The 230,078-nt window shown below is 27.7% G+C and overlaps 1 protein-coding gene and 1 pseudogene across 9 annotated transcripts in view; one reads left to right on the forward strand and one right to left on the reverse strand.

The window, feature by feature from the left end:
- LOC147816916 (coatomer subunit gamma-2-like) overlaps positions 1–61,160 on the forward strand; it is a 104,825-nt gene extending 43,665 nt beyond the window's left edge. For 2 of the 8 annotated variants that reach the window (XM_087152592.1, XM_087152593.1), the window contains exons 2-16: positions 10,868–10,996; positions 14,050–14,233; positions 16,786–16,915; positions 17,824–17,886; positions 19,771–19,916; positions 21,809–21,897; positions 23,110–23,206; positions 24,109–24,207; positions 26,459–26,589; positions 31,902–32,024; positions 34,854–35,006; positions 36,480–36,572; positions 42,351–42,519; positions 45,340–45,440; positions 47,367–47,404. In XM_087152592.1, the coding sequence (XP_087008718.1) occupies positions 14,231–14,233; positions 16,786–16,915; positions 17,824–17,886; positions 19,771–19,916; positions 21,809–21,897; positions 23,110–23,164 (486 nt within the window). In that variant the 5' untranslated portion in view covers positions 10,868–10,996; positions 14,050–14,230 and the 3' untranslated portion in view covers positions 23,165–23,206; positions 24,109–24,207; positions 26,459–26,589; ... (4 more) ...; positions 45,340–45,440; positions 47,367–47,404. Of the gene's footprint in view, positions 1–10,867; positions 10,997–14,049; positions 14,234–16,785; positions 16,916–17,823; positions 17,887–19,770; positions 19,917–21,808; positions 21,898–23,109; positions 23,207–24,108; positions 24,208–26,458; positions 26,610–31,901; positions 32,025–34,853; positions 35,007–36,479; positions 36,573–42,350; positions 42,520–45,339; positions 45,441–47,366; positions 47,503–51,911; positions 51,968–55,460; positions 55,510–55,653; positions 55,796–58,095; positions 58,159–60,998 lie in introns of those variants that run through there. The other 6 variants (XM_087152597.1, XM_087152594.1, XM_087152596.1 and 3 more) reach the window with 6 other exon arrangements.
- Positions 61,161–100,609: 39,449 nt separating this feature from the next.
- LOC147816917 (folate receptor gamma-like) lies at positions 100,610–222,656 on the reverse strand (annotated as a pseudogene). The gene is made up of 6 exons (XR_015429500.1): positions 222,370–222,656; positions 220,573–220,728; positions 217,754–217,949; positions 107,772–107,907; positions 103,622–103,701; positions 100,610–100,879 (listed from the first exon to the last, which is right to left on the reverse strand). The product of XR_015429500.1 is annotated as a folate receptor gamma-like (transcript).
- Between the last annotated feature and the right edge of the window lie 7,422 nt (positions 222,657–230,078).

Here is a 230,078-nt window from a genome sequence, read left to right on the forward strand (position 1 = left end):
ATGTGTGGGATATGCTTGGCCGACGAATTGCAGACCGTCAACCCCCTCCCACCTGTCTACCAGACTTTCGGAGGGCATTGCTAGATGATTGGTGTAATATTCCCCAAGATTAGATTGATAATTTGATACTCAGCATGCCTAGGCGTTGTACGGCCTGTATTGCATCGTCCGGGATACAACTCGTATTAACCATCATATTAACCATGTTATACTGTTTTTTGTAAATAGGTTCTTTTTTTGAATTTGCACCAGGGAGTAAAAATCGCAATTTTTATTAATTATATCAAACATATAACATCTTTTTTGCTCTTTACCTTTTGTTTAATACATAGACTTTACAAATAAGTCAAATTTGTTTGGCTTCTGCTTCTTTCTGTGCCTGAACTTCATTATCCTTAATTTATGGACATGAGTGTATATTAATGGATTACCATAAATAATTTTTAATCTAATGATTGGATCTTCACGTTCTAAGGCTCATTCTGAATGCTTCGAAGGGGTTATGTGTGTTTATTAATTTGTGCAAACGATATTTTAAGTCACGAAATCAGACACAAAAGCGTACTTTCTCTGAATAAACATATCATTTTCTTGGCGGATTCGAATAGGAGGTAGCCGCAATCTGAGAAATAAGGTTTCAGTGGTTAGAACAGGAGAGTGGTCCTGAATATGGACCCCTTAAAATTAATTTTACTTTTTACGTATTTCATCATAGCTTGAACTTTTTAAGCGAATTGAAAGATTTTTCACACAAAGCTTCACATGAGCTTCGTTTATCCAAAATAATTTCAAGCAAAATAAAACTCTTAGTAAATACTTTTTATCTTTTATTATTTTATTTAGTATTAGTAAAGAAAATTGAATTCGTATACAAGTTTTGCATCAATTTGCAATTTTTAATGGTGAAATACGAAATTTGAAAGATATCGTCAGAATAGTTACTGAGAAATTAATTTTTAAACGTAAGACTTACACATTTGAAAAAAAAAAAACGACTTTTTCAAAATTCAATTTTTAAGAAACTATTTGTCTGATTTTACCACATTTTGTGTTTCGCCATTTTAAATTAGATTAATTAAAACGATGCTAAAATTTAAACCTTACAATTCAATTTTTTTCGGCTTTTATTAAATAAAATAATTTTTTATTCTAATTTTTAATTAATTTTTATAGAATAAAATAACTATAAAGTTTAGAATAAATAATTATTAAAATTTTGGCTTGGGTTTATCTATAGACAAAAAAATTTATAATTTTGGACGGAAAATTTTTAATTTTCGTTGAAAGTTCTTGAGATATAGCGGAATACTCAAAGAGGTAAAATTAATATTAAGAACGAGCAACCTGCATACGTAGGGTAATCGAGTAATGTTGATTATTTTAACTAGTCTATAACTGAAAACTTTCAAAAATCAACTGATCATTCTTCAAAATTAATCTGAATTTATTAAAATTATAACTCAAAATTAGCTTAAAGCGTCTTCACGTGACTCAAAAAGAGGCGGGATTGATTATGACGTCAAAATCCACTTTCTGGATAAGAGGATTTAGCTGAACCAAAATTTGTCATATGGTTAAGTGATGTTGTTCACAAAGTTGTTTTATTCTTATCTTATTTTTGACAAAAATGGGTAAACTTTTTGATATAATGCAAACAGAGAAGGACATTTAGTTTGAGAATTTTTATTCAAAAATTACTATTTTTATTCAAAAATTACTATTTTGTTATGTCATTTTTCATTAAAAGTATACTGGTTTATATATAAGAAATATCTATACATGCGTAAAATCTTTTTTGGTATTCCTAGACCAGAAATTTTGATCCGAAATAGGAAATGGAAATATTTAAGATAATTTTAAGTAGGGCCAGGTTAGTCTGGTTAAATAAGGCGTTGGGCCATGTCCAAGAGGTCGTTGGTTAAATCACCGCCTACCGAAGACTTCCCATGTAGTAAATGGTGACTGGTGCTCGTTATATCTAACGGGTTACAAAGTCTTTTATGTTCAAAAAACAAATCATACCTCTGGAGGTACTGATCCGGGAGTTTCCTTTTTTCTGGAGTGGTTCAAAATTACAATGCTACGGAGTTGAACATTAGTAGTCGTAAATCCAAAAACTGGATCTGCTGTTCAACGAAGGTTACAAAATACAAAAAATGAATTGGAGATTGATCGTTCTCTGGTTCAGGTCAAAATTACGATCTGTGGATGAATAAATGGATATATAAATGGGCCGCCCTGTAAATGGGCTATGACGTGTGTGTGACTGACTTCGTATCGTTGGCTATAGATGGCGCCACTGAAGCACAAGAGACGCACTTTTTCCTTAAATTCGCTTAGTTTCACCAAGCAGGCTTGCTGGTATTAGCAAGTGACATTAGAAACAACAACAACAACAGAATTTTAAGTTTTTTTACTAGAGATGCGAATAACTCTTAATCCTTTATTTATTTATTTTTGCTTACCTTTTTTTTATTTTTAAACCTTCTCTCTGAAAAACAGCAAAAAATAAATACATATTCATTTATAAAAACTTTTCTTAAGTATAATATTAAGTTAATTCAGGATAATAAACTGAACTCGAAAGCCGTATTTCTAAATTTTATGCTATTATTAGCTAAATGCATTTTGCAAAATGCATTTAGCTTTGCGTAAGCAAAATGCATTTTGCAAAGAAAAATTCATTCAAATTTTTTTTAAAAATAAATATAAAATCACAATAGCAATTTTTTGTGTGTGTTTATATCATAGGTAGTTTAAACTATTTAAAGTGCGGCATAAAAAAAAGGTACTACTACATCTCCAAGAATTAAAACAAAGTATGATTTTTATATTTTCCTTTTTTAAAGTTTGAATATTGTTAAAACTGTAATTTATATTCTAAATTTGCTGGTTTATTGACAAGGATTATATAATTGAAATTGTTTTTTAAAACTTCAAAAATTACGAAAATAAATTTGAAACATGATTTTTGAAAGAATATTTTCCGGTTGAATTATTTTTAATGCTTACATGGTTGTTACTGATATTGTTTAAAAAGAATTTAAACCATACGTTTATTATAAATCAGTTCCAATTGCTTATAATAAAATTATGAATGCAAAATTGACATGTGATAGAAAATACTTCATTTACCAATCAATGTACGAAATCCAGTGCAAAATGGGTTATTAGTACATCACACTCGTTTAAAAAAAGTATTTTACCGACTTCGTTTAATAGCAAAATAACTTGTATGAAGTACAGGCATACAAACAAATTATTTGATATAAATCAAAGAAAAGCTTTAAAAAAACCCGTAAGCAAACTTCTGTACAGCAATTTTGTCATACATATTCTACAGGATTTTTTTTTTTTGATATTTTATATTTTATAACCATCTTTGAACAGAAGACTCAATTATGGGCTTAAGACTACTAATATTAAACTAGGTAGTCTAGTAATATTTAACCCAATCCAGTAAGCAAGGATCTCCTGGATCGAGTATTGGGAGAAATTTGCCTTCGTGGAGGACATTTTAATGGAACTAACCCGCATTAGAGTTACATGGAGAGGAAAACCACGAGAACCCCACACGATTCTAAGAGAATTGTGGGTTAGAATTCTAACCCATGATCCATCTACCGCTGAGGATATTTTACTTCATCACTGTGGTCGGTGCGAGCGGGGTGCGGGAGCCATCGCTGGGATTCGGTTCACCTCATTGGAAGACGAGCGCTCTATCCTCTCAACCACCACGACTCTCTACAAGATTTTGTAATATTTTCTATTCACATTGAAAAATGATCCATCTGAAAAATGAAGATGATCCATTAAGGCTGGCAGAGGATTTTTTCATTGGGGTGGGGAGGCCACTGAACTAAATTTTCATAGAGATATACATGAAATTTGAAAATTTTGATGTATGCATTGTATTAATAACTATTCGCTATAATATTATTAACTATTCGTTTTAATTCTCGCATTAATGACTATTCGTATATGTTTCATCGGTTATTTTTATTATAAATATATTTAAAAATAATAATTTTGAGTTGTAAGGTATACAAATCATTTGACATTTTTAGATTATTTCAAATAGCAAAAATATTTGAATAAAATCTATGAAAATAACTTTTGAGAAATCCGTTTAAAAATGTATAGTTGGATTTTATTTCTCTTTAACTTTCCAACCGATTTCATTTAAATTTTGCATTTTGTCATTTGAAATTAAATACTTCAAAATTATGTAAAATTCCAGATTCCTTACAATTCAAAAATTTTTAAGCTGCTATTAAGTAATATAATAAAAAAATAATTAAAATTATTCTTTACATGTAATTATTTTCGGATAAATGAGTTTTATATTTATGTGCAATATGCTTAAAAAATTATCGAGATTTAGCGAATTATGCAAAGAAGTGAATTTATAATAATGAGTCTTAAATTTTGATTGTTTCCCTACGAAATTATTGGGAATAGAGTACGGCTTCCCCCATATTTTGGCAGTCAGAAATCTAAATTTCTTTTTAAAAACTGCCTCTGCTCTACGTAAGAATACTACTTTAGGTAAGAAAGTACGTTTTCGCATCTGATTTTGTAACTTAAAATTTTGGGTTCTCTATATAATCAGCCTATTTAATGGTAGACTTTCGAAACAGTAAGATTGTGTCTTTGAAGGCGAATAACCGATCATTAAATCAATAGTTATTAAAGGAGTTAATTTTTTTGTGCACTGATCACATTATAGAGGTGTCGGTGATAATGATGTTATTTTAAAATACACAGTTATGAATGTCTGTATAGTATTAAGAAAAAAATTTTGTTTCATATTAAATCCCACTGATTAATATGAATCTGATCAAAATGAATCCCTTGATTAATATGAATCGGATTAACATGAATCCCTTGATGGAAATGACAGCTAATCGGAATATTTTGGTTTTAATAGTTTATGAAATTATTAGTAATTCAAAAAAAATGGTATTTTTTATTTTTATACTTAAATATTTACTTTTCGGGTATATCTTATATATAAGTAGATATTTAATATTTTCGATAGGGACCTATTTTTGGTTAAAAAGTTTTAAGTCCTAAGGACCAGTTCATTCCTAAGTCAAGCGCAATCCTTCTTATTTGCCTTAATTCGCTTTTCAATTTTTATTATCAATTTTAATCGTCTTAATTTTGTTTTTACTTTTGTTTTAAATTTCGTGTGATCTACATTTAGATTCAATTGATTTCAACCCATTGTCGGCCAAAGTTGCGCAAACGCACCATTTCAATAAATATTTTTTATTAACAGTGTGACGTATATTTTTCACTAATTTTATTTTTCTGCTATTGTCAAGGATTCTTAAGACTTCCTAAAATAAACAGTAATTCAATTGGAGTAAATACTTTCTGTTGAGAAATTTTTAAACTATTAAAGTTCTTTTTAAAACTTAAAACTGTTATTGACGAATGAAATGTTTTGAAAATTTATATTATTCCTTTTAAAATGTATCATTATGTTTTAATGAAGGATTAAAGTTGCAAGTCAGTAAATAAAATAAAAAAAATTCATAAAAAAACAAGCATTCAACTAAATGGTTTGTTCATTGATTTGGTAAATATTGCCCATACCCCACATTTTATTTCTTAGATAAAATAAAAAATTCCTTACACGAAATTTTTTTTTGTCTTAATGAATGTAATGTAAGCATATTTCAATGAAAATAATACTACATTTTATAACAATTTTCACAATTATTTTTTTGTTAATGAATTTTTTTATTGCTGCTTAGAAACGCTTCTTAATTTTATATTATTTGATGAACTTTTAAATTATAAACATTTCCGTCTTTTTAATTTTGAAAATATTGCCCAAATGGGTCCATGTAGTTACTTTACGAGCTTTGTAGGGAATACCGGGCAAATGTATGCTGGGCACCTTTGAAAAAAACATCAATGAAGGATATATTGAGAAAATGTATATTAAACTCGTTTAAAGAAATTTAATTTTAATTGTCTGAAGTAGGGGGCAAAACATGCGGCCTGCCAACACTCTATGTGCGACCCGCAGCAGCAGCCTGAACAAAATGAAAAAAAATATATATCGTTTTTTTTTTTTTAAATTGTATTTTCATTGCGCAATAAAGTTTTTGGTGTACCCAATCTCAACCAGTGTAGCTTTTCGATCGTTTTTTTTCCCCGATGGTTAATGCTACGGATTTACGAGTAGTTTCAAAAATTCCGATATTTTTGACGCTCTTCGTATGTGCCGATTTCGCCGTAAAGCCAATGACTTTTCTGTAGTTATTGCTACCCATTTTCACGCAGTTACGGAAACCGAAATTTTTTTATGAAATCGAACTATGTACTAACGTCTTGAAAGTAATGAAAATACTTTATTAAAGCTAATTATGCTTTATAATGAAATGCTTTATTTGCGCAAACTTCATCTCAAATCTGATTGACTTTTGATCCTTTTTTCTGCAGTTATCGCGACTCATTTCGCGTGATTTTTAAACTTTGGATATTTTTAGCACGAGATATTATTATGTGACGATTTTATAGCAAATCAAATTATTTACGAATCGTTACTTTGGCAATTATTGCTACACATTTCTACAAGGCTTCGAAAGTCCCAATATTATTTTTACGTTATTGAGAAACTTTAATTTTGAATCTCGCATTTAAATACATCACTTTTTGACGTGCTATATTTATGCCAATTATTTTAAAATTTAAATATATTCCTTAATAAATGCCGGATCTCATTTGAGCTAAAAAGGGGTTTTATTTTAATTTTAATCATTTTTAACCCTATAAAAATTTTCTTTGAATCAAAGTATTTAACTTGCATTTATTTTAATAACTAGATTATTTATTTTCTTAAATTTAATTCTATGAAAAAATGGACTTTTGTATTGTGTAAAGTGATAAAAAAACATGAATTTTCCCATTGCTTTTAATTATTTCAATTTGACTAAAAAAAATTTTCTGATATATTGATTCTGATTGTATTTTATCTTCTAAGTTATCAGTTTTTTATTTTAAACGTTTAAAAATATTTGATTTTATGCCAACCTTTACAAGGTTACTATTACAAGGTTATCTGATGACAATTTAGTGCCTTGAACAATGATGTTTATATAGCAATCACTACTTACAATTACTAAAAATGTTTGTCTAAGTACTTTGGCTTGCGGCCTTCGTTGGTTAATCTGCTGTCCATGTGGCCCTTTACTCAAAAAGGTTGTTCACCCCTACATAATTTAGAGATGCTCATTTATTACAGAATAAATTGAGTGAGGATGTAGTTTCGGCTATTTATTTATCAAATATTCTTATGCATTATTATTTAGTTAAAAGTTATGTAAACGTTCCAGTTTTGAATTATAACAAAGATTCTACAAAATTAAAAATTTCGCTCGCTTCAAAAAACATATAAGCAGGATATAACAGTCGACATGCTTTAAGCGCTCAAAACAGGAGCCGTTTTCAAAACATGCAAAACGTGAATGAAAAGAAACAAAAGTGATTTAAAATAAAACAAAAGTTGTCCACGAAAAATGGAAAAAATAAAGTTGAGAAACAAAGCTAGAAAAAAACCCACTCTAGCCGAGAGAGATAATCCACAGAACAGGAAGAAGGGTCGAGAAGGGCAAATCAAGGTAAAATGCATTTCCACTCAGTATGGAGAGGTGGTGAGGATCTGAACAAGGGAATTCATTTTATAACCATCGTTTGGGGTTTACGACTACTAATATTCAACGCTTTTGTGAATTTGAACCAAAAGACAAGGGATCTCCTGAATCAAGTAATGGGCCTTCGTGGAGGACTTTTTGATGAAACTAACCCGCATTTGCTTAACACTTAGAGGAAAACCTCCCATGGTTAGCCTGACGGCAAGGGGAACCTATGATCCGTCTACCACTGAGGGTATTTCACGTCAGCACGGTGATCGGTGCAAGCCGGATGAGGAATTCGTATCGACCAGTCATCGCTGGAATTTGAACCCGGCTCACGTCCATTGGAAAGCGAACGCTCTATCCTTTGAGCCATCGCGGCTCAAGCATTCATTTGAATAAGACAAGATTTCAAGGCATCAAAATGAGCTGATGTGACAGTACTGGAAATAATTTTGACATCGAAATTGAATTTATGCCCGTAATTTCCACAGTTTGCAGCAATTGATGATTGTTTTGATAACGGACTATTTTATTCCTTAAGTCTAAATTTTAAAGGGCGTCTAATTCCGATGTAGCCAATGTCACGCTGACAATGAATGTAGTATATGCCCCAGTGATCATTAAAGCTAATAGAATCTTTAAGAGATCTAAATTTGGTTTTTGTTAGCTGGCCTTAAAATTACTTTAAAACCAAAACAGAAGAAGATATTAGCAATTTTCTAACGAGCGGGAAGAAAACAGTAAAATTCTTTTGGAAGAATCTCTGTAAGGATTTGATGAAGAGGTCTAGTTTGCTTAACAAAGAGATATCAACGATAGAAGTGATTAAATCCATTGCTAACATCAAACTAGTGATGGATGTTAATTTCTTAGATTAAATGAAGTTAGAAGATTGTAAAAGTTAAGTGTGTGCAAATCGGAAGTATGAAATGCAGAAATATTCTGACAATTAGGGTGATTAGAATTAATATGAGTTGGAAAAACGCTTATGATAAACAGAGATGGAAAAATGATCATGTTATCTTTTTTGTTCTCTTTCGGCTACTGTGGTTTTTTTTCTAGTTTTTTATCTTCCCGTTATTTATTTCATTCTTAAATAGGAGCTCTTAGTTTTATATTTCAAATCATATTTGTTTCTTCTGATTCACGTTTTGGAAATGGGCGCCTGTTTATGAGCGCTTGAAACATGCATACTGTTATTTCTTGTTTGAGTAATTTTTGAAGTTTTCAATCGGATAATAGGTTAATGCTTTAGATTCCTGAGATTATTTATTTAATGTAATAAAATTTTTTTAATTTTTTGACAGACAATGATGAAAATTTACGTTCTTTTAAAATCGAAAATAAGTACAAAATTTTGGGAATAGAAATGGAACCATGCATGTATATTCAATTCTATTTTATTTAATAAATCAATTTGCTTCCCAATGCAAATATTACATGCAAAGTATAAATACAAATAGTATTGAATTAATAAAATATATTTTTTACCTCCAAATGAATCAATTCATTTTAAATGTTTAGTATCTGACGAGATGTCACATTTATTAAGAAAGAAAGATAAATTAATCAAAATATATAATGTGAATAATATATTTGCAGGTAAATAATAAAACGCATGATAAAAAAAACAGTTTCAGTTCAAATATTTAATAAAAAAATCAAACGAAGGAAACTCCCATAAGAAAAAGATTTCAAACTAAAGATTTGATTTGGAAATGGTAAAGTTTACATTGAAAGGGTAAAAATAAATTATCTATTTTCAGTGACTGAAAAAAAGACTGACAAAATGACCGAAAAAAATGCCAACAGAATAGTTTTTAAAAAGTTAATAGATCTGTAGTTCTAGAAATTCTAGATGATTATCAATCAGATCACATTATTATTAGTGTAAATTGAGCAAAGAATTAATTCCTCCTAAATTTTGAAAGGCCATAGATGGAAGTAAAAAAAAACTAGCAACAAAAAAAAACTAAGCAATATTGACAATAACTGTGACAATTTATCGAAGCAAACAAGATTGTTCCATTCAGTAATATGGGCCGGCTTCTGAATAAAAGGGTGGTCGATAAAATTACATTTTCTTTGTAGTTAATTACAACTACTTTATTACAATTGTAGTTAACTATAATTACTTACTTATTTTTAAAATATAGTTACTACTTCAATACTTTTCACATACGTTACTGGTTAGCATAATTCACATAAATGTTTAAAATGTTTTGGAATAAAAAATTGGCTTGCTTAACAAGTTATTAAGAAATGTTGATTCGTCTTTTACATGAGATAATTTGTTATTCTAAAGTACTTTTAACGAATTTATTTTTTTAACCTTTGAACTCTATGTTCTTCTTGACAGTGAATATTTAATTAAGGAAATGATAAAAAATCATGAAATATTTAAATGTTTAATGCTTTTTTATATCATCCAAACGAGAAAGTACAGCGCAGAAAATAGGGGAAAAAATGGAACACCCTGAATAACTTTATATCTAATGATCGGATCTTCACGTTCTAGGACTCAATCTGAATAATTCGATTTCCAATTATTCCTTTGCTTATTAGATTTCCTATGATAATGAACGAAATTACTTAAAATCATGAAAAAATAACTGCTGCCCACAAAAATGAAAAAAGAAACTTGCTGTGGAACATCAAACGAAAAAAAATTATGAGATGAACAGGGTTGGAATCCCAGAGATGGCTGGTCGATACGAATTCCGGCTTCACCGATCACAAGGCTGACTTAAAATATCCTCAATGTTAGAAGGATCATAGGTTAGAGTCCCCTTGCGGTCAGGCTAACCGTGGGAGATTTTCGTGGTTTTTCTGCTTTACGTAACGCAAATGCAGGTTAATTCTACGATTTCCTACAAAGCACTATTATTAGGATGAAACATTATACTTACTAGGCAAAAAGAAATCTAAAAATTGTTTTGCACACTCATTTTTGATTTTTTTTTCCAACAAATTCATTTATTTTGTATCTATTTTACAACTGTGGTTTATAGGAGGGGAAAGTTTGCTAAAATTTGTTTTGGTAATAATTTTAATGGATTAGTAGACTAAATGAAATTTTTTCATTTAGATTAGATTCATTTCATTTCATTCATTTAGATTCATTTCATTTCATTCATTCACTCATTTCATTCATTTCATTCATTTCATTCATTTCATTCATTTCATTCATTTCATTCATTCATTTCATTTAGATTCATTTACCCGATGATGTTCGAAGATAAAGAAGAATAATGTTTAACGAAAGTTAGTTTTGGCCGTTTCCTTTTAATCGATAAAAGTAGAGCCGAAATTGTTTGTTGGGTTTACAAATTTCTACAGTGGTAAGATAAAAATTTTTAAACTGTTATATAAATGTTTTTGAGATCTTTAATGACAAAATTTTGTTAGTAACTTGAAAATTTGTCGTAATAGCGAATTTTTTGTTGCATGGAGTATTTGTTGTATCTAACTTTCCATGTACTTAACACTTTACTTACCAAATTATTACAAAAATTATCAAAGTGTGAGTAGCTTTTTTTATGACTAAAATTGACATTGTCAAATTTTTTTCTCTAATGGCGATAGAAAAACTTTTTTTCTCTTGTTCATTTCATTGTTGGTGACTCGCCGTCCTCTTTGTCACTGGCAAGCAAATAAAACTGGGTAAAACCATCAATTGTCAAAAACTTCCCAACTCTGCCTGATTATATTTTTTTAAAGTGCTTGAAAATATTTTTTGAGTGCTTGAAAAGTGCTTAAAATGTGCTTATTTTTTGTTAAAGAATTTGGCTACGCATCCTGCAAAAAAAAAACTGAAATAAATCTTTAAGTTTAGCCAGAAATCAAGTAACAGGGGGAAAACAATCTTTAATTGTTGTTCTTTCTCTATTCAGCTCTTTATTCAAATTAAGTGATGTTTTTAAAAAGGAGTCATCTCTGTTTACTTTTTAAAAATATAAAGAAGTCTTAGATGAAAAATCATCTACTGGAGGGTATCTGCTACCGAGGGATATAACTGTAGAAATTTTTCCTTAAACGTAATGGCATAGTTAAATTTAATTATGTTAAACACGTCATGAAGAAGAAAAATTCATATCGTTAAGAATGATTGAGTAAAAATTAATTTGAACCTGTGAAAGAAGCATAAAGAAATTAAACTGGAAGATGATAAGTTAAATTAGGAATAATAAAAGATTGATTAGCATATCTCCTAAGTTTGGCTCATTTATTGAAGTAATATAGTCTCAGGGGTCTGTTTAGAAGTCTCACAGTCTCAGTTCATTGGTTTGGCAAACTGCTGCACTCGTTGACTTCTGGAAAAAAAGACAGCTTCTCTTCTTTGGCGCTGTGGTTAACATTTGTTTGCTAGTGAGGGGAAGATTTGTCTTTAGTCTATTTACGAATTAAAAAGTATCAAAATAATTAGTGCTAATTAATAAATGTAAATCATCATGGAATAAAAATAGTTTGATACCTAATAACCACATTATCTTATACAACATGTGTAAGACATTGCTATTAAAAACTTAAATGTTAACAATGTTAGTTCGTTTATAATGCAATTTTTTCTTTCTTCATTTTCCTGAGTTTTATGCATTTTGTTTCTTTTTCAAAGTTTTTAATGTAAATGCAATTATTTGGTTGTAGTTTTTGTCATTATATATGCACATACATAAGTGCATGCTGATCCTTAAAAAAATACAAATATTAGGTATAGATAAAACATTTGTGTAAGTGGGTGTTTTATTGAAATTTAGTATAAAATATGGCAAAATTGAGAAACAAAATAGAGCAATGAAGACATTTGTTTACATGGCACGTAATTTTAAGAAGAAAAGAAATATTCAAGAATTCGTTTGATTTATAAGTTTTGAAGAATAATAATATTTATAACTTTAACATAAAATTACTTTTATAAAATTTTTTGAAATGAAAAAAATATTTGAACAACCATATTTAATAATTGTATTTTTTGTTCTCAATGCCCCTAATCTCTTGTGAAGCAAAACGATATTTTCGAATTTTATTATTACCATACCTGCCAAGTGTCCTGTTACCATCCTGCCAAGTGTTTAATGAAGACTCCTGTATTTTACGACTATAACCTGTTAACCCATATATTCTAAAATGTCTCTGTAGTTTTTGAAGAAAGTAATTTTTAAAAAAATTTTACCCAGTAAAATATCCGCTGGTGGCAAAAATACTTCTCTTATTCCTCAACAGACAGTGCTATTGCTAGCACATGTTATTGCTAAGTTGAGTGTTAACAGTTCAAGTACTCCTTGCTGTCAGGTGGACGTTTTCGTGGTTTTCCTCTCCATGCAATGCAAATGTGGGTTAGTTCCTTCAAAAAGTCCCCCACGAAGGCAAATTTCGCCTAGTATTTGATTGATTCAGGAGTTCCCTTGTCTTCTGGATTGGGTTCAATTTGACAAGGCGACAGAGTTGAACATTAGTAGCCGTAAACTAAAGCAATTGGGTTGGCTGTTTAACAACGGTTATAAAATAATTTATAAATAATGGTTTAAAAAATCTTCTTTAGATTAAGATTTCTTACTATATATAAAATTCTAATGATGGTGTCGCAGTTTTCCATTGTTGTCGGTGCATTTTTATTGGCTGGAAAATCACGTGGTAGGATCCAGTTTTCCCTCATTCATTTCCATATTGTTTAGGTTATCATCAGCACAAAATTAACAATAGTCGTAAAGGTATTGTTTTTCTTTGAATATTTTTGTATCCCTAATTTAAACTTATTTTCCAGTACTGCTACTATAAGCGAGAGTATTAAATTATGTTTGTGAACTCATCAAATTTGTTTGAACAATACAATGCTATAAGAATATAAATGTTATTTTAAAAAATGATTACTTCGAAAAATCACTTCCGTTCACCAAGAGATCTAATATTTGGGTAAAGTAATATTTGAGAGTAATATTTAGACGTGGGAAGTAGAGGCACAAGAGTAAGTAAACAGAATTCCTTTTAGTACATATATGTTAAGTGAATAATTTTAAATTTACTAGAAAAATTGTTTTCTGCCAAGAAAAGACAATTATTGCGAAGCAATATTGCAAAGCAATAATCGGGGTTGGTTAGCGGCAGCGAACAGGGGGCTTAGCCCCCTAGTATATACATATTATTTTGCTAAATGTAAGTACTTATATTATTTTCAATTTTGAATTTCTCTTTTTGACTTTAATAATTCTGATACATATTTAATACATAATTAATTTTGATACATAATTCTGCATGATGTATCAAAACTTTACTCGTAGCCTAATAAATGTCGCAAGTGAAATCTCTGTTATTTTATTTCTTCAATGTTGGCAGTCATGTATTTACATTCATGTGATTGATCATTGTTTTGAAAGTATATACATTTATTATGCAGCTACTGTCAGTTCTTTGGCTAAGTTTGGTGCTCACTGTGAAGAGCTTCTGCCAAATATTTTAGTTCTTCTGCAGAGAGGCCTCCTGGATTGTGATGATGAAGTGAGCGACAGAGCAACCTACTATTTAAATATCCTATATCAGAAAGAAGCAAAAAGGACTTTACTCCCAATTCATCTTGAATGGTACATCTCTTTTCTTTATTGAATTTATAAATAAAGCTTTGAAATTTATATTCACAATAGTTTAATGGAAGTAGGTATGTAGTGATGTTTTAAAAAAGCTTAATTTTTCAGTCTAAAATCAACTATGCCAGAGATGGTTTCCAAATAGAAAATATGTACAGTTTGCTAATTATCAAGGGTTGCCATTCCACAGGGGAAATATAGAAAATTTTAAAATCACCGGAAATAACAGAGAATTTTGATTTTTCTTTACAATTTTAAAAAATACAAGGAAATTAGTTTCATTTCGTCTTTGAAAATTGGTGACCACTCAATGCATAATCTATGGCATAGGTTGTTATTCCAACTATACTAATCTATTTCATTTAGTATAACATTATTTAACTATGTTCAGCTGCTCCTTTTTTTCTCTCTAAGTCTTTGCAGCAATTAAAACTAGCATAGTTAGCCTAATATAGCTCACACAAGAGCACAGTAATTGTGTTTCCTTTTAATATATTGTGAATAATGCATGGTGCGTAGCGTTTTTAAAAAATGCTTAAAGGTGCTTATTTACGATGTTCGTTTTTAAAAAGCAATTAAAACTACTTTTTCATGAGGTAATTTTAAAGAGTGCTTAATTTTCCCTTTTCGAAGATTTTTTTCTTTACCATGTTATTTTCCGCTGCGTATTATGCAAAGCATGATTATCACATTGTTCTATTCAACGTTTTCACAATTCATTCAACCACAATTCATTTCGGCATGATGTTTGTCCGTAGTGTATGATAGCACCCATCATCGTGACATATTTGATGAAATACTTGGGGGTCTGCATGCGCGTCTACTGAGCTGGATTAGTTGAGATGCTGCTGGCACTCTCATGTGCAACTCTGCTGCATTTTCTTGAGATATTCTCGATTTCAGGCTTCATTTCCCACCCTCTGATGAACTGAAAAATCTCTCAATCTTTTTATGGTGGCTAATATAATCAAGAAAAGAGTTTTTGTCAGAAACTAGTTATTTAATCATGATCATGTAAAGTCCTCGAAAATTACTTTGTTAATGTGTTTAGTGCTTAAAAATATTTTCTGAGTGCTTAAAAAGCACTTTAAAGGTGCTTATTTTTTGTTGGGAGATTTGCTTACGCACCCTGAAATATGTACAGGAAATTTTTTTCCCAGATTTGAGTGGAAACCCTGGTAAAGTTTTAAAATTTATATTTGCAATAGTTTAGAGGAAGAAGATTTGAATATACAGGATTATATTTTGAAAAAGCTTAATTTTTTAGTGCAAAGATGGTTTCCTACTTGCGCCATATTGTTTTAAGCTGATGTTACTAAATGCTGCTTTTTCACTAACACATGAAGTACACATCTGTTCAATTTCTATTAAAATGAAATTACTCTTAAATGCAAAAGTATGGTTGAAAGCATTGGATAAGGTAAAAGTTAACTGTCGGATCTGCTTTGGGGTTAAAAAAAGTTACATTAAGGTTTCAATTCATTTAAACTCACAATTTGTGGATTTGTGGTTTAATGCTTAGGCTATCCGCTTTCTGCCGGAGAAGCTATGGAGGGGGGGGGTTCAAATTTCAGATGGGGTATTTGATTTTTACCTCCAAACTTCTGTTCTAAGAACTATTTGGTATATTTTATTCTGTTTATATTGTATTTTAATTTAAATTATTTCTAAAAAAATTTTAAATTTTAGAAGCAAAAAAAACTAAGTATTTAATTGTTTATTCTTTTTTTCAAAATGTATGGATTTTTCTTTTAATTGTCATTTAAAATTTTTTGATAAACTAACTGAATTTTTTTTTTCAATTTTATAATAAATAATTTAAATTTTGTATTAAATTTAATTATGAATGAGTAAACAAAAGTATGTTCGGCTAGTTAAAAATAAGAAAACTATTTATTACATAATTGGAAAATCATTCTATTAAAAATACAAAATTAATTTCGAATGCATTCTGATTATTTGAAATTTAATGGATTATAGTTAAGTAATAAATAGTCCTTTTTTATTTTTAAGCAAGCCTGATAATATAGTTTTGTTTATATTTTCATAATTAAGTTTAATAAGAACTTAAATTTATTATAAATAAAAAAATTTAGTTATTAAAACATATTTATTATAATTTTTTTAAAAATAAAAAATAATCCTTATGTTTTAATTAAAAATATTAAACATCGATTCATTTTTTTTGTTCTTATAAATTTTAAGTTTTTTAAAAAAAAATTTTAATTGAAAACTAACTTATAAATAATTAATAAATACTTATCCACTTGCAAAATAATATTTGATAAAATTCAGTCTCCTCAGCTGGGATACAAACCACCGACCTCCCGTGAATAGACTGGCACTTACAATACAAAGCATAATGAGCTGGAAAGTGTGTCAGTTTAGGAGTAACTGAAACTATAATGGGGCGTATTTTAATCTAGGGGCAGAGCTGGCAGCTAATTTTTACCCTGTCTAAGGTTTTCAACTTTGAATGTTCCACATGATTACAATAACGAGGCGACGAAAGTGCTCCCTGTCACTGCTCATCAACGCATTTTTTTAAGGTTTGTCAGTTTCTGTTGTTGGTTTGGAAAAAAGCTTTGTATCAGTACTCATTAGGACCTTCAGAATTGCCCGTCGATATCAAAATTGTGCCCGTGGCTATTCAACCTTTGATGGAAGATAAGAAAGCTGGTAAGTTTCTTTTGACTAGAATTTAAGTGCATGTATTATGTGTTAGTGTATGTAGGGTATCTACGCACCTGGAAACTCATGAGAAATCATGGAAACTCATAAAGTTCGTTATTGAGCAAAATTAGTCATGAAATGACACGATTTTAACTATTTTTTATAAACAAATCATGGAAAGTAATAGTTTTTGGTCGTCGAAAAATCTAATTTTTGAAATGGAACCTATCCCCTTCCCCTCCATTTTTAAGGTGTTGCGAATATCTGAATTTGTAACATAATCCCCACTCACAGTCATATTTTATTAAAATATAAAATGTTTTAATCATATTCTGTAAAAATTATAGTGTTCTTTCAAAAAAATGAAAAAAACACACTTTCTAGAGCGAATTATCTTTTAAACTTCTTGTGATTTCAGAACTTTTGTTATTATTTTTTTTTTTTATATGTTATCAATTCAAAATTCTAACTGAAGCAATCCAATCATTGGCGAATTTTTTTAATTCCGAAATGAGAACAGAAAAATTAGGAGTCTTTCGTTTTTTTCCGATGAACAAGAAAAGTATCTTTAGAATATGATCCTGCAGAGAAAAAGAAAAAAAATTGTTTTTGTATTTTTTTCAGCTATTTTATTGCTTCAACTCTTTCGCTAATCTGTTTTTTTGTATTTAAAATCTATAAATATGAAGACGCAGAGTATAACAGTTTTGGTTATACCTACCATTTCAATTAATGTTATTATAATGCTTTTTTAAATTTATTGTTGCGTTTTTGTCGGAGAAAATAGTAACTTTCAGTCATGAAAAGCTCTTCAAATTAGTCCTGGAAAGTCATGAATTTGAAAGTCTGAAATGTTGCAGATATCCTGTGTATGTAAGTATGATTATTTGATATTGTTGATTTGTCATTTTCAGATGTTTCCACCATTGGGAAGTCCAAAGATAAAGTTGCTGCTTCACGTCAAGATATATTTGCAGGTGACGTATTTATCCTTTTCTTTGTTTAGTTTAACACAATTTTTTGAAACTCTTGCTCCAAGAAAAATAAAGCCACAGTATAAGTGCCTTAAATTTTAAACTGCATATGAAACATTCTCCGGTTAGTGCAACATTTGTTCCCTTTTCTTTTATTGAATTATTTCCACTACAAGCGATGCTGAAAAAGTCAGTTAGTTCATTTTTCAATAACAATTAATAATTCTACATACAGCCTGATATTTATTTTGGCAGCCTACTGTTTTAGAGGAAAATAGCTGTCTCGCTTGTTTTCCAGATAAAAATGGTGTTTTTCTAGAACGTCTGGAGTATGCATAGTTTCTAAGCTCAATTTAAAGCGTAAGTCGGTGCACTGGTATAGCAGCCATCATCTTGATGCATCGGAGCTCTGATTAAGCGGCCAACATGAATTGAAATATGCCATGTAACGATATAAGGGTTTAACATTTATTTTTTTTGTTTTTATTGTACTTTTTCACAGAACATTTCAGATAACCAATGGGTCTATTGTGATTTTTTTTAATTTATATTAATATATATACCTGGCAACATGTTATGGACAATTTAAGACTTGAGTGCCTAATAATACCGTAATAAAAAATGACATTTTTTAAAATCTCGTTGAAAAGTGGTAATAACTACTTAAAATTAATTTAGATTTACGTCAGAAAAAACTCGTGGAAAAGCGTAGGAATAACTATTTGAAAAAAATCCTTCATATTTACGATAAAGCTTGCAAAGAAAGTGTAGAGAAAAAAGATTATTTAAATGTGTGATTCAACTTCAGGATTAAAAATATAATCACACTTAAAATTTCAAGATTTTTAAAACTTTGCGAAAATACGTTGCCATAACTGCCGAATAATCCAGATATATTCGATGAAATCGGCAGAAGTAAATCACGTCAAAAAATGATTAATCAAATATGCGATCGATAACTCATTGGTCAAAATATCGTATGAAGCGTTTCGGGATTTTAAAAATTGTACGGACATAAGTAGTTGTAACTGCCGAAAGAAGGATCGAAACGTCATTTGTATACGTCAAAAAGTAATAACTCAAAAGAGCAATTTAAAATTTTCATCATTTGTTTAAGAAATTTTGGAGAAAAAAAATTATTTTGTATACCTGAATAGTCTCCTGTTCGAAGAATCCTGTTTGAAGACTCCTGTATTTCATGTCTGTTTCCTGTTTACCAATATATTCTCAAATTTCTCCGTATTTGTTAAAGAAATTGGCGATAAAATATCTGCTAGTGTCAAAAATACTTTTCACATTCTTCAACAGATAGTGCAATGCCCAGTACTGCAGTATGTTGAGTGTTAATAGTTTAAGTAGTTATAAATAATGGTTTAAAAAATCTTCTTCAGATTAATATTCATATACATATTTTTTACTTCACTAAATGTAAGTGTTTATATTATTTCCGATTTTGAATTTCTCTTTTTGACTTGCATGACTAGGCATAATGTATTAAAACTTTACTCATAGCCTAAAACATGTAGCTAGTAAAATCTCCGTTATTTTATTTAACCAATGTTGGCAGATATGATTGTGTTCAAAAGCTTTCGCAGGCTGCACATAAGCAGTCGGCGGGCCGCAGATTGTGCACCCCTATGGAAGAAAAAGCATCCAAATCTATTAACCTTTGCCAATACTTTTCAATTCATTCAATAATAAATATTACAAATAAATATTTTGATTGATATTAAAAAAGGACTTACCTGCACTTTAAAAAAAAAGGGCACATTTATTAAAGTTTAAAACTGATTGTCGCTAAAGCTTTTATTTTATTGTAAAGTTAAGCAAGTTCTCTTTAAAACAAGAGCTGTAACATCTCTGATATTTTTAGTTTGATTTTTTCAGATCAATTGTCGGCAGTTCCAGAGGTCTCTTCATTGAACTTGAGTCCATTGTTTAAATCTTCTCTTCCTATTGAACTCACTGAATCCGAGACTGAGTTTGTTGTTAGATGCATTAAACACACATTCACTAATTACATTGTGTTGCAGGTAAGAAATCTTTTTTGTAGTTGAACCTCAGTCATATCTCCTGGGACCATTAACTGCAAACAATAGAAAGTTTGTATTGCAGACAGAAAATTGTTTCAAAGCGATTGCAAATATTCATTGTTGGCAATGGTATTGGATCTGTACTTCATCAGTTTCTGCAATATAGCAAGTTTTATGAACTGATGCATAAACATCAAATGTGATGTTTGAGGTATTTTCACCAAATTATTAGTTTTTAACTATTGGTATAATTTCTGACCCCGCAGCAGAATCGTGGCGGCGCTGTCGCAGAACAATACCGAATTCTTGCAGAAAGATTTTTCTTTTGTAAAGTAAAAAAATTTGTCTTTTTTTTTCTGCAGAAAGTTTTGAAAGGTTTTATCTTTTCTTCAGAATTATATTTTAAAGATGGCTTTCTCGTGCATCTGAGTGAGGAAAAAATGCTTATGATTCTTCTATTCTCATTTGAGAATAATTATTGAAAAAAAGAATAATGAAGTAAAAAATTTAGTTTTCTTTTCTGCTAAATTAAATTTTTTATACATTTATTACTATTGATTTTCACATTGTTTTCAAAAACCAATATTTTTAATACGATATTATTTATTACAATTACTGAATCTCAAAATAGAATCACACATTTAGTAACCTCTTTTGAAGAGTCCGATTTGCGTGATTTCGCCGTTGATCTATTTTTTGTGGTAGTTTTAGTAACAGATATCACAACTTTTTATTTATTTTTTAATGTGATGATAAACAAAATGCAAAAAAGTAAATAATTATTGTGTCTTCCTATTACAAAATGCGAGAATATTGCTCATGATATTAGAATAAAAACAATATTACATATTCAATTTGAAAAAGTATTTAATTTTTTCCGGAAAGTTGTTTTTTTTTTTTTTTTTTTTTTTTTTTTGGAAGTTGACGTTTCTGTTACTTTAAATTAGTAACATGTACATGCAGTTGTTATTATTAAAAATACCTAGCTGAAAGATATTAGTACTGATGAGGAATGTTGCAGAAAGCCCAAAAAAATTTTGCCACAGCGATTTGTGAACGATGGATGTAAAACTCCGATAGTTTCAAAAACTGTCTCAACTAGCTCTTTTAATGTAATAAGAATATCATTTGTTATGGGACTGTAGTGTATCTACCACTACAAAAACAAAATTCCAATTCACTAGTATATAAGACATGATAACTCGATTTTATGTTGGGGTACCTCTCCATAGATGAAGGTTGACATTGTCTATAACTTCTATCCCCACATTGTGACCCGGACGTGACCGTCAAAACAAGACAATACGTCTGGGAAAACAAAAGATGGGAAGATGAAATGCTGTTCTACTGAAATAAAATAAATACCCTTATCTTTAAGAAGGGGTTTCTTGAAATTGTGATAAGGGAGGGAGACATGAACTGTGGATTGGTTTAAATAAACATTTAAAATCAACGATTTAGATATTTTCTGAATTATATACTTTAGAGAATTATTTATTATAACTATTATTTTGAATTATTTATTAGGGAATTACTTTAATTTAAAAAAAAATCAGTTCTTTTTTCTACCTTTTTATTTTTTCTTCCCTATATTCAATACAAAATGAAATTGATTTTCTTAATTAAACGTATTATAACGCATAGTAACTTTATATATATATATATATATATATATATATATATATATATATATATATATATATATATATATATATATATATATATATATATATATATATATATATATATATATATATATATATATATATATATATATATATATATATATATATATATATATGTATATGTATATGTGTGTGTGTGTGTGTATGTATATGTATATGTATATGTATATATGTATATGTATATATATATGTATATATTTTAAATAGAAAGTATTTATACCTCAGTTTGGGAACAAAGTTTTGTGGTACAGCTGCGGACCAACTGTGTATGATGCATCACACATGGGACATGCAAGGTATTTCATTTTTGAAGTGTTTTCAAATTTAACATTTACATACATATTTCTCTTCACTCCGAATTGGAACAAAGGGCTTCTATTCTCTTAGAGGGCAGTTTCAATTCTCTTAGAATCTTCCTACGTCTACCTCTTTTTCTATTGCTCTGAGGGTTCCAATCAAAAACTTTGTTTTCCTTCGAATTTTTCAGGTTTGGGTAGATCACAACCGATTCATTTACTTATTTTAATTTTTCTCCTCAATCGGTTTTTGATTCGCTTTTCTAAGGATTTTTTCACGTTAAATATTTTATGAAATCACTTGATAGGTGTCTTCTTAAACTGTTGTTTATAAATACTTTATCGCGTTATTTTTATTGCAGTGTCATGACTCGGATACATTATGTAAGACAGAATTAACATTGATAACACTGATTTATTTTGAATTTGTTATGTTTTTGTTTTTCCAAATTTTACTGAGAATAGTCTTCAGACTTTGTTTAATAGTATATCTTTACCAATTCTTCTCTTTTGTTGTTAATTGTGCTTCCAAGGTACATAAAACTGTTTGCCTTCTCTAGTTTGTTATTTTCTATGAATATGTTGTTTAATTGTTTAGGATTAATTTTTAAAATTTTAGTTTTATTTAGGTTGATAATAAGCCGAATTTCCTTGCCTCTACGTTCAAAATGTGTGTATGTTTTGTAGATGCATTTATCATTCATTGCCTTTAAAATTTAAAGCCAATCATAAATGCTTCTACAGGGTGTATAGCGTTTTTAAAAAGTGTTTAAAGGTTATTATTTTTTATTTACAATTTTTAAAAGCCCGTAAAGGTGCCTTTTTTTAATTTGGGGTTTGAAAAAAAAGCTTAATTTTCTCTTTTGAAAGGGAGATTTTTTTCTTTGCTGCAAAAATTGTCATTCTAAATTATAAAAAATACATAATTTTCACAATTTGCTCTGCAATATTTATCAGAAACTAGTTAATTTTATCATGATAATATAAAGTTTTTGAAAATGTTTTTGAATTTTTAAGAACTTTAAACAGTAGAAAAAAAATAACTTTTTTTACACACACATAAATCCTATTAATGATTTTTTTTTTTTTGGAATGTGATTTAAAATATTTTTTAGTGCTTAAAAAGTATTCAAAAGGCGCTTACTGTTTGTTGAAAAATCAGGCTATGCACCTGGTTCTGCATAAAAAAAAGTATTTTTCTTTTCTTTTTAGATCTTATATCTCATTTGATATCTTGCGTAGAGTGTTGTCAGAATATTTTTCTTAGAATGTGTTTTATGTCATAACCATTACAGATATTGACGATAAGGTAAGTCTAGCTTTTTTCTTGTTTTTTTTAATATTAATCTTCTTATTTTACATGTATATATCTTATCTTTTCTTATTTATTTTCTCGAGCATCTTATTATTTACAGGGGAAAAAATCCTAACTGGAGGATGCACTACACTAGCTAATGCATTTTCTAATAATTATAAGCAAGAATTCTAATGCTTAATTTGTTGAGTTGTACAATACATGAAAAAAAATACCATCCAGGATAACTTTTTTCTGATGATCGGATTTTCATGTACTAGGACTCTATCTTAATATAATATCATCCGCTCTAATTAGAATATTTTGGGTCAGGCCCCCTCGAACCATTAAGATTCAGTCCTAGTACATGAAAAATAATCCATCCTGAATAACTTTTTTCTAATGATCGGATTTCATATACTAGGACTCAATCTTGATAATTCGAGGGAGCCTGACCTCAAATATGCTAGCTAGTACATGCAATATTTTAAGTTAATAATTCAGACACAACAACAAACTTTCTCGGGAAAAAACGTACTTTTTCCCCCAACAGATTTAGACAAATTCCCCCTAAATAGAGATGTAGCTCCAATCCTGGGAAATATGATACCAACAGTTTGGATAGGGAAGCAGTATAAAGTTTGTAACTTTTAATTTTACTTATTTCATTATATCTCTAGAACTTCTTAAAAAAAATGTTCTCTCACAATTTTAAAATTTGTTTTTCCGAAGATAATTCTCTACAAAAATTAATTTTTATCATTATATTTAAGTGTGAAATATTTTCTATTTTTTCCTAATTTTATAACCAAAAATGCAAAATTTGAATGAAATCAGTCAGAAATCTAATTTTAAAGAAGTTGTATATTTAAAAGAAAGTAAATTTTCTTTCCAATGATCGATGATTTTCTTTCCAGATCATCAAAAGAGCCCGCCAGAAATATTTGTATGAAAAATACGTTAAAAACCACTCTGATATTGAGAAAATTATTTCTGATGTACAAGAAGCTATTAAGGTAGTTTTATGTTGTTTTTTAAAACAGTTTTTGTAATAATGTTTAACTTTATTGAATATTTGTTGGTTTTTTTTAGATCCATTGCAATTTTTATTTTTTTTTTAAATGTCTTCAATGAAAGAGTATTTGGTTTGTGTTTTTTTTAAGGCTATGCAAGTAATTTTGTGCATTACTGAATAATCATAGGTTTTTCGTATTGATGAAGCACGTATTGATGATAAATATGAATGTAATCTTTAAAAAGATGGATGTATTTGTAAAAAGAAATTCTGTAAAAGGACAGTGATACTTACAGTTTGTATAACTGTTCTGTATACAAAACAGCTATACAAAAACAACGAAATTACAATCGTGAAAGCTTGAACATCGGTCATTAATATTGCTCGTGAGAAATAATTTTATTTAAAGCATTTTTCTATTCTAACCCTTTCCAGTTTAAATAAAAAAAGACATAACACGATTCTTCGATTTTTTAAAAAAAAAATTCCTTTCATTTTTTGTTACTGTCTCTTTTTGATATATTTGATTTTATGTATTAACATAAAAAAAACGCGCTTGAAAGTGTTTTAAAAAGAATATTCTGGTATAATGTTTAAATCAAAAGTTTGAACTTAGCTGCTGAAATTTGGATTCCTGCGATCAAGAACTAATTAATTTAAATTAAGTAGAGGTTTTTTCATTCAAACTGCGATCTCTGTTGTCAGTTTTGCTCTCTATTTCTTTCATATTTATGTAATAGTTTTATTATTTTTTTTTTTGGAGTAGAACCTTGTTTGATCCTTTTACATGGGACCATTCATTTTGAGCGGTAGATATAGGAAAACAATGAAGACCAATCAGCGTAAAATATCAAATAATGTTTTGAAGTATTATGAAGGGTAATTAACTTAAAAAATTAATAAATTTGCAATAATTTTAAAAATATTATTTGAAAGGAGTTTTTTCTTGTTTATTTTATTATTATTATTTTAATAACGGCCGACACTGAATTTTCGTTCTTCGCCTTAGAAAATGTCAGACTTGTTACTCATTTATCGTCTGTGAACCATCACAGGTGTCCGCCGGGTCACGGAGACGAGTCACGCTACACCACCTGTTTATAGGGTGGACCACATTCACTCAACAGAATGACAACACACAGAGAAACATCCAATGCCCTGAGTGAGATTTGAACCCACGGCCATTGACTTTGCTCTCAGGCACGCTAACCACTTGGTCACCTGGTTGGCATTAAATATGTTATGTAATTAGTACAAAAAATATTTCAGGAGCAGTAAAAAATGATGAATTTATTCTTTTAAAATACTTGGTAATGTTAGTTTGAGCTGACCCTTAGCTACTCAATGCAAACAATAAATTTTTGACACTTGAAACAGGAGACCATTTTTCTTTTGTAAATTAGTGTGTATACTGAAAGTTTCTCGTCATTATCAAATGATGTGTAGCATTTCTCAATTGCTGCCACTAATTGCAGTTCCGTTTTTATCGATATCACTTTAGCTCCTGCAACCATCTCTTTTAGCGAGAACTCCACAACATTTTCACCAACTAATGCATGAAACATCTTGTTTGAGGCATTTTTGCCTAATTGCACTATTTTCTTCGTCGTTTTTATGATTTACTGCTTTTCTTCTTTAAGCAAAATAAATTCCAATTTTTTTTAAAATCTCAGTAAGATTTCTGAGCAATATATTAGTGGCTAGTTTTAAAACATTCCCTGACCTGATATTATTTGCGTTATAAAAATAGCATTTGTGACGGTACCAGTAAAATTAAACGATGTATCGAGGTTCGACTGTATTGTATTCTTATTTGAAAAACTTATCTTTAGATAGTTTGAACAACCATTTTTCAAGTGTTATATTTTGTAGAGTGTGACACTATTAGTGATAATGAAGTATTAATTGTTTAAAGTTTAAAAAAATTAGGGTATGTTCATATTTTGTATAATACCAGGGTATTTGGGGGCAAAAGCCCCCTAAACCAGTGTTTATACAGAGAAATATTGGTAGTTTATAAATTTAGGGATAACAAAGTTGTCATTTTGAATTCTTTTTCAAACACATTCTTTAAATTCGTTTCAATCTTATGCTTGACTATGAAGTCTATTTGTTATACAATTATTTATTTAATGGGATTGTTTTATTGTTATAGCCTGGTTTTATTTTGAAGTTATTATTTTTATTTTAAAAAATGGGTTTTAAACAAAATATGTTATAACAAATTTTTAACAATGTTTGCATATTTCTAGAATTATGAAACTGTTTTGGAAGCTACATTTGATAAGGATAAGAAGACAATGATTGAAAATCTGATTGAAAGGACCAAAATGCAGTTGATGTAGAAAATTCATTGAACAAACCTGGAAGTGATGAAGCAAAAGTAAAATTGAATTTTACATGGTATTTTTTTTTCTTCTTCATGCTGTATTATTAATTTAGCATTTTTGTCGTAAATTTATTCGCCACATGACAGTGCTATTTACTGAGCAAATTTTCTAGCCATTTTCGATTTATTACCTTTTTGTATTGAATCTGATTTTCTATGTTTTATGTAATTTTTCATGATTTTTTTTGTTAAACGGATATTTACACAAAACATGATGGCATTCCAGGATGTATCCTGTATTGCATTCATGTTTCTTTTATTCTATTTTAATTTAATTTCAATTCCCTAATATTTTTGTATATTTTTAAATAAGTAATATTTGAGTGATATTAGTGATTTTTTGTTAGTGAATGAATTTAGTGATATATGAGTCTTTTTTGCAACCGTCGTTGAATTGCTAACCCAATTTTGGGTTTAAGACTACTAATGTTCAACTTCGTAGCCTTGTAATTTTGAGCACACTTTTTTGATGGAATCAACCCGCATTTGCCTTACATGGAGAGGAAAACCTCGAAAATCTCCCAGGGTTAGCCTAACAGCAAGGAGACTCTAACCCATGATCCGTCGTCTACCACTGAAGATAATTTGCGTCGGCACTGTGGTCGGTGTGAGCTGGATGCGGACTGCCATCTCTGGAATTTGAACCCTATTCGCCCAATTAAAAGACGAACTCTATCCCCTGGACTCTTGAGAGCGTTATTGATGATTTGATATCGTCATGATCTAGATTATATTCACTCTTTGAACCAAAATAAATGCGATAAGTTTTACTTCACACGCTTAGTTTTTGTTCTGTTTCATTTTAAAGGCTTTATTTGAATAATTTGTGTTTTGGGATACAGACCCTTAAAATCTAACAAATGAATTATTTTTCCATCTTGCCTGATTTTTGATGTTCCTTTGCATGCCATGCAAAATAAGGCTGGAGGATTATATTGGTTTTTAACAGTCATGGTCAATATTAATTTCGAACAGTTTCCCACTCCCCCGGAAATTTACTGTTTAATTTATTTAATGCTAATCCCATACATTTCACTAGTAGATGATAAATCTGTGTTACCATTTATCACATTGTTTTAATACTACCAAACACCAAGGTACAACACAAGCGTGGGACTGATCACAAAGACACGGTTCGTAGTAGAACACCCAAAAGAGCGTTTTATGTAATTTGTGTTGAATTTACGAGGAAATCTCAATTAACAAGTTTTGTTGTTGTTGTTTTTTTAACTTACACATTTTTGTGGTTTATTTTGGATTGCTTCAAATTTGTAAAGATTGGTGGAAAACTGACACCATAGTTAATTGGAAGGGATGTAAATTTTATTATTTGTGTTCAACTTTCTTCAGTATTGCTCATTAGACATCAGGTCCAATTGTATCTCAGAAAAATAGAATTTCAGATTCTGCTTCAAATGAATTGTTTAAGTTGTGTTTAATTGATAAAATGTATGATTATTAAAATTGAGTCGATTTAAAAATAGCTCTCACATGTTTTAATCCCTATCAACTCGTTTTAGATGGATGAAATAACTTTTTTTCAAAATCAATTTTGAACGTTTGAAATTATAACTGATTTGTGCATTAGCCTTAAGATAGGAAAGAAATGACTTGAATGATTGTGAATTGAAACTAACTCTGGTTATTTAATTAGTGGAGTTGACCCACTATACAAAACCTTCAACTCTAACTTCTAAATTACGAATTGATTTGTCAGATTTTGATGAAGCTTTATTCTTTCTTAAGATAAAAGAACACATTCAAAATTTTATTATGCAAATGAGTTCGTGAATTATAGCACCACAAATTTCGATCAGAAACTAATAGAAAATAATGATTCAACTTACATGCTGCTGTTATTTTTTTAAAGGAAAAGCAGTATACTTAGTAGTAAGTTGGCAATTTCTGGTTATATATAACATTTAAGGTATAGTTAAACAAAAAAACTGAAGGTTAGTCTGTCTTCCCCTCAGGAATTGCTTAAAAATATTTGTCTGCCTCTGAATCTTCCTTAACTTAACTCGTTAAACACTAGATGAAATAAAATAAATGTTATGACACTAGTGGGCTTTTGAATTTTAAGCAGGTTAGAGATATTAATTTATGAGTCATCTTTATTGTAGTAATAGTTATTATTGTAATTGAGGCAATCAGACAATTTGGAGCATGTCAAACAGTAGATGAAATAAATAATGTGACACTAGTTAGCTTTAGAATTTTCAGCTGGTTAGAGATGCTAATTTATGAGTCATCTTTACTGTAGTAATAATTATTATTGTAATTGAAGCAATCAATCAATTTGGAGCGCGTTAAACGCTAGATAAAATAAATAATATGACACTAGTGGGCTTTTGAATTTTCAGCAGGTTAGAGATGTTAATTTATAATTCATCTTTACTGTTGTAATAATTATTATTGTAATTGAGGCAATCAGACAATTTTATAAACAGAGATTTATGACGTGGGTGGCTGCCTGGTAGTAGGATTTACTGTGTCAATCTTAATAAATTCAAATTGTCTGTGATTCTTACACAGTCAGACAGTCTATTATTGTAAAAATTATGTTTAATCGAACATGTTTCGTCACTTTCCATTTACTTATTGGTGTCTGCTGATTGGTAAACAAATTTTATTGAAGACCTGAAAAAATGATCTCATATAAGGTAGATAATAATTCTACACATAAAAAATGCTTAAAGTTTACCATCTTGGTTAAATTCGTTACACTTTTAAATGAATGGAATAATTAAAATTCAGCAAATGGAATAAGCCCCTATACAGTCGATAAACAAGCAACTAGTGTTTTTGGAAATAAGAATTTTTTGTTTTTAAATTTTTCTTGGTCTTTAAAATTCTCCATTTTTTTAAAATTCCAGTTAATTGAAAGTTCTTATTTAGAAATTTTGAAAGTCATCACTTTTCATTTACTTATTGATGCCTGCTGATTGGTAAACAAATTTTGTTAAAGACCTGGAAAAAATAGAAATCGAGGAAGTTTTTAAAAAAAATGAGATGAAAACTAATCAGCTGTAATGCTACGGTGGATCTAAAAACATTGACTATCCTTGATTTACCATGGTGCGTAGAATTTTTTAAAAGTACTTAAAGGTGCTTATTTTAGAGTTTTGTATTTTAAAAGCCCGTAAAGATGCTTTTTTTTCATAGTGTGTTTTTAAAAACTGCTTAATTTTTCCTTTTCAAAATTGACTTTTTTTTCTTTACCATGTCCATTTTCGACACAGAAGCGTGCTTTTCACAATGTTCTATCCAACGTTTTCACTATTCATTCAACCACAATCCATTTCGGCGTAGCGCCGGTTCATAGCTTATGAAAGTGCCAATCATTTTACGTGTTTGATGACCCGTCTACTGAGCTGGGTTCGGTGAGATTCTCTGCGATGCATTTTGTAAGATATTCTCAATTTCATTTTCCACCTTCTGATATAGAACCAAAAAATCTCTTGATCATTTTATAATGGCTAATATATTCAAGAAAAGAGTTCTTTGTCTGAAACTAGTTATTTTATCATGTAGAGTCTTTGAAAATTATTTTGCATTTTGTTAATGTAGATATTACTTCTGAATGCTTAAAAAGTACTTAAAAGGTGTTCATTTTTTGTTGAAAGATTTGGCTACACACCATGTTTTCTATATTGTTTTAGAAAAATTTTAAGAAAATTTTTTCGAATCAGAAGAGTGAAGAAACTACAAACAAATATTGTCGACCTTACTGTTTAGAATTGGGCCCACCGGGGCATAAGGCATTGAAGAGACCCTTGAAATCTTACTTTTTATGAATTGTATTTAAAAGAAAACTAAGAATAAACAACATTGTCTTGTATATTTTTTAAATTAAATATATTTTATTTTATAAAGTGTAAATTTCTTTTTCTGCAAATAGTGATTGATTATAACACCGATAATTTGAATAGTTTATCACCTGGAAAACTTATAAAGGCGCATCTATGTTCAATGAAGTTTCTGGTACTCAACATTCCCTTACTGTTCAATTTGCACCTGCAAGGTTCATACGTACCTTTAAAATAAATTAATGTGAGCGAGTTTTATGTTAAATCATAATGCAATAAAAAAGCTTGACCACCATCAACTCTGTTTAGTGTTTAAAATTAGTTAAATAAAGTAACTACACAGCACTGTGATACTACATCAACTTTTAAACTGGTTTAGGTTTAGTGTGAATTGAAAAATGTTTTAATAACTGTTAAGTTTGACGAAATATTGCATACCATTCTGTTTTTTTTCTTGATTTGTTATACCTTTTTATGTTTTGTTAATTTAATTATTTCACTTAGCTTCGATGACTTTGAAAAACTATTTAATTATTTAAGGACTGCAACTAATTAGAATCTCAATTTTTTTAAAAATTATGCTTAGTTCTTACCTGTCAAGTCTCCTGTTTTTTAACAAAGGCAAAAGTTTTTTAACAAAGTATCTTCTGTTTTCCAGTATGTTCTCAAATTTTTTGCCGTATTTGTTGAAGAAATTAAAAAAAAAATTTTACATTTTGCTGATAAATATCTGCTGATGGCAAAAGTACTTCTCTATACAATAGATAGTACTATTGCCAGTACTGCAGTATGTTGAGTGTTAATAGTTTAAGTAAAAATATCCTCAGTGATAAACGGATCATGGGTTAGAGTCCCTTTGCTAGCAGGCTAACCGTGGGATGGTTTCGTGGTTTTCCTCTTCATGTAATGCAAATTCGGGTTAATTCCACCAAAAAGTCCTGAACAAAGGCAAATTTCTCCTTACACTTGGTCCAGGAGTTCCCTTGTCTTCTAGATTGTGTTCAAAATTACAAGGGTATGGAGTTGAACATTAGTAGTCGTAAACCCAAAAAATTGGGTCGGCTGTTCAACGACAGTTATAAAATAGAATAGTTTAAGTAATTATAAATAATGGTTTAAAAATATTCTTTAGATTAGGATTTATATCCATATTTTTTATCAGGCTAAATGTAAGTGCTTATATTATTTCCAATTTTGAATTTCTCTTTTTGACTTACATGATTTAAAACTTTACTTGTAGGTTAAAAAATGCCGTTAGTAAAATCTCCGTTATTTTATTTCTCCAATGTTGGCACGTTTAAAAATACTTTATTTCATGTTTTTGAGGTGATCAAAATGTGTTTAAATTGGTTTAAAATTATTGCATGCTTAAAAATTCTTCATTTCATGTATGTTCAGTTTTTTAGTTCGATTTCAAACAATATGACATGTTATAGAGGCCCAAAACATGTCTGCTCCCTGATTGTAGAGTTTTTAATGAGAAATGTTATATTTCAGATTCTTCTTAAGCAGAGTGTAGATGACATGAGAGAATGGCAGTCAATTCTGAAGTAGAGTATGATAATTCTTTTCATTTCCTGATGAGTGGGAGGAAAAATTTTACACAGACATGGAATGCAAGTAATGCTTTCAGTATTTCATTTGAACACTTCCTTTATATATTTAATTTCAGAATGAATTTTTGTAATAAGTGCATAAAATTAGGTAATGAATAGCTCCAACATGTATAATTAATTCGTGAATGATATCAGGGAAGTTTGTTGAAAATTCAAAATACACGTGTACAGTGTACCATGAAGGACCACCTCAGAAAGAAAGATAAGATACCATGAAGGACCATCTCTGTGTAGTGACTACTTCTATTGACGACCACTTTTGGGTAGCACGGAATTCTTTCCAAAATGTTGAAGAAAACCTCAGGAGAGACCACCTCTCCCAGCGACTGAGCCCACCTCCGCACCAAATGTGGAAAAGGTCAAATAAGAAAACACAAAAAATGCAAAAATAAAAAATATTAACAAAGCAAATAAGTAAATTCAAATGCAATCACAAAAGTTTTGAGTGGCTCTTATTTATAGAACACTTTTTGACAATCTCCGAGAGAGATTGACAACCTAGTGTTACAATCAAAGTGTAGGGGAGAGTGGGGTCAATTGTAACAGGGTACGATTGTAACAGAGCAAAAATTTCGAGTGTCGGGTTCTAGATTTGGTTCCTAGGTGGCGCGCAAGGTGTATTTAATAAATCTACATGTACACCCCTGATGGCAATCATTTTTATGTACTTTTGAAAGAGTTAGATCACAAAAGATATTTTCACGCCACGCAAGTACTTTTTTTGATATTAGAATATTATATTGTAACAAAGTAATTTTGTTTAAACAAATAAAAATTAGTAACCGAATATGTAAGTGGACACCTTAATTAACATTTCAATAAAAAAAAAATTAGTTTTGCTAATTAACTAGCATTGTTTTTAACAAATGAAGCTGAAATGGCGTCTTGCGGACAATTGTAACAATAAGTAAAGGGACGATTGTAACAGCTGAAAATAAATAATCTTATGTTTACAAACCATTACTTAAGTCTTTAAGAACCACCAATAGTTTCCTATATCATTTATATTATGTTGCATGTGCATTATTTTATTTGTCACCTTTCACAGCATAAATTAAAATTTTTAACCCCTTAAAGTTAAAAGCTTAACCCTTTAGGTCTCTGCTCATTATTATTTTTACTCCTAAAATATCACTACTATTTTGATCAATAAAGAAATATATCACAACTATGATACTATGTATAATTAACTATGTTTTAGTTGAATTTATGAACTGTTACAATTGTCCCCGTAAGTGGGGGCAATTGTAACAAGTGCTCGACTGTCAAAAATTGTTAATAACTAATATAATAACATTTAAAATTAGGTATTTATTTATTTTTCTAGTAGAGGATAGTCTACTTTACTCGTCTGTCAATTAATACTAATAATATATTGGATTTTTTGTTAGTTAAAAATAGTTAAGTAAAAAATGTTACAATTGACCCCACTCTCCCCTACTAAAGACAATGCTATCGATAATTTTAGAGTTAAAAGTTAACTTAGAAAAAAAAGTTTTTTAGAAAGAAACTAAGCATCTCAAACAAACCTCTCATTTTTAAAGTAAATTAACTTTTGTGATATAAAACTAAATGCAAATTTATACAAAAAAACATCATTATTTATTAATTTAATATGGTTCTATTAATAATAATTGATAAATTTGTTTTTACGTATAATTTTATCAGTAAAGGGTCGTTTTTATTGACTTTTAATCATTCATCTGGTTTTCATGACGCCAACAGAAGTTCCACATTAACTAAAATAACATTAACTAAAATTTAAATAGTTTGCGAAAAATCATGTTAACGACCCACTTCCATTAACGACCATTTTACTGTGGAACAGATAATGGTTGTTCCCGAAAGGTTTCACTGTATAATAATAGCCTATATATGAGGTTGTCGTGAGGAACCAATATTTATGAAGAAATATTTGTTGAAGTTGGAGGTAGGTAATATTAATAGAATCCCGAAAAGGATGATTAAAACTTGTTTGTTCCTGAGTGCTGGAAGAAATATGTTGTAGGTAAATCTGTTTGTCCAGTAGTCCTGAAATTGTTTCTTCTTCTTCTCATTGGCACGACAGCCCAGGATGGGCCCTGGCCTTCTCAACAAGCCTATGCCAAAACATTCTTCCCTTAGTAAAGGTTCTCCAGTTTATTATCCTTAAAACTGGTAGGTCATTTTCAAGACAGTCTAAAAATCTTAGGCTTGGTCGTCCTCTTTTTCTTGTACCTGTTGGCCTGGCACTGAAAACTTTTTTGGTTGTCCTGCTATCCTCCATGAGTACCAAGCACGCTTGGGAGCTAAACACTGGGGGTTCCGCGTTCGGTTGACCACCTGACTGGAACATCTGCTCCTGCACCTCAGAGCCCAAGGTCAAGAAAACTGAAATGGGCACAGTAGGCCTTGGCCCGCAAGGGCTATCGCGCCGCTGAGTTTTTGAGGATTCCATCAAAGTAGAAATTAATCTTCATTTTTAATATACACATATTTTACTAAATATTAAATTTTGAAAAATGGCCCACGGGGGTGTGACTGCAGGATATCTGTGTCCCTCAGCAAATCAAAAAATGAGAGTGTCATGCATGGGTCATTTTCAAAATTGAGTACCACTTGAGAAATTGAAGAATAAATAAACAAAATTTGTTAAACAAGTATAAATTTTAAAAATAATGAATCGTGCTTAAATCTTCCGTATTATTTTGGTGTTTTTCACACAGTTTATTTTTTGAAATTTTTTTATTGTTATATTTTGTCATATTCCTGCACAATTTAGTTTAATGTAATTTTATTTGTTAAAATTTGTTTACTTTAATACCTTTAAAAAACTCATTCCAATTTATTGTAGGTTCTTCAACCGGATGCCGTGACGAGAGCAACCGAATTCATTCCTGAAATTATTGAATACGTCAAGAAGATCATCGACAATGGATTTGCGATCTTTTTTGTTCGATTTCATTTTAAAGGAATATCTGTTATATGAATTGATAATTTCCGTTAGGTATGAATCTCTGTTTATTTTGACACTATAAAACTTTATGATATGCCGGATCACTTTTATGCCTGAAGCATTTGGTGATTTGAAGAAGTTGTAAGAAGGAGAGGGTTTGTGTCATTAATTGTTTTTTTTTTCTTTTATGGTATTTTGAGCATGTGATGTCAAAGTTCATTTTTGTTTTATTGATCAATGCAAATGGATATATTAATATTTATAACGCATAGCTGTAAGCAGGGCCCATTGCCTCAGCTGGTTTGAGCATTTTGCTAATACCACAAAAGTTATTGGCTCGTTATCACGTGTCCCATGTGTGAGTGTTATAATCACAAACCCGTGATGGCTCAGGGGATAGAGTATTCGTCTTCCTGTGAGGTGAACCGGGTTTGAATACCAGCTCTGACTGGTCATCATATTTTAATCATCTGCCCATGTTTTAAACGTCATCGTCTAACCTTTTTTGGTAGTTCTATTTTAACTCTTCAGGATTTGTTATGTGACTCTCATCATCCTAACATTTTTGCGTTTCTACGCGTAATTGGTCTTTTATACTGTGTATAACTGTTTTATCCTATTCACAATTTTATCTGATTTTATTCATCTTTGAATGCAATTGTTTTATAATGCTTTACTACATTTACATTTTATCTGATTTTACTCACTTTTGTCTGTCACGTTGTATCTAGTTTTATAAATTCCGTGTGACTTTTAATGAAGAAAACTTACAATATACATTGACCTTTATTTTAAAACAGTTTGTTTGGCGCAGCATGTCCTTCGTTGGACTTTGTGCCATTAAACCCCACATTCAATTAATCAACCCAGCTCTGACTGGTTGATGCGAATTCTGCATTCGCACTAACCACAGTGATGATGTAAAATATCCTCAGTGGTAGACAGATCATAGGTTAGAGTTCCCTTGCCGTCAGGCTAACTGTGGGAGTTTTCCGTGGTTTTCTTCTCCATGTAACGCAAATGCTGGTTAGTTCCATCAGAAAGTCCTTCACGAAGGCAAAATTTCTCCCACTACTCAAGCCAGGAGTACCCTTATCTTCTGGGTTGGGTTCAAAATGACAAGGCTACGTACATTGAACATAAGTAGTCGTAAACCCGAAAATTGGGTTGACTGTTCAACAAATGTTATAAAATATAAAAATGAATAACATCGCATTATGGACTTATTTGGATACATATGCGTTTATATTTTGAAGAACGAACAATACGCGTAGCTGAAATTTTAAGAATGGAATAAAATGCTATTCCATTTTTAAATTCTGTGTTTAAGAAATGTTACTTTCTTAAATACGCATTTTCAGCTTTGTCCAATATCAACTGGGCAGAATCGACTGACGATAAGGATTTTACGCAATGTTAAACAAACTATACTAAAGTCAAAGTTAATAATTTTCTTTAGTAACGTTTTTACCATCATTTAGGTTGATGGGGAAAAATTTAATAGTTTGGGGACTTTTTTTTTAGGTCAATTGAGCATTGGAACTGAAAGGCTGAATGAGAAGTGATTTTGCTGTTTGGAAATCTTCAAAACCTTCTTGGGATTCCCCATGGGGAAAAGTAGGTTCAGTTCTTTTTTAAATATACCTCATTCTTTTCTATTAATTAAATATTTGAGACTAGGAGGCTTCGCCCCCTGCTCGCTGGCGCTCGCCAACCCCCGGAACTGCTTTCGCAGTTCATTTCGGATTGCTTCACAATCCGATGCTCGCTTTGCTCGCTCATTGGATACGTTCTTAACGTCTAGTTTTTGTATACTTTTTTGAATACTGAAGTTCCAAAATCTTTTCACTGTAGAAAATTCTAAACCTGTACATTTCAATATTAATTTGAAATTGCAAACAGTTCACATATTTTTCTTAATCACACTATTCTAAATTTCAGTTGTTGAGAAAACTAACTGTTGTAAGTTTTGTTTTAAAGTCTTTCCCACCAGAGGGCTAAAGCCATGTGTTGTAAAACAATATGAAATAGTAGTCTGCCACTGAACGCCGGATGTAAAGCATCGGCTTCGATGAAGATAATTTTGTATTTTTAATTCTCTGAAGGGCGCCACCCTAATAATATGGAATTTGTAAAATAAATGTATATATTTTTGATAGTTGATGAAGCCCATCATTTTGTGTTTTCATCCGTGTTCAGAAGCAGAACAACTATAAGTTTTTATTTTATCACAAAAATATAAAATGTATAAAAAACAAAGAAAAAGAGTAAGAAAATGAGTATAGTCATAGAAAAAATTTAAATTATAATATAATATTTATCAGTTAAAATAAAGCTCTTTGTTCAAGTCGTTGCTAACAATTCAAATTTCTCCGAGGCAATTCTAAAGTATAAATTAAGGTAGTATTGTTAAGTTGAAACACAATAATTTTAGTTTTGATGTCAACAATACAATTCAATTTTTCACAAAAACGATTGTTTCCATTGTTAAATTCAATGTCAACAATTCAAATTTTTCTGAGGCAACTCTTAACCTCTAAATATTATTTTTTTTATGCACACATTTCTAAATGTCAGTATTCAACCACAAAACAACTTAGTCCTCAAATTTAGCATGAAGTTGTAAAATGTAATGAAAGAGGGTCATAGCAATAATGAAAGTAAAGTAAAGTTAGTACTGTAAAATTGAAACAATATTTTTAATCAATGAGCCAAGTTCTTCAAGAAGCAGTTGTAGAAGTAGGTTGCTTATTTAAAACTTTTTATAGAAATTCTTTAAAAACACAATTGTTAATTTAGGCATTTGGCGATACAACACTTATAAAATTGAAGGATTTGTTACGTCAAGCGCTCAGGTATCATAATTTTGATCTAGTTGCGCTTCTATGTCATTTTGATTTATGTTGCTAAGTTAACTTTCAAAAAATTCTATGGCTGGCAGCAGCATTTTTATTTTTTAAGTTTTTTATTTTTATTTCTTTTAGAATTCGTTATTTTTTTTAGAGAAATGTTTTTTAACCTAACAGAATTCTTTGCCGACTGTTTTCTCTATAAATGAAGAAAATGAAGTAAATATTTAAGTGATGTGAAAAGAATCTTATTTAGTTGTACAAAGTACTTCAGCCAAAATTTGGGAGCCACGTAAGAGAATTATATATATTAGATCAGAAACACATCATTAAAAGGCAGACTACTTTGGTGTTTTCAAAACTAAGCAAAACAAAGCAAACGTTGCCACCGGCGGAAAAGAAATACAGCCAAAATTTGGGAGCCACGTAAGAGAATTATATATATTAGATTAATACCCAGGGACTAATATAGGGACTAATATAGGGACTAATATAATAATATATCTATGTTAATACCTTATTAATAAGTGAAAGAGTGAAATAATTATGAATATCAAATTACCTCATTGTTTTTTCCTTGATGTAAGTGTTTGATCAGCGCTAAATAAAAGATTTAAAAGATAACTCGTCTTGTTTTAACAAGTTTTGGTCTATCAGCAGTAGGAATAGAAGATGTAAGAAAATACCTTTTTTATTAAGTCTATAACTTTCCTTAATCTTTTTAAATAGAATAATAAAGCTGGATTGACTTAAAACCAAATTCTAAAAGCAAAAGTGAGCATGAGCTTTGTTTTAATTTTTTTAAATAAAATTAATGGCTTAAAAATAATTATGAAATTCTATCAAAATATTTGACTTACATGTATCATAAAAAAAATTTTAAAGATTAAAAACGATGAGTAAAAGCAAATAAAAGTAGTAGTATAATTTAGTAAAATAAAGTTTTAAATTATTTTTAAAAAAATGTATGTTTGATTTCTGGCTCTTCGTCTAATTTATTTATTTAAAATAATAAAGTTGTTTAGACTAAGAGTAACAATATAATTGTAATGACTAATAGAATTAATGAACATAAATAATAAATTTAGTTTAAAAATATGCGGAATTCAGAAGTATTTAAATTCCATGCATTTAAAGAAACTTTTTAAAAAAAATTAAAATTAATAGTACTAATATTGTAAGGACACAAGAGGATGGAAGGAAACACCATCACGAAGAGCTCACTATTTTAATTATGCATTCACACATCCATTCTACAATAATGAGTGAGAACATAACTAAAATAGAAAGTATTTTAAAGTTTTACCCATTAAACTGATTGGGGGAAAAAGGAACCAGGGTAGGTTCGGGTAGCTCAGCTTGCGTCATCTCACTAGGTAAGACTCAGATCGAAGACTATTGTTTTACGGATAGAGATGTAGCGCCATCTGTTGCTAGGAATTAACTATCCGTTACAATATTAAATTATTAAAAAAAAACTTCTTTTAAATCGTCAAAACATTGCTTAACTTTTATTTTAAAGAAAAAAGTTTAGCAGTTTTAACTATTCTCAAAATGATTTTGCCAAAAAAAACTTTAAAAAAAAAACTTTGCATTCTTTAAAAAAATTAAAGCAAACTGTGTTTTAATTTTAATGAAAATTTAAACAGCTTAATATCTTTAAAATTTAAAACAAAAAATAGCTAGAAAACCTAACAAAATACAATTAAATTAAATATTGAACGATTTAAAAAAAAAAGAAACAGTGGTTTGTAAAAACATGATATTTATTTTTGTTTCCTGATATTTCTTGAAAACTTGATATTTCTGAGTAATAACTGAATATCAAATACGAAAATATAGGTTTTGTTTAAGTTTTTATAAGTAAAAACGACTAAAGATTTATAGATTGAACAATAATAACATTCTATCATTATCTACTTACGTGCCATTGAAAGAATTAAAAAAATAAAGGAATTAAAAGCTAAAAATTTTTTATAAAACAGTAAAAATTATTTAAATAAAAATTATTGCCACTAAATTGTACTGCTTGAAGTAAAAAAAAAAGATTTAAAAAAATTCTTTATTTTATACTTAAATTTTATATTTATAATTTTTTTTTATATATAAATAGATTGAGTTCATAGCAAAATAATACCTAGCAATCACAAAGTAACAGAAGTCTCACTGAAAATAAGCTTCTAGGAATGTAAAATCCAGAGGAAAGCAAATCCTAAAAGAAAAAAATTCATTGCTTTCTACATTCTGACGCTGATGCTTGCACGGAACTTCGACTTCTGATTCTAATTTTTCTCCTTGCCATTCAACATCACACACCAAACACTGTCTTCATAGCGAGACAAAATAAATCTTGATGAAATCAAAATTGCCTTCGTCGCGTATGTTAACAGCATTTGCGTAGGCATGTTAAATTGCTTCAGCCTTCTTATATCAGGAATGAGATTTTTCAGCTTTCTTTACTTTTGTGTCTCGAATATCAGCCTTTTTATCAAAAACTCCGATTATTTAAAAGTTTCACATTTTTTTAAAAAAAAATGTTTAAATAAATATTTCGCTTTTTCGAAAAATTTAGCAGTTGAAATAAAAGAATTATATTTATTTTCAATTTTCAACGATAAACAGAAAATTCAACCTACATATCTGTCAATCCTTCCACATTTTTACATTTTAGCTATTTTCGCCGCTTTTACGCACAGAAGATATAATTTTCCTCATTTTTACCCGTCTGCCAGATAGTTCGTATTTTCGTAATTCAAACGTCACTTCTTCAAACAAGCTTTTTAAAAGTCTCAATCCCGGAATTTGCTAACATTTTGATTCTTTTTCACGCGATTTTAATATACTACAATATGATTCTTACTTACGAGATTTAAAAATCCAATATCACTATTTGTATTTACGCGTTTTTAAAAACCTATGTTACGATTCGTATTCACACGAGTTTAAAATCAATTATCGCGATTCTTGTAAGAAGTAGGTTTTTTTTAAATTAGTTACTCTAAATGTGACTGTTTTTCAATCAACAATTATTAGTATATATAGACATATTCAAAACTTACATTCTGTGCTTGCAAAGAAGAATGTGACAAAGGCAGGTAAAGAATGAGAAAATAGGATTTGTGAAAAGATGTTTGAAGATGGGCTAACGACTAAGTTAATCACAAATCTGTTTCCCCTCATTCACAAGCTGCATTGTGAGAAATTTGACCTTGTTAAAGGATTTTTTGCTTGTTTTGTAAAACATAAAGCGTTTGCAGCAAATAAAGCAAAAAAGAAAAAAAAGATGTAGCAAACAAAGCAATCACTTAAAAAATTTTTAAATTTTTTGTGGAAAAAGAGTTGATTAACTCAGCATCGAAATTTAAGAAATAATGCTGCTGTTATTTATGCTATAAAATGCGAAATTCTTATCATATGAAAAATAATTATCTAAACAGTTGCTGATTATCATGTAATTTTTTCAAACTAAAATAGCAATTTTTGTTGTTTGTTATCTTAAATTGTCAGGAATTTATTATTAAACGATTGCACACGCATAAAATTTACTCACGTGGAAAGTCAGCTTTTTTGCCTTTTGGCTAATCTCATCCCTGAAAGTACTAAAATTATTCCTAGCATAGAAGTTTTCCTCTTTTTGTAGTCTCTGCTTTAATCTTCTGCATAAACACTTGTCAGTAACTTTATAAGCTAAAAGTATTTAATATTCGTTCTGCTTAGTATGCATTGCTTATTTTATCTCTTCCTTTTAATGAAATTTCTTTTCTTACTTAACAGCTCTAGTCATCCAATTTTTTTTTCAAGAATATGTTTGATATTGTTTCTTAGAGAGCTAGTTATACAATCTTCAAGAATTGTAAAAGCACAAAAAAAACTATGCATTGTATTCTACTCTTCAACGCTGATCCTAGCACAAAGTCATTGACTTCTGATTCAATTCTCTTTTTGCCATTCAACATCTTCGTAGCTAGATGAAATCAAAATTTTCTACGTCAGCGGGGGCAAAGATCCTCGCATGTTATATCGCTAAATCACAAATCAGAATTCCGATGCTTGTAAGAAACAACCGCAACTATATAGCCATGACGATTTGTCCATTAAATTGATAGTTTGCGATTTATGGCCCAGTCCTAATCATTGCTTTTCTATTCGCTGATCTATATCGATTTTCTATTCGCTGATTATTTTAAATCTATGTTGTTATTTTAAATCTATTAACGTATTGTTTTAAAGGAGGATCTGTTTTTCCTAAAAAAAAAGGGACACTGAAATTTGATTGTCCGAGATCCTCAGAACCCATAGTTTATAAAATCTAGCAGAATCACTACAAAATATGCTTTTCTTCCATGTCAATTATAAAACGAAAAGAAAAAAAAAATTCAAACGTATTTTTTCCGTTTAGTTTTCTCAGAATTATTTATCCCATAATATTAAAATATTGCATGTTATAATGATGTGCTATTAATGCAATCTTTCTTCAAAATATATTTTCCTGCATATAGTAACAAAATAATTGAAAAACTCTTTAAGAAAAGCACTCTTGTTTTAGTTTGACTAAACGAACACCTTGTCAGATCAAGTGTTGGAGAACGTTTATGTTCAGGTTGATCCCAGTGAAGGTTTTGAAGTGGTTTGTTACTCTCCTTGTTCAAAATTACAGTACAGTGCTCCTGGTGCAGCATATGCCTGCATCAGCTTACCCAATGATCCTTTAGTTGGTAAGTTTTATTTAATTCCCAATGTTCTTGGATCTGCATGCTATGCATAATTTGTACACGGTAAGAACTCCCCCCACCACAAAGTCTGAGGCCATCTGCTACTATGGAAACAAGAGTAGTGCATTTCAGGGAGATTAGCTTCACTTCCCCATAGGGTTAACACAGAAGAAAAAGATACCCTTTCTCTTGCTGACCAGAGCTAAAACCTGTTCTAAACAGTGACCCCACAACCCTACTTAAAATAATTATACCTCATTACCATAGATACCGCCATATGCTCCAGACGAATGGCTAGGAGATTTCTTACTTTTGGCAAACTATATGCAGTGGTGGTAAATATTACAATTCCATAGTCTATTACAGTCTTACGGTTAAGCTCTAAAAATTATGGTTTTCAGGAGTTTACGTAATCTTATTCTTAAAAAAAACTTAAAAACTTCGAAAAAAAACATATTCTTTAAAATAAGTTTTTTTCCCTTAACTACCAATAACTAATCTAATCAAGTTCTAACTAAACAATAATTTTTTTCTACTCGTTTAACAATTTAAAAATTTTTTTTCAAAAAATAGAAAATAGATTTCATAGAAATAAAAACATAACTGCCAACTCTACTGGATTTTCCAGTAGACTGCTGGATTTTTCCAGTTTCTCCTGGTCAACTGGATTATTTAAAATTCTAATCGTTTTTGCACATCTTTGAAAATTTCCTGAAATTGAGTAAGTTTCCTGAAAAAAAGCCCTATTTAAATAAAAATTTTGCACAGAATATTGCTTGCTTGAATATTTAAATAAGTATAACATAATGAAGTATAATAAGGATGAAGATTCTCTTTTTAAATTAATTAAAAAATTCTTTCAACCATCTTTGAATTAAATGCTTTTTAATATTCAAAATTATGAATAAGCATAATACATAGCATTTCAAGTATGTTTAATGTCAATCATAACTGTAAAATATTGCAGTTGTTCTATCTTGATGACTATGAAAAATCCCTAAAATTCCTTATGTGTAAAATATTTAGTACATTATGCAACAATTATCATGAAATTTGTATTTCGTAAAACATACCGAGTTTTTTTTTCCTATTAATGTTGACAGCTATGTAAAGAAAAGAAATCTCATCTTTTCCCCCTTCCAACAAGATAGTCTAAAATTTATCTTCTCTCATGTTAGAAAAGCAAAAAGACATAAAAACGAATCTTAAATGTTGAATTCTAATTTGAGCAATCAAACAAAGAACAAATCTTAAATGTTGTTCTAATTTAACTAAAAAAATAGAACATTGATTCTAAGTAATGAATTTAATTTTAGAATGAAACATAAAGTTTCAGTAATGTATAATTTTTAATTTAATACTCTTATCTAAATGTTACAAGGTTGCCACTCTGTAGGGACAACAAGGAAAACCTGGAAAATACAGGAAATTTAAAAATTACCTGAAATAACAGGAAGAAATGCAGGAGGATTTTTATTTTTTCTTCACAAACTGGGAAAAGCAAGGAATTTCAGTTCTAATTTTCGTCTTTTTCAAAATGCTGCCCACTTAAAGTGTAATCCATGGGTTATTTAAGTATGTTCAGCTGTTTCGTTTTTTTGCTCTAAATTCTTCCCTCAATTAAAGTTAGTATAGTTAACCCAACACAGTAATTGTGTTTCCTCTTAATGTATTGTGTATAATATGTATAGGAATTTGTTTTCCAAATTTGATGGGCAACCCTGTGTTACTTTTTTGTTTAATAGTAAATTTATGCATAATTTCATATTATATATCTATATAAAATATGGTATGTACACCTCAAATTTGTACTACTTTGAATTCTGTAAACGCTAATTGTTAAAAAAAAATTTTTAGAGCAATGAAAAAACAAAATATTATATGCCATTCTGAGTTTGAGCCCTGTTAATAGGAAAGAGTAAAGTCCTCTTTTGTTAAGAAAATTAGCGGTTAAGTTTTTACCAATTTTTATTCATCAAAATTGAGAAGTTTATCTATTAATGACGGCATCACAAAGAAACACATTCCCTATTCATCATAAAACTTCACATTGTGCATCCCTCACAATTGTACCTTTTTTTCCAGCAATACCGATCCAAAAAGTCAATTTTAAAACATTTCTAGCTGTCAGACTGAGGGGCCATGGGACATACAAAAACCCAGCAGTTTTAACTCCAACATTTACAAAATCCAAGTGTATTTGTTGCTCCTAACCCACACTTAAAAAATCCACTATTGGCGAGTTATTGAGAAATGGTTCAGCTAAAAATAAAACCACAACTAATATTAAATTAGAAATAATCTGGCTTGAAAATTAATCACCGAAAATTCCCTTCTGAATTTAACCCTGTAACCAAAACATTTTTGAGGTTAATAAAGAAATAAATCAGCTTAAAAAAAGTAGGATAAAAAAGAGCTTTTGATATTCGGGACATTTGCAATTTTTTTAATGTGTATAGTGCTTAAAAATATTTTTAGTGTTTAAAAAGTACTTAAAAGGTGCTTATTTTTGTTGAAAAATTTGGCTACGCTCACAGTTTAAAAGTATTATAAATTGATGAAATAAAGAAATTTTAAAAGCTAGGAAATATGTAATCCCTATAATAGCATCACAATATTATTCAAAATAATAGAAATTTTTTTAATTAAATATGTTTTTGCTCATTAATTAAAATTTTCAACATCAGTGTCAGGTCAGCTAAAGTATTGCACTAAGTATAGAAGTTTTGACATTAGCGATAAGAGTTTTCAATTTTGTGTTAATAAGCGTATGAACTGCTTAACATTGCTTTGTGTACTTATATTGAAACTTATGTCTTTCAGTACTTGGAACATTGAGTAACACGTTAAAGTACTTAGTTAAAGAGTGTGATTCAAACAGTGGGGAACCAGATGATGAAGAAGGCTATGAAGATGAAGATGTAGTGAGTATTCTTACTTATCTTGGTCAAGGAATGGCTCAAGGAATTCTATTATAGTTGTGTATATTCCTTTTTGCTGCAATGATGGTGTGTGTATGAATTTTCTATGGGAGTGTCTGAACTAACAATATATAATATCTATGCACATAAGTTAAAAACGCAGAGAAAATATGGAAAATATTAAAGATTAATAAAAAGAGAGGAAAAAAATTATTAGGATAAATTTTTCGAAATTCGAAAGATTTTGAAACAAATATAGTAAAAAAAAATGTGAACAATCGCTAATATGAGAATTAATTTTCAAGCAATTAATAATTTTAACTTAAACAATTTAAATAATTAGAATAACAGCATACCGAAAAGTGCTTTTGTAATATATTAAAGTTTTGAATTAAATAATAGTATATTTAAATTTTGAAGTGTAATTAACTTTAAAAAATAAATTACATTGAATTGCGAGAACACCTTTACAATGAGTGTACTACAAAAAATTCTTTAAATCAAATAATCCCTCCCAAAAAAAAGAGATGCAGATGATTCAAATGTAGAAAAAAAAACTTCTTCTTTGAGGCAAAACCTGAGAAATAAATTTTTTTGCACCGTTGGTATGTTAAATTTCACAGAAACGAAGAAATTATGTTTTTATTAACGAGAAAAGTGTAGTTTTTACCATATAGTTTTACGAAAATTAACCGCCACAAAAGGACAACTAATATAATTTTGTACGTGGGCCACAAAAAAAAGGCTTCACGGGCCGGATGCGGCCCCCGGGCAGCCAGTTGGAAATCCCTGTTGTAAACGATAGAAAAAAAATAATTTTTATTACTGCATAGATCTTAATTATGATTTTTTATTTTTGGAAAGTGATTAAAAATATTTTTAAGGGTATTTTTCGCATTTTTCTATTCAACGTTTTCACAGTTCATTTAACCACAATCTATTTTGGCATACCATCGGTCCATAGCGTATGAAAGCACCAATTATTTTACATGTTTGATGATATACTTGTCCACATGTGCAACTCTGCTGCATTTTGCAAGATATTCTCAATTTCAGGCTTCATTTCCCCCCGATATCGAACCAAAAAATCTATTGATCATTTTATAATGGCTAATATAATCGAGAAAGGAGTTCTTTGTCGGAAACTAGTTATTTTAGTATGATCATGTAAATTTAGTAAATTATTTTGCATTTTGTTAATGAATATAGAACTTAAAAATATTTTTTGCATGCTTAAAGTACTTAAAATGTGCTTATTTTTTGCTGAAAGATTTGGCTACGCACCCTGTTATACTTCGTTTAAAAATTTTTGTTTTAAATAATAACTATTTTAGCTGCTTCATTGTTTTTGAATAATATTAAGAATTGTTAATCAGCGTTGCCACTCCATGGGGAAAACACAGGGAATTTAAAAATCAGCGAAAATAGCTGGGAAAAGGCGGAAAATTTTTTATTTTTCCTTACCAACTTTTAATTTTATTTCCTTTTAAAAGATTTAGACCTCTCAGAACTCAATCTATGGGATATTTAAAGATGACAGTTCAGCTATATTATATTATTTCTTTTTCTATATCATTATCTGTTTTATGTTGAGCTTAATTCACCAAGTTACTTTAGTAACTAAATCTAGCATCTTCATCCTAATATAGTTCACAGTGAACGTGTTTATCCTCTTAATATATTGTGCATAATTTCTGCAGGGGAAACATAGGGATTTTTTTTTACAGATATCAGTGGCAAAGCTGTTAATACTTTTTATCAGATAATTTTGCTCGTAAATTTTTAAAAAAAGAAAGAAAAAGCTTATATAAATTGAACAAAAATTCAATAAAATCAAATAAATACAATTTTTTTTAATTACCAAGCGATACTTAATGAAAAATTAATAAATGTTATGTATAGAAAAAATGAATGTATTTGTCTCTGCAGCTTGAGGAATTGGACATAGTGTTGAGCGACCACATTCAAAAAGTATTTAAAACAAACTTTAGCGCTGCATGGGAAGAGATCACTGCTAAGAATGAACTGGAAGACACTTATGCCTTCAATCTCAAAACACTGGAAGGTAAGCTTAAATATTTTCTCATAAGAAACTGGAAAAGTTATAAAATAGTTTCCTATCAATTCCTTACTAGTCATGGTGCTTAGCTTAGTGTGTAGTGCTTAAAGGTGCTTATTTTTATTTTTAAAGCCCTTAAAGCCCTTTTTGAAGCAATGAATACTTTAAAAATACCTTCAAAACTCATTAAATTGACGAGTCTTACATTGAAAGATAAAAAGTGTAAGATTAAGCTTCTGGGGTCTCTGTCAGAAAATCTTGATACATTCACAGGTGTTCGACAAGGAGATTCGCTTTCCCGTCTTCTTTTTAATTCTTGCACTTGAGAGAGTTATTCGTGATTCAAACATCAGTACCAGTGGTCAAATTTTTACTAGATCAGTACAACTACTTGCACATGCTGATGATGTTGATATAATTGCTCGTTCTCTTCCTGCCCTGAAAGAGGCATTTCTTGCCCTTGAGGTGGCTGCAAGGCAAATGGGTTTGGTCTTAAGTGTAGAGAAAACAAAATATATGTTTTCAAGATCATTATCTCAAGAAATAAAGTCCCAGACCCCTATCTTGGAATAAATTCTTATAGATTTAAAACAGTGAGGAGTTTTACTTACTTAGGATCAATTGTTACCATTGACAACAGAATTACTCCTGAAATAAAAAACCGACTCTATCTGGCGAATAGGGCTGTCTATGGGCTGAGAAGATTTATTAAATCTAGGTTTCTTTATAGAAAACAAAGTTCTTAATATACAAAACTCTTGTCCGCCCAGTCTTGACATACGCTTCTGAAGCTTGGACAATGACAAAACTGGAGGAATATTTTTGGATAAATTTTACAGTTTTTATGTAATAAATTAGCTAAACCTTGTTTTGGCCATACTTTTTTCTTATTGATGGTTGGGCTAACCAAACTTTCTGTTAGGACAACTATTTCCTAAAATGAATGAATATTTGAAAACATTATTTCAAATTTCTAAAAAAAAATTTACCTCCTGCTCATTTTTTCTATAACATAATTTTGGTTGATGGGATAATGAACATTTTCATGTTGGGATGACAATTTTGTTCAATGAGGTAATTTCTAGACGTGAAATTGAAACTTGCTGTTTCTAGGTAAAAATGTATGTAAACTTTGCTTTAATTGTTTTTGGATGGTTCCTATAATTAGCTAAATGGGCAAACGTTTGAGGGCGAAATTCAAGATTGAAGTTTATAAATAATAAGTTAGCTGAAATTTGTTTTAGTCAAAACTAATTTTGGTGAAGAGCAAACAAAACTTTACGTTGGTCTTTTGATTTCTTTGAAGGGACAAATGTTTAGAGTTTAAGTTTATACTTGTGTTTTATCGATCAAGAATCAGCTAAAGCTTGTTTTGACCATACCTTTTTTGATTTGACAGTTTTGCAAAATTCAAACATTAGTTTCTATGTTATAAAATAGCTAAAATTTTCATAATTTTGTTGAATGAGATAATGTTACTTTTCGTTGCTTACGTGCGTTAACAAATTTGTATAATATGCTGAAATTTGGAGGCAAAGTTCCAGCTTGAGATTTTTTGAACATAAGTTAGCTATAACATGTTTTGCCTAGCTGGCAAACTTAGATTGTTCTAGACTTGTAGTAATGGTGCTCATGTAATCTAATTCTAACAGTATTTGTTTTCAAACACATAAATCATACTGGCAGACGAATATTCATTATTGAAATTAACAGTACGAAATTTATAAATTTTTTTTAAGTAAAAAACCTTTTGAAACCTATTTTTGAAGGAGGAAGGTAATGAGCAATGCTTATGAAAGATACTAAATTTCCCTTCATTTTTATGAACTAACGACTTCCTACAATGAGCTAATGTTGTACCCTTGCTGTCGGGCTTACCGTGGGAGGTTTTCGTGGTTTTCTTCTCCATATAACTCTAATGTGGGTTAGTTCCATCTAAAAGTCCTTCACGGATGCTAGTTTGTCCCAATGCTTGACCGGTTATTGGAACTGATATGGGCTATGGATTTAATGTTCAACGCCTTCTATAAAATAAAATGAGCTGATGTTTAAAGGTAAAATATTAACTTATGTTTTGTGGGTCAAATGCTATCTAAAACTTTATTTGGAACTTAAAGCAGGCTAACGTTAGAAGTGAAGATACAAATTTGTTGTTTTTGGATCATAAATGTCATAGGTTCTTTAGCTCATAGGTTTTGTGTTAATATCCATTTGAAGACTTTATAAGCATTTTAATTTGTAATACAATAATAATTAACGAACTTAAAATAAATTGATATTATTTTAAAAGGAAAATAAAATAATAACTGAAGTACTGTTCTCTCCTGTTCTCTACATTATATTATTCGGCTTTACTAAATATTTGATTTGTACTTTAATTGCCAATAACTATTCTAAAATTGTTATTTATCTCATAGAAATTATATATATATATATATATATATATGTATATATATATATATATGTATATGTATATGTATATGTATATATATATATATATATATATATATATATATATATATATATATATATATATATATATATATATATATATATATATATATGTATATGTATATGTATATATATATATATGTATATATATATGTATATATATATATATATATATATATATATATATATATATATATATATATATATATATATATATATATATATATATATATATATATATATATATGTATATATATATATGTATATTTGTATATATATATATGTATATTTGTATGTATATATATATATGTATATTTGTATATATATATATGTATATTTGTATATATATATATATATGTATATATATATATATGTATATATATATATGTATATTTGTATATATATATATGTATATTTGTATATATATATATATGTATATTTGTATATATATATATATATATATATATATATATATATATATATATATATATATATATATATATATATATATATATATATATATATATATTTGATGTGGTATATTGCATAATTTGCTATAATTAAAAAATTGAAATATGAAGTGTCAGTAAAAATTGAAAAAAAATTTAAAATTTTATGTGCAAGTAAGAATATTGTTTAAACTCTATAACATTGGTATACGTTACAAATGAAGAAAACACACTTCATATATTAAATACTTGTTTATTAAATTAATAGATTTATAGAACTGTTAATAGAATGTCTTGTTTTCAACCAGAAGCTTGATAAATTTATTAAATTACTATTATTTATATGTTTCGCATTTAATAAGGAAAGAATTTAGGACAATATAGTAACGCTTTATTTTTTCCAAATATGATATTTTTCCTGTTTCTGTTAACTGCTTCGAAAGATACTTTCAACATGTTTCCCACAGTTCTATTCACTGACAATAAATATCGAATATATCCTTTTACCTATACAGAAAACGGCAACGTTACATCGAGAGAAAAACCTTGAAAACTTACATGATTAGCCCATTGATAAAGGGATTTTAATCCGTGACCCATTTACAATGATGACTTAACTTTCTGGTCGGGGCAAGTCGGGACCCACACAGACCAGTCATTGAACCCGGGACACCTTATTGGGAGGGTAATTTTTTTTCCGATTCGCCAACGTGATTCCTAATTGATAATTTTATTTTATATTGTCATTTCATACCGTCATTGAACATATTTTGGATTTACGACTTCCAATGTTCAACTACGTAGCTTTGTAACTTTGAACCCAATCCAGAAGACAAGGGAACTCTCGTAGAGAACTCTTTGATGGAACTAACTCTCGTTTGCGTTCGATGGAGAGGAAGACCACAAGAACCTCCCACTGTTAGCCTGACCGCAAGAGGACTCAAATGCATGATCCGTCTACTACTGAGGATATTACACGTCAGCAGTTGTTTGTGCTAGTGGACTGTGGTCATTGGAATGCGATTGACTAATTATCCCACTCAAACGTTGCTAATTAATTTCGTGTATAATTAATTGTTCGTTACAATGAGGTTATAATTTTTTAACTGAAAAGAGCACAAGAGTTTGTTCTTCAAAAAAAAATAAGATAAATGAGTTCTAATTCAGAAATTGATCTTAATCGGTTTTCGAAAAAGAAAAAAAAACGTATTCCAAATTTTTTACAAAAATTGAAGTATTTAGGACGTTTTTGTTCTTTATATATTCCTTTAAGGCTGTATTGAGAAAATAAACAAATTTAAGTTTGAACCTTGATGTAAGTATAAATTGCATTTTCCAATTCTTTTCTAAATAACGTGGTTCAAGAAAATATTTAGCTACATTAGATAATAATTAGGAGACCGCAATATGGTCTTTTCAATGTGATACTAAATTCATAAACTCAGCAAGTAAGGTTAAATGCATAATAATAAATAAGGTTAATTCATATCTTATTGGTTACTTTCCATTTTATAGGACTGGATGTTGTCTTTATGATGGAGAATAGTATTGTGTGATTCATCATAGCTCTGGTAAGAATTATATTCTAGTAGGTACTTCAAAAGATTTTCTGACAGTTCAAATATAACGAAAACACCTGAAGTCGGAAAGACATTTGCTGAATTTTTTTTTGCAAAGTGTGAGGAAGGTTATGCGTGATGTCTGATAACAAAAATTGAAAGAAATTCTAGCTCAAATTTATTTATGTATCATAATTTAATTATATTGTGAATATATAAAACGCATCTTTTATATAAATAACGTTTGAATTTGGCTTAAAGTTACGACAAATAAACCCTCCGATAATTTGGCTCCTATCTCCTAATTTCTAATTCAGTTCCTAGTTAGGAGCATTGTTAACATGCGACACTGAAATCCCATTATTTTTACTCACGGTCACGAGCTACTCAAATGGACTTAGGTATAGAGGTCAATTTGTTTGTTTTTTCTAGGTCATAATTTAGCTAAAACTTTTCTATCATACTTTTTTGGTGGGAAAATTAAGGAAATTTTTGTCGGATTACTAACACTAAATATTTCTTACAACTCTTGGAATTCCAAATTCAATCTCTTATTTTGTAGGACGAAAGTTACTTGAAACTTGTTTTTCAAAACTTTTTTCTCTTATGCTAGCTAACGATTTTCTAAAATGAGCTAAGCGTTTGGCCGTGAACATTTTGAGAACTTAAGGTTTGACAAAAGTTACTTTTGGTCGTTTCTTTTAATTAACGAAGATTGAGCCGAATTTTTTTGTTAGGCTAACAAATTCATGCAGTAGGCTAGCGTTTGGGGGTGAAATTTAAACTTAAAATTAGGTCAGAAATTTGCTAAAGTTCGGTGTCGTTAAAATTTTTTAATGGTAAAACTAACAAAAGTTTATTCCTCTGACATAGTTCTAACTTTTTCAGGGTGCCCACCCACCTGGAAAACCTAGAATTATCCAAGAATTATTTTTATACTGAAAAAAGAACGTGGAAAAGTCAGCAAAATTTGGATAAAAACCTGGAAAAATCAGGAAATTTTAAATAAAAGCTGGAATTTCTTTCTTAATTTGAATTACTTTACCATCTGTTATATCCACTTTATTTCGACTGAAATTTATAGTCAAACAGTTGAAATATCATCAACTTAGTGATACTTAGCTAGCATTAAATTTCTTTCCATTATTACCCCGCTAAACTAGAATGCTATATGAAACTCTCTCATGTTGCTAAATGATTGACGAAATCTTTGACCTCTTATTAGAGGTCAAAGATACTCTCTAAGAGATTATAGGACTAAGCAGTTTAGGAATTGTAATCAAGGTGGAAGAAGGGTTTAGGATATTGGTGCTCCGTAGGCGCAATTCATTTACTGTCCAAGTTTGTTCCAATGCTTTGGGGGTATTTTCTTCTTTTAACAAAATATTTAAGTGTTTTTTACTTTCCAAAAAATAATTGGTTATGATTTAATAATAGATTTTATTTTCTGAAAGCTTTTGTCTTCTCATCCAATGAACTATTTTTTCTCGGTAAAGTCAACCAATCACTATTTTCTTGAATCGCTAATAGCAAAATCATTACAATTGTTGCATTGATGCTAATTTTCTGAATTTTCTTTTAACCTTTCATAGAATGTTTAATTGAAAAGAAAAAGATTCTTTTATGAACCAACTAGATGTTAACATTAAATGTTTCTGTTCGTAAATATTTGATTCTTGTTTAAAAATTCGAACTGTGTACTAATTACAACGTTGAAAGTTGAAATATGTTGCTTACATTCCAGAGATATTTCCTAAACTGTTTCTTCTTTTACCCTAAAAAGCTGGCAAAACTCAAGGAATGTATGAAAAACATGTTTAATGATGTATAAACTTAGAATAGAAATTTTTATTGATTATATTTGTTTATTCGAAAGAAGAAAAACGAAACCTTGTATTTTTGTTCTGCACTGTACAGGTTTCAAGTTGGGCAACCAGATGACCAAAATTTTAAACTTAATATTAAGTGAATAAGGTATCTTTTCCAACGTAAAAAATTGAAGATTTAGAAATAATGAGTTATACCTTAATATCAGTTTTCATTAAGTTGCAGACTATTAAATGAAGGGCAATATCATTTGAAATTTTTAACTGTGATAAGTGAATCTCTAACAAAGTACAGTTTTTTTAAAAAAAATTCACACTAATAATAGAAAATGGAAGAAATAATAATTAAAGTGAACTGTAACAAAACAGGTTATTAACAGGCACAAATGTGTAGAAACATTTCACAATTTGATTTACAAAAAAAAATGCTCATGCACTTATGATATTTTACTTGCGATACCAGGATGCATAATTAATCATACTGCGCTACTAAGATTATTCTGCTTAAAGCAAGAGTTTGATAATAATAAGTATTTTTTATTGTAAATTAATAATTAATTGTTTTTACATAGACATCACTGCTTTTCTTTTTATTACATTTGTTTTTACTTATTTCTCCTTCTTATTTTTCTTTTTCTTCACGAAATGAAATATGAAAAGAAACCATCTAAATATTCCTTTTAGGTTAATTTACAATAATGTATTTCACCTCAGTAACCTAATAAAATTTGTTTAACTATGCTGTTCTTTAAGTTATATTATAAATAACTTAAAATTGATCAAGAAGTTTTTATATATAAATATTTTTTATTTTAATTTAATTTGTTTCTTTCTTCGAGGTAAACAACTCAGTTTTTATTTTTTGAGAAACAATTTAAATTTATTTAGAACATTTTAAATCAATCATTTTACTTAGATCGTAAAAAATGTATGTATTTAAAGAAAAAAAAATTCAGCGACAGTTTTTCTATTCCAGGATCTTTAAAATTAATAAATTTCAGGAAATATTGCTTAAATATGAGTTTCATTTACATTGTTGTTAATACACCTTGCACAATTAAAATAAGTGATTTTTCAACTAACTTTTACAAGATGGAAAATTGTATAATACACATTGATCCATCCATTCCAACAGGAAATAGAAGGCAATTTAAATTTTGTTTTGGGTCACTGTATTTGTTATTTGGTACATTTTGTGCATAAACTTCAAAACTAACACTTTAACACTTTTTTTATCCACTGAAAGTAATTAAACATATTATTTTCTTCACATCTATTCAAGATGTTATATTAAAAAAATAACATTTAAATAAAATACTGTATAATATTGACACTTTTCTTGTACCCACCTGCACTTTATGAGAAAAGAAAACACGGTGACCTGGAAGTTTTAAGATTTTTACTGGAAAACCTGGAAAAATCAGGGTAATTTGAAACCTGATTTGAGTGGCCACCTTGTTTTTAGCTCATTATCAAAAAGTTCAAGTTCTGTTTCTACTTAATTCAAAATAATTTAACAAAAAAAACTTTATTTATTCTTTTAAATATATTTTGATACATTTTATTCTTTGCACTATATATGTCATAAACTGAATTGGTATTTTTAAAACACATTATTTTTTTAAAAAACACAGTTCTATCCTATTTTTTTAACTATATATGTTTTTTTTCCTTAACAGATTGATGCTATGAAAAAAACAGAAAGAAGAAGAAGAAATGGAACTAGAGGTTTGTTGTGAAAAATTTAAATTGATTTTGTCAAATATTTAGTCTTTTAATTTGTTAAGATTAATTAAATGATATTATTTCAATATATTGATAATAAATTTAGAGTATGTTATTGTTTTAGCAATTAAATTTATGCTTATTTAGATACAAGAAAAGGAACTGAATGATAAGCATGTGGAATTGAATGAATTAGTGAAAGAAGAGTCCCAAATGGAAAGCAAACTCAATTCAAGCAAAACTCAATTTGATTTCTTCTTTACAAAGTAGCACCCTTTAGATAAGCCAAGTAAATAATTTTATATTACTTAATATTGTTTATTAAATTTTAGCTTATTTTTAAAAACACTTGTAATTATGAAAGACAAATAATCTACTTTAATGTGATAACAGTAGTAAATTAAAAGCAATGCATTAAAACACAAATGCATCATTCTCGCTTAATCGAACACATATATTTTCTCCATTTCATTTTGCTTATTTGGTTCGAAGATTAAGTTTGAAGCACTAAAATTTATCCACTGTAAAAAACACAAATCTTTTTTACTTGTCTCTACTTATTTGTTATTATTTTATTTATTCGTGAAATAAATTTAAAGCTCATTTTATAATTTGCTTTTTGTGGAGGAAAAAAAACGATATAAGCACAGCCTTATTTTATCCTTTTTCTATTTAATTTTCTTTTTCAAAATAAATTTAAAGCTTATGTAAGCAATTTAATTTTTCGTGTATTTGCTAAAGTGATTATTCACTAAAATTGTACTTATCATATTCCTACGTTATGCTTTTCAATTATATCCTCTGCTGCATTATTATGTTTTTGTAAATTGAGCTATGAGCTACTTGTTAAAAAAAACTTGGCAGCTTAAAATATTTACAGCTTAATTCGTCTTAGTAGATTTTTTGTTGAAAACTGGTATGTTGGTAGTACACGTCGTTTACGGAAGAAGAAACCTAAGATAAAAGCTTTTAAAATTTAAAATACATTAAAAAAAATCAAGTCTTCAAAATTTTCCATTCAAACCGTTACAGAGTGAGTGGGACTTGCTAATTTATTGATTCCAATACATATGTCCTTGAATCTTAAAAGTTCTAGATTTATGGTATATTTTAAAAAAGATTTTCATTATGTTTTATTTTTTGAAATAGTCTTGAAAAAAAATTTTGATTTCTTATGTTTTTCATGTTTTTTTTTTGGTCATAAGAATTGTTTTTTAGAAGAAAACCTTAATATGTGAGAAAAAAAAATACTATGAAAGAAAATGAAAATTAATTGTATCTAACATATTAAAATAGTTTTTGAAAGGGGTAAATCCATACAGAGTTATTCATATCTATCACATCGATTATAATGCATCAATATTTCTCGATCAATTAATGTCCATCTTCACTACTGGTGTATAAGTAGAGCCCCTGATTTTTGTAAAATTTTAGGGTTCAAATTTGATATATACATTTTGATATATGGTATTTTAATTATTCTACTCTTGTGTGTTTCTTTAAAAGACAAAGCCTTAGAGCGTCCCTTTTATGAATAAGTACTGGTCACATGACTTAGACCTTAGTCATATTTAGTTAGTTCTGATGGTTGGTTCATTTGTGTTTGGTGCAGTATGACCAATTATAATTCTTCTGTCATTAAGCTTTACATATATTGTAATCCATAAAAAAAAAAATTGGTATTATCTTATATATGGGCTTTTATTTTGTTTTAGCAAAATTTTTACTTTCTCTTTTACTAAATGCATTGTATCATATTTCATACTTTCAATTATCTGTCGTGTTACTTTCATAAGTAAAAAGGGAAAATTTTCTTGTAGAGCATGATTAAAAATATACACTAAGTGCAAGGGCAGAAATTCTGTTATGAGACTGGGCTTTTCAGCTTTATTTCATATTGTTCACTCTTTTTTTCATATTCAAAAGGTAGTTTTCAAGTATTTACTGTAATCAACTTGAAGAAAATAATGAATGAAATGTAAAGTATTCGATATAATCATTTTACTATTCCACAAATTTTTGAAGAGAGCCTGACTGCATCAGAAATGTATAAAAAATGTGTTTTGTTTCAAAAAGTTAGTTTTCAGTTCATACATCATTTAATCCCTCTTCTAGAAACAAAAATGGTTTATATTTCTCAGAAAATATTTGTTTATACAATGATATTTACTAAATTTTTATTATTGTTATTTTTTGTTATTGAATTGGCAGATGTTAAATTAGTTACATTATATAAGTCTAAATTTATTATTTTTAATTTTTTTTCCTCATAAAATACATTAAATCGAATTATACTTTCCAAATTATCGAATTTATGCAACTTTGTGGTAACTTAATTTGTTGGAAATTTGGATACTTATTTTTTTTAAAGGTTTAGTTTCTTCACACGAAACTAAATTAAAAACGAAACACACGAAACTAAATTAAAAACTAAATTAAAGATACGAATATTAAAATCTATATGGTTTGTCTGAAAGTATTTGCAATTATTTTTATAATAGTACTTTGATTCGATATTAGACTGTATCAAACTGCATTTGTGATTTAGTTAGTTAAATAATTTTTAAAAATGCATGAAATATTTTTAAGGGACCAAAAACCTTTGATGAAGTTGAACCAGCTGTAACTACTACACCTGTGAATGATTTTCAGGTAATCATATTTTCCCATTTATTTCTTTGAAGAGAAAATTTTAAAACTTTCTTATTATTCACAAAATATGGTTAGTGTCACAAAGTATGGTTAGTGTTCTAAACCTGTGGCCCCATGCTCTGTGAGGCATTAAGAGAATTGTGTCAATTCAAGCATACTTATAGAACTAATTATTAATCAAAGTGTAAATATGTGGAAATCAAATTGGAAAATTATTTTGAAATAATAATAATAGTTTTTGATATCTCTGTAAACATGCAGTTATGTTTGTTTGGTTTATTTGGTTTGTTTGTTTGTTATATAAATTCAGATTCAATTTGATTTGGACAGTTGAACCCAAATTTAATGAAATTAACTAATTTGTAGTTGTTAACAATTATTCAAAGCAAATTATATATTTTTAGAAACTAATTAATATACAATGATTAATTTTGAGTTTTACTTAAGGTATTTTTAATTTGTAATTCAATTATATAATGTATAGTAGTATTGTTATAATGTATCTACAAACAATAGTCTCTCGAGGACTTAATATGTGTGAAATGCTCTGGGAAGAGAAATTAAAACTTACAGGCATCCTCAGACAACCATCTCTAGACCCTGAAAATAGTGTTAACTTTTTATTTCCACCTTTTTTGTTTGAGAATGTATTGTAGGTCTGTGAGAAAGGGACCATAGTTTGGAACAATTTTTCATTTGTTCGATTCAGTAGCTCCTGTTTCATACCCTCCAAGTCCGATGAGTGTTGCATATGATCATGTGTGTGAATGTTATCATACCTGGTGAATGTTCATTATATAAGTATTGTATCAACTTATATGCATTCAAATTTCCTAAAGGATAGTCAAAATGGTGTTGAATAAAAAATTGGCTAGGTTAAATATAAGGAGATATTAAGAAGTTTTAATTCATGTTTACATGAAATAGTTTTTTTAATTTTAAAACACTTTTTATGAATTTGTTCTTTTAACTTTCAAAATCTATGCTTTTCTGGTCAGTGATTTAGGAAATAATCAAATATTTGTGATTTAAGTGATCAATGCTTTTTTATATCTTCAAAGAAATAAAGTGCAAATTTGCTGGGGGGAAAAAAACAAAAACCATTGTTAAAGTACAAAAAACAAAAAAGCTGACCACGCCGAATAACTTTTGATCTAATGATCGGATCTTCACGTTCTAGGACTTAATCTTCATGATTTGAGGGGGTGACCAAAAATAGGCTAATTAATTAATGCAGACAATATTTTAATTTATGAAATAAGATACAAAAACATACTTTATTTTCCTGTGAAATCGAATTCTAAGAAAGTCAGATATTTAAAGTTTGATTTCTCAGGAGCAATTCGACCAATTTTTCCTAGTATCAGACGAACAGTACCTGGCCGAATTATTTGATGCACTAAAGATTCTATGTAAAATCTTAATTATCAACTGACTTACACGACTGAAGCCGGTTTGCACCTGTTTACTTTCGTGTATTAATTGGTTAACATTGCCATGCTATACTTTAAAAATAAATACAAATAGGAAGTATATAAAAAATCTCTAGAATAACACTCATTACATGTATGTTTAAATATAAAAGTATCGAATATAAACTCGTGAAAAACATGCAGTGATTAAGACACTAGTTATTAAAAAACTGCAGTTCGTCTAGTGATTTGTAATACTGATTTGTAATGCAATACCTATTACAATTTGTAATAATGATTTGTTATGCAATACTTTAAAAATAAATACAAATAGGAAATATATAAAAAATTTCTGGAATAACACTCATTACATGCGTGTTTAAATATAAAAGTATTGCCTCGTGCAAAACATGCAGTTATTAAAGAACTTATAGTTATTAAAAGTGCGTCTAATGATTTGGTCGAATTAATAATAATGTACTAATATAATACCTGATATAATAAATATTAATATGGTCGAATTTATATCGTTTAATTTAACCAATTAATACATGAACGTAAACAAGTGCAAACTGGTTTAAGTCACGTAAAAACAATAAAGCTGTATAGTATCATCTGATAAATAAGATTTTACATAGAATCTTATAGTGCGTCTGATAATTTGGCCAGGGGCCGTAGATCTTATTAACACATAGGCATTCTCATTGCGTACGTTTACCCGGAATATAGTAGAGTATTGGCGACGGTCCGGGAAACATCCCCGAGGATGATCCAAAGACATGCCATCAGAATTTTGATCCTCTACAGAGGGGATCCGTTTTGGTAGCCCGACGACCTGTGTGCGAAGTCGAGCACTTTATGGTAAAACCGTTTAACGAGGACCGATGATCAAAGTGATCACCCACCCGCTTACTGACCGCAGCCAGTGATGCTTGACTTCGGTGTTCTACTGGGAACTGTGTCTTAATGATCGGGATCATTAATTAAATAAAAATGACCTATCAGTATTGATTATTGACTCATTTGGTTGGAGGAAAAATTAGCTGCTAAGTTATTAGTCTGCCAGCCACCGGCTACTAAATGAAAATTTAAATTTTCAAGTCTATTTTGAAGTCAACAATCATTGTCAGATTAACTTTGGATAACTCAGTCTTTGCCTTCAACTAATTTTACTCATAATGGTTTTGATACCTCAGATAAATAAATGGTCTAAGAAATATCTAAAATCAAATTTCTACGCAGTTATTGGGTAAAATTCTTGTCACCTATAGCCTTTGGAAGTTGTAATAGTTTTCTCTCCTAAACTAAACGTTGAAATTTTTTTCAGAAAAATTTTATCTATAGGATTTTTAACTACCAAAAACTTTACCTAAGTGTATTTTTATTATTGTATGTAAATCGCGAAATACAGTTTCTTTTTCATTTCAGGCTCGTAATCAAGCTTCATCTTCCATGAATCTTAAGAAGAAAAAAAAATAAGAAGAGTTTTAAATTTTGAAATAAAATGTTTTGTTTCAACATTTGTAATTAAAATATTTATTTATCACTTTTACTTTGATGATGATTCCTATTAAATATTTATTTTGCTTATTGTGAATTTCTGTTTTTCATTGTATATTCTTTAAAAGTTACCATTCCCTTGTCGACGTTTCCATTCTTTCCAAGTAATAGCTAGGAGACGGAACCCTAGTGAAATCCTAGAAACAAAGAGTGATTGATGTATTGTTTGTATAAAAAGAACAATTCCTTTTTATTATTCAATAATATTAGATACCTTTTTATAGATTTTTTGTTTCTTGTGCGTGTGACTGTGCACTTGCTTGGTATTTCAGTTAACAGTTACTTGTTGTCAAGGCAAAAAAGAAATTTCATTATTTTTTTTAAATAATATATATACATATGTATAACATGTATATATACATGTATATGTCATACACATATACATGTACATATACATGTATGTATACATGTATATATATGACATGTATGATATATATACATATATATGTATGAACATTTATTTCATGTGTGGATTGAATATATTCATTTATTTCATTTTGTGGATTGAATATAAAGATTTCTGAAAAACACTTTATATTTTAACTGTCTAAAAAACAGACGTCGAAGTATATTTTGGTGGTATCCTTTTAATATCTAAATTTTATTTATTATTATAAGTAGTAATTTTTAAATATTTTTTAATAACTATTATATTCTGAAGTGGCTGATTTTTTTTTATGTAATTTAAATACCAAGCAATATGAAGTATTATAAAAAAATACAGCAAATGAAATAAAATAATTTTTAATAATATTTGTAAACAGTAGATTTCATTAAAAAAATAAGTCCATTTCTTTAAAAAAAATTAAAAAAATGAAATAATAGGTCTCAAACGTGAATCAATATTTGATCGTCTAGTCTAGGGGTGCACAACCTTTTTGAGTGAAGGCCACTTGCACAGCAGGTTGGCTAACGAAGGGCCGCACATGTATTTAGACATGTTAATGACAAATGTAATAATGTTTATTTAAACATTAGCGTTCCATTTTTTTTATTAATAAACTTAGTAATATCAATAACTTAGTAGTGTTCCATTATTAGAATTCATTCAAAAATAAAAAAAACTTATACTTTTTTTTTTCTACAAAAAAAAATTGCTATTTTTATCATATGAACAATTGATTTATCAAAATAAATAAAACATTGAAGAAAAGAAATTTTTTTATTTATCATATCATGCAATATGAAAACTCATTTTAGAATTAAATTCTAATAAATTATAAAAAACTGCAATGCCCACAGAATGAAAGTAGGAAAAAGTTTAGTCGTAATTAAGTAATATAAATTCAAATTAAATATTTTAATTGAAGAAAATTTATAGGTTTTAAACAAAAGCCTAAAATAAAAACAAAACTGTGATAGTTCAAAATAAAATTCAATGCTTATTTTGTAATGTATTTTATTATTTTATTTTATTAATTATTAGATTTTTTATATCGTAAACATTTTCCTTTTTTTATCGAAAAAGATCACTTAAGCAACAAAAAATTGAAATCTAAATTACGAACAGTGAGCAGTTTAAAAATTCACGTTTTCCGCCATTTTATGAATTTCTCAAGTTGCAATAACATTGCATTTAAATTAGGGAGGGATGTAACGAGTATTTGGCCCTTCTGTGAAAAATTCAGTTGGTTGAATGATCAGTCAAATATTTGGCAGAATATTTTTTAAAAATGCATTTTTCTTAGTTTTTTTTATTTTTGAATTTTTATAGATATTACTTTTCTTTTTTTTAATTATAATCAGACAAGTCAATTTTGTCATTTTTTCGATACTTTGAGAATTGAGAAGGATCCATTTTTTGCAGTTTTTATTATAACCCAGCATTTTAACAGAACGTCTCATACTATTAATTTATTATCACTCTTTCCCTGTACTGTAATATAAATAACCAGTAACATAGAAAAGTGTGATTTTCAGCATTAAAGTTTTGTTTCAGGAACTAAGAAAAATTTGTTTTTTCTTTTTTTAGGCATTTTTATTATGACTCAGCATTTTTTTAAAAATAAAGTTACAAATAAAAAAAATTTTTATAGCAATTTTTTTTCTTCTAAAATTATGGCAATGAGAAAAATTTAAATTGAGATTTTCGGCATAAGATTTTCACTTAAAAAATTAAGAACATTTTTTTTATCTTTTTATTTTCTTTAAATAAAAAAAAAACTTTTTTTAGACGTTTTCATTATAACGCAGTAATTTTTAATAGCATTTCTGTTGACTTAATTCTTTTTTCTTGGCTTTTTCTGGTAATTGAAAAATTGAGATGTTCAGCTTTAAAAAAAATTTTCAAAAATTAAGATTGATTTTTACTCTCTATAGACTCTGTTTCGCTTTTCGACATTTTCAAAAACGTTCTTGATTGGCCTTATTTTTTAGAGTTAATTAACGTTTTTCCAGGAAATATTATTCTGAGCATTGAAATTTTAGTTTCAGTGTTGCTATACTGCTAAAAGATTTTGTTATTTGGCCCCAATTGAACGGCGTTCAATAGATTTTTTCTTCTTCTTTTTGCCGAATATTTGGTTTTTGATCAAATCACAATTCATTACCACATTCGACCAAATCATATTCGTTGCGGAAATAAGAAAGAAGGAAAAATAACTAGGATTTACGGTAATACTGTATCAAAAAGGGATTATTTAATTGCGTGATTAACAATCACGTGTCGTAATAACATCATAGTTAAATAACGGGATCGTCAAAATCACGAGGAAAAGTATAGAAATGATAAGGAAAAAATGTATTTATGCTGAACTCAGCACAAATAAAGCGCGTCAAATGCATGATTTAAAATTTGCATGTCGTAACAGAATAATTGGAATTCTTTATAATACGTAGGAACGCATAGCAATAACTGCCGAGAAAAATTTTTGAAAAAAAAGAAAGAATTGCAAAAAAAAAAAGATCAAAAATCACTTAGATTTAAGATGAAATCGTCACAAATAAAGTGCCCAAAAAGTGATTATTTAAATTTGCGATCTGAAACTCGCGTCGTTATAAAAATTCGGAATTTTCAAAATCACGTAGAAAAGCGGAAATAACTGTTTAAAAAAAATCATTTATATTTACGATAAATTCGGCTTCAAGAAAGCGCGTTAAACGTACATTTACTAAAGAATGTGTTAAAATTGATTGTGTCAAAACGTGATAACTTAAAAGTGCGATTAAAACTTGCCATTTTTTAAAAAAAATTTTTATTGTGTTTAGAAGCTCTCGCGGGCCGCACTTCAGTAGTCGAAGACCCGCATTTGGGCCGCAGGTTGTGCACCCCTAGTCTAGTCATTAAGTGTGTTTTAATATAAGTGAAGTTTATGTCTGCATTAAAAAGATATTTCGCTTAAATTAAAGAGCATGGTTGAGAACCTTGGAGAGGTTAAAAATTTGCAACCTCCCAGAGTAAAATATGTTTGCTTTAAGTTTTATTTCATTCACTTATGAAATAGTAAAACTTTTTATCTTTCGTGAATTTATGGTGCAACAATTAAGCCTTCTAACTGAGGCATTCATTTATATTTCTTGATTCCTGATATGAAAATACTGATAATTATTTAGTATGTTTTATTCAATATTTAATTATTATTTTTTAATTTAAATTAATTGATTTACAAAGTTTAAAATTTTCAAACAAACAAAAATTAAGCTATATTTTACTTTTATTTTTTAATTAAAATATATGAAGTGATTATAAAAAAATTAGTAATGTAAATTTTTTTTTATTTGGCTGAAATTTTTTTATTTTGTAAGAAATATTTTGAGTTATTTTCTTAAAATTTATTTAGGAAAATTTAAGCAAAATTTCATTATAATTCTCGTGAAAACTAATAATGTGTATTACCATCAAAGTTCATATTTTAAATGGCGTAATCTTCTTTTTCAGTGGTAAATGTCTCTTTTCAATTTATCCTTATTAATATTTTTTTTCAACAAGAATTATAATGTAATCTTGTTCATATTATTAAGATTAAATTTAATAAAAACTTAAAATATTGGTTACAAAATAAAAGAAATTCAGCAAAAGACATTAAAAAAATTAAATTTTTGAGTTACAAATAAGTTTTCTCAAGTAATTCAAAAATAAAAAACAGCCAATTGTTTTTTGTTTTTAATATTTGAATTTTATAAAAAAATTACATTAAAAAATAATAAATATATATTGAATAAAACAAACAAAATAGTTATCCACCTTTTTAGATCAGAAATCTAGGAATATAAGTAAAATTTAGCAGGCGATCATTGTGTCGTGACTTTAAAAGAGTAAAAAAGTTTTATTATTTTATAAGTAAATGAATTAAACTTTATATGGCGGCTAATTTTTACCCTATTCGAGGTTTTCAACCATTATCTTTACTTTAAGCTTAATTTCGTTTAAATGCACATTTTACAATGGACAAAAACACTCCGTAATCTAATGACCGGTTTTTCGTGTCATACGATTTATGGTTCAAGGGGGTCACTTCCAAGGATGGACTGAACTACTGGGACCTGCCCCGTATTTGGAAACCTTCACGCGCTGGGATCCTTTTGGCTGATTTTAGTTACAAAGAGGGAGATCAAGGATATTCAGTTGGAAATATGATCGATAATCGTCTCAAATCAGCCGAATCTATGCTCGTTGTTTATCTTTGGCTAAGTCACGGGATGAGATCCAAAAAGCTCGATGTCGGGCGCTTATCGGCAGTGGTAACAAACCACCCTCATGAGAATATGTTTTCCTTATGGGAGACCCGCCCGCTCATTCTCGGTGGTCAAAAATTCCCTGCGGTTTTCCCGTTAATATTCGTGATACATTTTCAATTTTTGTCATCTTACAAGAGTCTAGCGCCTCACTTCTAAAATGACCCTCTAATCTAGAAATACAGCAACATACTGCGCTTGGTGGAATTGATGTTTTCTCTGTCTGGGAGTACTGCAGTGGTTGAAAGAGGCTTTTCAGCAATGAGCTTACAAAAAACACATTACGTACTGATCTTAAACAAGAAGCGTTAAACGCAATTACGAACATCCACCTAAATGGAAAACCCCTTTCAGATTTCTGTGCAGAAACCCCTGTAAATCATTGGCTTGATTGTGGAACTGGCAAACGTCATATTTGTTTCATTTAAAAAACGAAGTACCCTCGGATAAATTGACATTCCAGATAACTTGACCTTTGTCATTTAAATTATTTCATAAAAGAAATAAATTATTTCATAATAGAAATAAATTATTTCATGAAAGAAATACTAGGTTTTACTATTAGTAACCTAGTATTTGTAATCCTAGTAACTACTAATTCATTGTGCAATTTACATAAATGTTTGTAATAAATAAGAGAAAATTTTATTTTTATTTAATTAGAAGCTACGGATTAGTTTCAAAGGAGGACGGGTACATTGTTGGACAAGCAGTCCTCGGGGACGGGTAAAATTTCTTACTTTCTTCGAGCCCTGCATTAAACTCTAATTTCGGGCCGAATTTAAAATTTATATGCTAATATTATAGGGAGTTATGGGGTGTGCCTCCTGATACGACTTTAGTCTCTTTTTCAGCCATTATTCGCTCTTTAACAAAGAAAAATAATTCTTTTTGCGTATAGAACACTTTATTCACTTAAAAATATTGAAAAAGACTTTAAAAAAATAACATAAAATAAAATAAAAAGATAAATAAAAATTATCCAAAATTTATTCGTTTATTGGCTATTAGTCGCTATTTCCCAAAGGAAAAATAATTATCTCTATATGCAGAACACTTCATTCACGCTAAAATATCGAAAAGTATATTAAAAAACATAATATAAAATAAATTAAAAGTCGACCCTCGCAGGATTCCGAACCCAGGACCTCCGAGACTACATGTCAACCTTGCCCCCGGCGCTACCAACTGCGCCACGCTACACACGTCAGCCGCGCAAATATTTAACTTAAAGCACCTCCTCCCAGTTCATCAACAAATATTTTTCCCATTGTGGGCCCACTAACTGGTCTATAAAAAATCCCTGTACTACAATTGTTTGTTACATTAACCTCTGATATCGTGCCGAGTTTGAAATTTATAGGTTAATATTATACAGAGTTACGGGGTGTGATGAGTGCGTGCCCCATGATACGACTTTTGTCTCTTTTTCAGCCATCATTCGCTCTTTAACAAAGAAAAATAATTCTTTTTACGTATAGAACACTTTATTCACTTTAAAATATTGAAAAAGAAGTTAAAAAAAAACATATAATAAAATAAATAAATAAGTAAAAATTATCCGAAATTTATCCGTTTATTAGCTATTATTCGCTATTTCCCAACAAAAAAAAAGATATTTTTATATACAGAACACTTTATTCACGTTAAAATATTGAAAAAGATGTTTAAAATATGACATAAAATAAAATAAATAAATAAGTAAAAATTATCCCAAATTTTTCCGTTTATTAGCTATTATTCGCAATTTCCCAACAAAAAAAATATATTTTTGTATACAGAACACTTCATTCTCGTTAAAATATCAAAAAATATATTAAAACAAAATATTAAAAAAATTTAAAAAGTTTTAACTTCGACCCTCGCAATGTTTCGAACCCAGGGTATACGGGACTACAAATCGACGTTGCCACACAGCTTTACCAACTGCGCCACGCTTCACATGACAGGCCCGCGAATATTTAGCTTAAAACACCTCCTCCCGGTTAGTCAACAAAACATATTTCGGCCCATTGTGTTCCCACTAATAGGTCTAAAAAATATTCCTTTCGTACAGTTGTTCGTTACATTAAACTCTAATTTCGGGCCGAATTTAAAATTTATAGGTTAATATTACAGGGAGTTACGGGATGTGATGTGTGCGTGCCTCTTGATACGACTTTTGTCTCTTTTTCAGCCATTATTCCCTCTTTAACAAAGAAAAATAATTCTTTTTACGTATAGAACACTTTATTCACGTTAAAATATTGAAAAAGATGTTTAAAATATGACATAAAATAAAATAAATAAATAATTAAAAATTATCCCAAATTTTTCCGTTTATTAGCTATTATTCGCTATTTCCCAACAAAAAAAAAATATTTTTGTATACAGAACACTTCATTCTCGTTAAAATATCGAAAAATATATTGAAACGAAATATAAAAGAAATTAAAAAAGTTCGAAATTCGACCCTCGCAATGTTTCGAACCCAGGGTATCCGGGACTACAAATCTACCTTGCCGCACAGTTTTACCAACAGCGCTACGCTTCACATGCCAGACCAGCGAAAATTTAGCTTAAAACACCTCCTCCCGGTTAGTCAACAAAACTTATTTTGCCTCATTGTGTTCCCACTAATAGGTCTATAAGAAATCCCTTTAGTACAATTGTTCGTTACATTAAACTCTAATTTCGGGCCGAATTTTAAATTTATAGGTAAATATTATAGGGAGATACGGGATGTGATGTGTGCGTGCCTCCTGATACGACTTTTGTCTCTTTTCCAGCCATTATTCGCTCTTTAACAGAGAAAAATAAATCTTTTTACATATAGAACACTTTATTCACGTTAAAATATTGAAAAAGATGTTTAAAGTATATCAAAAAATAAATAAAAAAAAATGAGTAAAAATTATCCAAAATTTTTCCGTTTATTAGCTATTATTCGCTTTTTCCCAACAAAAAAAAAGAAGATATTTTTATATACAGAACACTTCATTCTCGTTAAAATATCAAAAAATATATTAAAACAAAATATAAAAAAAATTTAAAAAGTTCGAACTTCGACCCTCGCAATGTTTCGAACCCAGGGTATACGGGACTACAAATCGACGTTGCCAGACAGCTTTACCAACTGCGCCACGCTTCACATGACAGGCCCGCGAATATTTAGCTTAAAACACCTCTTCCCGGTTAGTCAACAAAACTTATTTTGGCCCATTGTGTACCCACTAATAGGTCTCTAAAAAATTTCTTTAGTACAATTGTTCGTTACATTAAACTCTAATGTCTGCCCCAGTTTGAAATTTATAGGTTAATATTATATGGAGTTACGGGGTATGATGTGTGCGTGCGTCCTTATACAACTTTTGTCTCTTTTCCAGCCATTATTCGATCTTTAACAAAGAAAAAAAATTCTTTTTTCGTTTAGAATTCTTTATTCACGTTAAAATATTGAAAAAGAAGTTAAAAATATAACATAAAATAAAATAAATAAATAAGTAAAAATTATCCGAAATTTTTCCGTTTATTAGCCATTATTCGCTATTTCCCAACAAAAAAAAAGATATTTTTATATACAGAACACTTTATTCACGCTAAAATATCGAAAAATATATTAAAACCAAATATAAAAAAAAATTTAAAAAATTTGAAAGTCGATCCTTGCAGGGTTTCGAACCCAGGGTATCCCTTACTACAAATCTACTTCGCCGCACAGCATTACCAACTGCGCCACGCTTCACATGCCAGGCCCGCGAATATTTAGCTTAAAACACCTCCTCCTGGTTAGTCAACAAAACTTATTTCGGCCCATTGTGTTCCCACTAATAGGTCAAAAAAAAATCCCTTTACTACAATTGTTCGTTACATTAAACTCTAATTTCGGGCCGAATTTTAAATTTATAGGTTAATTTTTAGAATGCTTTATATTTTTTTCCTTTGTTTTTTTTTGCATTATATTATTTATTTATTGTGTTTTTCGATATATTAAAGAATCCTGTACAAAAATATAATTTTTTTATTCGGGAAATTTCAAATAATGCATAGAAAGTCGAAAAATCCTGGAAAAATAGTTTATTTTTATTATATTATACTTTTAAACTCCTTCTGCAGCATTTTCACGATAGTCGGATAGAAAGTTGGCCTCGATGAGCCGAACCACTCTACAAAGGAATATTTTAATAGAACAATTAGGGGGGCAGCAAACGTCCCTTAAGTCTTATGTTTAGCTCACCGGGAGAAGGTACTTGAATCTATGTAGTAGTCCGATCACCGTATAAACGTGGTTCAACGGCTAAGACAGCGTGCTAGTGACTTACGCCTAAAACGAGGGGGTGCAGGTTCGAATCCCAGCTGAGATGAATTGTTAAAATTTTATATATATATATATATATATTTTTCATTATATTATTTATTTAATGTGTTTTTCGATATATTAAAGGATCCTACATGGAAAAAATATATTTTTTTATTCGAGAAATTTCAAATAATGCTTACAAACTGGAAAAATCCCGGAAAATTAGTTTATTCATATTAGATTATTTTTTTTGCTCCTTTTACTATATTTTCTCGAAAATTTAGCCTCTGAAAAGCTTTCTTTGTTTAAAATCAAGTGTCTTTCTTGATGAAAGAACGCATAAAGGAATAAATAATAAAATAAAATAAAATGGCGGGAAAAAGCTTCAAATTTCAAGTCCGTCTTACTCCTATTAATATAAAGCTATAATTTTCAAACTCGGACGGAAAGTTGTCCTCTATGAGCCGAACCAACCTGCAAAGAAAATTTTTTATAGACCTATTAGGGGGGCTGCAAGCGTCCCTTAGGTCTTATGTTTAGCTCACCGAGAGAGGGTACTTGAAGCTATGTAGTAGCCCGATCACCGTATAAACCTTGTTCAACGGCTAAGACCACGTGCTAATGACTTGCGCCATAAGCGATAGGGTGCGGGTTCGAACCCCGGCTGATATCAATTTTTAAAATTTTATATATATATTTTTTTTTCTTCATTATATTAATTATTTAATGTGCTTTTCGATATATTAAAGGATCCTACATGTAAAAAATATTTTTCATTATTCGAGAAATTTTAAATAATGCTTACAAACTGGAAAAACCCCTTAAAATTAGTTTATTTATATTAGAATACTTTTTTTACTCCTTTTACAATATTTTCACGAAAATTTAGAATCTGAAAAGTTCTCTATGTTTAAAATCAAGTGTCTTTCTTGGTGAATTAATATATATTCAAAAAACGGAAAAATATTTTATTTTTACATTAGTAATTTCTAAAATTAGTAAAATTTTTTGCTGAAAACATTTTTGTTATTATCATTCAAAACAATCTTTTTTCCAGATATTCACAGTAGTACTACTTTTATATGCAATATATCTCTCTGCTGTAACATTATTTGGCAATCAGTTTACTATTATTTTTGTTGCCAATTAGTATTATATATGTAGTATCTAAAATACTAGCTTTATAAAATTAAAAGGATCTTTTGAGACTAAACTCAAAAAGAATTATATCTATCTGCAGATAAGCTTATCTGGTCTCTGAGAACATTAAATTTCTCTTTCACATACTTAACTTGGCTCTTCGCGTATACATTTAGTCCCGTTGAATAGCGATGAAATCTTTATTTGTAAAATGAATCCACCCGCGCAATAAAATATCTCAAAGAAACCAAATTCCCATGAAAATCAAGACTGTTGAGATATTAGTTCATCTCCATCTGGTCTTAAGATCTTCCAGACACCGGTTCTAACATCTGGGTTATATAGATCACATGACATGAACATATGTTACGTTAAAGAAGGTACACTTATCTTTTAGAAATGAAATGGTAAAGATGTGTCCCGGAGCCTCTGCTCCGTTTGTATATAATTTGTAAATAGATTTCCTTATCCTTTATTCAATAAATTCATAGAAAATGCATTATGTTGTCATCCTTATATAAAGGATATTAAAAATAAAAAAATGACTGCGAAAATTGGAATCAACAAAATAATGATTCAAGAATGAAAGCGACTGCTAAAGAGTTTACGAGAAAGAACGAGAACGAGCTCTACATCAAAGTCGACAGGATTTCTCTCAGCCCGGAACCCAATGGAATGGCAAGCGAATTTAAAGATTATTGCAAAGAATTTATGCTTTGAATGAATGAACTGGAATTAAGAGATGCAACATTAAAAGTTTGATGAACTCCCGCTATTGGCCCCTTCTCTGCTTGGGACGGAAAGTCGGAGGTTCCTTTTGCCCCCCTGAAGCGGAGATCCGAGGGTGAACTTCGTCGAAGGAGGGATGACCTTATTTCCGCCCTGTGTCTTCGCGGAGGTGATGATTTTTGTCGCCCCTGTTCTAAATGCGCCCTAGGAAAAAGATTGACTCTTGCAGGAGAAAAATATTGAAGAGTGAAGGAGGAGGAGAAATGGATTGTTTATTGTGTTAATACGGTGCGCTCGCTTTGTTGAACAGATGAAGATCGGTAAGTTTTGAAAATAATTTTGTTGAACTAAAAATAATAGTTTTATTACAATACTGAAGATAGTTATAAATAGAAATTATATTTTATTATGGAGTGTGTAGCAATTTTAAAAAGTATATAGAGTGTATTGATATTTAAAAAATGTAATACTTTGATTTTTATTTTCAATTGATTTTGAATTTCATTTCTCTTATTGCAAAAATAAGTATCTTATTTTAAGTTATTGATAATTAATGTTGTGAAAAATGGCATATTTATGGAAATTAGTTAAATCGGAACTGGTAATTTTAGCGAACGAATTAGAATTAGATGTAAATGAAAATAACACAGTTCCAGAGATAAGAAATAAAATTGTAACGCAAGATAATTATGACGAATCTATAACTAAAGAAATAGTTTATAGAATTTTAGAAGAAAAACGGGAGAAATCAGAATTACAACTTTTAAGAGAAAAGGTTTTAAGTCTAGAAAATAATGACAAAGATATATCCTATTTAGGTAAACTAGTAAAAGCTGATTTAATTGTTTTGGCAGATGAGTTAGGAATAGTAGTAAGTGATACCGAACCAGTTTCCGAAATCAGGAAAAAAATAATATCAGATGAGAATTACAATGAGGGGTTAACCAAAGAGATTGTAAGTCGTATGCTAGAAGAAAAGAAAGAAATGCAAGAATTACAAATTTTAAAGGCTAAAAATCAAGAACTTGAACTTCATAAACTAACTTTTCAAAGTAATGATAAGGAAACACGTTCAAGTGTAAATTCATCTAATGTAAACATTTCCTTAATGAGATTGTCACAACCGTTTGACCCCCATAAAGATGAGATATTTTTGTATTTAAAAAATTTCGAAACTAAGGCCAAATTGGCTAATATTCCCGAAACCGAATATGTTGTTTATTTATTGAATATGTTACCCCATGATATTGTTAATCAACTAACACGGGAACCGGGTGAATTGGCTCATGATTATTCACATATAAAAACCATATTATTAAAAAGGTATAAACTTAATCCAGAGCAATTAAAATTTAAATTCTTTTCAACTCATAAAAAATCTCAAGATTCTTGGCGCGATTTTTGCAATGAAATATCTGCTTACTTTAATGATTGGTTAGCTGAGCTTAAGATAGAATCATTTGAAGAATTGAAGGAATTAATTATTGCTAACCAAATCAAAACTAGAGTACCAAATGAAGTAAAGCAGCATTTTCTTGATACATGGAATTCTATGAATAGTTCTTTAAATTTGGCAGAAAAACTAGATGAATTTGAATCTTTAAGAATCGGTATAAATAAACAAACAGGTACGAAACCAAAACAATTTTCTCCTACTTTGCAGAGACGCGCTACAAATAATGCACCACAAGTAAAAAGAAATTTTTCAAATAATTATCAGAGTGGTCCCGGACAGTTCAGATACCAGACTGATCAACAGCATTATATGGGACGAAATTATAATTACCCATATAGGGCTGGTTTCAATCAGTATAGTAATCAGTCTAAATATAATAGTAATGAAATGAAACGATCAACTGAAAAAACTCACCACGGAACTGTTTCTGATAAATCTTCCCGAAACAAATATGACAAAAAGAGTGAAAATTATAATGATAAGTCTTCTCAAAACAAATGTAACAAAAATGTTGGAAATGGTGTTGAAAATGGTATTAATGATCAATGACAATTAAATTCTTTATATTTTTGTGATATGATTATGTCGGGAAGTGATGGCACAAAAATTGAAATTCCAGCACTTTGTGATACTGGAGGAACAATATCAATTGTTCCATCAAAATTATTAAAAAATATTAACTATAGAAAAATTGAAGAAAAAGATAAAGTGCCATTGCAACAAACACAAGGCACAATTCATGATTTTGATTTAATTGAAATAGATGTTTGTATCGGTAAATTGACAAATAAAATTAAAATGTATAGTATTAATACGAATTTGAATTATTGTTTGCTATCACTACCTGATATGTACGTATTTAATATTAAAATAGATTTTGATAAAAGAATTGTTATTCAAGGTGAAAATGAACTAAAATGCTCTAAAAATATTGTAACTCATTCAAAGTGTTGTCTCAGTGTAGTTAAGGATAGTCTTTGCTCATCACCAACGAGTAAATATTCTAAATCTAAATCACTTGAATCTGTGGATTGTAATTCACCACAGGAAATAGTAGATAAGAGACTATCCTTATTAAGAGAAAAATATAATGATATTTTTAGTGAGGATAGATATGATGTTGGACTCATAAGGTTAGAGCCTCAGAAGGTTATTCTTACTTCTGAATTGCCAATATCTCTACGTCCATATCGTTGCTCTCCTCAAGATAATATAGAGATTGAGACGCAAATTAAAAAGTTGTTAGAAAATGATATTATTAAACCTTCACATAGTCCCTATTCAGCCGCTGTAACGATGGTTACTAGAAAAGATGAGGGAAAAAGAAATAGACTTTGTATAGATTTTAGGCGATTAAATCTAATAACAAAATCAGATGCTGAACCAATTCCTCGAATTGATGATGTTCTTGATGACTTAACAAATGCAAAATATTATTCTAAAGTGGATTTATGTTCAGGTTTTTGGCATTTAAAAATTAGAGATTGTGACACTGAAAAATTTGCGATGGCCACTAATTTTGGCTTATATGAGTGGGTAAGACTCCCTTTTGGTTGGAAGAACAGCCCAAGTATATTTCAGCGAGCTATCCGCCAAATACTACAAAAACATAATATTAAATTTGCTAAAAATTTCTTTGATGATATTATAATTTATAGTAACTCTCTTGAAGAGCATTTAGATCATTTAGGAAAAATTTTCGAAATTTGTAGGTTAGAAAATATCAAATTAAAAGGTTCTAAGTGTGATTTTTGTAAAACAAGTATTAAGTTCTTAGGTTATGAAATTTCAGAAGGTAAATGTTCTCCTAATGATGCAAATATAGAAACAATTAAAAAACTTCTGCCTCCTCATAATGTCAAGTCATTACAAAGGTTTTTAGGTTCGATTAATGTTTATCATCGTTTTATTCAAAATTACGCAAAGTTAAGATTGCCGTTAAACAAATTACTTAAAAAAGATGCTAAGTTTGTTTGGTCTGAAGACTGTCAAAAATCATTCGAAGAGTTAAAAAACGCGTTAATTTCCAAACCAGTTTTATGTCTTTTCAACCCACAAAGAAAATGTCATTTGTATGTAGATGCTTCTGGTGAGGCTATAGGTGCAGTCCTTAAACAAGAGCACCCGGATGGAACACAACATCCAATATCTTTCCATTCGAGGCAATTAAGAACTTATGAGAAAAATTATTCAATTACTGAATTAGAATGTTTAGCAATAGTAGATGCTCTTGATAAATATCAACATTATCTTCATGGAACACCTTTCACCATACATACAGATCACGCAGCTCTAGTTTGGTTGAGAAATGTGAAACATTTGACAGGTAGATTATTTAGATAGTCTTTAAAGTTATCAATGTATGAATATGAGATAAAATATAAAAAAGGAAGTACTAATTATGAGGCAGATATGCTCTCTAGAAATAAAATTTCTCACCATAATTGCTATCCAACTCATTTAATTCAAAAAGAAAAATTAATTGAACATCAAAGGCTTGATAATGTAAATAATCCTAATTTTAAGAAAATTAATGATATTTTAACTGTAAGTAAAAAGGGTTTAATTAAAATTGTAGTCCCCTTTTCCTTAAGAGAAGAATTAATTTCAAAAGTACATGAAGAATATGGTCACCCAGGTGTAAAGAAAATGTTAAGCATTATTTCCCCATACTATTATTGGTCAGATATTATTAAGGACATTAGTAATTATGTTAAGCACTGTGAAACTTGTCAGTTTAATAAGATCTCACACTTGAAAAAATACGGTTTGTTACAGTCAATGCCACCCTGCAAAGAACCTTTTGAGTTAATATCACTGGATTCTGTAGGTGGTTTTAACTATTATAACTCTTCTAAAAAATATTTGAACATTGTAATTGAACATTGTACCAGATATATCTGGGCTTTTTGTAGCAAAAATATTACATCAGAAATGTACTCAAATTTGTTGAAGCCTTTATTTACATCCTATGCCCCAAAGGCTTTATTAACTGATAGGAACCCAGCCTTTACTTCTAGTCGATTTAAGAAATTTTTGAGAAATCATAATGTAAAACAGTTGCTGACAACTAGTCACCATCCACAATGTAATGGAAAATCAGAAAGGGTAGGACAATCAATAGTTACTAGATTAAAATGTAAAGTAAATAACTTTTCTAAAAAGATTCCTTGGACTAAATTTCTTGATCAAGTTGTGTCTGAATATAATAATACTCCTCATGCTGTTACAACTTTTCCACCTGCTTATTTATTGTTTGGCTCCTTGCCTTTTGATTCCCCTATTGATCAACCTTTATACCCCCCAGTCGAAAAAGCCAGAGAAATAGCTTTCGAAAAAACCAAGGAACGTCATTTGAAAAATAAACTTAGATATGATTTAAAATTTAAAAATGCAGATTTTAAAGAAGGAGATTTGGTAATAATGGAAGAATATAAATACCCCAACACTAGAAAATTAACTTCTCCTTATTCAGGCCCTTACACTATATTAAGGAAACTTTCTAATGTAAACTTTGAGATAGATAAATATAATAATCAAACTGAAATCGTTCACTCTTCCAAATTAAGATATTTTTATCCAGTTGAAGAATTTCATTTAACACCAGAAGGTGAAAATTAAGAGTACATTTTATGTAAATTTTAGTCAATTTCTGTTATGATATTTTTGTAATTTTGCTATAAGGAAAATTCGATTTTTGTAATTTATTAAAAATGATACTGAACTGTTATCAATAATATTAATAAGAAGAATTATTGAAGGAAAAATTATGAATTTTGTTATACATTAAGACTAAGTTTGAACTGTCATATATATTGATGATGATGATAAGAAATATTACCCCTTTTCTGGAAGATCCGACCCTTAATTAGTGAAAACCCGCGTAGTGCTTACCCATATCTGAGATAACAGGTTATGTGGACGAAGCTTTATCTTTTCTTTTGTCTTTGTGGAAATATTAAACCACAAATGCATATAATTGATGATGACACACTTAAGGTTGCCAGGATCTTCCATAACTGGAATTTATGTTTTGAATTGTATTTTTCTTTACCTTATATTTTGATGTTAGTATTTTATAAAGGTGTTTATACTTTATTAAGGTTATGGTGACATGTAGTCACAAAGAATGAGAAGTGGCAACGATGCCAAAAATGTTTGTGGAAATGAGTACAAAAAAATAAATATTGGATGTAGAATGAGTACTAAAATTGATTATTTTGTGAAAATGAGAAAAGTTGTTGTAAGGTATGTACTAGAAAGAATAGTGATTACTGAGATTAAGTAGTGTATTTGAGATTTATAGAAATGAAGAGGAAAGTTAGTTTTTTTTTACTTGAAATATTTTAAGGAGTTAGTTAAAGAGAATATTTTGAATAACTATTTCAAAGTGTAACAGAAGAGAGAAAATTTATGAGTATTTCAAAGCTCTGTGAGATGAATATTTAAGAGATTTTGAAAGAGATTTAGGATAATGATGAAGTTTTATAAGCATGCTAATAGGTCCTCAATCAAGTGACTTATGTCACAAGGACTTAAACGTACGTAGCAATTTTTAAGGCCTATTGTTTAGTTGCAACTACATTTTTATATTTATATTTTTAAAGTAGATGCTACTTAAGCATCTTAAGAAGTAGAATATTGAGTGTTTTTATAAATGTTTTATATAATCTATTTTAAAAATTTTTGAGAGTTAGTACGAAACCATTGCAATTGAGGTAGTTTCATATGTTTTGTTAACATTATATTTGAATATTGTTTTTATTTTTAGATTGTTTTTGTAATTCAGATCATGTGATCTGAATCATCCAGAATAATATTCATTTTAAATAGTTAAATAGAAGATGGTAAGTAAGGATTTTGATCTTTCCTCAATGAGATGTGATGTGGAGCCTGATCACCTCCGGGTCAACACCTTTGAGAGGAGGGATATTGTAGTATCTAAAATACTAGCTTTATAAAATTAAAAGGATCTTTTGAGACTAAATTCAAAAAGAATTATATCTATCTGCAGATAAGCTTATCTGGTCTCTGAGAACATTAAATTTCTCTTTCACATACTTAACTTGGCTCTTCGCGTATACATTTAGTCCCGTTGAATAGCGATGAAATCTTTATTTGTAAAATGAATCCACCCGCGCAATAAAATATCTCAAAGAAACCAAATTCCCATGAAAATCAAGACTGTTGAGATATTAGTTCATCTCCATCTGGTCTTAAGATCTTCCAGACACCGGTTCTAACATCTGGGTTATATAGATCACATGACATGAACATATGTTACGTTAAAGAAGGTACACTTATCTTTTAGAAATGAAATGGTAAAGATGTGTCCCGGAGCCTCTGCTCCGTTTGTATATAATTTGTAAATAGATTTCCTTATCCTTTATTCAATAAATTCATAGAAAATGCATTATGTTGTCATCCTTATATAAAGGATATTAAAAATAAAAAAATGACTGCGAAAATTGGAATCAACAAAATAATGATTCAAGAATGAAAGCGACTGCTAAAGAGTTTACGAGAAAGAACGAGAACGAGCACTACATATATATATAATTTCATGCTGAAAAATGAACCATCTTTGAAGTTATGTTTATTTACAACATTAAAAAAGGACAATATGATGTTTATTATATTGCCTTCACTTGTTTTTTTTTCCCTTTCGAAACTGTGGTCTATAACTTCTCTGGGAACTGAAACTTCTCTTAAGACTAGAATACAATAATTTTTAGAATGCATTTATATAGAATTGTTTAAACTACAGACGAAAACTTAGATCTAACAAGAATAAACTCAGTCATAAAAATCGGTTATAAAGTGCAGTTGCAGGGTTACAATAAAAAAAAAGTGCTCCACAAAAAATAGTAACATCTTAAAAACTACTGCATGCAGTTAGTCCAAACGTTTCAATTAAATAACATCGTAAGAATAAAAAATGCATTTTGTTCATTCTCATTTTATATTTATTATTTATTCTTCTTTATCTGAAAAAAAAAACTTAAGTTTTTTATATATAATGTTATGCAAATAATAATTGTATTTCCTTACAAGATAAGAAAGTTTCTTTCTTTTTCTTATTAATATGTGGAATGTTTTTTTTTTGGGAGGGGGTTAAGACTTAAAAATCGTATTTATTTAAGCTCTATGGCTACATAAGTACAACAAAAAAAAAAGGCCTAAGCTCATCAGATAATAAAATAAATAGAAATAAAAGAACAATATATATATATATATATATATATATATATATATATATATATATATATATATACACCATAAAGTGTTTGTGAATATTTTTTGTGATCATATTAAATTATACAATATAAAAAAAATAAAAATACATATTTACTGAATAATACATGCATTTCAGTTTCAGAGTTAAGCCCTGAGAATAATTTTAAATACTAAGTATATGATTTTACTAAGTATAAATGATCCAATGACTATCGAAACCTCACATAATGTTAAGCTTATATTTAAATATTTTCCATATTAGTTCATTTATTTTTTAGAACTTGTGTGATTGTATCTTCATTACAATGTGTTTGTTTTTAAAAACGTTTCGAGTTGTGAGTTTAGGGGTGAGTGAAGAGTCAGCCAATTGCATTCCGGAGAGCAGGCTAATCACAAATTCCCCAACGGATATTAATTAAATGATCCCCCTTTCTTTTCATTTCGTTGGAATGTCTCTGCGTTGTTTCATCTTCCTCCCCTTCCCCCACGCCTCTCTCTCTCTTTTGGCAAAAAAGATAACACACACACACTTAATATTTCTCAATGTATTTCAAATACAATTAATGCTAATGAATTTCAAGTGAAAAAAAATGACTTTTCATAAGTAGAAAAGAAAAGCTGTTTTAGAAATGTTGTAATGCTGATAAAAATTGTCTTACAGTAAATTATATACATGAAGTTCAAAATGTGGAGAAAACATGGAAAAATTACAGAACAATGAAAAAAGGGAAAGAGAAAAATAATTTTTGAAAAATAAAAAAATACGGAAAAAAAATTCCAAAGAAAGGAAAAAAATTTATAAAAATCCGGAAAAGAAATTTTTTTATTATTTAAAAAAATAATAAAAAAATCCGATAATATTCCAATGATCCAAAAAGAAATTTTTTTAGTATTATTTTTATTTTTTCATTGTTCTGTAATTTTCCATGTTTTCTCTACATTTTGAACTTTATATAAACTGCTGTTTGTAGAAAATGCAACACCATGAAAGAATCATCAGAATCAAATGAAATTTAATGCAGAAACGACTTGTACTGATACAAATAAATGATGAAATTTTCAAAACAAAAGAAACAAATTAAGCGTCCGAAATCAGTATTTGGTGCAGCCACCACGCGCTGCAATAAGTGCTGCTATACGACGTGGCATGGAGTCAAACAGATGTTGAATATCTGCTTGAGGAAGAGAATTCCATATCGCTTGTATGCGCAACCAAAGTTCGTCTTTGGAAACTGCAGGACGCGGATCACGAGTGAGACGCCGACCAACCATATCCCACACGTGCTCAATAGGCGACATATCCGGCGAATAAGTAGGCCAAGGAAGAAGTTGCATGCGTTGTGCTGAACAGAAGTCTCTAACAGTCCGCGCAACATGTGGGCGTGCATTATCCTGCTGAAAGATAGCTCCAGGGATGCCTTGAAGGAAAGGAACGACTTCGGGCTGTAGCACTTCACGGACGTATCTGTTGCTATTGAGATTACCCTCAATTCGTATCAAATTGGATCGTCCATGATACGAAATCGCACCCCAGACCATAACTCCGGGTGTTCGACCACTATGTCGTTCAATAATACACTCAGGAAGGCAGCGTTGACCGGCATAACGTCTAACACGAACACGGCCATCATGGGTCCACAAATTGAAGCGTGATTCATCTGAAAAGACAACTTGGTGCCAATCAGCTCGCCAGTCTCTGTGCTCAAGAGCCCACTGCCGACGCAGCCGTCGATGATCCGCCGTGAGGGGAATCCTGTATAATGGCACCCTTGCACGCAATCCACGGCGCAGCAGACAACGACGAATTGACGAAGCCGACAATTGTACACCTGTAGCAGTAGACCAATGTGCTGCCAGCTGCCTGGAGGAAGCTGTGTGATCATTCACCGCCATGCGGAGCAGGTGTCGATCATCGCGCTCTGACGTCACCTTCTGTCGTCCAGTGCCTGTTTTTCGAGTTGTTCGGTGCTCGTCGGTCCACTGCTTCCAAACTCGCATCTCTGTGGAACTGTTCCGCTGCATACGAGCTGCTATTGCGTGATAGGAAAATCCTCCTTCTCGAAGGCCGATTATCCTCCCTCGTTCAAACTCCGTAAGTTGCTTGAATTTCTTATTCTTCCGTCGTGGAGGCATACTCAGGTCTCACTAAACGTTTGCCACTAACAAATAATCATAGACTATTTTCAACGTCCCGCTACAGCACTTTATTTATACGCTTTCAGCATCAATTCAGAGGGCGCTGCGCGCGCCACGCACGCGCGATGGCTCTGAAACTTTATTAATTTGCATAATATCCTATAATTGACATTTGCTGCGAATTTCATTTGATTCTGATGATTCCTTCATGGTGTTGCATTTTCTACAAACAGCAGTTTACATATATATAGAGAGAGAAATAAATTATTACCGAGCATGAAACAGATGCGAATATAAGAATATTGAAGCAGGAAAAGTCCGAAAAGCATAAATAGGAAATAGCCTCTAAAACTTCATAAAAGATAATACCCACAAAAGGACAAACATAGAAATTGAAATGGACGCACAGACAGACATGGTAACATCATCAGGGGGCATTACCATATAGTCAGTGCGGGAGCAGTTTCTTCGGTTGGAAGTAAAATACCACAAGCAACCATACCACCCGACTGCCCCAAGAAAGATGAAGAAAAAAAAACATGTCAGATGAAGATTATTAACTGAGACCTCGACTGTAGAAGTACATAATTTTTACAGAAGGGAAGCAAGATTTTTCAGAAGCAGAGTTAAAGGTTGCAAGATCGAGAGTTCGTATGCCAAAAACGCGAACAAAAAATCTACGAATGAAATATTTAAGGTTATAGATGAGATAAAAAAAAAAACAACAGTGGGCGGAGTTCCTCCGCGCGGAAGAAAAAGTTCGTAACCTGCAACGTTAATTGTAGAAGAATCAGCAGTCGTAGAAGGATCACTAGTTCTATTCAACGACTCTTTTTCCTGCTCTGCTCGCTTCCGTGCTCTGTAATCACGGTAATATTGTGCATTTTTCCCTCGTGGATCTCTTGAACCAGTGGAAGTGCTTGTGGTTGCCTCATCGTCTCACCATGGAAAATGTATTTGCATTAATAATGTATGTGAATGCGTCATAATGTAATTTCAAAAGAGAAAACCTAACAATCAATTGATATTCACAAGAGACCTACCTTGACATAACCTCAAATCCGTCGCATTGTCCGTGGGATTGTTTTCACTCACTTTTTACAATTGTTATCCACTAAGCTTGAAAATAAAAAATACTACCCTATTAAATTATATGTGTATCAAATCAAACTAAAAAAATATTTATAGAAAAACAATACTTTTATGCTAGTGAGAACCAGAACAATATGGAAATGAATGAGGGAAAACTGGATCCTACCACGTGATTTCCCAGCCAATAATAAAAATGTAGCGTTAAACGTTTAACGCAACCTTGTTGGAAGTCGCATAAGAAGTATAACTTCAAAAACTGTTCCATAAAAACTAAATTAATTGGAAATACAGACAGGCTCCCAATTATGTTTCAAGGTGATCCAAGCGAAACTTCAATGAAATTGTGGCCGTGCGATAGCTTAAAACTATGCATTAATTTGTGTCGGAAGGCAGCCATTTACTAAATCAGATCTGTTTGTCCAATTATTCAAGAGAAGTTTGCATAGAAATTTACAATTATTTAAAATGAGCGTATCATTGTTACAAATAAACATAATAAATGCGATAATTTGAGATAAAATAACGTTTCTGTAGATTCTAATAGAATTTTCGTAAATTAACTTGTTGATAGGAAATGAAAAGTAACTTCTTTTACATCAATTTGAGCATTAGACGAGTTAAATGCAATGATTAAACCAATATAAACTGAAGATGCATAATAATGATAAGTTTTGACCAGAATTAATTCCCCTGGATAAATTTTTAATTTTATAACCGTCGTTGAACAGCCGACCCAATTTTTGGGTTTACGACTACTAATGTTCAACTCCGTAACAATGCCTTGTAACTTTGAACCGAATCCAGAAGACAAGGGAGAGATTTGCCTTCGTTTAGGACTTTCTGATGGAACTCACCATCAGAAAGTCCTAAACGAACCTAAACGTGGCATGGAGAGGAAAACCACCAAAACCTCCCACGGTTAGCCAAACGGCAAGGGGACTCCAACCCATGATTCGTCTACTATTGAGAATATTTTACGTCAGTACTGTGCAAGCCGGATGCGGAATTCGTATCGGCAAGCCATCGCTGGGATTCGAAACTGGTTTACCTCATTGGATCTATCTCCTGAGCCATCACGGCTCCCTTTGGATGAATTGAGTTTGCAGTATTAATAAAATTTATACAATTAAATAGAATAATACCATCAATAAATCTGAAGCAGTTCCCAATAGAAAACGCAACAATCCTTACAAAGTAGTGTAAAAAGAAAGCTAGCTAGAATACTTGAGAAATTGGTACCTTGTGTGCGGCAGAAAAGTATTTTCACGGTTAAATGTAAGAAAAGCATTTTTGCAACAGACCGTTGTAAGCCAGGGTCATGAATGTTAAGGCTCCACAATTTCGTGACCAACGGCAGGATTGTGGTCAGCACTGCGCACAGAACGCATTTACTTCCCCGATAGGCTGATATCCATCTATCTGGAGCTTCATTAAAGGTAAAGTTATTAAAAATACGGAAATTAACAATGTTTTGCCAGTATTCAAATTCGATAACAAGAATATTACTCAAGTCATAAAATATGAGAAAAGTAACTTTATTATAGTATTTATTGTATAAAAAAATACAAATCGCTTTGACGTTAAAACATAAGAGAAGTAGACTACTACTAAACATCAGCATCATAGTAAATTAAACTCGTTGAAATCTGGAACGAACCCAGTTACTTACCGCTGCGTACGTCTTTCTATCACACTCATCTATTCCTCTCTCATGTTTTTATATTATGATATAAAAATGTTGCCGCTATAGGAAATATAACTTTCAAAGAACAGTTGATTTAACAATTTGCATTCTTACTTTCATAATAAGCTTTTTTTTTATAAAACTAACTCGACTTGTTCGACTAACCTTTACAATGAAAATAATGAATACAAAGTATTCATAGCTGAATTGACAATTCGCGTTTATCATCTCTCTTGGGTTAGGAACATTTAACGTGTTTTATTAGAGTAGTCAACAATTGTTATAAAACATTAACATCAACTAAATTTAGCATCAAATTAAACAAGAAATTAAACATCAAATTTGACGACTCAGCTCGAAAGGAAACTGAGCTAAATGCTAATGCCTAAAATTTATCCCAACAGAATCAGAAATTTAATCTATGTCCATGGAATTAAAAATTTTGAGATCATTTGATGAATCATTTTTAATGTTGATGTATCAACATTAAGTTACAAACTTGTTTTGGTGGGTGTGCTTACGTGTGTTGAGCTATGCCGGCGGTAGCATAGTAACTGGTAGGACCTTTCAAGCTTGACTGGGCACCCATCTAAGAGTAACACTCTGGTCCTCAGGATTGGACGAGACGACATTTACCCGTAAAACAAACATTAGTATGAAATCTAATCACACATTTAAAAAATGGACGGGCAATAAGAGTGACATTTTGGAGGAGATTCTCCTATCAACAGATAAAGATGAGTACGTCGAGTGAGACGTTTTACATCTGTATTTCGCAGACGCAATTCATACTCCAACTGATGATGGGTAAAGAGAAAGTTTTTATGAAACACTCGAATGTGAATTTAATAAGCTACCTAAATATGTTGTATACCTAGTGATTGGATGCGAAGATCATCTGCATGAAAGAAATATATTGACCGACTGTTGGAAAGTACATGATATGTGTAGTGAAAATGGGATTTTGCATTGAGCGTTCGTCTTCCAATGAGGTGAACCGGCTTGCATCGACCACAGTTCTCATATAAAATACAATCTTTAGTGGTTAGAGTCCCGTTGTAATCATGGGAGGTTTCCTCTCTGTATAACGTAAATGCGGGTTAGTTTCATCAAAAAGTCCTCCAAGAAGGCGAAATATCTCCTGTGGTGTGCCTCGGCAAACACCCAGTCCCCAAGTATGTACCTCGACAACCCTCCTGACCACTCCAAAAAACGAACTGAAGTGAGGTAAATCCAGCCAGCATAACCGGTTGTAAAACCCCTCATACTCACGCACTTCCAAACTGACTCGCGTGGAGAGAGGACGCGTTCCTCAACCCTTCATTAAAATTATCTAATTCTTTACAATGTAAGTTTTCATTATATGTTTTTGTTATAAATTAAATTTTTCCTTAACTTAAACTTTTTTTATTCTTATTTATTTTTGTAATTAATTTTTAATTACGCAATTTAAATATAGCATGTTATTAACTTTAAAGCACACACGTGCTATAATTGGTAGACCCGGACTTTAAGTTGATTCTTTATTTAATCGGAACTTTCCTTGCAATATAATGAATTTAAATCTATTAGCAATATGTTTATTTTAATTTTATTCATATTCTTTTTTTATGTTCAAAATGTTGTATGTTATACCCACGTGTTTGTGTCTGATTCTGTGGTAGTACTGTGCGCGTTTTTTTTTTTTTTTTTATCTCGTGGATTAGTGTGTATATAGCGTAAGGAATGCTTTAAAATTAATTTATAAATATTTTACCTTTATTCTATTTATTGTTTTGAATTTTTTTTTCTGTCCAAAAATGCCGGAAAACGAACAGCCAGGAGACGTGGTGAATGAAGGAGCTTTAGTTAACATTCAACCTTCTCAAATTTCTCGCGTAGCAATTAAACCACCTCCGTTCTGGAAAAACAATCCAGTGTTATGGTTTGCACAGTTAGAATCGCAATTTTCTATTTCTCAAATTTCTACCGACGCTACCAAATTTCATCACGTTGTAGCGGCCATTGAATCTGATATACTTAACTCTGTTCAGGATTTAGTTTTAAACCCTCCTGCTGCAGACAAATATTCAGCTTTAAAAAATCGCTTAATTAGTATTTTTTCAGAGAGTGAAGCTTCTAAAATTAGAACACTTTTGCAAGGACTAGAGTTAGGTGATCAACGTCCTTCTTATTTGTTAGCTCGAATGCGAGAACTAGCAGGATCTCATCTTAGCGAAAACATTCTTAAATCACTGTGGTTAGCCAGATTGCCTCAAAATATACAAGCTGTAGCAGTCAGGCACAAGCCTAAGCAGCTAGGCACAAGCCTCACCTTGTCTGGTGAATGAGGAGTCCTGTAGCAGTCAGGCACAAGCCTAAGCAGCTAGGCACAAGCCTCACCTTGTCTGGTGAATGAGGTAAAAGCGTCAGCTTTTTATCTGTTCACCAGCATGATCAACTGGTCGGGTTGATGAGAGGATGGTACGCTGTGTTCCATGCTGTTTGTCGTTGAATGGTGTAGCATTTTTAATTTAACCTTAATCTGAATAAATAATGTTGTAAATATATAATTATATCATTTATTGCTTATTTTTACTCAATGTGAAATTATGTCATTATCTTAAATATACTCACAAGTTCCTCCACACCTTACAAAGGTGAAGCGGACACAAGCTATTCTTGCTGCGTCAAACGAAAATTTAACTCAGTTAGCTGCAATGGCTGATAAGATTATTGAACTCGCTAGCCCTATCCAAATAAATTCTGCTGAATCAGTTGTAACTAGCGCTAATCCTACACTTTATGATCAAATTTCTGAACTTACTAAACAAATTAATGAACTAAAAACTAGTTTTCAGGAAGCTCAGCAAAACAGACAAGGACGTGAGCGAACTAATACCTATCGGGGTAATCATAGTAGGTCTCGTTCTAGACAAAATTATTACCGTGAACCGCAGAATAACATGTGTTTTTATCACACTAACTTTGGAGATAGAGCTAGAAAATGCAAACCCCCATGTACTTTTCAAAATTCGGGAAACCAACAGGGCAGCCACTCCAGGCCATGAGTGGCGAACGCCATATTGATCGTATTTATTTGGCCGATCCCTCTACGAAATTAAAATTTTTGATAGACACAGGCGCAGATGTTTCAGTCATTCCGAAATTTTGTTCAAAAGCTAATTATCCAGAAACTTTGGTCCTATATGCTGCAAATGGTTCTAAAATCCAAACATATGGTACTCAATTAATAAATCTTAGTTTAAATTTACGCAGGAAATTTTCTTGGAACTTTATTATAGCCGATGTAACTCAGGCAATCATTGAAGTTGATTTTTTAAATCATTTTAATTTATTGGTCGATGTTCGTAACAACTGTTTAATTGATAAATTAACTAATTTAAAGTCAACTGGTTTCACCTCAAATAAATCAACTCAAATTATAGAAATTACTCCAGTTCTAAATGACTCACCTTTTCAGCAAATTTTAAATGAATTTCCATCGTTAACAAATCCTTCAATAGTAAATAAACTAAATTCCGAATCGCTGGTTTATCACCATATTGAGACTCTCGGACAACCCGTTAATGCGAAATCCAGAAGACTCTCACCCGATATTCTTGAGGCAGCAAAGAAAGAATTTGATTATTTGTTAGAACAGGGAATTATTCGCCCATCAAAAAGCCCCTGGGCTAGTCCGCTTCACATGGTAAAGAAAGCAAATGGCGATTGGAGACCATGTGGGGATTATCGTCGTGTTAATGCAATAACCGTCCCCGACAGATATCCCGTTCCACATATCAAAGATTGTACGCAACAATTCGAGGGCATGACAATATTTTCAACTCTAGATTTAACCCGAGCGTACCACCAAATTCCTGTTTTTCCTGGGGATATTCCAAAAACAGCGGTTACAACGCCGTTTGGCCTCTTTGAATATGTATATATGCCCTTTGGCTTGAGAAACGCTGGTCAAACTTTTCAAAGGTATATACATCAAGTTTTGTCAGGGTTTAATTTTTGTATCCCATATTTTGACGATTTGTGTATTGCATCCAAAAATGCAGATGAACACAGAGAACATTTAAGACAAATTTTCACTAGGCTTGAAGAACACGGGTTAAAACTTAACCCTTCAAAATGTGTTCTCGGTAAACCGCATGTTTCATTTTTAGGGTGCTTAATTACACCATCAGGTGTTAAGCCTTTACCCGAAAAGGTTAAAACGATCACTGACTATCCCCAACCAAACAATATTGCAGAGCTTCGCAGATTTTTAGCAATGATTAATTTTTACCGGCGATTTTTACCAAATGCAGCTCAAACCCAAGCCCCATTACACGATTTTTTGAAAAACTCCAAGAAAAATGATAAAACTTTGATCCCTTGGAACGATGTCGCAGTGGAAGCATTTAATAATTGTAAACTTAACTTAGCCAATTGTGCTACTTTGTCATATTTTTCCCCTAATCATAATTTATCAATAATGGTGGATGCGTCTGATTCAGCCATAGGCTCTGTGTTACAATCCCACACACCATCTGGCATCCTCCCTATAGCATTCCATTCCCGTAAATTAACGACAACAGAAAAAAACTACAGCACTTATGATAGGGAGTTATTAGCCATTTACTGTACAATAAAGCATTTCAGATATATTTTAGAAGCCCGACAGTTTATCATATTTACTGATCATCGCCCTTTAATCTTCGCCTTCAATAAAAAATCCGAATCTTGTTCTCCACGCCAACTTCGGCAGTTAGACTTTATAGCACAGTTCAGCACTGATATCAGACACATTTCCGGTTCGGATAACACTGTTGCAGATGCTCTTTCTAGAATAAACGCAATTAACCTTTCTACAACTGACTTAAAAAACTTAGTCGATTGTCAAAAGACTGATGAGGAACTAAAAATTTTAATCTCTTCTAATAACTTATCAATAGACTTAAAACCTTTAAAAATGGGAAATAATCTCGAAATCTTCTGCGATGTCAGTAAGGAAAAAGTTCGTCCTTATATACCCAAGAAACTTCGCCATGAAGTATTCTGCTCATTGCACAACTTGTCGCACCCTGGTATACGCGCCACCAAGCGTCTAGTGCAAGATCGATTCATATGGCCGTCCATGTTGAAAGACGTAACAGAATGGACTCGTTCCTGCCTATCTTGCCAACGAAATAAGGTACAAAGACACACTGTAAGTCCATTACAGCCCTTCAACCTACCTTCTGAGAGATTCCAGCACGTGCATATTGACTTAGTTGGATCCCTTCCTCCCTCTGATGGTTTTAACTATTTGCTGACTTGTGTTGATCGCTACACTAGGTGGCCGGAGGCCATCCCTCTCAGTGACGTCTCAGCGGAAACAGTATCCAAGGCCTTCGTCGCTCATTGGGTATCTCGCTTTGGAGTGCTTGCTATCTTGACTACAGACCAAGGCCGACAATTTCAATCCCACCTCTTCTCCTGCCTGAAGTCTATGTTTGGAATACAGCGAATCCGCACAACCCCCTACCATCCTTCTTCAAACGGTATGGTTGAACGGTTCCACCGTTCTCTGAAACAAGCTCTTCGGTGCCACAACACCAAATGGACTGAATCTTTACCAGTAGTTTTACTAGGATTACGAACTTGCTTCAAGGAGGATCTCAATGCATCTTGTGTTGAGATGGACAAACTGTCGTCTTACCTGGAGAGTTCTTTGAACCCCCTTCCGATGCTCCAAGTGATCCTACAACTAATCTTTCGAAACTTAGAGAAACCTTCAGAACTCTAAAACCTACACCTGCGTCCTGCCATTCAAAATCGTCATGCTTCGTACATCCAGCTTTAGAAACGTGCTCCCATGTGTTCGTAAGAATCGATACCTTGAAACCTGCGCTGTCATCACCTTATGATGGACCTTTTGAAGTTCTCCATAGAACTGAAAAACATTTCACGATTCAGAAAAATGGGAAGGAAGCCACCATAAGCATTGACCGGCTAAAACCAGCCTTTCTTTTAAACATAGACTCAACAGACCCCGTACTAGAAGAAAGAGTTCCAACGCCAGCAGTTTCAATTCCACAAGTTCAATGTGAGCAAGGTGACTCTTTACCGGTTACGACTCGTTCTGGAAGAAAAGTCCAGTTTAACCCTCGATACTTGTAATCACTCTATAGACTTTCATAGACTGTTTCGTACCTTTGGTACTAAGGGGGGAGTACTGTGGTGTGCCTCGGCAAACACCCAGTCCCCAAGTATGTACCTCGACAACCCTCCTGACCACTCCAAAAAACGAACTGAAGTGAGGTAAATCCAGCCAGCATAACCGGTTGTAAAACCCCTCATACTCACGCACTTCCAAACTGACTCGCGTGGAGAGAGGACGCGTTCCTCAACCCTTCATTAAAATTATCTAATTCTTTACAATGTAAGTTTTCATTATATGTTTTTGTTATAAATTAAATTTTTCCTTAACTTAAACTTTTTTTATTCTTATTTATTTTTGTAATTAATTTTTAATTACGCGATTTAAATATAGCATGTTATTAACTTTAAAGCACACACGTGCTATATCTCCCAATACTTGATCCAGGAGTTCCCTTGTCTTCTGGATTGGATTCAAAATGATAAGGCTGCGGGAGTCGTAAACCCAAAAATCGGGTCGACTGTTCAACGACGGTTATAAAAGTAGATTTTGCAACGTATGACAACCTAATCATAAGTAGCACATATTTCCAACATAAATGCATTTACAAAGAGACTTGGGGTTTCTCTAAATGGAATGACGAAAAACCAAATCGATCCTATATGAATAGACCCTCCGAAGTGAGGAGTTAGTGAGGTATGAGAAAATGTTGTCGTGGGGACTATTACCAATTAATAAAATCAATGATGGATTAAAGCAACCGAATTGGCGTTGGAATGTACCAAGACGAATCAAAAGAACAAATTAGTGTATAATACTTTAAACTTAATGAAAATGATATATAACCAGTAGAAAAAGGGATACATTCAAAAATATCATATTAAATTCTGCTGATGAAGTTTTGGGAAAAGAGGAGAAAAAGAAGAGAAATAAATGGTTTGAGGCAGGCAAAACTCCAACGAAAAAAGGAGGCAAGGAAGAAGATGCATTAGCATAGAACAAGAGTGTGAAAACTTCTAAAAAGAGAAAGGTCACATTATAAAATACGCTAAAAAAAAAGATCTTTTGAACAAAACAGAAGATTGAGAACTTATTCTGAGATATCAGTCGAATGGTATTCAAAGATTTAAGGTTTTAAAAGGTAATTCGGCTAAGCACCCTTTCCTGCCTAGGCAAAGATGACACACTTATTAGTGGACCAAAAAAAGAAACAAGCTAAACACATGGGCTGAATATTGCGACGCATCGTTAAACAAAGAAACTAGCGGTGATACAAAAATAGAATCTGAAATAAAGCAGCAGTTTTCATATAACAACCTCTTTGAACCTTTCAACAATCATAGAACTAGAACATTTCCTTCGAAACTTTTAAAAGAAAAAAAAGGTAATTAAACATTACTAGCTTGTTTTTAATAATGACCGATTTTTACTTTATTTTTCCATTTACTTCTTTCAAACGTTTTAAGCATAAAACGTAACGCTGGTCGCGAGTATCCATTTTTGCTAAACATCTTTAGAATCTCCAAAGTCTAAACAAAAAGTGACTACCTCTGGTTTTTCAATCCCAAAATAGTTTTGAAGCATTTGTTTCTCCTTAAAATTAAAATAAAATAAAAATTCGGTCGCTCTATTTGAAGGAAGAGTACAATTCGGATGCTCTAATGGGCGTTTAAAAAAATCCTCTGCGTTTATGGAATAGAAAACGGGACTTTGTCGTACGTAACAAAAAGCGTAGACAGTTATGGGAAATAAGTGAGATTTTCGTATCTCCTTTCAGAATATAATAATTGAAATACAACCGTCTCCTGATGCAAATGCATACAAACAGAGAAGGTTTTAATGCAGAATGAATACTTCATTACCAACGACATTTGCTTTGGGTGAAAGCTCTTTGTTTGCACACTCACTATTCCGACTCCATTCATAAACATCGATGGATTAGATGCTGCCTTTCCTCAATTCAATACAAGACTGCTTCAAGGATTCCAACAATTGAAAAATATTTTTTAATTGAATGATTAAAAGCTTTTTTTTTAAACATATTTACAGGGAGAGAGAATTTAAACTTTCATAGAGCTTGTATATTAAGAGTGAAAGAAGGAGAATGAGTCAGGACTACTACCCTGTGGTCGGAAGTAGTGAAATTACTGTAGTTGTAGGGGGAAACAATAAAAAAAAAACAGTTTGTAGCGATTCTTGGAAACTACCTGTGACGTTAGTTTAAAAAAGGCACGCTGATCTAACTCAACTAACTTTTCGAATTCAATATTTAAATTCAGTATTTATATTATTTATACCAGTATTATTGTTTATGTGAATCCCAGAACAATACATAGCCAAAAGAAAAATAGACCCTATTAAAAATTTACGTAAATTTATATTACTATTCTCAACCACCTTTGCTTCCAAGAAAAGAACGGACGCTCTGAACATTTATTATAAACGCATATTTCAACGTTTTTTCGTCCGAATAGTCGAAAAAATTTTTTTCATAATTTTAGACTACGCAATTTTAACATCGAATAATTAAAAAAAAATCAATCGAATAGTTCTTAAGAAATACATTTTTTGAAAAAAAAAAAAAAAAAAACGGCTTTTTTTATTAAGTAACTTAAGAACTATTCGATCCATTTTATTCGACTTAAATCTTTTAAAATAAAACAGTCAAAAATGATTTTAAAAAAAACTAACCCACAAATCAAATGTTCTTCTCATATTCAATAAAACTAAATATAATTAGTTTATTTAATTTCATAACCGTCGTCGAATAGTCTACCCAATTTTGGGTTAACGACTACCATGGCCATGAAATTTTGAACCTAATCCAGAAGACAAGGGAACACCTGGATCAAGTATTGGGAGAAATTTTCTCTCGGGGGAGGACTTTTTGATGGAACCTACAGAACAATAGCAGCCGTAGAATAAGACTGCTATTCAAAAGCGAACGCTCTATTCTACGGTTAGCCGGCGCTTATGGTTTTGAAAACTTAAATGCAATTATTTGGGCTGAAAATGTCTCGCAAAGCATATTGCATACATCGTTAGAAGCAGAATAGGTAGTTTTCAAGGACAGGAAAACAAAATTCACTGTCCATGCCAATTTACTCTCGACTAGACTTGCCTGGGAGATGTATTAGATGAGACAATAGCGCTTCGAGGACACCCTTTGGCGTCGGATCTTTCGAGCAACCGCTTTAGCCTGTTTAATAGCTTTAAGATTTGATGTTGAAGGGGATCAACGGAATATGTTTCACAACCTAAGCGGTGGAACACTCAGAATTCAAACAAGACTTACGAAGAAAACATGTCGATGTCTTTGGAATGCTATCTTCCGCAGCTCCAGTGAATAAGAGCCAGTTTGCGAGATGATATATGAACACCGATGGTTTTGGGCGTGTAGAAACCTTAACGGAATATGAAACTATAAGTGGGAAGTGATCACTGTTATGAACACTATCGCTAAAAGAAAAGTTTATGAACGGCTTGAGCTAAATCAATAGAATGAAAGGTTTGTGTCGGAGTATGAAAATTGATTAACCAAACAGAGATTATGGTCATGGATGAGTTGTTCAATCTTATGATCCCGATCATTGGAAGCGGAACTGCCCCACAGTTCACTGTAACCTATAAAATTTCCAAGCCAAATAGAAGGTGAAGGTAACTGGACAATCAATGAATTCAATCTGCTTGGGAAACGTAAGCTTGTAGAGGTAAATAAATAGGACAGGAAGAAGAATATTTATGTTAATTTGAAAAACGCAGATCTGTAATGAGGATGACAATGGGAGTTGTTTAGATGGAAATGCACTCGAAGTTCATATTGCAACACTGCCATGAAGACGACTTCAATGATCTAAAGCATATGGACATTATGAACTTGTTCAAGATGATTGCCTGCAAGATTGATGGATCAAAATCCATCTTTTGCAAAGCAGAAGAAACGGATTGATTGACAATTTATTTTGCAAATCGTTTTCTTCTTAAAGTAGCCAGGTCTTCAAATTTCGGGACGGCTTTTCTTTGTGGGGAGCTGTTTCGAAAAAGGTAGAGCCATTTCGGAATAATCTGTTTTATATGTTTTGTTAGGTGGAGGTGATGTGGTCCTATTGGACGTTGAAGCTAGGTTTTTGAGTATGTGGTTTTATCTTACTTTATAACCGCCGATCCAAGTCTGGATTTACTACAACTAATGTTTAACTTCGTCGCCTTGTAATTTTGTACCCAATCCAGAAGACAGGGAAACTCCTGGATCAAGTATTGGGAGAAATTTGCATTAGTCGAGGATTTTTGATGGAACTAACCCACACTTGTATTACATGGAGAGGAAATCCACGAAAATCTCCCACGGTGAGCCGAACCACAAGGGGACTCTAACCCACGAACCGAGTACTACTGAGGATATTTTACGTCAGCACTGTGGTAGGTGAGAGCCCGGTTCACCTCATTGGAAAGCGAACACTCTATCCCCCGATCCACCACGGCTCGATTTAATCTGATGGTTGAAAGTAAATGTCTGTGCTGCAGAATCAGTTTGTGTATTGACAGAGCAATACTATATCTAGGATTATATCTTAATGGCTCGAAGGGGTGATCTCGAATATGGTAATTAGTGCAGAGCTTAAGACCGTGCTATTTTCAGCCACCACCTACCACGCAGTCCAACTTAGGGGATGCACGTAGAAGATAGACGCTAACCCCAACCCGTTACTTGAACATCGATGCTGACCAATAGCTATTAGCCGCGACGCAAGTCACCACTGAAGCAGCCTTCACCTGTAAGAGGTGCACAGTAATGTTCCCGGGCTTGACACTAGTCAACAGATGGCGTTCGTGACAAGCCGATTGGTGCATACAGGCCGATATGCACCTACCGTTTACCTGAAGTACGGGCTAAAGCATGGTGTTGGGGTACCAGGTTTCTTCTTTGCAGGGCCAAGGGTCACGGCGAACACGTAGGTGGTCGTTTCCCATCAGGGAAGTAATTGAACACAGACGAAAATCCCTCATTAGCAAATTTAGCGACCACGACAAGGGGTAAGAAAAAAACGAAGGGACAGATCACTAGTGTATCCCGGGAGTGTGACTGCCAGTGTTTACTTAAAGAATTTAACCCCCCCCCCACCCCACTCGAGGAAAAAAGTGATGAGGTCTCTAAGTATTCTATACCCCCATGTTCTATCATAGGCCTTCTCTATGTGAATAAACTTGAAACTAAGTGCTGATTTTTACGGAAAGCCTGACGAACGTTAATTTCAAGTTTTAACAGATATCACCGTGATTTATCCTTTGCGGAAATCACTTCTGTACTTTTAAAGACAGTTTTGTTTCAAGTGCGAATATGCCCTCAACATGTAAAATTGTTTCAGAATTTTACAGATACAGCTAGTTAACGAGATAGGCCGTAGCTAGTGGAGTCTTCGGGATTTTTTTCCTGGTTTAACAATAGGTATTATATGTTTTTAACCAGTTTTCTGTGAAAGTTCGTTCTGCATATATACGTTTATATAATTACAGAATAGCCTTTTAGGTTGTATTCGTTAGGTTAGGTTAGGCACCAAATCAGGACCAGGTGTTGTAGGATGGGTATTTTTTAAACCTTATAGAAATTCCTCTAGAGTAAAGGGTTTATTATAGTCATCGTTCGTGTTTCTTGGCATTAGTTTGTCTTTTTCACATTTTCTTTTTATAATAGCAAATGGTTCTTGGTAATTACAGCAATAGAAACTTCAGCAAAAGCATTAGCAATATGTTATATTTGTAAATTATTGCATTTGAGAATAGGTATGTTATGGGCAAAGTATTTACCAGATATTGTTTTGTTCCAGATAATATTTGATGATGAATTATGCTTTACGAAGGATACGAAATTGTGCCAAGATATTTTCAGAATGTTGCGTCGAATTCTACGAGTCATTGAGCTGGACTTTATAAAAGCAACGTATCGTTTTTTTTTGGCCTTCTTGTTTCCACCATGGTTTGAGATATTTTGACAATTTTTAACTATGTTTCACTACTTGAAGCATCATGCCTAAGTGGTCAATAACTATATTTTAATCACTATGTATGCAGGATGTGAATCTAATTCGCGATAGCATAGATACTTGATAGCATCACCAATATGCACACTGAGATACATTGCATACAGCTAAATTGAGGGCATAAATGATCGCGAAAATGGGTGCTTTCTCCTGTATTAAGAATACTTAGGAGACGGTCATCAATTAATTTTTCAATTGGAAAAACCTCTAGTATTGGAGGCAGGGCTTCCCCAAATAGGGCAATGGCCATTGAAATCTCCTATTACAAAAGGTTGCGGAAGTTGACCAATCAGATCATTTCAAGCAATTTTTGTTTCCATTTCAAACACTGACGAGAATTAGCAGAATGTGTTTCGTTACAGTTTATACATTTCTCAGGGAGAGTACAAGTTCTAATTGTATTAGGTTGATTATAACGCGAACATGTTTCTTTTCCTCTGTAGTTGTTGGCTGAGAGACTGAATTTCTGACACTTGAAGCGTATAGCTAACCCATGATCGGCTACCACCGAGGATATTTTGCGTCAGCACTGTGGTCGATGCGGAATTCGCATTGATCAGCCATCGCTGGGATTCCAACCCGGTTCACCTCATTGGAAATCGACTAAACCTCCACGGCTCATTTAGAGTACTGTGCAGAGTTATAATACTAGGAATATTATCTATTATTTCAATAGGGAAATAGCTTGTTTATTAGAAATAGTTTCGCTAGACGACAACCGTGGTACATGCCGGAAATTTTCTTTTCAAGTGATGCAATTATTACAAATCTAGAATTTACAGCATTATATTTAAGACATAAATTTTATGTGAAAATATGTCGTGACAGGGTGAAAACCCTTTTGTAACAATGGCAATGCTCGCCTGAACACTCTCAAGCCCACCACATACATATGGAAACAAGAAGAGGGCATTTTAGGGAGGGTAGCTTCGATGATAGCTTGTATGGGAAGTATACCAGATTGGCAGACTCAGCCATCAGTAGGAGACTTATTTAATCTGATTCAATAATTTTTTTAAGATTCGCATGGATATTTCTTTCTTACTTGAAATGATTCTCTTTACTCAATCGGTTGTTATTTTTTAAATACAAAGGGGAAAAAAGTGAACTAATTCTGACATTAAGGGTAGTACATGTTTTTTTTTTTAATTTTACAATATTTATTATGAATGTTCATTGATTGTTAGATGGTTTAATTTCTAAACTTGCGCATTTTTAAAGCAGTTAATTTCTTTTATTATTTGAGTTTTCTGGAAAAAGTGAAGTGCTTAAACTTATTAACTCTGATTTTAAAAGGAGATAAAACTTTTGTTGAAAATGGAAATAGTTCACGCTATGTGTGCCGAAAAAATATAGTTCACGTTACCTGTGCCGAAAAAATATTAAATTTCATTTTTTTTTATTTATTTTTTAAACTGAAAGCAAGTTATCGCAAATAGGATGAAATCTAAAACTATCAATGATTTTTATCAGCACCCATCAAACCATCTGAAATTATCTAAGTTTTTTTGTTCCTTAAATTACGTTTTCTTACTTGTATTTTAATAAAACATTGCGCTTGCTTTGAACAATTTTATACAATTTCCATACATATCTTATTTATCAATCATTACATAGAAATAAAAATTTTAATTTGTCATTGAGTTAAAATTTTAATAGCTGTTACACTCAAAATTTAATATCCAAATTTTTACATTTTTTGAAAAGTATATATTACACAAAACAATAGCCCAAAACGTTTTTAATTTAATTTATTTTACAAGGTGTTAACAATTAAATTTTAAAGCACTTTTTAATTAAGAAATAAATATCTAAGGATAAAATAAATGGATTTTAAAAAATTGTATCTCATTTTACGCGGAAGATCATTACCTTGATACAGAGCTAATCCCGAGCAACTTGTTCGATCAGAGTGAGAGAGGGGGATCTATCGCTCATCTACACGGCCCAAAGAGCACGCGACCAACAGACACCGCGAAATAAGCCCGCCACACTTGTGTAAGAATGCAAACTGGTAACTCCATGATGAAACGCGGCACACTGCAAATATGCTGTTCAGCAATAGCTAACGTTGTTAGTCTGTTCGATTCAGAGAAAAAAAAAATTTTTAAATAAAGATGTGCAGCAAAGTAACAAATCCTAAAAACCCGACAAAGGAAAAAAAATTAAACAGAAATCTGAAATGTGTAAATTATAATCGGTGTTTAAAAGGAAACGAGTCGACATTCGCACACTAGATTAAAATATTAATTTGGTTTCAGGTGTAAAACTTAAAACAGGATAATTTCAAGAGAGAAGCAGAAAAATACTGAGGTCTAGCTGGGGTCCCCGGGTGCGCCATACCCGTCACACAACAGTGTTCCCCTGGGGGATGAAAATTTAAGTTGGCAGTTAGATAGAAACAGAAGATGGCAGTTCGTTCGGGATAAATGATAATGTTATCTGTGTAATATCGGTGAATGTTAGCTTGAAGAAAGAGGATCAATGGTAGAAGACGAAAACATGGCTAGAGGTAGTGAGATCATCTCAGTGGACACAAGGGTCAATTGAGCTTCGGAAATTGGTAAGTCTAAAATATTATTATTTTTGGTGTGGAAGCACCATACAACTTATTACCACTTTAAACCGGTAAGAAAAATCTCCCGTAAAAATGTGACAAGTTGAGATGTATGAGCTCCACTCCAAGTAGAGCTCACTTTTTGCAATTTATTCGGAGGTGCTAAATAATTTTTTTTGCAACCATCTTTAGTTATGGGTCGTGCTATAACAAATTATATCCTGAGTTCATGAAGAGTACATAATTTTCATTCTCTTTGTACTCACCAAAACACGGTTGCCACTCAAATCTGGATGGAAAAAAATTCCACGCACATATTATACACAATATATTTATTAAGAGGAAACATACATTCACTGTACTCTTGAGTGAGCTATATTAGGGTAACTTAGGGGTGCTTGTAAGCCTAACTCGAAAATCCTGAAAATTTCTCGACTAAAATCATTAATGACGCATTTCAAAAAATTAATGTTTTTATAAATTCAACTCATTGATATTTTCCAGCATAGTTTAAATGAATAATTATGTATAAGTTTACTTTTATCTCTTATTACATTTATTATTCTATCTGAAAAAAATATTTACAAATGAAAGCGATGCCAAGTAGAAAATCTAGTTCTAATATTTTTAAATAAAATATACAAGAATTTTTAGGCATAAATGTGATCAGTGATTCCTTAAAACTTCTGGATTGTGGTTAGCGACAAATCCGGATTTCTTCCAGAGCACAATCATCTTAGATAACTATACTAGTTTTAATTGCTGAAAAAATTAATGTAGAGAATTAAATAGTCTAATAAAGCTGAAATCTCATTAATTGTATTTCGAGTAGTCACCACTTTTAAAAGACGAATATAAGAAATAAAATTCCCTGTATTTTCTAAGTTTTCCCTGTAGAGTGGCAACCTAGAGAAATGACTTTTCATTTTTATGCATGAAAAACAAATCTAACAAATTTAGCAAGGAATTTACAAGAAGTGATATTGAAATCTAACGAGTGATTGACAGGACTAGATTCGAACTCTGCATCTGATAGAGGGAAGTTTTTAGATACTTCTAGGAGATCCTAGGGATTGCATTTTGCTGCATATAAACATAAATACATAGTCAATATAAATGAACTTTAGTTTTATGGATTACTACGTATTAAGCTCTGTTTTTAACATTTTCTTTTCTCTTGCCTTTGTTGGGCCCTGGCTTTCTCTACCAAAGAGTTTCATAGCAACTGGTTCTCGTTATCCTGTTTGACTTTCTTTAATAATTAGAAAATAATAAGTTAACACTTTTATAGAGCAGAATTAATGTATTTGCAAGGAGAATGTTTCAGAATAAATCATCACAATTCATAAAATATATATTTATTTTCAAAAACTAAATATCCAAAATAGATAAACAGGAACAACATTAATAGATATCCTAATTTAAATATTGTACTTCAGTGACCCATTATTTGTGCTACAATCAATACAAAAAAGTAGATGAAGTACTGGGCAGTGCTAGGAGAGAGGGCAAGATCGATATAATGTTCGGCTACTTTTTTCTTAACATCAGCCACTCCATCAAACCAAATATGCATGCAAAATTCACTTTCTGTATATTTCCAAGAATGATCCTAAGCAATAAAAATACTATAATATGTAAATAAAAAGTATAATAATCATAATAAGAAAATAAACTACATAAAAAATACATTTTCCTCAAATAAACTAAGTTTAGATTAAACAACTGAAACTATCTGTAGGAAGAGTGGATATCGACCATGTCTACCTTCATCTATGAAAAGGTAGCCCACTATAGAATCGAGTTAACATGCCTTATAAACTAGTGAATTGGAATTGTATTTTTGTAGTGGTAGATACACTACAGTATTCTCTCACCAGAATTATATCTCTGATAGAATTCGATGAACCATTAGTTGATTCATTGCTGTTTTGTGAGAAGCTGTATTAAGAAGACCAAACTTTAGAAGCAACAGTGTGAGGACAATGTCGCAGTCACAAGTAGCAAGTCAACTGTTCAATGTGAACCATCCATCGAAGTAAGAATTTCTGTTAGGGTAAATCGAAGTGGGAGTTTCTGTGAAGGTGGGCATTTTCTCATCGGGTCCGGGTCCCCAATGTGGGGAGACCTCCATCTATAAGAAGGTACCCCACCATAGGATCGAATTAACATGTCTTATATACTGGTGAATTGGAATTATATTTTTGTAGTGGTAGATACACTACACTATCAAATCTTTAATTTCCATAACAAAATCTATTGTAACTTATATTTCTTTTTCATCCAAAAATAATTTATACTTAAGGGTACACGTCAAAGCCAGTTTTTAATGAGGTTTCAGGATCAGTTTTACTCCAAGGGAAACATTTTCAAGATTTGGGAGAATGTCTATGGAAAGTTATGACTTTCTTTCCCATTTTTTTTAAAACGTTTGATTGCAGATGAGTTGTATTTAATCATAAATCTCATAGATCACACTACTTGTCTCATTAAATATGGCAACTTGCAGTAATTTATATACAGCGTTGACTAAGTTTAAGCTTTTAGAAAAAAAACAATTGTTAGCTTTAAACGGCTAGGCGATCTGGTTCATAGCTAGTAGAATCACTAATGATTTAATTAAAAATATGATTTAGTGCAATAGTAAAACAGAAAAGAATTTTTAAAAAATATTAATTTATTAATCCGCATTTAAAATGCACATCCCACGCAAATTTTTATTCTTCAAAACAAAAATTCAGACTTCTTCTGTTTTAAAAATATCATAAAAAATGAACTTTCCACTCATGAACTAAATGTTTTTGATATTAGCGATGCAGGTTACATAGTTTTTTTTCATTATTTATCTTGCTTCGTCATCTTTTTTTTAAAAAAAAGTCCTGAAATTCTGCCACCAAGAGAATTTTTTCTTTTCTTTTCATGGCAAGATTTTTTTTCTTTACGATCATAAAGCAGGCTTTTTTTCCAGCATCAACCTTGCCAAACGACAGTGCTTGCTCTATTAAGTTTCTCTGGAAATTTTGCAAAGAAAAAAAAATTCCCACAGATTTAGATTCCAATACCATTTTAACATAATTTAAACCCTAATAATTTTACTTAATTACAATTGAAACTTTATCCACATAATTTTGTAACTTTTGAATTTGGATTTAATGTCAGATTGGCGAAAACATTTCACGAATTTTTTTAGTAAAGAGATTATGCAGAAATAGTGGAAAAAGTTATTCTCTAATATCCTTTTACTATTTTATAATCATATAGAATTTATTATTTTATTTGCATACGTTGACTGAGTGCAGCCTAAATTAAAATGTATTATAAAGTAAATATAACTCATTTAACTTTCAATAATTGTAAATCGAAAGCTATTATATGTTTAAAAAAAATTTATCAAGATAAAATAGCATCATGAGATTACTTTAAAATGTAAAAAAGGTACACCACTTTTAGTTTAAAGCCCTAAGACTTAAAAAGCGCTAATCAAAATTCAAATAGTTGAAAATATAAACCAACTTATACTATCTCTATAATCAAAATAGACTAGAATAAAAATAACTTCAAATAAGAGATAAAAATAAAATATAACTTCTATTAATTTTAAGCTGATAAATTGTCGAATAAACTGTATATATTTATGAATTAAGAATAGTATGATATGATATTCTAATCAATAAGAATGCAATGTCAACAATGAGAAACAGCTAGACCAGCAGGGGTGATTGTGGGTTCAATTCAAAAATCCGGAACATTTCTTGAGTAAAATCATTCAAAAAATTTATATCTTCATAAATTTAAATCATTGAAATTTTCAAAACATGATATTCTAAATGAATTATATGCAGCATAATTTAAATGAATTATATGCAGCATAATTTAAATGAATAATTATGTGTAAGTTTACTTTTATCTCTAATCACATTTATTATTCTACGGATTTTTTCCGGAGCACAATCTTTCTATGCTATAAAAATGAATGAAACTAATACAAAATATGTTTGCTTAAAATTATTCGTTCAACAGTTGAATCAACTTTTGCACCTATATAATACAATATAGCACATATGATATAATATGGATTTATGGACTAGAATGGTGAACATTTTTATAGCTAGGCAATTGTCAAAAAAATTGGTTTTAAGTGAAATGCATTTAAAATTTCAATTTTCAGTTCTCACATGAGTGATTAAAGTGACATAATAGAATAGGAAAAACTTATTATTACAAATAACCTCACCATTACACAAGTATTCGATTAAAAAATCACTGAAAATATTAAATATCAGTACACTATCATAACCAGTTTATTTTAATACTTTCAAGGATTTGATTAAAAATTAAATAATTTTATACTTACATTCTCACAAAAGTCTTTTGCCGTTTTATACATTTCTGAAAATGTCAAGCACTGGGAATTTTCTGGACATATATTGTGACCTAAAAATAAATTTAAATATCACATTTGATGCTGATATTATAATGACTCCTGTTATCTAAAGAGAAGCAAAGTTGTTATGTATGAAATAAATATGTACTCATAACAAAAAAGTACAAGATAGATTTTGAGGAATCATAATTAAACTTTATCAGGAATTAAGATTTAAAATATATTTTATTAGAATTAGTTTGCAATAAATTACAGCACTTTTGAAATGACATTTTAAAAATCTCAAAATCTTTTTACAGAATGCAAATAAAAAACAGATCTTTACACTTCTGTTAAAAGCAGTATAATATTTTTCGAAACATGATAATAAAAATTCGATTATTTTAATAAATATTAATTTTAAAACACTACCTTAAAACCAAATTTCCTTTTAACATTGCAAATATTTCTGAATATGAATATATATATAGAGAGAGAATTCTTATGTGATTTTTTTTACTGAATTAGTGATTTACGCTATTATATATCCTAATGTTATATCAACTTGCTATAAAGGTCTAAGGCATCACACCTATTTTAATAATTAATTTGTGTAATTAATTTCTTAATTTATTTATTTTAGCCTGCTTTTCAGTACTTAATAATGATACATTTTCAGTTTCAATGATTTTGAATCTTGCAGTTACATTTATTATTTATACTAACAAAGTTATTTATAATGCAGAAAGATAGTTTCAATTGTGTTATGATTTAACTTAATATTTCTGTTACAATAATAATATTTCATCGATGATTATATTTATGAATTGTAAAATATAGTTATATATCATGAAAATTAATAAAAAAACAAATAAAAAACCAAAAAAAAAAAACTTAATATATCTTTAAAAAAAAAAAATTACCAACGTGATAGAAGACATGATTGAATAAAAATTGATCTTATGGTTTTTTTATTGCAGAGTGCAACCTTGAATGCCTACTATCAAAGAGAAATGGATAATCTAGGCATGCTTAAATCTTGATTCTGGATACACAACACTGCAATGTACAAAGTTTATGTAAAGATGAGAGTTGCCTAAGAAATTGTAACTAGCCCCTAACATTTTAGTAAAATTTAAAATAAAATTTATTAGTACACTATTTTCTAAGAATTTTGCCTTTTGGTTGACCTTTTGAGTTCATAATTTGTAAGAAAATTCACAACTTTTATGTGTCTCAAATTTACATTGTCCCTGTATAAGCATTTTGCAGATTTTGAAATACTTAAATAATACTATATACTTAATACTTTTATTTTCAAGTTGTCTCTGGAACATAAAGACAAAATTGGGAAAGTTAAGTTACCTTGTTCTAAATGAATTGGTAATTTTCTTAACACTATATTATAAACACCATATTGAAATAAAAACTTATTAATTTTGTTTCCATGTGATTAATATGTATTTCTTGTGCACTTTATTTTGTATTTACTTGTTTTCTTTTTAATGTGGTAACTTTTAAGTTAGTCTTTCTTAAAATTTAAATTAATAAAAAAAAGGTTTGATTGGAAGATGTTATTTCTATATCTAGTTATGTCATCAATTTACTCCACATTTTACTAGAATTATTTACGTATACTGTTATCAAAAAATGGAAATTGTTTGAAAAAGAATGAACATGCTTAGTTTGTAATTTTAAATTTATGCTGATTGAAATAAAATTTCATTTTTAATGATAGAAAAATTGTTTGTTTGAAAAAAGAAAGTTAGCTCTAAAGACTTACAATAATCTCTATGGCCAATCTAGAAATTTAAACTTGAGAAAAAACTTATTTCGTTTTTTACATGTAATAAATTCTTTTAATCAGATTTGTGTTATTTATATTATATAGAATTATAAAGCTCAAAAAGGATTGTTAAATCATTTCTTTTTGCAATTACACCGGTTTCTTTAAACATAATCTAAATCATTCAATGTAAACACATCCTCTGTGTAATGTTTTTGTTAATCTTCATAATAAAATTCTTTAAAGGGCACTGCAAAGCATTAATTGGAGTTGCAACATATTTTAAATAATATCAATTGACTTGTTACTTACATGTTAAATGTCTTAAATGGTTAAAATGCATTAACATGGACCTAGAAATCCAAAAGTGACTCATTCAATTAATTTCTTCGGTGTTCGTTTCTTGTCTTTATTTTGTAATTCATAGTATTGTATAGAATTACTAAAAACGTCTTTATGACGCTATAAAGACTGTGTCGTTCATTTTGTTATTTATTTTCTTCCATGGCATGCAACATAATTTTTGAATTTGAAATTTCTACAACTCTTTTTTTGATAAATATTTATTCTTCCCGCTAACTTCAACTAAAAATTTAGAAAATCATAAAACATTTCAGGACATTAATTGAAATGTTTAAAAATTAAGGACACTTTATTTTTTAAGAAATTTAAGGACAACTTTGAGGCCTGCAAAAACAAGTCTGGAATCTTATAAAAATTAAAAAAGATGGAGTTCATTGAAGAAAAATTAATGTGTAAGACCTCAAAACATATTTAATATTGTGCACATTTAAGACTTGCTACAGGAATTTTGTTTGTAAAAAAAAAGTAGTTATAAGAAAGACTTTAAAAAAAAAAACTTTTTTGAAAAGTATTCTTAATTTTACTTTTACGATATCCCTCTCCAAAAGTCTTTTTCATACCTGTGCAATTTTGACTCTACAAAATAATCATTCCAGAGTTATTATCAAGAACTGAAGTTTTTTTTTATAAATTATAATGCTGATTATTAAGATTGATTATGCTGAATTGGTAAAGATTTATGGTGAATTTGATATAATCTATGATGAATTTGGTAGGTAAATAAAACCATATAACATAACTAAATTAGAACTTAAATTTTTAATAATTAATTTTCTAAATTTTCATTAATAATTAGATCAGATCCCAATCATGGTAAAGATTCGAAATGTAAAAATTACATATTAGCATTCAATGTTTGTAATTTGAATATATCTTTAATTAAATAATTGAAACAATAGTTTCTGGAACATTCAAGAAAAAACAGTGGCAAAATAATTGTCCAAAAATAAATTGGCAAATGGCCTTGAAGAAACAATTTGACATATTTGTGATTATTGAATTGTTAATTCCAATTGTTCGTCAATGTCTAAACTGTCAAAAAACTAAAATAAAGAGATTAATCTAATTTTTCAAATACTAATCTAAATAATACACTATTAGTCACTACATTTACTAATAATATGCATTAGATAAATAAAGGTCATCCAGTTTGTACCTTTTAAAAAATTCATGATTAAGAAAACATTGAGTGCTTTATTTACTTTTTTTGATAAAAATTACTTTGGAGTACTGAAAATTCTTAAAACCACAAATACAGTAAGATTATAAAAACTCTAAACAGTTCAATAATTTTACAGCTAGGTTAGTGGAAAAGTACCCTCAAGAGCAAATTTTGAGATTTTACAAATAAAAATAAGCCTTATTTACATGCCCTAGCAATTGTACGAAGGGGGGGGGGAGATCCTTTGCATGGATTAACACAAAACTTCAAATCACGCTTTATAAATTGAAAAGTTTAATTTACAAATTTAACAATATGAATTAAAATTAAACCCAGGAATAGATCTATGTCGAAGGTTATGCTACAGGACAGACAATTATTAATATCCTGCTGTAACATTCTATTGATATAAAAAAAAATCTTAATTACAAAAATGTTCACACAACAAAATGAAATTTATAACAAAATATGCACTGAAATATTCATCACAATTTTCAGCATTTTTTGCTTTAAGTGTTCAACACAATTATATAATTTTTGCAGATTTATAGGCTTAGAAATTTAAAAGACTAACAAAAATGTAGTAACAAATTAATAAAATATATATATATATATATACATAAATTATACAAAAATATAAATACACAAATTACAAGAAGTTGAAATAGAAATCATCCATTATAATTTTTCAATTAATTGACCAAGACTTTCATTTAATAAATTATGTACTTGTGGCAGCAGCTCAATAATTTTATTTTATTTTTGTTTCTTTCATTGAGTTAAAAAGTTGTAAAAAGGAAGAAAAAAAAATAGACTTGATAAGTGCATACCTTTCTGAAATTTAAATTCTCTGGGCCAATTATAGACACAAGTATAATCATTCTTACAATCTTCAAACCATTCATCACAATCTTTAGAACAGAGAGGAACTTTGAAATATCTTTCAGATGAAATTTTTCTAGTGGTCTAAAAAAAAACAAACAAATTATTTAAGGGGTAAGAAAACAATTTTAAAAGTTCACACAAGTATAAAATATCAAGTTTCATACACTGTTTGTCTAAATATTAATAAATAAGATGCTTAAAATCTCAAATGGTAAAACATTCTTATAAAAACCCATATGCATTTCGATGACAATGCTACACATTGATGGGTCGTATAAATTGATTAAACACTGTTTAAACATTTTATAATTTGTATATATATAGCATAAAAAACACAAAAAGAAAAAAACGAAGAAAATCAATAAGTTTTATTTACTATGCATAAGCTGAAAGCATAAAGAACTCATAAAATAAGTTTAAAATGTAGAGAAAAGAAAGAAAAAATTACAGAAAAAAGAAAAAAGATTAGCAAAAAAAATTTTTTTTTTAAATAAATAAAAATTTGGAAAAAAAAAAATCTCTTCATCAGCTTATTAGATTATATCCACAAAAAGGTATGAGTTGAAGAAGAGAGATATATGAGAAACATGTATATATCTTAGAATTGTTATACTCACATAGATCAATAAGCAGAAAAAATAATGCATAGATTTTGATTCGATGAATTAATGCATAGATTTTGATTCGAGGGGAAAAAATAAGTCAATATTTTGTAACTTTCAAACATATAACACGTTAGAGCAAAAAAAATTGTCTCATTGATAAAAATTATACTAAGCACATTAAGAAATACCAAATTTTATGGTGTCACATATGAGAAATATGTATATACATTAGAATTGTTATCCTCACATAGATCAATAAGCAGAAAAATAGAAGTTTAAAAATAAGATTTATTCCATTTGAAAAATCTTCAAAGTAAAACCTAAATTACCTGTAGAATAAAATTAGCAGAACATTTTTATTATTGCATAGAATTTGATGCACGGAAAAAAAAAACTATTTTCAGTTAATATTTTGTAACTTTCAAACATATAACACGTTAGAGCAAAAAAAATTGTCTCATTGATAAAAATTATACTAAGCACATTAAGAAATACCAAATTTTATGGTGCAACTAATGAGAAATATGTATATACATTAGAATTGTTATCGTCACAGAGATCATTAAAAATAAGAGTTATTCCATTTGAAAAATATGAAAAGTAAAACCTAATTTACCTGTAGAATAAAATTAGCACTAAATTTTTTTTAATGCAAGGAAAAAAAAAACTATTTTCAGTTAATATTTTGTAACTTTCAAACATATAACACGCTAGAGCAAAAACAATTTTGTTATTGATAAAAATTATACAAAGTACATGAAGAAACATAGCAGATATTATGGAGTCACAAATGAGAATTATGTATATACATTAGAATTGTTATCGTCACATAGATCAATAAGCAGAAAAATAGAAGATTAAAAATAAGAGTTATTCCATTTGAAAAATCTGAAAAGCAAAACCTAAATTACCTATAGAATAAAATTTTTTTTAATGCATAGATTTTGATGCAAGGAAAAATGAAACTATTTTCAGTTAATGTTTTGAAACTTTCAAACATATAACACGTTAGAGCATAAAAAAATGTTTCATTGATAAAAATTATACTAAGTACATGAAGAAATACCAGATTTTATGGTGTTACATATGAGAAATATGTATATACATAAGAATTGTTATCCTCACATAGATCAATAAGCAGAAAAATAGAAGTTTAAAAATAAGAGTTTAAAAAAAAAGACTTATTCCATTTCAAAAATCTGAAAAGTAAAACCTAATTTACCTGTAGAATAAAATTAGCACAACATTTTTCTTAATGCATAGATTTTGATGCAAGGAAAAACAAACTATTTTCAGTTAATAATTTGTTACCTTCAAACATAACACATCAGAGCAAAAAAAATTGTCTCATTGATAAAAATTATACTAAGTACATGAAGAAATACCAGATTTTATGATGTCACATGAGAAATATGTATATACATCAGAATTGTTATCGTCACATAGATCAATAAGCAGAAAAATAGAAGTTTAAAAATAAGATTTATTCCATTTGAAAAATCTTCAAAGTAAAACCAAATCACCTGTAGAATAAAATTAGCACAACATTTTTTTAAAGCATAGATTTTGATGCAAGGAAAAAAAAACTATTTTCAGTTAATTTTTTAAACTTTCAAACATATAACAAGTTAGAAAAGAAAATTGTCTCATTGATAAAAATTATACTAAGTAAAAGAAGAAATACCAGATTTTATGGTGCCAGATATGAAAAATATGTATATACATTAGAATTGTTATCGTCACATAGATCAATAAGCAGAAAAAAAGAAGTTTAAAAATAAGAGTTATTCCATTTGAAAAATCTGAAAAGTAAAACCTAATTCAAAAGTAGAATAAAATTAGCACAACATTTTTTTTTTAATGCATAAATTTTGATGCAAGGAAAAAAAAACTACTTTAAGTTACTATATTGATACTTTCAATCATATAACAAGTAAGAAAAAAAAATTGTCTCATTGATAAAAATTATACTAAGGATAGATCACTAGGGTACCCGGGGGCATGACTCCCTGCGTTTACCTAAAGAAGGTACACCCCCTCAGGGGCAGATTTTATGGTGCCACATATGAGGAATATGTATATACTTTAGAATTGTTATCCTCACATAGATCAATAAGCAGAAAAATAGAAGTTTAAAAATAAGAGTTATTCCATTTGAAAAATCTGAAAAGTAAAACCTAATTTACCTGTAGAATAAAATTAGCACAACATTTCTTTTAATGCATAGATTTTGATGCAAGGAAAAAAAACTATTTTCAGTTAATATTTTGTAACTTTCAAACATATAACACGTTAGTATAATTTGTATCAATCAGAAAGTTTTTTTTTTAAGTACATGAAGAAATACCAGATTTTATGGTGTCACATATGAGAAATATGTATATACATAAGAATTGTTATCCTGACATAGATCAATAAGCAGAAAAATAGAAGTTTAAAAATAAGAGTGATTCCATTTTAAAAATCTGAAAAGTAAAACCTAATTCACCTGTAGAATTAAATTAGCACATTTTTTTTAATGCATCGATTTTGATGCAAGGAAAAAAAACTATTTTCAGTTAATATTTTTAAACTTTCAAACATATAACACGTTAGAACGAAAAAAATTTTCTCATTGATAAAAATTATACTAAGGATAGATCACTAGGGTACCCCGGGGCGTGACTCCCTGTGTTTACCTAAAGAAGGTAAACCCCCTCAGGGGCAGATTTTGTGGTGCCACATACGAAAAATACGTATATACATTAGAATTGTTATCATCACATAGATCAATAATTAAAAAATAGAAGTTTAAAAATAAGAGTTATTCCATTTGAAAAATCTGAAAAGTAAAACCTAATTCACCTGTAGAATAAAATTAGCACAACATTTTTTTTAAATGCATAGATTTTGATGCAAGGAAAAAAAATTTATTTACAGTTAATATTTTTAAACTTTCAAACATATAACACGTTAGAACGAAAAAAAATTGCTTCATTGAAAAAAATTATACTAAGGATAGATCAATAGGGTACCCCGGGGCGTGACTCCCTGTGTTTACCTAAAGAAGGTAAACCCCATCAGGGGCAGATTTTATGGTGCCACATATGAAAAATATGTATATACATTAGAATTGTTATCGTCACATCGATCAATAAGCTGAAAAATAGAAGTTTAAAAATAAGAGTTATTCCATTTGAAAAATCTGAAAAGTAAAACCTAATTCACCTGTAGAATAAAATTAGCACAACATTTTTTTTAAATGCATAGATTTTGATGCAAGGAAAAAAAAACTACTTTCAGTTAATATTTTTAAACTTTCAAACATATAACAAGTTAGTATAATTTTTATCAATGAGAAAATTTTTTTTTTAAGTACATGAAGAAATACCAGATTTTATGGAGCCATATATGAGAAATATGTATATACATTAGAATTGTTATCGTCACATAGATCAATAAGCAGAAAAATAGAAGTCTAAAAATAAGAGTTATTCCATTTGAAAAATCTGAAAAGTAAAACCTAATTCACCTGTAGAATAAAATTAGCACAACATTTTTTTTAAATGCATAGATTTTGATGCAAGGAAAAAAAAAACTATTTTCAGTTAATATTTTGAAACTTTCAAACATATAACAAGTTAGTATAATTTTTATCAATGAGAAAATTTTTTTTTTAAGTACATGAAGAAATACCAGATTTTATGGTGTCACATATGAGAAATATGTATATACATTAGAATTGTTATCGTCACATAGATCAATAAGCAGAAAAATAGAAGTCTAAAAATAAGAGTTATCCCATTTGAAAAAGCTGAAAAGTAAAACCTAATTCACCTGTAGAATAAAATTAGCACAACATTTTTTTTAAATGCATAGATTTTGATGCAAGGAAAAAAAAACTATTTTTAGTTAATATTTTGAAACTTTCAAACATATAACATGTTAGTATAATTTTTATCAATGAGACAATTTTATTTGCTCTAAGTACATGAAGAAATACCAGATTTTATGGAGCCATATATGAGAAATATGTATATTTATTAGAATTGTTATCGTCACATCGATCAATAAGCAGAAAAATATAAGTTTAAAAATAAGAGTTATTCCATTTGAAAAATATGAAAAGTAAAACCTAATTCACCAGTAGAATAAAATTAGCACAAAATTTTTTTTAAATGCATAGATTTTGATGCAAGGAAAAAAAAACTATTTTCAGTTAATATTTTTAAACTTTCAAACATAAAACAAGTTAGTATAATTTTTATCTATGAGAAAATTTTTTTTGCTCTAAGTACATGAAGAAATACCAGATTTTATGGTGCCACATATGAGAAATATGTATATACATTAGAATTGTTATCGTCACATAGATCAATAAGCAGAAAAATAGAAGTTTAAAAATAAGAGTTATTCCATTTGAAAAATCTGAAAAGTAAAACCTAATTCACCTGTAGAATAAAATTAGCACAACATTTTTTTTAAATGCATAGATTTTGATGCAAGGAAAAAAAAACTATTTTCAGTTAATATTTTTAAACTTTCAAACTATAACACGTTAGTATAATTTTTATCAATGAGACAATTTTTTTTGCTCTAAGTACATGAAGAAATACCAGATTTTATGGTGCCATATATGAGAAATATGTATATACATTAGAATTGTTATCGTCACATAGATCAATAAGCAGAAAAATAGAAGTTTAAAAATAAGAGTTATTCCATTTGAAAAATCTGAAAAGTAAAACCTAATTCACCTGTAGAATAAAATTAGCACAAAATTTTTTTTTAAATGCATACATATTGATGCAAGGAAAAAAAAACTATTTTCAGTTAATATTTTTAAACTTTCAAACATATAACAAGTTAGTATAATTTTTATCAATGAGAAAATTTTTTTTCCAAGTACATGAAGAAATACCAGATTTTATGGTGTCACATATGAGAAATATGTATATACATTAGAATTGTTATCCTGACATAGATCAATAAGCAGAAAAATAGAAGTTTAAAAATAAGAGTGATTCCATTTTAAAAATCTGAAAAGTAAAACCTAATTCACCTGTAGAATAAAATTAGCACAAAATTTTTTTTTAAATGCATAGATATTGATGCAAGGAAAAAAAAACTATTTTCAGTTAATATTTTTAAACTTTCAAACATATAACAAGTTAGTATAATTTTTATCAATGAGAAAAATTTTTTTTCAAGTACATGAAGAAATACCAGATTTTATGGTGTCACATATGAGAAATATGTATATACATTAGAATTGTTATCCTCACATAGATCAATAAGCAGAAAAATAGAAGTTTAAAAATAAGAGTTATTCTATTTGAAAAATCTGAAAAGTAAAACCTAATTCACCTGTAGAATTAAATTAGCACATTTTTTTTAATGCATCGATTTTGATGCAAGGAAAAAAAACTATTTTCTGTTACTATTTTGAAACTTTCAAACATATAACACGTTAGAACGAAAAAAATTGCTTCATTGAAAAAAATTATACTAAGGATAGATCACTAGGGTACCCCGGGGCGTGACTCCCTGTGTTTACCTAAAGAAGGTAAACCCCCTCAGGGGCAGATTTTATGGCGCCACATATGAGAAATATGTATATACATTAGAATTGTTATCGTCACATCGATCAATAAGCAGAAAAATATACGTTTAAAAATAAGAGTTATTCCATTTGAAAAATCTGAAAAGTAAAACCTAATTCACCTGTAGAATAAAATTAGCACAAAATTTTTTTTTAAATGCATAGATATTGATGCAAGGAAAAAAAAAATATTTTCAGTTAATATTTTGAAACTTTCAAACATATAACAAGTTAGTATAATTTTTATCAATGAGAAAAAATTTTTTTCAAGTACATGAAGAAATACCAGATTTTATGGTGTCACATATGAGAAATATGTATATACATTAGAATTGTTATCCTCACATAGATCAATAAGCAGAAAAATAGAAGTTTAAAAATAAGAGTTATTCTATTTGAAAAATCTAAAAAGTAAAACCTAATTCACCTGTAAAATAAAATTAGCAGAAATTTTTTTTTTAAATGCATAGATTTTGATGCAAGGAAAAAAACTATTTTCAGTTAATATTTTTAAACTTTCAAACAACAAGTTAGTATAATTTTTATCAATGAAAAAATTTTTTTTTCAAGTACATGTAGAAATACCAGATTTTATGGTGTCACATATGAGAAATATGTATATACATTAGAATTGTTATCCTGACATAGATCAATAAGCAGAAAAATAGAAGTTTAAAAATAAGAGTGATTCCATTTTAAAAATCTGAAAAGTAAAACCTAATTCACCTGTAGAATTAAATTAGCACATTTTTTTTAATGCATCGATTTTGATGCAAGGAAAAAAAAACTATTTTCTGTTACTATTTTGAAACTTTCAAACATATAACACGTTAGAACGAAAAAAATTGCTTCATTGAAAAAAATTATACTAAGGATAGATCACTAGGGTACCCCGGGGCGTGACTCCCTGTGTTTACCTAAGAAGGTAAACCCCCTCAGGGGCAGATTTTATGGCGCCACATATGAGAAATATGTATATACATTAGAATTGTTATCGTCACATCGATCAATAAGCAGAAAAATATACGTTTAAAAATAAGAGTTATTCCATTTGAAAAATCTGAAAAGTAAAACCTAATTCACCTGTAGAATAAAATTAGCACAAAATTTTTTTTTAAATGCATAGATATTGATGCAAGGAAAAAAAAACTATTTTCAGTTAATATTTTTAAACTTTCAAACATATAACAAGTTAGTATCATTTTTATCAATGAGAAAAAAAATTTTTCAAGTACATGAAGAAATACCAGATTTTATGGTGTCACATATGAGAAATATGTATATACATTAGAATTGTTATCCTCACATAGATCAATAAGCAGAAAAATAGAAGTTTAAAAATAAGAGTTATTCTATTTGAAAAATCTGAAAAGTAAAACCTAATTCACCTGTAAAATAAAATTAGCAGAAATTTTTTTTTTAAATGCATAGATTTTGATGCAAGGAAAAAAACTATTTTCAGTTAATATTTTTAAACTTTTAAACAACAAGTTAGTATAATTTTTATCAATGAGAAAAATTTTTTTTCAAGTACATGTAGAAATAACAGATTTTATGGTGTCACATATGAGAAATATGTATATACATTAGAATTGTTATCCTGACATAGATCAATAAGCAGAAAAATAGAAGTTTAAAAATAAGAGTGATTCCATTTTAAAAATCTGAAAAGTAAAACCTAATTCACCTGTAGAATTAAATTAGCACATTTTTTTTAATGCATCGATTTTGATGCAAGGAAAAAAAACTATTTTCTGTTACTATTTTGAAACTTTCAAACATATAACACGTTAGAACGAAAAAAATTGCTTCATTGAAAAAAATTATACTAAGGATAGATCACTAGGGTACCCCGGGGCGTGACTCCCTGTGTTTACCTAAAGAAGGTAAACCCCCTCAGGGGCAGATTTTATGGCGCCACATATGAGAAATATGTATATACATTAGAATTGTTATCGTCACATCGATCAATAAGCAGAAAAATATAAGTTTAAAAATAAGAGTTATTCCATTTGAAAAATATGAAAAGTAAAACCTAATTCACCAGTAGAATAAAATTAGCACAAAATTTTTTTTTAAATGCATAGATATTGATGCAAGGAAAAAAAAACTATTTTCAGTTAATATTTTTAAACTTTCAAACATATAACAAGTTAGTATAATTTTTATCAATGAGAAAAAAATTTTTTCAAGTACATGAAGAAATACCAGATTTTATGGTGTCACATATGAGAAATATGTATATACATTAGAATTGTTATCCTCACATAGATCAATAAGCAGAAAAATAGAAGTTTAAAAATAAGAGTTATTCTATTTGAAAAATCTGAAAAGTAAAACCTAATTCACCTGTAGAATAAAATTAGCACAACATTTTTTTTAAATGCATAGATTTTGATGCAAGGAAAAAAAAACTATTTTCAGTTAATATTTTTAAACTTTCAAACTATAACACGTTAGTATAATTTTTATCAATGAGACAATTTTTTTTGCTCTAAGTACATGAAGAAATACCAGATTTTATGGTGCCATATATGAGAAATATGTATATACATTAGAATTGTTATCGTCACATAGATCAATAAGCAGAAAAATAGAAGTTTAAAAATAAGAGTTATTCCATTTGAAAAATCTGAAAAGTAAAACCTAATTCACCTGTAGAATAAAATTAGCACAAAATTTTTTTTTAAATGCATACATATTGATGCAAGGAAAAAAAAACTATTTTCAGTTAATATTTTTAAACTTTCAAACATATAACAAGTTAGTATAATTTTTATCAATGAGAAAATTTTTTTTCCAAGTACATGAAGAAATACCAGATTTTATGGTGTCACATATGAGAAATATGTATATACATTAGAATTGTTATCCTCACATAGATCAATAAGCAGAAAAATAGAAGTTTAAAAATAAGAGTTATTCTATTTGAAAAATCTGAAAAGTAAAACCTAATTCACCTGTAAAATAAAATTAGCAGAAATTTTTTTTTTAAATGCATAGATTTTGATGCAAGGAAAAAAACTATTTTCAGTTAATATTTTTAAACTTTCAAACAACAAGTTAGTATAATTTTTATCAATGAGAAAATTTTTTTTTCAAGTACATGAAGAAATACCAGATTTTATGGTGTCACATATGAGAAATATGTATATACATTAGAATTGTTATCCTGACATAGATCAATAAGCAGAAAAATAGAAGTTTAAAAATAAGAGTGATTCCATTTTAAAAATCTGAAAAGTAAAACCTAATTCACCTGTAGAATTAAATTAGCACATTTTTTTTAATGCATCGATTTTGATGCAAGGAAAAAAAACTATTTTCTGTTACTATTTTGAAACTTTCAAACATATAACACGTTAGAACGAAAAAAATTGCTTCATTAAAAAAAATTATACTAAGGATAGATCACTAGGGTACCCCGGGGCGTGACTCCCTGTGTTTACCTAAAGAAGGTAAACCCCCTCAGGGGCAGATTTTATGGCGCCACATATGAGAAATATGTATATACATTAGAATTGTTATCGTCACATCGATCAATAAGCAGAAAAATATACGTTTAAAAATAAGAGTTATTCCATTTGAAAAATCTGAAAAGTAAAACCTAATTCACCTGTAGAATAAAATTAGCACAAAATTTTTTTTTAAATGCATAGATATTGATGCAAGGAAAAAAAAAATATTTTCAGTTAATATTTTGAAACTTTCAAACATATAACAAGTTAGTATAATTTTTATCAATGAGAAAAAATTTTTTTCAAGTACATGAAGAAATACCAGATTTTATGGTGTCACATATGAGAAATATGTATATACATTAGAATTGTTATCCTCACATAGATCAATAAGCAGAAAAATAGAAGTTTAAAAATAAGAGTTATTCTATTTGAAAAATCTAAAAAGTAAAACCTAATTCACCTGTAAAATAAAATTAGCAGAAATTTTTTTTTTAAATGCATAGATTTTGATGCAAGGAAAAAAACTATTTTCAGTTAATATTTTTAAACTTTCAAACAACAAGTTAGTATAATTTTTATCAATGAGAAAATTTTTTTTTCAAGTACATGTAGAAATACCAGATTTTATGGTGTCACATATGAGAAATATGTATATACATTAGAATTGTTATCCTGACATAGATCAATAAGCAGAAAAATAGAAGTTTAAAAATAAGAGTTATTCTATTTGAAAAATCTGAAAAGTAAAACCTAATTCACCTGTAGAATAAAATTAGCACAACATTTTTTTTAAATGCATAGATTTTGATGCAAGGAAAAAAAAACTATTTTCAGTTAATATTTTTAAACTTTCAAACTATAACACGTTAGTATAATTTTTATCAATGAGACAATTTTTTTTGCTCTAAGTACATGAAGAAATACCAGATTTTATGGTGCCATATATGAGAAATATGTATATACATTAGAATTGTTATCGTCACATAGATCAATAAGCAGAAAAATAGAAGTTTAAAAATAAGAGTTATTCCATTTGAAAAATCTGAAAAGTAAAACCTAATTCACCTGTAGAATAAAATTAGCACAAAATTTTTTTTTAAATGCATACATATTGATGCAAGGAAAAAAAAACTATTTTCAGTTAATATTTTTAAACTTTCAAACATATAACAAGTTAGTATAATTTTTATCAATGAGAAAATTTTTTTTCCAAGTACATGAAGAAATACCAGATTTTATGGTGTCACATATGAGAAATATGTATATACATTAGAATTGTTATCCTGACATAGATCAATAAGCAGAAAAATAGAAGTTTAAAAATACAGGGTATCTGCTACATTTTAGATTTTCAAATTCATGACTTTTCATGATTTTCCATGACTATTTCCAAGAGTTTTTCATGACTTAACAAAGTTACTATTTTCTCGGAGAAAAATGCAACAATAAATTAAAAAAAGCATTATAATAACATTAATTGAAATTATAGGTATAACCAAAACTGCTATACTCTGCATTTTCATATTTAGATTTTAAATTTAAAAAACAGAGTAAAGAAAGAGTTGAAACAATAAAATAACTGAAAAAATACAAAAGCAAATAATTTTTTTTCCCTGTAGAATTATATTCTAAAGAAACTTTTCTTGCTCATCTGAAAGGAAAGAAGTACTCCTGATTTTTCTGTTCTCATTTCGGAATTAAAAAAATTCGCCAATGACTAGTTTGCTTCAACTAGAATTTTAAATAAATAAAGTTTTTAAAAAAATAAATAATAAAAATTCTTAAATCACAGAAGAGTTTAAAAGATAATTCCCTCTAGAAATTATGTTTTTTTCCCTCATTTTTTGAAAGAACACCATGATTTTTAAAGAACATGATAAAATAACTTTATATTCTAATAAAATATGCCTGAGTGGTGATTTTGTTAGGAATTCTGATATTTGGAACAGGATAAAATTAGATTAATTGGAGCAAAAAAACAATTTTGGAGCAGCAAAACAAAATTTGAAGCATATTTAATAAAAAAAATTAAAACAAGAATTTAATAACAAGAGTTTTTTGTTCATTAATAACATATCTTATTTTTTACACTTTTTTGAAGGTCCTTGCATAAACAAATTAAGTTTCTTTTTGGTATCTTCCAATACTGTTAAATATTCTGCTATCCTCGACTTAGCCTCAGATAAGAGGAATAGAATTGTTTTTTTTTTTTTTGCAGAAGATAAGGATGTCATCGCATTTGTGGTATCTAGTGCAACATCTATTAAATTTGAATTTTGCCAAAATTCTGCATTTTCTACATACAAAGATTTTAAGTGCTTTCCTGTCAAACTAAGAAAAGCAGAACTCTTTAAAAAACGCCCTAACAATGTTTAAACTAGAGACACCATTTCATCATACAGCAAGTGAATCAATGGTGTCTCAGTTTGGAAAAGACCTAAAAATTTATCTAATATAGCCGAAATATTTCTTAAAAATGAGCTTTTGGCAAAAGCAATTTAAATAAATTCAATATTGAGTGGCTCATACTATTTTTTAAATTAATAATTACTTTATTTAATTCTGTAAAAGGTAATATAAAACTCTAATTAATTTAACTATTAAAGGTTATTGAGCATATTTTTCTAAAAATTTAAATAAATGTTATTTATAGTAGTATATTCAACAAAACATTAACAAGATTAATATTGATCATACCGAATTTATAAAAATATGTAAAGAATTAAGCAAACTTTAATAAATTTATGTTATAGTTCGTTCACCAGGAGTTGAGACTTGGCTCCACCTCCTCGGACGCAGAGTTCATTTCAGCGCGGGAGTTAGAAGAGAAACATCTCCGTTGTTGAAATTGAGACAACCCTTAATTTGCGCCAAACACAAAAAGTGAATTCTTTTTCAGTCACTTACTTTGCTTTATCATCTGCTATTATACCTTTTGTTGCACTAGCTAATTAAATATAGTTTAAATTTAAAAACTGCTGTTCTCCCAGCGAAATGGCTCATAAAGGACAAACTATTCACTCAAAAGAAAGAAATATCATAAAAAATGGTGCAAAATATCATCAAATTTATGAAATATTTATTGTTAAGAAAATGCACATAAAGTTTGCGAAATAAATATTCTTGCCAAACGATCGCCAAATAGCAACATTGTTCAGGATTGCTCACAACCTTCTCCCAAAAATAGCGAAATAGTATCGTCGCATACCACGTGATGAAGGCGGAGCCAAGTGCCAACTTCTGGTGAACGAGCTATACTAATGTTAATTAGTGAATGGCCCCTAAATTTTTTAATTAAAATTAAAAACCTAGTACAGTATTCCATTAATGAAATAATTAAAAAAATTAAATAATTTTAAAATGCAAATACAATGAGTATTGAAGCTAAAAAATTTTTGTCAGAAGCAAATTATTATACTGTCCCTACACTCATATTTAACAAATCTATAATAATTAAAAAATTTTATATCAATTGTTTTAAATCAAATCTTTATGAGATGAATTAAAGTATTTTTGAATGACAAATCTGAAAAACATAAGATTTATTTGTTGCTTTAAAAATTCTGAAAGCCCCTTTCTTCATACTTATTTAAAATCTTGCCTCTAAATATTATTAGGTTTTTCCTAAAACAAAATAAGAGCACTGAAAATTTTGAAAGTAATATAATAACACAATAAGAAAATGCAATAAGTAAAAAAAAAATATTAGTAAAAGAAAAGTAATAAAGTATAAAAAAATTTTTACAAACAATTTGCAATTAGTGGATGGTCCCTCAGATAAAAATTTACGTTTAAGAAACTCAATTAATTCTATCATTATTAATTAAATGAATAAAAGGGAGATGGAAATTTTGAGGTTTGAAGCTTTGTGATTCTTGACTGCTCTGAGGATCAACATGAAAACATGTACTTAGTGAATGGTCCCCAAGTTAATTCCAAGATCATGGGTACTATTCTATAAATAGAATAGAGCAAGAAGGCCATTAGCTTGCCATTGACGAAGACTATAGCACTTTAATAACGATGAAATTAACAAGAGAAGTAAAATTTTCTTTTGCTATTAAAATTTGGCAATGTTTAGCTGGTCCCTGAAAATTCGTGGGAAGTCTCGGTTCCAATTCAGAGAGTGAAAAATGAAATCTGAAATTGAGAATATCTTGCAAAATGAAGCAGAGTTGCACATGAGAGTGCAAGAATCCTTCCCACTGAATCCAGAGCAACCCCCCACATGGCAGTAGCTGGGTTGCCGCAAAATTGTGACTTGGCGATACCTAGGGGGAAATATCCCTTTCAGCACAGAGCGGCGCAATTTAAGCCTACTACTTTAATTTGGAGCATGTAGGCGCAGGTTTTCACAATTGGCACGGATCGGCGCAATTGGCGCGGATCGGCGCAGCACTTGCAACACTGTGAGACCTAAATCCATGACTTTCCATGATTTTTTCAAAAAAGTAGCAAAAATCATGACATTTCATGACAAATTTTGTTCAATACTGAAATTCATGACTTTCCATGATTTTTCATGACTTTCCAGGTGCGCGGATACCCTGAAAATAAGAGTGATTCCATTTTAAAAATCTGAAAAGTAAAACCTAATTCACCTGTAGAATAAAATTAGCACAAAATTTTTTTTTAAATGCATAGATATTGATGCAAGGAAAAAAAAACTATTTTCAGTTAATATTTTTAAACTTTCAAACATATAACAAGTTAGTATAATTTTTATCAATGAGAAAAATTTTTTTTCAAGTACATGAAGAAATACCAGATTTTATGGTGTCACATATGAGAAATATGTATATACATTAGAATTGTTATCCTCACATAGATCAATAAGCAGAAAAATAGAAGTTTAAAAATAAGAGTTATTCTATTTGAAAAATCTGAAAAGTAAAACCTAATTCACCTGTAAAATAAAATTAGCAGAAATTTTTTTTTTAAATGCATAGATTTTGATGCAAGGAAAAAAACTATTTTCAGTTAATATTTTTAAACTTTCAAACAACAAGTTAGTATAATTTTTATCAATGAGAAAATTTTTTTTTTCAAGTACATGAAGAAATACCAGATTTTATGGTGTCACATATGAGAAATATGTATATACATTAGAATTGTTATCCTGACATAGATCAATAAGCAGAAAAATAGAAGTTTAAAAATAAGAGTGATTCCATTTTAAAAATCTGAAAAGTAAAACCTAATTCACCTGTAGAATTAAATTAGCACATTTTTTTTAATGCATCGATTTTGATGCAAGGAAAAAAAACTATTTTCTGTTACTATTTTGAAACTTTCAAACATATAACACGTTAGAACGAAAAAAATTGCTTCATTAAAAAAAATTATACTAAGGATAGATCACTAGGGTACCCCGGGGCGTGACTCCCTGTGTTTACCTAAAGAAGGTAAACCCCCTCAGGGGCAGATTTTATGGCGCCACATATGAGAAATATGTATATACATTAGAATTGTTATCGTCACATCGATCAATAAGCAGAAAAATATACGTTTAAAAATAAGAGTTATTCCATTTGAAAAATCTGAAAAGTAAAACCTAATTCACCTGTAGAATAAAATTAGCACAAAATTTTTTTTTAAATGCATAGATATTGATGCAAGGAAAAAAAAAATATTTTCAGTTAATATTTTTAAACTTTCAAACATATAACAAGTTAGTATCATTTTTATCAATGAGAAAAAAAATTTTTCAAGTACATGAAGAAATACCAGATTTTATGGTGTCACATATGAGAAATATGTATATACATTAGAATTGTTATCCTCACATAGATCAATAAGCAGAAAAATAGAAGTTTAAAAATAAGAGTTATTCTATTTGAAAAATCTGAAAAGTAAAACCTAATTCACCTGTAAAATAAAATTAGCAGAATTTTTTTTTTAAATGCATAGATTTTGATGCAAGGAAAAAAACTATTTTCAGTTAATATTTTTAAACTTTCAAACAACAAGTTAGTATAATTTTTATCAATGAGAAAAATTTTTTTTCAAGTACATGTAGAAATAACAGATTTTATGGTGTCACATATGAGAAATATGTATATACATTAGAATTGTTATCCTGACATAGATCAATAAGCAGAAAAATAGAAGTTTAAAAATAAGAGTGATTCCATTTTAAAAATCTGAAAAGTAAAACCTAATTCACCTGTAGAATTAAATTAGCACATTTTTTTTAATGCATCGATTTTGATGCAAGGAAAAAAAACTATTTTCTGTTACTATTTTGAAACTTTCAAACATATAACACGTTAGAACGAAAAAAATTGCTTCATTGAAAAAAATTATACTAAGGATAGATCACTAGGGTACCCCGGGGCGTGACTCCCTGTGTTTACCTAAAGAAGGTAAACCCCCTCAGGGGCAGATTTTATGGCGCCACATATGAGAAATATGTATATACATTAGAATTGTTATCGTCACATCGATCAATAAGCAGAAAAATATACGTTTAAAAATAAGAGTTATTCCATTTGAAAAATCTGAAAAGTAAAACCTAATTCACCTGTAGAATAAAATTAGCACAAAATTTTTTTTTAAATGCATAGATATTGATGCAAGGAAAAAAAAAATATTTTCAGTTAATATTTTTAAACTTTCAAACATATAACAAGTTAGTATCATTTTTATCAATGAGAAAAAAAATTTTTCAAGTACATGAAGAAATACCAGATTTTATGGTGTCACATATGAGAAATATGTATATACATTAGAATTGTTATCCTCACATAGATCAATAAGCAGAAAAATAGAAGTTTAAAAATAAGAGTTATTCTATTTGAAAAATCTGAAAAGTAAAACCTAATTCACCTGTAAAATAAAATTAGCAGAATTTTTTTTTTTAAATGCATAGATTTTGATGCAAGGAAAAAAACTATTTTCAGTTAATATTTTTAAACTTTCAAACAACAAGTTAGTATAATTTTTATCAATGAGAAAAATTTTTTTTCAAGTACATGTAGAAATAACAGATTTTATGGTGTCACATATGAGAAATATGTATATACATTAGAATTGTTATCCTGACATAGATCAATAAGCAGAAAAATAGAAGTTTAAAAATAAGAGTGATTCCATTTTAAAAATCTGAAAAGTAAAACCTAATTCACCTGTAGAATTAAATTAGCACATTTTTTTTAATGCATCGATTTTGATGCAAGGAAAAAAAACTATTTTCTGTTACTATTTTGAAACTTTCAAACATATAACACGTTAGAACGAAAAAAATTGCTTCATTGAAAAAAATTATACTAAGGATAGATCACTAGGGTACCCCGGGGCGTGACTCCCTGTGTTTACCTAAAGAAGGTAAACCCCCTCAGGGGCAGATTTTATGGCGCCACATATGAGAAATATGTATATACATTAGAATTGTTATCGTCACATCGATCAATAAGCAGAAAAATATAAGTTTAAAAATAAGAGTTATTCCATTTGAAAAATATGAAAAGTAAAACCTAATTCACCAGTAGAATAAAATTAGCACAAAATTTTTTTTTAAATGCATAGATATTGATGCAAGGAAAAAAAAACTATTTTCAGTTAATATTTTTAAACTTTCAAACATATAACAAGTTAGTATAATTTTTATCAATGAGAAAAAAATTTTTTCAAGTACATGAAGAAATACCAGATTTTATGGTGTCACATATGAGAAATATGTATATACATTAGAATTGTTATCCTCACATAGATCAATAAGCAGAAAAATAGAAGTTTAAAAATAAGAGTTATTCTATTTGAAAAATCTGAAAAGTAAAACCTAATTCACCTGTAAAATAAAATTAGCAGAAATTTTTTTTTTAAATGCATAGATTTTGATGCAAGGAAAAAAACTATTTTCAGTTAATATTTTTAAACTTTCAAACAACAAGTTAGTATAATTTTTATCAATGAGAAAATTTTTTTTTCAAGTACATGTAGAAATACCAGATTTTATGGTGTCACATATGAGAAATATGTATATACATTAGAATTGTTATCCTGACATAGATCAATAAGCAGAAAAATAGAAGTTTAAAAATAAGAGTGATTCCATTTTAAAAATCTGAAAAGTAAAACCTAATTCACCTGTAGAATTAAATTAGCACATTTTTTTTTAATGCATCGATTTTGATGCAAGGAAAAAAAACTATTTTCTGTTACTATTTTGAAACTTTCAAACATATAACACGTTAGAACGAAAAAAATTGCTTCATTGAAAAAAATTATACTAAGGATAGATCACTAGGGTACCCCGGGGCGTGACTCCCTGTGTTTACCTAAAGAAGGTAAACCCCCTCAGGGGCAGATTTTATGGCGCCATATATGAGAAATATGTATATACATTAGAATTGTTATCGTCACATCGATCAATAAGCAGAAAAATATAAGTTTAAAAATAAGAGTTATTCCATTTGAAAAATATGAAAAGTAAAACCTAATTCACCAGTAGAATAAAATTAGCACAAAATTTTTTTTAAATGCATAGATTTTGATGCAAGGAAAAAAAAACTATTTTCAGTTAATATTTTTAAACTTTCAAACATATAACAAGTTAGTATAATTTTTATCTATGAGAAAAATTTTTTTGCTCTAAGTACATGAAGAAATACCAGATTTTCTGGTGCCACATATGAGAAATATGTATATACATTAGAATTGTTATCGTCACATAGATCAATAAGCAGAAAAATAGAAGTTTAAAAATAAGAGTTATTCCATTTGAAAAATCTGAAAAGTAAAACCTAATTCACCTGTAGAATAAAATTAGCACAACATTTTTTTTAAATGCATAGATTTTGATGCAAGGAAAAAAAATTTATTTACAGTTAATATTTTTAAACTTTCAAACATATAACACGTTAGAACGAAAAAAAATTGCTTCATTGAAAAAAATTATACTAAGGATAGATCAATAGGGTACCCCGGGGCGTGACTCCCTGTGTTTACCTAAAGAAGGTAAACCCCCTCAGGGGCAGATTTTATGTTGCCACATATGAAAAATATGTATATAAATTAGAATTGTTATCGTCACATCGATCAATAACCTGAAAAATAGAAGTTTAAAAATAAGAATTATTCCATTTGAAAAATCTGAAAAGTAAAACCTAATTCACCTGTAGAATAAAATTAGCACAACATTTTTTTTAAATGCATAGATTTTGATGCAAGGAAAAAACTATATTCAGTTAATATTTTTAAACTTTCAAACATATAACAAGTTAGTATAATTTTTATCAATGAGAAAAAAAATTTTTTAAGTACATGAAGAAATACCAGATTTTATGGTGCCACATATGAGAAATATGTATATACATTAGAATTGTTATCCTCACATAGATCAATAAGCAGAAAAATAGAAGTTTAAAAATAAGAGTTATTCCATTTGAAAAATCTGAAAAGTAAAACCTAATTCACCTGTAGAATAAAATTAGCACAACATTTTTTTTAAATGCATAGATTTTGATGCAAGGAAAAAATAACTATTTTCAGTTAATATTTTTAAACTTTCAAACATATAACAAGTTAGTATAATTTTTATCAATGAGAAAATTTTTTTTTTAAGTACATGAAGAAATACCAGATTTTATGGAGCCATATATGAGAAATATGTATATACATTAGAATTGTTATCGTCACATAGATCAATAAGCAGAAAAATAGAAGTCTAAAAATAAGAGTTATTCCATATGAAAAATCTGAAAAGTAAAACCTAATTCACCTGTAGAATAAAATTAGCACAACATTTTTTTTAAATGCATAGATTTTGATGCAAGGAAAAAAAAAAGTATTTTCAGTTAATATTTTGAAACTTTCAAACATATAACAAGTTAGTATAATTTTTATCAATGAGAAATTTTTTTTTTTTAAGCACATGAAGAAATACCAGATTTTATGGTGTCACATATGAGAAATATGTATATACATTAGAATTGTTATCGTCACATAGATCAATAAGCAGAAAAATAGAAGTCTAAAAATAAGAGTTATTCCATTTGAAAAATCTGAAAAGTAAAACCTAATTCACCTGTAGAATAAAATTAGCCCAACATTTTTTTAATGCATAGATTTTGATGAGGAAAAAAAACTATTTTCAGTTAATATTTTGTAACTTTCAAACATATAACACGTTAGTATAATTTTTATCAATGAGACAATTTTATTTGCTCTAAGTACATGAAGAAATACCAGATTTTATGGTGCCACATATGAGAAATATGTATATACATTAGAATTGTTATCGTCACATAGATCAATAAGCGGAAAAATAGAAGTTTAAAAATAAGAGTTATTCCATTTGAAAAATCTGAAAAGTAAAACCTAATTCACCTGTAGAATAAAATTAGCACAAAATTTTTTTTTAAATGCATAGATATTGATGCAAGGAAAAAAAACTATTTTCAGTTAATATTTTTAAACTTTCAAACATATAACAAGTTAGTATAATTTTTATCAATGAGAAAATTTTTTTTTCAAGTACATGAAGAAATACCAGATTTTATGGTGTCACATATGAGAAATATCTATATACATTAGAATTGTTATCCTCACATAGATCAATAAGCAGAAAAATAGAAGTTTAAAAATAAGAGTTATTCCATTTGAAAAATCTGAAAAGTAAAACCTAATTCACCTGTAAAATAAAATTAGCAGAAAATTTTTTTTAAATGCATAGATTTTGATGCAAGGAAAAAAACTATTTTCAGTTAATATTTTTAAACTTTCAAACAACAAGTTAGTATAATTTTTATCAATGAGAAAATTTTTTTTTCAAGTACATGAAGAAATACCAGATTTTATGGTGTCACATATGAGAAATATGTATATACATTAGAATTGTTATCCTGACATAGATCAATAAGCAGAAAAATAGAAGTTTAAAAATAAGAGTGATTCCATTTTAAAAATCTGAAAAGTAAAACCTAATTCACCTGTAGAATTAAATTAGCACATTTTTTTTTAATGCATCGATTTTGATGCAAGGAAAAAAAACTATTTTCTGTTACTATTTTGAAACTTTCAAACATATAACACGTTAGAACGAAAAAAATTGCTTCATTGAAAAAAATTATACTAAGGATAGATCACTAGGGTACCCCGGGGCGTGACTCCCTGTGTTTACCTAAAGAAGGTAAACCCCCTCAGGGGCAGATTTCATGGCGCCACATATGAGAAATATGTATATACATTAGAATTGTTATCGTCACATCGATCAATAAGCAGAAAAATATAAGTTTAAAAATAAGAGTTATTCCATTTGAAAAATATGAAAAGTAAAACCTAATCCACCAGTAGAATAAAATTAGCACAAAATTTTTTTTAAATGCATAGATTTTGATGCAAGGAAAAAAAAACTATTTTCAGTTAATATTTTTAAACTTTCAAACATATAACAAGTTTGTATAATTTTTATCTATGAGAAAAATTTTTTTGCTCTAAGTACATGAAGAAATACCAGATTTTATGGTGCCACATATGAGAAATATGTATATACATTAGAATTGTTATCGTCACATAGATCAATAAGCAGAAAAATAGAAGTTTAAAAATAAGAGTTATTCCATTTGAAAAATCTGAAAAGTAAAACCTAATTCACCTGTAGAATAAAATTAGCACAACATTTTTTTTAAATGCATAGATTTTGATGCAAGGAAAAAAAAAATATTTTCAGTTAATATTTTGAAACTTTCAAACATATAACAAGTTAGTATAATTTTTATCAATGAGAAATTTTTTTTTTTTAAGCACATGAAGAAATACCAGATTTTATGGTGTCACATATGAGAAATATGTATATACATTAGAATTGTTATCGTCACATAGATCAATAAGCAGAAAAATAGAAGTCTAAAAATAAGAGTTATTCCATTTGAAAAATCTGAAAAGTAAAACCTAATTCACCTGTAGAATAAAATTAGCCCAACATTTTTTTAATGCATAGATTTTGATGAGGAAAAAAAACTATTTTCAGTTAATATTTTGTAACTTTCAAACATATAACACGTTAGTATAATTTTTATCAATGAGACAATTTTATTTGCTCTAAGTACATGAAGAAATACCAGATTTTATGGTGCCACATATGAGAAATATGTATATACATTAGAATTGTTATCGTCACATAGATCAATAAGCGGAAAAATAGAAGTTTAAAAATAAGAGTTATTCCATTTGAAAAATCTGAAAAGTAAAACCTAATTCACCTGTAGAATAAAATTAGCACAACATTTTTTTTAAATGCATAGATTTTGATGCAAGGAAAAAAAAAATATTTTCAGTTAATATTTTGAAACTTTCAAACATATAACAAGTTAGTATAATTTTTATCAATGAGAAAAAAAATTTTTTAAGTACATGAAGAAATACCAGATTTTATGGTGTCACATATGAGAAATATGTATATACATTAAAATTGTTATCCTCACATAGATCAATAAGCAGAAAAATAGAAGTTTAAAAATAAGAGTTATTCCATTTGAAAAATCTGAAAAGTAAAACCTAATTCACCTGTAGAATAAAATTAGCACAAAATTTTTTTTTAAATGCATAGATATTGATGCAAGGAAAAAAAAACTATTTTCAGTTAATATTTTTAAACTTTCAAACATATAACAAGTTAGTATAATTTTTATCAATGAGAAAAAATTTTTTTCAAGTACATGAAGAAATACCAGATTTTATGGTGTCACATATGAGAAATATGTATATACATTAGAATTGTTATCCTCACATAGATCAATAAGCAGAAAAATAGAAGTTTAAAAATAAGAGTTATTCTATTTGAAAAATCTGAAAAGTAAAACCTAATTCACCTGTAAAATAAAATTAGCAGAAATTTTTTTTTTAAATGCATAGATTTTGATGCAAGGAAAAAAACTATTTTCAGTTAATATTTTTAAACTTTCAAACAACAAGTTAGTATAATTTTTATCAATGAGAAAAATTTTTTTTCAAGTACATGAAGAAATACCAGATTTTATGGTGTCACATATGAGAAATATGTATATACATTAGAATTGTTATCCTGACATAGATCAATAAGCAGAAAAATAGAAGTTTAAAAATAAGAGTGATTCCATTTTAAAAATCTGAAAAGTAAAACCTAATTCACCTGTAGAATTAAATTAGCACATTTTTTTTAATGCATCGATTTTGATGCAAGGAAAAAAAACTATTTTCTGTTACTATTTTGAAACTTTCAAACATATAACACGTTAGAACGAAAAAAATTGCTTCATTGAAAAAAATTATACTAAGGATAGATCACTAGGGTACCCCGGGGCGTGACTCCCTGTGTTTACCTAAAGAAGGTAAACCCCCTCAGGGGCAGATTTTATGGCGCCACATATGAGAAATATGTATATACATTAGAATTGTTATCGTCACATCGATCAATAAGCAGAAAAATATACGTTTAAAAATAAGAGTTATTCCATTTGAAAAATCTGAAAAGTAAAACCTAATTCACCTGTAGAATAAAATTAGCACAACATTTTTTTTAAATGCATAGATTTTGATGCAAGGAAAAAAAAAATATTTTCAGTTAATATTTTGAAACTTTCAAACATATAACAAGTTAGTATAATTTTTATCAATGAGAAAAAAAATTTTTTAAGTACATGAAGAAATACCAGATTTTATGGTGTCACATATGAGAAATATGTATATACATTAGAATTGTTATCCTCACATAGATCAATAAGCAGAAAAATAGAAGTTTAAAAATAAGAGTTATTCCATTTGAAAAATCTGAAAAGTAAAACCTAATTCACCTGTAGAATAAAATTAGCACAAAATTTTTTTTTAAATGCATAGATATTGATGCAAGGAAAAAAAAACTATTTTCAGTTAATATTTTTAAACTTTCAAACAACAAGTTAGTATAATTTTTATCAATGAGAAATTTTTTTTTTCAAGTACATGAAGAAATACCAGATTTTATGGTGTCACATATGAGAAATATGTATATACATTAGAATTGTTATCCTGACATAGATCAATAAGCAGAAAAATAGAAGTTTAAAAATAAGAGTGATTCCATTTTAAAAATCTGAAAAGTAAAACCTAATTCACCTGTAGAATTAAATTAGCACATTTTTTTTAATGCATCGATTTTGATGCAAGGAAAAAAAACTATTTTCTGTTACTATTTTGAAACTTTCAAACATATAACACGTTAGAACGAAAAAAATTGCTTCATTGAAAAAAATTATACTAAGGATAGATCACTAGGGTACCCCGGGGCGTGACTCCCTGTGTTTACCTAAAGAGGGTAAACCCCCTCAGGGGCAGATTTTATGGCGCCACATATGAGAAATATGTATATACATTAGAATTGTTATCGTCACATCGATCAATAAGCAGAAAAATATATGTTTAAAAATAAGAGTTATTCCATTTGAAAAATCTGAAAAGTAAAACCTAATTCACCTGTAGAATAAAATTAGCACAACATTTTTTTTAAATGCATAGATTTTGATGCAAGGAAAAAAAAAAATATTTTCAGTTAATATTTTGAAACTTTCAAACATATAACAAGTTAGTATAATTTTTATCAATGAGAAAAAATTTTTTTCAAGTACATGAAGAAATACCAGATTTTATGGTGTCACATATGAGAAATATGTATATACATTAGAATTGTTATCCTCACATAGATCAATAAGCAGAAAAATAGAAGTTTAAAAATAAGAGTTATTCTATTTGAAAAATCTGAAAAGTAAAACCTAATTCACCTGTAAAATAAAATTAGCAGAAATTTTTTTTTTTAAATGCATAGATTTTGATGCAAGGAAAAAAACTATTTTCAGTTAATATTTTTAAACTTTCAAACAACAAGTTAGTATAATTTTTATCAATGAGAAAATTTTTTTTTCAAGTACATGTAGAAATACCAGATTTTATGGTGCCATATATGAGAAATATGTATATACATTAGAATTGTTATCGTCACATAGATCAATAAGCAGAAAAATAGAAGTTTAAAAATAAGAGTTATTCCATTTGAAAAATCTGAAAAGTAAAACCTAATTCACCTGTAGAATAAAATTAGCACAACATTTTTTTTAAATGCATAGATTTTGATGCAAGGAAAAAAAATTTATTTACAGTTAATATTTTTAAACTTTCAAACATATAACACGTTAGAACGAAAAAAAATTGCTTCATTGAAAAAAATTATACTAAGGATAGATCAATAGGGTACCCCGGGGCGTGACTCCCTGTGTTTACCTAAAGAAGGTAAACCCCCTCAGGGGCAGATTTTATGGTGCCACATATGAAAAATATGTATATAAATTAGAATTGTTATCATCACATCGATCAATAAGCTGAAAAATAGAAGTTTAAAAATAAGAATTATTCCATTTGAAAAATCTGAAAAGTAAAACCTAATTCACCTGTAGAATAAAATTAGCACAAAATTTTTTTTTAAATGCATAGATATTGATGCAAGGAAAAAAAACTATTTTCAGTTAATATTTTTAAACTTTCAAACATATAACAAGTTAGTATAATTTTTATCAATGAGAAAAATTTTTTTTCAAGTACATGAAGAAATACCAGATTTTATGGTGTCACATATGAGAAATATGTATATACATTAGAATTGTTATCCTCACATAGATCAATAAGCAGAAAAATAGAAGTTTAAAAATAAGAGTTATTCTATTTGAAAAATCTGAAAAGTAAAACCTAATTCACCTGTAAAATAAAATTAGCAGAAATTTTTTTTTTAAATGCATAGATTTTGATGCAAGGAAAAAAACTATTTTCAGTTAATATTTTTAAACTTTCAAACAACAAGTTAGTATAATTTTTATCAATGAGAAATTTTTTTTTTCAAGTACATGAAGAAATACCAGATTTTATGGTGTCACATATGAGAAATATGTATATACATTAGAATTGTTATCCTGACATAGATCAATAAGCAGAAAAATAGAAGTTTAAAAATAAGAGTGATTCCATTTTAAAAATCTGAAAAGTAAAACCTAATTCACCTGTAGAATTAAATTAGCACATTTTTTTTAATGCATCGATTTTGATGCAAGGAAAAAAAACTATTTTCTGTTACTATTTTGAAACTTTCAAACATATAACACGTTAGAACGAAAAAAATTGCTTCATTGAAAAAAATTATACTAAGGATAGATCACTAGGGTACCCCGGGGCGTGACTCCCTGTGTTTACCTAAAGAAGGTAAACCCCCTCAGGGGCAGATTTTATGGCGCCACATATGAGAAATATGTATATACATTAGAATTGTTATCGTCACATCGATCAATAAGCAGAAAAATATACGTTTAAAAATAAGAGTTATTCCATTTGAAAAATCTGAAAAGTAAAACCTAATTCACCTGTAGAATAAAATTAGCACAAAATTTTTTTTTAAATGCATAGATATTGATGCAAGGAAAAAAAAAATATTTTCAGTTAATATTTTGAAACTTTCAAACATATAACAAGTTAGTATAATTTTTATCAATGAGAAAAAATTTTTTTCAAGTACATGAAGAAATACCAGATTTTATGGCGCCACATATGAGAAATATGTATATACATTAGAATTGTTATCGTCACATCGATCAATAAGCAGAAAAATATACGTTTAAAAATAAGAGTTATTCCATTTGAAAAATCTGAAAAGTAAAACCTAATTCACCTGTAAAATGAAATTAGCACAAAAATTTTTTTTAAATGCATAGATATTGAGGCAAGGAAAAAAAAACTATTTTCAGTTAATATTTTTAAACTTTCAAACATATAACAAGTTAGTATAATTTTTATCAATGAGAAAAAAATTTTTTCAAGTACATGAAGAAATACCAGATTTTATGGTGTCACATATGAGAAATATGTATATACATTAGAATTGTTATCCTCACATAGATCAATAAGCAGAAAAATAGAAGTTTAAAAATAAGAGTTATTCTATTTGAAAAATCTGAAAAGTAAAACCTAATTCACCTGTAAAATAAAATTAGCAGAAATTTTTTTTTTAAATGCATAGATTTTGATGCAAGGAAAAAAACTATTTTCAGTTAATATTTTTAAACTTTCAAACAACAAGTTAGTATAATTTTTATCAATGAGAAAAAATTTTTTTCAAGTACATGTAGAAATACCAGATTTTATGGTGTCACATATGAGAAATATGTATATACATTAGAATTGTTATCCTGACATAGATCAATAAGCAGAAAAATAGAAGTTTAAAAATAAGAGTGATTCCATTTTAAAAATCTGAAAAGTAAAACCTAATTCACCTGTAGAATTAAATTAGCACATTTTTTTTAATGCATCGATTTTGATGCAAGGAAAAAAAACTATTTTCTGTTACTATTTTGAAACTTTCAAACATATAACACGTTAGAACGAAAAAAATTGCTTCATTGAAAAAAATTATACTAAGGATAGATCACTAGGGTACCCCGGGGCGTGACTCCCTGTGTTTACCTAAAGAAGGTAAACCCCCTCAGGGGCAGATTTTATGGCGCCACATATGAGAAATATGTATATACATTAGAATTGTTATCGTCACATCGATCAATAAGCAGAAAAATATAAGTTTAAAAATAAGAGTTATTCCATTTGAAAAATATGAAAAGTAAAACCTAATTCACCAGTAGAATAAAATTAGCACAAAATTTTTTTTAAATGCATAGATTTTGATGCAAGGAAAAAAAAACTATTTTCAGTTAATATTTTTAAACTTTCAAACATATAACAAGTTAGTATAATTTTTATCTATGAGAAAAATTTTTTTGCTCTAAGTACATGAAGAAATACCAGATTTTATGGTGCCATATATGAGAAATATGTATACACATTAGAATTGTTATCGTCACATAGATCAATAAGCAGAAAAATAGAAGTTTAAAAATAAGAGTTATTCCATTTGAAAAATCTGAAAAGTAAAACCTAATTCACCTGTAAAATAAAATTAGCAGAAATTTTTTTTTTAAATGCATAGATTTTGATGCAAGGAAAAAAACTATTTTCAGTTAATATTTTTAAACTTTCAAACAACAAGTTAGTATAATTTTTATCAATGAGAAAATTTTTTTTTCAAGTACATGTAGAAATACCAGATTTTATAGTGTCACATATGAGAAATATGTATATACATTAGAATTGTTATCCTGACATAGATCAATAAGCAGAAAAATAGAAGTTTAAAAATAAGAGTGATTCCATTTTAAAAATCTGAAAAGTAAAACCTAATTCACCTGTAGAATTAAATTAGCACATTTTTTTTTAATGCATCGATTTTGATGCAAGGAAAAAAAACTATTTTCTGTTACTATTTTGAAACTTTCAAACATATAACACGTTAGAACGAAAAAAATTGCTTCATTGAAAAAAATTATACTAAGGATAGATCACTAGGGTACCCCGGGGCGTGACTCCCTGTGTTTACCTAAAGAAGGTAAACCCCCTCAGGGGCAGATTTTATGGCGCCATATATGAGAAATATGTATATACATTAGAATTGTTATCGTCACATCGATCAATAAGCAGAAAAATATAAGTTTAAAAATAAGAGTTATTCCATTTGAAAAATATGAAAAGTAAAACCTAATTCACCAGTAGAATAAAATTAGCACAAAATTTTTTTTAAATGCATAGATTTTGATGCAAGGAAAAAAAACTATTTTCAGTTAATATTTTTAAACTTTCAAACATATAACAAGTTAGTATAATTTTTATCTATGAGAAAAATTTTTTTGCTCTAAGTACATGAAGAAATACCAGATTTTATGGTGCCACATATGAGAAATATGTATATACATTAGAATTGTTATCGTCACATAGATCAATAAGCAGAAAAATAGAAGTTTAAAAATAAGAGTTATTCCATTTGAAAAATCTGAAAAGTAAAACCTAATTCACCTGTAGAATAAAATTAGCACAACATTTTTTTTAAATGCATAGATTTTGATGCAAGGAAAAAAAATTTATTTACAGTTAATATTTTTAAACTTTCAAACATATAACACGTTAGAACGAAAAAAAATTGCTTCATTGAAAAAAATTATACTAAGGATAGATCAATAGGGTACCCCGGGGCGTGACTCCCTGTGTTTACCTAAAGAAGGTAAACCCCCTCAGGGGCAGATTTTATGGTGCCACATATGAAAAATATGTATATAAATTAGAATTGTTATCGTCACATCGATCAATAAGCTGAAAAATAGAAGTTTAAAAATAAGAATTATTCCATTTGAAAAATCTGAAAAGTAAAACCTAATTCACCTGTAGAATAAAATTAGCACAAAATTTTTTTTAAATGCATAGATTTTGATGCAAGGAAAAAACTATTTTCAGTTAATATTTTTAAACTTTCAAACATATAACAAGTTAGTACAGTAGGGAACCGATTATCCGGAACGATCGGGACCATCGCTATTCCGGATAACTGATTTTTCCGGTTTTCTGAATCGCCACAAAAAGCCATTTTTTTTTATTGTTAAACCCAACTAAAAAAAATTTTTTTTTGGAAATAATCTTAAAAAGAAGAAAAAACGATGGAGTAATACACTAATGATTATTTCCAAAATGATGGTAAGGTAAACATCTTTCAGAAAAGAAAGAAAAATTCTAAAATCTTATGAGGAAAAAAATTTTTTTTTTAAAAAAATGGCGGGAAAATTTATTGAACTTCGTTCCGGTTTTTTGGTTTTCCGGTTTTCTGATTTCCGGATAACGGGTTCTCTACTGTATAATTTTTATCAATGAGAAAAAAAAATTTTTAAGTACATGAAGAAATACCAGATTTTATGGTGCCACATATGAGAAATATGTATATACATTAGAATTGTTATCCTCACATAGATCAATAAGCAGAAAAATAGAAGTTTAAAAATAAGAGTTATTCCATTTGAAAAATCTGAAAAGTTAAACCTAATTCACCTGTAGAATAAAATTAGCACAACATTTTTTTTAAATGCATAGATTTTGATGCAAGGAAAAAATAACTATTTTCAGTTAATATTTTTAAACTTTCAAACATATAACAAGTTAGTATAATTTTTATCAATGAGAAAATTTTTTTTTTAAGTACATGAAGAAATACCAGATTTTATGGAGCCATATATGAGAAATATGTATATACATTAGAATTGTTATCGTCACATAGATCAATAAGCAGAAAAATAGAAGTCTAAAAATAAGAGTTATTCCATTTGAAAAATCTGAAAAATAAAACCTAATTCACCTGTAGAATAAAATTAGCACAACATTTTTTTTAAATGCATAGATTTTGATGCAAGGAAAAAAAAAAGTATTTTCAGTTAATATTTTGAAACTTTCAAACATATAACAAGTTAGTATAATTTTTATCAATGAGAAATTTTTTTTTTTTTAAGCACATGAAGAAATACCAGATTTTATGGTGCCACATATGAGAAATATGTATATACATTAGAATTGTTATCGTCACATAGATCAATAAGCGGAAAAATAGAATTTTAAAAATAAGAGTTATTCCATTTGAAAAATCTGAAAAGTAAAACCTAATTCACCTGTAGAATAAAATTAGCACAACATTTTTTTTAAATGCATAGATTTTGATGCAAGGAGAAAAAAAACTATTTTCAGTTAATATTTTGAAACTTTCAAACATATAACAAGTTAGTATAATTTTTATCAATGAGAAAATTTTTTTTTTAAGTACATGAAGAAATACCAGATTTTATGGTGTCACATATGAGAAATATGTATATACATTAGAATTGTTATCGTCACATAGATCAATAAGCAGAAAAATAGAAGTCTAAAAATAAGAGTTATTCCATTTGAAAAATCTGAAAAGTAAAACCTAATTCACCTGTAGAATAAAATTAGCCCAACATTTTTTTAATGCATAGATTTTGATGCAAGGAAAAAAAACTATTTTCAGTTAATATTTTGTAACTTTCAAACATATAACACGTTAGTATAATTTTTATCAATGAGAAAAAAAAATTTTTTAAGTACATGAAGAAATACCAGATTTTATGGTGTCACATATGAGAAATATGTATATACATTAGAATTGTTATCCTCACATAGATCAATAAGCAGAAAAATAGAAGTTTAAAAATAAGAGTTATTCCATTTGAAAAATCTGAAAAGTAAAACCTAATTCACCTGTAGAATAAAATTAGCACAAAATTTTTTTTTAAATGCATAGATATTGATGCAAGGAAAAAAAAACTATTTTCAGTTAATATTTTTAAACTTTCAAACATATAACAAGTTAGTATAATTTTTATCAATGAGAAAATTTTTTTTTCAAGTACATGAAGAAATACCAGATTTTATGGTGTCACATATGAGAAATATGTATATACATTAGAATTGTTATCCTCACATAGATCAATAAGCAGAAAAATAGAAGTTTAAAAATAAGAGTTATTCCATTTGAAAAATCTGAAAAGTAAAACCTAATTCACCTGTAAAATAAAATTAGCAGAAAATTTTTTTTTAAATGCATAGATTTTGATGCAAGGAAAAAAACTATTTTCAGTTAATATTTTTAAACTTTCAAACAACAAGTTAGTATAATTTTTATCCATGAGAAAATTTTTTTTTCAAGTACATGAAGAAATACCAGATTTTATGGTGTCACATATGAGAAATATGTATATACATTAGAATTGTTATCCTGACATAGATCAATAAGCAGAAAAATAGAAGTTTAAAAATAAGAGTGATTCCATTTTAAAAATCTGAAAAGTAAAACCTAATTCACCTGTAGAATTAAATTAGCACAACATTTTTTTTTAATGCATCGATTTTGATGCAAGGAAAAAAAACTATTTTCTGTTACTATTTTGAAACTTTCAAACATATAACACGTTAGAACGAAAAAAATTGCTTCATTGAAAAAAATTATACTAAGGATAGATCACTAGGGTACCCCGGGGCGTGACTCCCTGTGTTTACCTAAAGAAGGTAAACCCCCTCAGGGGCAGATTTTATGGCGCCACATATGAGAAATATGTATATACATTAGAATTGTTATCGTCACATCGATCAATAAGCAGAAAAATATAAGTTTAAAAATAAGAGTTATTCCATTTGAAAAATATGAAAAGTAAAACCTAATTCACCAGTAGAATAAAATTAGCACAAAATTTTTTTTAAATGCATAGATTTTGATGCAAGGAAAAAAAAACTATTTTCAGTTAATATTTTTAAACTTTCAAACATATAACAAGTTAGTATAATTTTTATCTATGAGAAAAATTTTTTTGCTCTAAGTACATGAAGAAATACCAGATTTTATGGTGCCACATATGAGAAATATGTATATACATTAGAATTGTTATCGTCACATAGATCAATAAGCAGAAAAATAGAAGTTTAAAAATAAGAGTTATTCCATTTGAAAAATCTGAAAAGTAAAACCTAATTCACCTGTAGAATAAAATTAGCACAACATTTTTTTTTAAATGCATAGATTTTGATGCAAGGAAAAAAAAAATATTTTCAGTTAATATTTTGAAACTTTCAAACATATAACAAGTTAGTATAATTTTTATCAATGAGAAAAAAAATTTTTTAAGTACATGAAGAAATACCAGATTTTATGGTGTCACATATGAGAAATATATATATACATTAGAATTGTTATCCTCACATAGATCAATAAGCAGAAAAATAGAAGTTTAAAAATAAGAGTTATTCCATTTGAAAAATCTGAAAAGTAAAACCTAATTCACCTGTAGAATAAAATTAGCACAAAATTTTTTTTTAAATGCATAGATATTGATGCAAGGAAAAAAAAACTATTTTCAGTTTATATTTTTAAACTTTCAAACATATAACAAGTTAGTATAATTTTTATCAATGAGAAAAAATTTTTTTCAAGTACATGAAGAAATACCGGATTTTATGGTGTCACATATGAGAAATATGTATATACATTAGAAATGTTATCCTGACATAGATCAATAAGCAGAAAAATAGAAGTTTAAAAATAAGAGTTATTCCATTTGAAAAATATGAAAAGTAAAACCTAATTCACCAGTAGAATAAAATTAGCACAAAATTTTTTTTAAATGCATAGATTTTGATGCAAGGAAAAAAAAACTATTTTCAGTTAATATTTTTAAACTTTCAAACATATAACAAGTTAGTATAATTTTTATCTATGAGAAAAATTTTTTTGCTCTAAGTACATGAAGAAATACCAGATTTTATGGTGCCACATATGAGAAAGATGTATATACATTAGAATTGTTATCGTCACATAGATCAATAAGCAGAAAAATAGAAGTTTAAAAATAAGAGTTATTCCATTTGAAAAATCTGAAAAGTAAAACCTAATTCACCTGTAGAATAAAATTAGCACAACATTTTTTTTAAATGCATAGATTTTGATGCAAGGAAAAAAAAACTATTTTCAGTTAATATTTTTAAACTTTCAAACATATAACACGTTAGTATAATTTTTATCAATGAGACAATTTTTTTTGCTCTAAGTACATGAAGAAATACCAGATTTTATGGTGCCATATATGAGAAATATGTATATACATTAGAATTGTTATCGTCAACATAGATCAATAAGCAGAAAAATAGAAGTTTAAAAATAAGAGTTATTCCATTTGAAAAATCTGAAAAGTAAAACCTAATTCACCTGTAGAATAAAATTAGCACAACATTTTTTTTAAATGCATAGATTTTGATGCAAGGAAAAAAAATTTATTTACAGTTAATATTTTTAAACTTTCAAACATATAACACGTTAGAACGAAAAAAAATTGTTTCATTGAAAAAAATTTTACTAAGGATAGATCAATAGGGTACCCCGGGGCGTGACTCCCTGTGTTTACCTAAAGAAGGTAAACCCCCTCAGGGGCAGATTTTATGGTGCCACATATGAAAAATATGTATATAAATTAGAATTGTTATCGTCACATAGATCAATAAGCAGAAAAATAGAAGTTTAAAAATAAGAGTTATTCCATTTGAAAAATCTGAAAAGTAAAACCTAATTCACCTATAGAATAAAATTAGCACAACATTTTTTTTAAATGCATAGATTTTGATGCAAGGAAAAAAAAAATATTTTCAGTTAATATTTTGAAACTTTCAAACATATAACAAGTTAGTATAATTTTTATCAATGAGAAAAATTTTTTTTTAAGTACATGAAGAAATACCAGATTTTATGGTGTCACATATGAGAAATATATATATACATTAGAATTGTTATCCTCACATAGATCAATAAGCAGAAAAATAGAAGTTTAAAAATAAGAGTTATTCCATTTGAAAAATCTGAAAAGTAAAACCTAATTCACCTGTAGAATAAAATTAGCACAAAATTTTTTTTTAAATGCATAGATATTGATGCAAGGAAAAAAAAACTATTTTCAGTTTATATTTTTAAACTTTCAAACATATAACAAGTTAGTATAATTTTTATCAATGAGAAAATTTTTTTTTCAAGTACATGAAGAAATACCAGATTTTATGGTGTCACATATGAGAAATATGTATATACATTAGAATTGTTATCCTCACATAGATCAATAAGCAGAAAAATAGAAGTTTAAAAATAAGAGTTATTCTATTTGAAAAATCTGAAAAGTAAAACCTAATTCACCTGTAAAATAAAATTAGCAGAAATTTTTTTTTTAAATGCATAGATTTTGATGCAAGGAAAAAAACTATTTTCAGTTAATATTTTTAAACTTTCAAACAACAAGTTAGTACAATTTTTATCAATGAGAAAAATTTTTTTTCAAGTACATGAAGAAATACCAGATTTTATGGTGTCACATATGAGAAATATGTATATACATTAGAATTGTTATCCTGACATAGATCAATAAGCAGAAAAATAGAAGTTTAAAAATAAGAGTGATTCCATTTTAAAAATCTGAAAAGTAAAACCTAATTCACCTGTAGAATTAAATTAGCACATTTTTTTTAATGCATCGATTTTGATGCAAGGAAAAAAAACTATTTTCTGTTACTATTTTGAAACTTTCAAACATATAACACGTTAGAACGAAAAAAATTGCTTCATTGAAAAAAATTATACTAAGGATAGATCACTAGGGTACCCCGGGGCGTGACTCCCTGTGTATACCTAAAGAAGGTAAACCCCCTCAGGGGCAGATTTTATGGCGCCACATATGAGAAATATGTATAAACATTAGAATTGTTATCGTCACATCGATCAATAAGCAGAAAAATATAAGTTTAAAAATAAGAGTTATTCCATTTGAAAAATATGAAAAGTAAAACCTAATTCGCCTGTAGAATAAAATTAGCACAACATTTTTTTTAAATGCATAGATTTTGATGCAAGGAAAAAACTATTTTCAGTTAATATTTTTAAACTTTCAAACATATAACAAGTTAGTATAATTTTTATCTATGAGAAAATTTTTTTTGCTCTAAGTACATGAAGAAATACCAGATTTTATGGTGCCACATATGAGAAATATGTATATACATTAGAATTGTTATCGTCACATAGATCAATAAGCAGAAAAATAGAAGTTTAAAAATAAGAGTTATTCCATTTGAAAAATCTGAAAAGTAAAACCTAATTCACCTGTAGAATAAAATTAGCACAACATTTTTTTTAAATGCATAGATTTTGATGCAAGGAAAAAAAAACTATTTTCAGTTAATATTTTTAAACTTTTAAACATATAACACGTTAGTATAATTTTTATCAATGAGACAATTTTTTTTGCTCTAAGTACAAGAAGAAATACCAGATTTTATGGTGCCATATATGAGAAATATGTATATACATTAGAATTGTTATCGTCACATAGATCAATAAGCAGAAAAATAGAAGTTTAAAAATAAGAGTTATTCCATTTGAAAAATCTGAAAAGTAAAACCTAATTCACCTATAGAATAAAATTAGCACAACATTTTTTTTAAATGCATAGATTTTGATGCAAGGAAAAAAAATTTATTTACAGTTAATATTTTTAAACTTTCAAACATATAACACGTTAGAACGAAAAAAAATTGCTTCATTGAAAAAAATTATACTAAGGATAGATCAATAGGGTACCCCGGGGCGTGACTCCCTGTGTTTACCTAAAGAAGGTAAACCCCCTCAGGGGCAGATTTTATGGTGCCACATATGAAAAATATGTATATACATTAGAATTGTTATCGTCACATCGATCAATAAGCTGAAAAATAGAAGTTTAAAAATAAGAGTTATTCCATTTGAAAAATCTGAAAAGTAAAACCTAATTCACCTGTAGAATAAAATTAGCACAACATTTTTTTTAAATGCATAGATTTTGATGCAAGGAAAAAACTATTTTCAGTTAATATTTTTAAACTTTCAAACATATAACAAGTTAGTATAATTTTTATCAATGAGAAATTTTTTTTTTTAAGTACATGAAGAAATACCAGATTTTATGGTGCCACATATGAGAAATATGTATATACATTAGAATTGTTATCCTCACATAGATCAATAAGCAGAAAAATAGAAGTTTAAAAATAAGAGTTATTCCATTTGAAAAATCTGAAAAGTAAAACCTAATTCACCTGTAGAATAAAATTAGCACAACATTTTTTTTAAATGCATAGATTTTGATGCAAGGAAAAAAAAACTATTTTCAGTTAATATTTTTAAACTTTCAAACATATAACAAGTTAGTATAATTTTTATCAATGAGAAAAAATTTTTTTTAAGTACATGAAGAAATACCAGATTTTATGGAGCCATATATGAGAAATATGTATATACACTAGAACTGTTATCGTCACATAGATCAATAAGCAGAAAAATAGAAGTCTAAAAATAAGAGTTATTCCATTTGAAAAATCTGAAAAGTAAAACCTAATTCACCTGTAGAATAAAATTAGCACAACATTTTTTTTAAATGCATAGATTTTGATGCAAGGAAAAAAAAAACTATTTTCAGTTAATATTTTGAAACTTTCAAACATATAACAAGTTAGTATAATTTTTATCAATGAGAAAATTTTTTTTTTAAGCACATGAAGAAATACCAGATTTTATGGTGTCACATATGAGAAATATGTATATACATTAGAATTGTTATCGTCACACAGATCAATAAGCAGAAAAATAGAAGTCTAAAAATAAGAGTTATTCCATTTGAAAAATCTGAAAAGTAAAACCTAATTCACCTGTAGAATAAAATTAGCCCAACATTTTTTTAATGCATAGATTTTCAGTTAATATTTTGTAACTTTCAAACATATAACACGTTAGAACGAAAAAAAATTGTTTCATTGAAAAAAATTATACTAAGGATAGATCAATAGGGTACCCCGGGGCGTGACTCCCTGTGTTTACCTAAAGAAGGTAAACCCCCTCAGGGGCAGATTTTATGGTGCCACATATGAAAAATATGCATATAAATTAGAATTGTTATCGTCACATCGATCAATAAGCTGAAAAATAGAAGTTTAAAAATAAGAATTATTCCATTTGAAAAATCTGAAAAGTAAAACCTAATTCACCTGTAGAATAAAATTAGCACAACATTTTTTTTAAATGCATAGATTTTGATGCAAGGAAAAAACTATTTTCAGTTAATATTTTTAAACTTTCAAACATATAACAAGTTAGTATAATTTTTATCAATGAGAAAATTTTTTTTTTAAGTACATGAAGAAATACCAGATTTTATGGTGCCACATATGAGAAATATGTATATACAATAGAATTGTTATCCTCACATAGATCAATAAGCAGAAAAATAGAAGTTTAAAAATAAGAGTTATTCCATTTGAAAAATCTGAAAAGTAAAACCTAATTCACCTGTAGAATAAAATTAGCACAACATTTTTTTTAAATGCATAGATTTTGATGCAAGGAAAAAAAAACTATTTTCAGTTAATATTTTTAAACTTTCAAACATATAACAAGTTAGTATAATTTTTATCAATGAGAAAATTTTTTTTTTAAGTACATGAAGAAATACCAGATTTTATGGAGCCATATATGAGAAATATGTATATACATTAGAATTGTTATCGTCACATAGATCAATAAGCAGAAAAATAAAAGTCTAAAAATAAGAGTTATTCCATTTGAAAAATCTGAAAAGTAAAACCTAATTCACCAGTAGAATAAAATTAGCACAACATTTTTTTTAAATGCATAGATTTTGATGCAAGGAAAAAAAAAAGTATTTTCAGTTAATATTTTGAAACTTTCAAACATATAACAAGTTAGTATAATTTTTATCAATGAGAAAATTTTTTTTTTAAGCACATGAAGAAATACCAGATTTTATGGTGTCACATATGAGAAATATGTATATACATTAGAATTGTTATCGTCACATAGATCAATAAGCAGAAAAATAGAAGTCTAAAAATAAGAGTTATTACATTTGAAAAATCTGAAAAGTAAAACCTAATTCACCTGTAGAATAAAATTAGCCCAACATTTTTTTAATGCATAGATTTTGATGCAAGGAAAAGAAACTATTTTCAGTTAATATTTTGTAACTTTCAAACATATAACACGTTAGAACGAAAAAAAATTGTTTCATTGAAAAAAATTATACTAAGGATAGATCAATAGGGTACCCCGGGGCGTGACTCCCTGTGTTTACCTAAAGAAGGTAAACCCCCTCAGGGGCAGATTTTATGGTGCCACATATGAAAAATATGTATATACATTAGAATTGTTATCGTCACATCGATCAATAAGCTGAAAAATAGAAGTTTAAAAATAAGAATTATTCCATTTGAAAAATCTGAAAAGTAAAACCTAATTCACCTGTAGAATAAAATTAGCACAACATTTTTTTTAAATGCATAGATTTTGATGCAAGGAAAAAAAAACTATTTTCAGTTAATATTTTTAAACTTTCAAACATATAACAAGTTAGTATAATTTTTATCAATGAGAAAAAATTTTTTTTAAGTACATGAAGAAATACCAGATTTTATGGAGCCATATATGAGAAATATGTATATACACTAGAATTGTTATCGTCACATAGATCAATAAGCAGAAAAATAGAAGTCTAAAAATAAGAGTTATTCCATTTGAAAAATCTGAAAAGTAAAACCTAATTCACCTGTAGAATAAAATTAGCACAACATTTTTTTTAAATGCATAGATTTTGATGCAAGGAAAAAAAAAACTATTTTCAGTTAATATTTTGAAACTTTCAAACATATAACAAGTTAGTATAATTTTTATCAATGAGAAATTTTTTTTTTTAAGTACATGAAGAAATACCAGATTTTATGGTGTCACATATGAGAAATATGTATATACATTAGAATTGTTATCGTCACATAGATCAATAAGCAGAAAAATAGAAGTCTAAAAATAAGAGTTATTCCATTTGAAAAATCTGAAAAGTAAAACCTAATTCACCTGTAGAATAAAATTAGCACAACATTTTTTTTAAATGCATAGATTTTGATGCAAGGAAAAAAAAACTATTTTCAGTTAATATTTTGAAACTTTCAAACATATAACAAGTTAGTATAATATTTATCAATGAGAAAAAATTTTTTTCAAGTACATGAAGAAATACCAGATTTTATGGTGTCACATATGAGAAATATGTATATACATTAGAATTGTTATCCTGACATAGATCAATAAGCAGAAAAACAGAAGTTTAAAAATAAGAGTGATTCCATTTTAAAAATCTGAAAAGTAAAACCTAATTCACCTGTAGAATAAAATTAGCACAACATTTTTATTAAATGCATAGATTTTGATGCAAGGAAAAAAAAACTATTTTCAGTTAATATTTTTAAACTTTCAAACATATAACAAGTTAGTATAATTTTTATCAATGAGAAAATTTTTTTTTAAGTACATGAAGAAATACCAGATTTTATGGAGCCATATATGAGAAATATGTATATACATTAGAATTGTTATCGTCACATAGATCAATAAGCAGAAAAATAGAAGTTTAAAAATAAGAGTGATTCCATTTTAAAAATCTGAAAAGTAAAACCTAATTCACCTGTAGAATTAAATTAGCACATTTTTTTTAATGCATCGATTTTGATGCAAGGAAAAAAAACTATTTTCTGTTACTATTTTGAAACTTTCAAACATATAACACGTTAGAACGAAAAAAATTGCTTCATTGAAAAAAATTATACTAAGGATAGATCACTAGGGTACCCCGGGGCGTGACTCCCTGTGTATACCTAAAGAAGGTAAACCCCCTCAGGGGCAGATTTTATGGCGCCACATATGAGAAATATGTATAAACATTAGAATTGTTATCGTCACATAGATCAATAAGCAGAAAAATAGAAGTTTAAAAATAAGAGTTATTCCATTTGAAAAATCTGAAAAGTAAAACCTAATTCGCCTGTAGAATAAAATTAGCACAACATTTTTTTTAAATGCATAGATTTTGATGCAAGGAAAAAACTATTTTCAGTTAATATTTTTAAACTTTCAAACATATAACAAGTTAGTATAATTTTTATCAATGAGAAAATTTTTTTTTTAAGTACATGAAGAAATACCAGATTTTATGGAGCCATATATGAGAAATATGTATATACATTAGAATTGTTATCGTCACATAGATCAATAAGCAGAAAAATAGAAGTTTAAAAATAAGAGTGATTCCATTTTAAAAATCTGAAAAGTAAAACCTAATTCACCTGTAGAATTAAATTAGCACATTTTTTTTAATGCATCGATTTTGATGCAAGGAAAAAAAACTATTTTCTGTTACTATTTTGAAACTTTCAAACATATAACACGTTAGAACGAAAAAAATTGCTTCATTGAAAAAAATTATACTAAGGATAGATCACTAGGGTACCCCGGGGCGTGACTCCCTGTGTATACCTAAAGAAGGTAAACCCCCTCAGGGGCAGATTTTATGGCGCCACATATGAGAAATATGTATAAACATTAGAATTGTTATCGTCACATCGATCAATAAGCAGAAAAATATAAGTTTAAAAATAAGAGTTATTCCATTTGAAAAATATGAAAAGTAAAACCTAATTCGCCTGTAGAATAAAATTAGCACAACATTTTTTTTAAATGCATAGATTTTGATGCAAGGAAAAAACTATTTTCAGTTAATATTTTTAAACTTTCAAACATATAACAAGTTAGTATAATTTTTATCTATGAGAAAATTTTTTTTAAGTACATGAAGAAATACCAGATTTTATGGAGCCATATATGAGAAATATGTATATACATTAGAATTGTTATCGTCACATAGATCAATAAGCAGAAAAATAGAAGTTTAAAAATAAGAGTTATTCCATTTGAAAAATCTGAAAAGTAAAACCTAATTCACCTGTAGAATAAAATTAGCACAACATTTTTTTTAAATGCATAGATTTTGATGCAAGGAAAAAAAATTTATTTACAGTTAATATTTTTAAACTTTCAAACATATAACACGTTAGAACGAAAAAAAATTGCTTCATTGAAAAAAATTATACTAAGGATAGATCAATAGGGTACCCCGGGGCGTGACTCCCTGTGTTTACCTAAAGAAGGTAAACCCCCTCAGGGGCAGATTTTATGGTGCCACATATGAAAAATATGTATATACATTAGAATTGTTATCGTCACATCGATCAATAAGCTGAAAAATAGAAGTTTAAAAATAAGAGTTATTCCATTTGAAAAATCTGAAAAGTAAAACCTAATTCACCTGTAGAATAAAATTAGCACAACATTTTTTTTAAATGCATAGATTTTGATGCAAGGAAAAAAAAACTATTTTCAGTTAATATTTTTAAACTTTCAAACATATAACAAGTTAGTATAATTTTTATCAATGAGAAAATTTTTTTTAAGTACATGAAGAAATACCAGATTTTATGGAGCCATATATGAGAAATATGTATATACATTAGAATTGTTATCGTCACATAGATCAATAAGCAGAAAAATAGAAGTCTAAAAATAAGAGTTATTCCATTTGAAAAATCTGAAAAGTAAAACCTAATTCACCTGTAGAATAAAATTAGCACAACATTTTTTTTAAATGCATAGATTTTGATGCAAGGAAAAAAAAAAGTATTTTCAGTTAATATTTTGAAACTTTCAAACATATAACAAGTTAGTATAATTTTTATCAATGAGAAAAAAATTTTTTTAAGCACATGAAGAAATACCAGATTTTATGGTGTCACATATGATAAATATGTATATACATTAGAATTGTTATCGTCACATAGATCAATAAGCAGAAAAATAGAAGTTTAAAAATAAGAGTTATTCCATTTGAAAAATCTGAAAAGTAAAACCTAATTCACCTGTAGAATAAAATTAGCACAACATTTTTTTAAATACATAGATTTTGATGCAAGGAAAAAAAATTTATTTACAGTTAATATTTTTAAACTTTCAAACATATAACACGTTAGAACGAAAAAAAATTGCTTCATTGAAAAAAATTATACTAAGGATAGATCAATAGGGTACCATGGGGCGTGACTCCCTGTGTTTACCTAAAGAAGGTAAACCCCCTCAGGGGCAGATTTTATGGTGCCACATATGAAAAATATGTATATACATTAGAATTGTTATCGTCACATCGATCAATAAGCTGAAAAATAGAAGTTTAAAAATAAGAGTTATTCCATTTGAAAAATCTGAAAAGTAAAACCTAATTCACCTGTAGAATAAAATTAGCACAACATTTTTTTTAAATGCATAGATTTTGATGCAAGGAAAAAACTATTTTCAGTTAATATTTTTAAACTTTCAAACATATAACAAGTTAGTATAATTTTTATCAATGAGAAAATTTTTTTTTTAAGTACATGAAGAAATACCAGATTTTATGGTGCCACATATGAGAAATATGTATATACATTAGAATTGTTATCGTCACATAGATCAATAAGCAGAAAAATAGAAGTCTAAAAATAAGAGTTATTCCATTTGAAAAATCTGAAAAGTAAAACCTAATTCACCTGTAGAATAAAATTAGCACAACATTTTTTTTAAATGCATAGATTTTGATGCAAGGAAAAAACTATTTTCAGTTAATATTTTTAAACTTTCAAACATATAACAAGTTAGTATAATTTTTATCAATGAGAAAAATTTTTTTTTAAGTACATGAAGAAATACCAGATTTTATGGAGCCATATATGAGAAATATGTATATACATTAGAATTGTTATCGTCACATAGATCAATAAGCAGAAAAATAGAAGTCTAAAAATAAGAGTTATTCCATTTGAAAAATCTGAAAAGTAAAACCTAATTCACCTGTAGAATAAAATTAGCACAACATTTTTTTTAAATGCATAGATTTTGATGCAAGGAAAAAAAAAACTATTTTCAGTTAATATTTTGAAACTTTCAAACATATAACAAGTTAGTATAATTTTTATCAATGAGAAATTTTTTTTTTTAAGTACATGAAGAAATACCAGATTTTATGGTGTCACATATGAGAAATATGTATATACATTAGAATTGTTATCCTGACATAGATCAATAAGCAGAAAAATAGAAGTCTAAAAATAAGAGTTATTCCATTTGAAAAATCTGAAAAGTAAAACCTAATTCACCAGTAGAATAAAATTAGCACAACATTTTTTTTAAATGCATAGATTTTGATGCAAGGAAAAAAAAAAGTATTTTCAGTTAATATTTTGAAACTTTCAAACATATAACAAGTTAGTATAATTTTTATCAATGAGAAAATTTTTTTTTTAAGCACATGAAGAAATACCAGATTTTATGGTGTCACATATGAGAAATATGTATATACATTAGAATTGTTATCGTCACACAGATCAATAAGCAGAAAAATAGAAGTCTAAAAATAAGAGTTATTCCATTTGAAAAATATGAAAAGTAAAACCTAATTCGCCTGTAGAATAAAATTAGCACAACATTTTTTTTAAATGCATAGATTTTGATGCAAGGAAAAAACTATTTTCAGTTAATATTTTTAAACTTTCAAACATATAACAAGTTAGTATAATTTTTATCTATGAGAAAATTTTTTTTTCAAGTACATGAAGAAATACCAGATTTTATGGTGTCACATATGAGAAATATGTATATACATTAGAATTGTTATCCTGACATAGATCAATAAGCAGAAAAATAGAAGTTTAAAAATAAGAGTGATTCCATTTTAAAAATCTGAAAAGTAAAACCTAATTCACCTGTAGAATTAAATTAGCACATTTTTTTTAATGCATCGATTTTGATGCAAGGAAAAAAAACTATTTTCTGTTACTATTTTGAAACTTTCAAACATATAACACGTTAGAACGAAAAAAATTGCTTCATTGAAAAAAATTATACTAAGGATAGATCAATAGGGTACCCCGGGGCGTGACTCCCTGTGTTTACCTAAAGAAGGTAAACCCCCTCAGGGGCAGATTTTATGGTGCCACATATGAAAAATATGTATATACATTAGAATTGTTATCGTCACATCGATCAATAAGCTGAAAAATAGAAGTTTAAAAATAAGAGTTATTCCATTTGAAAAATCTGAAAAGTAAAACCTAATTCACCTGTAGAATAAAATTAGCACAACATTTTTTTTAAATGCATAGATTTTGATGCAAGGAAAAAACTATTTTCAGTTAATATTTTTAAACTTTCAAACATATAACAAGTTAGTATAATTTTTATCAATGAGAAAATTTTTTTTTTAAGTACATGAAGAAATACCAGATTTTATGGTGCCACATATGAGAAATATGTATATACATTAGAATTGTTATCCTCACATAGATCAATAAGCAGAAAAATAGAAGTTTAAAAATAAGAGTTATTCCATTTGAAAAATCTGAAAAGTAAAACCTAATTCACCTGTAGAATAAAATTAGCACAACATTTTTTTTAAATGCATAGATTTTGATGCAAGGAAAAAAAAACTATTTTCAGTTAATATTTTTAAACTTTCAAACATATAACAAGTTAGTATAATTTTTATCAATGAGAAAAATTTTTTTTTAAGTACATGAAGAAATACCAGATTTTATGGAGCCATATATGAGAAATATGTATATACACTAGAATTGTTATCGTCACATAGATCAATAAGCAGAAAAATAGAAGTCTAAAAATAAGAGTTATTCCATTTGAAAAATCTGAAAAGTAAAACCTAATTCACCTGTAGAATAAAATTAGCACAACATTTTTTTTAAATGCATAGATTTTGATGCAAGGAAAAAAAAAAGTATTTTCAGTTAATATTTTGAAACTTTCAAACATATAACAAGTTAGTATAATTTTTATCAATGAGAAAAAATTTTTTTTAAGCACATGAAGAAATACCAGATTTTATGGTGTCACATATGATAAATATGTATATACATTAGAATTGTTATCGTCACATAGATCAATAAGCAGAAAAATAGAAGTTTAAAAATAAGAGTTATTCCATTTGAAAAATCTGAAAAGTAAAACCTAATTCACCTGTAGAATAAAATTAGCACAACATTTTTTTTAAATACATAGATTTTGATGCAAGGAAAAAAAATTTATTTACAGTTAATATTTTTAAACTTTCAAACATATAACACGTTAGAACGAAAAAAAATTGCTTCATTGAAAAAAATTATACTAAGGATAGATCAATAGGGTACCATGGGGCGTGACTCCCTGTGTTTACCTAAAGAAGGTAAACCCCCTCAGGGGCAGATTTTATGGTGCCACATATGAAAAATATGTATATACATTAGAATTGTTATCGTCACATCGATCAATAAGCTGAAAAATAGAAGTTTAAAAATAAGAGTTATTCCATTTGAAAAATCTGAAAAGTAAAACCTAATTCACCTGTAGAATAAAATTAGCACAACATTTTTTTTAAATGCATAGATTTTGATGCAAGGAAAAAACTATTTTCAGTTAATATTTTTAAACTTTCAAACATATAACAAGTTAGTATAATTTTTATCAATGAGAAAATTTTTTTTTTAAGTACATGAAGAAATACCAGATTTTATGGTGCCACATATGAGAAATATGTATATACATTGGAATTGTTATCCTCACATAGATCAATAAGCAGAAAAATAGAAGTTTAAAAATAAGAGTTATTCCATTTGAAAAATCTGAAAAGTAAAACCTAATTCACCTGTAGAATAAAATTAGCACAACATTTTTTTTAAATGCATAGATTTTGATGCAAGGAAAAAAAAACTATTTTCAGTTAATATTTTTAAACTTTCAAACATATAACAAGTTAGTATAATTTTTATCAATGAGAAAAAATTTTTTTTAAGTACATGAAGAAATACCAGATTTTATGGAGCCATATATGAGAAATATGTATATACACTAGAATTGTTATCGTCACATAGGTCAATAAGCAGAAAAATAGAAGTCTAAAAATAAGAGTTATTCCATTTGAAAAATCTGAAAAGTAAAACCTAATTCACCTGTAGAATAAAATTAGCACAACATTTTTTTAAAATGCATAGATTTTGATGCAAGGAAAAAAAAAACTATTTTCAGTTAATATTTTGAAACTTTCAAACATATAACAAGTTAGTATAATTTTTATCAATGAGAAATTTTTTTTTTAAGTACATGAAGAAATACCAGATTTTATGGTGTCACATATGAGAAATATGTATATACATTAGAATTGTTATCGTCACATAGATCAATAAGCAGAAAAATAGAAGTCTAAAAATAAGAGTTATTCCATTTGAAAAATCTGAAAAGTAAAACCTAATTCACCTGTAGAATAAAATTAGCACAACATTTTTTTTAAATGCATAGATTTTGATGCAAGGAAAAAAAAACTATTTTCAGTTAATATTTTGAAACTTTCAAACATATAACAAGTTAGTATAATATTTATCAATGAGAAAAAATTTTTTTCAAGTACATGAAGAAATACCAGATTTTATGGTGTCACATATGAGAAATATGTATATACATTAGAATTGTTATCCTGACATAGATCAATAAGCAGAAAAACAGAAGTTTAAAAATAAGAGTGATTCCATTTTAAAAATCTGAAAAGTAAAACCTAATTCACCTGTAGAATAAAATTAGCACATTTTTTTTTAATGCATCGATTTTGATGCAAGGAAAAAAAAACTATTTTCTGTTACTATTTTGTAACTTTCAAACATATAACATGTTAGTATAATTTTTATCAATGAGACAATTTTATTTGCTCTAAGTACATGAAGAAATACCAGATTTTATGGAGCCATATATGAGAAATATGTATATTTATTAGAATTGTTATCGTCACACAGATCAATAAGCAGAAAAATAGAAGTCTAAAAATAAGAGTTATTCCATTTGAAAAATCTGAAAAGTAAAACCTAATTCACCTGTAGAATAAAATTAGCACAACATTTTTTTTAAATGCATAGATTTTGATGCAAGGAAAAAACTATTTTCAGTTAATATTTTTAAACTTTCAAACATATAACAAGTTAGTATAATTTTTATCAATGAGAAAAAAAAATTTTTAAGTATATGAAGAAATACCAGATTTTATGGTGCCACATATGAGAAATATGTATATACATTAGAATTGTTATCCTCACATAGATCAATAAGCAGAAAAATAGAAGTTTAAAAATAAGAGTTATTCCATTTGAAAAATCTGAAAAGTAAAACCTAATTCACCTGTAGAATAAAATTAGCACAACATTTTTTTTAAATGCATAGATTTTGATGCAAGGAAAAAAAAACTATTTTCAGTTAATATTTTTAAACTTTCAAACATATAACAAGTTAGTATAATTTTTATCAATGAGAAAAATTTTTTTTTAAGTACATGAAGAAATACCAGATTTTATGGAGCCATATATGAGAAATATGTATATACATTAGAATTGTTATCGTCACATAGATCAATAAGCAGAAAAATAGAAGTCTAAAAATAAGAGTTATTCCATTTGAAAAATCTGAAAAGTAAAACCTAATTCACCTGTAGAATAAAATTAGCACAACATTTTTTTTAAATACATAGATTTTGATGCAAGGAAAAAAAATTTATTTACAGTTAATATTTTTAAACTTTCAAACATATAACACGTTAGAACGAAAAAAAATTGCTTCATTGAAAAAAATTATACTAAGGATAGATCAATAGGGTACCATGGGGCGTGACTCCCTGTGTTTACCTAAAGAAGGTAAACCCCCTCAGGGGCAGATTTTATGGTGCCACATATGAAAAATATGTATATACATTAGAATTGTTATCGTCACATCGATCAATAAGCTGAAAAATAGAAGTTTAAAAATAAGAGTTATTCCATTTGAAAAATCTGAAAAGTAAAACCTAATTCACCTGTAGAATAAAATTAGCACAACATTTTTTTTAAATGCATAGATTTTGATGCAAGGAAAAAACTATTTTCAGTTAATATTTTTAAACTTTCAAACATATAACAAGTTAGTATAATTTTTATCAATGAGAAAATTTTTTTTTTAAGTACATGAAGAAATACCAGATTTTATGGTGCCACATATGAGAAATATGTATATACATTGGAATTGTTATCCTCACATAGATCAATAAGCAGAAAAATAGAAGTTTAAAAATAAGAGTTATTCCATTTGAAAAATCTGAAAAGTAAAACCTAATTCACCTGTAGAATAAAATTAGCACAACATTTTTTTTAAATGCATAGATTTTGATGCAAGGAAAAAAAAACTATTTTCAGTTAATATTTTTAAACTTTCAAACATATAACAAGTTAGTATAATTTTTATCAATGAGAAAAAATTTTTTTTAAGTACATGAAGAAATACCAGATTTTATGGAGCCATATATGAGAAATATGTATATACACTAGAATTGTTATCGTCACATAGGTCAATAAGCAGAAAAATAGAAGTCTAAAAATAAGAGTTATTCCATTTGAAAAATCTGAAAAGTAAAACCTAATTCACCTGTAGAATAAAATTAGCACAACATTTTTTTAAAATGCATAGATTTTGATGCAAGGAAAAAAAAAACTATTTTCAGTTAATATTTTGAAACTTTCAAACATATAACAAGTTAGTATAATTTTTATCAATGAGAAATTTTTTTTTTAAGTACATGAAGAAATACCAGATTTTATGGTGTCACATATGAGAAATATGTATATACATTAGAATTGTTATCGTCACATAGATCAATAAGCAGAAAAATAGAAGTCTAAAAATAAGAGTTATTCCATTTGAAAAATCTGAAAAGTAAAACCTAATTCACCTGTAGAATAAAATTAGCACAACATTTTTTTTAAATGCATAGATTTTGATGCAAGGAAAAAAAAACTATTTTCAGTTAATATTTTGAAACTTTCAAACATATAACAAGTTAGTATAATATTTATCAATGAGAAAAAATTTTTTTCAAGTACATGAAGAAATACCAGATTTTATGGTGTCACATATGAGAAATATGTATATACATTAGAATTGTTATCCTGACATAGATCAATAAGCAGAAAAACAGAAGTTTAAAAATAAGAGTGATTCCATTTTAAAAATCTGAAAAGTAAAACCTAATTCACCTGTAGAATAAAATTAGCACATTTTTTTTTAATGCATCGATTTTGATGCAAGGAAAAAAAAACTATTTTCTGTTACTATTTTGTAACTTTCAAACATATAACATGTTAGTATAATTTTTATCAATGAGACAATTTTATTTGCTCTAAGTACATGAAGAAATACCAGATTTTATGGAGCCATATATGAGAAATATGTATATTTATTAGAATTGTTATCGTCACACAGATCAATAAGCAGAAAAATAGAAGTCTAAAAATAAGAGTTATTCCATTTGAAAAATCTGAAAAGTAAAACCTAATTCACCTGTAGAATAAAATTAGCACAACATTTTTTTTAAATGCATAGATTTTGATGCAAGGAAAAAACTATTTTCAGTTAATATTTTTAAACTTTCAAACATATAACAAGTTAGTATAATTTTTATCAATGAGAAAAAAAAATTTTTAAGTATATGAAGAAATACCAGATTTTATGGTGCCACATATGAGAAATATGTATATACATTAGAATTGTTATCCTCACATAGATCAATAAGCAGAAAAATAGAAGTTTAAAAATAAGAGTTATTCCATTTGAAAAATCTGAAAAGTAAAACCTAATTCACCTGTAGAATAAAATTAGCACAACATTTTTTTTAAATGCATAGATTTTGATGCAAGGAAAAAAAAACTATTTTCAGTTAATATTTTTAAACTTTCAAACATATAACAAGTTAGTATAATTTTTATCAATGAGAAAAATTTTTTTTTAAGTACATGAAGAAATACCAGATTTTATGGAGCCATATATGAGAAATATGTATATACATTAGAATTGTTATCGTCACATAGATCAATAAGCAGAAAAATAGAAGTCTAAAAATAAGAGTTATTCCATTTGAAAAATCTGAAAAGTAAAACCTAATTCACCTGTAGAATAAAATTAGCACAACATTTTTTTTAAATGCATAGATTTTGATGCAAGGAAAAAAAAAAGTATTTTCAGTTAATATTTTGAAACTTTCAAACATATAACAAGTTAGTATAATTTTTATCAATGAGAAAATTTTTTTTTTAAGCACATGAAGAAATACCAGATTTTATGGTGTCACATATGAGAAATATGTATATACATTAGAATTGTTATCGTCACATAGATCAATAAGCAGAAAATTAGAAGTCTAAAAATAAGAGTTATTCCATTTGAAAAATCTGAAAAGTAAAACCTAATTCACCTGTAGAATAAAATTAGCACAACATTTTTTTTAAATGCATAGATTTTGATGCAAGGAAAAAAAATTTATTTACAGTTAATATTTTTAAACTTTCAAACATATAACACGTTAGAACGAAAAAAAATTGCTTCATTGAAAAAAATTATACTAAGGATAGATCAATAGGGTACCATGGGGCGTGACTCCCTGTGTTTACCTAAAGAAGGTAAACCCCCTCAGGGGCAGATTTTATGGTGCCACATATGAAAAATATGTATATACATTAGAATTGTTATCGTCACATCGATCAATAAGCTGAAAAATAGAAGTTTAAAAATAAGAGTTATTCCATTTGAAAAATCTGAAAAGTAAAACCTAATTCACCTGTAGAATAAAATTAGCACAACATTTTTTTTAAATGCATAGATTTTGATGCAAGGAAAAAACTATTTTCAGTTAATATTTTTAAACTTTCAAACATATAACAAGTTAGTATAATTTTTATCAATGAGAAAATTTTTTTTTTAAGTACATGAAGAAATACCAGATTTTATGGTGCCACATATGAGAAATATGTATATACATTAGAATTGTTATCCTCACATAGATCAATAAGCAGAAAAATAGAAGTTTAAAAATAAGAGTTATTCCATTTGAAAAATCTGAAAAGTAAAACCTAATTCACCTGTAGAATAAAATCAGCACAACATTTATTTTAAATGCATAGATTTTGATGCAAGGAAAAAAAAACTATTTTCAGTTAATATTTTTAAACTTTCAAACATATAACAAGTTAGTATAATTTTTATCAATGAGAAAAAATTTTTTTTAAGTACATGAAGAAATACCAGATTTTATGGAGCCATATATGAGAAATATGTATATACACTAGAATTGTTATCGTCACATAGATCAATAAGCAGAAAAATAGAAGTCAAAAAATAAGAGTTATTCCATTTGAAAAATCTGAAAAGTAAAACCTAATTCACCTGTAGAATAAAATTAGCACAACATTTTTTTAAAATGCATAGATTTTGATGCAAGGAAAAAAAAAACTATTTTCAGTTAATATTTTGAAACTTTCAAACATATAACAAGTTAGTATAATTTTTATCAATGAGAAATTTTTTTTTTTAAGTACATGAAGAAATACCAGATTTTATGGTGTCACATATGAGAAATATGTATATACATTAGAATTGTTATCCTGACATAGATCAATAAGCAGAAAAACAGAAGTTTAAAAATAAGAGTGATTCCATTTTAAAAATCTGAAAAGTAAAACCTAATTCACCTGTAGAATAAAATTAGCACATTTTTTTTTAATGCATCGATTTTGATGCAAGGAAAAAAAAACTATTTTCTGTTACTATTTTGTAACTTTCAAACATATAACATGTTAGTATAATTTTTATCAATGAGACAATTTTATTTGCTCTAAGTACATGAAGAAATACCAGATTTTATGGAGCCATATATGAGAAATATGTATATTTATTAGAATTGTTATCGTCACACAGATCAATAAGCAGAAAAATAGAAGTCTAAAAATAAGAGTTATTCCATTTGAAAAATCTGAAAAGTAAAACCTAATTCACCTGTAGAATAAAATTAGCACAACATTTTTTTAAATGCATAGATTTTGATGCAAGGAAAAAACTATTTTCAGTTAATATTTTTAAACTTTCAAACATATAACAAGTTAGTATAATTTTTATCAATGAGAAAATTTTTTTTAAGTACATGAAGAAATACCAGATTTTATGGAGCCATATATGAGAAATATGTATATACATTAGAATTGTTATCGTCACATAGATCAATAAGCAGAAAAATAGAAGTCTAAAAATAAGAGTTATTCCATTTGAAAAATCTGAAAAGTAAAACCTAATTCACCTGTAGAATAAAATTAGCACAACATTTTTTTTAAATGCATAGATTTTGATGCAAGGAAAAAAAAAAGTATTTTCAGTTAATATTTTGAAACTTTCAAACATATAACAAGTTAGTATAATTTTTATCAATGAGAAAAAATTTTTTTTAAGCACATGAAGAAATACCAGATTTTATGGTGTCACATATGATAAATATGTATATACATTAGAATTGTTATCGTCACATAGATCAATAAGCAGAAAAATAGAAGTTTAAAAATAAGAGTTATTCCATTTGAAAAATCTGAAAAGTAAAACCTAATTCACCTGTAGAATAAAATTAGCACAACATTTTTTTTAAATACATAGATTTTGATGCAAGGAAAAAAAATTTATTTACAGTTAATATTTTTAAACTTTCAAACATATAACACGTTAGAACGAAAAAAAATTGCTTCATTGAAAAAAATTATACTAAGGATAGATCAATAGGGTACCATGGGGCGTGACTCCCTGTGTTTACCTAAAGAAGGTAAACCCCCTCAGGGGCAGATTTTATGGTACTACATATGAAAAATATGTATATACATTAGAATTGTTATCGTCACATCGATCAATAAGCAGAAAAATAGAAGTCTAAAAATAAGAGTTATTCCATTTGAAAAATCTGAAAAGTAAAACCTAATTCACCTGTAGAATAAAATTAGCACAACATTTTTTTTAAATGCATAGATTTTGATGCAAGGAAATAAAAACTATTTTCAGTTAATATTTTGAAACTTTCAAACATATAACAAGTTAGTATAATATTTATCAATGAGAAAAAATTTTTTTCAAGTACATGAAGAAATACCAGATTTTATGGTGTCACATATGAGAAATATGTATATACATTAGAATTGTTATCCTGACATAGATCAATAAGCAGAAAAACAGAAGTTTAAAAATAAGAGTGATTCCATTTTAAAAATCTGAAAAGTAAAACCTAATTCACCTGTAGAATAAAATTAGCACATTTTTTTTAATGCATCGATTTTGATGCAAGGAAAAAAAAACTATTTTCTGTTACTATTTTGTAACTTTCAAACATAGAACATGTTAGTATAATTTTTATCAATGAGACAATTTTATTTGCTCTAAGTACATGAAGAAATACCAGATTTTATGGAGCCATATATGAGAAATATGTATATTTATTAGAATTGTTATCGTCACACAGATCAATAAGCAGAAAAATAGAAGTCTAAAAATAAGAGTTATTCCATTTGAAAAATCTGAAAAGTAAAACCTAATTCACCTGTAGAATAAAATTAGCACAACATTTTTTTTAAATGCATAGATTTTGATGCAAGGAAAAAACTATTTTCAGTTAATATTTTTAAACTTTCAAACATATAACAAGTTAGTATAATTTTTATCAATGAGAAAAATTTTTTTTTTAAGTACATGAAGAAATACCAGATTTTATGGTGCCACATATGAGAAATATGTATATACATTAGAATTGTTATCCTCACATAGATCAATAAGCAGAAAAATAGAAGTTTAAAAATAAGAGTTATTCCATTTGAAAAATCTGAAAAGTAAAACCTAATTCACCTGTAGAATAAAATTAGCACAACATTTTTTTTAAATGCATAGATTTTGATGCAAGGAAAAAAAAACTATTTTCAGTTAATATTTTTAAACTTTCAAACATATAACAAGTTAGTATAATTTTTATCAATGAGAAAAAATTTTTTTTAAGTACATGAAGAAATACCAGATTTTATGGAGCCATATATGAGAAATATGTATATACACTAGAATTGTTATCGTCACATAGATCAATAAGCAGAAAAATAGAAGTCTAAAAATAAGAGTTATTCCATTTGAAAAATCTGAAAAGTAAAACCTAATTCACCTGTAGAATAAAATTAGCACAACATTTTTTTAAAATGCATAGATTTTGATGCAAGGAAAAAAAAACTATTTTCAGTTAATATTTTGAAACTTTCAAACATATAACAAGTTAGTATAATTTTTATCAATGAGAAATTTTTTTTTTTAAGTACATGAAGAAATACCAGATTTTATGGTGTCACATATGAGAAATATGTATATACATTAGAATTGTTATCGTCACATAGATCAATAAGCAGAAAAATAGAAGTCTAAAAATAAGAGTTATTCCATTTGAAAAATCTGAAAAGTAAAACCTAATTCACCTGTAGAATAAAATTAGCACAAAATTTTTTTTAAATGCATAGATTTTGATGCAAGGAAAAAAAAAACTATTTTCAGTTAATATTTTGAAACTTTCAAACATATAACAAGTTAGTATAATTTTTATCAATGAGAAATTTTTTTTTTTAAGTACATGAAGAAATACCAGATTTTATGGTGTCACATATGAGAAATATGTATATACATTAGAATTGTTATCGTCACATAGATCAATAAGCAGAAAAATAGAAGTCTAAAAATAAGAGTTATTCCATTTGAAAAATCTGAAAAGTAAAACCTAATTCACCTGTAGAATAAAATTAGCACAACATTTTTTTTAAATGCATAGATTTTGATGCAAGGAAAAAAAAACTATTTTCAGTTAATATTTTGAAACTTTCAAACATATAACAAGTTAGTATAATATTTATCAATGAGAAAAAATTTTTTTCAAGTACATGAAGAAATACCAGATTTTATGGTGTCACATATGAGAAATATGTATATACATTAGAATTGTTATCCTGACATAGATCAATAAGCAGAAAAACAGAAGTTTAAAAATAAGAGTGACTCCATTTTAAAAATCTGAAAAGTAAAACCTAATTCACCTGTAGAATAAAATTAGCACATTTTTTTTTAATGCATCGATTTTGATGCAAGGAAAAAAAAACTATTTTCTGTTACTATTTTGTAACTTTCAAACATATAACATGTTAGTATAATTTTTATCAATGAGACAATTTTATTTGATCTAAGTACATGAAGAAATACCAGATTTTATGGAGCCATATATGAGAAATATGTATATTTATTAGAATTGTTATCGTCACACAGATCAATAAGCAGAAAAATAGAAGTCTAAAAATAAGAGTTATTCCATTTGAAAAATCTGAAAAGTAAAACCTAATTCACCTGTAGAATAAAATTAGCACAACATTTTTTTTAAATGCATAGATTTTGATGCAAGGAAAAAACTATTTTCAGTTAATATTTTTAAACTTTCAAACATATAACAAGTTAGTATAATTTTTATCAATGAGAAAAAAAAATTTTTAAGTACATGAAGAAATACCAGATTTTATGGTGCCACATATGAGAAATATGTATATACATTAGAATTGTTATCCTCACATACATCAATAAGCAGAAAAATAGAAGTTTAAAAATAAGAGTTATTCCATTTGAAAAATCTGAAAAGTAAAACCTAATTCACCTGTAGAATAAAATTAGCACAACATTTTTTTTAAATGCATAGATTTTGATGCAAGGAAAAAAAAACTATTTTCAGTTAATATTTTTAAACTTTCAAACATATAACAAGTTAGTATAATTTTTATCAATGAGAAAATTTTTTTTAAGTACATGAAGAAATACCAGATTTTATGGAGCCATATATGAGAAATATGTATATACATTAGAATTGTTATCGTCACATAGAGCAATAAGCAGAAAAATAGAAGTCTAAAAATAAGAGTTATTCCATTTGAAAAATCTGAAAAGTAAAACCGAATTCACCTGTAGAATAAAATTAGCACAACATTTTTTTTAAATGCATAGATTTTGATGCAAGGAAAAAAAAAAGTATTTTCAGTTAATATTTTGAAACTTTCAAACATATAACAAGTTAGTATAATTTTTATCAATGAGAAAAAATTTTTTTTAAGCACATGAAGAAATACCAGATTTTATGGTGTCACATATGATAAATATGTATATACATTAGAATTGTTATCGTCACATAGATCAATAAGCAGAAAAATAGAAGTTTAAAAATAAGAGTTATTCCATTTGAAAAATCTGAAAAGTAAAACCTAATTCACCTGTAGAATAAAATTAGCACAACATTTTTTTTAAATACATAGATTTTGATGCAAGGAAAAAAAATTTATTTACAGTTAATATTTTTAAACTTTCAAACATATAACACGTTAGAACGAAAAAAAATTGCTTCATTGAAAAAAATTATACTAAGGATAGATCAATAGGGTACCATGGGGCGTGACTCCCTGTGTTTACCTAAAGAAGGTAAACCCCCTCAGGGGCAGATTTTATGGTGCCACATATGAAAAATATGTATATACATTAGAATTGTTATCGTCACATCGATCAATAAGCTGAAAAATAGAAGTTTAAAAATAAGAGTTATTCCATTTGAAAAATCTGAAAAGTAAAACCTAATTCACCTGTAGAATAAAATTAGCACAACATTTTTTTTAAATGCATAGATTTTGATGCAAGGAAAAAACTATTTTCAGTTAATATTTTTAAACTTTCAAACATATAACAAGTTAGTATAATTTTTATCAATGAGAAAATTTTTTTTTTAAGTACATGAAGAAATACCAGATTTTATGGTGCCACATATGAGAAATATGTATATACATTAGAATTGTTATCCTCACATAGATCAATAAGCAGAAAAATAGAAGTTTAAAAATAAGAGTTATTCCATTTGAAAAATCTGAAAAGTAAAACCTAATTCACCTGTAGAATAAAATTAGCACAACATTTTTTTTAAATGCATAGATTTTGATGCAAGGAAAAAAAAACTATTTTCAGTTAATATTTTTAAACTTTCAAACATATAACAAGTTAGTATAATTTTTATCAATGAGAAAAAATTTTTTTTAAGTACATGAAGAAATACCAGATTTTATGGAGCCATATATGAGAAATATGTATATACACTAGAATTGTTATCGTCACATAGATCAATAAGCAGAAAAATAGAAGTCTAAAAATAAGAGTTATTCCATTTGAAAAATCTGAAAAGTAAAACCTAATTCACCTGTAGAATAAAATTAGCACAACATTTTTTTAAAATGCATAGATTTTGATGCAAGGAAAAAAAAAACTATTTTCAGTTAATATTTTGAAACTTTCAAACATATAACAAGTTAGTATAATTTTTATCAATGAGAAATTTTTTTTTTTAAGTACATGAAGAAATACCAGATTTTATGGTGTCACATATGAGAAATATGTATATACATTAGAATTGTTATCGTCACATAGATCAATAAGCAGAAAAATAGAAGTCTAAAAATAAGAGTTATTCCATTTGAAAAATCTGAAAAGTAAAACCTAATTCACCTGTAGAATAAAATTAGCACAACATTTTTTTTAAATGCATAGATTTTGATGCAAGGAAAAAAAAACTATTTTCAGTTAATATTTTGAAACTTTCAAACATATAACAAGTTAGTATAATATTTATCAATGAGAAAAAATTTTTTTCAAGTACATGAAGAAATACCAGATTTTATGGTGTCACATATGAGAAATATGTATATACATTAGAATTGTTATCCTGACATAGATCAATAAGCAGAAAAACAGAAGTTTAAAAATAAGAGTGATTCCATTTTAAAAATCTGAAAAGTAAAACCTAATTCACCTGTAGAATAAAATTAGCACAACATTTTTTTTAAATGCATAGATTTTGATGCAAGGAAAAAACTATTTTCAGTTAATATTTTTAAACTTTCAAACATATAACAAGTTAGTATAATTTTTATCAATGAGAAAATTTTTTTTAAGTACATGAAGAAATACCAGATTTTATGGAGCCATATATGAGAAATATGTATATACATTAGAATTGTTATCGTCACATAGATCAATAAGCAGAAAAATAGAAGTCTAAAAATAAGAGTTATTCCATTTGAAAAATCTGAAAAGTAAAACCTAATTCACCTGTAGAATAAAATTAGCACAACATTTTTTTTAAATGCATAGATTTTGATGCAAGGAAAAAAAAAAGTATTTTCAGTTAATATTTTGAAACTTTCAAACATATAACAAGTTAGTATAATTTTTATCAATGAGAAAATTTTTTTTTTAAGCACATGAAGAAATACCAGATTTTATGGTGTCACATATGATAAATATGTATATACATTAGAATTGTTATCGTCACATAGATCAATAAGCAGAAAAATAGAAGTTTAAAAATAAGAGTTATTCCATTTGAAAAATCTGAAAAGTAAAACCTAATTCACCTGTAGAATAAAATTAGCACAACATTTTTTTTAAATACATAGATTTTGATGCAAGGAAAAAAAATTTATTTACAGTTAATATTTTTAAACTTTCAAACATATAACACGTTAGAACGAAAAAAAATTGCTTCATTGAAAAAAATTATACTAAGGATAGATCAATAGGGTACCATGGGGCGTGACTCCCTGTGTTTACCTAAAGAAGGTAAACCCCCTCAGGGGCAGATTTTATGGTACTACATATGAAAAATATGTATATACATTAGAATTGTTATCGTCACATCGATCAATAAGCAGAAAAATAGAAGTCTAAAAATAAGAGTTATTCCATTTGAAAAATCTGAAAAGTAAAACCTAATTCACCTGTAGAATAAAATTAGCACAACATTTTTTTTAAATGCATAGATTTTGATGCAAGGAAATAAAAACTATTTTCAGTTAATATTTTGAAACTTTCAAACATATAACAAGTTAGTATAATATTTATCAATGAGAAAAAATTTTTTTCAAGTACATGAAGAAATACCAGATTTTATGGTGTCACATATGAGAAATATGTATATACATTAGAATTGTTATCCTGACATAGATCAATAAGCAGAAAAACAGAAGTTTAAAAATAAGAGTGATTCCATTTTAAAAATCTGAAAAGTAAAACCTAATTCACCTGTAGAATAAAATTAGCACATTTTTTTTAATGCATCGATTTTGATGCAAGGAAAAAAAAACTATTTTCTGTTACTATTTTGTAACTTTCAAACATAGAACATGTTAGTATAATTTTTATCAATGAGACAATTTTATTTGCTCTAAGTACATGAAGAAATACCAGATTTTATGGAGCCATATATGAGAAATATGTATATTTATTAGAATTGTTATCGTCACACAGATCAATAAGCAGAAAAATAGAAGTCTAAAAATAAGAGTTATTCCATTTGAAAAATCTGAAAAGTAAAACCTAATTCACCTGTAGAATAAAATTAGCACAACATTTTTTTTAAATGCATAGATTTTGATGCAAGGAAAAAACTATTTTCAGTTAATATTTTTAAACTTTCAAACATATAACAAGTTAGTATAATTTTTATCAATGAGAAAATTTTTTTTTTTAAGTACATGAAGAAATACCAGATTTTATGGTGCCACATATGAGAAATATGTATATACATTAGAATTGTTATCCTCACATAGATCAATAAGCAGAAAAATAGAAGTTTAAAAATAAGAGTTATTCCATTTGAAAAATCTGAAAAGTAAAACCTAATTCACCTGTAGAATAAAATTAGCACAACATTTTTTTTAAATGCATAGATTTTGATGCAAGGAAAAAAAAACTATTTTCAGTTAATATTTTTAAACTTTCAAACATATAACAAGTTAGTATAATTTTTATCAATGAGAAAAAATTTTTTTTAAGTACATGAAGAAATACCAGATTTTATGGAGCCATATATGAGAAATATGTATATACACTAGAATTGTTATCGTCACATAGATCAATAAGCAGAAAAATAGAAGTCTAAAAATAAGAGTTATTCCATTTGAAAAATCTGAAAAGTAAAACCTAATTCACCTGTAGAATAAAATTAGCACAACATTTTTTTAAAATGCATAGATTTTGATGCAAGGAAAAAAAAAACTATTTTCAGTTAATATTTTGAAACTTTCAAACATATAACAAGTTAGTATAATTTTTATCAATGAGAAATTTTTTTTTTTAAGTACATGAAGAAATACCAGATTTTATGGTGTCACATATGAGAAATATGTATATACATTAGAATTGTTATCGTCACATAGATCAATAAGCAGAAAAATAGAAGTCTAAAAATAAGAGTTATTCCATTTGAAAAATCTGAAAAGTAAAACCTAATTCACCTGTAGAATAAAATTAGCACAAAATTTTTTTTAAATGCATAGATTTTGATGCAAGGAAAAAAAAAACTATTTTCAGTTAATATTTTGAAACTTTCAAACATATAACAAGTTAGTATAATTTTTATCAATGAGAAATTTTTTTTTTTAAGTACATGAAGAAATACCAGATTTTATGGTGTCACATATGAGAAATATGTATATACATTAGAATTGTTATCGTCACATAGATCAATAAGCAGAAAAATAGAAGTCTAAAAATAAGAGTTATTCCATTTGAAAAATCTGAAAAGTAAAACCTAATTCACCTGTAGAATAAAATTAGCACAACATTTTTTTTAAATGCATAGATTTTGATGCAAGGAAAAAAAAACTATTTTCAGTTAATATTTTGAAACTTTCAAACATATAACAAGTTAGTATAATATTTATCAATGAGAAAAAATTTTTTTCAAGTACATGAAGAAATACCAGATTTTATGGTGTCACATATGAGAAATATGTATATACATTAGAATTGTTATCCTGACATAGATCAATAAGCAGAAAAACAGAAGTTTAAAAATAAGAGTGACTCCATTTTAAAAATCTGAAAAGTAAAACCTAATTCACCTGTAGAATAAAATTAGCACATTTTTTTTTAATGCATCGATTTTGATGCAAGGAAAAAAAAACTATTTTCTGTTACTATTTTGTAACTTTCAAACATATAACATGTTAGTATAATTTTTATCAATGAGACAATTTTATTTGATCTAAGTACATGAGGAAATACCAGATTTTATGGAGCCATATATGAGAAATATGTATATTTATTAGAATTGTTATCGTCACACAGATCAATAAGCAGAAAAATAGAAGTCTAAAAATAAGAGTTATTCCATTTGAAAAATCTGAAAAGTAAAACCTAATTCACCTGTAGAATAAAATTAGCACAACATTTTTTTTAAATGCATAGATTTTGATGCAAGGAAAAAACTATTTTCAGTTAATATTTTTAAACTTTCAAACATATAACAAGTTAGTATAATTTTTATCAATGAGAAAAAAAAATTTTTAAGTACATGAAGAAATACCAGATTTTATGGTGCCAAATATGAGAAATATGTATATACATTAGAATTGTTATCCTCACATACATCAATAAGCAGAAAAATAGAAGTTTAAAAATAAGAGTTATTCCATTTGAAAAATCTGAAAAGTAAAACCTAATTCACCTGTAGAATAAAATTAGCACAACATTTTTTTTAAATGCATAGATTTTGATGCAAGGAAAAAAAAACTATTTTCAGTTAATATTTTTAAACTTTCAAACATATAACAAGTTAGTATAATTTTTATCAATGAGAAAATTTTTTTTAAGTACATGAAGAAATACCAGATTTTATGGAGCCATATATGAGAAATATGTATATACATTAGAATTGTTATCGTCACATAGATCAATAAGCAGAAAAATAGAAGTCTAAAAATAAGAGTTATTCCATTTGAAAAATCTGAAAAGTAAAACCGAATTCACCTGTAGAATAAAATTAGCACAACATTTTTTTTAAATGCATAGATTTTGATGCAAGGAAAAAAAAAAGTATTTTCAGTTAATATTTTGAAACTTTCAAACATATAACAAGTTAGTATAATTTTTATCAATGAGAAAAATTTTTTTTTAAGCACATGAAGAAATACCAGATTTTATGGTGTCACATATGATAAATATGTATATACATTAGAATTGTTATCGTCACATAGATCAATAAGCAGAAAAATAGAAGTTTAAAAATAAGAGTTATTCCATTTGAAAAATCTGAAAAGTAAAACCTAATTCACCTGTAGAATAAAATTAGCACAACATTTTTTTTAAATACATAGATTTTGATGCAAGGAAAAAAAATTTATTTACAGTTAATATTTTTAAACTTTCAAACATATAACACGTTAGAACGAAAAAAAATTGCTTCATTGAAAAAAATTATACTAAGGATAGATCAATAGGGTACCATGGGGCGTGACTCCCTGTGTTTACCTAAAGAAGGTAAACCCCCTCAGGGGCAGATTTTATGGTGCCACATATGAAAAATATGTATATACATTAGAATTGTTATCGTCACATCGATCAATAAGCTGAAAAATAGAAGTTTAAAAATAAGAGTTATTCCATTTGAAAAATCTGAAAAGTAAAACCTAATTCACCTGTAGAATAAAATTAGCACAACATTTTTTTTAAATGCATAGATTTTGATGCAAGGAAAAAACTATTTTCAGTTAATATTTTTAAACTTTCAAACATATAACAAGTTAGTATAATTTTTATCAATGAGAAAATTTTTTTTTTAAGTACATGAAGAAATACCAGATTTTATGGTGCCACATATGAGAAATATGTATATACATTAGAATTGTTATCCTCACATAGATCAATAAGCAGAAAAATAGAAGTTTAAAAATAAGAGTTATTCCATTTGAAAAATCTGAAAAGTAAAACCTAATTCACCTGTAGAATAAAATTAGCACAACATTTTTTTTAAATGCATAGATTTTGATGCAAGGAAAAAAAAACTATTTTCAGTTAATATTTTTAAACTTTCAAACATATAACAAGTTAGTATAATTTTTATCAATGAGAAAAAATTTTTTTTAAGTACATGAAGAAATACCAGATTTTATGGAGCCATATATGAGAAATATGTATATACACTAGAATTGTTATCGTCACATAGATCAATAAGCAGAAAAATAGAAGTCTAAAAATAAGAGTTATTCCATTTGAAAAATCTGAAAAGTAAAACCTAATTCACCTGTAGAATAAAATTAGCACAACATTTTTTTAAAATGCATAGATTTTGATGCAAGGAAAAAAAAAACTATTTTCAGTTAATATTTTGAAACTTTCAAACATATAACAAGTTAGTATAATTTTTATCAATGAGAAATTTTTTTTTTTAAGTACATGAAGAAATACCAGATTTTATGGTGTCACATATGAGAAATATGTATATACATTAGAATTGTTATCGTCACATAGATCAATAAGCAGAAAAATAGAAGTCTAAAAATAAGAGTTATTCCATTTGAAAAATCTGAAAAGTAAAACCTAATTCACCTGTAGAATAAAATTAGCACAACATTTTTTTTAAATGCATAGATTTTGATGCAAGGAAAAAAAAACTATTTTCAGTTAATATTTTGAAACTTTCAAACATATAACAAGTTAGTATAATATTTATCAATGAGAAAAAATTTTTTTCAAGTACATGAAGAAATACCAGATTTTATGGTGTCACATATGAGAAATATGTATATACATTAGAATTGTTATCCTGACATAGATCAATAAGCAGAAAAACAGAAGTTTAAAAATAAGAGTGATTCCATTTTAAAAATCTGAAAAGTAAAACCTAATTCACATGTAGAATAAAATTAGCACATTTTTTTTTTAATGCATCGATTTTGATGCAAGGAAAAAAAAACTATTTTCAGTTAATATTTTTAAACTTTCAAACATATAACAAGTTAGTATAATTTTTATCAATGAGAAAATTTTTTTTAAGTACATGAAGAAATACCAGATTTTATGGAGCCATATATGAGAAATATGTATATACATTAGAATTGTTATCGTCACATAGATCAATAAGCAGAAAAATAGAAGTCTAAAAATAAGAGTTATTCCATTTGAAAAATCTGAAAAGTAAAACCGAATTCACCTGTAGAATAAAATTAGCACAACATTTTTTTTAAATGCATAGATTTTGATGCAAGGAAAAAAAAAAGTATTTTCAGTTAATATTTTGAAACTTTCAAACATATAACAAGTTAGTATAATTTTTATCAATGAGAAAAAATTTTTTTTTAAGCACATGAAGAAATACCAGATTTTATGGTGTCACATATGATAAACATGTATATACATTAGAATTGTTATCGTCACATAGATCAATAAGCAGAAAAATAGAAGTTTAAAAATAAGAGTTATTCCATTTGAAAAATCTGAAAAGTAAAACCTAATTCACCTGTAGAATAAAATTAGCACAACATTTTTTTTAAATACATAGATTTTGATGCAAGGAAAAAAAATTTATTTACAGTTAATATTTTTAAACTTTCAAACATATAACACGTTAGAACGAAAAAAAATTGCTTCATTGAAAAAAATTATACTAAGGATAGATCAATAGGGTACCATGGGGCGTGACTCCCTGTGTTTACCTAAAGAAGGTAAACCCCCTCAGGGGCAGATTTTATGGTGCCACACATGAAAAATATGTATATACATTAGAATTGTTATCGTCACATCGATCAATAAGCTGAAAAATAGAAGTTTAAAAATAAGAGTTATTCCATTTGAAAAATCTGAAAAGTAAAACCTAATTCACCTGTAGAATAAAATTAGCACAACATTTTTTTTAAATGCATAGATTTTGATGCAAGGAAAAAACTATTTTCAGTTAATATTTTTAAACTTTCAAACATATAACAAGTTAGTATAATTTTTATCAATGAGAAAATTTTTTTTTTAAGTACATGAAGAAATACCAGATTTTATGGTGCCACATATGAGAAATATGTATATACATTAGAATTGTTATCCTCACATAGATCAATAAGCAGAAAAATAGAAGTTTAAAAATAAGAGTTATTCCATTTGAAAAATCTGAAAAGTAAAACCTAATTCACCTGTAGAATAAAATTAGCACAACATTTTTTTTAAATGCATAGATTTTGATGCAAGGAAAAAAAAACTATTTTCAGTTAATATTTTTAAACTTTCAAACATATAACAAGTTAGTATAATTTTTATCAATGAGAAAAAATTTTTTTTAAGTACATGAAGAAATACCAGATTTTATGGAGCCATATATGAGAAATATGTATATACACTAGAATTGTTATCGTCACATAGATCAATAAGCAGAAAAATAGAAGTCTAAAAATAAGAGTTATTCCATTTGAAAAATCTGAAAAGTAAAACCTAATTCACCTGTAGAATAAAATTAGCACAACATTTTTTTAAAATGCATAGATTTTGATGCAAGGAAAAAAAAAACTATTTTCAGTTAATATTTTGAAACTTTCAAACATATAACAAGTTAGTATAATTTTTATCAATGAGAAATTTTTTTTTTTAAGTACATGAAGAAATACCAGATTTTATGGTGTCACATATGAGAAATATGTATATACATTAGAATTGTTATCGTCACATAGATCAATAAGCAGAAAAATAGAAGTCTAAAAATAAGAGTTATTCCATTTGAAAAATCTGAAAAGTAAAACCTAATTCACCTGTAGAATAAAATTAGCACAACATTTTTTTTAAATGCATAGATTTTGATGCAAGGAAAAAAAAACTATTTTCAGTTAATATTTTGAAACTTTCAAACATATAACAAGTTAGTATAATATTTATCAATGAGAAAAAAATTTTTTCAAGTACATGAAGAAATACCAGATTTTATGGTGTCACATATGAGAAATATGTATATACATTAGAATTGTTATCCTGACATAGATCAATAAGCAGAAAAACAGAAGTTTAAAAATAAGAGTGATTCCATTTTAAAAATCTGAAAAGTAAAACCTAATTCACATGTAGAATAAAATAAGCACATTTTTTTTTTAATGCATCGATTTTGATGCAAGGAAAAAAAAACTATTTTCTGTTACTATTTTGTAACTTTCAAACATATAACATGTTAGTATAATTTTTATCAATGAGACAATTTTATTTGCTCTAAGTACATGAAGAAATACCAGATTTTATGGAGCCATATATGAGAAATATGTATATTTATTAGAATTGTTATCGTCACACAGATCAATAAGCAGAAAAATAGAAGTCTAAAAATAAGAGTTATTCCATTTGAAAAATCTGAAAAGTAAAACCTAATTCACCTGTAGAATAAAATTAGCACAACATTTTTTTTAAATGCATAGATTTTGATGCAAGGAAAAAACTATTTTCAGTTAATATTTTTAAACTTTCAAACATATAACAAGTTAGTATAATTTTTATCAATGAGAAAAAAATTTTTTTAAGTACATGAAGAAATACCAGATTTTATGGTGCCACATATGAGAAATATGTATATACATTAGAATTGTTATCCTCACATAGATCAATAAGCAGAAAAATAGAAGTTTAAAAATAAGAGTTATTCCATTTGAAAAATCTGAAAAGTAAAACCTAATTCACCTGTAGAATAAAATTAGCACAACATTTTTTTTAAATGCATAGATTTTGATGCAAGGAAAAAAAAACTATTTTCAGTTAATATTTTTAAACTTTCAAACATATAACAAGTTAGTATAATTTTTATCAATGAGAAAAATTTTTTTTTAAGTACATGAAGAAATACCAGATTTTATGGAGCCATATATGAGAAATATGTATATACATTAGAATTGTTATCGTCACATAGATCAATAAGCAGAAAAATAGAAGTCTAAAAATAAGAGTTATTCCATTTGAAAAATCTGAAAAGTAAAACCTAATTCACCTGTAGAATAAAATTAGCACAACATTTTTTTTAAATGCATAGATTTTGATGCAAGGAAAAAAAAAAGTATTTTCAGTTAATATTTTGAAACTTTCAAACATATAACAAGTTAGTATAATTTTTATCAATGAGAAAATTTTTTTTTTAAGCACATGAAGAAATACCAGATTTTATGGTGTCACATATGAGAAATATGTATATACATTAGAATTGTTATCGTCACATAGATCAATAAGCAGAAAATTAGAAGTCTAAAAATAAGAGTTATTCCATTTGAAAAATCTGAAAAGTAAAACCTAATTCACCTGTAGAATAAAATTAGCACAACATTTTTTTTAAATGCATAGATTTTGATGCAAGGAAAAAAAATTTATTTACAGTTAATATTTTTAAACTTTCAAACATATAACACGTTAGAACGAAAAAAAATTGCTTCATTGAAAAAAATTATACTAAGGATAGATCAATAGGGTACCATGGGGCGTGACTCCCTGTGTTTACCTAAAGAAGGTAAACCCCCTCAGGGGCAGATTTTATGGTGCCACATATGAAAAATATGTATATACATTAGAATTGTTATCGTCACATCGATCAATAAGCTGAAAAATAGAAGTTTAAAAATAAGAGTTATTCCATTTGAAAAATCTGAAAAGTAAAACCTAATTCACCTGTAGAATAAAATTAGCACAACATTTTTTTTAAATGCATAGATTTTGATGCAAGGAAAAAACTATTTTCAGTTAATATTTTTAAACTTTCAAACATATAACAAGTTAGTATAATTTTTATCAATGAGAAAAATTTTTTTTTAAGTACATGAAGAAATACCAGATTTTATGGTGCCACATATGAGAAATATGTATATACATTAGAATTGTTATCCTCACATAGATCAATAAGCAGAAAAATAGAAGTCTAAAAATAAGAGTTATTCCATTTGAAAAATCTGAAAAGTAAAACCTAATTCACCTGTAGAATAAAATTAGCACAACATTTTTTTTAAATGCATAGATTTTGATGCAAGGAAAAAACTATTTTCAGTTAATATTTTTAAACTTTCAAACATATAACAAGTTAGTATAATTTTTATCAATGAGAAAAAAAAATTTTTAAGTACATGAAGAAATACCAGATTTTATGGTGCCACATATGAGAAATATGTATATACATTAGAATTGTTATCCTCACATAGATCAATAAGCAGAAAAATAGAAGTTTAAAAATAAGAGTTATTCCATTTGAAAAATCTGAAAAGTAAAACCTAATTCACCTGTAGAATAAAATTAGCACAACATTTTTTTTAAATGCATAGATTTTGATGCAAGGAAAAAAAAACTATTTTCAGTTAATATTTTTAAACTTTCAAACATATAACAAGTTAGTATAATTTTTATCAATGAGAAAAAATTTTTTTTAAGTACATGAAGAAATACCAGATTTTATGGAGCCATATATGAGAAATATGTATATACATTAGAATTGTTATCGTCACATAGATCAAATAAGCAGAAAAATAGAAGTCTAAAAATAAGAGTTATTCCATTTGAAAAATCTGAAAAGTAAAACCTAATTCACCTGTAGAATAAAATTAGCACAACATTTTTTTTAAATGCATAGATTTTGATGCAAGGAAAAAAAAAAGTATTTTCAGTTAATATTTTGAAACTTTCAAACATATAACAAGTTAGTATAATTTTTATCAATGAGAAAATTTTTTTTTTAAGCACATGAAGAAATACCAGATTTTATGGTGTCACATATGAGAAATGTGTATATACATTAGAATTGTTATCGTCACATAGATCAATAAGCAGAAAATTAGAAGTCTAAAAATAAGAGTTATTCCATTTGAAAAATCTGAAAAGTAAAACCTAATTCACCTGTAGAATAAAATTAGCACAACATTTTTTTTAAATGCATAGATTTTGATGCAAGGAAAAAAAAAAGTATTTTCAGTTAATATTTTGAAACTTTCAAACATATAACAATTTAGTATAATTTTTATCAATGAGAAAATTTTTTTTTTAAGCACATGAAGAAATACCAGATTTTATGGTGTCACATATGAGAAATATGTATATACATTAGAATTGTTATCCTCACATAGATCAATAAGCAGAAAAATAGAAGTTTAAAAATAAGAGTTATTCCATCTGAAAAATCTGAAAAGTAAAACCTAATTCACCTGTAAAATAAAATTAGCAGAAATTTTTTTTTTAAATGCATAGATTTTGATGCAAGGAAAAAAACTATTTTCAGTTAATATTTTTAAACTTTCAAACAACAAGTTAGTATAATTTTTATCAATGAGAAAATTTTTTTTTCAAGTACATGAAGAAATACCAGATTTTATGGTGTCACATATGAGAAATATGTATATACATTAGAATTGTTATCCTGACATAGATCAATAAGCAGAAAAATAGAAGTTTAAAAATAAGAGTGATTCCATTTTAAAAATCTGAAAAGTAAAACCTAATTCACCTGTAGAATTAAATTAGCACATTTTTTTTAATGCATCGATTTTGATGCAAGGAAAAAAAACTATTTTCTGTTACTATTTTGAAACTTTCAAACATATAACACGTTAGAATGAAAAAAATTGCTTCATTGAAAAAAATTATACTAAGGATAGATCACTAGGGTACCCCGGGGCGTGACTCCCTGTGTTTACCTAAAGAAGGTAAACCCCCTCAGGGGCAGATTTTATGGCGCCACATATGAGAAATATGTATAAACATTAGAATTGTTATCGTCACATCGATCAATAAGCAGAAAAATATAAGTTTAAAAATAAGAGTTATTCCATTTGAAAAATATGAAAAGTAAAACCTAATTCGCCTGTAGAATAAAATTAGCACAACATTTTTTTTAAATGCATAGATTTTGATGCAAGGAAAAAACTATTTTCAGTTAATATTTTTAAACTTTCAAACATATAACAAGTTAGTATAATTTTTATCCATGAGAAAATTTTTTTTGCTCTAAGTACATGAAGAAATACCAGATTTTATGGTGCCACATATGAGAAATATGTATATACATTAGAATTGTTATCGTCACATAGATCAATAAGCAGAAAAATAGAAGTTTAAAAATAAGAGTTATTCCATTTGAAAAATCTGAAAAGTAAAACCTAATTCACCTGTAGAATAAAATTAGCACAACATTTTTTTTAAATGCATAGATTTTGATGCAAGGAAAAAAAAACTATTTTCAGTTAATATTTTTAAACTTTCAAACATATAACACGTTAGTATAATTTTTATCAATGAGACAATTTTTTTTGCTCTAAGTACATGAAGAAATACCAGATTTTATGGTGCCATATATGAGAAATATGTATATACATTAGAATTGTTATCGTCACATAGATCAATAAGCAGAAAAATAGAAGTTTAAAAATAAGAGTTATTCCATTTGAAAAATCTGAAAAGTAAAACCTAATTCACCTGTAGAATAAAATTAGCACAACATTTTTTTTAAATGCATAGATTTTGATGCAAGGAGAAAAAAAACTATTTTCAGTTAATATTTTGAAACTTTCAAACATATAACAAGTTAGTATAATTTTTATCAATGAGAAAATTTTTTTTTCAAGTACATGAAGAAATACCAGATTTTATGGAGCCATATATGAGAAATATGTATATACATTAGAATTGTTATCGTCACGTAGATCAATAAGCAGAAAAATAGAAGTCTAAAAATAAGAGTTATTCCATTTGAAAAATCTGAAAAGTAAAACCTAATTCACCTGTAGAATAAAATTAGCACCACATTTTTTTTAAATGCATAGATTTTGATGCAAGGAAAAAAAAACTATTTTCAGTTAATATTTTGAAACTTTCAAACATATAACAAGTTAGTATAATTTTTATCAATGAGAAAAAAAATTTTTTAAGTACATGAAGAAAAACCAGATTTTATGGTGTCACATATGAGAAATATGTATATACATTAGAATTGTTATCCTCACATAGATCAATAAGCAGAAAAATAGAAGTCTAAAAATAAGAGTTATTCCATTTGAAAAATCTGAAAAGTAAAACCTAATTCACCTGTAGAATAAAATTAGCACCACATTTTTTTTAAATGCATAGATTTTGATGCAAGGAAAAAAAAAACTATTTTCAGTTAATATTTTGAAACTTTCAAACATATAACAAGTTAGTATAATTTTTATCAATGAGAAAAAAATTTTTTTAAGTACATGAAGAAATACCAGATTTTATGGTGTCACATATGAGAAATATGTGTATACATTAGAATTGTTATCCTCACATAGATCAATAAGCAGAAAAATAGAAGTCTAAAAATAAGAGTTATTCCATTTGAAAAATCTGAAAAGTAAAACCTAATTCACCTGTAGAATAAAATTAGCACATTTTTTTTTAATGCATCGATTTTGATGCAAGGAAAAAAAAACTATTTTCTGTTACTATTTTGTAACTTTCAAGCATATAACATGTTAGTATAATTTTTATCAATGAGACAATTTTATTTGCTCTAAGTACATGAAGAAATACCAGATTTTATGGAGCCATATATGAGAAATATGTATATACATTAGAATTGTTATCGTCACACAGATCAATAAGCAGAAAAATAGAAGTCTAAAAATAAGAGTTATTCCATTTGAAAAATCTGAAAAGTAAAACCTAATTCACCTGTAGAATAAAATTAGCACAACATTTTTTTTAAATGCATAGATTTTGATGCAAGGAAAAAACTATTTTCAGTTAATATTTTTAAACTTTCAAACATATAACAAGTTAGTATAATTTTTATCAATGAGAAAAATTTTTTTTTAAGTACATGAAGAAATACCAGATTTTATGGTGCCACATATGAGAAATATGTATATACATTAGAATTGTTATCCTCACATAGATCAATAAGCAGAAAAATAGAAGTCTAAAAATAAGAGTTATTCCATTTGAAAAATCTGAAAAGTAAAACCTAATTCACCTGTAGAATAAAATTAGCACAACATTTTTTTTAAATGCATAGATTTTGATGCAAGGAAAAAACTATTTTCAGTTAATATTTTTAAACTTTCAAACATATAACAAGTTAGTATAATTTTTATCAATGAGAAAAAAAAATTTTTAAGTACATGAAGAAATACCAGATTTTATGGTGCCACATATGAGAAATATGTATATACATTAGAATTGTTATCCTCACATAGATCAATAAGCAGAAAAATAGAAGTTTAAAAATAAGAGTTATTCCATTTGAAAAATCTGAAAAGTAAAACCTAATTCACCTGTAGAATAAAATTAGCACAACATTTTTTTTAAATGCATAGATTTTGATGCAAGGAAAAAAAAACTATTTTCAGTTAATATTTTTAAACTTTCAAACATATAACAAGTTAGTATAATTTTTATCAATGAGAAAAAATTTTTTTTAAGTACATGAAGAAATACCAGATTTTATGGAGCCATATATGAGAAATATGTATATACATTAGAATTGTTATCGTCACATAGATCAATAAGCAGAAAAATAGAAGTCTAAAAATAAGAGTTATTCCATTTGAAAAATCTGAAAAGTAAAACCTAATTCACCTGTAGAATAAAATTAGCACAACATTTTTTTTAAATGCATAGATTTTGATGCAAGGAAAAAAAAAAGTATTTTCAGTTAATATTTTGAAACTTTCAAACATATAACAAGTTAGTATAATTTTTATCAATGAGAAAATTTTTTTTTTAAGCACATGAAGAAATACCAGATTTTATGGTGTCACATATGAGAAATGTGTATATACATTAGAATTGTTATCGTCACATAGATCAATAAGCAGAAAATTAGAAGTCTAAAAATAAGAGTTATTCCATTTGAAAAATCTGAAAAGTAAAACCTAATTCACCTGTAGAATAAAATTAGCACAACATTTTTTTTAAATGCATAGATTTTGATGCAAGGAAAAAAAAAAGTATTTTCAGTTAATATTTTGAAACTTTCAAACATATAACAATTTAGTATAATTTTTATCAATGAGAAAATTTTTTTTTTAAGCACATGAAGAAATACCAGATTTTATGGTGTCACATATGAGAAATATGTATATACATTAGAATTGTTATCCTCACATAGATCAATAAGCAGAAAAATAGAAGTTTAAAAATAAGAGTTATTCCATCTGAAAAATCTGAAAAGTAAAACCTAATTCACCTGTAAAATAAAATTAGCAGAAATTTTTTTTTTAAATGCATAGATTTTGATGCAAGGAAAAAAACTATTTTCAGTTAATATTTTTAAACTTTCAAACAACAAGTTAGTATAATTTTTATCAATGAGAAAATTTTTTTTTCAAGTACATGAAGAAATACCAGATTTTATGGTGTCACATATGAGAAATATGTATATACATTAGAATTGTTATCCTGACATAGATCAATAAGCAGAAAAATAGAAGTTTAAAAATAAGAGTGATTCCATTTTAAAAATCTGAAAAGTAAAACCTAATTCACCTGTAGAATTAAATTAGCACATTTTTTTTAATGCATCGATTTTGATGCAAGGAAAAAAAACTATTTTCTGTTACTATTTTGAAACTTTCAAACATATAACACGTTAGAATGAAAAAAATTGCTTCATTGAAAAAAATTATACTAAGGATAGATCACTAGGGTACCCCGGGGCGTGACTCCCTGTGTTTACCTAAAGAAGGTAAACCCCCTCAGGGGCAGATTTTATGGCGCCACATATGAGAAATATGTATAAACATTAGAATTGTTATCGTCACATCGATCAATAAGCAGAAAAATATAAGTTTAAAAATAAGAGTTATTCCATTTGAAAAATATGAAAAGTAAAACCTAATTCGCCTGTAGAATAAAATTAGCACAACATTTTTTTTAAATGCATAGATTTTGATGCAAGGAAAAAACTATTTTCAGTTAATATTTTTAAACTTTCAAACATATAACAAGTTAGTATAATTTTTATCCATGAGAAAATTTTTTTTGCTCTAAGTACATGAAGAAATACCAGATTTTATGGTGCCACATATGAGAAATATGTATATACATTAGAATTGTTATCGTCACATAGATCAATAAGCAGAAAAATAGAAGTTTAAAAATAAGAGTTATTCCATTTGAAAAATCGTAAAAGTAAAACCTAATTCACCTGTAGAATAAAATTAGCACAACATTTTTTTTAAATGCATAGATTTTGATGCAAGGAAAAAAAAACTATTTTCAGTTAATATTTTTAAACTTTCAAACATATAACACGTTAGTATAATTTTTATCAATGAGACAATTTTTTTTGCTCTAAGTACATGAAGAAATACCAGATTTTATGGTGCCATATATGAGAAATATGTATATACATTAGAATTGTTATCGTCACATAGATCAATAAGCAGAAAAATAGAAGTTTAAAAATAAGAGTTATTCCATTTGAAAAATCTGAAAAGTAAAACCTAATTCACCTGTAGAATAAAATTAGCACAACATTTTTTTTAAATGCATAGATTTTGATGCAAGGAAAAAACTATTTTCAGTTAATATTTTTAAACTTTCAAACATATAACAAGTTAGTATAATTTTTATCAATGAGAAAAATTTTTTTTTAAGTACATGAAGAAATACCAGATTTTATGGTGCCACATATGAGAAATATGTATATACATTAGAATTGTTATCCTCACATAGATCAATAAGCAGAAAAATAGAAGTCTAAAAATAAGAGTTATTCCATTTGAAAAATCTGAAAAGTAAAACCTAATTCACCTGTAGAATAAAATTAGCACAACATTTTTTTTAAATGCATAGATTTTGATGCAAGGAAAAAACTATTTTCAGTTAATATTTTTAAACTTTCAAACATATAACAAGTTAGTATAATTTTTATCAATGAGAAAAAAAAATTTTTAAGTACATGAAGAAATACCAGATTTTATGGTGCCACATATGAGAAATATGTATATACATTAGAATTGTTATCCTCACATAGATCAATAAGCAGAAAAATAGAAGTTTAAAAATAAGAGTTATTCCATTTGAAAAATCTGAAAAGTAAAACCTAATTCACCTGTAGAATAAAATTAGCACAACATTTTTTTTAAATGCATAGATTTTGATGCAAGGAAAAAAAAACTATTTTCAGTTAATATTTTTAAACTTTCAAACATATAACAAGTTAGTATAATTTTTATCAATGAGAAAAAATTTTTTTTAAGTACATGAAGAAATACCAGATTTTATGGAGCCATATATGAGAAATATGTATATACATTAGAATTGTTATCGTCACATAGATCAATAAGCAGAAAAATAGAAGTCTAAAAATAAGAGTTATTCCATTTGAAAAATCTGAAAAGTAAAACCTAATTCACCTGTAGAATAAAATTAGCACAACATTTTTTTTAAATGCATAGATTTTGATGCAAGGAAAAAAAAAAGTATTTTCAGTTAATATTTTGAAACTTTCAAACATATAACAAGTTAGTATAATTTTTATCAATGAGAAAATTTTTTTTTTAAGCACATGAAGAAATACCAGATTTTATGGTGTCACATATGAGAAATGTGTATATACATTAGAATTGTTATCGTCACATAGATCAATAAGCAGAAAATTAGAAGTCTAAAAATAAGAGTTATTCCATTTGAAAAATCTGAAAAGTAAAACCTAATTCACCTGTAGAATAAAATTAGCACAACATTTTTTTTAAATGCATAGATTTTGATGCAAGGAAAAAAAAAAGTATTTTCAGTTAATATTTTGAAACTTTCAAACATATAACAATTTAGTATAATTTTTATCAATGAGAAAATTTTTTTTTTAAGCACATGAAGAAATACCAGATTTTATGGTGTCACATATGAGAAATATGTATATACATTAGAATTGTTATCCTCACATAGATCAATAAGCAGAAAAATAGAAGTTTAAAAATAAGAGTTATTCCATCTGAAAAATCTGAAAAGTAAAACCTAATTCACCTGTAAAATAAAATTAGCAGAAATTTTTTTTTTAAATGCATAGATTTTGATGCAAGGAAAAAAACTATTTTCAGTTAATATTTTTAAACTTTCAAACAACAAGTTAGTATAATTTTTATCAATGAGAAAATTTTTTTTTCAAGTACATGAAGAAATACCAGATTTTATGGTGTCACATATGAGAAATATGTATATACATTAGAATTGTTATCCTGACATAGATCAATAAGCAGAAAAATAGAAGTTTAAAAATAAGAGTGATTCCATTTTAAAAATCTGAAAAGTAAAACCTAATTCACCTGTAGAATTAAATTAGCACATTTTTTTTAATGCATCGATTTTGATGCAAGGAAAAAAAACTATTTTCTGTTACTATTTTGAAACTTTCAAACATATAACACGTTAGAATGAAAAAAATTGCTTCATTGAAAAAAATTATACTAAGGATAGATCACTAGGGTACCCCGGGGCGTGACTCCCTGTGTTTACCTAAAGAAGGTAAACCCCCTCAGGGGCAGATTTTATGGCGCCACATATGAGAAATATGTATAAACATTAGAATTGTTATCGTCACATCGATCAATAAGCAGAAAAATATAAGTTTAAAAATAAGAGTTATTCCATTTGAAAAATATGAAAAGTAAAACCTAATTCGCCTGTAGAATAAAATTAGCACAACATTTTTTTTAAATGCATAGATTTTGATGCAAGGAAAAAACTATTTTCAGTTAATATTTTTAAACTTTCAAACATATAACAAGTTAGTATAATTTTTATCCATGAGAAAATTTTTTTTGCTCTAAGTACATGAAGAAATACCAGATTTTATGGTGCCACATATGAGAAATATGTATATACATTAGAATTGTTATCGTCACATAGATCAATAAGCAGAAAAATAGAAGTTTAAAAATAAGAGTTATTCCATTTGAAAAATCGTAAAAGTAAAACCTAATTCACCTGTAGAATAAAATTAGCACAACATTTTTTTTAAATGCATAGATTTTGATGCAAGGAAAAAAAAACTATTTTCAGTTAATATTTTTAAACTTTCAAACATATAACACGTTAGTATAATTTTTATCAATGAGACAATTTTTTTTGCTCTAAGTACATGAAGAAATACCAGATTTTATGGTGCCATATATGAGAAATATGTATATACATTAGAATTGTTATCGTCACATAGATCAATAAGCAGAAAAATAGAAGTTTAAAAATAAGAGTTATTCCATTTGAAAAATCTGAAAAGTAAAACCTAATTCACCTGTAGAATAAAATTAGCACAACATTTTTTTTAAATGCATAGATTTTGATGCAAGGAGAAAAAAAACTATTTTCAGTTAATATTTTGAAACTTTCAAACATATAACAAGTTAGTATAATTTTTATCAATGAGAAAATTTTTTTTTCAAGTACATGAAGAAATACCAGATTTTATGGAGCCATATATGAGAAATATGTATATACATTAGAATTGTTATCTTCACGTAGATCAATAAGCAGAAAAATAGAAGTCTAAAAATAAGAGTTATTCCATTTGAAAAATCTGAAAAGTAAAACCTAATTCACCTGTAGAATAAAATTAGCACCACATTTTTTTTAAATGCATAGATTTTGATGCAAGGAAAAAAAAACTATTTTCAGTTAATATTTTGAAACTTTCAAACATATAACAAGTTAGTATAATTTTTATCAATGAGAAAAAAATTTTTTTAAGTACATGAAGAAAAACCAGATTTTATGGTGTCACATATGAGAAATATGTATATACATTAGAATTGTTATCCTCACATAGATCAATAAGCAGAAAAATAGAAGTCTAAAAATAAGAGTTATTCCATTTGAAAAATCTGAAAAGTAAAACCTAATTCACCTGTAGAATAAAATTAGCACCACATTTTTTTTAAATGCATAGATTTTGATGCAAGGAAAAAAAAACTATTTTCAGTTAATATTTTGAAACTTTCAAACATATAACAAGTTAGTATAATTTTTATCAATGAGAAAAAAATTTTTTTAAGTACATGAAGAAATACCAGATTTTATGGTGTCACATATGAGAAATATGTGTATACATTAGAATTGTTATCCTCACATAGATCAATAAGCAGAAAAATAGAAGTCTAAAAATAAGAGTTATTCCATTTGAAAAATCTGAAAAGTAAAACCTAATTCACCTGTAGAATAAAATTAGCACATTTTTTTTTAATGCATCGATTTTGATGCAAGGAAAAAAAAACTATTTTCTGTTACTATTTTGTAACTTTCAAGCATATAACATGTTAGTATAATTTTTATCAATGAGACAATTTTATTTGCTCTAAGTACATGAAGAAATACCAGATTTTATGGAGCCATATATGAGAAATATGTATATACATTAGAATTGTTATCGTCACACAGATCAATAAGCAGAAAAATAGAAGTCTAAAAATAAGAGTTATTCCATTTGAAAAATCTGAAAAGTAAAACCTAATTCACCTGTAGAATAAAATTATCACAAAATTTTTTTTTAAATGCATAGATATTGATGCAAGGGAAAAAAAACTATTTTCAGTTAATATTTTTAAACTTTCAAACATATAACAAGTTAGTATAATTTTTATCAATGAGAAAAAATTTTTTTCAAGTACATGAAGAAATACCAGATTTTATAGAGCCATATATGAGAAATATGTATATACATTAGAATTGTTATCGTCACATAGATCAATAAGCAGAAAAATAGAAGTCTAAAAATAAGAGTTATTCCATTTGAAAAATCTGAAAAGTAAAACCTAATTCACCTGTAGAATAAAATTAGCACAACATATTTTTTAAATGCATAGATTTTGAGTAAAGGAAAAAAAAAACTATTTTCAGTTAATATTTTGAAACTTTAAAACATATAACAAGTTAGTATAATTTTTATCAATGAGAAAATTTTTTTGCTCTAAGTGCATGAAGAAATACCAGATTTTATGGTGCCACATATGAGAAATATGTATATACATTAGAATTGTTATCCTCACATAGATCAATAAGCAGAAAAATAGAAGTTTATAAATAAGAGTTATTCCATTTGAAAAATCTGAAAAGTAAAACCTAATTGACCTGTAGAATAAAATTAGCACAAAATTTTTTTTTAAATGCATAGATATTGATGCAAGGAAAAAAAAACTATTTTCAGTTAATATTTTTAAACTTTCAAACATATAACAAGTTAGTATAATTTTTATCAATGAGAAAAAATTTTTTTCAAGTACATGAAGAAATACCAGATTTTATGGTGTCACATATGAGAAATATGTATATACATTAGAATTGTTATCCTGACATAGATCAATAAGCAGAAAAATAGAAGTTTAAAAATAAGAGTGATTCCATTTTAAAAATCTGAAAAGTAAAACCTAATTCACCTGTAGAATAAAATTAGCACATTTTTTTTAATGCATCGATTTTGATGCAAGGAGAAAAAAACTATTTTCTGTTATTATTTTGTAACTTTCAAACATATAACACGTTAGTATAATTTTTATCAATGATACAATTTTATTTGCTCTAAGTACATGAAGAAATACCAGATTTTATGGAGCCATATATGAGAAATATGTATATACATTAGAATTGTTATCCTCACATAGATCAATAAGCAGAAAAATAGAAGTTTAAAAATAAGAGTTATTCCATTTGAAAAATCTGAAAAGTAAAACCTAATTCACCTGTAGAATAAAATTAGCACAAAATTTTTTTTAAATGCATAGATATTGATGCAAGGAAAAAAAAACTATTTTCAGTTAATATTTTGAAACTTTCAAACATATAACAAGTTAGTATAATTTTTATCAATGAGAAAATTTTTTTTCCAAGTACATGAAGAAATACCAGATTTTATGGAGCCATATATGAGAAATATGTATATACATTAGAATTGTTATCGTCACATAGATCAATAAGCAGAAAAATAGAAGTCTAAAAATAAGAGTTATTCCATTTGAAAAATCTGAAAAGTAAAACCTAATTCACCTGTAGAATAAAATTAGCACAACATTTTTTTTAAATGCATAGATTTTGATGCAAGGAAAAAAAAAACTATTTTCAGTTAATATTTTGAAACTTTCAAACATATAACAAGTTAGTATAATTTTTATCAATGAGAAAAATTTTTTTTCAAGTACATGAAGAAATACCAGATTTTATGGTGTCACATATGAGAAATATGTATATACATTAGAATTGTTATCCTGACATAGATCAATAAGCAGAAAAATAGAAGTTTAAAAATAAGAGTGATTCCATTTTAAAAATCTGAAAAGTAAAACCTAATTCACCTGTAGAATAAAATTAGCACATTTTTTTTAATGCATCGATTTTGATGCAAGGAGAAAAAAACTATTTTCTGTTATTATTTTGTAACTTTCAAACATATAACACGTTAGTATAATTTTTATCAATGAGACAATTTTATTTGCTCTAAGTACATGAAGAAATACCAGATTTTATGGAGCCATATATGAGAAATATGTATATACATTAGAATTGTTATCCTCACATAGATCAATAAGCAGAAAAATAGAAGTTTAAAAATAAGAGTTATTCCATTTGAAAAATCTGAAAAGTAAAACCTAATTCACCTGTAGAATAAAATTAGCACAACATTTTTTTTAAATGCATAGATTTTGATGCAAGGAAAAAACTATTTTCAGTTAATATTTTTAAACTTTCAAACATATAACAAGTTAGTATAATTTTTATCAATGAGAAAAAAAATTTTTTAAGTACATGAAGAAATACCAGATTTTATGGTGCCACATATGAGAAATATGTATATACATTAGAATTGTTATCCTCACATAGATCAATAAGCAGAAAAATAGAAGTTTAAAAATAAGAGTTATTCCATTTGAAAAATCTGAAAAGTAAAACCTAATTCACCTGTAGAATAAAATTAGCACAACATTTTTTTTTAATGCATAGATTTTGATGCAAGGAAAAAAAAACTATTTTCAGTTAATATTTTGAAACTTTAAAACATATAACAAGTTAGTATAATTTTTATCAATGAGAAAATTTTTTTGCTCTAAGTGCATGAAGAAATACCAGATTTTATGGTGCCACATATGAGAAATATGTATATACATTAGAATTGTTATCCTCACATAGATCAATAAGCAGAAAAATAGAAGTTTATAAATAAGAGTTATTCCATTTGAAAAATCTGAAAAGTAAAACCTAATTGACCTGTAGAATAAAATTAGCACAAAATTTTTTTTTAAATGCATAGATATTGATGCAAGGAAAAAAAAACTATTTTCAGTTAATATTTTTAAACTTTCAAACATATAACAAGTTAGTATAATTTTTATCAATGAGAAAAAATTTTTTTCAAGTACATGAAGAAATACCAGATTTTATGGTGTCACATATGAGAAATATGTATATACATTAGAATTGTTATCCTGACATAGATCAATAAGCAGAAAAATAGAAGTTTAAAAATAAGAGTGATTCCATTTTAAAAATCTGAAAAGTAAAACCTAATTCACCTGTAGAATAAAATTAGCACATTTTTTTTAATGCATCGATTTTGATGCAAGGAGAAAAAAACTATTTTCTGTTATTATTTTGTAACTTTCAAACATATAACACGTTAGTATAATTTTTATCAATGAGACAATTTTATTTGCTCTAAGTACATGAAGAAATACCAGATTTTATGGAGCCATATATGAGAAATATGTATATACATTAGAATTGTTATCCTCACATAGATCAATAAGCAGAAAAATAGAAGTTTAAAAATAAGAGTTATTCCATTTGAAAAATCTGAAAAGTAAAACCTAATTCACCTGTAGAATAAAATTAGCACAAAATTTTTTTTAAAATGCATAGATATTGATGCAAGGAAAAAAAAACTATTTTCAGTTAATATTTTGAAACTTTCAAACATATAACAAGTTAGTATAATTTTTATCAATGAGAAAATTTTTTTTCCAAGTACATGAAGAAATACCAGATTTTATGGAGCCATATATGAGAAATATGTATATACATTAGAATTGTTATCGTCGCATAGATCAATAAGCAGAAAAATAGAAGTCTAAAAATAAGAGTTATTCCATTTGAAAAATCTGAAAAGTAAAACCAAATTCACCTGTAGAATAAAATTAGCACATTTTTTTTTAATGCATCGATTTTAATGCAAGGAAAAAAAAACTATTTTCCGTTACTATTTTGTAACTTTCAAACATATAACATGTTCGTATAATTTTTATCAATGAGACAATTTTATTTGCTCTAAGTACATGAAGAAATACCAGATTTTATGGAGCCATATATGAGAAATATGTATATACATTAGAATTGTTATCCTCACATAGATCAATAAGCAGAAAAATAGAAGTTTAAAAATAAGAGTTATTCCATTTGAAAAATCTGAAAAGTAAAACCTAATTCACCTGTAGAATAAAATTAGCACAAAATTTTTTTTTAAATGCATAGATATTGATGCAAGGAAAAAAAAACTATTTTCAGTTAATATTTTGAAACTTTCAAACATATAACAAGTTAGTATAATTTTTATCAATGAGAAAATTTTTTTTCCAAGTACATGAAGAAATACCAGATTTTATGGAGCCATATATGAGAAATATGTATATACATTAGAATTGTTATCGTCGCATAGATCAATAAGCAGAAAAATAGAAGTCTAAAAATAAGAGTTATTCCATTTGAAAAATCTGAAAAGTAAAACCAAATTCACCTGTAGAATAAAATTAGCACATTTTTTTTTAATGCATCGATTTTAATGCAAGGAAAAAAAAACTATTTTCTGTTACTATTTTGTAACTTTCAAACATATAACATGTTCGTATAATTTTTATCAATGAGACAATTTTATTTGCTCTAAGTACATGAAGAAATACCAGATTTTATGGAGCCATATATGAGAAATATGTATATACATTAGAATTGTTATCCTCACATAGATCAATAAGCAGAAAAATAGAAGTTTAAAAATAAGAGTTATTCCATTTGAAAAATCTGAAAAGTAAAACCTAATTCACCTGTAGAATAAAATTAGCACAAAATTTTTTTTTAAATGCATAGATATTGATGCAAGGAAAAAAAAACTATTTTCAGTTAATATTTTTAAACTTTCAAACATATAACAAGTTAGTATAATTTTTATCAATGAGAAAATTTTTTTTTCAAGTACATGAAGAAATACCAGATTTTATAGAGCCATATATGAGAAATATGTATATACATTAGAATTGTTATCGTCACATAGATCAATAAGCAGAAAAATAGAAGTCTAAAAATAAGAGTTATTCCATTTGAAAAATCTGAAAAGTAAAACCTAATTCACCTGTAGAATAAAATTAGCACAACATTTTTTTTAAATGCATAGATTTTGATGCAAGGAAAAAAAAACTATTTTCAGTTAATATTTTTAAACTTTCAAACATATAACAAGTTAGTATAATTTTTATCAATGAGAAAAAAAAATTTTTAAGTACATGAAGAAATACCAGATTTTATGGTGTCACATATGAGAAATATGTATATACATTAGAATTGTTATCGTCACATAGATCAATAAGCAGAAAAATAGAAGTTTAAAAATAAGAGTTATTCCATTTGAAAAATCGTAAAAGTAAAACCTAATTCACCTGTAGAATAAAATTAGCACAACATTTTTTTTAAATGCATAGATTTTGATGCAAGGAAAAAAAAACTATTTTCAGTTAATATTTTTAAACTTTCAAACATATAACACGTTAGTATAATTTTTATCAATGAGACAATTTTTTTTGCTCTAAGTACATGAAGAAATACCAGATTTTATGGTGCCATATATGAGAAATATGTATATACATTAGAATTGTTATCGTCACATAGATCAATAAGCAGAAAAATAGAAGTTTAAAAATAAGAGTTATTCCATTTGAAAAATCTGAAAAGTAAAACCTAATTCACCTGTAGAATAAAATTAGCACAACATTTTTTTTAAATGCATAGATTTTGATGCAAGGAGAAAAAAAACTATTTTCAGTTAATATTTTGAAACTTTCAAACATATAACAAGTTAGTATAATTTTTATCAATGAGAAAATTTTTTTTTCAAGTACATGAAGAAATACCAGATTTTATGGAGCCATATATGAGAAATATGTATATACATTAGAATTGTTATCGTCACGTAGATCAATAAGCAGAAAAATAGAAGTCTAAAAATAAGAGTTATTCCATTTGAAAAATCTGAAAAGTAAAACCTAATTCACCTGTAGAATAAAATTATCACCACATTTTTTTTAAATGCATAGATTTTGATGCAAGGAAAAAAAAACTATTTTCAGTTAATATTTTGAAACTTTCAAACATATAACAAGTTAGTATAATTTTTATCAATGAGAAAAAAATTTTTTTAAGTACATGAAGAAAAACCAGATTTTATGGTGTCACATATGAGAAATATGTATATACATTAGAATTGTTATCCTCACATAGATCAATAAGCAGAAAAATAGAAGTCTAAAAATAAGAGTTATTCCATTTGAAAAATCTGAAAAGTAAAACCTAATTCACCTGTAGAATAAAATTAGCACCACATTTTTTTTAAATGCATAGATTTTGATGCAAGGAAAAAAAAAACTATTTTCAGTTAATATTTTGAAACTTTCAAACATATAACAAGTTAGTATAATTTTTATCAATGAGAAAAAAATTTTTTTAAGTACATGAAGAAATACCAGATTTTATGGTGTCACATATGAGAAATATGTGTATACATTAGAATTGTTATCCTCACATAGATCAATAAGCAGAAAAATAGAAGTCTAAAAATAAGAGTTATTCCATTTGAAAAATCTGAAAAGTAAAACCTAATTCACCTGTAGAATAAAATTAGCACATTTTTTTTTAATGCATCGATTTTGATGCAAGGAAAAAAAAACTATTTTCTGTTACTATTTTGTAACTTTCAAGCATATAACATGTTAGTATAATTTTTATCAATGAGACAATTTTATTTGCTCTAAGTACATGAAGAAATACCAGATTTTATGGAGCCATATATGAGAAATATGTATATACATTAGAATTGTTATCGTCACACAGATCAATAAGCAGAAAAATAGAAGTCTAAAAATAAGAGTTATTCCATTTGAAAAATCTGAAAAGTAAAACCTAATTCACCTGTAGAATAAAATTAGCACAACATTTTTTTTAAATGCATAGATTTTGATGCAAGGAAAAAACTATTTTCAGTTAATATTTTTAAACTTTCAAACATATAACAAGTTAGTATAATTTTTATCAATGAGAAAAAAAATTTTTTAAGTACATGAAGAAATACCAGATTTTATGGTGCCACATATGAGAAATATGTATATACATTAGAATTGTTATCCTCACATAGATCAATAAGCAGAAAAATAGAAGTTTAAAAATAAGAGTTATTCCATTTGAAAAATCTGAAAAGTAAAACCTAATTCACCTGTAGAATAAAATTAGCACAACATTTTTTTTAAATGCATAGATTTTGATGCAAGGAAAAAAAAACTATTTTCAGTTAATATTTTTAAACTTTCAAACATATAACAAGTTAGTATAATTTTTATCAATGAGAAAAAAATTTTTTTAAGTACATGAAGAAATACCAGATTTTATGGAGCCATATATGAGAAATATGTATATACATTAGAATTGTTATCGTCACATAGATCAATAAGCAGAAAAATAGAAGTCTAAAAATAAGAGTTATTCCATTTGAAAAATCTGAAAAGTAAAACCTAATTCACCTGTAGAATAAAATTAGCACAACATTTTTTTTAAATGCATAGATTTTGATGCAAGGAAAAAAAAAAACTATTTTCAGTTAATATTTTGAAACTTTCAAACATATAACAAGTTAGTATAATTTTTATCAATGAGAAAATTTTTTTTTCAAGTACATGAAGAAATACCAGATTTTATGGTGTCACATATGAGAAATATGTATATACATTAGAATTGTTATCATCACATAGATCAATAAGCAGAAAAATAGCAGTCTAAAAATAAGAGTTATTCCATTTGAAAAATCTGAAAAGTAAAACCTAATTCACCTGTAGAATAAAATTAGCACAACATATTTTTTAAATGCATAGATTTTGAGTAAAGGAAAAAAAAACTATTTTCAGTTAATATTTTGAAACTTTAAAACATATAACAAGTTAGTATAATTTTTATCAATGAGAAAATTTTTTTGCTCTAAGTGCATGAAGAAATACCAGATTTTATGGTGCCACATATGAGAAATATGTATATACATTAGAATTGTTATCCTCACATAGATCAATAAGCAGAAAAATAGAAGTTTATAAATAAGAGTTATTCCATTTGAAAAATCTGAAAAGTAAAACCTAATTGACCTGTAGAATAAAATTAGCACAAAATTTTTTTTTAAATGCATAGATATTGATGCAAGGAAAAAAAAACTATTTTCAGTTAATATTTTTAAACTTTCAAACATATAACAAGTTAGTATAATTTTTATCTATGAGAAAAAATTTTTTTCAAGTACATGAAGAAATACCAGATTTTATGGTGTCACATATGAGAAATATGTATATACATTAGAATTGTTATCCTGACATAGATCAATAAGCAGAAAAATAGAAGTTTAAAAATAAGAGTGATTCCATTTTAAAAATCTGAAAAGTAAAACCTAATTCACCTGTAGAATAAAATTAGCACATTTTTTTTAATGCATCGATTTTGATGCAAGGAGAAAAAAACTATTTTCTGTTATTATTTTGTAACTTTCAAACATATAACACGTTAATATAATTTTTATCAATGAGACAATTTTATTTGCTCTAAGTACATGAAGAAATACCAGATTTTATGGAGCCATATATGAGAAATATGTATATACATTAGAATTGTTATCCTCACATAGATCAATAAGCAGAAAAATAGAAGTTTAAAAATAAGAGTTATTCCATTTGAAAAATCTGAAAAGTAAAACCTAATTCACCTGTAGAATAAAATTAGCACAAAATTTTTTTTTAAATGCATAGATATTGATGCAAGGAAAAAAAAACTATTTTCAGTTAATATTTTGAAACTTTCAAACATATAACAAGTTAGTATAATTTTTATCAATGAGAAAATTTTTTTTCCAAGTACATGAAGAAATACCAGATTTTATGGAGCCATATATGAGAAATATGTATATACATTAGAATTGTTATCGTCGCATAGATCAATAAGCAGAAAAATAGAAGTCTAAAAATAAGAGTTATTCCATTTGAAAAATCTGAAAAGTAAAACCAAATTCACCTGTAGAATAAAATTAGCACATTTTTTTTTAATGCATCGATTTTAATGCAAGGAAAAAAAAACTATTTTCTGTTACTATTTTGTAACTTTCAAACATATAACATGTTCGTATAATTTTTATCAATGAGACAATTTTATTTGCTCTAAGTACATGAAGAAATACCAGATTTTATGGAGCCATATATGAGAAATATGTATATACATTAGAATTGTTATCCTCACATAGATCAATAAGCAGAAAAATAGAAGTTTAAAAATAAGAGTTATTCCATTTGAAAAATCTGAAAAGTAAAACCTAATTCACCTGTAGAATAAAATTAGCACAAAATTTTTTTTTAAATGCATAGATATTGATGCAAGGAAAAAAAAACTATTTTCAGTTAATATTTTTAAACTTTCAAACATATAACAAGTTAGTATAATTTTTATCAATGAGAAAATTTTTTTTTCAAGTACATGAAGAAATACCAGATTTTATAGAGCCATATATGAGAAATATGTATATACATTAGAATTGTTATCGTCACATAGATCAATAAGCAGAAAAATAGAAGTCTAAAAATAAGAGTTATTCCATTTGAAAAATCTGAAAAGTAAAACCTAATTCACCTGTAGAATAAAATTAGCACAACATTTTTTTTAAATGCATAGATTTTGATGCAAGGAAAAAAAAACTATTTTCAGTTAATATTTTTAAACTTTCAAACATATAACAAGTTAGTATAATTTTTATCAATGAGAAAAAAAATTTTTTAAGTACATGAAGAAATACCAGATTTTATGGTGTCACATATGAGAAATATGTATATACATTAGAATTGTTATCCTCACATAGATCAATAAGCAGAAAAATAGAAGTTTAAAAATAAGAGTTATTCCATTTGAAAAATCTGAAAAGTAAAACCTAATTCACCTGTAGAATAAAATTAGCACAAAATTTTTTTTTAAATGCATAGATATTGATGCAAGGAAAAAAAAACTATTTTCAGTTAATATTTTTAAACTTTCAAACATATAACAAGTTAGTATAATTTTTATCAATGAGAAAAATTTTTTTTCAAGTACATGAAGAAATACCAGATTTTATAGAGCCATATATGAGAAATATGTATATACATTAGAATTGTTATCGTCACATAGATCAATAAGCAGAAAAATAGAAGTCTAAAAATAAGAGTTATTCCATTTGAAAAATCTGAAAAGTAAAACCTAATTCACCTGTAGAATAAAATTAGCACAACATTTTTTTTAAATGCATAGATTTTGATGCAAGGAAAAAAAAAACTATTTTCAGTTAATATTTTGAAACTTTCAAACATATAACAAGTTAGTATAATTTTTATCAATGAGAAAAAAAATTTTTTAAGTACATGAAGAAATACCAGATTTTATGGTGTCACATATGAGAAATATGTATATACATTAGAATTGTTATCCTCACATAGATCAATAAGCAGAAAAATAGAAGTTTAAAAATAAGAGTTATTCCATTTGAAAAATCTGAAAAGTAAAACCTAATTCACCTGTAGAATAAAATTAGCACAAAATTTTTTTTTAAATGCATAGATATTGATGCAAGGAAAAAAAAACTATTTTCAGTTAATATTTTTAAACTTTCAAACATATAACAAGTTAGTATAATTTTTATCAATGAGAAAATTTTTTTTTCAAGTACATGAAGAAATACCAGATTTTATAGAGCCATATATGAGAAATATGTATATACATTAGAATTGTTATCGTCACATAGATCAATAAGCAGAAAAATAGAAGTCTAAAAATAAGAGTTATTCCATTTGAAAAATCTGAAAAGTAAAACCTAATTCACCTGTAGAATAAAATTAGCACATTTTTTTTTAATGCATCGATTTTGATGCAAGGAAAAAAAAACTATTTTCTGTTACTATTTTGTAACTTTCAAGCATATAACATGTTAGTATAATTTTTATCAATGAGACAATTTTATTTGCTCTAAGTACATGAAGAAATACCAGATTTTATGGAGCCATATATGAGAAATATGTATATACATTAGAATTGTTATCGTCACACAGATCAATAAGCAGAAAAATAGAAGTCTAAAAATAAGAGTTATTCCATTTGAAAAATCTGAAAAGTAAAACCTAATTCACCTGTAGAATAAAATTAGCACAACATTTTTTTTAAATGCATAGATTTTGATGCAAGGAAAAAAAAACTATTTTCAGTTAATATTTTGAAACTTTTAAACATATAACAAGTTAGTATAATTTTTATCAATGAGAAAATTTTTTTTTTAAGTACATGAAGAAATACCAGATTTTATGGTGCCATATATGAGAAATATGTATATACATTAGAATTGTTATCGTCGCATAGATCAATAAGCAGAAAAATAGAAGTCTAAAAATAAGAGTTATTCCATTTGAAAAATCTGAAAAGTAAAACCTAATTCACCTGTAGAATAAAATTATCACAAAATTTTTTTTTAAATGCATAGATATTGATGCAAGGAAAAAAAAACTATTTTCAGTTAATATTTTTAAACTTTCAAACATATAACAAGTTAGTATAATTTTTATCAATGAGAAAAATTTTTTTTCAAGTACATGAAGAAATACCAGATTTTATAGAGCCATATATGAGAAATATGTATATACATTAGAATTGTTATCGTCACATAGATCAATAAGCAGAAAAATAGAAGTCTAAAAATAAGAGTTATTCCATTTGAAAAATCTGAAAAGTAAAACCTAATTCACCTGTAGAATAAAATTAGCACAACATTTTTTTTAAATGCATAGATTTTGATGCAAGGAAAAAAAAAACTATTTTCAGTTAATATTTTGAAACTTTCAAACATATAACAAGTTAGTATAATTTTTCTCAATGAGAAAATTTTTTTTTCAAGTACATGAAGAAATACCAGATTTTATGGAGCCATATATGAGAAATATGTATATACATTAGAATTGTTATCGTCACATAGATCAATAAGCAGAAAAATAGAAGTCTAAAAATAAGAGTTATTCCATTTGAAAAATCTGAAAAGTAAAACCTAATTCACCTGTAGAATAAAATTAGCACATTTTTTTTAATGCATCGATTTTGATGCATGGAAAAAAAAACTATTTTCTGTTACTATTTTGTAACTTTCAATCATATAACACGTTAGTAAAATTTTTATCAATGAGAAAAATTTTTTTTTAAGTACATGAAGAAATACCAGATTTTATGGTGTCACATATGAGAAATATGTATATACATTAGAATTGTTATCCTCACATAGATCAATAAGCAGAAAAATAGAAGTTTAAAAATAAGAGTTATTCCATTTGAAAAATCTGAAAAGTAAAACCTAATTCACCTGTAGAATAAAATAAGCACAAATTTTTTTTTTAAATGCATAGATATTGATGCAAGGAAAAAAAAACTATTTTCAGTTAATATTTTTAAACTTTCAAACATATAACAAGTTAGTATAATTTTTATCAATGAGAAAATTTTTTTTTCAAGTACATGAAGAAATACCAGATTTTATAGAGCCATATATGAGAAATATGTATATACATTAGAATTGTTATCGTCACATAGATCAATAAGCAGAAAAATAGAAGTCTAAAAATAAGAGTTATTCCATTTGAAAAATCTGAAAAGTAAAACCTAATTCACCTGTAGAATAAAATTAGCACCACATTTTTTTTTAAATGCATAGATTTTGATGCAAGGAAAAAAAAAACTATTTTCAGTTAATATTTTGAAACTTTCAAACATATAACAAGTTAGTATAATTTTTATCAATGAGAAAAAAAATTTTTTAAGTACATGAAGAAATACCAGATTTTATGGTGCCATATATGAGAAATATGTATATACATTAGAATTGTTATCGTCACATAGATCAATAAGCAGAAAAATAGAAGTCTAAAAATAAGAGTTATTCTATTTGAAAAATCTGAAAAGTAAAACCTAATTCACCTGTAGAATAAAATTAGCACAAAATTTTTTTTAAATGCATAGATATTGATGCAAGGAAAACAAAACTATTTTCAGTTAATATTTTTAAACTTTCAAACAAATAACAAGTTAGTATAATTTTTATCAATGAGAAAAAATTTTTTTCAAGTACATGAATAAATACCAGATTTTATGGTGTCACATATGAGAAATATGTATATACATTAGAATTGTTATCCTGACATAGATCAATAAGCAGAAAAATAGAAGTTTAAAAATAAGAGTGATTCCATTTTAAAAATCTGAAAAGTAAAACTTAATTCACCTGTAGAATAAAATTAGCACAACATTTTTTTTTAAATGCATCTATTTTGATGCAAGGAAAAAAAAACTATTTTCTGTTACTATTTTGAAACTTTGAAACATATAACACGTTAGAACGAAAAAAATTGCTTCATTGAAAAAAATTATACTAAGGATAGATCACTAGGGTACCCTGGGGCGTGACTCCCTGTGTTTACCTAAAGAAGATAAACCCCCTCAGGGGCAGATTTTATGGTGCCACATATGAGAAATATGAATATACATTAGAATTGTTATCCTCACATAGGTCAATAAGCAGAAAAATAGAAGTTTAAAAATAAGAGTTATTCCATTTGAAAAATCTGAAAAGTAAAACCTAATTTACCAGTAGAATAAAATTAGCACATTTTTTTTAATGCATAGATTTTGATGCAAGGAAAAAAAACTATTCTCAGTTAATATTTTGTAACTTTCAAACATATTACACGTTAGAGCAAAAAAAATTGTCTCATTGATAAAAATTAAACTAAGGAGATGGAAGAAATACCAGATTTTACGGTGCCACAAATGAGAAATATGTATATACATTAGAATTGTTATCGTCACATAGATCAATAAACAGATAAATAGAAGTTTAAAAATAATAGTTATTCCATTTGAAAAATCTGAAAAGTAAAACCTAATTTACCTGTAGAATAAAATTAGAACAAAATTTTTTTTAATGCATCGATTTTGATGCAAGGAAAAAAAAAACTATTTTCAGTTAATGTTTTGAAACTTTCAAACATATAACAAGTTAGAGCAAAAAAAAATTTCTCATTGATAAAAATTATACTGAGTACATGAAGAAATACCAGATTTTAGTGTCACAAATGAGAAATATGTATATACATTAGAATTGTTATCGTCACATAGATCAATAAACAGATAAATAGAAGTTTAAAAATAAAAGTATTCCATTTGAAAAATCTGAAAAGTAAAACCTAAATTAAGTGTAGAATAAAATGAGCACAATTTTTTTTTAATGCAAGGAAAAAAAAACTATTTTCAGTTAATATTTTGTAACTTTCAAACATATAACACGTTAGAGCAAAAAAAATTGTCTCATTGATAAATATTATACTAAGTACATGAAGAAATACCAGATTTTATTGTGCCACATGTGAGAAATATGTATATACATTAAAATTGTTATCGTTACATAAATCAATAAGCAGAAAAATAGAAGTTTGAAAATAAGAGTTATTCCATTTGAAAAATCTGAAAAGTAAAACCTAATTTACCTGTAGAATAAAATTAGTACAAATTTTTTTTTTAATGTATCGATTTTGATGCAAGGAAAAAGAAACTATTTTCAGTTAATACAGAAGGGAACCGATTATCCGGAACAATCGGGACCATCGCTATTCCGGATAACTGACTTTTCCAATTTTTTGAATCGCTTACAAAAGCCGTTTTTTTTATTGTTAAACCCAACTAAAAAAAACTGATATTTGGAAATAATCTTAAAACGAAGAAAAAATGAAGTAATTCACTAATGATTATTTCCAAAATGATAGTAAGGTAAACATCTTTCCTAAACGAAAGAAAAATCCTAAAATCTCATGAGGAAAAAAAAATTTTTTTTTTAAATGGCCGGAAAATTTATCGAATTTCGTTCCGGTTTTCTGATTTCCGGATAACGAGTCCTGTACTGTAATTTGAAACCTTCAAACATATAGCAAGTTAGGAAAAAAAATTGTCTCAATAATAAAAATTATACTAAGTACATGAAGAAATACCAGATTTTATGGTGCCACATGTGAGAAATATGTATATACATTAAAATTGTTATCGTCACATAGATCAATATGCAGAAAAAAAAAGTTTAAAAATAAGAGTTATTCCATTTGAAAAATCTGAAAAGTTAAACCTAAATTACGTGTAGAATAAAATAAGCACAAATTTTTTTTTTAATGCATAGATTTTGAAGCAAGGAAAAAAAAACTATTTTCAGTTAATATTTTGCAACTTTCAAACATATGACACGTTAGAGCAAAAAAAATTGTCTCATTGATAAAAATTATACTAAGGATAGATCACTAGGGTACCCCGGGGCGTGACTCCCAGTGTTTACCTAAAGAAGGTAAACCCCCTCAGGGGCAGATTTTATGGTTCCACATATGAGAAATAGGTATATAGTACAATAGAATTGTTATCCTGACATAGATCAATAAGCAGAAAAATAGAAGTTTAAAAATAAGAGTTATTCCATTTGAAAAATCTGAAAAGTAAAACCTAATTTACCTGTAGAATAAAATTAGAACAACATTTTTTTTTAATGCATCGATTTTGATGCAAGGAAAAAAAAACTATTTTCAATTAATGTTTTGAAACTTTCAAACGTATAACACGTTAGAACAAAAAAAATTGCTCATTGATAAAAATTATACTAAGTTCATGAAGAAATACCAGATTTTACGGTGTCACATAGGAGAAATATGTATAAGCGTTATTCCATTTGAAAAATCTGAAAACTAAAACCTAATTTACCCGTAGAATAAAATTAGCACATTTCTTTTAATGCATAGAGTTTGATGCAAGGAAAAAAAACTATTTTCAGTTAATATTTTTAAACTTTCAAACATATAACACGTTAGAACGAAAAAAATTGCTTCATTGAAAAAAATTATACTAAGGATAGATCACTAGGGTACCCTGGGGCGTGACTCCCTGTGTTTACCTAAAGAAGATAAACCCCCTCAGGGGCAGATTTTATGGTGCCACATATGAGAAATATGTATATACATTAGAATTGTTATCGTCACATCGATCAATAAGCAGAAAAATAAAAGTTTAAAAATAAGAGTTATTCCATTTGAAAAATCTGAAAAGCAAAACTTATTTTACCTGAAGAATAAAATTAGCACAACATATTTTTTAATGCATAGATTTTGATGCAAGGAAAAAAAAACTTTTCAGTTGATATTTTGAAAATTTCAAACATATAACTCGTTAGAACAAAAAAAATTTTCTCATTGATAAAAATTATACTAAGAACATGAAGAAATACCAGATTTTATGGTTCCACATATAAGAAATATGTATATACATTAGAATTGTTATTCTCACATAGATCAATAAGCAGAAAAATAGAAGTTTAAAAATAACAGTTATTCCATTTGAAAAATCTGAAAAGTAAAACCTAATTTACCTGTAGAATAAAATTAGCACAACATTTTTTTTAATGCATAGATTTTGATGCAAGGAAAAAAAACTATTCTCAGTTAATATTTTGTAACTTTCAAACATATTACACGTTAGAGCAAAAAAAATTGTCTCATTGATAAAAATTAAACTAAGGAGATGGAAGAAATACCAGATTTTACGCTGCCACAAATGAGAAATATGTATATACATTAGAATTGTTATCGTCACATAGATCAATAAACAGATAAATAGAAGTTTAAAAATAAAAGTATTCCATTTGAAAAATCTGAAAAGTAAAACCTAAATTACGTGTAGAATAAAATGAGCACAATTTTTTTTTATTGCAAGGAAAAAAAACTATTTTCAGTTAATATTTTGTAACTTTCAAACATATAACACGTTAGAGCAAAAAAATTGTCTCATTGAAAAAAATTATACTTAGGATAGATCACTAGGGTACCCCGGGGCGTGACTCCCTGTGTTTACCTAAACTCCCTGTGTTTTTTTTAAATGGCCGGAAAATGTATCGAATTTCGTTCCGGTTTTTCGGTTTTCCGGTTTTCTGATTTCCGGATAACGGGTTCTGTACTGTATTTTGAAACTTTCAAACATATAGCAAGTTAGGAAAAAAAAATTGTCTCAATAATAAAAATTATACTAAGTACATGAAGAAATAACAGATTTTATGGTGCCACATGTGAGAAATATGTATATACATTAAAATTGTCATCGTTACATAGATCAATAAGCAGAAAAATAGAAGTTTGAAAATAAGAGTTATTCCATTTGAAAAATCTGAAAAGTAAAATCTCATGTACCTGTAGAATAAAATTAGAACAACATTTTTTTTTTAATGCATCGATTTTGATGCAAGGAAAAAAAAACTATTTTCAGTTAATGTTTTGAAACTTTCAAACGTATAACACGTTAGAACAAAAAAAAATGCTCATTGATAAAAATTATACTAAGTACATGAAGAAATACCAGATTTTATGGTGTCACATAGGAGAAATATGTATAAGAGTTATTCCATTTGAAAAATCTGAAAAGTAAAGCATAAATTACGTGTAGAATAAAATTAGAACAACATATTTTTTAATGCATAGATTTTGATGCAAGGAAGAAAAAAAACTATTCTCAGTTGATATTTTGTAACTTTCAAACATATAACACGTTAGAGCAAAAAAAATTGTCTCATTGATAAAAATTATACTAAAGATACATCACTAGAGTACCCCAGGGCGTGACTCCATGTGTTTACCTAAAGAAGGTAAACCCCCTCAGGGGCAGATTTTATGGTGCCACATATGAGAAATATGTATATACGTTAGAATTGTTATCCTGACACAGATCAATAAGCAGAAAAATAGAAGTTTAAAAATAAGAGTTATTCCATTTGAAAAATCTGAAAAGCAAAACTTAATTTACCTGAAGAATAAAATTAGCACAAAATTTTTTTTTAATGCATAGATTTTGATGCAAGGAAAAAAAAAACTTTTCAGTTGATATTTTGAAAATTTCAAACATATAACACGTTAGAACAAAAAAAAATTTTCTCATTGATAAAAATTATACTAAGAACATGAAGAAATACCAGATTCTATGGTTCCACATATAAGAAATATGTATATACATTAGAATTGTTATCCTCACATAGATCAATAAGCAGAAAAATAGAAGTTTAAAAATAAGAGTTATTCCATTTGAAAAATCTGAAAAGTAAAACCTAATTTACCTGTAGAATAAAATTAGCACAACATTTTTTTTAATGCATAGATTTTGATGCAAGGAAAAAAAACTATTTTCAGTTAATATTTTGTAACTTTCAAACATATAACACGTAAGAGCAAAAAAAATTGTCTCATTGAAAAAAATTATACTAAGGATAGATCACTAGGGTACCCCGGGGCGTGACTCCCTGTGTTTACCTAAAGAAGGTAAACCCCCTCAGGCGCAGATTTTATGGTGCCATGTATGAGAAATATGTATATACATTAGAATTGTTATCGTCACATAGATCAATAAGCAGAAAAATACAAGTTTAAAAATAAGAGTTATTCCATTTGAAAAATCTGAAAAGTAAAGCATAAATTACGTGAAGAATAAAATTAGCACAAATTTTTTTTTAATGCATAGATTTTGAAGCAAGGAAAAAAAAAAATACTTTCAGTTAATATTTTGTAACTTTCAAACATATAAAACGCTAGAGCAAAAAAAATTGTCTCATTGATAAAAATTATACTAAGGATAGATCACTAGGGCACCCCGGGTCGTGACTCCCAGTGTTTACCTAAAGAAGGTAAACCCCCTCAGGGGCTGATTTTATGGTTCCACATATGAGAAATATGTATATAGTACAATAGAATTGTTATCCTGACATTGATCAATAAGCAGAAAAATAGAAGTTTAAAAATAAGAGTGATTCCATTTGAAAAATCTAAAAAGTAAAACCTAAATTACATGTAGAATAAAATTAGCACAAATTTTTTTTTAATGCATAGATTTTGACGCAAGGGGAAAAAACTATTTTCAGTTAATATTTTGTAACTTTCAAACATATAACACGTTAGAGCAAAAAAAAATTGTCTCATTGATAAAAATTATACTAAAAACATGAAGAAATACCAGATTTTATGGTGCCACATATGAGAAATATGTATATACATTAGAATTGCTACCGTCACATAGATCAATAAACAGATAAATAGAAGTTTAAAAATAAAAGTATTCCATTTGAAAAATCTTAAAAGTAAAACCTAAATTACGTGTAGAATAAAATTAGCACAATTTTTTTTTAATGCAAGGAAAAAAAACTATTTTCAGTTAATATTTTGTAACTTTCAAACATATAACACGTTAGAGCAAAAAAAAAATTTCTCATTGATAAAAATTATACTAAGTACATGAAGAAATACCAGATTTTATGGTGCCACATGTGAGAAATATGTATATACATTAAAATTGTCATCGTTACATAGATCAATAAGCAGAAAAATAGTAGTTTGAAAATAAGAGTTATTCCATATGAAAAATCTGAAAAGTAAAATCTCATGTACCTGTAGAATAAAATTAGAACAACATTTTTTTTTTAATGCATCGATTTTGATGCAAGGAAAAAAAAACTATTTTCAGTTAATGTTTTGAAACTTTCAAACGTATAACACATTAGAACAACAAAAAAAATGCTCATTGATAAAAATTATACTAAGTACATGAAGAAATACCACATTTTATGGTGTCACATAGGAGAAATATGTATAAGAGTTATTCCATTTGAAAAATCTGAAAAGTAAAGCATAAATTACGTGTAGAATAAAATTAGAACAACATTTTTTTTTAATGCATCGATTTTGATGCAAGGAAAAAAAAACTATTTTCAATTAATGTTTCGAAACTTTCAAACGTATAACACGTTAGAACAAAAAAAATTGCTCATTGATAAAAATTATACTAAGTTCATGAAGAAATACCAGATTTTATAGTGTCACATAGGAGAAATATGTATAAGCGTTATTCCATTTGAAAAATCTGAAAAGTAAAACCTAATTTACCTGTAGAATAAAATTAGCACAACATATTTTTTAATGCATAGATTTTGATGCAAGGAAGAAAAAAAACTATTCTCAGTTGATATTTTGTAACTTTCAAACATATAACACGTTAGAGCAAAAAAAATTGTCTCATTGATAAAAATTATACTAAAGATACATCACTAGAGTACCCCAGGGCGTGACTCCATGTGTTTACCTAAAGAAGGTAAACCCCCTCAGGGGCAGATTTTATGGTGCCACATATGAGAAATATGTATATACATTAGAATTGTTATCGTCACATAGATCAATAAGCAGAAAAATAGAAGCTTAAAAATAAGAGTTATTCCATTTAAAAAATCTGAAAAGTAAAACCTAATTTACCTGTAGTATAAAATTAGTACAAAATTTTTTTTAATGCAAAGATTTTGATGCAAGGAAAAAAAACTATTTTCAGTTAATATTTTGTAACTTTCAAACAAATAACACGTTAGAACAAAAAAATTGTCTCATTATTAAAAATTATACTAAGTACATGAAGAAGTACCAGATTTTATGGTGCCACATATGAGAAATATGTATATACATTAGAATTGTTATTCTCACATAGATCAATAAGCAGAAAAATAGAAGTTTAAAAATAAGAGTTATTCCATTTGAAAAATCTGAAAAGGAAAACCTAATTTATCTGTAGAATAAAATTAGCACAACATTTTTTGTAATGCATAGATTTTGATGCAAGGAAAAAAAAAAATTCAGTAAATATTTCGTAACTTTCAAACATATAACAGGTTAGAACAAAAAAAAATGTCTCATTGAAAAAAATTATACTAAGGATAGATCACTAGGGTACCCCGGGGCGTGACTCCCTGTGTTTACCTAAAGAAGGTAAACCCCCTCAGGCGCAGATTTTATGGTGCCATGTATGAGAAATATGTATATACATTAGAATTGTTATCGTCACATAGATCAATAAGCAGAAAAATACAAGTTTAAAAATAAGAGTTATTCCATTTGAAAAATCTGAAAAGTAAAACCTAATTTACCTGTAGTATAAAATTAGTACAAAATTTTTTTTAATGCAAAGATTTTGATGCAAGGAAAAAAAAACTATTTTCAGTTAATATTTTGTAACTTTCAAACAAATAACACGTTAGAACAAAAAAATTGTCTCATTATTAAAAATTATACTAAGTACATGAAGAAGTACCAGATTTTATGGTGCCACATATGAGAAATATGTATATACATTAGAATTGTTATTCTCACATAGATCAATAAGCAGAAAAATAGAAGTTTAAAAATAAGAGTTATTCCATTTGAAAAATCTGAAAAGGAAAACCTAATTTATCTGTAGAATAAAATTAGCACAACATTTTTTTTAATGCATAGATTTTGATGCAAGGAAAAAAAAAATTTCAGTAAATATTTTGTAACTTTCAAACATATAACAGGTTAGAGCAAAAAAAATTGTCTCATTGATAAAAATTATACTGAGAACATGAAGTACCAGATTTTATGGTGCCACATATGAGAAATATGTATATACATTAGAATTGTTACTCTCACATAGATCAATAAGCAGAAAAATAGAAGTTTAAAAATAAGAGTTATTCCATTTGAAAAATCTGAAAAGTAAAACCTAATTTACCTGTAGAATAAAATTAGCACAACATTTCTTTTAATGCACAGATTTTGATGCAAGGAAAAAAAAACTATTTTCAGTTAATATTTTGTAACTTTTAGACATATAACACGTTAGAGCAAAAAAAAATTGTCTCATTGATAAAAATTATACTAAGGAGATGAAGAAATACTAGATTTTATGGTGCCCCATATGAGAAATATGTATATACATTAGAATTGTTATCCTCACATAGATCAATAAGCAGAAAAATAGAAGTTTAAAAATAATAGTTATTCCATTTGAAAAATCTGAAAAGGAAAACCTAATTTATCTGTAGAATAAAATTAGCACAACATTTTTTTTAATGCATAGATTTTGATGCAAGGAAAAAGAAAATTTCAGTAAATATTTTGTAACTTTCAAACATATAACAGGTTAGAGCAAAAAAAATTGTCTCATTGATAAAAATTATACTGAGAACATGAAGTACCAGATTTTATGGTGCCACATATGAGAAATATGTATATACATTAGAATTGTTACTCTCACATAGATCAATAAGCAGAAAAATAGAAGTTTAAAAATAATAGTTATTCCATTTGAAAAATCTGAAAAGGAAAACCTAATTTATCTGTAGAATAAAATTAGCACAACATTTTTTTTTAATGCATAGATTTTGATGCAAGGAAAAAGAAAATTTCAGTAAATATTTTGTAACTTTCAAACATATAACAGGTTAGAGCAAAAAAAAATTTCTCATTGATAAAAATTATACTGAGAACATGAAGTACCAGATTTTATGGTGCCACATATGAGAAATATGTATATACATTAGAATTGTTATTCTCACATAGATCAATAAGCAGAAAAATAAAAGTTTAAAAATAAGAGTTATTCCATTTGAAAAATCTGAAAAGGAAAACCTAATTTATCCGTAGAATAAAATTAGCACAACATTTTTTTTAATGCATAGATTTTGATGCAAGGAAAAAAAAAATTTCAGTAAATATTTTGTAACTTTCAAACATATAACAGGTTAGAGCAAAAAAAATTGTCTCATTGATAAAAATTATACTGAGAACATGAAGTACCAGATTTTATGGTGCCACATATGAGAAATATGTATATACATTAGAATTGTTACTCTCACATAGATCAATAAGCAGAAAAATAGAAGTTTAAAAATAAGAGTTATTCCATTTGAAAAATCTGAAAAGTAAAACCTAATTTACCTGTAGAATAAAATTAGCACAACATTTCTTTTAATGCACAGATTTTGACGCAAGGGGAAAAAACTATTTTCAGTTAATATTTTGTAACTTTCAAACATATAACACGTTAGAGCAAAAAAAAATTGTCTCATTGATAAAAATTATACTAAAAACATGAAGAAATACCAGATTTTATGGTGCCACATATGAGAAATATGTATATACATTAGAATTGTTACCGTCACATAGATCAATAAACAGATAAATAGAAGTTTAAAAATAAAAGTATTCCATTTGAAAAATCTTAAAAGTAAAACCTAAATTACGTGTAGAATAAAATTAGCACAATTTTTTTTTAATGCAAGGAAAAAAAACTATTTTCAGTTAATATTTTGTAACTTTCAAACATATAACACGTTAGAGCAAAAAAAAAATTTCTCATTGATAAAAATTATACTAAGTACATGAAGAAATACCAGATTTTATGGTGCCAAATGTGAGAAATATGTATATACATTAAAATTGTCATCGTTACATAGATCAATAAGCAGAAAAATAGTAGTTTGAAAATAAGAGTTATTCCATATGAAAAATCTGAAAAGTAAAATCTCATGTACCTGTAGAATAAAATTAGAACAACATTTTTTTTTAATGCATCGATTTTGATGCAAGGAAAAAAAAACTATTTTCAATTAATGTTTTGAAACTTTCAAACGTATAACACGTTAGAACAAAAAAAATTGCTCATTGATAAAAATTATACTAAGTTCATGAAGAAATACCAGATTTTACGGTGTCACATAGGAGAAATATGTATAAGCGTTATTCCATTTGAAAAATCTGAAAACTAAAACCTAATTTACCCGTAGAATAAAATTAGCACATTTCTTTTAATGCATAGAGTTTGATGCAAGGAAAAAAAACTATTTTCAGTTAATATTTTTAAACTTTCAAACATATAACACGTTAGAACGAAAAAAATTGCTTCATTGAAAAAAATTATACTAAGGATAGATCACTAGGGTACCCTGGGGCGTGACTCCCTGTGTTTACCTAAAGAAGATAAACCCCCTCAGGGGCAGATTTTATGGTGCCACATATGAGAAATATGTATATACATTAGAATTGTTATCGTCACATCGATCAATAAGCAGAAAAATAAAAGTTTAAAAATAAGAGTTATTCCATTTGAAAAATCTGAAAAGCAAAACTTATTTTACCTGAAGAATAAAATTAGCACAACATATTTTTTAATGCATAGATTTTGATGCAAGGAAAAAAAAACTTTTCAGTTGATATTTTGAAAATTTCAAACATATAACTCGTTAGAACAAAAAAAATTTTCTCATTGATAAAAATTATACTAAGAACATGAAGAAATACCAGATTTTATGGTTCCACATATAAGAAATATGTATATACATTAGAATTGTTATTCTCACATAGATCAATAAGCAGAAAAATAGAAGTTTAAAAATAACAGTTATTCCATTTGAAAAATCTGAAAAGTAAAACCTAATTTACCTGTAGAATAAAATTAGCACAACATTTTTTTTAATGCACAGATTTTGATGCAAGGAAAAAAAACTATTCTCAGTTAATATTTTGTAACTTTCAAACATATTACACGTTAGAGCAAAAAAAATTGTCTCATTGATAAAAATTAAACTGAGGAGATGGAAGAAATACCAGATTTTACGCTGCCACAAATGAGAAATATGTATATACATTAGAATTGTTATCGTCACATAGACCAATAAACAGATAAATAGAAGTTTAAAAATAAAAGTATTCCATTTGAAAAATCTGAAAAGTAAAACCTAAATTACGTGTAGAATAAAATGAGCACAATTTTTTTTTATTGCAAGGAAAAAAAACTATTTTCAGTTAATATTTTGTAACTTTCAAACATATAACACGTTAGAGCAAAAAAATTGTCTCATTGAAAAAAATTATACTTAGGATAGATCACTAGGGTACCCCGGGGCGTGACTCCCTGTGTTTACCTAAACTCCCTGTGTTTTTTTTAAATGGCCGGAAAATGTATCGAATTTCGTTCCGGTTTTTCGGTTTTCCGGTTTTCTGATTTCCGGATAACGGGTTCTGTACTGTATTTTGAAACTTTCAAACATATAGCAAGTTAGGAAAAAAAAATTGTCTCAATAATAAAAATTATACTAAGTACATGAAGAAATAACAGATTTTATGGTGCCACATGTGAGAAATATGTATATACATTAAAATTGTCATCGTTACATAGATCAATAAGCAGAAAAATAGAAGTTTGAAAATAAGAGTTATTCCATTTGAAAAATCTGAAAAGTAAAATCTCATGTACCTGTAGAATAAAATTAGAACAACATTTTTTTTTTAATGCATCGATTTTGATGCAAGGAAAAAAAAACTATTTTCAGTTAATGTTTTGAAACTTTCAAACGTATAACACGTTAGAACAAAAAAAAATGCTCATTGATAAAAATTATACTAAGTACATGAAGAAATACCAGATTTTATGGTGTCACATAGGAGAAATATGTATAAGAGTTATTCCATTTGAAAAATCTGAAAAGTAAAGCATAAATTACGTGTAGAATAAAATTAGAACAACATATTTTTTAATGCATAGATTTTGATGCAAGGAAGAAAAAAAACTATTCTCAGTTGATATTTTGTAACTTTCAAACATATAACACGTTAGAGCAAAAAAAATTGTCTCATTGATAAAAATTATACTAAAGATACATCACTAGAGTACCCCAGGGCGTGACTCCATGTGTTTACCTAAAGAAGGTAAACCCCCTCAGGGGCAGATTTTATGGTGCCACATATGAGAAATATGTATATACGTTAGAATTGTTATCCTGACACAGATCAATAAGCAGAAAAATAGAAGTTTAAAAATAAGAGTTATTCCATTTGAAAAATCTGAAAAGCAAAACTTAATTTACCTGAAGAATAAAATTAGCACAAAATTTTTTTTTAATGCATAGATTTTGATGCAAGGAAAAAAAAAACTTTTCAGTTGATATTTTGAAAATTTCAAACATATAACACGTTAGAACAAAAAAAAATTTTCTCATTGATAAAAATTATACTAAGAACATGAAGAAATACCAGATTCTATGGTTCCACATATAAGAAATATGTATATACATTAGAATTGTTATCCTCACATAGATCAATAAGCAGAAAAATAGAAGTTTAAAAATAAGAGTTATTCCATTTGAAAAATCTGAAAAGTAAAACCTAATTTACCTGTAGAATAAAATTAGCACAACATTTTTTTTAATGCATAGATTTTGATGCAAGGAAAAAAAACTATTTTCAGTTAATATTTTGTAACTTTCAAACATATAACACGTAAGAGCAAAAAAAATTGTCTCATTGAAAAAAATTATACTAAGGATAGATCACTAGGGTACCCCGGGGCGTGACTCCCTGTGTTTACCTAAAGAAGGTAAACCCCCTCAGGCGCAGATTTTATGGTGCCATGTATGAGAAATATGTATATACATTAGAATTGTTATCGTCACATAGATCAATAAGCAGAAAAATACAAGTTTAAAAATAAGAGTTATTCCATTTGAAAAATCTGAAAAGTAAAGCATAAATTACGTGAAGAATAAAATTAGCACAAATTTTTTTTTAATGCATAGATTTTGAAGCAAGGAAAAAAAAAAATACTTTCAGTTAATATTTTGTAACTTTCAAACATATAAAACGCTAGAGCAAAAAAAATTGTCTCATTGATAAAAATTATACTAAGGATAGATCACTAGGGCACCCCGGGTCGTGACTCCCAGTGTTTACCTAAAGAAGGTAAACCCCCTCAGGGGCTGATTTTATGGTTCCACATATGAGAAATATGTATATAGTACAATAGAATTGTTATCCTGACATTGATCAATAAGCAGAAAAATAGAAGTTTAAAAATAAGAGTGATTCCATTTGAAAAATCTAAAAAGTAAAACCTAAATTACATGTAGAATAAAATTAGCACAAATTTTTTTTTAATGCATAGATTTTGACGCAAGGGGAAAAAACTATTTTCAGTTAATATTTTGTAACTTTCAAACATATAACACGTTAGAGCAAAAAAAAATTGTCTCATTGATAAAAATTATACTAAAAACATGAAGAAATACCAGATTTTATGGTGCCACATATGAGAAATATGTATATACATTAGAATTGCTACCGTCACATAGATCAATAAACAGATAAATAGAAGTTTAAAAATAAAAGTATTCCATTTGAAAAATCTTAAAAGTAAAACCTAAATTACGTGTAGAATAAAATTAGCACAATTTTTTTTTAATGCAAGGAAAAAAAACTATTTTCAGTTAATATTTTGTAACTTTCAAACATATAACACGTTAGAGCAAAAAAAAAATTTCTCATTGATAAAAATTATACTAAGTACATGAAGAAATACCAGATTTTATGGTGCCACATGTGAGAAATATGTATATACATTAAAATTGTCATCGTTACATAGATCAATAAGCAGAAAAATAGTAGTTTGAAAATAAGAGTTATTCCATATGAAAAATCTGAAAAGTAAAATCTCATGTACCTGTAGAATAAAATTAGAACAACATTTTTTTTTTAATGCATCGATTTTGATGCAAGGAAAAAAAAACTATTTTCAGTTAATGTTTTGAAACTTTCAAACGTATAACACATTAGAACAAAAAAAAAAATGCTCATTGATAAAAATTATACTAAGTACATGAAGAAATACCACATTTTATGGTGTCACATAGGAGAAATATGTATAAGAGTTATTCCATTTGAAAAATCTGAAAAGTAAAGCATAAATTACGTGTAGAATAAAATTAGAACAACATTTTTTTTTAATGCATCGATTTAGATGCAAGGAAAAAAAAACTATTTTCAATTAATGTTTCGAAACTTTCAAACGTATAACACGTTAGAACAAAAAAAATTGCTCATTGATAAAAATTATACTAAGTTCATGAAGAAATACCAGATTTTATAGTGTCACATAGGAGAAATATGTATAAGCGTTATTCCATTTGAAAAATCTGAAAAGTAAAACCTAATTTACCTGTAGAATAAAATTAGCACAACATATTTTTTAATGCATAGATTTTGATGCAAGGAAGAAAAAAAACTATTCTCAGTTGATATTTTGTAACTTTCAAACATATAACACGTTAGAGCAAAAAAAATTGTCTCATTGATAAACATTATACTAAAGATACATCACTAGAGTACCCCAGGGCGTGACTCCATGTGTTTACCTAAAGAAGGTAAACCCCCTCAGGGGCAGATTTTATGGTGCCACATATGAGAAATATGTATATACATTAGAATTGTTATCGTCACATAGATCAATAAGCAGAAAAATAGAAGCTTAAAAATAAGAGTTATTCCATTTAAAAAATCTGAAAAGTAAAACCTAATTTACCTGTAGTATAAAATTAGTACAAAATTTTTTTTAATGCAAAGATTTTGATGCAAGGAAAAAAAACTATTTTCAGTTAATATTTTGTAACTTTCAAACAAATAACACGTTAGAACAAAAAAATTGTCTCATTATTAAAAATTATACTAAGTACATGAAGAAGTACCAGATTTTATGGTGCCACATATGAGAAATATGTATATACATTAGAATTGTTATTCTCACATAGATCAATAAGCAGAAAAATAGAAGTTTAAAAATAAGAGTTATTCCATTTGAAAAATCTGAAAAGGAAAACCTAATTTATCTGTAGAATAAAATTAGCACAACATTTTTTTTAATGCATAGATTTTGATGCAAGGAAAAAAAAAATTTCAGTAAATATTTTGTAACTTTCAAACATATAACAGGTTAGAGCAAAAAAAATTGTCTCATTGATAAAAATTATACTGAGAACATGAAGTACCAGATTTTATGGTGCCACATATGAGAAATATGTATATCAGGGGTCTGTCTAGGTTTTTATGAGAGGTACCTATTTTGTGAAAATTTAGACATAATTTGTGAAAAATTAAAAATTATATTAAAAAATCAACACAAAAATATGGATTTATCGTTTCTTAAGGGATACAAAAATAAAATTTCAAGAAAAAGTATTTTGTGAAACTACCGTTTTTCCTAAAATTGAATTTGTGAAACTACCGTTTTTCCTAAAGTTGAATTTGTGAAGGTACCGCTAAACGGTAGTAAATTCGGCTTGGACAGACCCCTGTATATACATTAGAATTGTTACTCTCACATAGATCAATAAGCAGAAAAATAGAAGTTTAAAAATAAGAGTTATTCCATTTGAAAAATCTGAAAAGTAAAACCTAATTTACCTGTAGAATAAAATTAGCACAACATTTCTTTTAATGCACAGATTTTGATGCAAGGAAAAAAAAACTATTTTCAGTTAATATTTTGTAACTTTTAGACATATAACACGTTAGAGCAAAAAAAATTGTCTCATTGATAAAAATTATACTAAGGAGATGAAGAAATACTAGATTTTATGGTGCCCCATATGAGAAATATGTATATACATTAGAATTGTTATCCTCACATAGATCAATAAGCAGAAAAATAGAAGTTTAAAAATAATAGTTATTCCATTTGAAAAATCTGAAAAGGAAAACCTAATTTATCTGTAGAATAAAATTAGCACAACATTTTTTTTAATGCATAGATTTTGATGCAAGGAAAAAGAAAATTTCAGTAAATATTTTGTAACTTTCAAACATATAACAGGTTAGAGCAAAAAAAAATTGTCTCATTGATAAAAATTATACTGAGAACATGAAGTACCAGATTTTATGGTGCCACATATGAGAAATATGTATATACATTAGAATTGTTATTCTCACATAGATCAATAAGCAGAAAAATAGAAGTTTAAAAATAAGAGTTATTCCATTTGAAAAATCTGAAAAGGAAAACCTAATTTATCTGTAGAATAAAATTAGCACAACATTTTTTTTAATGCATAGATTTTGATGCAAGGAAAAAAAAAAATTTCAGTAAATATTTTGTAACTTTCAAACATATAACAGGTAAGAGCAAAAAAAATTGTCTCATTGATAAAAATTATACTGCGAACATGAAGTACCAGATTTTATGGTGCCACATATGAGAAATATGTATATACATTAGAATTGTTACTCTCACATAGATCAATAAGCAGAAAAATAGAAGTTTAAAAATAAGAGTTATTCCATTTGAAAAATCTGAAAAGTAAAACCTAATTTACCTGTAGAATAAAATTAGCACAACATTTCTTTTAATGCACAGATTTTGATGCAAGGAAAAAAAAACTATTTTCAGTTAATATTTTGTAACTTTCAAACATATTTCAACGCAACAATACTGCCCATGCATATGATTTTAGCGACATTCGTAGAATATTTGGCAACAGTTGAATTAAATATGTAAACATTAACAGAATTTAGAGCAGAATTCTTTTTGCAACATTAAAAAAAAAAAAAAAAATCACTCTAAATCTATTTATCAATTAAGAATTTATCATATTTTTTCCCCATTCCAAAAGAAACCATGTAGAAACAAAAATAAAGCAGGAATCATTTCACCATTCTAAATCATTTAATTGTAAATAAAATCTTTAAATTGAAAGAATGAATATTTTTATGAATAAACCCTTAAAGACTAAAAATATAAGGTTTTTAAAGAGAAACTATTTGTAAAGCAAAGTAGAAAATAAAACTGGTATTGTCCTTACATTTTCAAACATTTAATTTATTAAAATTTCAAAAAAAGTATAAACATGTTTATAATTTTAAAAAATTAAAAGTCTTATTTTGCACATTTTGGTTTAAGTTCACAAACACAAAATTGAAAAATAAACAACTTTGTATATCAGTTGAATACTTTTCATAAATTGAAAATATTAAGATGCAACTTAAACATTTAAATTAAAAATATTAAACTAAACATTTACTAAACATGTCAATCTGATATTTTTGTATATAAATTTAAAATGTTTTTTATTCACAAAATGAACTGTTAGAGAAAACTTTTGCTTCTTCAATCAAGAATGAAAATCCTAGTATCTATCATACAAATTAAAATATTGAAATCAATAATTTAAATCAAAGTCAAATAAATTAATAACCATGTAATTTTTGTTACACGAAGTAAGCTTGAATCAGTAGATAAAAATTGTTTAATAGTTGCTTGAAGTAAAAAAAAATAATAATGTAAAGTTTCGCAACACAAATTTATAAAATGCTTTATATGTATAGACAGAAAAATTGTATAATGCAATGCTAACAGGAATAACTTTTTATTTTTTAACCATCGTTGAACAGCCGATCCAATTTTTGGGTTTACGACTGCTAATGCTCTACTCCATAGCCTTGCAATTTTGAACCCAAACCAGAAGACAAATGAACTCCTGGATCATGTATTGGGAGATATTTGAATTTGTGGAGGACTTTTTAAGGAAACAAACCTGCATCTGTGTTAAATGGAAAGGAAAAGCACAAAGACACTTTTACAGTTAGTCTGACTGCAAGGGAGCTCAGACGTCAGCACTGTGGTCGGTGCGAGCAGAGTGCGGAATTCATATAAATTAATCATGGCTGTGATTCGAGATCGGTTCACCTCATTGGAAGGCAAAAGCTCTATTCCCTGAACCACCACGGCTGGCTCAAGAGATAACATTAGAAGACGTGGCATACATCTTATGTCATAATGCATTTTGTATAAAAAAAATTAATTAATCATACTTTTAAGTCTTCAACGTACAGCCTTGTGAAAAATTAACAAAAAAGAACTATTGACTCTGTTTTATTGGGTTTTTTTTTTTTAACTCATTTGCTGGGATTAGCCTATAAACAGAATTCAAAATTAGCAACACAGTACTAACAAATAATTAAACTACTAGCCCTAAGGACCTCAGCATTTGTGCTGCTGCTCATCATATTCGAATTCAATTTCAAGTTGCAAATTCAGTAGAAAATAAAAAACATTAAAGTTAACTTTTTTTTAAAAAAAATCCCATATCTTTGGATGGATAAAATATAAATACCTGGGTACAGTAAAATAGCTTAGCTATCCTAACAAAATATATAATAAACAAAATTGTAAAGCAAATAAAAAAATTCACTTAACATACATTTACGACCCATAATCCAATGTGTGGCTCGCATTCATAAAAACAGTTGTCTTGTATGAAGTGTTTCTTGCATGGAAGAGACATTTCTCATCACTTGGCTGAAGCAATGATCATAACTAAAATTATACAACTTCAATTCATGAATATCTTGAGTGACAGTTTCTGTACAGCAGGCATGATCTTTCCAAGGGCTACACTAAGGAAACAACAAATATTACAGTTTAGGCCTAGTGTAAGGGAGTTTATAAAGTCAATTCAACATTTAAGTTACTTAAATTCAGACTAATAACTAATCTATTGGAATTAAAATATCCAAAAATAATAAAATGAAGAGTTAGTATCTAACTCCGGAACCATTTATTCTAGTGTCCTGAAATTTGGACAGTGGATGAAAGGAGTAATTTAAGCCAAAAATAATTAAGAAAACAATTATTCTTTGAGGGGAACCGTAAAAAATCACCTAACTGTTACTGTCTCCGAATTAAACTTGCTATAAACTGAATAGTTATTAATTGAAGTAAAAAAAAATAAGTTATATACTAAAAAGCAAAATTAATAGAGAAATGTTACTAGTTTGTTAAAGAGAAGCCTAAAAAAATTGCCAAATTATTGACACCAATGATGCTTATTTAATTTTCAAAATATAACTGAAATGAAAAACAAGCTATGTAGTACTAAAAAAGCAAAATCATTGGAGAAATGACACCGAATTATTTAGAAGAAGCATAAATGCTATTATTGTTGAATTAATTTTGGTAACAGGCAATACTGATACTTTGGTATTTGGTGCAGTTTCAATAGGTACTATAAATAGGTAATGTAAATATACGAATCAAGGTAGAATTAGTGGTGGTAATAGTGTAAATAGGGATAAGTGGAGAAGAAAATTGAGAAAATTTTTTCCTATCATGAGTTAGCCTCAAGAAACAGCATCATGTCAAATGATACTGAATAGCATTTCGTAGTATCATTTGGCATCATTTAATCTGTATCATGATAGAATGAACTAATCAAAATGTTTTTTGCTTATAATAACATAAAGCCAACTGGAAGGACAAAATATAAAACTGTAACTATAATAATACAGATAAAACTGGAATTTTTTGTTAGCTTTACTGATTATGTTGGTTAATACCTTTTAGCCTTGTGCATAACTTAGTAATGTTTTTCAGCTCTAATTAATTGATTGTTTATTTTTTCAGCATGTACGAAGAACGGGGTCAGCTAGTATAAAATAAAAGGCACCAATAAAGTACATAAACAAGCACGGGTCAAGGTTTCAAACTAAAAATTGATAAAATGATTTATTTATATCATGACTTTAATAACTTAATAGTTAAATCATTACTAAAAGTAGAGTTTTAAAAAAAAAGTACTAAGAAAACTACCAATGTTTTTAAAATACTTCTTCATATGAAAGGTAATAAAAAACAATTATTTTTAAGCATGATTGTATGACATTATCATACACACTACATACAAACAAAATGACTTTTATGTAGTGATTTTAAAGAGGTAGAAGTTAAATATAGTCCGATTGATTCTTCTGTGTGTAGCTTTAAGGAAGATAATAGCCCTAAGTATTCAGACTATCAATCACCCACACTGGGAAAGCTTTCTAATAAATATAAATGTACACTGCGCCAAATAGAAGTACGACCCTAAATAACTTTTGATCAAATGATCAGATCTTCATGTTCTGAACGTGATCTTATTGGTTCGAGGAGACATCAAATATGTTAATTATTTAGTTTTAATTATATGATACTTTAAGCTACAAAATCAGGCATAAAAATATACTTTCTCTGAATAAACATACCTTTTTTCAATGGATTCAGATTTCTGTCCCTGAAAATATAGGGGCAATCTGGGAAATAGGGTCCTAATCATTTGGTATGGAGTGCGATCCAAAGCTTTGACCCCTTAATGTTAATTTTTGCAGAGTTTGCCATAACCTTTTTAACGAGTTGAAAAGTCTTTGCGCACAATTATAAAGTTGTAAAATAAAATCAGATATTTAAAACTCGATGACTCAAGAACTATCCAACAGATTTTGCTTGAATTTTGTCATGTGAAATTAGATACTTAATGTAAAAAATTTTATATTCAAAAGTTTTTCAACAATTATTAGGTAAATAATAAATATTTACTAAAAGTTTTTTTTTGCATAGAGTTCTCTTGAATTTTTCAATTCGCTCAAAAATTTTGCGAAATATGGGAAAATGAATAAAAAATAACTACCTCTCGTAAACTATTAGGACCATATTGATCACAGCCCCTATACCCTTATATTTTCGGTGTCAGAAATTTAAATCCATTGAAAAAAAGGTATGCTCATTCAGAGATGTATGGGGTCCTCTATTTCTACATGATACTAGCTAGGGCATAAATAAAATATTCTTCCTATAAAATAATGGTGACAAATGATCAACTACATCACAACATAGACAAACAGTTTAAATTAATAAAAATGGAATTTTGTCATAATATATATATATATAAAACCTGGCTACATTTAGTGTGTCCGAATTTAGAAATAATACAAAATTATTTATAATTAATGTAATGAAATTCTTTAAATAATCTTATATATAAATCTCTAACGAACCCAGAATCCGTTTCAAAAAAGAGTTGTGAACAAAAAAGGCAGAATTTGTTTCTTGCCAGTCTCAATTTCATTAAAAAAGCAGGTGTTCTGTCATTTTAAAAGAAAAAAAAATGAGGAAATAAAAGGTTTGCATTATTAAAACTTTTGTAGAAGTCAAAACATATTTTATTCAAATTATAAAAAATAATGAAAATGGAAGGAAATATTGTACTTGGTCATGTAATGAGTATTCTTTTCCTGGTATTCTTTTGTGATTTTGGCCATTTAAACACCAGTTCAACAATTCATCTTTGTTTTGGCTCAGTTGGCTTAGAGATTCTTTAATTGTTGTTAAAAGTACCAACACAATAAATTGATGAAAAAGAGCCTGCAATATCAATTAACTGTTATTCATTTAAACATGCTTAGAAAAAGACTAAAATACATTTAAATATGGGATAACATCTATATGTATATTTTGTCACAAAATTATGCTCTTTTACCCCATGACAGTAAACTCCAAACACTGTATTATGTATAGTTTGTCGAAATTAAGAACTCCCCTAGCCATTCGCCTGAACTGTTGCGGTGACTATGGTGACGAGGTATAACTATTTCAAATAGGAGTGTGAGGTCATTGTTTAGGGCACGGAAGAGTGAAGAGAAGCTACCCTCCCTGAAATGCGCTATTCTTATTTCCATAGCAGCAGTTCATATTGTAGACAGACTCCAGACAGACACAGACTCCAGAGCCAGACATTTCAAAAGTGTTTCAGCTCAAAAACAACTTCCCTCTTCCCATTCATTCAGCAGACTTGATATTAAAATTATTACTTTTGAATTTCGTCCTTTCATTACAACCTCTTTAGTTTGATTTTTGTACTCAGTATTTTGTAAATAAATTTGTCAGCAGCGAAGTGAGGTAAGTAAGTAATTAATTAGAAAATGTAAGAATATAAATATTTGAATGACGCATACTAAATATTGTCATTGTCCAATGAAAGGAATCAGTTGAACATAAAATTCTGGTCTGCATTTTGTGGCTTTACATTCTAGGTCCACAAAATGAATACTAAGTGAACTAAACATTAGTAGCTCCCTCTTTGCCTGACCACCCAACCCGAACATCTGTTCCTGCACCAAAGCTCAAGAAAAATTGGGATGGGCACAATAGGCCTTAGTCGTCCTTAGGCTATTGCACCACCGAGTTTAGTTTACAATATAGTAAAACCTATAATCATAATAACATAATGAACTGTTAAAATAACCTAATAAAATTTCCTTTTATTACTAAATAATTTATATAATATAAGCACTACTAAAACAACATATATTGAATAGACTCATATCAAAACACACAAATAGCATACCAATTGTTAAGTATGAATACTCTAAAAAACTCTGAAATAATATGCTGTTTAGATTTTTAAAAAAAACTTTTAGATACTATATTAAATTTAGTTTCAATTTTAGCTATTCTTTCAATACATACTGCTCAACATTTTTATTTTCGTCCACTTTGTCCAGTTTCTTACAGAGTTCTTATAGAATGTAGAAATATAACAAAAGGATATCTTTTGTTATATCATGCTTAGCAATAAGCAAAACATTACCTAATTAACAACCATATCAATCCATTATTGGAAACAAGTTCTGACAATTTAAACTTATTTTAAATAAATGCCAAAAAATATTTAATTTGAGAACTTAAATCTTTAAAGGGTAAAGTAATGCACTTGACAATTTTTAATTTTATAATTTTCCTGTTAGACAAGGTTCCTAACTAAAAATTACTTAGACTGGAAAACAAATTAAGAATTTTTGACTGATTTTTAAAAAAGTAATAACAATAAAATGGAAGTATTTTTGTTAACTCAGAGCTGAATGAATTCTTGGGAATGCAATGAAATAAACACATATAATAAACACACATAGAAACGTACAGAAATATTATTTGACAGAATTAAACAACAAATGCAGTTTTAAAGTGTATAAATGTAAACAAAAGAAGAAAAAGAAAAAAAGATACCATTCCGTGTTTTCCAAAGAAGTTTCTGGGAATAAATAGCGATTTATTAAAATTCAAAAATAAAATTTTAAGACCGGAAAGCAAGAAGATTAAGAATTTCAGATTAAAAAATTATTAAATGGACTAAAAAAAACTTGGTCACAAGCAGAACTTGTTGACCGGCTTGACTCGAGTGTTATATTTCTTCCGTCCGGCAATAAAACATTCCACCAAGTATAATATAAATAAATAAGACAGCATGCTGCGACCCATGTGTTATATCATTCAAACACGCCAATATACAAAACACTCACAAAATAATCGCCAAATATTCTTGGAAGCAATGCCAAAGCCAAAACTCAAAGACTTCCAGCATCGAAAAGGTTTTAAGTCACTCTAGGTTCGTAAAATATCAAAAGAATTGTATTGGTCGGAAGACGACGGATTAAACTCAAAAGTTGAAAACGTTTGCTTGAAAACTCAATAAGCATGCGTTGGCGATTAAAAAATCCCTAACCCTATTTGTTTTCGCCAAAACCCTCCATGTAACTAGATTGCTGGTTTATTCCTGCGCGCGCGTAGCCGTCGTTGGCGAAAAACGGTTTAGGCGGGAGAACATGGTACCCAGAATTTAAGCATTATCGTTTTTTTGTTGAAATTTTCTCCTTGGAGTTGCGTCATCCTTCATCATCAGTATTATATCATTTATCGTCGCGTGAAATATAGGACTTAGTTATCAACCTTTTCCCTCTTCAAATTTTTTCTAGAAAAACTACATGGACAGAATTTTGAAGATGAAATATGAAGGCACTTTTTAAATTTAGTTTAAAAAAATTTAATTCAAAGTTGAACAACTAAAAGATTGACTGCTTCAATTTAATATTCTTTGTTTTCAAGCTGAGAAATTTATAAATAAGGTTTAAATATTTTGCAAATGTTTATTTTATAAATGCAAGGAAATTAAATATATTATATTTAACATCGTAGGTACTGCGCAATTAATTAACGTAATTTTTATTACATTTAAAAAATTGTTCCGAATTCATAAAGAAGAATTCAAAAGTTTAAATTGAAGGGAAAAAAAACACTATAAATTGACTCGTTTGTGCTCTGAAGGACGGTACATTTTTTAAAAAAGTAAGAAGTGATAGCAGAAGTGAAGCTTTACTATAATTTATTATGAAGAAACAAGACATTATTGTTTAATAAAAAAATATGATATAATAATATTGTGATACATAATATGATATGATAAAAATGTAACACAGTAACACATATGATGTAATAAAATTATTTACATCTAAATTTGAAGTCAAAGAACAATAGAACAATACATTTTTACATCCAGAGTGGTAGGATACAAAAGGAAATATCCAATCGGCATACTGTAACGAATCAAGCTACATTAAAGAGAAACAATTCTTTTTTATAAAAACACAATTATTCGATAACCACTCATAAACTAAGCAAACTTAAATTAAAATACCCGTAAAGGGTTAGTATGAACCTGAAATTCAAACCAAAAACTATTCTCTTCAAAATTAACAACTTTCTGATGTTCCATAAAATGTCTCGTTCTTTTATTTTTAATTTCTCATTCAAATTTTATTTATTCCTGCTTTTGTCAGCAAGATTTTTTTCCTGGTAGATTTCTTTCTCTACCACTTTTTCCTAAAACCCATTTTCACCATCATTTCAGTTTTTGTAGTCGGACATTAATGGAATAAACAGTGAAAATCTAAAGAACGGCAGCTAAATGTCTTTGATAAAAATTATACATAACAGTAATTATTACATAAATGCAATATTAACAACTCATGCTTGTCGTTGGCGGGGTAGGTATTAGTCCCCCTCAATAATTACGAATCTCTAAAAGCCTAAATAAAAGAATATTTCAAATAAATAAAGAAAATTTTTCAAGAATTACTATCGATTTAAATTAATCAAAGTTTAAAGCAAGAAACGGAAAAAATAATCTTTTTGCTGGTATTTATTATGACTTTTTCTTATGCCTGAAATTTAGAACTATTGTCACTGTGTAATTTAATTTCGTCCCTGTTCAAAATTAAACCCAGTGACGGCCATGTTTTTCACAAAGTTTCCATTTGAGAATAGATAAATTATTTTCGGTTAAACAGAGTATTAGTTATTCGGAAATGCCTAGATAAAAAATTTCGCTCTAAATAGTGCTATGTTCAAATTTTTTGATCAAATTCTCGACAGATCTATATTATACACGATCCAATATATGATCTGGCAATCACTGAACTCGAATATTTGTTAGTTCAGGAGCTACTACAACAGTAAATTAACACAAGAGATAAAAATAATTTGAATTTAAAATTTCAATAAATAACTAACAAACTACTTTTTCCCAGTATCGACAATGGAAAATGTATATAAGCAATTAACATAAATTAGTTACGTACTTAATTAATTACTTATATTTTGTGTCCCGCAGTGGACTGATCATTAAGACACGGTTCCCAGCAGATTACCGAAGTCAAGCATCACTGACTACGGTCAGTGGGCGGGTGGGTGACCAATTGGATCAGTCTGCATAGGGACCGAGGGTGTGCGGTATTGATCCTCGTTAAACTGTTCTACCGTAAAGTGTTTGACTTCGCGTGCAGGTCATCGGACTACCGAAGCGGGGGTGCCATCCCCTCTGCAGAGGATCAAAATTGTGATGACATGTCTTCGGATCATCCTCAGGGGTGTTTGCCAGACCGCCGCCAATAGCCCATCGCGCAGCTTTAGTGCGACGCAAATTAACAACAACAACTTATATTTTGTAATAATGATTAGCTTTAATTGATTGTTGTTGTTGTTAATTTACGTCGCACTAGAGCTGCACAATGGGCTTAGCTTTAATTGAATTAATATTTTTTTGCAATAATAAAATAATTACTCAAATAATTACGATATAACTAACAAATTGATTTTCGGACTATTTTATTTTATTTTATAACCGTCGTTGAACAGCCGACCCAATTTCATGAGTTTACGACTACTAATGTTTAACTCCGTAACCTTGTAATTTTGAACCCAATCCAGAAGACAAGAAAAACTCCTGGATCAGTACCCCCAGAGGAAATGATTTGTTATGGGAACATGGAGGACTTTGTGACTCGACAGATTTAACGTGCATCAGTCACCATTTACTACACGGGGAGTCTTCGGCCGGATCGAACCCATGACCTCTCGGGCCCAGCGCTCTACCGACCAGGCTATCCCGGCCCCCTACTTTCGGACTATTATCGAAGGGAGTTGTTTATAAACATCTCATTTTATTCTCAATACCGTTTGTTCCGCAGTGGACTGATCGTTAAGACACGGTTCCCAGCAGATCACCGAAGCGAAGCATCACTGGCTACGGTCAGTGTGCGGGTGGGTGACCACTTGGATCAGTCTGCGTAGGGACCGAGGGTGTGCGGTATTGGTCCTCGTTAAACTGTACTACCGTAAAGTGCTCGACTTCGCGCTCTGGTAGTCTGGTTACCGAAGCGGGGGTGCCACCCCCTCCGCAGAGGATCAAAGTTGTGGTGGCATGTCTTCAGATCATCCTCCAGGATGTTTCCCAGACCGTCGCCAATAGCCCATTGTGCAGCTCTAGTGCGACGTAAATTAACAACAACAACAAAAACGAGAAGAAAAAAAGTTAATTTATGTCACCGAAACGAAAAATAGTGAAATTTTTCTCATACGTTTTTTGTTATGTGTGACAAATTTTTTTCTTCTCATTTCTAGTTCCCTGAACAAACGTGAATTTTAAAATTTACATGAATTGTTTATTTTCATATTTTTTGCATCTTAGTTCTGTTTCTCCTGTTTTATTTAGACCGGAAAATAATCAAAATTGCGGTTAGATTGGAGATAAATCCTACTTTTGTAGTTGTCATGCAGCGTTTGAAAATTGTCATGTTGTACAGAGGACCAGTTGAAATTTGAACAATTTTAACTAGTCGAAAAATGCATATAACATGAAATTAATTAATTAATTAATGCATATAACATGAAATTAATGCATCTAACATGAAATTTTAATTACAGGATTTTATATTTTCTTTTGTATACTATTAGTTTCTAATTTTTACGTTTCAATTCCAGATTTGATTTCCTGTTAAGTAGGAATGTGCTTCAAATATAAATTCTGCGAATAAAAAGGACTCATTTAATAAACTTTTTTTTTTTGAAATTTCAATACTTAATGAATTATATACCAATATTATGAGGGGAATTATACCACTTTATGGTATATTCTCTATACCCTACCAGATCTCCGAATGACAAAATGGTATTTTAAAGAAGTAAATTCCTGCTAGAGTTTATGTACATTTACTGCAACTAAAAGAATTTTGTTTATCTTGATTTTTCTACAGGAGCCCTACACCTGTGTGTACAGTGCACAAAATAAAAAATAAAAAGAAATCCCCCCGCATAACTTCCGTTCTTATTATCGGGTTTTCAAGAACTAAGTGTCAATCTTAATGGTTCCAGGGTGTGACTTCAAATAATTAGTGCTAACTTACTTCACAGTAACAGTTAGAAATCAGACACAAAAACGTACTTTTATAAACATAAAGGGGAGAGTCGGGTAGCCCCGCTCACTTAAGGAGTATTGCTTATATTTCTGTATAATACTGAGTAATAATCAACATTTTTGTATGTTTCTATTGTTTTATCATCTAATTAAATAATGCAAAAAGAATAAACCAAAAAAAGAATAGTTAAACTTAAAAAAACAGAAATTTAAAAAAACATGTTTTTCAGCTCTTTTCAAAATGCGTCTGGTAGCCCAGCCCAGTTACAAAAATTGTGTTTTTTGGCTATTTTTTTCAGGTGTAAATGAGAATGATCAATGTATTGACATAGATAAACCTCATTTATCATTTTTATCACAAAATTATTTTATTTATTACATATTTATATACTTTTAGTGAATTCTATCGTTTAATAACAACAAATGTAATACTTTTTATCATTATTAACGTATATTAATATATTATAATATTAATATATATTTATATTAAATATTTAACGAAAATAATTTAATTTAAGTAACAATAATTAATAACAATAGTTAATTTTAATTAAATATTATCATGTTTTTAGGGCATGAATCTGAATTGAACAACCGGATAATGCTCACTCTGGTTATTGTTTCCATTTTTAAAAGCGCTATATGTTGAGCCAGTTTAAATTAAATATTATCATGTTTTTAGGGCATGAATCTGAATTGAACAACCGGATAATGCTCACTCTGGTTATTGTTTCCGTTTTTAAAAGCGCTATATGTTGAGCCAGTTTAAATTAAATATTATCATGTTTTTAGGGCATGAATCTGAATTGAACAACCTGATAATGCTCACTCTGGTTATTGTTTCCATTTTTAAAAGCGCTATATGTTGAGCCAGTTTAAATTAAATATTATCATGTTTTTAGGGCATGAATCTGAATTGAACAACCGGATAATGCTCACTCTGGTTATTGTTTCCGTTTTTAAAAGCGCTATATGTTGAGCCAGTTTAAATTAAATATTATCATGTTTTTAGGGCATGAATCTGAATTGAACAACCTGATAATGCTCACTCTGGTTATTGTTTCCGTTTTTAAAAGCGCTATATGTTGAGCCAGTTTAAATTAAATATTATCATGTTTTTAGGGCATGAATCTGAATTGAACAACCTGATAATGCTCACTCTGGTTATTGTTTCCGTTTTTAAAAGCGCTATATGTTGAGCCAGTTTAAATTAAATATTATCATGTTTTTAGGGCATGAATCTGAATTGAACAACCGGATAATGCTCACTCTGGTTATTGTTTCCGTTTTTAAAAGCGCTATATGTTGAGCCAGTTTAAATTAAATATTATCATGTTTTTAGGGCATGAATCTGAATTGAACAACCTGATAATGCTCACTCTGGTTATTGTTTCCATTTTTAAAAGCGCTATATGTTGAGCCAGCTTAAATTAAATATTATCATGTTTTTAGGGCATGAATCTGAATTGAACAACCGGATAATGCTCACTCTGGTTATTGTTTCCGTTTTTAAAAGAGCTATATGTTGAACCACCTCATGTGACATTTGCCATGTGACATTTTTAGCAGCAATCATTGGTCAATTTTCTAACGTTGCCATTCGGGGAGTTGTAATGAGGCTTTTTTTTGGTGCCGTGTAAGAGAAATATATATATATAGATTTTTATTTATTTAAATTACCATTGATTTACAATTGTTTTACTCTATAGAAAAGCGTTTTAAAAGCACAAACATAAAAAGCAAACACGGGGTTTCAGATAGCTTTGTGATCTTTGAGCTAGTAAAAAGTAATTGAATGTGCAGTATAAGTTGAAACAGAACAGTCTACAGTTTTATTTGTAACAATGGCTAATGCTGAAGTCATGCGAGAAAATCATTTTCCGCAAAAACATAAGTATTTTTTTTTTAATTTAAATTTTTTTTCTAGAAAGCTTACCGAGTTTTAGAAAAAAGTAACGATTTAACCTCCTGCAGCTGAAAGCCTCCACACGGTTTTTTTTATAGGTAGTCCGATTAGACCACTATGACGGTAAACCAGTTTGCAAAAAGAGCCCTTTAATACAAAATCTAGTAAAAAATAAAAAAGTGGTAGCAAATGTATGTCTAAAAATTTGTTCATTTTTTGTGAATATGATTGGTTTATCTTATTTACTTGTCTACCACTACAGATTCGTTTCTTAAATATCTATAATAAATTTCTCTTAGTCACTCTTAAATTAGTATTTGGGTTCATGCGCACAACTGGTTCACGTTTTAAATAGTCTACGCAGACCCAAAACCGTGTGGAGGCTTTCTGATGTAGGAGGTAATGGTTAGAGTCCCCTTGCCGTCATTTTAACCGTGGGAGGTTCTCGAGGCCTTCCTCTCCGTGTAACGCAAATGAGGATTAACTCCATCAGATAAGTCCTCCACGAAGGCAAAATTTCTCCCAATACTCGATCCGGGAGTTCCCTTGTCTTCTGGATTGAGTTCAAAATGACTAGGCTGCTGGAGTTGAATATAAGTAGTTGTAAACCCATAAAACTGGGTCGGCTGTTCAACGACGGTTATAAAATAAAATAAAATAGTAAGATGATTGACGATTTAAAGAGATCTGTCTAGGAAACGTATTTACTCTTGCCAAATTATTTGTAATGTTCCTCAACAGATGTCGCTGCTGAAACTATATTATAAGAATATTTTAAAAGCTGTAATGCATAGCAACCGTTTTGAAACAAATGCATGATTGAAATTTAAAGATTAAACTAAATAGAGAATTTTAAGAATGCTTTAACTATCAAAAAAAAAGTTTCAATTACAAAACAATAATTTTAATTTAAAATTGTGATTTTTTTTTCTTTTGATCTTTAAAATGACAAAATAAATGTAACAGATTTTGTTTATAAATGTAGTCATTCATCAATTATGACAAAATATTCACGTTTAATCCTCTATTAAAATATATAAGTTAAGCTAAAAAATCTATGTACTCATTAAAAAAAAAAATTTTTATAAAAAGATTTCTTTATACAAAATTTCTTTATAGAAAATCTGATAATGTCAAAGATACTGTAAACATATTATGAGAAAAAAAAATACTAAAATGTTTACTTAAATCTGTACTTTCAATCTCAAGAATCAAAAGATTTTTGAAAATGTGGTTTCAAATGTGTTATTTAGCACATACCAAGAAAGAAAGTAATTTCGT

The sequence above is a fragment of the Parasteatoda tepidariorum genome, chromosome 1, assembly GCF_982258835.1.
Source record: "Parasteatoda tepidariorum strain Cologne lab strain chromosome 1, Ptep-v5.0, whole genome shotgun sequence".
NCBI lineage: Eukaryota > Metazoa > Arthropoda > Arachnida > Araneae > Theridiidae > Parasteatoda > Parasteatoda tepidariorum.